This window comes from Sorex araneus, chromosome 6 (genome assembly GCF_027595985.1).
Source record: "Sorex araneus isolate mSorAra2 chromosome 6, mSorAra2.pri, whole genome shotgun sequence".
In the NCBI taxonomy this organism is placed as follows: domain Eukaryota; kingdom Metazoa; phylum Chordata; class Mammalia; order Eulipotyphla; family Soricidae; genus Sorex; species Sorex araneus.
The window spans coordinates 114,025,975-114,290,981 of NC_073307.1; the positions used below are offsets into that span (position 1 = coordinate 114,025,975).

The following is a 265,007-nucleotide window of genomic DNA, read 5'->3' on the forward strand; positions in this document are numbered from 1 at the left end:
GGAATATGTGGAAATATCTATCAAAAACTCTGTCCCTGGGGCTGAAGTAATAGTACAGTGGGTAGGATGTTTGCCTTGCATTCAGGCAACCCAGGTTCGATTCCCAGCATCCCATATGGTCCCCTGAGCACCACCAGGAGTAATTCCTGAGTGTAGAGCCAGAGTAACCCCTGAGTATTGATGGGTGTGACCCAAAAAGACAAAAAAAATAAACTCTGTCCCTTATGGCTATTTATCTATTTTTATTTATGTATTTGTTGGGAAATTACTAGTAAGGTTTTCTCATAATTCTAGTTTCTTTGTGCTATAATTTGGAGAATACCTATTAACGCTAAGCTATTGATGTATAAGCTATTTAATGTGCAAGTAACCCAAATGTTGTATAGTTTTAAAGATGTGTACAGAGTCAAAATAATATTTTCAGCCACCAGGCTTTAAGAGGTAATATTATATATATGTATGTGTGTGTATATATATACAGGAATGTGATTTCAATCTTTTCTGTCAGTTACATATGGCATGTTATTTGGTACTTGCATACATTTAACATATGATGCTCAAATGTGTAGTGTCTAGCTTGTTTGTACAAAAGAATTAATTGCCACTTATTTTAATTTGTCTTTTCCATCTGAAAAAAAAAGGATACTCCCAAGAGGACCCAGCAAAGAAGGTAGTTCTTGGCTCTTGTATTCTGTAAATAGATGAGAAACACAATTTGTTCACTTTCTCCCAAAGACTATATTCTTTGGTTTAAGGCTGAGTCTTATCTAACCAAGTGAAAACACAAATGCTACACTTAACAATCTTCTACTCATGCCAAGTTTCAGTTTTACCAGTACAGAAAAGCCATTCAAGGATTATGTCCAAAAGGACTCAAGTCATATTGCGGTTGTTGAACTATTTAAAATGATTCCATTCCTTTCTCACAACAAAGGATGTTCCACAACCCCCAAAATGTAAAATACTGTATTTTTTGATGACCAGTTCTTTGTTTGCAATCTGAGTGGGATTATGATGAAGACAGGAAGGGCCTTCACTGCCCCACAAAAGAACACTTGTGATTCAGGCTGAACAATTTAGGACTTTGGAACAAAAAGGCCTGGCCTTGGGTCCTATTTCACACTAAGTCGTAGAGCTTCTGAATTCAGCCTCAGGAACATTACAGTTCTAAGTTCAGCTCAGAATCTTATATAAGTTGGACTGAGGGGACAATTTTTTTTTTTTTTTTTTTTTTGCTTTTTGGGTCACACCCGGCGATGCACAGGGGTTGCTCCTGGCTCTGTGCTCAGGAATTACTCCTGGCGGTGCTCAGGGGACCATATGGGATGCTGGGAATCGAACCCGGGTCGGCCGCGTGCAGGGCAAACGCCCTACCCGCTGTGCTATCACTCCAGCCCCTGAGAGGACAATTCTTAAGTCTGCTCACCCAAATCGTTCATGCATTGATCTATTAGTTTCACACACATTCTTTTGTGGAGCTCTGCAGCTGTGTACTGAGTGCTGGGTGACAGAAATTTAGTGCTCCTCACTTCCCACAAACAAATGCAAAGATAAACAATTATCACTTCCAACTAACTACAAAAATACAAGACCTCTTTTTCCATTTTAAGCCTCTCTCATCTACCCTCCTGTGTGGCAAGCACAGAGACTTACATCCTCAACATGCTTCTTTGGCAATAAAAACAAGCTTGTGTTTCTAAAACTGTGATAAATAATACCAGACTGCATGGTTTCATTTAAGCCTTGACTTGGGCAGTGTTGGGCAGTTGGGAATCAATCAATGCTGAGATGTAGCATGTTAATTACAAGGGCGAAAGGAAGTGGCAGGTGTTGCTCACTCTGATGAGCTGCAATGAAATTGATGTTTTCTTCGTTCTGGAGGCAAATGACACTTCGGCCCTGTCTTCCCAGGAAGCAGATTTCCAGGCTTTTCCTCGCAAACTGCAAATGGCAGTGTTTCACTCCCAGGTGGTGGAGTAGAGCAACCCTCCCCCTCCCGTAAACAGAGCAGAGGTGGCAGGGAGCAGCTGGAGCTGCCACAGGAGAGAGAGTGGCAGTCACCGGCAGTGGGGAGCTCCGAGGTAGGAGTTTATTGTAATAAGGAGATTCACGCACGGGGGAGCGTGTACTATTTCCCCGGCTGTTTATCTTCTAACCTCACTGCTGAGAAGCTTGTAAAAGATTAATTTGCTCCAACAATTGGGAACGATCCATGCGGGATTGAAATGTGTTACGTGGGCACTGCCATAAATACGAAAATGAACGAAGAATAAATGGTTTTGTGTTTCTGAAAGAATCGAAACATTTTTAATGTGGGCTGGGTCTGGCTCCTGGGTGGCTGGGCAGCGGCTGCTTCCTTTCCATCAAAGCAGGAGGCAGAGCATTCCCGGAGGCTTTATTCCCTCTGGGGCACCTGGAGGGACTTACCTGAGCAGCAAATTGGATTCGAATGGGAGGAGAGAAGAAGGCTCACCTGGGTCTCTCAACAAAGCAAGCTCTTCTCCGGAACTGGGGAATTATCAGCCCTGGGACCTCGCCAAGCTCCTTGTCTGTGTCTCTTCCCTGGCACAGACTGGTTTTGGATTTCCTTCACTCAACAGGAATGAACCTTTCCACGCACTGATCTGGCCTCTTCCTCCGAAGCTCACTGTTTCTGGGCAAACTTCTTTCTCTCTTTGTTCTGTTCAAATTTCCAGTGCCTGCAGACTTATGAATTGTGGGCCAGAATTCCGACATCAAGTTAGGCGAGTGGTCAGTCCTCCCCCTCTCATACCCAGTTTTCCTGACCCTTTTGTCAGCTGATGAATTATTTGCTATGATTCATTTTCTCCACTGAGCCCCAGCCCAGAGTAAACATGAGGAGCTGCGAGGGCCATTTTGCAAGCACAAACACGCTGAGGGAGGGAGGGAAGGCCCCTTGCTAGGGCTTGCAGGTCTCTTCCCCTCCTGCTCCTCCTCCTCGTCTCTCTGCCACGATCTCGGAGTCCTTACCTGGTGTGGGGGCTCCAACTCCAGGCCCCTCAGGCTTTAGGACATGCTTGGTCATTTCCTCTCCCCCTCCCTCTCCACATTCTTCTAGAACTAAAAAAAAAACAACAAACCAAAAGCTGCTGAGAGTTGTTCTTATCTGCCAGGGGCTGGGCTATAAACTACATGCAATAATCCTGAGAGCAAAATTACCCAAACAATCTTGAAATCCTGGATTAAATCCTGAAAGCAAAATCCTTGAGATCATCAACCCATCATTCTGCTTTGGAGACCCAGAGTTTCCGGAGTTTACTGGAAGCTTAGATGCATAGCAGGGAGGGGAGGGTGCTCCTTCCCTTCTCCCCGATCCTCTCCCACTGCCATCCTCTCGCAGACAGCCAGGCCCATCTCTGCTGGGGAGAAAGCTGGGTATAGAAGCCAAGAGGGGCTACTTGAAAGAATTGTCTTTCCTTCCACGCTGCATTGTTTTTTTGTTTTCTGCAGGGGTTGGTTTGGGGGATCACACCTGCTGGTGCTCAGAGATCAATTCCAGCAGTGCTCAGGGGACCATGTGCAGTGCTGGGGATCAAACCGGGCTTGTCTGCCTACAAGGACCTTAACTCCTATACTATCTCTACAGCCCAACAACACCTTCTGTACACTTACAGAACATGAAAAGGATCATTTAGAGAGATCACTTGACTCCTTCCATCCCTCACAAACAGTTCTCAATAACTATAACATACAAGGACAATAACTGTAACATACAAGGTTTTAAACTGCTGATGGGTGGACTAGCGAAGATATGCAGAAATGTTCTGTAGGTTCATAAAACAATCATTGCCACTTAATACATAGCACATCATATAAAATATTTATTCTATAATACTAGATTTGAAATTGGTACTCAAGGCCTGGGAGATATGCTGGAGTGGTACTTTGCAGGAGGTTCAATCCCTAGCATCACATGTTCCTCCTGTGAGCTTACCACAAATGAACAACAACAACAAAAAACCCTTGGGGTAGAAGAGATACAGGGGATTAGATACTTGTATTGCCTGGGACTAACCCTGATTTGACTCCTGGCACCATATATGGGCCCCTAAGCACTGCCACAAGTGACCCCTGAGCACAGAGCCAGGAGTATGTCCTCATTACTGCCAGGTATGGTCTTGGCAACAAACAAAACAAAATCCTAACACACACACAAAAACCATAATTGTAAGTAACACAAAAGATGATTCTGAATTCTGTCTTAGCTGTTTGCAAGCTATTTCTCCTATTTTCTCTAATCCACAGTTGCAAAATGAGGTTGAAAACCACTGTTCTAGGATGATGCATCTTTTTCCTGGATGATTTGGAACCCCTGACCATAGACCCCCACGGTGTTTTGGGTTTTCTCTTTTTCCCCAAGTTGAGAAGCACAGAACCTCACAATCAAATCCCAGGAATCTGGCAAGTGGACTGAGGGGACAGAGGCGTAGGGAGTGAGCAGCTAAGGGAGAGTATGGGGTGCCACTGAGAGCTAGTTAGCTTTTTCACTACGAGGAGACTTCAATATATTTTGACTGTGGTCACTGGGAAGGGGGTGGTCCTGAGAGAAATGCTGGGTGAATGACTTCTTGTACACTTATGGCTCCTGAATTTGGGGTACTTCTCACACCCCTCGCAGAGAGACAGAATCATTCCCATCTGGAAGTGGGAAATGATCATCCTAAATAGTAATGGAAGTCAAGAGTCAATAAATCTTACTCTGCCAAAACTCACTAGATGACACTGGTGCCTTTGCATCCTCATCTGTGAAATGGGCACAGCCCCCACTCCCTCACCCCTCCACAGGGTTCTCACAGGAGTCAAGCTGCATGCATGTCCTCTCTGGTTTTAAGAGAGGAATGACTGATGATAACCACAAATGGAGGAGACATGGTGCATCTAAGTGTTCTGGTCCCTACTGCAACAAGGGGACATGATGCTGCAAGTCTCAGCAGGAGGGTTCAATGGGTAATTTCCAGAAAGAGATAGAATCTGTACATCTGTTTTCCCCAAGATATTTTAAGGGGACCACAGGTGGAAGTTGCATAAATGGGGGGAGCACAGCATAATATTAGGGGTCCACCAGAAGGACAAGGAGGACCAGAGGAAGGAAACTAGGCTAGAAAGGGCCACGGTGGCAAGGAGGTTGAGATTCAAGGGTCTGGAGGGTTGTGCATTTCTCTGCTGGTCTGTCCAAGCAGGAGTCTGATGTTTGAGCTTCCTTTGGCTGTGGTGATGATAATGACTGTGTGTGCTCAGGAGAGCAATCTCTCCACTGCAGTTTCCAGTCCCTCATCAGACTCCAGAAGGAGAGGTAAGCAGGCTAGGTCTCAAAGAGTTGGGTCACCCTGCGTCATGGCTGCATCAGAGGCCACTGGAGAAGCATCCCCTGACATATTTGTTGTGGTCAGACAACCTCCTCTCAGCAGATAGGGGGCAACCCCTGTAACTCCCCCTTTACATCTACAGGGGCCTTTGAGGTTGCCTCACAAGTGGTACAGTTCTTCCCCAGAGTATCTTAGAAGGTTCCTCAAACTGGGGGCTGCCTCAGTTAAGCTTTGACCCAAGCATGGCTGAACAGATGGGGTAAATTGTAGGGGGTGGGGGTGGGTTGGCCTGTGCCCACCCAAGCAGAGCCCTGCTTGCTTCCACAATCCAAAATCGCCTCCATACTCCCAGCCTGACTCCACCATCTCAGGATGGACCTTACCAAGATATGATCTGTTGAAAATTCTGGAATGTGGGTTTTGTGACTGAAACCTCCAGGCTTTCTCAGAGTTGGGATGGGCTACCTCCTCCTACTTCCCAAAACTCATGGAGCACTGGTAGTGATCCCCATGAACCAACTCCAGCTCTACCATATAAGCTCTACTACTGGTCTTGCTTCAGAGACCCATAAATAAATCTCAAAAAGATAGAAAGTCACAGTTAATTTCAGACCCATGCATGGCTGAATAGACTGGGGTAAAACAGAGGGGGGTGGGTTGGCCTGTGCCTACCCAAGCAGAGCACCCCGGCAGCCACTTGCTTCCACAATCCAAAAACATCATCATCACCCAGGCCTGACTCCACTATCTCAGGATGGACCGCACCAAGATATAACCTGCTGAAAATTTTGGTATGCGAGTTGACTGAAATCTCCAGGATTTCTCGGGGTCAGGATGGGCTACCTACCCCCACCTCCCTGTACTTCCAGAAGCCTTGGCAGTCATATCCACACCCCAAAAGCATCCATCTAATTGAAAAGCTACTCCAGCCTTACCGTCCTGATAAAAATGCTGAATGCCCTGAACAAACACCATGACCTCTTAGCATCTATATTGATTGCAAACCATAATGCATAAAAAGAAAAGAAGAGAGAGAAAGAGCAAGAAGGAAAGTGCCTCCTGTAGAGGGAGGTTGGGGGTAGAGGGTGGGGGGTTGGGGGTGGTGGTGGGGAAACAGGGAACATTGGTCATGGGAAATGCACATTCGTGGAGGGATGTGTGGTGGATCATTGTATTACTGAAACCCAATTAAGAACAGCTTTGTAATTGTCTGTTTCATGGATATCCAATTAAAAAGATTTTTTTAAGTGTAATGTGGAGTTCATGCCCAATTCAATCAGCTTAATCAATGGCTGAATACATAGCAGTACTCCTACATTAAAAAAAAACCTGGGGGCTGCAAACAGCAGCAATTTGGGGGGTCTCCCAACGTTCTGGAGGTTAGAATGAAGGTGTTTTGGGACTCCTCTCAGCCTCCTGGGGGAGTATTGTCTTTCCGACTCTGGTCACTCCAGCACCCCTTCCTGTGTGGCCATGGAGAGGCTTCCTGCTGGGTCTTCACACTTTCCAGTGCATGTGGATGCCCTCAGCTCCCAAGGGTGCCAGGTTTATGGAGTGAGGTGCCATTCCCACCTTACATACTATTTTGTTTTGTTTGGGGCCACACTCAGTGGTGCTTGGGAGGGGGGTCACTTCTGTGTTCAGGGGACCAGATGGTGCTTAGGATCAAAGCAGGGTGGGCCACATACAATGCAAGAGACTTTGCCCTGTACTCTGGCTATCTATTTCTCTGGCCCTACCCACTTCATTTAAACATCACTACTTATATCTAACAACCCCATTTCCAAATAAGGTCCCAAGTAAGGTTCTTGGGTCAGAACTTCAGGATGTTTTGTTTGCTTGCTTATTTGTTGGGGCTTGGTGCCACATTTGGCAGTGCCCAGGGCTTACTTCTGGCTCTGTGCTCAAAGGTCATTTGTGGAAGTGCTTGGGGTCCATATGAGGGGTTGGGAATCGAATTGGAGTCAGTAATGTGCAAGGCAAGTACCCTTGAACTATTTCCTTCATCCCATGAAGCTAAACTTCAATATATTTTTACCCTAAATATGGGGATACAATTCACCCCAAACAGATGGCATTCACACTTACAAAATATAAAACTTTGTCCCCAGGAAAAGTCTTTTTCAGTTTGAATTTTACCTTAATTTGATATTAGATGCTAGTTAAAAAGTCTGGGTCTTAAAACCAATTCCAATAGCAACAGTAAAGGACACACAGCAAAATAAAAAGAAAATAATGCCCAAAATATTTTTTTGTGACCTTAACTATGACAGATACGGATTTTAAATCTCTTTAAATAAAGCACACAGACTCCAATTTCTCTCCATTATCTTCATTAAAGTTATTCTTTTACTATTCTTTTAATGGATACCCTACAGATTACAACATGATGCCTGGATTTATCAAAGTCCAGTGTAAGTTGTTACTTCTTCCCAGACAATGCTGGGCTATTAGAACACTTAGCTCCACTTATTTGCTTCCTAATTTAAATGCTTTTGCTTTTGTGGGTTTTAATTTGATTTATATATTTGAAAACTCTATGAGACATTATTATTGCTATTTTACGTACTTAATATGGTTCTCAATTCACCCGTGTAACTTCCCCTTTCTTTGTAGTTTATTCCTCCCTGTGCCACAAATCTTCCATCTGGGATGCTGAACTTTCTGCAGGTCACTCTAGTCTTTCTTGGGGTCTGCTAGTTACAATTTTTCTTAGCGATGCTTTTTACGGAAAATGACCTTATTTTCTCTTTGTCTATTCCAATAGAGTCTTCTGGAGTCCCAAACAAAAGCAAAAGTTTTGCGGTGTCTGAAATTCTTTCTTTATACTTTGGCAAGGGTTGCCTTCCTCAATCTCTAAATTGCTCAACATTTGCCTGTGAAGTGTGTGTGTGTGTGTGTGTGTGTGTGTGTGTGTGTGTGTGAAACACACATAATTCCAAGCCCCTTCCCCCATTCCACATCACCTTTCCAGGGCTTTCTTCTCCCAAATCTTAAGCCTATAACTTTGGCTCTCAAGTAGATTCCATCTTACTTTTTGCCTAGTTTTTCCAGTTCTCTAGGAAGTGAGTGCTTGTATTATATAGTCTGATGGCAATAGAAGCAGAATAGTCATGTCCCATTGGTTTGTCAGGAAGATTCCTGGCAATTGCCACATAACACTGTTGCTTACATCTTGGTATAACCATGTGACTCACATTGCTAGGAAATACAGTTTTTATTCTGAGGGACTATAATAATCCTAGGTGGGGGTGGGATATATAATACATGGGTTAAGGTACCTGCTTTGCACATGGTTGACCCTGATTTTATCAGTGGCAGATATATGGTTCCCTGAGCACTGCCAGGAGTGACCTTAATGAACAGAATCAGGAGTAAGCTCTGAACACAGTCAGGCTCACAGACTCTCCTAAAAGTAACCTTGGCTGAAAATCATGGATACTATGACTATTGGGAAGAACAAACCCTAAAGGCTGCAGTATTGGTCTCTTAGCTTCAGGCTACATCATCACATTTGTCAAACTTTCCAAGTTTCAAGTTATTCATCTGTCAGATGGAGGTAAAGACAAAATAATTAGTGCATCTCAAAAGAGATACAAGCAATGTGGTTTTGGGAGGGAGGCTGGGGAGTTTTAGCCCCACCCAGCAATGTCTAGGGCTTACTCTTGGTTCTGTGCTCAGGGATCATTCCTGGCATCTGCTTGGGGACCATATGCAGTGCTGGGGTTCAAACCTGGGCCAGCTTCATGCAAGCATCTTACCCCATTGTGCTATATCTCTGGCTAAATGGACTTTTGTTTTATTTTTTGGATCACACCCCATGGTGCTCAAGGCTTACTCCCAGCTCTGTGCTCAGGGATCATTCCTGGAGGTGCATATGGGGTACTGGGGATCAAATTCAGGACAGCTACATGCAAGACAAGAGCCTTACCCATTATACAATCTCCCCTGCGCCACCAACGTTTTTCTTTCTTTTTGGGTCACACCTGGTGGTGCTCAGGGGTTACTCCTGGCTCTACACTCAGGAATTACTTTTGGTGGTGCTCAGGGGACCATATGGGATACTGGGAATCGAACTCAGGTTGGCCATGTGCAAGGCAAATGCCCTACCCGCTGTACTATAGCTCCAGCCCCTCCACCAACGTTTTTATTTTTATTTTTGGTGGGAAATGAATTGTTAATTTTTATTCATGCCCTTGGTCTTCCCAACAGCTTTATGAAGCCAGTATTTATTCTCATTATAACGAGAACACTGTGGCCCAAGTAGGTCAAAGAAATCACACCAGATGATCTAGCTATCTGGCTGCAGGACAGTGATTTGAACACAGATTCTTTACCACTAGATCTCACAAGCATGCCGATACTGAGCTCTGACAAGAGTACCCAGAGCTAAAGAGTGGAATTTAAAAATGTCCTTATATATCCAATATTCTGAGAAAGAATGGTGGTATCTGGGGGCACCCCAAGGAGGGGGTCAGTCCCACCACACAGCCATAGTTCTATTGGCTGATCTCCATAGGCTTGGAAGAGCCTCATCCATGGATGAATCTGTTGAAAAACTCAGGCATGCAGATTTTTTTTATTAGTGAATCACCATGAGTTACAGTTACAAACTTATGAACTTTCATGTTTGCATGTTGTTTATATCCCTCCTCCAGTGCCCAGTCCCCTCCCCCAATGTTCCCAGTATCCCTCCCACGCTCCCACCCCATCCCCCCACCCAACCCCACCTCTGTGGCAGGGCATTCTTTTGTTCTCTCTCCTTTTGGGTGTTGTGGTTTGCAATAAAGGCACTTCATGGCTATCGTGTTTGGTCTATATTCTATTTTCAGTGCGCATCTCTCATCCAGTGCGGGTCCTCGAACCACACTTTACCTGGTGTTACCTTCTTGATGCGAGCTGCCCCTTCCTCCAGCGTGTGGGGCCAGCTTCCAAGCCTTGGAGCCAACCTCTTGGTACTTATCTCTACTATTCTTGGGTGTTAGTCTCCTATTCTGTTATTTTATTTTATATTCCACAGATGAGTGCAATCTTTCTATGTCTGTCTCTCTTTCTGACTCATTTCACTTAGCATGATACTCTCCATGACTATCCACTTATATGCAAAGGTCATGACTTCATCTCTTCTAACAGCAGCACAATAGTATTCCATTGTGTAGATATACCAAAGTTTCTTTAACCAGTCCTCTGTTCTAGGGCACTCGGGTTTTTTCCAGATTCTGGCTATTGTAAACAGTGCTGCTATAAACATTCGAGTGCAGATGTCATTTTGACTGTACTTTTTTGCCTCTCTGGGATACATTCCCAGAAGTGGTATTGCTGGGTCAAATGGGAGCTCAATTTTTAATTTTTTGAGAAGCGACCATACTGTTTTCCAAAATGGCTGAACCAGTCGGCACTCCTACCAGCAGTGTAGGAGGGTCTCTTTCTCCCCACATCCACGCCAACAGCGGTTGCTTTTGTTCCTTTGGATGTGTGCCAGTCTGTGTGGTATGAGGTGGTATCTCATGGTTGTTTTGATCTGCATCTCTCTGATGATTAGTGAAGAGCATTTTTTCATGTGCCTTTTTGCCATTTGTATTTCTTTCTTGAGAATATTTCTGTTCATTTCCATTCCCCATTTTCTGATGGGGTTGGGAGTTTTCTTCTTGTAGATTTCAACCAGTGCCTTGTATATCCTTAATATCAGTCCCTTATCTGATGGGTATTGGGTGAATATTCTTTCCCATTCTGTAGATTGTCTTTGTATTTTGGTCACTGTATCTTTTGCAGTGCAGAAGCTTTTTAGTTTAATATAGTCCCATTTGTTTATACTGTTTCCACTTGGTTGGTCAATGGCATATCATCTTTGAATATACCAATAGCTTCAATGTTGTGGAGAGTTTTGCCAACCTTGTCTTCAATGTACCTTATGGATTCTGGTCTGATGTTGAGGTCTTTAATCAGGCATGCAGATTTTGTGACTGAAGTCCCTAGTCTCTCACAGAGTCAGGTATGGGTGACCTCCTCTCATCCCCTTGTTCCTCTGGGAGCCTGGCAGTTATGCCCATGAACTGCCTCTGGTGTCATATAATCTTGTTAACTGACCATGACTCAGAGACTCACAAATAAATCAAAAAAGAGGTCAACAAGCTGCAGAGATGCCTCAGACCCCAAAGTCACCAGCTGGTTAAAAATTTAACTCCAGCGTATCATCTCATTCAAAATTTTAGAATTCCTGGAGTTTGAACATCTCTTATTCCATGCCACTCACATACCAGGAGTAGCACACATTGGATAGAATGTAAGGTAGAAGACAACCAATCTCAATTAAAAAAACATTGGCACACAAGGCTCAACCTGTAGTATATGTTAATAAACTCTTATACAAGGGCTCAGTGGCTCCAGGTGAGATACAACAATCTTCAAACATTCATTTAAGGAAACCTTTTTTGATCCTCTTAAGAGAATTATTCACAACAAGCAATACAAAATAAATTATTTAGGACCTGCTCTTGGGGCAGACTTGGGTGGTGGTTGGGAAAACTCAAAATAATGGTGGTGGGAAGGTGTAATAGTGGTGGGATTGGTATTGGAATATTGAATGTAATAAATTATTGTGAACAATCTCATAAAGTAAAATTAACCTTTTTTTAAAAAAGGAGAATGATGAGAGATGGAATCAAAGCACAGTTCTATTTGGGATTTAACTTTATCTTTTAGAATAATCAGGGTTAGGACAGTCATGATCTTCCCTGGGTGAAATTTTATTTGATTTGGGGCCACATATGTTGGTGCTTAGGGCTTATCCTTGGCTCTGCTTTCAGGGATCACTATGGGTAGTGCTCAGGGGCCCGTATGTGGGGCTGGGAATTGAACCCAGGTCGGCTGCATGCAAGGCAAGTATCCTGCAATCTGTGTTTTATATAGCTCAGACTTCACCTGGGTGAAAATTCTGACAGTTACCAAGACTTCTCTTGCTATTGGAAGCACTAGCAAAAATGAAATTTTCAAAAGAGGCAAAACTATTACCCTTAAGCAAAGATGAGGGGCTGGAGCCATAGCACAGTGGGTAGGGCGTTTGCCTTGCATGCGGACGACCCGGGTTCAATTCTCAGCATCCCATATGGTCCCCTGAGCACTGCCAGGAGTAATTTCTGAGTGCATGAGCCAGGAGTAACCCCTGTGCATCGCCAGGTGTGACCCAAAATAAGCAAAAAAAAAAAAAAGCAAAGATGAAATGAACTCATACTCTGCTGAGAATCTCTGGGCCATTTCTTTTTAAAAATGCCTTGTTATCAGTAATTGTTGCTGGTCATTTTATTGGACTCAATTGGAGTCAGATGTGTACTAAAAGCGTTTAGGAGGAGGTCAGGGAGAGTCCAGTGGGAGAGTCCAGTGGGTAAGGTGTTTCCTTGCACGTGGCTGACCTTGTTGATCTCATATGCTCCTCCAGGAGTGATTACTGAGTCAGAGCCAGGAGTAAACCGCTGAGCACGGCTGGGCGTGGCCCAAAAATCCAAACCCCAAAGTCTTTAGGAGCTTGTTTTAGGAAGGAAGCCAGGCTGGCCTTGCTGGGAGGCCCAAGGGGGCCCAGGCAAGAGACTCACGTCCAGGCAGCAACTCCCCAGGACCTTTTGTGACTTTCCAGCTCAAGTCTTTGCTCCATTCTTTGGTGTCTCTGTTTGCCAGCATACGCACGTGGCTAGTCTTGAGTCTGTATGTTTTTCACCGAGAACTCTTACATTTCTGACAAGTCTCCTAGGTTAGCTCGGAGTTTTGGCTGGGACTATCTGATTGGCTACTCTCCAGTCAAGCTTGAGTGCCCTTTGAAAGTCAGATGATCACCCAGGGTCAGTCAGCTGCGGTTACTGGGAGGGAAAAGGGACAGGAAGAATTTCAAGTGGGGGAACACAAGAAAGCATGCATTTTAAAATAGTTTCCAGTGTCATTCCTGTTAACCCCCCAGAGCCTGGCTGTTACTTTTAGGCAGGACACATTTGTTTGTCTTGGGGGTGGTGTTTCAGGAGAGGCTACAGTTCTAACGTTCTCCTAATGTTTCCACCCACATTTGGGGAGATCTTCTTTCGTAAGAGCCGTAGAACAACTAGAAACAGGGCCTTGCGCTCAGAAAAGTGAATCTTTTCAGTCTTGCAGGACTAGTCAAGAGGACTTGGAAGCTTTTAGAAGTGGAGAGTGGCAGAAAGGCCATGTTCAGCGGGTGGGGTCCCACCCACACCTTTTGGTTCACCGGTTCCTTACTTTGTTTTCTGGTCCACACCCGGTGGGGTTCCTGGGCTTACTTGAGTGTGCCCGGTGTAAGGCAAGCGCCTCAAACCCCTCTGTCATTCCTCCAGCCCTTTATTTTCTCGCTTTTCTTGCTGGTTCCCCTCTTTCGCGGGCCCAAGTCAAGGGCCTCCCGAGTCAGCTCGTGGCCCAGCTGCCATGGACACTCTGAGACCCAGTGGCAGATGGGTGGGCGGCAGCGAGGGTCCACTTCTCACCGTGTGCCAAAGTGCCTGGGGGGGGGGCAGCGCCCGAGGGGCCCGCGGCTTCCGGGCCCGCGGCTGAGCTCGGGCCGCAGGTGCGGCAAGGGGCGTCCCGGGGGCGCGGGGCGCGGGGCCGGCCGGGCCGGGGCGAGGGCCCCGAGCGCAGCGCCTTCCCCGGCGGAGGGCGGCGCGAGGGAGGGAGCGAGGGAAGGGAAAGGCGAGCGGGAGCTGCCTCGAATGCCTGGAATAATTCCGCTTCCGTTTGGAAAGCCGCAGCCTCAGTCCCGCCGCGCCCGCCCAGCTGCACTCGGCGTCTGACCGGCCCGCGGCCGCCCGGCTCCCCGCAGCGCCATGGCCACCTCCCCGCAGAAGTCGCCGTCGGTGCCCAAGTCCCCCACTCCCAAGTCGCCCCCGTCCCGCAAGAAAGATGACTCCTTCTTGGGGAAACTCGGAGGGACGCTGGCGCGGAGGAAGAAAGCCAAGGAGGGTGAGTGCCGCCGGGCCGGGGCCGGGGCCGGGCGGCGGGGGCGCGCGCGGCGGGTGTCCGGCGCGGCGGGGGCGCGCGGCGGCGCCGGCGCGCGCTTCCCGGGCACGTTGCGCGGGGGCCCTGCGCGCGCGTGGGCTGGGGGGCACCGGGCCCGAGTGGGGTGCGGGGGGATGAGATCCGGGCGGGGCCGAGCGGCGCCGCGTGGCCCGAGGGCCGAGGAGGCGGCGCCCTCCCCTAGGCCCCGCGTCCTGGCCCTCTGCTCCCCCGGAGGCTGGCGTTGCTCTCGTGGCCACAGCTCCTTTGCAGGGCATCGGGCTCACTCACTGTCTCCCTTACTGGTCTTAGAAAGGGGGTGGCTGCCTGGGGCGGGTGGCGTCGCGATGCAGCACGGTCTAGGGTGGATCTGGTGCCCACCCCCCAGGGCCCAGGCGGGCCCTGTTATTAATGATAGCTCAACCTCCAAGGGTGGTTGAATGAATGAGGGAAGAGCGGGCGTACCAGGCTTTCCCATCCTGTGATAAATAAATGCCCTCGGAAAATCTGGCTCAGACCCGCACTTAGCATCCTGCCCCCCGCCGTGCACCCTAGGGGGAGGGTTCTTACAAAAATACTATTTTCCTTTTTGCCACGGGGTGAATCGAGGCCATCTGATTTTCTTCCAGGGCGGTTTGCGTGGGAGATAGTTTGTCTCGTGGGCTGTTTGCTTCCTGGTTTTGGATTTGGTAAAATGAGATGACACTTCGCAAGAACCAGGAGTGAGAAGTGGGTGAAGAAGTTGATTGGCTAAATTCCCTTTTCGTCCCCTGCTGGGGGCATGGGAGTATACTTTGAAGCCTGTGATAACCAGATGCAAGCCAGTTTTCATGTCCTGAGTAGAATGCATCCAAGAACTTCCATTTTGAGAAGAGAACTTTAGTTTTGAGGCGAGAACCTCAGTTTTCTGTCAGACGTGACAGAAAAAGCTAGAGTTGGTTTCTGTATTGAAGCGAGAGGCAACAAAATGCTTCTCTCAGATGTTTCCGCCTTAATGTGATGATGATGATTCATATTAGAAACCATTATTAATATTTTGGGTTCAGAGGCCATAAGCAGCAGCATTGGGAGGTACTCCTAGTCCTGTGCTTGGGGAACCATTTCCTGCTGTACTTGGGGAACCATTCCATGCTGGGAATCACCCCTTGGCCTCCCATGTGCAAAGCACATCCTCAGCCCTGGTTAGCACTGTGAGCACTGTCATCCTGTTCATCAGTTTGCTGGAGCGGGCACCAATAACGTCTCCATTGTGAGACTTGCTGTTACTGTTTTTGGCATATCGAATACGCCATGGGTAGCTTGCCAGGCTCTGCTGTGCGGGTGGGATACTCTTGGTAGCTTGCTGGACTCTCTGAGAGGGACAGAGGATTGAATCCAGGTCGGCCGCGTGCAAGGCAAATGCCCTACCCTGTGCTATTGCTCCGGTCCAGCTCTGGTTAATGTTTCTAAACTGTGCTCTGGTAGTGCACAGTTGACAGCAGCATGAGACGGAGATCTTGGGGTGGGAACATGCATTTCTAGACCAGCTTTCTGATTGCTGCTGAATTCCCAACAGGGGCTCTCTAAGCCTGCACAACTCAGAACTGCTTAAGCTCATCGCCTGCAAGGATACTGGAGCAGTCATTTATTGAGAGAGGAAAATGTTGGTCTCTTGTATATAGTGCTGTTCTGAGAGAGTGTGGACTGGAGCGATAGCACAGTGGGTTGGGCGTTTGCCTTGTACGCAGCTGACCCAGGTTCGATTCCTCTGCCCCTCTCGGAGAGCCCGGCAAGCTACCGAGAGTATCCCGCCCGCATGGCAGAGCCTGGCAAGCTACCTGTGGCGTATTCGATATGCCAAAAACAGTAACAGCAAGTCTCACAATGGAGACGTTACTGGTGCCTGCTTGAGCAAATTGAGGAACAACAGGATGACAGTGACAAACAGTGCTGAGAGAGTGCATGGTGGCTCACCTGCTCCCTGATGCCATGCCTCAGTCTCAGCATCCACAGTCCCATAGCTGACCTTGTAGACATGGTTTGATGTCTTTCTGCATCTCATATTCTTAATTTGGGGCAGGGTCCCTGCAGGATATTGAGTCAGTGAAGGAAACGGAGAGATAGTATAGCAGGAAAGGCATTACCTTGCCCACAGCTGACTCGGGTTCGATGCCTAGCTCTGCATATGTCTCCCAAGCCCCACCAGGAGTGGCCCTGGAGTGCAGAGCCAGGAGAGAGCCCTGACCATCACAAGGTATGACCCCAAAACAGACAGAAAAAAAAACCCAAAGATTTTGAATATGATTTAATGAGGGACCAACAGGGTGAGATTGTGGGGGAGCAGGTTTGAGGGAACTCAGAAAGGCCAGAACAAACTGGGAGAAGTGGCGGCCCAGGCTCTCTTTGGCCTTGAAGCCCTTGTTGGTGCTTTCCTTTGGCTGGATTAAGTGGGAAGTCTCCAGAGCCAGAGAATCTGGATGATGCAGTTTGTTGGGTCAGCAAATTTAGAGCACAGAGCAGGGTGGAGCCGAGGCCATTGGGCAACGGAAACTAGCACCCCCTTTCCAAGTGAGCTTCCCTGGGGCTGGAGTGATAGCACAGCGAGTAGGGTGTTTGCCTTGCACGCGGCCGGCCCGGGTTCGAATCCCAGCATCCCATATGGTCCCCTGTAGAACCAGGAATAACCCCTGTGTATTGCCGGGTGTGACCCAAAAAAGAAAAAAAAATGGCCAAGTGAGCTTCCCAGAAGTCAACACAGGGTCAGGCTTTCTATTTGAAAAGATTGAACAGGGCTGCCACCTCCTTTGTCTTGCATAGAATCTGTAGCACTGTAGCACTGTAGTCCTGATGTTCATTGATTAGCTCGATCAGGCACCAGTAGTGTCTCCATTGTGAGACTTGTTACTGTTTTTGTTTTTGGCATATCGAATACGCCACGATAGCTTGCCAGGCTATGCTGTGCGGGTGGGATACTCTCGGTAGCTTGCCGGGCTCTCTGAGAAGGACCAAGGAATCCAACCCAGGTCGGCTGCGTGCAAGGCAAACACCCTACCCGCTGTACTATCGCCCTCTGTTAATCCACCTAGGGCTGCTTCTTTTTATTCTACTGGAGACACGTTTTTTTCTCTTTATTTTATTTTGCAGTTGGATGAGGTGGGAGGGTTGATGTTGTTTGTGGTCAAGGCTCATTCCTGACTGTGTGTTCAGGGATCACTACTGGCAATGCTTGGGAGATCATATGGTGCACTGGGGATCAAATCTGGGTCAGCTGTGTACAAGGCAAACATCCTATTCTCTGTACTACCTCTTGACTGCTACTCAAAGACACTTTCATGTTTGCTGCCCCCAAACCATTCCCTTCCCTATATCAGGTTTACTCAGTTGGATTTCATACCAGATGTAAGATCTTATTTTTACCCTCTTTAACCCTGGTTCTGGGTCTCCAAGCCAAACCAGAGGATGTGTAAAGAGGTGAAGCAAGAACACCCTGTTCCCAGGTCGTGTTGCTTTCTGCTGCAATTGGTAATTCTGATGCCTGTTACAGGAGACAGTGGTGTTGGTTGGCTCTGAAAAGGCCTTGCTCTTGTTGAATACGTGCAAGGGCTCTCTGACCCATGCTTTACCTGTCAAAAGCCCACTAATCTTCACTTTAGTGACAAGGCTTTATAACTTACAGCTTTGTGCATAGAGTAACTTGACCACTTTCCCCCTAATGTTATAGAATCTTCTATCCTTCTTGATTACTCAAGATCACTGACATCAGTAAATGCATATATTATCTTAGTGATTTGGCATAAAGTTTTCCTGGGCCCGGGTTATCTATTCATTCATTTGATTTCAATTGTGTCCTGTAGAATGGACACAGAAACTGAACGACATTAATGCATTAATGTTAGACTATTTTGGTAATGATTTTATATAAAATGTGTCTTCCTAAGAATACCATGTACATCATGAAATGATGATCTCATTAGCCCCCTAAACATAAGAGTTGATTAGTCTTCACTCCTCTGTTTTCACAAGAGGTTAGAGAGAATCAGAAGTTATGTGAGCACAATCTTTAGGACCAGAGACATATGTTTATGATCTTGTCCCTTATTTATTACTATCATGTAAGACAAGTTTCTTAGTTCCTCAGTTTCTGTATTTTTATCTGTGCAATGGGAATAGAAATTCAGTTCTTTGAAGGTTTATAAGCCTTAAGAAGTATATGATATGTATAGGATGATATAACAGTAGCTATTAATATTGACAATTCAGTTCTTAGCAGTCTTTCACATTTGGGATCATCTCTTCATTATGGACAGCAGAAGATTCTACAGGTTCGGTAAAGCACATCCTGGCCCACGTCTGTAGGAAACCTCGAGAGGAAAACTACTGTGTTTCCTTTGGATTATAAGGCTCTTGCTTTGAAAGTTGATTTTCCTGTTTCAAATGTCACATTTCACCATTTGAATATATCTGGGCCCACTTTCATGGGTTGTAAGTTAGTGGCTTTTGTTTTTCTCTGTGGCTCTCTCCTGAGTTCTTATTTAGACCCTGCCCACCCTTATGTGTAGATTCTCACGCTGACCTTTCAGAGCTAACTTGCCAAGGGGCCTGTTTCCTCAGCATTCTCCAGAGATTTGCTTTCATCAGGTGTACCCTTTTGAATTGTATCTGTTACTGGAAGGTGCCCCAAATTAGGTCAGTAGCGAGGGTCCTTCTGATCAATTATCCATTTAACTTATTGCCCATGAGAGTTTCATATTTCATCCAATACTTGGGATATCCATGGTGGGTTTTCATGATTAGGAATTTAATATTTCCTATAGTCATAAATAGCACTCACCACTTTGGTTCTTATTGGCTGCCCAGTGTTGCTGGGGAAAATCCCAAACTCAACCCGCTGAGCAGCCCTTACCTGCTCTCCTCATTCGCTTGCATTCTTAAAACCATCAACTCTCAGGCTCCAGACACTGAGAGGGAAAATTGGGTACAGGGTGTCTAGGACTAGCTCCATGAGGTCAAGAGTTTGATCCCCAGCACTGCCCCGCATGTGACTCGTGGTCCTGGCAGTATAGTGCTCTGTGATGTCTGACTTGCCCAACAAAGTGTGTGTGAGCTCCCCTACCAAGTGCTTAATTCCTGAACATTGCCACAACAACAAAGGGAAGGGGAGAAGAAAATTTAAAAAAAAATTAATTAAAATGAAAAGTTTAGCCTGAGAGATGTAACACAAAGGTCAAGGCACTGATCTAGCATCCAACCTTGGCCACGAGCCTGGTTCAAATCCTGGCACCACCTGTGATTCCCTGAGCACCACCAGGCGTGGCTTCTGAGCACAGAATCAGGAATGGCCCCAAGACAAAATAAAGAAAAAGCAAGAGACAAAACAACAACAACAAAGAATATCTTAGGAGCCATATAGATAGTACAGTGGGTAGTGCTTGCCTTGCACATAGCTGACCCCAGTTCATTCTTTTAGCACATCTTTCATGCATGGCCAGGAGTACTTCCAGAGGACTGTCTCACCCCTATTCTAGTCTCACACTGCGCCTCATTCCCGTCTCCTCCTGTCTCTCCCGCTCGTCTGTCTGTGCTCCATCTTGCTCCCTGCTCTCTCTCTGAACTCCAAGCCTAGCACTCTGGGCCAACACTAGTCTGGTAGCAAAATCAACATAAGAACGCCCTAAGAGCAGGAATACCACCTAGGGGTGTTTCTCTTCTCCTTAGTCCAATAACTTAATTAACATCTTAGTTAACATCTTAATATTAGTTATTTTTGTATGGACACAGTAAGAGATATACCGAGGCTTGTTGGGCAGCTCTCCCAGGAACATCTTGCCACAGACTCAGACTACAGTGCTCAGGCCAGATTACTCTTTCCTAACACCTAGCAGGATCCAGGTCTAGTTATTGCTTTTTGGATCATGACAGAATTTGTCCATGACCATGCTCTTAACTTATAGTTAAGCATTATGGCACTTTGGCCAGGCCCATCTTGATGCTAGGATAGCACATAGCTCACCGCTTGCCCTGGCTTCATCCAGTACCACATCAGGACCCTGCTTTGGGGGTGCTAGGAAGTAAGGGCAACTGAGGCTTAAGTTGAGAGAACCGGTGTCCAGGAGGAAAATATTATTTAGAGTCAATTAACTCCCAAGTTACAAAAGCATAATATTAACTGTCTTCTTGTGTCCATATAAAAAGGACATTGCTCTGAATTAACTATGCAAAGGACTTAAGGAGAGGAGAAAAACAATATTTACAAGTTAACAGAGCACAAAGAAAGAAGTTACAAATAAACACAGGAATGGGAGCACTGTGATGGGAGTAACCCAAAAAACCTAAGCTCCCTGAGGCAAGGCAGAAAGGACAAACCAGTGTTATCCTACAGAGAAGGACAGCCATGTGCACATTTGGGAGATCACTGGAGGCTGTAGGAAATGAAAAATTCTCCCACCTCAGGCAGTCTTTTTTTTCTTTCTTTTTTGAGTCATGCCTAGTGACTCTCAGGAGCTACACCTGGCTCTACTTCAGGCAAATGCCCGACCAGCTGTGCTATCATTCCGCCCCTGCTTCAGCCAGGCTTGAGCCAGGTGGAGGTCCTTGAGTGGAGGGTCTGGTGGTTAAGAGCAGCTGTGGAGTGTGAGAGGTCTCCGGGCTGGGCAGGCGTTGTAGCATGATGGCTTTGACCCAGAGTGAGATGGGAAGGTTTGCAGGGTTTTACCCGGAAGAATATCACAATCACACCACTGTTTTAATTCTATCTCTCGGATAAAGTTAATTGAAGGAGGCTTAGGGATGGAAGCCCGGCCCTAAGTTAGGAGGCTCCTGTAATTGTCCAGGAGACAGAGTGGGTGGAGGGTGTGATGTTAGCTTGCAGGCAGGGTTTGAAGACACAGGGATAATTTGCTGAAGGAGTCCTGGAAGGAAGAATCAAGGTGCCTCCAGGGTTTGGGGTTAGAACCACTACAGAGATGGAGCAGATTTTAACTGGGAGGGGCTGGTTTGGGGGAAAGTTCAGGTGCGCATTCCAAGTCTGTTTCATTGGCAGTACCCACCTGGGCTTCCCTGGGGGATGCTGACTTCCCAGCTGGTTCTAAGAGTCCAGGTCAGGGCAAAGTTGAGGGACAGTCAGTGTGTAGGTTTATTTAAAAAATTAATTTAGGGAGGGTTTCCCAAGTCATGGTCAGGGGCTTGGGGCTTCCTTGTTGGGATTCTTGACCAATCAGAGTGCAGGATGTGGAGCTACTCATGTTTAGGGGAGCCAGGGATCAAACCCTTCCAGTGCTTCGGGGAACCATTGTGATGCCCAGAGTCGAACTGGGGTTAGTCACAGGCGAGGTAAGCTCTGTAACTCCCTAACCCTGTGTCCTCTCTGGCTCATGTAGCACTGATCCACTGTTGTCCCGTTGTTCATCGATTTGCTCAAGCGGGCACCAGTAACGTCTCCATTGTGAGACTTGTTGTTACTGTTTTTGGCATATCGAATATGCCACGGGTAGCTTGCCAGGCTCTGCCGTGCGGGTGGCATACTCTCGGTAGCTTGCCGGGCTCTCTGAGAGGGATGGAGGAATCAAACCCGGATTGGCCACGTGCAAGGCAAATGCCCGACCCCCTGTGCTATCGCTCTAGTCCTTAGTAGAACACTTTGTGTTAATCTCCTAAATTTTCCCCATTTCCCCCCTCAAAAAGCCTCTACTTGGGCCAGAGTGATGTGATGGCACCATGGGTAGGGTTGTGTGTGTGTGTGTGTGTGTGTGTGTGTGTGTGTGTGTGTGTGTATTGCCTTGCACATGGCTGATCTGGACTTAATCCCTGACACTCTACATGGTCCCTGTAACCTTACCAGGAGTGATTCTTGAGCACAGAGCAAGGAGTAAGCCCTGAGCACCACTGCCTAAAAAAAAAAAGCAGGGGGAAAAAAAATCTCTGCTTAACCAAACCACTAAACAACTCTTCATTTCCAAGACTTTCACATGCGGTAGATTCTTTTACATCTTTGCATATGCTGTTTTATATTTCTGGAATAATTAATTTCTTTCTGTATGCAACAAACTTCTATTCACTCCTCAAAGTCCAACTCATATATTCCCTTCTAGATAATACCTAGTGTCCCTGTGGGAGAGGGAATTGCTTCCTTCTCTGCAGTCCCACCACCTCCTGACCCTTCCCATTTTTCCTGTGGCCACATTGCTGTGCCATCAAACATGGTTGTGTGGTCGCAGACTATAGTGAGAGCTCTCCCATCTTGCAGAATATTCAGTGCAGTATGTGCGGGAATTTCCTTCATGAAAATAGTCCTCTATTCACAGACTGCATAATCTTAATCTATTCCCTTTGCCTACTTCTAATGTCAGGGGATTAGGCTCAGTCACCTCCGACTGCCCTTTTGGCTCTGGTGTTCTATGAGGTCTGAATTCTCATTTCACCAGGCTTCTCTCAAATTCAGTTTTATTGTCTGTGTAGGGTGGTCTGGGAATGACATCATCACAAAGACCTCTTTCTTCCCTCCACTAATGAAGGCACCTCTATGTCGAGAAGAGGAGATGGAAAGCAGGATAAGTGGGCTTTGGCCCAAGGACACCTCCATATTAGGAATCCGTCTCCTTGTCTCATGGAATATCTCTATTTGGTTAGCCAGCATGGCTCATAATTATGTTTCAGCCATTAGTATAGGAGAAGAGATGACATCCTCATGTAAACATTTGTAAGTGTCAAAAATCTCCGCTTGTTCTCATGGAAAAAGAGAAAGAATGTGTTTGGGGAAAGCTCAGCGATTCAGCCATAAGCTAGTTTAAAAACTGCCATAGAAAAATACCTTTCAAAAAAAGACATTTAAGCATTCTGTTCCGAGCGTTCTCTGTTCTGCAGCCGTCTGCCCCTGGGAAATCCCTCTGAGGGCTTTGCCTGCAGACCAAACACTCAGGACAGAGGTGGTCCCTTCCTTTCCCCCGCTGACCCCAGTGGGCAGGAGTTGTTTGTCTCCCAGGTGTGTGGGTCACTATGGGGCTCACCTAGACTCGGGTTCTGCTGGCCTTTACTCAGTGATCTTTCTGTTTGCTCTAAGTATCACCAGGTTGCCACAGCCTCAGCAGCTGACTCTGTGACCAGTGTCCTTGCCTTCCCTACGAACTAGTCTTATGTTGCTGTTGAGCCATGGATGGAAGCAGCAGGGAACTTCATTAGTTTTCAACAAAATTCCTTAACTATTGTAGACTCTTTTTGGGGAAAGAATATACCAAATCACTGAGCATCATCTGACTTTTCTTAATAAATGTTCCCCCTCTCTTCCCATTATAAAATTAACCCATGCTTGTGAGATTTATGGGAGAATGAAGAAAGCAATCATGCAAACTTCCAACTCCCAAAGGCAATGACTGATAGAAATTTTTGTCTTTAAGTTCTTTTTTCTTCATGTTAACTTTTTTCTTATAATTTTAGAATGTCATGTCTTTTATAGTGATAGAAGTTTTGTATTTTAATTTTAGTATAATTATTTTTATGCTGTTACATATTTGATCAAACATGTTTTTTTATGCTCAGGGACTGTTTTCAGATTGATGCTTGGGGCTTGCTCCTGGCAGTGGTACTCAGGCTCCAGGATTGAACTCAGAGCTGCCTCATGAAAAGCATGCACACCCGCCCCGTGAGCTATCTCCCCAGCCCTGTTTTCCTTCCTTCCTTCCTCCCTCCCTCCCTCCCTCCCTCCCTCCCTCCCTCCCTCCCTCCCTTCTTCTTGCTTTCTTTTATATATTTTGTGGGAGTGGGTCACACCCACTGCAAGGCAAGCACCCTACCCACTGTACTATGCTCTAGCCCTGTTTTATTTTCTTTTTAATTTTTTATTAGTGAATCACTGTGAGGTACAGTTACAAACTTATAAACTTTCGTGTTTGCGTTTCAGTCATACAGTGATCATTTACTCATCCCTCCACCAGTGCCCATTCACCTCCACCAAGGATCCCAGTATCCCTCTCACCACCCACACCCCATCCCCCACCACCCCACCCTGCCTCTGCAGCAGGGCATTCCCTTTTGCTCTCTCTCCTTTTGGGTGTTTTGTTTCATTTTAATTTTGAAAGGAGTGTGGACGAGAATTGGGAACCACTCCCTGTGATGCTTAGCTTGGCTGTGCAGGCCCAGTGGATCAGTGCTGGGGCCGGGGATGTGCTGCTTGGGCTAGCAGTATTGGTGACCATGGTGTGAAGAGGCGTGCATGTCCTACTGAGCGCATCTCCTACTGATTTTTCTCTTCTCTTCCCTTCCCCTCCCTGCTCCCATCCTCCTTCCCTTCCCTTCCCCTCCCTGCTCCCATCCTCTTTCCCTTCCCTTCCCCTCCCCTCTCCTCCTCTCCCCTCTCTTTCCCTGGTTGATGCTCTAAAACCATTCCTGGCTCAGTACTAGGGGTGGGGTTCCTTCTAGTGGTGCTCAGCAGATTAAGTGGGGTTGAACCTGGGGCTCCCACATACAGACCAAGTGCTCCAGCCCTTGGGCCATTTACTTTACCCCATGTTGCTTCTTTACCATTTTGGTGGGCCCTCTTTTTCTTTTTTCCAGAAATAATGCTGCCTAAAGCGCTGTTTTATTAGAATATTTTCATTTGGCTGGGCTCTCCTAAGTATAATTATAGGGTCAAAGGGTAGCAATTAGCTTGATTAACCTGCAGAGCCTGTAATTAAGGACCAAGAAGAAACTCTTGCTGTGGGATCTGTGGTCTTCCTGGGGATTGTTGGAAAGTGAGAGCACGGTGTTAGATTAAGTATTTCTGGTCGTTTGGGGCCGGTAGAGACTAGCTCCCCTTAGGGGTCAGGCAGGAAGGGAGGTGGGAAGGGGAGGAAGGAAGGGCCCTGGGTCTGGGGAGAGGAACATGTTACATAGTGGATATAACATGTTTAAAGTGAGCTCCATCATAGACAGGTCTTTATTCCAGAACATTCTTCATACAGTTGTCCTTGTACCAACTCCTCCCTCACCCCCCATTCTGCCCTTCCCTCCAAGGGTGGCCACATTAGAATTCTCCTGGGAGTCACAGCCATCACCCTGTGACCCACTTTGGGTTCTTATTGCTCCCGTGTGGAATCCTGGTGAAGATCAACATGTTCCATGTTTCCTTGATCATTTCCTCCCACTTTCTGAATTTGGGGATTTGCGCCACACTTGGTGATCACAGACAAGTGGCATGTAATCACAGAAGAATGGGCTGAGCGACACTGGAGATGTGAAGGTTTGCAGGGGGAGGAATTCATGGGGGATGTGGTGCCTTCACGTTGGGTCTTTTTTTTTTTTTCTTTTTGGGTCACACCCAGAGATGCACAGGGTTTACTCCTGGCTCTGCACTCAGGAATTACTCTTGGTGGTGCTCGACAGACCATATGGGATGCTGGGAATCGAACCTGAGTTGGTTGCGCGCAAGGCAGATGCTGTACCCGCTGTGCTATCTCTCCAGTCCCCACATTGGGTCTTGAGGCCAGAGAATGAAAAGTTACCCTCCCCCTGACGGACAAGAGAGACAGATTTGGGAACCTTCTGAGTTTCAGCCTGATAAAGACAGTGGCTGGGTTCAGTTCCCTCAACCTGTGCTAGGAGTCAGGTATTTCATTTCATCTCCTGAGCATGGCTCTGAGCCAGTGGGAGCATGTAATAATGCTCACACCCGGCCCCCCCAGGGAGCATTTTGGGGAGTCACTGATGGAGGCAGATGCCCTCCCTGGGAGTGATGGATTGAGGGCGTTCATTTCATCGTGACTCATAACTCCATTCCTTTCACGAATCCCTTATCTCTTCTCAAATCCGGAGGCAACTCCCTCTTCTCTGGTGCTGTGAAAAATACAGCCTGACACTGATGAGTTGTGAATGATGCTCTCCGTGAAGTGCCCCTCTCGGCAGGGGAGAAGGATGCTGACATAGAAAGGGGCAAGGCTGCTGCCTGTTTCTGCTCCCTGGGGCTGGAGATTCAGGCCTGAGGACTCCTAGTGATACCAAAGGGCCTCCGTGGTGGAGGCTGTGTGCTGGTTCTTTCCATGATGCATTCATCACTGGAATAATTAACCTCCCAACTGCAGGCTTGCATTGACTTTTCAACTCCAAACAATTATTCTGGAAGCAGATTTTGTCTCAGCCAGCTTGCTCTGGGCTATGGGGGTAGGCTGGGAGTCCTTGATGGTGAGGAGGAAATGATGGGAGAGTTCAAAAAGAGTCTGTGGGGCCGGAGTGATAGCACAGCGGGTAGGGCGTTTGCCTTGCACGCGGCCGACCCGGGTTTGATCCCCGGCATCCCATATGGTCCCCCAAGCACTGCCAGGAGTAATTTCTGAGTGCAAAGCCAGGAGTAACCCCTGAGCATCGCTGGGTGTGACCCAAAAAGCAAAAAAAAAAAAAAAAAACAAACAGAAAGAGTCTGCTACCCCAGTCACAAAGTTGGTGGGATGTGGTGGGGGGCTGGACCACTCCCCCTATTGAGGTGGGTTCTAAGTTACCAAGGTGCAGAGATTCTTGCACCTTGTGGGGTGCAAGAATCTGTGGGGTGCCTGGGTCCTGAGTCAGTGGTTCATCCAAGTTTGGCGGGGAGGGTCTCAGGTTTAAGGGATCTGGGGACAGATGCTGCAGAACTTTGTAGCGGAGTGAGTAGCCTGAGTAGGTGAGGGCTCAGGGCCGGCCTCTCTGGCCTCCCTGAGTGGAGGTAGACGGGGAGGTTGCCTGTACTCCCACAAGAGCCCTGGGTCTTGCCTCACTCGTCCCCTCCGTCCCCTCCCCACCCATCCAGTGTCCCAGGCTTGGAAATAGACTTTCCTCTTAAATCGGAGGCCTTTTCTTATTTGCCATCAGGCTGAGCTGTCACTGGCTCCCAGCCCTGGTCGGGGGGCAGATCTTCAGGTGACAGGTAGTCACAGTGACAGCTGGCAGAAGCGCGGGCAGCAGGCTGACAGTTTTGATGCTGTTTGCCAAACATAGAAGGAAAGTAACATAATTCTATTTTTTAAAAAGCAACACACTGGATAGAGGCAAGCCCCCAAATAGCTTCTTGCAAGGAGGAGCAACTGCCTGTTGGCTGAGGGTGGCAGAGCGTCTCCTGGTGGGCTCAGTAGCCCCTCCAGCACATGCCCGGAAGCCTGGAGGACGGAACAATCCTTTTGCTGGCAGCTCCTCCAGGCCCGTCATTATGGTAAATTACAAGACTCCCTCCTATGATGACTATGGTGAGGCAGATCGATTTGTTCCTTCTGATTATTGCTGTGCTGGACTTGGCTGGGGTGATGGGCACCCAGATTTCACACCTTGTAATGGCCCTGCCAGGGGTGGATGTTAGCACAATTGGGACCTGACACTTCAATAAATCTGAGACATTCTGCTGCGGAGATCAAAGTTCAGAATTGCTTAAATTGGTGTTGGAGCAGGTGGGAAACAGGAGTCCAGGCCCATGAATTGGATAGATAGCAATTGTCGTTCAGTGTGTAAGGCCTGAATGTCAGCTTTTCAAAGGCTAAGACATCAATTTAAGTAATTTCGGCTTCCAGCTACCTGGCTCTTTCAGTATTACTGGCTCTGGGAAGTGTGATTCCTGATCTAGCTTGTGTGGGTTGGGGCGGTGGGGGTTGGGGGGTGGTGAGGGAGAGCGGAGGTGGTGTTGGGGTGGGTTGTTGGAAACGCACCATCATCATTTCTGTATCTTAGAGGTCAGGTGTTAGTATCACTGGTTTATCAGTTTTCATGGGAGTGTGTATGACGATTTCCTCGCCCGCTTGCATGTGCTGGTACTTTCCAAACTACACTTCCAGCCATGCCCTCTTGCCTGAGCTGCAGACTCATTAGCATGCATGTGTCATGGCATTGTCGCAGACAGAGATCAACCCGGATTTTAACACAGGGCATGAAGTTCACAAAGGCTCCTGGTGAGGTGGGAGTGTGCTCTGGTTTCTAATGATAGCTCAAGTCCGGAGAAGTTGTTTAATTCATATGAAGGAGCAATATCCCTCCCCTCCCCTCCCCTCCCCTCCCCTCCCTTCTCCTTCCCTTCCCTTCCCTTCCCTTCCCTCTCATTGCTGTTTTCATGAGATATAATACAACAATGTATTTTATTGATTTTCTGTTTTTTTTTTCTTATTTTATTGAAGAGGCATTTTAAGTTGGATTCCTTGGCACTCAGGGGCTACTGCTAACAGTGCTTGGAGTCTCTTTACTCCTGGCAATCCTCAGGGGACCATATTCAGTGTCAGGGATGGGACACGAACTGGCCTATGTAAGACAAGCGTGCACCCCCCTCCACCTCTTTCCCACTATGTGCTATTTTTCTGACCCCCATTCATTGGTTTTTAGTATATGGACAGATGTTTTCTTCTCTCTAAGAATATTTTCTTCTCTCCTAAGAGAAATAATCAGTACTTCTCTCCCGGGTTCTTACCTCCAAACAACCACTAATTTTTCTTCTATCTCTATATATTTGCCTATTCTAGCCACTTCATATAACTTGAGTCACAAAATAGGTGGTATTTTGTAATGGACTTCTTTCACCTAGTGTAATATTTTTTTTATTTGAATTTTGGGTCATACCTGGCAGCGCTTAGAGTACAACATATTGTGCGGAGGCTTAAACTTGGTCAGCTGCATGCAAAGGCAAGCACCCTACCCACTATAGTATCTCTTTTTCTCCATGGAATATATTCAGGGTGACTTGATGTAGCATGTATCTGTATTTCTTTTTTTTTTTAATGATTGAAAAACAGTCTCTCAGATGGATATACACGTTTTGTTTATCTGTTCAGCAGTTGATGGACATTTGGATTTCTTTGGGGTTTGGTTGCAATGAATAGCCTAGCTATGAATTTTCATGTTCAAGTTTTTCTCTGGACATCTGGCTTGATTTCTCTTTGATTTATAATGATGAGCAGTATTGCAGGGTCTGAGGATAGCTCTGTGCTTAACTTTGTAACAACTTCCAGGCTGGTTTCAAAAGGGCTTTATGATTTTCCATCCACCAGCCGTGTCAGAGCGCTCAGCTTTCTGCACATCCTCATGCATACTTACAATTAACTGCCATTTTTATTCTAGCCATCCCAGGGCATAACTTTCACTGTGTTTCTCATTTACATGTCCCTGGTGGCTAATAATATGGAGTATCTGTCCATGTGTTTTTTACTCGTTCGTAGATCTTCTTGGAGACGTGTTCTAAATTCCATAGAGTCCAGCCTGGGCCTCCTCGGTTCTGAGCATTGAGACAGCGCAGACAGCTAACTCAGAAAGATGCATGCCCAAGCTCAGATAGAGAAGGGAACACCAAGTAGAGGATGCTGGGAGGACCCATTTGGGTTGAAAGATGTGAGCGGAAAGTTGACTATAAACCAAACTTGAAGGCCACTCAATACTTCTTTTGCAAACTACAACACCCAAAAGAGAGAGCAAAAGGGAATGCCCTGCCCAGAGGCAGGGTGGGGTGGTGGGGGATGGGGTGAGGGTGGCGAGAGGGATACTGAGATCCTTGGTGGAGCTGAATGGGCACTGGTGGAGGGATAGGTAAATGATCACTGTATGAGTGAAATGCAAACACAAAAGTTCATAAGTTTGTAACTGTACATCACAGTGATTCTCTAATAAAAAATTAAAAAAAAAAAAAAAAAAAGGAAGATGCATGCCCAGGATGGCTGGTTTCCCTTCTTTTGGTCATTGACTAGGAATACCATAGACCTGCTGCATCTTGTATCCAGGGCATTTCCTCTTGCAGGATGACTATATTCCTGAAATATTTCTTGCTAAGCCAATTGTCATAATTTTGTTATACCACTGGCTTTTATTATTCAGTTGGAAATTACTTACCTCGGATATAATTTTGATCCCCAATTAAAAAAAATCATGCTAGGAAATTAGTAAAGACTTAAATTTTGTACATTTAAGTGATGTGTGGGTATTTTTTTTTTTTGGGCGGGGGTGTTTGGGTCACACCCGGCGATGCACAGGGGTTACTCCTGGCTCATGCACTCAGGAATTACTCCTGGCGGTGCTCGGGGGACCATATGGGATGCTGGGAATCGAACCCGGGTCGGCCGCGTGCAAGGCAAACGCCCTACCTGCTGTGCTATTGCTCCAGCCCTGTGTGGGTATTTTTGACGACATTGGTTTTCAAGTTATACTAATGCTAGTGATCGAATGAGTCATGTTTTACATAGATTAGCATATTGTATCTTTCAAACTATCCTCTCAGAAAGCTATTATGAACATCACCATCCTTTGCAGATGAGGAAAATGAAGCATAGAGAGCAAGTAAACTGCCTGAAGTCAAGGCTAGGATACTAGCTACAGTAATGTTTGCTGCTAGAATAGATAAATCCCAGATTCTCAGATGTGTTCCATAACGAAAGTGTAATTCTTGCGAATCCTAGCCTCCTGGATTGAATTGCCTTCCTCCACATAGGCATATAGGGCTGTAGCCCTGTCTTCTGTAGGCTCTGTTCTAATCTAGGTTCTTCAGTCCCTCCGCAGGGATGTGTCTGGGGGGAGGGGAGGGGACCGGGGGTGGGGGGGAAGTGCTGATATGGGGGAGGGTGCAAACTGCAAGGGAAGGTTTTAATAGGTCAGATGTGACATGAGATCTGGGGTGTAACCCTTCTCTGGTTCAACTTCCTTAGAACACCATATGTTTTGTGACCACACCTATGTGCCAGGGAGACCAAACACATAGTTTATTTGTCTGCCTGGAGGGAAAGAAAATGAATTTTGGCAACTGTGTGAGTCATTTTGCCATTGCTACCGAATAGAAGGCATCGAATTTAAACCCAGCAGTTTAGCTCCAGAATTCTGTTCCCGACTAGTCTGTCTCTACCGCTTCTCTGTCATCAAGCACCCCAAAGTCTGAGAAAAATGTAGAGAGTTGTGCAGGTTTTTAGTTTTCTTCCTTCCTATAACTGGATCTGGTTGTTTAAGAACTGGGTCAAAATCACTATCTTTCAGAAAAGAGTAACAATGAAAGCGAATATTGTTTGCTCTGGGCCAGGCCCTGATCTCTTATTTCGCGTGTTCTGTTGTCCTTGTTCCCAGTTTTCAGGTGAAGAAGCTCAGCACGGAGCTTGGTCCGTTGTCCGAAGATCATAGAATTGAGAGGTCTCAGGGCTGGGCTAATAGTACAGTGGTTAGAGTGCATGCTAGACAGGGTTTGACTCCTGGCACCACTTGTGCCCTGAACATGACTGGACACAATCCTGGAGGCCCCTGAGCTCTGCTGGACTGGCCCTGGTGACCCCAGTACCGAGGGCTCGTGCAACTCTGCATACTCAGGCCCCTGCGTTCATCTAATGAGAATTAGAATTATGGGAATTGTTGGTGCCGTGCCCCAAAGTGGGAAATTTCTCTACTGGGGTGGGGGGTGGTGGTAATATTTGAAGTTTAAAAAGAAGACCTTACTGGGCCTGAGAGATAACATAGCAAGTAAGATTCCTGACTTGCAGGCGTTTGAGCTGGGTTCCTTTCCTGATACCGTGGATGGGGCACAGAGCACTGCCAGGAGTGATCCCTGAGCATAGAGCCAGAAACGGCCTGAGCGCCACTGGGTGTATCCCCCACAGCACCCAAGAAGACCTTCCTGAAGCAGACCTTCATGAATGGGTTTTCTCTAGCTCCCTACATGGTAAATAAAGTAACGGGGGTGAGCTCAGAGCACAGAACTGTATGAGCCGAGGAACAGCTGAGCTGCCTGGAATGTTTTTGCAAAGCAGGTCCTTGGGGACTCTGATGGGGCGTCATTGGCCAGTGTTTGGATTCTGGTTCTGAGATACATGAGGCAGCTCTGGAAAAAAGAAGCTCCTGAAGATGAGCCCTGGGGTCAGTTGAAGGGGCGAGAAGCCCAGGTTTCCTGGGCTAGAGGGAGTGGGCAACGTGCGGGCTCTGCCAGGCCAAATGGCCTTGGCGCAGGCTCATCGTCCAATCCGAGCCCAGTGTCAGGCTGAAAGGTCCGGTGTGCCGCAGGCCCCAGCTGCACTTTAATTAAACAGTGAAAATCCATCAAAGGCTCTGTCTCCTGGGCCAGCCGCTTCTTTTGAGTCCTAGGAGATGCTGGCTGTTGGCTGGCAAGGGGCCAGGAGGAAGGTGGGCTGCTGCCCTCCCAAGTCCCTGCTTAAAACTAACAGCTAATGCTTAGCAGTCCCGTCTCAGACACGATGCAAATGAAGCCTGGCATTTAGAGGTTTTAAATGTCCTAAATCAATATTACAGAGGCAGTATCGGAACAATTAAAAACACCGATTTCCTTATATGCACGTAAGTTTTCAATTAAAAAATATTTTTTTGGTAGGGGGTGGGGCAGAGCACCCATTTTTGCTCAGGGCTTATTTCTAGGCTCTGCATCCAGGGAACATTCCTGGTGGTGCTCAGGGGACCATAGAGGGTGCCGGGGTTCGAACCTGGTCAATGCCTTACCTACGGTACTCTCTTTCTACCCTTGATTCACATTTGGGACTCAGCAGAGTAAGGCAGGTTTAGCTTGGCAGTGCTCTGAGCATTGTGCAGCCTCAGCGTTGCCTCCTATTTTTACATTTCACACATCAGGAGGATTTCTTATACAATGTCACATTTAATCCTTAGAGCCAACCCAGGAGAGCCTGCTAGCCCCATTTCACAGATGAGAAAACTGAGGCTTGGAGCAATTACACAGACTCTACCAGGCAGTAGAGCTGATGTTTGATTTGGCGTCTTCTTATCCAAGTAGAGTGCTTTCTCACTTTAACACAGTGGCCTTTGTGAACAGCATCATTTCCCACCGTTACCAATGGTTGCATTTAGCAATGGTGACTAAACAGCAGCCATGATCACACTATCTAGTGATTCTTATCCTTGTTGCATAGTTTACCGATTCTCTAGACTAAAAAGGTTTTTGAGCAGTTTTTCAGGGTTGTCCATTTCCTCAACAATCTTTTATTGAGAAGCAGCCAGGTTGATGCAGAGTCCCAGGTCTCACGGCCCCGTTTCCGCTAGAGTCACCTGGACCAAGTTCATTCTCAGCTTCTCATTTGCCAGTCTGGCTGTCACTGGAACCTGCCTCACCGGCGTGTCACAAAGATGGAAGAAGCTGGTTTCCAGGAGAAGATGGGGGCAGCTACCTGTGCCAGGCCTGAGCACGTAGAGTCTACAAGCCCCGTTTTGTTTTCACGTAGGACCCCTCTGAGTCTAACCATACAGCATTAGCATTTCTGTTTTTATTAAGCACTGAACTATAGCACTGTTGTCCTATTATTCATCAATTTGCTCAAGTGGGCACCAGTAATGTCTCCATTGTAAGACTTGTTGTTACTGTTTTTGGCATATTGAATACACCACGGGTAACTTGCTAGGCTTTGCCATGCGGGCGGAATACTCTCAGTAGCTTGCCAGGCTCTCCCAGAGTGACGGAGGAATTGAACCTGGGTCGGCTGCATGTAAGGCAAATGCCCTATTTTTATTAAATAAAAATATAAAAATCAGACTGAAAATCTGTATATTTGTGATCAGAGAGAAAATATTTTCTTTTTTTAAAAAATTTTAAAAATTTTATTGAATCACCGTAAGATAGTTACAAGCTTTCATGTTTGAGTTACAATCTTACAATGATCCCATCCCTTCACCAGTGCACATTCCCCACCACCAATATCCCGGGTATACCCCCCATTTCCCACCCTTCCCCTGCCTCCATGGCAGACAATATTCCCCATACTCTCTCTCTACTTTTGGGCATTATAGCTTGCAACACAGACACTGAGAGGTCATCATGTTTGGTCCATTATCTTCTTTCGGCATGCATCTCCCATCCCAACTGGTTCCTCCAGCCATCATTTTCTTAGTGATCCCTTCTCTATTCCATCTGCCTTATCCCCTCCGCTCATGAAGCAGGCTTCCAGCTATGGGGCAATCCCTGGCCCTTGTATCTACTGTCCTTGGGTGTCAGCCTCATGTGATGCTACACTCCACAAATGAGTGCAGTCCCTCTATGTCTGTCCCTCTCTTTCTGACTCATTTCACTTAGCATGATACTCTTCATATTTATCCATTTATAAGCAAATTTCATGACTTCATCTCTCCCAAACAGCTGTATAGTATTCCATTGTGTAGATGTACCAAAGTTTCTTTAACCAGTCAGTAATCTGTTTTAGGGCACTCGGGTTGTTTCCATATTTTGGCTATTGTGAACAGTGCTGCAATGAATATATAGGTACAGATGTCATTTCTACTGTGCTCTTTTGCATCCTCGGGATATATTCCCAGAAGTGGTATTGCGGGGTCATACGGAAGCTCAATTTCTATTTTTTTTTTTTTTTTTGCTTTTTAGGTCACACCCGGCAATGCACAGGGGTTACTCCTGCCTCTGCACTCAGGAATCACCCCTGGCGCTGCTCAGGGGACCATATGGGATGCTGGGAATCGAACCCGGGTCGGCCGCATGCAAGGCAAACGCCCTACCTGCTGTGCTATCGCTCCAGCCCCTCAATTTCTAGTTTTTGAAGGACTCTCCATATTGTTTTCCAGAAAGGCTGGACTAGTCGGCATTCCCACCAACAGTGAAGGAGCGTCCCTTTTCCCCCACATTCACGCCAGCACTGGTTGCTTTTGTTCTTTTGAATGTGTGCCAGTCTTTGTGGTGTGAGATGATATCTCATTGTTGTTTTGATTTGCATCTCCCTGATGACTAGGGATGTGGAGCATTTTTTCATGTGCCTTTTGGCCATTTATATTTCTTTTTTGAGAAAACTTATGTTCATTTCTTCTCCCCATTTTTTGATGGGGTTGGAGGTTTTTTTTTATATACAATTCTGCAAGTATCTTGTATATCCTGGATATTAATCCCTTATCAGATGGGTATTGGGTAAATATTCTTTCCCATTCTGTGGGCTCTTTCTGTATTTTGGTCACTGTTTCTTTTGAAGTGCAGAAGCTTCTTAGTTTGATGTAGTACTATTTGTTTATGTTTGCTTCCACTTGCATGCTCAGTGCTCTTTCGTCCTTAAAGATGCTTTTAGCTTCAATGTCATGGAAAGTTCTGCCTACATTTTCTTCTATGAACCTTATAGATTCATGTCTGATATTGAGGTCTTTAATCCATTTTGATCTGACTTTTGTGCCTGGCATTAGAAGAGGTCAGAGTTCATTTTTTTGCAGGTAGCTATCCAGTTCAGAAAGAAAATATTTTCAAGGAAGTCAGAAATACTGACTGAAATTTAAGAGTGAACCCTTTCTGCTTTATCTTTCCAGACTTTAGAGAGAGCAGTATAAACGATAATGAAAGTACTGAGCGTGTCTGATAGTGTAGCTAATAGAACAGTGTCAGCAAGGCACTGTTTTACAGCATAGACTTTGCTTTGGCCTTTATTCCACTGTAAGCACTGTCAAGAGTTTCTGGTCATTTATATTTTCCCACTTGTTTCATTTGTCATGAATATCTCTCACATGTGGATTTACTTTATTCTTAAAAACAACTTTATGCTTTGCAATGATGTGCCATAGTTAATTTTTTTTTTTTTGCTTTTTGTTTTGGGTCACACTCGGCAGTGCTCAGTGGTTACTTCTGGCTCTGCACTCAAGAATTACTCCTGGCAGTGCTCGGGCGACCATATGGGATGCTGGCGATTGAACCTGGGTCAGCTGTGTGCAAGGCAAACGCCCTACCCTTTGTGCTATCGCTCCAACCCTATGATGTGCCATAGTTAATTTTAACCAGGCTCCCTACCCATAAAGATGTAAATATTTTTTTACTGTGTTTTGCTACTCCAGAGAGTGTTGCCTAAAACAGGTGTGCGAACAATTTTTTTAAAAAAGAATCTAACAGAGCTAACATTTTGTACCTGGACATCCATCTGTACCATAAATTCCTTGAGGTGGAATTGCGGAACTAAAAATTCGTTATTGAAATTTTGTAGAATCCTAACCAAAGTACTCTGAAAAGGAAATAATTTTAATAATTATTTTAATGATTTTGATGTTGACTAAAGATCTGATTAACTCTGGGATCTGATTATTATTTATTAATTAATAATGTATAATAACTTTCGTATCTAATTTTAATAATTCTAAAAAGGAAGTGGTAGGAAAGAAAATTGCATACCCAAACTCTGAAACTCTTTATGCTCCTTAAAGTTTCAATCTGGACAATAGAGCATGGAAATAAAAAGCCATCTTCCTGTCTAATTTCACTGGACCTACTTTTCTGGGGTCACACATTTCAGACGTCAAAGTTCTCATGCTCTCGGGCTTCGGGGTCTCAGCACAGATTTTGCTCAGAGAGACTCCGGTTCCTGGGTCCAGTCTCACTCTCCTGCACTCAGAATTGGTGCAGATGGAGCATCCTGGATTTGCAGGCAAAGTCTAAGGTGTTCTTTCTGTGTGTTTTTGGGTCACAGCTGGTAGTGCTCAGGGATCATTCTGGGTGGTGCCAGGACTGACCTGGAGTCCGCTGTCTACTGGGCATATTGAACCTCTTTACTGTCACCAGCCTGCTGTGTCTCTCCAGTCCCAGGCTCTGTGTCCCTTTTTCTGCAGGCAGGACTTTTGCTTTCTGCATTTTAACTTGCAGGAATACAGAGTTAGAGATGTGACGCCCTCCTGGAAGGGACACTTCCTGCTGCAGATGGCCTCCGTTTGGACCAGGGGAGGGAAGCAGACGAGCCTCTCTCCAGGAGTGTCTGAACCCAGTGTCCTGCTAAGTGTCCGGGGGTGGGAGGATCTCTGTCTCCTGCCAGAAACAGCTGAGTCCTGACCCGTCTTCTTCCTTCTTCCCTTTAGCAGGGAGAGATGGGACTTGTTAAGCTGATTTCCTTTTAGGGTTGACTTCTCCACCACCTCCCAGCCAACCAGCAGCAAAAAAAAAAAAACCAATGACGAAGAAAATAAATTCATCCAGGGCCCCAGCTAAGAGGGAAAGGCATGAGTCATGAACCCTCGCATCCTCCCTTTAAGTTCCAAGAGCGGCCTGCCTCGGGGCTTAGATCACTCCTCAGAGCAACATCCCCACCAGGCTGTGGAGGAAGGGCAGCTGCTGTTGGCTGGCCTCACTGAGACACCCGCGGGGGCCCCTGCCTGAAACCTGTCCTGGCCTTTCTACCGGGCCTGGCCAGTGGGCTGGTGACTCTGTTTGCCCATTCTCTCCTGGGAATAGAGCAGTGTGTTTCTGCTCTCAGAGGCCTCAGAACTTAGCCTCGAGGGACCTTTGTCTTCATTTCTTTTTTTTCTTTTTTCTTTCTTTTTTTTCTTTTTTTTTTTTTTTTTTGCTTTTTGGGTCACACCTGGCGATGCACAGGGGTTACTCCTGGCTCTGCACTCAGGAATTACTCCTGGCAGTGCTCAGGGGACCATATGGGATACTGGGAATCAAACCCGGGTCAGCCCTACAGCAAGGCAAATGCCCTCCCCGCTGTGCTATTGCTCCAGCCCTGGGACCTGTGTCTTCAGGTGCCAATACGAGAGCCCTGGAGGGTGACAAACCTGGTGAGAGTCTGGTGACGTTCGACAAGTCACTTGGTCTCTGAAGCCTTGGTTTTCTCATCTGTTAGGTGGGGATGAAGGGAACTTGTTCTTGATCTCTTGGGTTGTTATTTGTGAATAAAATCCTTCGTGCCAGTGCATGGTCTGAGTCCTTGGCACACTTCATATAACTAGTTACTATGACTACTACTTTTACCATGCCTCCTGACTGTTTTGCAAGTTAATAAAAATAGAATTGGGAAATAGGGTCTGGTTGTTGATTTTGCGCTTGCTCATGATTTATAATACTAGTAGTTAACATTGATGCAGAATTTCCTGTGCTTCAGGGCTTGATGTATATTGGCTCATTTAATCTTTTCAAACCGTTTGACTAGCTATGCAGTGGGTTCTGTTTTCATCCCCATGGTACATTGAGTAAACTGAAGCACAGACAGACCGGGCCACCAGTTCATAGTTAGAAAATGGTGGAACCTTGATTCAAATGAACGACAACCGTGTTGTTCATTCTGGAGTTTACTTAACTGATGGCTGTGTCATTCTGGCCGGCATCATGCTGTCTTTGTCTATAGCAAAGCTCTCCAAAGATAGTATATGGCAGTCGATTGGTATAGTGTATATATATATGTATATGTATATATATATATATATAGAGAGAGAGACTTAAAATATATGTTGGGACTGAAGAGACAGTGCAAAGGTTATGTCACTCTCCATGCACGTGGCCAACCTTAGTTTAATCCCCAGCACCACGTATGATTCCTCAAGTACCCCTAGGAAGTAGGAGTAAGCCCTGAGCACTAGCAGGTACAATGTCCCCCCTCCCCTCAGCATGTTGGTCTTCTACAGTTATATGTAATATTTTATAAAATGGTACATATAGCACTGTAGCACTGTCATCCCATTGTTCACTGATTTGCTCGAGCAGGCACCAGTAACATCTCCATTTTGAGACTCGTTGTTATTGTTTCTGGCATATCGAATACACCATGGGGAGCTTGCCAGGGTCTGCCATGCGGGCGGGATACTCCCGGTAACTTGCTGGGCTCTCTGAGAGGGGCTGAGGAATCAAACCAAGGTTGGCCGTGTGCAAGGCAAACGTCCTACCCACTGTGCTATTGCTCCAATCTGGCACATATAGACGAAAGTATATTTACCTATAGTAAATGTCCAAAGAAGAGTGGTCTAAAAGAAATTTTTCTTTTAGTCCTTTTCAAACTATGACAGCTGCTATGTATGACTGCTGTGTTCATGTCAGCTGTCCACTGGAGTTTGGCTGCAGTCAATCTGGTGTCTGTGCTATTTAATTAGACCAGAAGTCCCCAAACTCATTTGGCCTGGCACCATCTAGCACCCCTTCAGAAAGTAAAAAGTTCAGAACTCTCCTGGAAATATACCCTCTTTCAGTGAGCAAACAGAAAGTGTCCCCCTCCCTGCACTGGGTGATGCTTAACTTCCCTGGATCGTTCCCACTCCCTCAGGAAGGTGGGGTCACCACGTTGGAAAGCACAGAACCGAACAGTTCCACAGACTATGGGCTTGCGCACATCACTGAGAGCTTCCCAGCTTCATAATTTCAGAGCTATGAAATTATTTTCTTGTCGTGGTGAGCAGGTGACAGTTCACAGCCTTGGGCTGGCCCATGAATCACACCTACATTTTTTACATTTTTTAGGGTATTTATTATTGTACTTTTAATTTTCATTGTGTGTTTTTAGTCTTGATGCACCTTTCTCTCGTTGCATTTCCTCTTGCAATGTTATCGCAGATCTTGAGTATAGTCTTTAATGAGTTATACTTAGTAATATTTCATCTAGAAGGTATACCATAGATTTCCAACCCATTCCCTTAATCACAGAGCTAAGATATATTCCTAGTTATTTGTCATGATAAAGAAATGACAAACACAGTTTGAGTGTAAATATTTCCCCATGTTTTAATAATATTTCTATAGGGTAGATTTCCTGGAATGGGATTACTAAGCCGTCTGAAACTTTTATTTCTTTTTTTTAGGGGTTTATTAAAAAAAATGTGTTTTTTAACTTATAGAGATGACACTGTTTTACAAGTGTGTAAATGTTAATGTCTTAATGTTATGATTATCTCACATGCCCACCTCTGGAAGTCCCAGTGTCCCTTTACCGTCCACACAACCCTTCTCTTCCAACCCTCTACCCCTTGGTTAATCTCAGGTCTCTCTTCAGAGTATAAGGATTTATTAAGGAACTTTTCATGTCTTAATATCTATTACCAAATTACCTTCTTTTTTTAAAAAGCAGGAACTAAAATTTCATTTTATATTTCTTATTGCAACTAAATGGCTAATGTCATTATAAAAAAAATACCCCAGTAAAAGAAAATTTGTGAAAATTGTATCTCACCATGGGTTCATTATCCTTTTCTAAGGGTTTACAAAGTTGTTCGTTGTGAGTTAAGCCTTTTGGTGTTATTGTTTTTGCTTATTGAGCTTAGGTTTCTTTCTTTTTTTTTTTTTTTTTTTGCTTTTTGGGTTACACCCGGCGATGCACAGGGGTTACTTCTAGTTCTACACTCAGGAATTACTCCTGGCGGTGCTCAGGGGACCATATGGGATGCTGGGATTCGAACCCGGGTCGGCCGCGTGCAAGGCAAACGCCCTACCCGCTGTGCTATTGCTCCAGCCCCAGAGCTTAGTTGGTTTCTGTGTTAATTTCTCATCTAATTTGGTGTGCTGTTACTGGTATGTCAGTATTGTGGAACTTGGAGGTATCACGTAGCCACAGGATCTGAGTGAATGGATGAGTTTACATGATGGTGACTGTGGGATGTGGATGTAGCTGCTGGTGCTTCGGGGAGCCTGGGGTTGGGCGGAGGCTGCTGCCCTCAACTCTGAGAAGACCCCAGAGTTTTCAGCCTGAAAGCCATTGTATCTGGAATTGTCATCTGTTTGTCTTTGCAGAGATTAGTCATGAAGCAGTGAACTTGCGCAGTTGACGTGGTGGACGCTGTGGCGTGTGGGTGTGGCTGCAGGACTTTGGTAGGGTGAGGACTCAGCCTGCCTGTCTCCCCAGAGCACCCCTGAGTTTTTCATCCAGCCAGGAGCCCTGTGAACGAAATTACCTTCTGAGAAGGATATGCGCACATTCACTCCCAACAATAGTCTAGAAGAGCACCTGTTTAGCTACATGCTTTCTTGCAATATTATTATTATATTTAATAAAGAGAACCACTTCAATTGTTTTTATTTGGATTTCTTTGCCAGTAAGGTTGAAAATTTATCAGCATGTTACTAGTTTTGTTTCTCTATTTCCTTTACCGTCAGTGGGCACACCTGAATAACAATTTAAAAATTTTGAGCAGATTTCAAAGAACTTCAGCTCATAAGCAAGTAAACCTTTGGTATTTTTGTCAAGGTCCTTGACAAAAATTGAAGAAATTAACACAGAAGCCAACTAAGCTCAATAAGCAAAAACAATAACAACGGAAAGGCTCAACTAGCAATGAACAACTTTGTAAACCCTTAGAAAGGGATAATGAACCCATGGTGAGATACAATTTTCATAAATTTTCTATTTTCTATTGCCAAGGTCCTTCTCCTTTTCTTTGCTGTCAAAATTGTGTGTCATGTTCATAGGACATACAAGGTCCCCATCCTTACAGAAACTCAACTGAATTCTGTCAGTAACTGTGCATCAGTACAGTGACATGGATGGAAGAGTGCTGTGGTCTCGATAGAGCTCCCATTCCCCCAACTCATCTGTGGAAATATTAACTCCCAGATGACACTGTGAGGAAGTGGGACCTTTGGGAGGAGGTCTGGGGAAGAGCAGGATCTTTGCAAAAGCTTGAGAGGAAAACCCTCAGCCATTCTACCACATAGGAACTCAGTGGGAGGCTGCTAGATGTGAACCCGGAAGAGGGTTCTTGCCAGATTCAACCATACTGGTGCCTCAGCTTGGACTTTCAGACTCCAGAGCAAACCCAGAATGCCTTTCTGTTGTTGATAAGTCAACCAGCCATGGCATTTTATTACAGTAGCCTGAACAGACTGAACAGGGCATTTCTCCTGTCTCCTCTTCATTCTCTCTCAACTCACCTCTCTTCTCTCTTTTCTCTTTCTCACCTCACTTTACTATTTCTCCTCTTTCTCTCTCCCCTCTCTCCTCTTCTCTCACCTCCCCAATTTTCTCTTTTTTTTCCTGTCTCCTGCCTCTTTTCTCTACCTTCTGTCACTTTTTTCCTCTTTCACTTTTCTATGATTTTAATCTATTTTTTAAGTACTGTGTGGCTACTTAAATTAATTTTTGAAAGCTGCCAACCAATTGAAATTTCTGATGCATTTCTGTTCATGATAGGGAAGATCAGAAGAATTTTTGAAACACGGATAATTTTTTTTGATATTGTGGGTGCCTGAACACGACTATTTAACCGTAGTTCTGTGTGCTGCATGATGTATTAGCTGTGGGAACAAAGTAAGGCCTGAGGGATAACCAAGGCAGTTTGAGCATAAATCTGATATGAATTGTTGACCTGTGTTTCTTTTAAAGCAATTTTTTGAGTGCTTATATGCTCTTTAATAACTTTGGGAGACATTTATCCATGAAACATTTCTCAGTGTACCCCAATGGTGGTTGCAGGAACAGAGATATCTATTGATTTCTACTTAAACAAGTTAAAGGTAGGGCTGGAGAGATAGTACAGAGGGTAGGGCACTTACCTTGCTTGCAATTGACCCAGGTTTGATCTCTGGCACTCCATATGGTCCCAAATCTTAACAGGAATGATTCCTGAGCACAGAGCAAGGAGTAATCCCTGAGCTATGTCAGGTGTGGCCCTCAAACAAAGCAAAACAAATGTAAACCAGCCACAGGTCCCTTCCCTGGGTTGATGTGTGTGTGTGTGTGTGTGTGTGTGTGTGTGTATGTGTATACGGTGTGTGTACATGTAATTTTATTTATGCTATGACTTGAATTTAGGACCCCACACATGAAAGGCATCTACCCAACCACTGAGCCCCACCCTAGGCCTGGGAGATATTTTTAAGCAATACAGACTATCCAACTTATAACCATATAGCACCTTATAGAAAATGGTGGCTAGCTAAAATATGCAGTTATTTAGGGAATTTAGAATGGAAGTTTTCTAATTTTATATTTAGGAAATCTATTAATAAGTACCCACCTAAAAAACCCAGAACACTATGTTCAAATCAGTTTGGGAAAAGCTGCAGCAAGGGAGCTGTTTTTCTTTCTGTCAAGGCCTCATACAGTCTGAATTTCCAAAGCAGAGACAAGGTGAGACATTATATAGTTTTTTCCAAAGCTTGTTTTGCCTATAGGATCCTATCTTTCAAGATACACCTACTCACTTCTTGTAAAACAATGTTGTGTGGATAAAACACAGTGGAAAACGTTGGAGACAGTGCAGATTCTGTGGTGTTGACATCTACATTGGTCACTAATCTTTATAACTGGGCACTGATGTACTAAAGTATTGGATAATTTGGGAAATGGGAATGATAGCCCCCACTTTATAAAAGTTGTTTTTAAAAAAATCTGCCACAACTCTTTTATGTGCAGGAGTAGACTTGTTTTAACCTTTAACCTTTGGGGAGCAATAGGAGGATGAAGTGTGATTTCAGGTCAGTCCCTGCTGGTCCTAAAATGTTTCTTCCTCTCCTTAAATTAGAACAATAAAGACATCCTAGCAAGGGAGGGCCTTTCATAGAGGAGCAGTGTCACACAGTAATCGGGGAAAGTTTAGGCACAGAATATGACTGACTTTGTCAAATGAGACTTGGCCACTTAATTAGCCAGATGACTTTGGTCAGGTTGAGAGTGAATTTGTAGCAGTAAAATAATGATACCAATGGTAAAAGCTCAGTAAGTGCCAGGGCTTATTTTGGTGGCTGACATATATTAATCCCCCACCTTGCCCCGCCCACTTCCCACCCATTGGTCACCCCAAATCTCACAGGGTTGCTCTGGTTTACTATCTGTTTAACATTTGGAAAGTTGACCTTATTGTGCTTCAGTCTTCTCACTGCAAAGGGGAGACTATCTGTGTACATTTCTCATGATACAAGTAAGATAATGAGTTAATACATGGAAGGCACTTGGGCTAGTGCCTGGCACATAATAAGCCTTAGTGAATGCAGAGCCATGGGCTTGTCCCTCCTTCATGGTGTCAAAGAGATGTCAATGTGTACAGCCGGCCTTGTGGCAGATAATGCTCATATATGCCAAGGGAGATTGGTTTCCTCCTGGGTGTGAAAGTTTAATACCTCGCTGATTTTGTGAGTCAGTTGTTGAGTCTCCTGCACTCTGAGTCTAGGAATCCCAGTACATTTTTCTGATGTTTATAGTAACTTTTCGTAGTGTTCTTGGCACAGCTGAGAATGTGTTTCTCAATCTTCCCTGTAACTAATTCATGCTTAGCTCCACCCACCCAATCTTTGTGTTAAACTACATGTCATCAACTTGAGCACATGTTTCAGCTGCCTTCCTCCCCACGGAGACCAGTGTGGGCATCTCTAAGAGCCTGCCTTCTTTCCCTCTCTTTTTTCCCCCTCTCCCTCGTGGCCCCCTCCTGTTCTTCCTTTGAAAGCATCATTGTGAAACTCCTTCTCCACTCCGCCTCCAGCTTTATGTGTTTCATCCTTCCATCTCAGCCTTTTTTCCTAGATCACAGCAGCAGCAGCAGGAGGAGGAGGAGAAGGAATCAGTCCTCTTCCTTTCCCAGTATGCTGTGAGCAGCTCTGATCGTTGTTCTTGTGGTCCTGGGGGTTGGGCAGAGGCCCTCTCGCAGGCCCGGGTGGACTAATGCTCAGAGGCTTTCTCAGGGGATGACACTAGCCCTGTTTATATTCGCAGAACCTATCCAGGAGGCTAGGTCTTTCCTCTGGGCTTGAGAGGATCTTATGTGTGGTGGGACAGACTCAAACCAGATATTGAAGTCTGTGTTGTAACATTTATGTTGTAAGGATGAGTTGGGAGGACTATTTCTATTAGTAAGACTAGTGAATCTGTTTCTTTACATTGAAAACAAAGAAGTATGTGTGTTTATTTTGTATGAGTTTCTGAATGAGAAAGCATCTTGGAAAATGAGAAAAGGAAGTGGAAATTTACTCAGATAGGGGCTGGAGCGAAAGCACAGCGGGTAGGGCATTTGCCTTGCATGTGGCCGACCCAAGTTCGATTCCCAGCATCCCCGAGCACTGTCAGGAGTAATTCCTGAGTGCATGAGCCAAGAGCAACCCCTGTGCATTGCTGGGTATGACCCAAAAAGCAAAAAAAGAAAAAAAATTACTCAGATATATTGTGTATTCCTACTACATAGCACTAAAGTCTGAGGTTCATTAGGTCTCAAAATTTTAGTCGACTTGGACCTGCCAACTTCAAGATTCTGTCTGCTGTCTGGCTAGGGGGCTGTTGGTGTAGCCCCCAGTTATACTCTCTGCTTGCACATTTGGCAATGCAAGCATGCTTTTTAATGGCTTTTTGTTGGTTGGATTGGTTTTGGGCCACACATGGGTGATGCTCAGAAGTTACTCCTGTTTCTGCACTCAGGAATTGCCCCTGATGATACCTGGGGGACCAGAGGATATGCTGAGAATCAAATGCTGGGTCAGTTGCATGCAAGGCAAGCACTCTACCTGCTGTACTATCTCTCCAGCTCCCCCTGCAAGCTTTTTTTTTTTTTTTTTTGGGTCCAGACAGCTTTCAAAGCAGATTCCACCATTCTTATTTCCCCCTACCAAGGATACTATTTTCTTTGATAGAAGTGGAACCAATTTATACTTGATTTGTTACAGTGGAAGCTGGTATGGAAACCTGAATTAACTGGCATCATATTTCCAGTTCATCCTAGAGATGTAGCATTTCTTATAAATTTTCCTCCCCCACCCCAGGCAGCTGCCTAGTTGGCTCACCGTTTAACAGGGCTCTTTAATCACTCGGAAAAGCTTAGCTAGGAGGTTTCCCAGATGTCATGTCTGTCCGCTGAGTAGTGGGTTTGTGTTCATCGAACGCAGAGAGTCGTCCTAGGGTGGATCACCATTGGGTCCTGGCAGTAGTTGGTGACAACGGGATATTTGGGGCTCCGTTATTTTGGGGTGCAGTGCTTGTCATATGGGGAGATGGGCCCATGTATGGCAGGGAAGCTGGTATCGCAGGGAAGTTTCTTGGGGAGGTTGAGAAGGGTGTCAGACTCCCCAGAATAGCATCTTCAGAAATTCTGAGAACCAGGGAGGGAAGAGACAAAAACCGGGGTTGGAGCCCAACCAGAGACCTTAATACGGGTGCTGGTGCCATTGGGGTTGCTTTTGTGTTTTAAGCCTTCCACAGTGGGGTCTTTCTTGCATAGGCCTGGGAGTGGCAGCCAGCCAGGCTCTTGAGCTGCTGATGAGGTGGGGCCAGAGACACTGCTGAAAGTGAATTTGGCCGGTTTGGTGCAGCGCGGGTGGTCCTGCTTGCTTCCATCTGTGGTGCTAAAGTCATCAGGGGCCTTGGCCTGAGTGCTTGGGACACATGGCAGAGCTCAGAGCTGTCTTCTCTCTGGCATCTGACCCTAACAGTCCTCTTTTCTGGTGGGTGAGGTGCCACTGGTTGAAATCACTGGGTAAGTCCCTGGAATCACTTACTGTGGAAAATAGGAGAAGACCCTGGGAATGCAGTTGACATGGTTCTCCTCCATGGCCAGTGTGGCAGCAGGAAGGGAGAGCGCTCCCATGGACTTTGTTTCTGTTCTCAAAGAAAGGAGGTCAGGCTGTGGCACAACCAGCTGGGTGTCTATGCACAAGTCATTTAAACTCTTTCAGCCTCAGTTTCCTCCATTCTAAAAGGGGTAATAAGAGCCTCGCCTCTAGGATGAACTTTTTTACTTTTTGAAATCCAAGAGACATCTTGCTTTTGGGTAAGAAGAAGAGTTGGGAGGCAGAATGGTAGACGCACACAAGCCTGAACATGTGTACACTCGCATGCATGCACACACACTTGCACACATGCATGGGCATGTGCACACACACATGCATGCACACACATGCACATACACACACGCACAAAACAGATGGGAACAGATCTGGAGGAAAGACAAAGAAGAATTTTTTTTTTTTGGAGTAACCCTGTCTCATGCACTCAGGAATTACTCCTGGCGGTGCTTGGGGGACCATATGGGATGCTGGAAATCGAACCCGGGTCAGCTGCGTGCAAGGCAAACATCCTACATGCTGTGCTATCACTCCAGCCCCCGAGAAGAATTTTTTAATAATTAATTTTTATTACAGTCTTGGTAACATGATTACAATAGTGTTATTGTGCCTGATGTGGATGTACAGAATAACTGCACCCGCTGTTATAAACGTGCCCAAGACTGTTGACCATTGTCTCTTTGTCACCTCTGTTCCACCTTCTTCATAAGAATAAAGTTCCTGATGTCAGTAGTTGGCAGGATGTAAGAAGAAAGGTGTTCTCTTACCTTAAACTACACAATATCCTTCTAGTGGAAGCTGACATTACTTTATTGAATTCAGATTACAGTGTTTTCCCTGAGTGCAAAAATAATACATGTCATAGGGAAGAAATTAGAAAAATAAATTAAGCATGAGACAAGCATTAAAATAAATCAGCCTTTCACTGTTAATATTTAAATGTTTTCTTTATTTTCTTCGTCTATCTAATATAATAGTTCAATAATAAAATTAGAATGACTGTAAATCCGTTACATGAGCTTTATCAATGTAATTTATACATGTAAGTGTTATTAGCTTTCTTTTAACAAAATTTGATCATATATTTATATAGACTTAGTGCCTACATGTACACACGCACGGATCTCCATATACATATTCCCATATGCATATTGAGAATACAGACAGAGCTGGGGAAGACGCTCAAAGGGCTGGAGCACAAGCCTGGTGTCTATGAGATCTTGAGTTTCATCCCTGTCATCACATGATCCCTGCACAACACCAATTATAGGGTTGAGCATTACTAAGTGTAGCGCCGGTGGCTTCCAGCACCGTTGGACCGAGCAGTGAACCATCTGACCCACATAGCTGGGCTGCGTGTCACTGGGAGCCTTGGCCCCTCGATCTCCTGAGCACTGCTGGGAAGGCCTTTCCTCCTTCCCTGAATAAAGCAAATTGCATTTTCAGAAGCAAGCATGCATAATTGAAGATTTCTTTTAAAGAATTGATTGATGTGATCCTGGGAGCGGACAAGTCTGCAACCTTTCTGTGGCAGGCCAGCAGGCCGGAGACTTGCTGTGCAGTCTTGAGCAATGACTTCTTTGGAAAAAATCTCAGTATTTGCTCTGATATTCTTCACCTGGCTGGACGAGGTCCCTAGACCCAGAATCTCTGTATTAAAAGTCAGCTGACTATGCTGACCACCTGTAACAGACCTCCACCGCAGCATCTAGTTCTGGGCTAAGTAACGGACACTACCACCCGGCCCAGTTGGCCAGTTAAGTTAACCAGCTTATACGATGTACCCAAACTTTGTGTTTTAATCATTTTCACTCAGTGTCACAAAACTTTTTCCATTATTATCATTTTATATTTATATTCATATCATTTATATTCTTGGAGGGGGGCGGGTTGAGTTTCCCTCCCCACCCCAAGCAGAGTCCCGGCAGCTGAAAACCTCCAGAACCCAGCCCCAGCCATGCTCAAGGCCACGCTCCACACGCTCGGATGAGCCTCGCCCATGAAGGAACTGACAGAGGAACCCAGGTATGCAGGACCTGTGGCTGAGATCTCTAAGCCTGCTCCGATTGGGACTGGGCCTCCTCCACTTAGATCCCTACTCTTCCAGTAGCTTGGCAGTCACACCCACAAACTACCACCCCCAACTCCCGTGCTACGTAATCTCATCAACGACCAAGATCCAGAGACTATAAAACAAAGCTCCCAGAGAGAGTGACACGATTTTTCCTGAAGCATGCAGCCCAATTTGTGGCCACACGACCTCTTTATTTTTATTTATCTATTTATTTATTTATTCATTCATTTATTTATTTCCTGCATGGCAGAGCCTGGCAAGCTACCTGTGACGTATTTGTTATGCCAAAAACAGTAACAACAACGTGCTCTTTGTGTTCCTGGAGTGAGCAAACTCCATTGGCCTATACTAGCATGTGACAGGGACAAATGAAGATGTTACTGATGCCCGCTCGAGGAAATTGATGAACAACGGGATGACAGTGATACAGTGATCATTTTATAAGTACTTGGTATAAAGACTACATTGTGTTTTCACTGAAGAACTTTGCTGTGATTTGTTTGGAGACCTCCCTGTGGTCAGATATTTAGGTTTTCTTAGGTTCTAACTGCAGCTGTAGCATGATTAACATTGTTGGATCCATGTCTCTTTTGTTTTCCTTCTTGGTCCCTAGATAGTCATTATTAGGGAATCACTGGGGCAAAAGATGGGAAGGTTTCAGATTTTTGATATGCACTGATAGATGTTCTCTGAACTTTCAAAAAAAATCAGTGTGAATCAAAAATCTTAAAAATCTCTCAAGTTGTCTATGGTCTGTGCACTGATAGCATCATATAACCGGGCACCTTATGAGAAATGCAGATTCTCGGGCCTCAACCTAAACCTATTGAACTAGAATCAGCATATTTTTAGACCTGCATTTTAATTTAACTCCATATGACTTTTATGCGCATTATAATTTGAGAGTCACTACACCAGAAAATGTATGTGGATTTATAGTCTTACTCTGCTGTGCTGGGAATGTTTGTGTCTTTTGCCTGCTTCTGTCCCTCCGTATTACTTGTGCTGAGCTGCTTTTAAGCCTAGTGCAACAGTATTAATAGGTGAGACCTTTGGGGAATGCCTAAGTGTGTGTCATTAGTGTGTGTCACTCTCATGAGGGGGATCAGTGTCCTATGAAAGAGACCCCCCAGAGTACCTCGTCATTCCCCTCACTGTGAGAATATCTCAAGGTGAGGCTAGTGATGGATGAGAGAGAGAGACAGAGAGACAGAGACAGACAGAGACAGAGAGAGGAGAGAGGAAAGAGTTCTCACTAACTAACTTGACTAATGCCTTGATTTTCAACTTCCCAGACTCCAGATCCGTGAGGAACCAATTTCTGTTGTTTATAAGCCCTCCAATTAGATGTTTTTGTGAAAGTGGCTGTAAATGGGCAGGAAATACCAGAAGCATATAGAAATACTTGTTTTCATTTTACTCACATAAAGACTAGTCATTATTTTGTTTTTCATCTTTTTTCCTTTGCTAACTAGAAGATGCTGTTGTATTGTTCTGATGATTTTATTTCATAATAATTTTCTGCATAAGCTAGTATTCATAGGAAATCAACCAGGAAACTGCTTCCCCTCCTTCTCCTAACCTGGTTCCCTCAAGCATCACCTTAAAAGTGTGATCTGTGGGGCTGGAGTGATAGCACAGCGGGTTAGGGTATTTGCTTTGCACGTGGCCGACCCGGGTTCGATTCCCAGCATCCCATATGGTCCTCTGAGCACCACCAGGGGTAATTCCTGGGTGCAGAGCCAGGAGTAAACCCTGTGCATCGCCAGGTATGCAAAAAAAAAAAAAAAAAAAAACCAAAAAAAACAAAGTGTGATCCGTGACAGCTCAGGTGGATTGTACAACTTTTCAGCCTCTTTTTTGTTGAATGAACAGTCTTAGTCAGGTAGTTAAAACTAGCTAAATGGTCTGAAGGAAAGTTTAGTCTACTCTGAATTCCAAACCAGTATCCACCAGGTCTATGTTCTTTCCTCCTCCTGGCTCAGCCAGACCCACTGACTCAGGCACCGGAAATGAGGGCAGGGGGCCAGGGTGTGACTTCGCACTTTTCTGCTTCCTCTTCCTGTTTCCTTTATCAATGGTAGGGCTCTGGGATCGGAAGGAATATAATGAGAAGAGACAGAATTCTTCCAGTATTGGTGCCATTGTGACAATCCCATCCTGACTGTTGCTGGCTTGCAGGCTCCTTGCCTAAGCACCATATTTGGCTCTTGAAAGGCCCTGGGGGGAATTTTTAAGAGTTCTTCAGTGTGGTTAGCTCAGTTGGGATTTCAGTCTCTGGAATCCATTATGCAACGGTCTCCTCTGCTACACATTAAAATAATGGCACTCCAGAGCTGCTGCCTGCGCCCCTAGCAAAACATGATAACATCTGTTAAAGTTTCTCACCGATGACAGCCAAGTGGATGGAAAATTTTGATGCTTAAAGGTGTCTATCTGGTTATGAGATAGGGAAAGATCAGTTCTTTTGGAGGTTGGAACTCTCTCTCTCTCTCTCTCTCTCTCTCTCTCTTTTTAAAATGATTTAAGATATACTTGGAAAGCTCCAGTTTTTCTGTTGATGATCTTTAGGAAAGATGTCTGTAAGGATTGTCTTCAACTGTGTTCATTTTAAATCGATCCACTGCTTGGGACAGGCTGTACACAGACACTATAGATTGTTATCCTTGGGAGCTGAAGCAGGGAAGAGATAAACCATGAAAGAGATATATTTTTAATGTTTCATTTAAAACACGCTGGGTAAATCAAAAGTCCTTTCCAGTCTGCTTTTCAAGTTGTGCTCTGAAATCAGGAAACTGTAAATATTTACTTTGGGGGTGGAAAGAGAAGAGGATTGCTCCAGCTCCGGAAAACCAACCATTCTCGGAGCTTTCTCCCACTGGGTAATTCCTCTACCGCCCCGGGTGTTCCCAGCCTAGGGGAAGGTGGTTTGTCATACTAGGGTGTGGTGAAGTTAACTCCACCTGGCCTCATCCTACTCTTGAAAGCATAAGAAGGGTGAGGGACACCCTGCTAGGCAACCTGGTGGAATCGAGGCATTTTGTGCTTGGTGACCTTTCTGGAGCAGTTCTCTCAATAAAAATCAGATCTTCCTGGGTCTGGAGTGATAGCACAGCATGTAGGGCATTTGCCTTGCACGCAGCTAACCGAGGTTCAATTCCCAGCATCCCATATGGTCCCCCGGGCACCGCCAGGAGTAATTCCTGAGTGCATGAGCCAGGAGTAACCCCTGAGCATCACTAGTTGTGACTCCCCCCCCCCCAAAAAAAAAAGATCAGATCTTCTTGCCACCTAGTCCAGGGTTGCTCAAATTCTGTTGCTCAAATAAATCTTACAAAAAACTTGGGCTTCGTCTGCTCAAGAACCAGCCAGGGCTCCCCCTATCTTTGGAAGGTTATCGGTTCCTCAGTACAGCTTTTTTGCAACCTCCAGAGTCTGGTAGTCCCTGGACTCTACTTTCCTCTTCTTCTGGATGCGTACCTCCTTCCTGCTGGTTGCCTTCCACCCACAGCGCCTGCCTTCCTCGTGTCTGCACCTTTGCCCGTGCTTGCCCCTCTGCACCCCTCCGCCCCCTTGCCGGTTAAACCCAGATCCTCACCCCCAGGAGCCTCCCACGTCGGGCCCTGCAGCCCTTCCTGTCACGGCAGTGAACCCTGGATCTCGTGCCCCCTGGTGTTTCCAACATGGCTCTTTCATGTTGGAGATTGGTTGCCCTGACTTGATTATGAATTCTTGGTTTGCAGTGACCGTGGTCTCTCCCTTTCTGATAGTCCTGCTGGCCAGGCCCGCAGACCATACTCGGCTGGACTCGCTGGCTGGGACTCAGAGGTTCTGGCTGGCGGGGCTGAGTCATTCTTTTATTGCAATGCACTGAGCAAGGGCTGATGGAGAGCAGCGCCTGGTATGTCCATCCCTGTGTGGTCCAGCTGATTGGTGCGTCTCTGTTGGGGAGGTTGGTGCCGGAAAGGGGTTACTTGACAGGCTGGAGTATGGAATAGAAGCTGCATTGGAATCCAGCCGCCTGACCCTGGAGTTGGACTGTCACTTGGCTTCTTCATTTACATGACTCAGATTCACTCATTCAGTAAAAATGTATTGAATGCCTCTCTGGTGCTGAGCCCTATTTGGGGAGATGGGGAAGTAATGATGAATAGGCCAGATAGAATAAAACTGTTCAGGGTCGAAGCTGTGGTTTGGTGATATAGCACATGCTTTGCATATTTAGCACCTGGCTTTGATCCCCGACCCTGTACAAATAAATGTTATATTTATTTTTATTTGTTTTTGGAGGATGGCTTGCACCACACCCAGTGGTGCTCAGAGCTTATTCCTGGCTCTCTGCCCAGGGATCACTTGTAGCGGCACTTGGGGGACCATATGTGGTACTGGAACGAGTGGCATGCAACGCAAGTAACTTATCTCCTGTGCTATCTCTCTGGCCCTAAATTTTGTTTTTGGTTAAAAGTAAAAACATGACTTGCAGATAGTACCAGGGGCCAGACCTCTTGCGTTGACTTGTGGTTGATGCCAGTTCTATACCCAGCATCACCTTTGGTTCCCTGAGCCCCACCAGGAGTGAGCCCTGAGCACACAGCTAGGGGCCCGCTCTTACCACCACCAGGGGAGTGACCCAGAAGCAAAACAAAACTACAAAGTAAAATGAAACGATGAAAATTTTAGATTGTGGTGGCTGGGTGAGAAGTGGAGAGGAGGTTTACTTCAGAGACGGGATAAGGAAGGGCTCGTTCAGGATGGGAGTATTCAGTTTGAGATTTAAAGAGTAAAATGGAGATGGCTATGCGCACTTCTTGTACATAGAAACACAAATGCCAGAACTGGAAGGAGCTCGCAGAGTTGGGGTGTAGATGTTGAGGGCGGTTGTTGGAAGAGCAAGGAGTGGGGGCCAGGCTAGACATCAGAAACCTCACTAGGCCCTTAAGAGGGCTGGAAGGTTTGCCAAGGGACATCTGGGAAGCCATTAGCACATTTTAGCAGGTAATAAACCAGATCATGTCACTCAGCAGTGCTGCCTCATTGAACATTAACTGCAATTAAATAAGATAATGTATGTAAGATGTCTGGTGTGTGCCTGTTACACTGCAGGAGGTGGATACTTCAGGGCTCTTTTAGTGTTTGAGAAAGTAAATGATTTGGTCCTACAGTTTGACCTTAAAATATGAGGGTTTTGTTAGGATGAATAATGGTGCCCCAGAAATGTCCGTGCCCTCACATCTGGGACCTATAAACATGTTACCAGCTCTGCAAAGGAAGCTTCTCATCAGCCAGCCTTCAAGTGGGGCAGTACCTGACTTCTGGAACTGTGGGAGAGGGAGGCAGGACTGTGGATGAGGAGAGAGCATCACCTGAACTGGCTTGAAGATGAAGCGAGGGGCCATAAACCAAGAAACTCAGGGGACTCCTGCATGCAGGGACAGCAAGGAAAGGCAGGCTTGTCGTCTGACTTCTGGCCACTAGAAATGTATGAGAATTCCCTTAGCCTGTGTTATTTTCTATTTTAATATTTTTAATGGTTTTAATTAATTAATTTATTTATTTTTGCTTTTTGGGTCACACCCGGCGATGCACAGGAGTCACTTCTGGCTCTGTACTTAGGAATTATTCCTGGCAGTGCTCAGAGGACCATATGAGATGCTGAAAATTGAACCCGGGTCGGCCACGTGCAAGGCAAATGCCCTATCCACTATGCTATTGCTCCAGCCCCTTTTAATCTTAGGACTAGAGTGATAGCACAGCAGGTAGGGTATTTGCCTTGCACACGGCTGACCTGGGTTTGATTCCTCCATCCCTCTTGGAGAGCCCAGCATACTACCGAGGGTATCCCGCCTGCACAGCAGAGCCTGGCAAGCTCCCCGTGGCGTATTCGATATGCCAAAAACAGTAACAATAAGACTCACAATAGAGACTTTACTGGTGCCTACTCGAGCAAATCGATGAATAATGGGAAAACAGTGCTACAGTGCTATATTTTAATGTTTATTGAATAACCATGAGATAGAGCATTACAAAGCTGTTCATGATTGGGTTTCAGTCATACAATGTTCCAAAACCCGTCCCTCCGCCAGTGTAGTTTCCCAGCACCCAGTGTCCCCACCCAGGTTCCCTCCTGCTCCCCCAGACCACTCCCCACCCCTGCCTGCCTCTATGTCAGGCATTTTTCTTCTCTCTCTCTCTTCCCCCCCCCCTCTCTCTCTCTCTCTCTCTCTCTCTCTCTCTCTCTCTCTCTCTTCCTTTCTCTTTCTCATTTTAGGCATTATGGTTTGCAATACAGATGTTGAAAGGTTACCACGTATATTCCTTTACCTACTTCCAATACTCAGTTCTTTCCCACTAATGTTATCATACACATGGCGACTCCAGCACATACCACTAGTAACTCACATTTTGTGTCTTCATTAGCACAGACTGCAGCTCCAGTACCAACTTAAGCCAGTCGGTATTCTGTAATCAGAGCTTACTTTTTTTTTTGGTTTTATTTTTAGTAGTGTCAGAGATCAAACCTGGGGCTGCATACATATAAGGCACTCAGACACTGAGCAACACCCTTACCTTAGCATGTGGCCGGTTGTTAAGACAACAACAGGAAATGAATACAGGAACTCGAACCAGAGATTCTAAACCCCAGTCTTCGTGTACTGCACTGGGACCTCTGACCCCTGAATATTCAAATCCCGCTTTAGCACCTAAGAGACTTTCTGGTGTTTTTTTGCAGCCTTCAGGGAGACCCCATCTTGTGTGTGCCTCTCAATCATCTGGGAGAGAAAGTCTTGCTTCTCTCCGGTGTGGGAGGGCAGGAGCCATCAGCTCTCCTGGTATAAGATTGTGCTCTCAGCCTCAGGACCTCAGGCTGAGGAAGTCAGACATCGGGACTCCTGAAGTTCTCCTGCCTGCCTTTCTCCAGTCTTGGGGTCCCAGCCCACAACAAGTTCTCCGTCTATGACCAGCTGTCCCCTACCTCCACCAACCCCGCAGGCCAGTGGCCTCCATTGCTAGGTCCTGATTATTATTATTATTATTTAATTAATTAATTTATTTATTTCTACAGTGTCAGATACTGTCTGTGGAGGAGGTGGATGGGAGCTGGGGCCAGGAGGGCATGTTTCTAGGCTCAGCACTGCCTGAGGTCTGATTGGTTGGAGTTAAAGGGTTAACTTAAAGGGTTTCTCCTAAAGGGCTTTGTTTTCTCCTTTTAGGGAAGTTGCTTCTCTGGTTGCTTCTCTTCCTCCCTTTGGGGATGGTGCTAGAAAGCCTCAGGAGTATGTTGAGTTGAGAGGGGAAAAGGGGAGGGACATGATGACACCCTGTACCAGCCCATTCTTCACCTGCTGCTGCCAGCATGTTCGCTCAGGACCCCACTGTGACCTCATCCCTGCAGTGGAAAGCTGCCCAGGACCCCCTCCTGACCTCCATCCAGCGGTAGATGTGATTTCAAACGCTTAGAAGGAAACACAGCCCATGCGGAGGTTTCTTTCTCTATGAGGTAGCGCTGTCTTAGTGAAAGTCAGGAAGCACTCAAGTATAAAGTCAGGCCTCGTCCAGCCTCATCTAGCTGGGGCCAGGAGGGCATGTTTCTAGGCTCAGCCTAGATATCAGACAACCTGACCTTCAGTTTAGACTCTGCTGCTTATCACAGCTCATGCTGACCCTCAAATTCCCTGTGGTGTTTTCCTCCTCTCTTAAGTTGGGGCACTGACAACACGTGGTTCATGGGCCGCTAAGGAGAAAATCACATGTGACGAGGTACATAAGGTACTAAGCCAGGCCTCGACATTTGGCAAATGTTGAATCTTATTGTCACTGTCACTGTCGTCCCATTGTTCACCGATTTGCTCGAGTGGGCACCAGTAACGTCTCCATTGTGAGACTTGTTGTTACTGTTTTTGGCATATCAAATATGCCTCGGGGAGCTTGCCAGGCTCTGCCGTGCGGGCGAGATACTTTCAGTAGCTTGCCAGGCTCTCCGAGAAGGATGGAGGAATCGAGCCCTACCCCCTGTGCTATCGCTGCAGTCCTAGAATATTATTACTATGCCATCAATGAATTGTCTAAATTCTCATTTGTAATATTTAACTCACAAAAGGCCCATCAAGGACCGCATTTGGGTTGTTTGATGAGCACAAGATTGTAAAATGATTGATTTATTTCAAACAGTTTTAGAAGTACAGAAAGTGCTGTTGCAGAAAATGACTGTTTACCACCACCACCACCAACAAAAAATGTGCAGGGCCAGAAAGATAGTACAGGGTTAAGGCACTTGCCTTGCCTACTGCAGCTCTGGTTGATTCCCCAAAGCACATATGGCTCTGTAAGCATTGCCAAGAATGACCCCTGAGCACAGAGCCAGGAGTAATCCCTGAGCAGTGTTGGTTGTAACCCAAAGAATAATTTGGGGCCCCCTAAATAGTCCAGGTAGTTTTGTATACCTTATTTTGTTTTTTGCTAGCAGCTGAGATAAGTATGGCATATTTATTACAATTCATGAACCCAAAGTGATGTGTAGTCATTCAGTTTGGTCCTTTACTTAGATTTTCTTTGTCTCAACCTATTCATGCCCCTTTTAGTATAGGATTTATTCAAGAGAGTGTATTAAATGCAGTTGTCACCCCACTCCCCGACTGTGACTAAGACTCAGTCTTTCCTTGGCTCTGATGAGTTTTCCAGAGTTCTGGAGGTGTGTGGGAATGCATGTGATGCTTTTCTCATAGTTAGACTGGAGCTTCCCACAGTAGTGTGACATCAGTGATTATAGGTGGCTGTTACACTTTTTCTCTCAGCTCCCTGAAAGTAAGATCAAATGTCTGTGGGAAGCTCCAGCAGAGTTTGGAAGCATCCAAACTGTGGGGATACCCAGCATTCCCAACCCCATTCTCTGGGTCTAACCTTTGGATGTACTGATTCTTCTATGTCAAAGGCCTCTCCTCGGTTCTCTAACTAGGTAATGACTGGGATTGAAGAAAAGGCTCTAAAGCCCAGTTTAGCCACACCTTTTCCTTGTGTGTGGCCTTGCCCACTTTCCTGGTGGAGACTGACACCCAGGGTTCCCTGAAACTGAACACATATTGCCTCTTGGTATTGCCCTTGTCACCTATCTGCCTCTTCTTTAAAAAAAAAAAAAAAATTAGCCCACACCTGGCAGTGCTCAGGGCTTACTCCTGGCTCTGCGCTCAGTATCACTCTAGGAGCACTTGAAAGTGCCTTTTGGGGTGGTGGGGATCGAAGTTAGACTAGAGCTTTACCCTCTGAACCGTCCCTCCAGGCCCATCTGAACTGTCATCCTCTCTGGGTTGCTCATGCGCCGGGTGGGGTGCCCACCGTGGGTGCTCAAGAGAGGCTCAGTGATCCACTCTGACCCCCGAGAAAGGCATTGCTTTCCTACCGGTCAGAGCACATTGTCTTCTCCAAGAATTCGAGGTGCTCCAGCAGATGGTGAATGCCCAGTAGAGACTCAGAGTAGATCTCAGAAAGCCCCAGAAATTGAGAGCCAGTTGTGAACATGGAAGGGGCCACTAGGGGGCTCCAGGGAGCAGCTCACCCGCCCAGCCCCAGAGGCGGCTCAGCCATGGCTTTTGCAGCAAGCTGGGGGCCACGCCGAATCCACAAAGTGTGTCACAAGAGAGGTCTGTTTTGCTACCTGTATGCCAGGCTCTGAAGCCAGCACAGGATGTACCAAAGCCCTTTTCCCCTAGAGGTCTCTGCCCCCAGGGGAAAGGGAGCTTTCGAGATATCTGTAGCCTTAGAATCCTCTTTGTGGGAGCCAGTGATCCGTGAACAGAACTTTGCTTCATCCAGAGCGCCCCATTTTGCATTCCACTCTGCATTCACAGTGTTCCTTGGGTCCAAAGAACTTATTTTTTAAAAAAAAATTTAGTTGTTTATTTTGATAGTGCTGAGGATCGAACCCAGAGCTTCATCCATATAAAGGCCAAGTGCTATGCCCTTAGGATACAGTCCCCGTCCAGATCAGACATTCATAATGGATGTTCTTGAAGCCAAGATTGTCACTGAGTTAAAAAACTCAGAAGTTACGTTGAATTCTGTGAAATGGTGTGTGTATGTGTGTGTGTGTGTGTGTGTGTGTGTGTGTGTGTGTGTGTGTTTGGATGGGGGTGGGGTGAGTGAGGGTAGGGGGGGAAAAGCTGAGTTAATTTGAGGGGATGAAGTTTGAAGGAGAAATTTCACTCTAGCAGACCCAACAGTGGTTTGTTTGAGAGTGGTTCATATCCCAGATCTGCATGTGGTCCTCTGAATACCGCCAGGTGCATGCCCTGAGCACAGAGCCAGGTATGCCCCCCTCGCCAATAAATAGCAGTAACATAGTTAATTCTTTTTTAAGAAAAGAATTGCACCCTCAGGCCCATGGCATCTATTACTTTGTGTTGTGGCTGTTATTTGCAGTAATAGTAATCACAGTCAGAATGTCAGGTGTTGGATACCTACTCCAACATTGGGGTGGAGGTACCTGCTGTGCCTGGCGTTTGCTTTGGGGCACAAGAGGAAATTTGACCAGTGAAATCCTTGTCCATCTGCTACCAAAATATTTGCTCCCTTTCAGAGATGATGAAGCTAGCCATTGGTGGGTGAAGTTATTTGTTGACTGTGAATATCAACATCCTGTCTGTCTTCAATACCAGAACTCTTTTTTTTTTTTGCTTTTTGGGTCACACCCGGTGATGCACAGGGGTTACTCCTGGCTCATGCACTCAGAAGTTACTCCTGGCAGTGCTCATCGGACCATATGGGATGCTGGGAATCGAACCCAGGTCGGCCGCATGTAAGGCAAACACGCCCTACCCACTGTACTATCGCTCCATCCCCCAGAATTAGAACTCTTGAGTGTCACTCAAATATACGCCAAAAGGAACTGAAACTAGTTGCCAGTCTTCAAACATGACTTTGCCCCCAAGAAAAGAGAAGGGCTTATCACATAAGACAGAAAGGCAGAGACATGACCAAAAAAATAGATCCACCATTGGCAGAAATGATGGAGAGAAGGATAATATCTTACCAAGCTGGGGCATGATCTCCCCGGACCTTCGGATGGACCTATGAGAATACAGAGGGATTCTGATAGAATTTTGCATTCCAAAGACTTAATGCAAATTTGAGACAGTTTTTATATGTGCGTATTGAGAACTATATTCCTTCTGGGGGAGTTGGCTCAAGTGGAAGAACATGTACCTGGCAAGAGCGATGCCTTAAGCTCCAGTGCCCATGCCCAGGCAACGCGGGTCCTTAGGGGAGTGTCACCACCATGTCCCAGCACCCCGAGGATGATCCCGTTTTTCTTTTAAGACCCAGCCAGGGAAGGCGCTGCTCCTTGGTTCCCCCTCTCTGTGGACCCTTCAGGGGAGCAGGGGACAGTCACCACTGGCCCCAGAAAATTGCCAAGGGTGGGTGGCTCCTGGTCCCCCAGATTCTCTTACCACAAGATTTCTGGGAATCTGAATGCTGACTGGTAGATCCCAGAATCGAAGTTGGAGAACTCTTGAGATCCTCGGCTGAAAGGTATTGATGGTCCCTGAACAGCTTGCTTTATTTTTATGGTTTTATTTGAATTTTGGGACAACCCAGTGGTGCATGGATCATATGGGGTGCCAGGAACTGAACCTAGGCTAGCCACATGCAAGGCATGCACGCTGCCCACTGTATGATTTTTCTGCCCCCACCCCTCGAACTACTTTCTTAGGCAGAGAGCAGAGCACTTTGTGCACAAAAATACAACTCTAGGAGGGTGTTCAGACTCTCCTCTGGCCTAAGCAAGGCCCCCGTGGAAGCCGCCCAGCGAGGCTGTGAGGGCCGGGTGTGTATGGTGACTGCGGACTACACGGCAGCTGCCCCCGTGTGCCCAGCCAAGTTCTCTTCAGTACTGTGGGACTCCCCCCTGCCGGCAGAAAGCTATTAATTATTTTTCTTTGTCAAACCTTTGTCAGCAACTTCATCCTCTAAAGAAGTGGTTTATTTTCCCCTTGGCAGTATTTGTGAATCTAGTAAATAAAAGATAATTACACTCTGGTTTCAAAATTAAGACCCGAAAAACTAGAGATGCCGAGGAGTCTTTCACGGTCCACATTTTGCATGGGGCACTTCCCCAGTCAGATTCAACAGGCTTAGTTTGCTGTGTCTCCTGCAGATGGAGTGGCTTCAATGTTAATTTTTTTTATTTTCAAGAGACCTGAAACTACTCTTATGCTTCAAGTTAGCATTAAACTAACCTTACAATTGCTTTTGTGTTTTAACACCTCTGGAGGGATTTAAGGCTCGCTAGTTGTAATTAAAATGTGAACATTAGGAAGTTGCCAGATTCAGTGAGAGAAACCATCAGAGATCTTTGGAAAAGGTTTTTATTTTATCATATCATGTTCTTCCTGTGTGCATAACGCTCTGATCTGGCAGCCGGGGAGAGAGATGGTTTTTTTTTTTTTTTTTTTCGTCTTGTTGCTGCTGAGAGTTTTGTTTGATGTGTTTTATCCCTGGCTTCGTAGCTTGGAAAGTGATAATATATTCAAGTGCGTCCTTTCAAAGATTTGATCTTGTTTTCATGAGATGTGAAGGGAATTGGGAAAAATTATTTAAACACAGAGTTAGATTCTTAGCATGGTTTGGCATGTCAACCCACTTGTGAACCCACCTGAGGGGCGTGGGGTCAGCCTGGGGGGAAGAGGAGTTGTATGATTTGTGGCTGGCCCTGGAACCTCTCCCGAATCTGCTCTCAAAAGGTTTGGGAGGAGCTGCCACCTTCCAGCTGGGTCAGAGGAACTGATTCCACAGACCGAAGGCGACCATGTTCTTTTCAGAATACAAAGTTAGACTCAGAACCCCATTTAGGGACTGGCGGGCTGACTTAATGCCTTACTTTTCACCTATTCTGCCACCCCAGGACCTTGATGCAATGAGGTGCTGGGGCTATTCGCACAATCTTCAAAACTTCAGGACTTGGGGAGACTGCTGTTGGCTATCAGTGAGCATTTGGGCCTTGGAGCTGCAGCATTCCCCAAAGACAACATGAGCCTCATAGGACCAAAGATGACAAGAGAGGCTTGAAACTAGGAATTCCACAGGCAGGGAGAAGGAGACTTTTGTGTGCTGTAGGCTATACTTTTTATACGCCTTTTATTTCTATAAGTCACAGGAGAAAGGTTTTATTTTGACAACCCTGCACTTTCGGACATATCAACCTCTCTGCCTATAAAGTGCTATTATGGTACTCCCCACCCACAAATGGGCTTGGATAACTATGCAGCCCTCGTTGACGTCACCAAGACTTAGGTTCATTTGAAGAGCTGAAAACAGTTTCTTTGTTTTGTTTTGTTTGGGGGGTGGGGGCACACCCAGTAGTGCTCAGGGCTTACTTTTGTCTCTAGACTCAGGGATCAGTCCTTGCAGGGCTGTAGGGACCAGATAAGGTGCCAGGGATTGAACCTCCTTGGCTATGTGCAAGGCAAGCTCCCTACTCGCTGTATTATCGCTCCGATCCCTAAGGACAGTTTTAACTGATGAGAAACAACAGCCAGTGTTTACTCTCAAGAGGAATCGGCTTTTTATGTCTTCTGAACTTAGACATTTTCTGGACTCTGGTATGTATTATCACAGACCTTAATTTGAAGCATAGATGTTAGAATAATTTCATTTTGAAATATGGTGGCAGTGAAATTTAGCATTATCATGGGCAGTCTATAATTCAAACTTTTATATGCTCTGATATCAAAGGCATATCTTTCTACTCCCACCCACGGGGGGCGGAGGGGGGAATGAAAGGGAGAGGTTTAGCATTTTGCTGATAATAGTACTTTTTCAGCCCAATTTCCTTTTTTTTTTTTTTTGTCTTAAAGAAGCAGCTTTGTAATAGATTTGTTTGGCCTCAGAAATCCACCAGCGGCTTGGCTCTCTGGATCCTCATGGTAACGCTCAGGGCCTTCCCTCTTAACTCTTGGCGCTTATCTGTGTCTGCCTTATTAGGGGCCAAAAGTTTGAAAACGGAGAACTGTTTATAATCTCCATTTGTTTCCCCTTTCAACATATTAATACCATGGCTTACTGGCTGTCTTGGCAAAGGGGTCTAAAGTGAAATGATGGGGAGGGAATTCCCTGCTCTGTGAAATAAGTTGACTCACCTATGTGACTCCTTTTAGAAAAATGTTCCTGTGTCAGACGATTTTGCCTATTATGAACACAAATGCCTCCGTCACCCTTTGCCAGGCAGATGGAGCATGTGTTTCACATTACTGACTTGAGGAAGCATTACGGCTGCTTGAAACAACTCTCAAGAAAGCACCGGTTTACATGTCCCCTTCTTGCCTCCAGTATCGCTGCGAAAGGCCGGGCTCACCGTGTCCAGGGTTGTATGTAGAACAGCCTCTTCTCATGGGAATGCTGTGTGACATGAACCTTGCCAAAAACTAATGGATCATTTACAGGAAATAAGAAGTTAAAGAGGAGGATGAGTCAGTAGACTTCAAAGTGAACCCATTTCCACAGAACTTAAATAATGAATACCAAAACGCGAAGATTTCACAGACAGCTTATACGGCTCTCCGTGCAGCTGGAATGTTTTGCCCAGCTCTGACACCGTATGCTGTGAAGAAGGGGCCACGCTGCTCCCGAAAGCAAGAGAAGAAGGAAGTGGGGAGGGGAGAAGGAAGAAAAAGCCGAAAGGAAGTGGTTGTGGAGGGAAGGGGAGAGGGAAAGGGATGAGTGAGTGGAAGGATGGGTGGATGGGAGGGACGGAGAGAGCAGAGAGGTGGAGGGGAAGAGGATAAGGTCTGTTGGGAGGTGACTAGTTAAATCTGATTCTGTGTCAGTATGTCTAGCATGGCGAGTATCTTGGTACAGCTGTCCTGTGGGTCTCTGTTTAGTAGATTACTAAAGTCAAAATAAAATGGTGTGTTTTTCAAATGCCACTGAGTCATTTATAGGATCACAGACGAGTTGCTGAAGGAGTTTTATTTTGCCGCTTGTAACAGAGAACTCTGTTTGAGAAAAACCATGCTGGTGTGGATTCTAAGCACAGTACAAGTCTGTTATTCTAAGGAAGCTTGTGTATCAGTGAAATTGACTGATAAGGGAGATATGTGAATATTCTGAAAACGTTTTGATACAGCAGTTCCACAGTTAGGAGTATGTTCTTCAAAAAGAATTAGATAATGGTGTCAACCTGCATAGGTGACGTCATTGATCATACTTGTGAAAATAATATAATAAACTATTTCTAATAAGAGACTGGTTAAAGAAATTATATCATATAATGTAAGGTATGTCATATAGTGACATTAAAAACCATGCAGTTCTGTGTTACTGACATGGAATCATTTTCACAATATGTTAATTGAATGTTTTTCCAAAGGTGTATATATATGTGTGTGTATGCATATATGTATGCACCTTATGTCAGTATAACTATGTATAAGTATATACATTTATTTTTACATTGAATAGTCTTGAAATGCCTACCTAAAGTTAACAGTGATTCAGTATGGGAAGTAGGGCTTAAAGTGATTTTAAATGTTTTTGTCTGCATTTTCTGTTTTCCATAACATTTTTTATAACTTTTGCTATAACATATTTGTGTTACTTGCTGAATATTAAAAACTAGTGGTAGGCGAGGAGGCTTTTTTTCTGAGAGGATTTATTTAAGCATTTTTTTCTACAGAGAAGGGCTCATGTTAAATTTTTGTTTACAACATTGGGAGGGGAAGAAAACGTTCCCCAAAGTCTCAATCCTGTTTCTGGATCTCTTTAACTTCAAGGGCCTCTTTGTGGATGGCATCGTCTCTGTCATGTTGGACAGTGGGGTGCCACACACCTCCTAGCGGGGCAAATGGCCGAGAGAAGGGCCACGAGTCCTCTAGGGATGCTGTTCTTCCTGGCCTCTGGGGTTAGCCTTGGACCCCCCAAGTTCTCCAGGAGTACGTACTAAAAGCAGCTTGGATCTTTTAGAAGATGGCATGGGGCATAGCAAAGAGAGAGTCTTTGAAATAAAAAGCCCCAACAACTCATTGGAAGATTCCTGTTGGCGCCCGCCCCCATGTTAATTCCCCAGGAAATTGGGAACTGAAATCCCAGTCTGAGAAATTGTTCTCGGAAGGCTGGAATGGGCCCCACAAGAGTCTAAGAGCCAGAGTCCATCTCCCTGGGGCTTTAGTTTCCGTTCCCAGATGCCCCTGTTCACTGACAGGGGGACTAAGTTGCCCTTCGCCCCTGTCCACAGACCTCCAGCTTCTCCCTTCTGGTGCTTGCTCTTCTGTCTTCTTGGGGACCCTGCTGACTTCTGGGACCCGCTTCTCATTCTTTGTCTTCTGTTCTCTTTGTTGGATCCAGCTGGTCTCATCCCTGGGGCAGGATGGCTGTGGGAGGAGGATGAAGACAGTTGGGATTCTTTAGCTGGTGGGCTGTTGGCTGGGAGCCCGATTGAGCTTTGCAGCCATCCCTACCACAGCCTCCTCCGCTCCCGGTTCATGGCTGGGACTTAAGATCTGACTTGATCTGGAGCCAGCATGCTGATTGTTCGCTCCTCGCTAAGGCAAACTGGACCTCACTGGAGCCGAATTTAATCTTCATCCTGCCACCCACTGGCTTTGTGACCCAGGCAGCTCACACCACCTCTCTGACCCTTAATTTCTTCATCTGTAAAATTTCTGCCTTATTGGGGGTGGAACACTAAATGCCAAAACATAGAAAATGCTTCTTGCGTACTCTGTAATTATTATTATTACTGCCGTGATAACTGGCATTTATTGAACAATGGTCTGTGCCAGGCATTCTTAAAAACACTTCGCATGTAGCAATTTACTTAATGCCTATGAGGTAGGTACTAACTAATCTTATTTACAGATGAAGAAATTGAGCCATGGAGAGATAGAACAATGTCCTATGTTAGTAAGTGAATTGGTGAAATAACCAGGCTGTGACCAAGAGGATTTTTTCAAATTGTGACAAGTACACATAACTTAATATTAACCATTTAAAATATATTCAACATTTCAGTAATGTTAAATATCTTTATATGGTTGTGCAACCAATTTCCAGAAATTTACCTTGCAAAGCAAACTCTATACCCATTAAACAACTCCTCTTACTCCACCCTGGAAATATCATGTAACTTTTTTTTCAATCTTAAAAATAACTGACTTCTTACCAATTTAAATTTAGGAACTTATAGCACATTCCAAATATTTAAAAATGCTTTATTATAAACCTTATGTAAAATTACTCTTACACATACTTTGACATTTCTCTATATGGCCCTTGGGGTTTTTCATTATTTTTCCTCAGAATTCATATCACTTAGAGCAAGTGAGAACACATTCTACTTCCTGTCTCTATGAATTTGAGTACTCTAGTTACCGTGCATAAGTAGAATCATAGATATTTGTCTTTTATGACTGGCTTATTTTACTTAGCATAAGATCCTCAAGGTTCATCATTTTGTAGCATGTTAAATGTAATCCCTTTTTAAAATTGAATAATAGTGATACACACATATACCCAGCAAGCTACAGAGAGTATTCTGCCCGCACAGCAGAGCCTGGCAAGCTACCCGTGGCACATTTGATATGCCAAAAACAATAACAGCAAGTATTACAATGGAGATGTTACTGGTGCCCGCTTGAGCAGATTGATGAACAACGGGACAACAGTGCTACACACATATACATGGATGTTTATACTACCATATTTTGTTTACTTGCCAATGAGCACTTGGGTTACTCCTACCTTTGGAATCTTAAATAATGTTGCTATGATCACTAATGTATTTGTCCAAGATTCCCTTAAAATTAGAGATATGTAGCCAGATGTGGATTTGCTGCATCAGATGATCACTTTCTTTTTAATTTTTTGAGGAACTTCCATACTGTTTTCCGTAGCAGCTATCCCATTTTGCATTCCCATCAGTAATGCACAAGAATTTCAATTTCTTTACTTGTTTCACTTCACTTTGCAAAAACTTGTATTTGATAGTATCCAGCCCCGTGGATATACATGGGTTTCGGTTTCATTGGTTTCTCAGTGTGGTTTTGATGTGAATTTCCTGAGCAGGAAGAATCTTTTCAGGTGTTTGTTGGCTGCTCATTCATTCGTACATATTCTTTGGGGGTGGAGGAGGAGGAATGTCTATTCAATCCTTTGCCCACATTTTAATTAAACTGTTGGGTCTTGGTGCTGTTGTTGCTGAATTATAGGAGTTCTTTGTTTATCCTGGCTATTAATCCCGGGTCAAGTAGTCAATTTGTAAGTGGCTTCCCACATTCTGTGAATTGTCTTTTCACTCTGTGGCCTGGTGTAGTTTGAAGCACAGGAGTTCTCCACTTTGATGTAGCCCAATTGATCTACCTTTTTTTGTTTTAGTTGTCTGTTTGTTTGGTGTCCTACCCAACCTAGAAGTTCTTTCCAGTGGGGAGATGGCTGGGGAGAAAGGAGGGAAGAGGCACACTCTCCTTTACTCATGGGAAAAGTAAGGCATGATGAGAAAAGCCACCAGAGCTGGAAACTGAAGAAAGAGATAAGGAAGTGTAACTACAGAAAGGCAATTTGGGGCTGGATCCCAGCCCAAATCTAGAGAAAAGGATCCCCAGAATATGTATTACCAGACACTGAGACAGAAAAAAGAAAAAAAGAGTTTCTAAGGACCGAGAGCCTGAAAGTCTAAGTAAGAATAAAAATTAGGAGATGAGAAAATGATGAGTTTGGGAAGAGTAGGGGCAAAGGTGGTGGGCCTGGGGGAGAGAACGACTGCATTCGGATTTGATCAGAGAGCTTGGTAAGATGCTCTGGGCGGGTGGGAGGTTCTGCTCAGTGGGGTAGTCTGGAGGGTGGGAGGAAAATGGGGACATTGGCAGAGGGAAGTGGACTCTGGTGATGGGATTGGAAAATTGTATGCCTGAGACTTAACTGTGAATAACTTTGTAAATCACAGTGCCTAAAAATATTTTTAATACAAAAAAATGTATTTTTTTTTTTACAAAAAGGTCCTTGCTGTGGTACTGGAATAAAAGGAGGCGAGGGAAGAAGCTGAGGCTAATTAGACAGAGGAAGAGCTTTTCAGAGATGAAGGAAATGACTGCAGAGCTAAATTCCTAGTCCCTTTCAGCCTTCCCTGCAAGGGGGTGCAATAACAAAGGAGGGACGCAGCCGAGCAGGAGGGATGAGATTGCTCACAAATATCTGAAGGCTGGGCACATCCTTTGGTTTCTCTTATTTATGTGAGGCAAAAAAAGGAGAACAGCACCTTGGCACAAAGAGTCCTGCCCACAATGGATGCTGCAAACCCCTGAAAGAAAGGAAAGAGAGGCATGGGAAGCAAAGGTCACACAGCAGCAGCAGCAGCAGCAGCCCCCGGGAAGACAACTCCACAAGCCAGTGGGACATTCAGCCCGATGAGCACTGTGTCGGGAGTCCAGAGGCCTGCTGGAGCCAGGCATGGCTGTGAGCAACAAAGACCCTAGGGCTGAGAGATAGTACAGCAGGTCAGGTGCTTACCTTCCGTGCAGATGACCCCGGTTTAATCCCCAGCACCCAATATGGCTCCTCCTGTCCTGAGCACTGCCAGGAGTGATCCCTAAGCACCACTAGATGCCATTTCCCCACTCCACCTCAAAACAAATTATAAAGGAAATTTCAAAAAAGGCAAAGAAAGGCTTTGCCTCATTGGATTTAGTCTGGAAGAGTCAGACTCAAGTAATCTTAAGTATTCCTCAAGTATTAGGGGCTGTTTCCTGCTTGTACACTGACGAGAACTCTGAAGGGGCAAAAAGTCAGGCTGAAGTCCAGGTGCCATCCCGTGAGAACCATCATCTCCCTTACAACGAGGGTGAGACTGGAGGGTCGATGAGAAAACGAAGGGCAGGAGAGACTGTAGAAGGAAATATTTCTGGATTTCCCATCTGGTGCATCTGTCCTAAGTAGTCTTCTCATCTCCTCCTTTGTCTGGGAAAGACCCTCCTGGCCCACTACTCTAGGTCACCTCTCTGCATCTTTGCTTCCTCATGGCTGTCATTTTTGCTTGAAGTAAGGATCATCCTCTGAGCCTTGGTGCAGAGCCCAAGACTGGTTCTTAGTGGAGGTTCAGGATGACAATCATTGTCAATGTGTGTGAGGTCCCTGCTAGGTGCCAGATAGTGTTCTAGGTCTTGAATCACTTAATCATCCTGCACTGTAGCACTGTCATCCTGTTGCTCATCGATTTGCTCGAGCGGGCACCAGTAACGGCAGTAACGGCTCCATTGTGAGACTTGTTGCTACTGTTTTTGGCACATCGAATACACCACGGGTAGCTTGCCAGGCTCTGCTGTGTGGACGGGATACTCTCGGTAGCTTGCTGGGCTCTCCAAGAGGAAAGGAGGAATCAAACTCAGGTTGGCCGCATGCAAGGCAAATGCCCTACCCACTGTACTATAGCTCCAGTCCCTTAATCATCCTACCCTAAGTTTAATATGGCTCATTTGTATTCCCAGTTTATAGATGAAAAGACTGAGGCCCAGCAAAGCAGTTTGCGCATAGTCACATAGGTAATATGTGGTATAACCAGGATTTAGATCCAGGCAACAGATTCCAGAGCCTTTTGCCCTTCTTTTGACTCCAAGGGCTCCCAGAAGAGGAGGAGTTAGCCGTCAGAGGACTCAAATCTCTGTTTCAGTGATTACCCAAGCAGTTGTCAATTATATATTCACTTCAACTGGTGTAGGTCTTTTTATTCTGCAACCCATATCAGCTCTGAGAGATGGCATTGCCATGAATTTTCTACTTGTGTCTTGATGCATTCAGGTGCTGGCTATTATGAATTGCTTGACATTTGAGTGGGGAAGAGGTAAGCTTGTGAGAGGGGCAGCAAAGGATCTGCCCCAGCTCTGAAGGGTGGAACAGAAGCACCATCCAAGCACAGTCACAGAGGGATGACAGGCAACTCAGCTCTAATAGTATAGTCTTGTATAAATAAATATAAGTGTTTGCATTTTATCTTATTTGGAAATCTGGGCAAGGACTTGGGACTAGGTTTTAAGTGTTTGTATGGGGGCAGGGGGTGGGGTGGGGGGTGGCTGTCCTTTAGTCCATAACAAGGAATGAACTTTATAGAGAGAGTGAATGTGATGACCCCAACGACTTTAATCAGATTTCTTTCTCTAAAATACCTAATGAAGTTTAACAACAGATCAGTGATTGCCAGCTGCTGGTCCACAGGCTGTGCTGGTCCACAGCCACAGGAGTGAAAAAGATGGTGGAACCATTGCTAACAACTATGCTTTTAGTTACATATATATTTTGCCAGGAGGCGCAATATGGCTGAAATCCTTCAGCTGGAATTACACAAATATACTTTGTGTGCTCTATTCATTAATCCATAAAGTAAAAGGAAAACCATACAGGATGCATTTAGAAAATATTTGGGCTAACCAAATCCTTTCTTGATTACAGTATCCCCCTGTGCCCCTGTGGTTTGGTTACAGTATCTCTCCTATCTGTGCTTTGACTTTTCAGTTTTAGTCACTTGTGGTTTGAAAATTACTCCAGAAAGAGAGAGAGAGAGAGAGACAGAGAGAGAGAGAGAGAGAGAGAGAGAGAGAGAGAGCACATTCACAGAACTTTGTTGCAGTATATTGTTTTTATTTATTTATTTATTTATTTTAAAAAAATTTTATTGAATCACTGTGAGATAGTTACAAGCTTTCATGGTTGAGTTACAGTCTCACAATGATCAAACACCCATCCGTCCACCAGTGCACATTCCCCACCACCAATATCCCGGGTATACCCCCCACTTTCCCACCCTCCTCCTGCCTCTAAGGCAGACAATATTCCCCATACTCTCTCTCTACTTTTGGGCATTATAACTGTTACAGTATATTGTTAAAATTATTCCATTTCACTATTATTATTCTCTCACTTCGCCTAATACTTTAAACCTCATCATAGGTGTGTGCACATGTGACACAGCATAGTATATTTAGAGCATTCAGAACTATATTCAGTTCCAGGCATCCATGAGGGTCTTAGAACATACTGCCCGCCTGACAGAAGGTGACTGCCAGCCAATGCTGCTGGTTCCACTTGACCTCTGCCCACAGTTGAAGGTGTTCAGCCAGGTGAAGGAGGACTTGGCTCACACCATCATCCTCTGTGAGTCACTGGACATATTTTGCAGTGCTCTGCAAATTAGCATGCTCACACATTTGGTTTTTATTTAAACAAATAAAAATTTTTATTTAAATTCATATTTACACTTCCATTCCCATGATGACTCAGAGTTATTAATACCTTCCAAGAGTCCCATTAAAATGCCCTACTGAATTTACTTAACCTGGCCCTCCACGATCAGACATCTGAATCTCTTCGACTTTGGCTTGAACTCACATGCTCTTAGAAACTTGGTGCCCATTGCTTACTTTTCTGTCTCTTATTTCCTTTTTGAATATTTCCTTGGGAATATTGATCCAAATGGGAGCTAAGGATCAATAGATTTTTTTTTTAGCTCGTGTGCAATAGTGTTAGATGGCAAAGAAACACTGGAGGAATTGACAGTAGCAGCCATGCACCCCAGCCCGGCCCCCACTCTGCCGATACTGTTACCATGCTTTCTAATCAGCGTACTGTTATTTTGATTCCTCTTTAATTACTTGTGAAAATGAATAGCTTCCCACTTGGTTTATCAGGTATATTTTCCAGTTGCATGATACAGGTTTATGAAGTGCCTAACGTGAAGCTGCTATTTTATTCATGTTTCTTCTTCCCTTACTCTTCTTCCCTTTTTCTGGTCTTTTTTTTTTTTTTATGAGGGGAGGGAGTTGGGAGAGGGTCTCCAGAGTGATGCTTAGGAGGCCCAGGGGTCCCTCCTAGTGATTCTTGGCCAACCAAGACATTGGTGTGATACAAGGTCCCAAGGATAGGGTGCTGCCTGCGTCCTGCAGTGCTGGGGACCACTGGAGCCAACCTGGCAATGTTCGGAGGGATGAGGACAGGCCACATGCAAGGCAAGTGCCTTCACTTCTGTACTGTTTCTCTGGTCCATTTTTCCTTTGCTCTTTGGCTTTGCCAAGTGGGTTCTTATGACTGATGACAGGTTGTGTTTATTTCACAGCAAAAGGTTTTATTACTATTTTGGATCATAAATATTCACTATAGATATAATAATTTTAAATATTTTATTTCTTTTTTTACTTTTTATAAAGGATAATTAAAATAGATTTAAAATATTTGAATCCACCTACATTAGCCTTATAATATTGTTCAGTGTTTTACAGACATGCATTTATTTCTTTACTGAACATGGCATAAATACACTCAATTATTCTTTATTTTTTTAAAGTTTTTCACCATGAGATATACAGTTATACAGTTATAAAGTTGTTCTTGACTGGGTTTCAGTCATACTATGCTCCAACACATATCCCATCACTGTTTCCTTCCCGCTACCCTCAGGCACCCTACACTGTCTCTATGGCAGGCACTTTTCTTCTCTTCCTCTCTCTCTCTCTCTCTCTCTCTCTCTCTCTCTCTCTCTCTCTCTCTCTTTCCCTTTCCCTTCTCTCTCTCTCTTTCTCTCTACCCTTTTATTCTTAATGCTCTGTGCATAATTAGTTCATTGACCAATTTATAAAGTGCTATTGTATTTGGTTCTGGATATATTCTTCTTTTCTTCATATTGATCCCACATTGTTTCACTAGCATTTATTAAATGGTCAATCCTTCATCCATTACTGTGATTCTCGATTTTGTTTTGTTTGCCGTATCCTAAGGACTGATAAGTGCTTAAATTCATCATTGGAATTACTGTTTTATTAGAGTCTTTGTCCTGGCTTTGATCCAGCAAAATTCAGTTTCGATGAACATCACTTTATAATATACCCTTAAATTTGATTATTACATCTTCCTCCAATCTACTTTGGTATTATTGTGTGTTTATTTTTCCTTATTAATTTTGTGAGTGATTTAGTACATTCTAGGGATTTCTAGCAGGAATTTCATTGTTTTCATGCTAATCTATTTTATTTTTGTTTCATGATATAATGTTACTAACAGTACTCTAAATTTCCTAAATGATGAGAAATGGATATAACTTTATTGAGAGATTTTTTTAAGCTTTCCCATTATGATTTTACAATTTTTACTTTGCTAAACATATTACTGTTTTTAGATATATAAATTCTTACCTTTTTTTTCAGCCTAGGGAATGAGACTGTTTTTATTGTCTTTTCTTGTCTTACATCATTATTATACACTTTGTTTAGTGTGTATTTTCTTTTTTATATAGGTATTATCTGCACAAAAAAAGTGATGTATTTGTTTCTTTGCTGCATTTATTCTGTTTCTTTTTCATCTTTTTAATTTTTTAGACTATTGCCTACCACTGGAGTGCTAAGGGGAGCATCTTAGACTTCTGCCTTCTGCTGCAAAAGGAAACCTTCAGGAAGGTGCCCCCTGCTACAGTAGCTACTTGTGCTCATTTAAACTTAAATGAAATATTAAGTAAGATTAAAAGAAAATTCAGTTCCTCTATCACAAATAGCTAAGTGCTCAGTAGCTGCGTCACCTTTGACTAGTTCCTACTGCACAGGAGAGTGCCGGAATAAATATTTGCTTTATTGGCAACACTAGGATTTCCACATTAAAAATAATATTGAAATTCAGATTTAAAACATTTTTATCTTAAGGGAAAAATCTATTCTTATATCAAAGAGTTCTTTTAGAGCATTGATGTTGAAGTCTCAAGTGGCAGAACAGATTTCTTGTATGTACAAGACTATTGGTTTAACCCTCAGTGTTGTATGGTTTCCAAGTTCTTTTTTTTTTTTTTTTTTTTTCTTTTTGGGTCACACCCGGCAATGCATAGGGGTTACTCCTGGTTCTACACTCAGGAATTACTCCTGGCGGTGCTGAGGGGACCATATGGGATGCTGGGATTCGAACCCGGGTCGGCCGTGTGCAAGGCAAACGCCCTACCCGCTGTGCTATCTCTCCAGCCCCCTGGTTTCCAAGTTCTTAGATTTAAAAATAGATTTTTTTTTATTACGATTTTGACTATACTAATAGTTTTCCCGTGTGGTACTAGTCCTGTCTTTGTAGGATTGCTTGCGATTGTTTTTGAAACATTTCTGTTTACATTTTTTTATGATTAATTAAATTGTAGTCTTGAATCAGATAGAGGCATAATTCATTTTCTCTTTTGGTGTTGTCCTCGTGAGGTGTTTTAGAACAAGAGTTTATCATTCCTCATGGGAGTTATATAACAGGCAATCTTGTTCATATTTTGAAACCTGTTATATAACTGGTATTTGAAAACACAGAGATGTTCTCCCGAGAAACCATTGAAGGCTTCATGTGGAAGAATCAAAGGGGACAGAACTAACAATTCTCTGATGTGGGTCGTGCATGTATTGAATGTTGTTTTGCATGTAACTTATTCTGCAATCCCCATTGAAGGTAAAACACATTAAAATACTAGGCACAGTGCTTGGATAGCAAGGTAATACACTGGCCACTTTTAAAAAAGAGCATTTCCACATTCCCTCTTCATCCTTCAAGTTCCCTGCCCACATCCCCATACTCCTCAATTTTTCTTGCCCATTGGTTAGTCAGTCTTATCCCAATTTCCCCACTTCCTCACATTGGCCCCATCTCCTCTTCCTTCTTATGAATTTCTCCTGAAGTGAACACTCTTCCCTCTTCACCTTTCTTTCACCCTGCAGACTCACCCAAAGTTTCTATCTGTGTGATTTTTCCAGCGTGATTTCTCTCTGCTCTCATCTTCATATATTCCTTCAGTGTGTCATCCTTTTTGTCAAGTGAGTCTTCATGGCCTTGTCATACTTTCTAATTATTTCCTGTGCACTTCTAATATCCCTAGGGTTGGGAGTGGAGGGACAGTTCAGATCTCCTTTCTTTGTTTAGCAAATAGAGTCCAGTTATAGAGCTAAGTATGTGGCAGACATTAAGAGATACTTGAGCAAGTGTGTTGGTTAAATTAGTTATTCTTACTTCATTACCAAGCAAAGTCAGTAAAATCTGTGACCAAGGGTAGATTTTATTAGCTTTAGTAAACTGGTGTAACCTATTTGCAAAAAAAGAAAAAAGGAAAGGAAAAAAGGAAAAAGATTCATAAGCAATCATACTTTTGCAGTTTTTTATTTTACTCCCTTGTTTCCATACATTAAACAGATAACAAGTGAGTTCCTCCCCTGTGCCAGGTAAGGGAAATACAAAGTTAAAAATAATAAATGGGGGCCGGAGCGATAGCACAGCGGGTAGGGCGTTTGCCTTGCACGCGGCCGACCCGGGTTCGATCCCCGGCGTCCCATATGGTCCCCCAAGCACCGCCAGGAGTAATTCCTGAGTGCAAAGCTAGGAGTAACCCCTGAGCATCGCTGGGTGTGACCCAAAAAGCAAATAATAATAATAATAATAATAATAATAATAATAATAAATGTGGTTCCTCGTTTTCAAATGTTCACAGTCTAACAGGGGGTTGGGTATTAAACAAGTCAACCAATGAATATTAAAAATTGTGATAAGTAATAGAAAGGAGAGGGAAGGTTATGGACAATTAAATTTATCCTGGGTGGTCGTGCAGGGTGGACTAGGAAGTGACGCTTAAACTGAGAGCTAAGCACGGGTCATTAGCCAAATGAGACCAAGTGAAGCCAGGCAGTGGGAACAGCATGGCTCTGAGGTGTGAAAGAGCATAGGAAATTTGAGAAACAATACGGTGGAATACGGTGAATATTGGGGAATCTATAGGAGCAGAAATAGGTCCAAAGGGCCTGATGATTCAGACCTGGTGAGCAATCTTGATGGTCCATGAACAATGTGAGCTGTAAGGGTGCCTACCTCTCACTCATTAAAAAAAATCTACAGGCAATTTTCACTACCACAGTTGGAGAGAGATTCCAAGGGTTAAAGTGCTTGCCTTGTATGCTACCCACCCTGCTTCAATTCTCCGCATCACTTGGTCCACTGAGAACAACTAGAAGTAACCACCGAGCACTGCCCACCCCCCCATCATTTTTTATTACCCCCAATTTAATTACTAATGGCCTGCTGTTGACCAGAAACCTTACAGAAAATCAGTTAACGAGCACATATTTGATAGGTTTTGTGTATTACACATTGCCTTCTTACAATAAAGGAAGTTAGTGTAGGTTGGGAGGGGGTGGGGTTACTGGGGACATTGCTGGTGGACAATGTGCACCGGTGGAGGGATGGGTGTTTGATCGTTGTATGACTGAAACGCAAACATGAAAGCTTTGTAACTGTATCTCACGGTGATTCAATAAAAAACAAAAATGTTGTTGGAGCCAGGGAGATAGTCCTGGGGGTACGGCGCTTGCTTTGCACATGGCCAAGCCCCGTAATGGTTCAATGCCCAGTCCCCATATGGTCTCCCGAGCTCTACCAGGAGTGATCTCTGAGTGTAAGCCCTGACCACTGCCAGGTATGGCCTGAAAACAAAGAAAACAGAGGAGAGAAGAGGGGAGAGGAGGGGGCAGGCAGGAGAGGGCAAGAAAGGAGAGGAGAGGAAAGGTTGTTAAGATAGTCCAAAGGAAGAGAAGATACATTTGTAAGATTTTACTGAATCAGGATCATTAAGGGTCCATGTCTGTTTATAAGAAAAATCTGTGTACAAATCCACACAGTTCAAACTCATCTTGTTCAAGGGTCAACTACATTAAAAATTTTTTTCCCAAGCCACTGTTCGTGCCCAGTATTGCTCCATGCAAGATACACATATCACTTTTTTGAATTTTCAGAATAGGCATCAGATTTAGGTACTTTTGAACATTCCATTTTACCTCTAATGAAACCATGGCCCAGAGATATCAAGTATCAGTGCTTAACTATAGCTGCACAGTATGGTTGGGTGGGGGAGAATATAAGCAGGCTGTTCTGAGCCTCCAGAACCCAGGCCTTGACCCCAGTGGCCTGGCTTCAAGATCTCTTGGCCAGCGTGTGGCTGGAGGGGCTGGCGAGGTGTAAAAGCAGACAGATAATTTATGGAGCCCTTTCGGCATTCTAGGGAATGGGTGAGAGCTTAGGCAGAAGGTGCTGTCTCGTTGGAGAGAAGTCAGTGTTCTGGGGAAGGGGTTACGGGAGAGAAGGGGAAACAGAGAATGGAATCATCGTGTGTGGTTTTATTACGGCTATTCGAAAGTGCTTTGAAATCTCATTTTCAAGAATTGGAATGTAGAGAACAAAGTAATAAGCCAAAGCACAGCATGAAAAAGGAAATAAAAATAAGACCCGAAATGAAGATTAGATTAATGGAACACTTCTCTCTGGGTTTTAATTGATGCGGTAGAAAGACAATACAAAGTGAGAAGGGAAGTACAGTTCTTAGAGGAGAAATGTGTCATCTGTGAGGAATATGAGCCCTGATGCCTTGCTCAGTGTGCTAACCAGGCTGAAACAGACAACTAGAGTGAGATGATGACATTGATCAACAATTTATTTTCATGAAATCTGATGGGTGAACCATTGCCCCCCACTACGCCACTTTCTCCCTTTCACTCTCTATCCCTATATGTCAAAGTCTGACGAATCTACATGACCCTGTTCAAATCTCTTTCTGAGACAGAAAAACAAAGCATCAATGTGAATACATGGTTCTCTTAGCCCAAATCAGCAACTCACAGCAGTGCAGAGATGCTAGCGGGTGGTGGAGGTGAAGGTCACGTGGTGCTGAGGCTTCTAGGTTGAAGAAAGCAGCAATGGATTTAGAAAGTTTTTCCCACTGCCTGTTTTTAAAGCATGAGTTTGGTTTCGTTTTTGCTTTTTGGGTCACACCTGGTGATGCCCAAGAGTTACTCTTGGCTCTGCACTTAGGAATTACACCTGGTAATGCATGGGGGACCATATGGGATGCCAGGGATCAAACCCGGGCCGAACATGTGCAAGGCAAACACCCCACCTGCTGTACTCTCTCCAGCCTCTCTAAAAGCATGTTTGGAAGCTTACACACATACTTATCTATAAACTTACTATGTGCATCACCAAGGAGATAGAAAAAGATTAGAAGGAAGCATCTGTGGTCAGAATTCGGTGGTAAACTTCTAGGTAAAAGCTTCAAATGTTCATGTCACTAACATACCCTACTGAGTAAAGATGAAGAGTAGTTGAAAATAAATCACCATCGGGGTCTCAAACTGAGATGTAAAGGAAACTCTTGGTTTCCGGAGAACAAAACTGTACCCAGTCCAGGTCCATGCCCAGAGTTGTGTAGGGCTGAGGCCAAGAGCCAGTAGGAATTCAAAGGTGAATTTTAGTGCCCACCTCATGCCCATCTTTTCTAAGCCTTCCTTATCCAGCTACAGAAATCTTTTCCTCTGGAAAAGAGTTCACTACCAGCTTAGAGGTAAGTAATCCTTTAAAATTGTACCAATATCGGGCAGGGAGATAGCTCAAATGGTAGAGCACACATTTAACATGTGCAAGGCCCGGAGTTCAATCTCTGATAATATCAGAGCACTGCTGGGTGGCACTAGTTCCTCTCTCCCCAACACTACTGAATATGACCTCTAGAAAAATTAGTAGTGCCAAGTGTTTTCTATGCAGAGACTAGGAAATATGCAGAATGATGGGAGAAGGTGAGCAGAGAGTTTGAGTGAAGGTGGAATCTCAATCTGCACATTAGGCTTATTGCCATGTTAGAGCAAGAAAGCAATCTTCTGAGATTAGGTTATTTCCCCCTGCCCCCCCATATCCTTTTTCATCTAGAATCCCTCATATGGATGTAAGGAAGAAAGGAAGAAAGAATAGACAGAGAGGATGGAAAGCTAGGTGGGAGCACCATCATTCTCTCATGCACTCAGCATCACTGAGCCACAGATCTGGGTCCTGACCACTGAGATGACTGAAGTACAGTGTCAGGTCTTGAGAGAGTCAACCCCAGGCTGACAGATGCTGGTGTGGTAAGTGTTAGATGGAGAATGCCTGGGATTGCATCTGACCCAGTTTGCTACTTGGCAAACTGACTGTCTTCACATCACTATCAGCATTACCAACACCATCACCATGATCTGAGATCCTTGTGGACCATGAGTTGTTCATGCCCCTTTGAATCCCTTGTTGGTAAAGTCTTTGGTACAGAGAATAGACTCCACGTATGTATGTTGGCCCACTGATGCAGTGAAAAGATTCGTGCTTTGAACACTTACTTCATGTAGACACCATTAAAAGACTTGGAGAAGATCTTAAAATGGGGTAAAAAAAAAAGGTCATACACCAATAACATTTGTTGGGGGCAGGCGAATAAAAACAGAAGGGGTTTCTGAGACTTGAAGCTTCTATGGATTGGCAGGTAGAGTGTGACATGTATAAATCCCAAATCTAATCAAGTTCGGAGTTTCATTCTTATTTTAGGGTTTGGCGTGAGGGAGTGGGGAGACACTGGTGGTGCTTGGGGGCTATTCCCTGGCTCAATGCTTAGAGGTCACCTCCCGTAATACTTGTGAGATCATACCAGGGATAGAACTAGGCTTGGCCACATGGGAGGCAAATAAATGTCTTACCCTGTGCTAGATATCTGACTCCAGGTTTAGGTTCTAAAAGAAGTGCTAACCCTCTAATGCTTTGCCACTGGATTGGATGGTCTTCTTCCCAAGCCCAAATTTACAGACACTTATTCATTTGTGTTCTAAATACCTAACAGCTGCCTCTCCAGAAAAATATAAAAGTTATAAATGTACACATTATTTAAGTTTTACTGATATAAAGAATTGTAGCACACAGCTCACAAGTAGCAACAAAATAACCAAACTCCTTCCTTGAATTCCATGAGCTTTAATAAAGTATTCACACAGAATGCTTTTCTTGGCTGGTTGAACTCTTGTATCCAGAGCTAACATTGCGGTTACAACTCAACCATAACTTGATTTAGTGCAAATAAATTTGTTGTTATTAAAATCTGTTATTTCTCATCCTTGCTCATATTGTCTTCATCAAATTGAAACCTCTTTCCATTTCAGCATTAGGTGAATCAGTACTCCAGTAATAGTTTTCAAATGCTATAAGAGTATTTTATTTATGGGTTTGGGGAGAGATATACAATAGCTTATGACTGTACAAAATTTCTACCATATAAATATTTCTATCATATAAATACTGGTAGAGGAGGAGGAAGAGATAGTAAGGAGGTTAAGGTGACTGCCCGTGTGCAGCTGACTCTGAACTCATCTCCAGCAGCATATATGTTCCCTTGAACACAGAGGCATGTGTGGTTCAATGACACCCCCTTGCCCCCTGACACACACACACCCAATCATTCAGTCACTGTCACTGTCATCCTGTTGCTCATCGATTTGTTCGAGCGGGCACCAGTAACGTCTCTCATTATGAGACTTATTGTTACTATTTTTGGCATATCCAATACGCCACGGGTAGCTTGCCAGGCTCTGCTGTGCAGGCATGATACTCTCGGTAGCTTGCCGGGCTCTCTGAGAGTGGTGGAGGAATTGAACACGGGTTGGCCACATGAAAGGCTAATGCCCTACCGCTGTGCTATCGCTCCAGCCCATCCAATTAATACTAATAGATAATAAAATAGGTGGTGAGTTTTACATAATAATCATATCTTAAAGCATAATTTAATAATGAATTTGCATTTTAAATTGTAATGTGGCTATTTTTAAACAACCATCTGAATGAATTCCTAAGGGACTTAGAATTGGGATCTCCTCTTGGGGTGAAGGAGGTCTCTGTGCCTCTCCTCTGCCTGACCTCTCAGACACACTGACCGCCTGCAGCAGAGAGCTGCCCCCAGAGCTGGCTCTTTCCCGAGCCTGACAGTGAATGCGCCCTGGGAGCTGGACATAGAGCCTCCTGCCTCATGGCCCTCCCAGCTCCAGGTAAAGACACAAAGGGAGAAGGAGCAGGTGTGGCTGTGGCCCAGGCTGGCTGTACATGGAGACTCAGTCCAGCAGCTATCAAATCAGTTGTCCCCTGTTGACCGGCCTCCCGGAAGAAACCCAAACCTGCCCAACAGGTTGGAGAAGTTTGAAGTCTTCTCTCAAGAACAAAGAGACAGACTTTATCAGCAAAGCAAGCCCTTAACTGAGAAACTTGACCAACCAGCTTAAGCCCACCTTCCCCACCCCCCTGCCCCCTGCAAGGAGCATCCCTTTTACACAGGAAGGTCCTGGCTGCTCCTCCCAGGGCCCATTCCAGCAGGTTAATTCTGCAGGCCTGGCAGCTACCTGATCCACGTCCTCACGTGTCCCTGCCCTCCCGTTGTTCCAGACCCAGCAGCACTCCCAGACCAGCGCCCATCTGGAAGTGGACAGTGCTGGGATGCTGTCTGGTGTGGAGCATGTCGAGGGATGTGGAAAGGCCTCTCTTCCCAGTGGTGCTTGGGTGGGGACCAGGGGCCACTTCTGGCAGTGCTCAGTCTGCTAGTGAGGGAGGAGTCAGGGGGTATGGCAGTTTGATGCAGGGGTCCAGTGATGTGCTTCACGCCCCAGTGGTACTGGGGGCCATGCTGGAGCAGAGAGGCGGGATGCACGCCATGCAGGCAGGTGAACACGCTTTGAGATGCCTCCCTACCCCCTATTGAGTATATTGCCCACTACCCTTGCCAGCCTCCTGCCCATCAATATCCTGGGCATGCAGCAGAAGGATGGCACCCGACTAGCGCTAGGGAGCCCATATTATGTCCAGTCGTGAAAGAAATCAGCAGTTTAGAATCCTGGTTCTAAGGACTCTAAGGGCTGCAGAATCCATGCCTCTTTTGCCGGGTGCCTACTGTCCTGGGTACTCAATCTGTGTCTGCTTTGTAGCAATCTTCCCTACGCCTGTTGGTGTTTTTAAAAAATCTTCCTATTGCAGGTTCTGAATCTAAGCTCATGACCGAACGTCTCCTGATTATTGGCTATCCTTGACTTTTCTATGTTCGGGCCACTTTTCTATGTTCGGGTCTTCAGAGAGTTTGGGAGGACTTGTTTGCCCTGGGATCCCACATCCACCTGAGCAAGATCATAAGAGACTTTGGAACTTATCTTCCCCAAGGGAAAGAGCTCTTAATGTGATCTGTATCTAATTATAGCATTGTCATAGAATCACTTTTTCAATTTACACGAAATCTTGCCTGCTTTGTTTGAGGTGGGATTTTTTTTTTCTGTTTTCTTTCTTGTCTGTCTTCTTAAAATATTGCTCACAGATGTTTAAGACTATATATTAGTAGTGAATTCCAATAAAAGACTTATTAAGTTATTCAGCCTGGTTTGTAACTTTTTTTTTAATAAAGTGCATGTTTGGGACAAGCATGTTTTCCAGTTTTTAGGAGATGAAATTGTTGGGAAATGAAGAGGGTATAAATAGATGTGTATGTCATTTTATCTAATTGAAGATGAATGCTGAATTTTGGGGAGTTCCAGTAGAATTGAGTCCTGCTTCAAACTTCCTTTGAAAAAGATTTATGATCCTGGGACATGAAGCTTTGTCTCCCAAGGGTGCTCCTGGTGCCTATTAACTCCTTCAGCGCACTTCTCTATCTTTGGGCAGCCAGAAGGGGCAGCTGCAAGGTAGACAGGGGAAGGAGGGAGGACACCATCCTTTGTTTGACAAGTCAACAAAACAAACTAACTACTTCATCCCCACCTGGGGAATTTAAAGGAGTTCGGCAAACTAAAAGCCACATTCCCTTATGTGTGTATTATGCCACCTGGATTTCCTTATGTCTTCTTTCTTTCCTTGTATATCCTTGAAATTTGCTAGAACATTTTATTTTTTTATTTGTATTTATTTTGGGGTTTGGGGCCACAGTCGGTTGGTCAATTTTGTCAGTGCTCAGGAGACCATATGTGATGTGGGGCATAGAACTGGGTCATTCGCACGCAAGGCAGGTACCTCCTTAACCCACTGTGCTAATCTCTCCAGCTCCCAGAACATTTTTCCAAAAGGGGGACTCAGCTATAGTCTAGCACAGTTGGTTTTAGTGCTATTGTTGAAGCCAGTCAAGGGGACATGGGCTTGGAGGGTTTTTTCGGCCTTGACCTCTGGAAACCTTTCTCTCAGAAACTTTGGTCTGCGCTGGGCTTACAAAGGAAAAGTGATGGGACTGAGGGGGGTGCTTGTGGGCTGGCTCCTGGAATATGGCTACCTGATGGACTAGTGAAGGCTTGACTTCAAAAAAAAAAAAAAAGAAAAAAGAAAAGAAAACACCCTAAATTCTGTGGAATTGGTTTGATGATTTTAATGCCCACAGAAATTGCTGGGAGAAGTTCAAGTTCTTCCTGGCTAGCGGCAGGAAGAAAACACACCAACACACCGGGGTCAGATGCTGAATTCCTTCTGCAGGTGAAGGCTGCTCAGTCCAGGGAGGCCCAGTTTCGTTTTTGTGATGACCTTACCCATCCAAGACTTTCCCGGAATCTCTTATCGTTCACTCCACACCCAAGGATGAAAAACACCATCTGATTTCCCATTCTCCCATCTTATTTGAGTTTGCAACTTTCTAGAATAACAGATGGCCAGAAAATGTGTAAGCCCAAATAAAAGCAAAGCCTGGCCTTCACCGTTTCTTCGCTGGTGTCAGTTGCTTTTTAAAATTAAAATTATGTAAATGATCCCTTGGCTGCAGGAGGAGAATTAGAAATGAACCCCAGCCCTTGAGAGTATTTGAGTTTGGGTTGTATGTTGGGCTGGGTTTTCTTTTTGTTTTTTTTTCTTTTTTAAAATACACTTTAAGTGTTTCCTTTTAAAGAGAAAGACGAGAGGGGGCATTTGGTGGAAGCCTTTTGCAAGTTGTTCATTCAGAAAGCTCATAATTTCACAGCAGCAGGCTAGAATTTTAGGACTGGCAGAGACCTTAGTGATCCTGTTTTAATTGATTTGAAGAGAAAGAGAAACATTCTGGAGTAAAGAACCAGAAGAGGCCTCTTTGGGTTTGACATCTTACTTGCCTCAAGGAGTTAAAAGTCTGGGCCTAAGCATGATCAACCAGCTGGTCTTTAACAGAAACATGGTTCATATTGTTTAGATTATCCTGTTGCAAGTACCGTGCCTCGTTTACCTTTTATGGAATAAAGTGTGGAAAATTGACCACAGATGTAAGTAACTAAGAATGACGGGGAAGCTGTTGTGACCAGGCCTCCTCCTTTCTCTCCAACACGCCTGATCCCGCAGATAAAAATAAAGAGAAATGGGAGGCAGGCCGAGAAATTGCCCGCTTCCCTCTATGGCTCAGGTCTGAGCGCCCTTAGCGCTCAGTTCTGCCTTTCCATAAATCCCCAGTTGGCCTCTCGATGCAGGTTACCCACAACTTCTGATTTTCCTCGTGCCCTCTAGTTAAAATTATAGACCATGTAAGCATTTTTTCCAGTGCGTGCTGAGAGGCAGGAGGGCACGACCCACACACTGACATGGAGCAATCTTGCCGCCTGCCTGGCCTGCAGGAGAGAAGTGAGTGGTGTTTTGTCGCCTGAGGATGGAGGAATCAATTCTGCCTCCCTGCTGCTGCTTTGCCACGCAAACTAGAACGAGGCCCTGTTCATTCCTGAGGATATATTTCTCAGTTTTCCGAGAGAGTTGGCTACCCCGCACAGGTCCAAGGTAGAAAAGAGCTTGTTGAGACAGGCCTTGGCTTTCCTTTGTGGCATGCTTTTTAGGATTACCAAGGCATTTGTGCCTTTTTCAACCCGGGGAGGAATATTCTCCGACCACAGTCATAAAGGAGGTTTTATGAAGTCCTTTGTTTCACGCCCACTGGTCTTCCTTCCTCCGTGCTGAGCACTGTTGCCAAGGCCACACTGGCTTTTGCAGGGCCCCGACTGCTTTTGCCTGGGGCCATAACCACAGTCAGGTGACTGGCCTGCTGCTGGCAGGTCCACTGGAGGCAGCCCGGCCCCACACTGCCCGCTCCGCCTAACAGGGCGCTGCTTGGAAAAGCGACACCACATTTTCAGAGGGACTCTTGGGCTGCCATCCCTGTGTGTGGCCCTGCTCAGGATGGCAGCCGCCCCTCTCATCACGTCCCATCATTCCCATCCAATGCGGTCCCACTTTCTCCTGCCAGGCCCATCCTGGCTTTGCTGGAGAGACACTCCCCATCCTTAACCCATTCCTCACTCTTCTTCCCAGAAACCTAGGCCTGTCTCTCCGACATTCCTTTCTCCCCAAACTTCTCGTTCATCCTACATGGCCCCTTTGAAAAGCCCGAGTCTCCTTTTAAGCTGAGGTGCCGGGTAAGCCCACTCCCCTCTGCTAAGAACCAGAGAGGCTCACTGAAACACATGGAAAACTTCAGTTCTCGGAGTTATTTCACCCTTCCCCTTTCCTCCCTGCTGAAGATGGCAGCCTCCCTTCTCACCTGGCCACTGCCGTGGGGTTTCTCATCCCCTTCTGCCTCCACGGCTGTTCTGTCCACTCTACCATGTGACTCAGTTCACTGATTGCCTCTGCAACCACAAGCACTTGCCTCTGAACTTCCCCTCCCCCAGCCCAATCTTGCGTTGTACCTTCTTTCTACTAAATACCCTTAAAGATCTGTACCTCCAGCTCCTGACCCTCTTTTCCCCTGGCCCCTCAGTCCTGCTGGAGAGAATTATTTTATCTGAAATGACTTTAGCAAATCCCTGGCTTCTAATATTATGCCCATCCACCTTCCCAGGAACCTCCAACCTTCCATTCCTTTTCTCCTCCTGTTCACCAAATGTCTGGGAAAATGTTCTTCTGATGTTCCTAAATGTCCCGGGTTTCTAAATTCTCTCTCTTCTTTGTTCTCCGTCATCTCTCTGTTGCCTGGAGTGCTCCTCTTCCTTAGCTGAGACAGGCATCTCTGAAGGTTACTCTGAGAAAATTCCACTTCCTAAAAGCTGCTTTGATTTCCCCCAAGACTCTCCCTTTTCTTTCTGCTTCTTGAAAGATTTTTTTCCCTTGTGTTTTCTTCCTCTGCCCCCCATTTTCTCTCATCCCAGCCAAGACTCTGATTCTGTGACATGAGGAAAAACAAAAAAGGGTTGATCATATCAAGGGATGTTTGAAAAACATCCCTCTCATTCAACACAGATGGAAAGCGAAATGCCCCAGATGACTGGTGGTGCTTCACAGTCTGCTTCTGAGATGACGGGCGTGTGCCCCAGGACGGAAGAGTGTTCTTTCTGGTAGCAATACCAAGTATCTGTGCCCATAGTTCTAGAAGGACAAAGCCATAGCATTTGTAGAAGTTTCCAACCTTCTACTGATTTATTGCCATACTGGGCTTTAAAATTCTCTTGGTCATCAAGGACAATGAATGGGTGGTTCCTGGAACCTACAGAAGACCTATTGACTCATATTCCATTCTCTTTTTGGTTTGGTTTTGTTGTTGTTGTATTGTGTTTTTTTTTTTTTTGTCTATTGGTTTTCAGATAGACTGGAGCGATAGCACAGCGGGTAAGGTTCAATTGGCTGACCCAGGTTCAATTCCTCTGTCCCTCACAGAGAGCCCGGCAAGCTACTGAGAGTATCCCGCCCACACAGCAGAGCCTGGCAAGCTACTCATGGCGTATTTTATATGCCCAAAACAGTAACAACAAGTCTCACAATGGAGATGTTACTGGTGCCCGCTAGAGCAAATTGATGAACAATGGGACAATAGTGTTATACAGTGTGTTATAACAGTGTTTTTGGATTACATTTGGTAGTGTTCAGGGATTACTCCTGGTTCTGTGCTCAGGGTCAGGCTTCTGGTGGGCTCAGGGGACCATATGGAATGCCAAGGATCAGACCTAGGTTGACTGCATTCAAGACAAGCACCCTAACTTCTGTACTATATTACTTTGACCCAAAATTCCAGTTTCTGTTGCTGGGTTGTGCAGTCCAGACAGTAAGGGGTTTATAGTTAGATTTTATATTTCAGTTCCCACTCTCCTTTACCACTTTTGAGACCTTGGGTAATTACCTCTCTCCTGGCTCTATCTCGGTGTTTTCATTTGTGATAACAATCTCTTCCTCTTGTGAGGATTAGGGATAATACACATATTAGGAAGATGGTGTTTGATAGACTTAATTCAGTAGGATGTTTTAACTGCTAAGGTGATACTCTCTTAGGCTAGCTACAAACCTGGAAAACTTGACAATTCATTCAAACTTACTTAACCTTTTTTTCTTGGTAGTAGCATTAGTCCAAGAAAAGAATGAGCAGAACTGGACCCTGCTCTCAGACTGCCGTGCACAACATAATTAGCACCCACTGAGTAACAGTCTTTCACCCAGGTTTCAGTGATGTTGGGTAATGAACGATTTGGAGATGGATTGACCAGTATTGAGTAGAGGACATGGTATATGTGGCCTGCGAGAGCTTGGAGCTGCCTGGAATAGAAATGTCCTGTTGGTATAAAGTGAGTAATGAGTGATATAGTCACAGGCTTCTGTTAAAGTTAGGTGGAGGATAAAATTGATGCCAGAGGCTCTAGGGAGCATATTTCATATTTTAGAGTGAGAATATGATGAAAACAGTGTTTTAGGAAGTTTAGTTTAGCTTCACATTGTGTGTGTGTGTGTGTGTGTGTGTGTGTGTGTGTATGTGTAACCATTGAACTGAATCCTGACAGTATCTCCCTGGAAATAGTGCTGGACAGATAAAGAGAAAAGTCTCAGTCCCACAAAGCTGTTCTCCTACTTTACCTCCATTTTAGATATTTATGTCAAGTCCATGCTGTGTCCTGTGCTTCTGATCAAGTGACTCTCAGTGGCAGACTCACAACCCAACACTTGGGCTTGATGAGCTTGCTACTGTGCTGCAACCCAGGAACTGCCAGATGCAAGAGAAGCACAAGGCAGTTTCTGTAGGAGGGGACACGGGCTGCCCATGTCTTTTCAGGGCACCCTGCTCCACATGTTTACCAACTGCAAGTTTCCTTTTGGGTATATTTGAGGAGGCTTCATCACACGGGCATGATTGATTAACCCATTTGCCATTGGTTCGTTCATCTCCCCATCTCATTCCTGAAGGCCTGGTTTGAGGCTGAGTTCCAGCCTCCGCTTATCCCCCTGGCAACCAGTCCCCACCCATCCTTGGTGACTTTCCAAACTCACCTCATCTGGTATGGTTGAAAGGGGCTTGTAAATATGGAAAGATGCTTTATCGCTTTTATTACTTTGGAAATTCCAAGGCTTTTAGGAACCTGGTGCCAGAAATGAGGACAAAGATCAATTCTATATTTATTATAAAAGACAGTATCGTGGAGATGAATTAAAGCAGGACTTAAAATAGCTCCAGTGTTTCTATGGGAATTTTTATGGATATCAAAAAGAAAAGCCTTGTGGTAGAATATATGTATAACACACACTTGAGCATTTTAGCCACTTTTAGTGCAGTTTAAGGGACATTGACTTCATTCACATTGCTGGGCTACCTCAGCAACACAGGAAAAACTTGTAGGGCACTTGGATATTGCTGAGCACCTGACTGCACAATTCGTGTGTTTGGAATTTCCAGGCTTTGTGATACCAGTATTTCCCAATAATCTATTTTACCATATATTGCATACCATTGGTTTGCAGTGATTTGAAAATATTTTTTAAAGAATATGCTCCTTTAGGTACCTTGAGAAATGTTTTCCTAGAAAAATGAGAACTATATAGGGTTAGTAGGACATAAGAAGTAAGATATAGGAAGAATATTAACTCCCCTCCTTCTCGCACCTATCCGTTCTGCAAAGCTTAAAACTAGGAACCTTCTTTGGAGAAGTCATTTTTTTCTTTGTCTCCCCACCCAGATGTCCAAACTTAACCAGAGGGTTAATCACTTTCCATGTTTCCATATATACCACAGGCCTACTTCTGTTGCTGCCCTTAGTATTGCACGAACTGGTCATCGTTGTGACCGCCACCATTAGAGTCTAAACAATGAAGACCTTGACTTTCTCGTCTATTATCCACATTGGCTTGCATATAATAGGTGCTCTGCACAGGTTTGTTTACATAAATTTAAACTTTAAAGAGTATATTTGATGTTATTGTTTGGCCTTTTGGGTCACAACTGGCAATGCTCAGGGGTGACTCCTGACTGCACTCAGGAATTACTCTTGGCAGTTTTCAGTACTTGGATGACCATATGGGATGTCGTGGAACGAACCTAGGTCAGCTGCATGCAAGGCAAATATCCTTCTGGCTGTAATCTTGCTCTGGCCCCTACAGAGCATATTTGAAAGGCGAGAAAATGATAATTGGATGAAGATAAAATAGCCCAAGGCCATGCTTGGCATCCAAATCCCTGTTCAAGGCCATTCATCTGCTTTGAGTGAAGCAGGTGGGGAAGATATAGAAGCTGGTGGAAGTGCAGAAACAAGTTAGGCAGCCTGTGTGTGCCAGGTGCTAGGGCACAGACAGAATTTAAAAGGGAAAGCTAGCAGCATGTGCTCTGCTTTTCCATTGCTCTTTGGCCTGCTACCTGTGCTAAAGCATTTCTAGTTACTTCATCAGTATCTGATCATCAAATACATGGCAAACCTTGTTATTTATTCCTTTGTTCATTCAACAGATGCCCACGAAGAGTTTCCTTTAGGACCAGCGTTGTACCACAGACTTTACTTGGATTATTGTTAACCTTTGAACATCCTTTCTTTTTTTTTCTTTTTGTGTTACACCCAGCAATGCACAGGGGTTACTCCTGGCTCATGCACTCAGAAATTACTCCTGGCGGTGCTTGGGGGACCCTATGGGATGCTGCTGGGAATACAACCGGGTCGGTCATGTGCAAGGCAAATGCCTACCCGCTCTGCTATCGCTCCAGCCCCTGAACATCCTTTCAAGTATGGAGGTTTGTTTATTTTTTAAAAAGAAACTAGTCCTAGTGGTATTGAGAGCAAAAGAGGGCCATCTGCCTCTGCAACAAGTGGTCGTTAGTAGCTGTATTTTCTCACTGCATTTTCCAGTGACCTCTCTCACTGTATTTACCAGTGAACTTCTCTTCCTGCCAGTGACTTTGGATTCAGTCCACTGGCTCCCACTTTTCCTACGTGGTTGAAACAGGATTGACTTGACCCATGTAGGTATAAACGATTATGGTGCCAGAAGCAAATATGTACCAACTCTTCTATTGCCCCTTCTTAGAGAATGCTGGCACCCAGAGGCCCAGCTGAGTTCCCAGCCCTGGGAGGCTTCGATAGACTTTGCAACTTTGATGCATATCAGCCCATTTGAGTCACTATCTAGTGTCATCTCTACTGCTTGTCAAAGTCCATACCACAGCCTTTAGGCCCTACTAAGATGACCAGATGCTATCTCCCCATCATATCTCCTGTTATTCTCCCTTCATTTCCTTTGCTACCCCTCCACAGCCTTCTTGTTCTCTTTATCTGCCCAGTAATTTTTTTAGTTTGGCTTTTTGGGTCACATCCAGCAATGCTCAGGGGTTACTCCCAGCTCTGCACTCAGGAATTACTCCTGGAGGTGCTCAGGGGACCATATGGGATGCTGGGAATCAAACATGGGTCAACTGTGTGCAATGCAAATGCCTTACCTGCTGTACTATCACTCTGGCCCCTGCCTAGTAATTTTTATGCAAAGCCTTTCACTTTTTATTTCTACTTCCTGAAAGTTCCTTGCCATATATTTGTGTATTTGTTTCCTTCACGCAAATCTCTGTTCATGTTTCCAAACTTTAGCCCCAGGCCCATGACCACTTATGTAAAAATGGCATTTCCTGTTTCCCAATCTTCTTTTGCCCTATTCTCGTTTCCTTTATAATCCATCATTGCTTGCATCACACACACACACACACACACACACACACACACACACACACACACACACACACACTTGTTGCCTTACATTGACTCTCTCCTTCACAAAATTATAAAGCCCCTGTGGGCAAATTTTTTTTGTGTGTTCATTGTGGTACCCCCAGAACCTAGAATAATTCTTTTTTGGAGTGTGGGGGGAGCTCCCAAGCAGTGCTCATGAGGTCTGGGGGCCCCACCAGTGATTCACAGCATGCCAACAGTTCAGTGCAAGGCCTGAGGCTACCCTTGTGGTGCTGGGAGTCTCAGGTCCACATCTAGTGGTGCTTGGGGACTTCTGGCACTGCATCCAACAGGGCCCAGGTGGTAGGGAGTATATGGTGCTGGGAATCAGACCTCTGTCTCATGCTAGGCTGTGCCCTAACCACTCCATCTCCTGGTCCTGGTCCTGAATGAAAGGATGACCTGGTCTCACTCCGGAACCTGTACCAAAGAATCTGCTGACTTTCTTGGAAATTGATTCCCACTCTAGGGGTTCAGGCTAGAAGCTAGTATTCGTTGCTTGCAAGCACAGGAAGTGGATCTAGATCAGAGGAGAAGCTAAGGGGAGAGAGAGTTGGGGTGATCCCAAGAAGGGAAGAGAAGTTTTTGGTAATGGGAAAAATAACCGTTCGTGATCCTCTACCCGTGGACCTGTCAAGCTATGTTTTTGTTTTCGCTTACTGGAACATAAGCTGTCATGGATTTAGCGGCTTAAAGAACACCCATGTATTATCTCACCACTCGGCAAGTGAGAACTGCAGCCAGACTCACTGGGGTCTCTGCCCAGGTTTTTTGGAAATCAAGGGGCCTGCTGGGGTTTCGGGGCTCTTTCTGGAAGACCCTGGGGTACACGGCACTTTCAGGCTCGGTCCATGCATTGGCAGGCCGCAGCAGCTCCTTGCTGTTGGAGACCCCGGAGCCCTCTTTCTTGACCTGCTTGGCAGGAGCTGCTCCTGGGGCTGTGCTCAGCCCCTGGCCATGCGCACCTCAGCAGTGGGGCCACAGGAGGTGGCTGCCTGGGAAGAGCCCCTATGGTTAGGTCGACCTCACTGGCATCATTCCTATTGATTAACATAGAAGTCAACTCACTAAAAAAAAAACTAATTATGTCAGCAACATCCCTTTTGCCTTGAACTGGGAATGTAGGGCATGATGGCTCACCCTATTGTGAGTCCTGGAATTAGTAGAGAAAATGGGGAGGGACCAACTTAGTATACTGCCTGTCAGGGTACTTGTTGAATTTCTCTTTATTAATTGGCTTGGGGAGAGGAGGTGATGTCCCCAAAGAGCCATGGCCATAATCCACCGAGGCCTCGCTTTGGAGGGGGGGTGGAATGGGGTGGGGTGGGGGAGGGCTGCAACTGTCTTCCTGACCTCTACGAGACTGTGATTTCTCATTGTTTCCCTGAACTCGAGAACAAAAAATGGATAGGAAAGATTAGGCCATCTGCCATACTTCATATGCCAAAAATAACGGAAATCGCCCCCTGCCTTTCAACTCTCTGCTTGAAAAACTTTTCTTTTTTATGCTTTTCCTTGAGGATCACTTTCCAAGTGAGATCATTGGTGATCCTCAGCCCTTTCCCATGACTTAATTGATGAGGAACAACCGCCCAGCAGAATCGCACAGAATACATTTGAGGCTAGTTGGCTTGAAGCCTCCAGGCTCTTGTTGAAATGAGTGGTTTCAGTTAATCCACACCATGAAGCCGAAAAGCTATTATGTATGTATATTTTTGTCCTGAGGTATTATAAAGAAATTTTATTTAGGAAGGGAATAAACGATGGTTTGGAAATGAAAAAAATATTTTTATTTGTCAGAAAAATGCAAGACACAAACTGTTTCCTACAGATACAAGTCAGGGCTGGTTTTAAAGCTTTTTGTGACTCAGAGAGGGAGGTCAGCCCTCAAATCTGCTGAGGACGCAGGGTGAAACAAAACGGCTACATTTTTATGATGTTTCCCCCCTACTGCTGTTAGCTCTTCCATTTGCCTGATGTAACTCAATTTTCCAGAACGCTGTAGGAGATCAGAGATAGGGAATTGCTAGCCACTTGACTGCCTAGTTTCAGAAAATGCATAGTACTAGTTGAGTGGCAAAAAAATAGCATATGGTAAGTTGAGGTGAATTGAGAGGGTAAGTTTGCTTTGAGGGAAATTGCTGGCAGGTTGAAGGGTTATACTCATAGCATCAGAGAGCTCTCCATGGGAAGAGACCTTAGCCCCCAAGCCTGGCCTCTTTTTTTTTTCTGAGGCATGGACTCAACAGCACGGAAACCGGTCACAACTCTGCATGTTCCTACTCTGTAGAGTGAGTGAGAGGAATGAAGGAGGCAGAAACTTGGCAGGAAAAGGAGTGATGGGCACTGAATGGTACCTCGCCCTGCAGCTAGAGCACTGGACCAGCTTCCTCCTCCCTTGCACCTCCCCCCCACCACCCCACCACCATCACTCCTCATTTTCCCCTTGTTGCAATGACCAGGATTTACACAGATACACATGCAGTTGGTGATGCTCTCTGGGGTCAGTCCTTCAGCTGTGGTGCTTGTGTAAGTACTCGTCGGAGGACTGAATCTGCAGTTATGGTGTTCATGCATGTTTTTGTCATCCTTGCTGGGCTCACACGCTTTACTTGCAGTGCTGGCACACCACACGTCAGCCTGCAGTGTGGCCACATCCTTGTGGTGCCGGTGATCCAGCGTAGAGTTCCCAGGCACAGATGCCGAGTTCTTGGATGGCACGTGAAGCAGGCCAGGGATTGAATATGTGCCCTCCCGGTTGCACGGCAAGTCCTTCAGCCGCTGAGACTTGTACAAGCTTCTTAACTCTCTTGAGCCTCAGGTGAGCCTGATACCTAGTTAGCACGCTTATTATAAAATTAAAAACCACAGAGCATGTATGAGTTCTTTTATTAGTCCTGTTTCTAGGGAGAGATTGAGACGGCTCATCTCTGGTGGTGATGATCAGGGCCTGAAGGAAAGGTACATGGAACTCAAGATGGGTATTGGGAAGTCAGGGGAAGACATTGAGTTTTCTGGGTTAATAAAAGACCAAACAAAAACAAAATAGGAGCTTGGGGCTGCTGTTAAATGGAGAGGTAAAGGGGCTGGAGCGATAGCACAGCGGGTAGGGCATTTGCTTTGTACGCAGCTGACCCGGGTTCGATTCCCAGCATCCCATATGGTCTCCCGAGCACCACCAGGAGTGATTCCTGAGTGCATGAGCCAGGAGTAACCCCTGTGCATCGCCAGGTGTGACCCAAAAAGAAAAAAAAAGGGGGAGGTAGAGCCAAGGAGATGGCTCAAGGACTGGAGCCTGTTTTTCCTATACTGGAGACCTGGGGCCCATCATCCCTGGCACAGCATGGTTCCCTGAGCACCACCAGGAAGGTGGCCTGAGCACAGAGCTGGAAGTACCCCTTGGACAATGCTCCATGTGGCCCCCAAACCAAAATAAATTAAGAAAATAAATAAAAGGTGGGACAGCCACTGTGTAGGGCAGCAACCGGACACCGCTCGGGTGTCGGCTGCCTGAGCTCTCAGCAGCCATTCACCAGCCTTGCCTAGACAGCAGATGCCACACTCGAGTCTAAAGAGCAGAGGGACAGAAGCTGGCACTGAGGCTCGGTGAGCCTTGTTGAGGGGTGCCGCTGCCCTGCACATCATCAGGGCAGCTTTTGAAACCCATAAGCACTTGAGTAGTTGGATCCCAGTGGCCCATGCTGCTGTGGACCAGAGTCCTCCATCACAGCATCCTCTCGCTTGGGCAGCCTGGCCTCTCTTTCCTTGCAGGTGGAGGGTTCCCAGCTGGAGAGTGGCTCTCGGCTTCTGCTCGAGGGCAGGGTTGAGTGTGTTCAGCCCCAGTTTGGATCCAACATGCATTATTTTTGCCTGCACTGGCTGAACCCTGTTCTCAAGTTGGGGCCTCAGAGCTGCAGCAAGCTGAGTGCCATATAGCTGCTGGGGTAGAAGGAGGTGGGGCATGATGTTACTTGCCCTTCTATGTGCCCTGTCAGCAGTTATTTGCTTTTGTGTGTGTGGGGGGGCATACCCTGTGGTGCCCAGGGACTACTTCTGGCTTTGTGCTCATGGGTTATTCCTGACATTGTTCAGCAGATCATGTGGTACCAGGCATCTAACCGGGGTCAGCCACATGCAAAATAAATACTTTAAGCCCTGTGCTCACTCTCTGGCCCACAATAGTGTTATTTTTTTTCAGGGAATGGGGTGCGTGTGGAGGGGTTCCCAAGCAGTACTCAGAATGTTTGGGGCCCCACCAGCAATTCTTGGTACCCAGAGCTCCTGGGGTCAAATAATTTAGTACAAGGACCCCAGAATGTGATGTTTCTAAGGCCCTCCAGGGTTGGCAATACTCAGCAGCTCAAATGGTGTTGGGGACCTCCTGTGATCAGGGCCCTCAAGGACTTTACCCAGTGATGCTTGGGGGACCACGAGCTGCTGGGACTTGAACCCAGGCTGGGCACAGCTTGGTATGTTCCCCACCCACTGATTTAATGATGGGGCAGCACTCTTGGGTGCCATTCAGGTGCAGTGTTTGAATAATAAAATCACCGTTGCTACTTTCTGTCCCTTACACCTTGTTTCTAGACTCCTTCTTATCCACAGTTCTTTCTAGGTGGAGGCCTGCTTCCTTTCCGAAGCCTCCCCCAACCGGGCGGAGGGTAGTTTAAGATAGAGGAGGGTCTAGTATAACCACAAGAGTTGGAAATGATCACTCTGGACAAGATCTATGATAATGAAAGGTTATCATATGTGATAACCTTTTAGCATCTGTATTGCAAACTATATTATCGAGATGGAGAGAGAGAGAGAGAGAGAGAGAAGAGAGAGAGAGAGAGAGAGAGAGAGAGAGAGAGAGAGAGAGAGAGAGAGAGAAAGTGTTTGCCATAGAGGCAGGCTGGGGTGGGTGAGAAAGCAACTGGGGACATTGATGCTGGGAAATTACACTGGTGGAAGGATGGATGTTGAAACATTGTATGACTGAAATCCAATCACGAACAGCTTTGGAAGGGTCTATCTCACAGTGATTCAATTAAAAAAAAAAAAACCCGAAGTCTTCCCCACCCTCATGTGCTTGGCCCACCACTTGATGGTTCTCTGAGCCCTGTGTTACAGTGCCGTCAGCTTCTTCCTGCTCATCCCTGAATTTGAAGGGGCTGGGCCTGGCTCTGTGGACAGCATTTATGGAACTGAACCTAAAGGGCGCTTCCCTCTCAGTGCAGGTAACCTGTGCAGGAGAGCAGGTTTACCCTCTTACTTTCTGGGGCACGTTAATGTGGCCCAGGTGGCCTGCAGAAAGCAGAAGTGGAATCTAGGTGGTTGGGAACACAAGGCATCAGGCAGAGCTGTGGATACAAGGCAGGTCAGTAGAAGGAGGAAGGGGTCCTCCAAGGCAACGCCAGAGAGCTCCACCAGCCCCAGTTCAAGGCTGGGAAGAAATGGGTTGTCCCTGATGGTGGTGCAGAGAACCAGGCGCTACAGCTGAGACCTTTGCTTGCAGTGACTGAACGGATCCAGATTTATGGTGAGGTTTATCTCAGTGTATCTTCAACATGCTGTAATTTCTGGCTTTCTGGTTGCCCCTTAAGAGAGTCTCTGACTCTTCCCACAGATGTGAACCCCATGAAATCCTGAGGCTTTGTCTGATGGGCGGGGGCTGAAGAGTGCGGCAGGAATAGGCTAGAACCAGATTAGGAAGTTGAGGATTTCATCCGTCTGAGCAGTGGGGTTGCAGTCCCCTGACTTCCCTCCTGTGGCCCTCAAGTCCAGACTTGAGAGGGTCTGGACTCCAAGGAAGGAAGTGATGACACTGTCCAGTTGCCTGTGGGGAAGAGGTGGGCTCCACTTCTAGAAGGAATCTAGATGTTGAGCCGTTATGTGCACAGAACCAACTGAATGATCATTCTGATCCTCAGGTCAGGTCACTTGAACTTGGTTTAATTATAGGTTTACTGAAAAGAAGTAGACCTCCCATGAAATTTGCGTATAAGTGGATCAACATGGAAAGTATAATGTTAAGTGAAATGAGTCAGAAAGAGAGGGATAGACATAGGAAGATTGCACTCATCTGCAGAATATAAAGTAACAGAATGGGAGACTAACACCCAAGAATAGTAGAGATAAGGTCCAGGAGATCTGCTCCACGGCCTGGACCAGCCTCACATGCTGGAGGAAAAGCAGCTAAGATAGAGAAGAGAATATCAAATAAAGGATGTTGGGAGGACCTGTTTGGGTTGAAAGATGCATGCCGAAAGTAGACTACAGATTGAACATGATGGCCACTCAATACCTCTGTTGCAAACCACAACATCCAAAAGGAGAGAGAACAGAAGGGAATGCCCTGCCACAGAGGCGGGTTGGGGTGGTGGGAGGGATACTGGGAACATTGGAGGAGGAGAATGGGCACTGGTAGAGGGATGGGTCAACGATCATTGTATGACTGAAATGCAAACATGAAAGTTTGCAAGTTTGTAGCTGTACCTCACGGTGATTCACTAATAAAAATAGAAAAGTAGACTTCATTCTAGAATTGCTGACTGTGGGAAGCTTCGACCCCACACCCCTAAAGGGGTTACCAAGCTTAGAGAGACTTTGGGGTGAGGCAGAACCGTGATGCTCCAGCAGACGGAGCTAGGGTCACGATCTCTCCATAGCAGACCTATCTACCAGGAGAGAAAGTCCCCAAGCCCTTCCCTCAGTCTTTATGGACTTCTGGGCTCCCTCCCATTGGTGTTTCTTAGGCGGAAGGCAGAAGGCAAGCTTGCCAGAGTAGGGGCATGAGGGGGCTTTTGCATGGGCTTTATTTTTAGACCTTCTGCTGGGACAAACCCTCCCTGGCCTCAGGTCTCGTGTGGTAAGGCTGGGCTTGGGACTTAGATGAGACTGAACCCTACGATCTCTGTTGCTGCAAACTGACAGGACTGAGAAAAACAAGACCTGGCACTGTACCTTTAAAATAACAGCTTGCTCCATACACGCAGGGCCATATGTCTTCAATTTTCCGGGACGGTCTCAGTTTCGAATATTCTGTCCCATTTTGCCCATAAGAATACTGGCACTTGTCAGATCACATGTTCCAATTTTTGATTCAGAAAATATGGTCACTGTAGTCCTATACCACAACAAATGCCAGATGGTTTAAAGAGCTAATTTTTTTTAATGGTATACTTATCCCAATTGTTGAGAAAAGACAATTTTCTGACTGCTGAAGCAATTGAAGAAATTATCAGTGACAAGTTTGATGGGTTCAATTACATACAAAAAATAAAACACCTTTTTTGGTACGAAGAAAACCAACAGAGAGTAGAAAGAGAAAGCAACAGATTGGGGAAATCGTTGCAATAAACACATCAGCTGAAAATTTAATATCTTGACACTCGGAGAGGTTGTATATACATTTTAAAGGATACAACCAAAACTTCATGGGACAGATGGTCAAAGAATTTGAGTAGACAATTCACACAAGAAAAACATACCAACAAATCCCAGGGAGAGAATTCAGTATATTGAAGTTAAAATCCAGGACTTACCACATCAGACTTATTATTACATTATCAAAAATTAAAACTATTAAACTTAACATGGACATAATTTTTGTGGAAATACATACACTCCTATACTCCATTATAAATTATCATTTTTTTTCCTCCAAAAAGAGCAGTGTATTGGTAAATAAAAAGGATCAATTTTGTGTTTTAACCCAGCCATTCCACTTTTGGAAATGTAGTCTATGGAAATACATTTTAAATTGCAAAAATATTAACATACATAATACATAGAATTGTTTACACTAAAGCAATTTAAATGGCCCCCAATTGTACAGTATAAATTAATTTTAATACATTTATATTAGGGCACATAAGTATTACATTATCCTTAAGATATCCCGAACGTTCACTTGTTAATATAAGGAAAGATACATCTTTACAGTCTTAAGTGATTGAAAGTGCTATGAAATTTTGTGGTAGCTATGATTGTGGTCATGTGAGAGCTAGTTTTGCCCAGCTTTAAGTGTCAGGTAAAAGTCTAAATTGTGCAGTTTATTATTTTTCTATAATAAAAATGCATTCGGTGGTTTCTGGCTCATTGTTTTATTGTTGTTTGCTTAGACATTCTGAATGTAGCCAGGTTTTCTGTGGATGTAATGGGAACAGTCAGAACATGGCTCCGAGTCCTCTAACCTGTAGATTAAGTCTGAGAATTAGAATCCGGTTGCATCATTAGATAGCACTCCTTATGGAATGGAATGGGTAGCTGCTGAGGGCTTTTTTCTTTTTTTAATCTGTGTAGAACTCTCTCTTAGCCCTCTCTTTCTTGCTGTCTCCGGTGTAGCTACTGAAAATCTAATAGCTCTTTCAATGGTTCTGGAGAAACAGTACAACAGGTGGGGTGCTTGCCTTGCATGTGGCTGGTCTCTGTTTGGTCCACGGTATACTCTATGATTCCTTGAGCCCTGCCAGGAATGATTCCTGAGTACAGAGCCAGGAGTAAACCCTGAGCACTGCCAGATTTGGGAAAAACAGAAAAAATGGACTTGCTCTTCAAGCCCATGTTCTCCCTGGTTTTGTTACATACCAATCTGGTTACCTCCATTGCAGGGAAAAATCAAAACAGTCATTGGGGTTTGTATCTTCTGATGTTTTAAAAAATGTAACTGCTTATCTGTTAAAAATAAAAGCAGAAAACGGGGTAGGGGGGCAGTTTGCTGCACAAATGTGAAACTTCCAGGGGTCATGGGGACCCATGTCCTTAGTATAAACTCATGGCCAGTGTCCTGCTGGCGTGGGGATTGCTGTCACCCTTATGTCCCCATCAGGAGAAAGGGGCACGGTACAGTGCTGATCCCTTGCTCACTGGACGGCGGGTCCCATAAAAGTTTCCTAAGTACCATATGCACCTCCCTCGGGGCATTGATGAAATGCTCATGGTTTATTTTCTTCGAGAGCTAAAGTAAAATAGTTGACACTTGAATTTTCACAGCTGAAAAAAAAAAGAAAATAACTGGAAAAGGGGGCAGAGGACAATTTGAGTGAGCTCTGCGATCATACACTAAAGTAGATCTTACATATGTATATATGTACATCGAAATTTATAAAAAGACAAAACGAAGAGAAAATTAAAGAAAGGAAAGGAGAGTAAGAGACGAATGGAGGGAAAAAGGAAGGAAGACAGAGGGATGGAAGGAAGGAAGAAAGGACCCCCAAGACCACATCTGGGAGTTAAATAATTATGCAAGACACATAAATGGATGTCTGGTACTCAAGAAACCTTCCTGAAGCATTGTTCTCCTCCGCTTCCTACCTGGCAAGTGTCTGTATGTGAGTGCTCAGGCTTCACAGTGGGGCTGCAGTCTCACTCCTACCCCAAGGCAGAGAACGCCCATCAAGGAATGGGTCTTGCTGCCAGTCATGCTGAGGCCTGGCCAGTCCTTAACATAGAAGGGGAAAGACAGACCACTGGTTCAGTATAAGAATCTTAGGATGCAATGTTGCTTGGGTCCTGCAGTGCTGAGAATACTCAGGTCACCCCCGTGGTTCTGGGGGCCTCCAGGGCTGCACTGGTGATTCTCTGAAGGCCATGTGGTACCAGGAATCGAACCCAGGCCAGGTGCATATAGTAGGCATGCCTACTAACTGCTGGACTAGCCACTGTTCCAGAGGGGTGTAACTGCCCCGGGTCCAGTTCTCCCTTGGAGATGGATCTGCACTTAGATTGCCTGGCCACACGCTAATAGTGAGGATGCAGACTGCCAGCATTGGGGGTGGGAGGGAGGGTGCTGGGAGGGCCACGGGCCATAGTCTCTGATCCCCCTCCCCCCTCCCCATGGGAGGGCAGAGCACTGCAGTAAGGACTAGGGGAGTGGTTCATACCCAGGCCTGCAGAAAGCCCCAGACACTGAGTGAGCACTTGAGCAAGGCCCTGGTAGATCCTGTGCAAGGGTTCATCGACAGGGACAGGCAGAAGATGCATAAAAACCCAGGCTATACAGCAGGTAGGGCATTTGCCTTGTACACGATGGACCCAGTTTCTATTCCTGGTACCCCATATGGTCCCCCAAGCCCGTGGGACATCCTGAGTGCAGAGCCGGAGTAACCCCTGAGCACACACTTTTTTTTTTAGTGTGGCTTTCAGAAAGGAACAAAGCAGAGGAAAAGAAAAGGAACCCAAGTGACAGACCAAGACTCTGTCCTGCTCTGGTATAAGGCACCATGTGTGGGTGCGGTGAGAACACTGTTGACTCCAGGACAGCCTCAGATGGTGCTGGATTCTGAGAGGAGCAGACGGGGTGCAGCAGTGGGGAACCAAGTGGGTCATACACTCCAACACTTGCTGTCACTTGGCTACCTTGGATGCAGCCGTGCAGATGTGGGGGGGCAGTGGAGAGGAGGGGGCACTGTCCAGCTTTAGCTTTCTCCAGGAGTGCCCAGGGGCTCCCTCCTCTCCCCTCCTCTTCTCTCCCCTCCTCTCCTTTCCCCTCCCCTCCTCTCCCCTCCCCTCCCCTCCCCTCCCCTCCTTTTCCCCTCCTCTCTCCTCCCTTCCCCTCCCCTCCCCTCCTCTCCTCTCCTCTCCCGCCTCTCCTCTCCTCTCCCTGCCTCTCCTCTCCTCTCCTCCCCTCCCCTCCCTACCTCTCCCCTCCCCTCCCCTTCCCTCCTCTCCCCTCCCTTCCCCTCCCCTCCCCTTCTCTCCTCTCCTCTCCCCTCCCCTTCCCTCCTCTCCCCTCCCTTCCCCTCCCCTTCTCTCCTCTCCTCTCCTCTCCTCTCCTCCTCTCTCCTCCCCTCCCCTCCTCTCCACTGTCCAACTTTAGCTTTCTCCAGGAGTGCCCAGGGGCTCCCTCCTCTCCCCTCCTCTCCTCTCCCCTCCTCTCCTTTCCCCTCCCCTCCCCTCCCCTTCCCTCCCCTCCCCTCTCCTCCCCCCCTCCCCTCCTCTCCGCAGCTTCTGTAACTCAGTGTGGGGTGGTAACACTTAGCTGAGATGTTCTATCAGAATCCTAATGGGAAGAGGAAACTATGTCAGGGATATTATATAAGCAATGTATATATATAAGCAATGTTTTTATTTCAGTCTAATCCTATTTGTTTTGAAATACCAACCTTTTTTTTTTTTAACCTTCCAAGCATTGCTCATAGCTACTTCCATTGATACTCAGCCAAATGGACTGGATGTTCTGTGCTCATGTCTGGCAGGTCGTGATGCTCAGACCCAGAGGTGTGAGGGGCCACCAGGGTCCCCCTGGTCCTCAAGACTATACACCAGCAGTGTTGGGGAACCAGACAGTACCAGGGATTGAATGTGGGTCCTTGTGTATGCAAGGCCTGTGCTCCCAACCCCTGAGTTGTTTCTCCATTCTCAAATATTAAATCTTCACAAAGCGATTTTTATGTTTGTGAAGAAGAGCCTAGATTTTAGATGGTTGTGAAGCACCATTGAAGGACTCCTCTTCCAAGCAGCCTTCCTAGCTTTCTCTTAACAGCTCTCTCATTGACTTATAATTGTTCTTTATTTTCTCATGACTGCTTATTCTAGCTCTGCATTGTTTTCACATCTGTAAATAATACTTTCTAGCTATACCAGTAATTGTCTATGGGAACAGTCATAGTCCCCATCCACACCCCCATATACACACCTAGGGGACACCAGGCAGTGTCTAGAGACAATTTTGATTATAATATTGGGAAGGGAGCTACGTATTCTTGACATCGAGTGAGTGGAGGCCAGGAATGCTATTAAATCCCTACAATGCACAGGATGTGCCCATCCCTAACAAAGAATTATCAATCAAAATATCTAGAGCCTGTGTCGAGAAACACTGAATCATAAGCATATTTATTATGAGTGATATGATAAATTAAGAGTCTGGCAAAGTAATATTCACTATTAGTAACTATTTTTTTTATCAGACTCTCACTGTACCAGGCATTGTTTCAAACTTTTTACATATTAACTCATTTAATCATCTGTGTTAGGAATTCTTGTTATCCCATTTGACAGCTAAGACACCAAGGTCTGCAGCTAGTAACTGGTGAAGCCACTCATTTGTTGCAATAGTTATGATAGTGGAATTGTTGTTAATGTGGTAAGCCCAGACCTTTGTACATATTGATTCATTTCCTCCCTACCACAATCCCAGGGAGTGGTTCTGTCAGACTCTTTTCAGAGACCCAGAAATGGGCTCAATGGAGTTTGCCATGTATTTCTCAAGTTGCATATTTTAAAAATAAGTGTTTCTCACCCTCCCCCACCCCAGCCCCAGTCTACCAGTGTTCTAAGAATGCAAGAAGGCTTGAATATGTTTTTGTTCCTGCCAGAGACCACCTATTTATCCACTTAGAGGGTCTGGCACACTTTACCCTCTGGCAGGAGTCAAGGGACAGAGCAGTGAAGTGGCAGACAGGTAGGCCATACCTGTGGGGGCTTCAGGGGGCCTTCCTGTGGTTTGTCACTGGACCAGATTCCTCCATCCTGGTGCTTTCCTGTGGTTTCTTTGTTCCTGAACATCAAAGCTGCCTCCTGAAAGGATGTGATCCTTCTCTGTCTATCAAGAACTAAATGTGGCAGGTATTTGTGAGGGCATCCACACTCTGGCTTCATATGAGCCCTGTTAAAACAAGCAGGAGCAGCTCAAATTTAAAAAGGAAGAAAAGATGGGGCTGGAGCGATAGCACAGTGGGTAGGGTGTTTGCCTTGCACGTGGCCGACCCGGGTTCAAATCCCAGCATCCCATATGGTCCCTGAGCACTGCCAGGAGTAATTCCTGAGTGCAGAGCCAGGAGTAACCTCTGTGCATTGCCAGGTGTGAATCAAAAAGAAAAAAAGAAGAAGAAAAGAAAAACAAAACAACAACAAAAGACAATCAAAAACAAACAAACAAAAGCACCCCTTTGTGAAGCTTTTGATTTCTCAGACACCTTTGAAAGCCTCTGTGACTGCTCAGAGGAGGGCTGAGCTCTCTGGTGGCTGATGCTCGTGTCCCTACCTCATGAAATCTGATGACATGGGGCGAGGTAGAGATGCTTTGCACCCCCCCTTTCTGTCATCTGGACATTTTCAGGACTTAGATAATTTTATCCTATTTACATCAAACATGCAGGTAACTCTAGACTTTTATATCTGTATTATTTCTGGGGAGGTATAATATGATTATGAATGACAGTAATTGACATTACATGCTTTAATTAAATTTCCTTTGCTGTGAATCAAAACCTTTTAGGCCAGTCCTGCAGTGCTATTTCTAGACTTCTCTTTTACATACCCAATGTGCGAGACAGCAGGTATGACAGAAATTCATTTTTTAAAAATTTTGCATCCCGAGATTAAATGAGCTAATGTATGCAAGGTCACCTGAATGCCAGTCCCATGAGAATTATTCATCAGAAGCTGTTAGATGAATCCACAGAGGTTGAGTCTTTTAGGTGTTGGCTCTTTTGGAGGATATGGTGCTTCATGGCTGATAATCATAAACCCGAGCATTATGAAGGAGGCCTCTCTTCCAAATCATCTTGGGTAGAATAGTCACTACACGCCAGGATTTCTCCTTCTAGGTCTTCTAGGCGGTCTCCAGGGGCTTAGAGTAATTCTCCTTTTTCAATAGAGGGAAGTATCCTCGATCATCTTCTACCACCCCCACCCAAAGACACAGCAACCCCTCCCCACCCCCCAGTACTCATTCATCATCTGGACCTTCTCCAGGACCGAAAAGGAAGGTCTGGGGGCTCAGATGCTCAGTCACTTCCCTCCCTTCTCTCAGGTGCACAGAGCCTTGAAATTGCACCTGGCGCCGTGTCCAGAGTCTGGCTGCTTCCGGGCTCTTGAGAATCCTCGGGCTCAGCCTGCACACTCTTCCACACCGTCCACTCTTGGCCTTTGCAGTCAGATGGGCAGCAGGTCCAAGTCCCTGCTTGGTTTGGGCAGTGGAGCCGCCTCTAGTCACATTTCCCCTAGGTTCGACTCTGAGCAAAGCCATTTTTGTCTTTTTCATCTGTGCCCACCTGGGGGGCCGTGAGGTTGACGGTGGTTTCAGAGCCCGGAGCAGCAGTGGCCTGCCAAGGGTCATAGGACTCAGCCTGTTGGGTACAAGACCTGAGTCTGTGCAAGGGTGATCGCCCCTGCCCTCCAGCGTGCAGATGACTTGGTCCTGGCCACAAGGATTCCATTTCACCCCAGGCCCGGGTGGGATCCCCACTTCATCATAAGCTCAACCCGATGCAGCCCCCACTGCCCCTTTCTGTGACTTTGCATCAAACCAGCCAGCCTGCAGAGGGGTCCAGTGATAGATATCCCTATCCAGGAACATTTCCTTTTTAAAAACATTTTCACACAAGCCTGCTAGTTTTACGTAGAGCGGTGTTCGAAGCCATACTCCCCATCTTTATTGAATTGTGGGCTGATAGGACAGGCACCTCCATCACTCCAACAGAGGCAGAACAGTGCCACTCTGCGGGTTGTGGGGGAGGCTCCCCCTCACTTGCTACCATTTCCCCAGTCCAAGAATAATCTTGGGCTGGAGCGAAAACCCAGCGGGTAGTGCATTTGCCTTGCATGCAGCCGACCCGGGTTCGATTCCTTCGTCCCTCTCAGAGAGCCCGGCAAGCTACTGAGAGTATCTCACCCGCACAGCAGAGCCTGGCAAGCTACCTGTGATGTATTCGATATGCCAATAACAGTAACAACAAGTCTCAAATTAGAGACATTACTGGTGCCCGCTTGAGCAAATCGATGAGAAATGGGACAACAGTGACAGTGACAGAATAATCTTAGACATTGAGTCAATGAGTATACTAAGATATTTCAGGCTCTTCCTCCTTCCAGAGACTCACTTCTGAGTAATCCCCAGCTGTGGCCCCCTTGAAAGTACCCAGCCCAGCCTTCCCCGCCCCCAGTACCAATAGGTAACTTGAGGCAGCTGCCCAAAGGGAGAAACAAACAGGCATCCAGATTTCTAGGCAAGAGGCAGAATCCTGCCCGCTTTGCAGGAGGTCCCTCAGTCTCCCGTGGCATCATATTAAATTATATAGGCAGCCACTTGTTCTCAACTGATGCTCAGAGCCGAGGGTTGTCTCGAGCAGGCAGTATTCTCCTTAGGAAACAGTCGCAAACATCCTCAAGCTCCCCAGACCTGCAGACCTCCACCAATGCTTGAAGGAAGAGGGAAGTGAGTCCCTGGGGGAAAAGGTCAGCGCTGGTAGAGGATACCATGATTGTGGCTGAAATCCTAGACCATGGGCTGTGGGGCACTGTGTCCTAAAGGTAGGTCAGGGTCTGGACAAAGGGGGCTGTGCTTCAGTGGGGGGCGTGATTTTCCTGTGGGAGGTGAAGCTGGCTCTGAGATGTAGGTGCTCTTTCCCCTTTCTCCTGTCTCTGAAAGGTTTTTATTCCTATAGCCTGTCACAACCTATATTTGTTTATAGAGATGGTGTGTGTGTGTGTGTGTGTGTGTGTGTGTGTGTGTGTGTGTGTGTAAAATGTGAGGGGTCAGGGAAGAGATAGGGCTACGCATAGAAATAAAGGAAGGATTTGCTAGGTAAAGCGCTCACAGATTTTATGGCCGGTCCTCCGAGCCACTTAATGGTAAATGTAAGTACGCATTCTGTGTGGGTAGCAAGAAGCTTCTGGCCTCTTTGAGCTATTTGCTTGCTAAATGCTTCTCCTTGGACTTAACAACTAGCTCTGCTCCACAGCAGAGAGGGAGCTGAAATTCTCCTTAGTTGTAGCAATATGAAAGGTACAAATACCTTGCTTAGACCCTTTAGGACATACTGTGTAATGAATGGTTCTTTCCAAAGAGTTTGGAAATAGAGTAAGAAAAAAGCAGACATGGGTTTGAGTGACATGCATGCCAGTCCTCTCTGCAAGTTTCCAACCAGGTTTTAACAGTTTTAACCTATATCTATAAACAAATATAGATTGTGACAGGCTGTAGGAATAAAAACCTTTCAGAGACAGGAGGAAGGATTGGGCTGAAATGTCAGGATTTTGATGGGTTCAAGGTTACATTTGTTTGGGCTTCTTGATCCAGGTTCTAAAGAGAATATGTTTAATGATGGGATAAAAGGGTGCCCAGGAGCCATCAGGTGCAGGTGGTGGTGCTGGTTCCTTCCTAGGATTCACAGTGCTTTCACCACAACTGGCAATGTAGCCCAAGTTCAGTGTTGAACCCCCAGAGTCTCTCGTTGGCGTCTCTGAAAAGATCTCTTTGTTAAAAATCCCAGCAAGAGCCAAGCACACCTTGAGGTGAAAGAGGGGGTGGTTAGAGGTCTAGACCTGAGCCCTGGGGTGCTCCTGGGAGAAGGTGGGCTGCCCTTTGACTGGGTGAAGGATGGGGCAGCATGGAGGAAGAGTGTGCTGAGGGGGTTCTGGTGCCATGGCAGGAGACATGATAGCTGTTGCTTCTCTCCTGTCACCAAGGGAGGTGACTGTTTTCTGCATTATTTTCTAGTTATTTGTTTTCTTTGTATACATTGCTATCTGATGTCATTTGTTAATTGTCTTTAGAGGTTTACATGGATTTTATGAAGTTTTATGATGAATCGTTAAGAATATTAGTCATCACTTGCCACTTTAGTTTCATTCTCTGCCCCCCTCCCCACCCCCCCAATCCCACCCCACCCATTGACCCTATTTTTAGTTATTTGCTTTGATCTGATTTTATAAAGTAAGCCCATGGCTCCCTCCTGATCTCCTTATCCAGATTCTAATTCTCAGTCACTGTAAGAACCAGGAGCTTCTTGCTATGGGAAACTTTAGATGATCACAAAAGTGGACGCAATTGTGCAGTTCACCTCCAACAACCCCCTCTCACTTCAGCATGACACAGCTAATAGTGTTCCATGTCTACCTCCCATCTGATTCTGAGTCCCCTACCAGAAGCTTTTTCATTCATGTAAATGCCAGATATATCAGATATATCATTCTAATATGTGTGTATATAAAATTTAGGGTTCTTAAAGGAGGATTCTCAAATATATACATAAAAGGCAAGTTTTATATATATATATATGTATATATATATATATGTACTGGCTGGAGAGCTAGTACAGAGGTTAAGACACTCTTAGAGGTCTTACTTGCAAATCTTTCTTATCTTGGTTGAATTTTAGCACTGAATATAGTCCCCAGATCACTGCTAGAAGTGGTTCCCTAAGTACAGAGCCAAGAATATGTCCTAAGCACCATTGGGTATAGACATCCCCACCCCCAAACAAAAATACACATTTTTTTAAAAGGGATGTTGGTGTGTAGCTCAGTGGCAGAGCACCTGCCTTTATTTGTGAGGCCCTGGGTATGATTTGTGGTACCATCACCACAAAGAAACTACATGGAGACAATAATGGTTAGACAATAATGGTTAGTTCATGACATGTCAACTATATGATTTTTATCATTTCATTTGTTACTTTTTCTTTTTTGCTTTTTGGGTCACACCCAGCAAGGCTCAGGGGTTACTCCAGTCTCTGCACTCAGGAATTACCTCTCACGGTGCTTGGGGGACCATATGGGAGGCCAACCCAGGTCGGCCACGTGCAAGGCAAATGCCCTACCCACTGTACTATCACTCCAGCCCGTTATTTATTTTTTCATAGTTTGTTAGAAATCAAGATTAAAATGAGACTTGCAATTGGTTGAAATTCTCTTGAGTTTGTTTATTTCAGGGATACCTGTTGTTGTTTGGGAGCCACACCTGGCAGTTTTCAGGACTTACTCCTGGCTCTGTGCTAGAGGTCACTGCCAGGGGGGCTCAGGGGATCGTCTGGGATGCTGGAGCTAGAACCTGGGTCAACAGTGTGCAAGGCCAACACTGCTATACTGTATCACTCCAGCCCAAGCTAGTTGTATTTTGATGTGCCATTTAGTATGTTTCTCTGACCACAGCCCATCCCCCAGATTGGCAGGTAGATGTGGGACAGATGGTGAGGTATCTCTGAGGGGGGCAGGGAGAGATGTCAAATCTGCCTATCTCTATCTTTGTGAGAAACCATGGTGAAATGCCTAGACACACAGATTCCTTAGGGTTTGCCAAATGCTTATGTTCTAATTGATTCATCCCATCAGCATGGATTAGCTGAAATGTTTTATAGAGATAAATGTTCCCTTGTAATGCATCTGGTCAACCGCAGGTACAGTTTGGTTTGGAAAGATAGGATAAGTATTGGATTCTATCCTTAACCAGTTTTCAAAATGAATTTCCAAGTCTCCTCCAGGGATGGCTAGAGAGACATTGTATTTTGTTTTTCTGGTGTCATTGCTAACTCATCAATTTAAGTATATTTTTGTTTATCAATCTATCACAATTATTATCCTTACTGAAGCTCGCAATCTTTCTCTCTTGGCCTGTGTAGCTTCTTTGATCCAGCCCAGTACAAATTCTAGCTTACTGCTTTCTGGCATAAGATGAACAAATATCCAAAGGCAACAAAAGCTCAGAACTTAAAATTTAAAATTCATTAAATGCAAGTCAACACTCTGAACAGCACCATTGCTCCACTGAAAGCACCAGGGCCAGCACCCACTGCCGTCTCCCACCTATTCCAGAAAACCTTCACTGAATTTCAAGACCCACTTCAGGCTTCCGATAACATCCACTAAATATTCCCTCTCAACCCACCTTGGTCTCACTGTGCCACTTGCTCGAAAATGCCCTGTGTATTTTATGGGCTTTTTCAACTCCTCCTTCCACCATCCTGTCTTCCTTCATCTGTTTGAAACCCAAAGCAAGGGAACAGATCATAACTTTTTCAACTCCTGCAGCTATTTGAGCTCTGACTTGCCAGTATCATTATTATTTAATTCAATCCTCACTGAACATTTTTTCTGTCTCTCTGCTGGTCCACATGTCTAAGCACAAATCGAAGTTACTGCCTGGTGACCTGGCCTATGCTGGGTATATTCTGTCTCGGAATCTTCATTCTCAACCTGTGAGCTAAGTCCCATTTTAGTAGGGGAAGGAAAATGAAATAAGAGTTAATGGCGGGGCCTAGCCAGGTCTGCTTTGCTCGAGAGTTCACGCCAGCTCAGGCAGCCTTTTCCAGGTCTTCTATGAACCAAGGAAGACAGGAAGAACCTGAGCCCTCGGGGACCTTTTCTCAGCCATGCTGCAAACTTTTAAATGTTTACTTTTCATAGGTTTTAGTGGCTCCCGCTGCTTGCAGAATTAAATCTACACATTGTATATTCCAGACCTTGGTTTAACTCTAGCCACTGCACGCCCCCCCAGCATCAGTCTCCAAGAGCTTCTAAAACATGTGCCTGTTCTCTTCATGTGTGTGTGTGTGTGTGTGTGTGTGTTTGTGTGTATCTTTTTAAAATTTCTTTAACTGAATCACTGTGAGATAGACCCTTACCAAGCTGTTCATGATTAGGTTTCAGTCATACAGTGTTCCAACACTTATCGCTCCACCAGTATACATTTCCCACCACCAGTGTCCCCAGTTTCCCTCCTATCACCCCCCCTCGCCCACCACCCCCACCAACTTCACTTGGCCTGCCTGTATGGCAGGCACCTTTGCCTTTTCTCTTTTCTATGTCTTTCTCCTTCCCCGTTTGTGAATTTTGCTACTCCTTTAAGAACAAATGAAGCCCTCTCTGGTTTCCACTTCCTGGTGAGTTAAGTGATACTCCTTTAGCTCCCATAGGGTATTATACTCTACTCTGGCATGGCTCTCACTCAACCTTTCACCGCAGTCCCAGCACAGTGCCTGACCTGACATAGCACAGCTCAGAAGGTGTGTTAAAGACATATTTGAAAGAGTGGTACTGACTACGGCATACCTGCTCATATGAGTGAGAGGTGGGTATCTTTCAGAGGGTCTGTGTAAGTTCACGTGGCCCCTTTCATTTTTGGCTTCTCTTCTACATGTTGATGTTGTCATAGGTTAAATTATGCTGTGGGCCTGCAACTGGAATGAGATTCCCAATGCGTTGCTTTGCACATAGTCAAAACTCAACAATTATCTAAAATTGAATGAAATGGAAGGTTGTACCAGAGGAAGCCACTGTGGAAGTGTCAGGCGTGCAATCAGCAGAATGCAGACAGACAGTTACAGCATTTCCAATTCACTACAATTTCTTTTAATAGGTTCTTGGTACAGATTTGCTGTCAACATGAATTGTTGGTTTAGAGAAAGAACAGGAAGCTGCACTGGCTCTTGAGATACACAAAGACTGGCAGCATTTTGCCATCTCTAGAGTGAAGGTTCATAATTTCCACTCTGGGCCAGGACTCCATTATTAATGGTAAGGAGGTCAAAATGATATGCAAATGTGGCACCTAAATGCCTCAGACCACCACACTCTGAATCAGTTAACGTTTGCTCTCTCTGCTCCCTCCTTTGCTGCCTCAGATGTGTGATCTGCTTCCTTTTATGTATTTGTTGTTGTTTGTGGGCCACACCCAGAAGTGCTAAAGACTTACTTTTGGTTCTGTGCTCAGGGGTTACCTTTAGTGATGCTCAGGGGACCGTATAGTGTGTTGGGGATTGAACCTGGGTCAGCCCCTTGTAGGACAACAAATGCCTTACATGCTGTACTCTCTCACTGACCCTGATTTCTTTTCCTTTAAAACTTAGATTTGCCCCAAATACGTGGAACTCAATCTGTTGTGGTGGGTAGATTCAGCACTGTTCATTCAGTCAGTAAATGGTAGGAAGCAGTTCCTGTACATCAGGGCAGGTGACTCGGTGATGGGTAATGCCTCCATCTTCTTGAGCACTTAAAACAATGGAAGACCGAGAAATATCCCAGGGTTTTAGGTGCATATATTGCATATATGTGACCCCAGTTTTATCCTGGAACCCATGGTCCCCTGAGCAGTAGTGGCTATAACCGAGAGGCCCTTGACAACGGTGGGGTGGCCTGGTTAATCCCTAGCAAATAAGAGGCCAAGCAATACCACATCCTTGGACCCAAGGATTGAGCCACCAGCCCAGTTGGCTGAAAATCACTGCAAGGGGGTTCGCATAACTCCTGAGCATCATTTAGAATCCATTCCCCCACCCCCGAAACAGAAGAGACAGGTGTTCTTCAGTGAACCACACAGATGTATGCACACACACACACACACACACACACACACACACACATACACAATGGTAATAATAATTAAGAAAAAAACCCAGACCCACCACAGTGAGGTAAAGCAAACAAAAGCCTAACTTCACAGTCTCTAGCACCACCTCCCTGATAACCTCCTGGCAGCACAAGCTTCTCCTCGGGGCCCCTTCATCATCTCAGACTGTTCCTGTATGAGCCACAGGGTTCTCCCCTGGAGTTGTGATTGGCATCTGGCAAGTGCTCACTCAGTGTTTAAGGCTGAAAGAGAAGGAATGAGCCTGTTTTTGAGTTCTCCATTGCATCAGATGGAAGAACAGAGCCATCCCTCCCATCCCTTGCTAGTGAGGATACAGGGAAGAACCTCACTGCAAGTCTCCGGCATGTTCCCCGAGGAAGGCATCTCAGGGAAGTCAGAGGCAGAGAGATAGAGAGAGATAGAGAAGAAAAGCACATGTCCTAGAGGCAGGCTGGGGGGTGAGGGGTGAGAGGTGATGAGAGGAAACCTGGGGACACTGGTGCTGAGAAATGTACACTGGTGGAGTGATGGGTGTTGGAACACTATATGACTGAAGTCCAGCCATGAACAGCTTTGTAAGGGTCTATCAGTGAGTCAATTTAAAAAAAAAAAGAATGTGAGGTACATTGGGAACAGCAAGCACTTTGAAATTGGTCATATTTGAGTTTGTATTATTTGTTTTTTTCTGTTTCCTACCTTTATGACTTTGGCTGTTTGTAATTCATTCATTAATTTAATAAACTTATCTTTTTTTCTCTTTTTTATTGAATCACTGAGCTGGAGCGATAGCACAGAGGGTAGGGTGTTCGCCTCGCACACAGCCAACCCGGGTTTGATTCCTCCGCCGCTCTCGGGGAGCCTGTCAAGCTACCGAGAGTATCTCACCCACACAGCAAAGCCTGGGAAGCTACCCATGGTGTATTTGATATGCCAAAAACAGTAACAACAAGTCTCACAATGGAGACGTTACTGTTGCCCGCTCGAGCAAATCGATGAGCAACAGGATGACAGTGATACAGTAAATGCTGAATTGAATCACCATGAGAACAGTTACGAACCTTTCAGGTTTAATAAACCTATCTTATGCTGAAAAGTTAAAAAAAAAAGGGATGGGGCATGAGAGAGAGAGAGAGAGAGAGAGAGAGAGAGAGAGAGAGAGAGAGAGAGAGAGAGATTCTCTTACTGCCCCTCCCCCTTTCAGGGAAAAAGAAAATCACTCAGTTTTCTCCCTATAAATCTATCTTCTAGAAGCAGAAAACAGCTAGAGAATGCCTGCCATTTGTGCTCATGGCTACTGTCAGCACTCTGGATTGTTCTAGAAATACTGGCCCAGTGCCATTGTATAAAGAGTGGTTCATCCATTCTTGTTTACTTCTTCACTTGGTGGAAAATACATAATTCTGCTTCCAGATTTGTTCCTTAAAATTAAGTTATCCTGGGAGGGAGGGGGTGGAGAGAGAGAGAGAGAGAGAGAGAGAGAGAGAGAGAGAGAGAGAGAGAGAGAGAGAGAGAGAGAGAAGGAGGGAGAAGGAGAGAAAGTGTGTGTGTATATGTGTGTGTGTGTGTGTGTGTGTAAAGTGTAAAAGGGGTAAGGGAATTGCCTTACATGGGTTTGATCCCCAGGACCCTATATGGTCCCCTGAGCACCGCCAGGAGTGATCCCTGAGCACCATTGACTGTGGCCCAAACCCCTTCTCCCTACAAAAGAAACGAACCCAAACTATGCTCCTTTGCCTCCTGCCTTGTATCCTGAGGAGAAGCAAAGGATACTGCCTGCCTCTCCCCAGTACTCCCCTCACCCCTACATCTGCTTGAGAGCTTTAGATGCTTTTGAATTATATTTGTACATTACATTCACCGGCCACCTCTCGTGGAACCCAGTTGAGTTGATGGTGTGGTGCACACAGCAGCCTACCCAGTGCAGCCTGGAAGTTCAGAACCAGCACCCCTGAACCTCTTCCTCCCCCAATTAGGAGATACTGCTGTTCATGGCTCCTCAGGGAGCCCACCCCCCAGAGGTTGAGCACCATTTGCATATGGGTGACCAGCTCAGGAACATACGCCTCTTCTTTGGCTCCTTCTAGATCTCTGTTCCTCTCTTTGCCCCTATTCTCTAGGCTTCTCCCTCACTGATCTCTGTCCCTGCCCCGATAATTAAGTTACTCCAGCCTACGGCACAGGGAAAGGAGATGCTTACCTAGTCAATTCACCCCCTAGGGAACTTTTTATGAAGTTGCTTAAACTTTGTGAAGTTTGCCTCCCTTCTCCATGAAAAGCTCCATGAAAAGGAAGACTAGCCCATCGCTCTACATTCACAGTGAACTGTGCATCTGTTTCCCAGAGGTGCCACATTCTACGTTGTTCGCCCAGCTAGCCAGGAGTGTCCAAGAGCCCACTCACCCCTCATTGCTGGGGAATGACTCAGTCACATCCACGTCACACCCGACCTCCCTCCCCCACCCCGGCCGCACTGGAAACCACCTAAATGTCCAGCAGTGTTGGAACAGTTAAGTAACGACTGGTGTGTGCCTTCAACCGAGACTGAGGAAGCCATTCCTAGGGGTAGTTTTGAAGGCATAAGGAAATATAATGAGATTATGTAATATGATAAAAAGCGAAAGAACTCTGTGTACCCTGAGTGATCGTGCTTGTAAAACAGACAAGCCGAAAGGAAAATAGAGCCTGTAACAGAGTTTATCTCTAAGCAGTAGGATTATTTTCTCCCAATTTTTAAAGCTGTCTTAAATGAGTGTTTTTCTTTTCTAGCCAGAAATAAATCAGCCCATTAACTGAAAATGTACAAAAACACTCCTCAGAGAGCACCCCCTTTTTCATCTGGCCTCACAGAGGCCAAGCTCCTCATAGCACGGCCAGACAAACCCAGTCTCCGCCCCCACTCCTGCCCCATTCCACTTGCTCCTGGCTTTGTGTAGGAATGTGCAAGAGACGGCATTAGGAATGCACAGAGACTGCCTTCTAAAGATGGTCACCTTAAACTAAAGCTGTTCCCTAAAACTGCGGTAACAGATAGTATTAAGGACGAGATTTCTGGATCAGCCCTGGCCTTTGCTATCTACCTATTTGGCTTTGACCAGGCTACATAACTTTTTTAATGCTGATTTTCTTCATTTGAGAAATGGGGATCATGCTATCCCCATTTGGTGGTTCAGAAGATGGAATGAGTTATGAAAGAAATGTTTCTTAAGTGCCATATTTCCATGCTGGGTTCAAAGAAAGGAAGTATAGTGTGTGTTCTCTTTCTACCCTCACCGTTTGGAGAGAGAGAGGAGAGAGAGAGAATACTTCCTTGTACTGATCCCACAAGAACAGATGTGGTGTGGCCACTTACCACCCCAGAGCTCTGGTATCCCAGAGGCCACCACTTGGGAACTCAAGTGGACTAAGCTGATGTAAGACTTAGCAGCACTGAGCCCCTGCAAGAAGTAATGCCTGATCAGAGTGACTGTGAAGGATCTGGATCTGCAAGTCAGAGAGACACAGAGAAAACCGGAAAAGGCCTTGTGGCACAGGCAGCATTTGAAGAAGGAAGCCAGGTGGTGTCAGATGCCAGGAGTCCCATAGGTAGGGGACCAGCGCTCTCCTCTGTTGCACCATGTGCCCTGGAAGGGCACTCTGTCCCCGCCAGGGTTTGACTCATAACTCCAGTGGCCAGGCATTCTGTGTCCAAGTGTGCTGTTTCTTAGCATCTTCCCAGTGTGTTCTGAATGCTTGTCCCCTGCCTGTCTCTGTTCTGCTTTTCCAGGGCCACCCTAGGCTGCTGCCCTTCTGGAACCCACTGGCCCCAGAAGGGAAGCTCAGGATCCATTTTCCATTCCTAGTTGCTGGCTCTGTCCCTGGCATGAGAGAAGCCCAGGCTTGTTTGTGAACAGAAGAGACAAGCAGAGCAGGGCCAGACAGACCAAGTTCTGTATCTCCCCAAACAAGTACTTGGGATGGATGGACACATACAGATGCACGTACGTGCATCAAATGATTGATTTTTATCCCCATGATAAATCTCCAGGATGGCCCATCCACACTGCCTGCTACATAGGAAGGGGCAGAATCTTGAAAACCCAAGGAATGGTGCTGGTTCTTGCTCTAAAGAATTAGTAAGACATGGCAGGCAAAAGACAAAGAACAGTGATGCATTGTTCCAGGACCCTGTGTAGTGTTTAGAATAAATTCCCATGGCTTCCCAAAGCCTTCCGCCAATGTGCCCATTGAGTCTGTTTTGACTGCTCGTAACTGGCCAATGGTGCATGCGTCTCTCGCCCTGCTTGCGAGCAATTGGAGGGCAGCCGAATCACGTGCTTGACCGAACAATGAATAAATGCTCAGGCACCATTTGCTTGGCAGCCTTCCAACTCAGCAGAAGCTATAAAACTGACCAAAACAAAGACTTTGGGGGAGAACTCCAAAGACTCAGGACTATAGATCTCCCTGTCAGCTCCCATCACAACACCAGCCTCCAAGTTCCCTTTGTGGGTTGGGCTCCGAGGGCCGGATGTCAGTCCCTGGGGACGAAACAGCTGTGTCAAATAGAGAGGAGTGCGGTGAGAACCTGACAGTGTGCGGGGGCCCCGCCCCTCACTCCAATGTTTACCTGATGGATTATATTACAGCTACAGACACAAGTTTCCGTTCGGTTAAAAGCAGTGAAACTCCTTTGGTTTAAAGGCTGGGATGGAGGATTTGGGAATCTGCCCTTCCCAAGCCCCCTCCCCCGCCTCTTTTTTCCTTGGCAATCCCACACAGAGGAAAAATGAACCCACATGTTGCAGGCAAGGTTGAGTATTAATAACAGAACCTGTTCCATTAACCAAGAAAGCTGCTATAGGCAGAAGAATGCTCCACACCCAAAGTGTCCATGCCCAAATCCCTGGAATCGATGAATATGTTATCTTAATGGCAAAAGGAAATTAAAATTACAGATGGAATTTTGATTGCTAATCAGTAGGCCCTAAAATAGGGAAGTTGTCCTGAGTTACATCTAGTTTGGCCCAGGGTAATACAGAGTATTTAACAACAAAAGAGGGAGAGACCAGAAGAGATCTGAGTGATGCAGTGTGTGAAGGATTCAACTCTCGGTTTCTGGCTTTGAAGATCGAATAAGGAGTCTAACAAGCCAAGGACTGTGGACCCCCAGGTGGCCCCTGGAAGCCTAGAAAATACCAGAATACAGGACCCTTTTCTAGATAACCCTAAAAAAGGTTACCTACGAAACCCTTGATTTTAGCCTGGGGATACTTATATTTTACTTCTAAACTACACAACTGTCAGGGTGAAATATGTCTGTTTTTTTTTTCTTTTTTTGGGTCACAGCTAGTGATGCACAGGGGTTACTCCTGGCTCTGCACTCAGGAACTACTCCTGGCGGTGCTCAGGGGACCATATGGGATGCTGGGAATTGAACTCAGGTTGGACACATGCAAGGCAAATACTCTACCTGCCTACTTACTATTGCTCCAGCCCCTGTCTGTGTTGTTTTGAGCTATCCTGTGTGTGCTTGTGAGTTACTACAGCAACATGAAGCTAAGGAGGTCTGGGGAGTTAGTGGTGTAAAGATCTCATCACAGGGCTGGAGTTATAATACAGCAGGTAGGGCGCTTGCCTCACAAGCAGCTTACCACGGTTGGGTCTCTGACATCCCATATGGTCCCCTGAGCACAGAGCCATGAGTAAGCCCTGAGCACCACCAGGCGCAGCCCCAAACCAAACCAAAACAGAAAAAACAACCAAACAAAAAAATCTTATAATGGATCTTAGATAAAAATTTCAGGGAAGTTCAGAGAATATCATACAGGAGACCACTGTGATGGTTGAGCTAATGGGACAGTGTCCTTTTGGGAAAGCAGAAATGACCCTCCCAGGGACTCTTAGATAATAAGGATTCTGTCTTCTCGTCTCAGCCCTGGAAACAAACAAAAAAAATGATTTACTTTCTTTCTAGAAACTGGTTCACTGAGAATGAGGATAGCTTGCATCGTAGGGCTTTGAAATTTTCTTTGGGCTTTCCTTATATAAATGCTTCTGTTGGGCTCAACTGATGTTGCCTAAACCACAGTCTCCCTGGTGATAGGAAGAAACATATGTATCCCATAAAATCATATGTCCAGTGGACACTATATTTGGCTGTAAAAATTTTTTTAATGTGGGTTGATATCTTTCAAGTAGATTGTTTTTACTCTGGCTTTAGATTAATAGAATTGCAAAGATGGCACAAAAGTTTGTATATACCCTGTACCTAGTTTCATTGCTTTTTTAGCAGCTTACACTAATGTAGGATATTTATTGCAATTAATGACATAGTTTGGCTATATTATTATTAACTAAAGGCCATGATTATGCAGGTTTCCCTGGCTTTTACCTATTGCCTCTATATCCATTCCAAGATCCTATCCAGGACCCCATATTATATTTAGTTGCCATGACTCCTTAGGATTCTCTTGGCTATGACGGTTTATCATACTTGACTTGTTTTTGATGATATTGATGATTTTGATGAATACCATTCAGATGTTTTTTAGACTAACCCTCAGTTGAATATCAATAGCAATTTTTTTCTCATGGTAAGACCCAGGTTACTGGTTTTGGGGAGAAAAAGCATAGATATAAGCCTATTTTCATTTCATCACATTAGTTCAGTTATGTTGATCGGATCACCTACTTAGTTAGGGTTTCTCTACTATAAACTACTATAATCAGGTTTCTGTAATATAAGATACTCTCCCTCTGCCCCTCCCTTTATATACTCTACTGTCTGAAGGGCAGTCACTATGCACAGAGCGTATTAAAGGGTAGGGTTCTATTATCTTCCTAGATTCTATACAATCTACACAAATTATTTGGAATTCTGCTCCCCCATTTGTCAACATGTTTAATAACAAGAGTATCATAGATATTTATGGATATTTATTCTGTGCTTTGGATTATAATTGATTACTATGTTACTAATTTGTTGCTCAATTTTTTTTTCAGCTTCCTTTCTTTCTGGTTCTGTACTAATCTTTTAGTTTCCACTCTAGTTCTAGAGAGAAGAGGTTAAGCTGTTTTCACTAAGCCATTAAATGGATTATGTTACTTTTTTCCAAGGATTATTGGTGACCCTTCAACAATTTGCGGATTTGTATACTCATTCCTGCCTATCCCACCTGATTCCTTTTGTTAAGATTGGTATTAGAAACCAATATCAGTACTAAGGTATATTTATTTAACTGTTGAAAATGATTTCTTCTAGCCCCTTTCAGTGAACAGCAAGGAAATATATGCATATATACTAACCAGATATATGTCATATCTTCCAATATTTCTCTGTGTAACTGCCTGTATATTTAATAAGTTGAACATTAGTTGTTACTAGTGGATCCAACTTGAGTCAAATTATTTGGGTATATACACCTAGGAACATGATTGCTATATAATATAGTAGGACTATAGCTTGGTCAGAAACCATTAAACTGTCTTTCAAATTGACTGTACTCTCTCAGGTTCCCTGGAGCAATGAAAATTCTTGTTACTTCACTTTTGGGGTGGAGTGTTTGGGAGCCATATCTAGAGGTGCTCAGGGCTTAGACCTGGTAGGTTCAGGGGACCATACTTGGTGCTGGGGATCAAATACCTTAGACACTATAATTTGTCTCCAACTGTGCTTCGCATTCTTGTCAGCTTTTGATACTTTCTGGTGGTTGTTTTGTTGTTGTTGTTGTTGTTGTTGTTAAGATATTCTAATGGACAGCGGGTAGGGCGTTTGCCTTGCACGCGGCCGACCCAGGTTCTAATCCCAGCATCCCATATGGTCCCCTGATCACCGCCAGGGGTAATTCCTGAGTGAAGAGCCAGGAGTAACCCCTGTGCATCGCCGGGTGTGACCCAAAAACCAAAAAAAAAAAAAGATATTCTAATAAACATGCTTTAGTATCTCATTATTGTTTTAATTTGTCATTTCCTATTACAAATGGTGTTGAACATCTTTTCATATTTGCCACCCTTACATCTTCTTTGGGGATGTATCATTTAGATCTCTTGTATAGTTTGTAATTGTTACTGTTCAGTTTTTAGAATTCTTTGCATATTTTCTAATGGAGACTTTTTATCAGATATGTTTTGCAAACAATTTGAGGATTTATATACTCATTCCTGCCTATCCCACCATATTCACTATTGAAAACCTGATTATAACTTAGAGTCAGTCCTCAGCCTGGCTGAGATTAACACCCCCAGATACAGCATTCCTGAATCCAACCAGCCAATATTCCACAGTTGGTTAATCTGTGAATACGGAACCCATAGGTAGAAAAATTTAATTCTATTTTTAAGTGGACCCACATAGTTCAAACCCATACTCTTCAAGGATTGACTATATTTTCTCCCACTCAGTGATTTGTCTCTTCATTCTCTTGACAATGTCTCTAACAGAAGAGAAGTTTTAATCAAGTCCATCTTTTCAGTTTTTCTCTCAAAGATTGCCTTTCTAGCGTTGTAGGTAAAAACACATTGACAGGAGCTGGAAAGGTAGTACAGAGCTTAAGGAACTTGCTTTGCATGCAGCTGCAATAGTCCTAATGGTTGGTTAGTGAAACTCTCTTACCATATTGGCTTCCGTTGGCTTGCCTTTGCTCCTTTACCCAAAATCACTGAACTATATTTGTGGAGATATGCTTTGGGGTGGGTTCTCCCTTTTGTTGCATTGACCTGTGTTTGTATTCTTTTGGCATCACCATGCTATCTTGATCACTATAGTCTTATAGTAGTGTTGAAGTCTGGTATTGCTAGTCCTTCAACTTTGTTGTTCTTTTTTAATATTGTGTTTATTTTTTAGGGTGTTTTCCTTCCTCTGTAAACTTTAGACTCTGTCAATATTCGCAAAATAATTTTCTATTATGAGTGGGATGAATTTAAAAGTAAAAATATAGTTGCAAAGATTTGACACCTTAATATTGTTTTCCAGTACATAAACCCTAAATATTTATTTACTTAAATCTTATTTGATTTATTTTATCAAAGTCTTACAGTTTTCTGAATATTAAGCTAGTACATATTTTTATCAAGCTATACCCTAGTACAGCATTTATGGTACAGTCCTAAATGATACTGAGTTTTTTTGTTTAAAATTCCAGTTATACATTGCTGGTACTTAGGAGAATTGTTGGTTTTTATATATTAATGATGTATTTAACCTTGTTAATAATTGATTATTAGTCTTAGGAGTTTGGGGAAGATTTGTCGTGGTTACTTATGGAGATTTTTTACATAGAAAATTGTGTCATTGACAAAGATGGTTTTATTTCTTCCTTCCCCATCTATATACCTCTTACTTCTTTTTCTTATAACTAGCTAAAATCTTTGGTGAGAGGCGAAGCCATTGCCATACTGTCAGACTTAGGGGGAAACACATCTGGTTCACCCCACTAACTACGATGTTTGACATAGTTTTAGGGGGTAGATTTTATTTTAGGTTGATTTTTTTTCACGGAGAAAAACAGTTGGGACTTGCTGACCAGACAGTGTACTTGTCTCATCTAACTGCCAAGAACTTCTGTGGGAGCCCGTGAGTGATTTAGAAATTAAGGGAGCTTTAGTAGCTTTCAAGAGGACGAAAATTAATCAGTGGGATCCTGATAAAGACTTAAAGTAGCCGGAAAGTCTCACTGGGGACCACTTGCTCTGAAGCAGAAAAAACATTCTAAAGATTCTTTTGCCCTCCCTCAGACTGTTTTTCCATTTGGGTTTTGTTTTTTATACTTTTGGTTTTGACTGTGGACGCAGACAGCACAGTTCCTGGGAAGATTGAGGAATAAATTAATTCAAGACACTAGACCCTTTGCACCCCGCCTACTTATTCATTCTTCTAACTTACACCCCACCCTACACTTTTCCTTACATTCTCAGTACCTTGACAGAATTGCCTGCCTTCTTGGTACACAGACATGCCTTTTGTGGGGCACCTGTGTGAGATAAGCACTTACATTTCTTTTAAAGTTAGCTTAAATGTCCCCATCTCTGGGAATCTTTCTGAGTCTTTCCCATCTAGAGTTAACCATGTTAACAGATATTCCCACACTCACTGGAAGGGGCATACAGGACCTCTTCACCGCCTGTGAGCAGACAAAGGGACACTCATGTCAAGTCACCACACCTTTGTCCCTAGTACTGGCATGAGGTCTGCCCCAGAGGAAGTGCCCAGTGTTTATTGGATGGATGGATGGGTGGATGGATGGAATTACAAGCTTACAAGCTTTTAGGTGCCAATGTCTCAGCAAACACCAACTCATTTGGCTTAAACAGGAAAACTTCTTTCCCTTACAATAAGACACATAGACCAGCATGGTATTGCAACATACCAACAAGAATACTTTTCTTTTTCGTTCTTCTCAGTTAACCTTAACATATTAACTTCTTTGGCCTAACTACCCTCCTAGCTACAAAACAAATGCCACAAATCCAGGCATAAAATCTGGATGTAATAATGATAAGGAGAAAGAAATACTTTATCTTCAGTGAGCCTTTTTTTTAGAATGAAGGAAAGGGGCTGAGCAATAGTCCAGGTTGGGACAGGGTGTTTGTCTAGCACATGGCTGACCAGGATTCAATCCCCAGCACCCCCATATGATTCTTAGAGCACTGCAGGAGTGATCCACGAGCTCAGAACCAGGTATAAGACCTGAACACTGCTGGGTGTGGCCCAAATACCTAACTAAATTAATTAATTAAAATGGAGGAAAAACTTTTCTAGACACTTACAGAAATTTCTTCTCACAGCTTATTGACTAGAATTGTATTCCATGATAATGTTGAGCCAATTACCACTAACGAGAGAGAGAGAGAGAGAGAGAGAGAGAGAGAGAGAGATTATCATGAGTAGTTTAAATCAATCAAAATGTAACTAGAGGCATGAGAGGAAGGGGCATGTTCTGAAATAAAGTGGGGGTTCTTCCAGCAATGGAAAATTAAAATATTAACCAGATAAACCAGAAGTGTGGGCGATGCCCTTGTTTTAGAGAGTTGCTTTGTATGGGTTGAAACCATAGCTTAAGGGGCCGAGCTGGTGTTTTGCCGGCCACAGGCCTTGGTTCAGTTCCTGACAATAATGGCATTACATGTCCGTAAAGCACCACTAAATGTCACACCCCCATTCCCACCCCAAATAGAATTGTTTTAATTTGGGGTTGAAGAGATTGTACAGGAGGTAGTGTGCTTACCTTACAGCTGACTCAGATTTGATCCCCCAGGCATCCCCTGTGGTCCCTGAGCACCACCAGGAGTGAATCCTGAGTGCAGTGCCAGGAATAACCCCTGAGCATTACCAGGTGTGCTCCCACCCCCCACCCCCCAAACAACAATTGTTTTAATTCAAATTTCAGCAAGACCAAGTGTCTGCCATGAGACCCATAGTTAATAAAAAATCAACATAGGATTCAAATCCAGCTCTTTCAAACTCCATGTATACTTTCTTTCCCTGCTCCATAGCTGGACCACGAACCAGCTTGCATTTCTGGGAAAACCAAAGCCCTTTCTCCTGGCTAGCACTTTCGGCGGGGTCCAGGCAAGCACCCAGCTTTCCCAAGTCCACCTTCAGCTGAGCATTTAATCTGTTGATTAAGTTATGACTAATGGCACTGAGGGCTGCACATGCAGACCTAGTTTTAGATTGTTAAGGGGATTCAAGGAATAAACATCATATTCATATTCTATGCCTAGAAAATTCAATTGCAGCTCTTTGTTTTTGAAAGCATAGGGATTGGTGAGGGGCTTGTGTTGGCCCTGCTTCGGTTTAATAGAAATGAAACTTCCAAAGCAGGCGGGCTGTTTTGGGAAAGTGGCCACTAATGCAGCCCCAGGGGGCGGGGGCCAGGCCTGAGCAGGGCAGTTTGCATATTCACTTTTACAAACAGTTGGCTCCAAGTCAGCAGTTAATGGGATGGGAATGATGTTTCTGTACCAAATCACTTCCTGCAAAAAAACATTTGCAATTGCAAACATATCTCAGCCTTTCTTCTTGGGTTTGTTATGTCTCTCGGAGTGAATTAAAGCGGCAGGGAGGGCAGAGTGGAAGTTTTCATCTGAAAATATTTTTAACAATGAACTTCATAGAAAAAGAAATTCTACTCAGGCCCATCTTTAGGACCCCTGACTGCAAATATTGCATGCGTGGTCATACTCTCAAGATGTAAATATTTCTATATGCACAAACTGGCCCTGGTTGTAAACAGTGATCGATAGGCATGGCTTTTCTTTGCTTATCAGATACGGCCTGGAAATGCTGCCTCTGAAGTGTGCATACATGTACACACATGCACACTCACAGGGTCAGGGCCAAAATACAGATATTTTTCTTCCTGGAGGAAAAACTGGAATTCTTTGCATCCCATTCAACTGTGTGGGCAAATTCAACTTCAACTCATGCACAGTGGATTTGTGCTCTGAGAGTTTTGTTTATTCATTTAGTCATCAAATTGTTTCTGGTGCTTCTTATGCACTAAGATTTTTTTTTAAGTGACAGTGACATGTATTTACATAGTTACTATCAGGTGCCAAATATAAACATATATATCTAAGTGTTTTCCATATGTTAGCTCATTTAATCTTCTCAACAGTATCTTTGGAGATAGGCAGTATTGTCATTTCTAGTTTTCAGATGGGACGGGAAGAGAAGATTAATTATTTCAAATTATGATGAGTGCTACAAGGAGGGGAAATCTACAGGACAGGGAGGTGGGGCTAATCAGAGTGCTGTGTAGGTCTTAGCAAAGATGTGGGGTTTAATTCTGAGTTACTAGGAAGCCTGGAGTGTGCTGGAGCCAGGGGAGTGTCTTCTCCTGAGAATGTTTCCATCTTTATTGAACTTTCTGGCTCCGAATAGGAAGTTAGCTGCGACAGGGAAGATGTCTGAGAAGACATTAGGAAGAGAAGGTGATCTGATTGTCGAGTCAAGGGCAGGAGCAGCCTCAGCCAGAGTGGTGGTGAAGGGTGGTGAGTGGCAGTTGGAAGGGGCCCTCTTTTGGAAATGTAATGTATAAAACTCAACAGTGTATTAGATGCAAAAGGTGAGGAAACAGTAGAATTTAAGAATGTTTGGGGGCCAAGAGATAGCACAAACAGTAGCAGCATTTGCCTTCCACATGGGTGATCTGGTTCAATCAATCCCTGGCACCCCCAAGCCTGAATCACAATGATTTCTGAGTGCAGAGCCAGGAGTAAGCCCTGAGCATCACTGGGTGTGGCTCAATACCTCCCCCAACCCCCAAAAAAACATGAGTGATTGGGACACAGTGGACAATTACCTGCCTTGCACACTTGAAGCTGATGAGAGTCAGATCCCTGGGACTGCCCCCCTGGCAACACTGTGGTCCTGGAAGCTCTGACCCTTCACCCCTATAGCCACAGCAAACTGTGTGATCTCAGGTGCACCACAACCCCATATGCATGTACCCCTGGTCATCATGACAACCACAACCAAAAGGGAAAGGAGGAGGACTGTTTTAAAAGTGCTCTGATTAGGGCTCTAGCCACTGTACAAAGTGATGGTGCTTCAGTGGGGAGGAACAGATGTTGGTCTAAAGTTATGGTGAGGTTGTAGATAGTGAGAGTCATGACTTCTGTTTTGGAGAAGTAATTTTGAGATTTTTTCTTCTTTTTGGGCCACACCCAGCGGTGCTCAGGGATTATTCCTGGCTCTGCACTCAGGAATTACTCCTGGCAGTGCTTGGGGGACCATATGGGATGCCTGGGATTGAACCCAAGTCGGCTGTATGCAAGGCAATCCACTGTACTATCTCTGCGGCCCCAAGAGATTTTTTTTTTTTTTTTTGCTTTTTGGGTCACACCCAGCAATGCTAAGGGGTCACTCCTGGCTCTGCACTCAGGAATTACCCCTGGGCATGCTCAGGGGACCATATGGGATGCTGGGAATCAAACCCAGGTCGGCCACGTGCAAGGCAAATGCCCTACCCGCTGTGCTATCACTCCAGCCCCCCAAGAGATCTTTTTTAACTGAAGGAATAAACCTGAAGGTCAGGCCTTGGCTGAAGATGTCAATGTGTTTTGTTTTTGTTTTGTTTTATCTTGGGACTACTTAGTGCTCAGGCTTCACTCCTGGGGAATCTTACTTGTTGGTAGGGGTTGAATGGGCTCAGCTCCATGCAAGGCAAGTACCTTAAGCTCTGTACTATCTCTTCAGGCCCTGAGGATGTAAATATGGGCAGCAGGCTCAGCATTTAGATATATGGGATCATCCAGGACAACATTATCTGATTGACTTTCCTGTGTGGATATATCCCTTCTACCTATGTACTGTCCAATATATAAGCCAATAGCCACATGTGTGGGCCACTGAGTACTTGGAATGTAATGGGTATAATTGAATTTTTAATGAATCTCCATTTAAATCACTGCATGTGGCTAATGGCTATCATGCTGGACCACAGAGATCTAGGGGAGAATATAGATTGAGGAAAGAAGACCCTGGGCAAGAGCTAGTTTCCTTACTGGCCCATGAAACCCAATTCTGCACCCACATGTAAGCATGTCTTTATTTCCTCTGCCTATTGTTTGCACAGTGGTGCTTGTGAGTAATGAAAATCTTGCTTCTTTGTAAAAAAATCACCTGGGAGAGAAAGCCAAGTGCAATTCCAGGGAGCAATAGCACTGTAGCACTGTTATCCCGTTGTTCATCGATTTGCTCAAGTGGGCACCAGTAATGTCTCCATGGTGAGACTTGTTGTTACTGTTTTTGGCATATCGAATACGCCACGGGTAGCTTGCCAGGCTCTGCCATGTGGATGGGATACTCTCGGTAGCTTGCCAGCCTCTCTGAGAGGGACGGAGGAATTGAACCCAGTTCAGCCGCGTGCAAGGCAAATGCCCTACCCTCTGTGCTATCACTCCAGTCCACGGAGCAATATTAGAAGACATTAGTAGAGCCTAGGGGTAAGCTCAAAAGCAATTGCTATGCTTTGGTATACTTTTAGAATCATCAAAGCCTCTCAAAGGTGCTGTTTATGTTTTCCAGATATGTTTTATGGGAGAAAATTCTGTGGGTTGGTGTATGTCTGTGAATTTAGAGATTCAAGAGCATGATTGGCTGGTATCCCATATAAATGTCAAGAGCCCGCAGCCCTGGGTCTGACTCATCCCAGCTTCATAATGCCAGTTGTGTCTCTTTAGGGTAGAGTATGTTTCACTTTCTTTGTTAGGCAATCCTGTTCCCTTGTCCAACTGCAACCAGCAGTGTGTTTGCTAATATGAAAGAACTCTTTGTAAGCGACTGCCTTGTGCTTGAAAGTTCTTGCAAGTAGATGCTGGCAATCAGAGGCCAGAGTCCATAAAAAATATAAAATGGAAAGACAGGACATGGCTTTTTTTTTAAGGTTGAGTGCCACTGCCATATTAGTTCTTCAGAAACTTTTGGTGACCCCGTATACCTTCAGAGAAAATAGCCTTTCTGAGCTTAATTAGTGAAAAGTAATTATGCAAACTGGAACTGAATAGAGGTAAGGGGATTTCAGTTCCTGCTTGTTTGCAAGGTGAGCCAAGGTCAGCTCTCAGCAAGTGTCCGATGCACAACTGGCTTTGTGGTAGGAACATTTTGTTAAAACTAAGTTTTTGTGTGGAGGATGGGTGCCTGGAAGTTTATCATGGTCACTGAGCACATTTAATTTTTTCATGCAAGAGTTTGGAAACTAAAAGAATTTGCCAGGGGGGAGCAGGAGCGACAGTACAATGGGCACAGCACCTGCCTTGTATGCTGCCGACTCAAGTTCAATCCCCAGCACCCCATATGGTCCCTTGGCCCCCTCCGGGAGTGATCCCTGGAATGCATAACCGAGAGTAAGGCCTGAGCACTGCTGGTTATAGTCCCCAAACCAAATAAGTAAAAGTTAAAAGAACTTGCTGGTTGTCTCACTGAACTTAAACTGTATTCAGCTGAGATCTAGAGCGGGGAGTGGGCTTGGTCGAGGGCCCGTAGTTCATAGGAGCCGAAGGGACAAGGGACCCTGGACAGGGAGGAAACCCACAAGGCCCTCCAAGCAGCCACTGGGAATGGGGAGAACAAGGGCAGGAGCACTGCTGGGAGACTCTTCCCAAGCCCACCCTAAAAAGAGATGATTACAGGTCTTGGCAAAGAATGATGACAACATGGACTTATAGTTCCAATACTCATGAGGTTTTCCTAGAACTCAAAGGTTTTCCAGGTTATGTCATTTACAGAGCTAAAAACCAGCAGTGTTGAGCAAATCAGGTTGATTGTCCAGCCTACTAAAGACTATAAGTGAGATATAGATAGAGTCAAAAAGCAGGATGTTTGACTAAGCAGTTGAGTGGAAGAAAATGTCCAATAGGCATGGCAAAATTAAAATTGTCTTAAAACTCAAGAAGATCATTTGGACCATTCCAAGATTAGCCTGGCATTAGTATACAACCAACACTGGACTTTTGAGACATTGAGACTAAACAAATTTTTCATTAGCTATTTCTTAAAGAACAGGAGAGAATTGTGTAGAGCTTATTGTCACTAGAATGGAGGTGATCGTTATCACCTCCATTGGATAACGGAGGATGAATGGAGGGTTAAGATGGAGGTGGAGATGATAGTAGTGGGGATCCTGAGGAACATTCTCAGAGAGCCTGAGCCAGGAAGGGCTGAGTGGAGGAAGCACAGAGCTTACACCATGATTGGAGCTTTCACTTGAAGGATCAGTGGGTCCCTCCACCTCCACACAGGCACTGGGTACCTTGTATGCACCTTCCATGGTAGGTAAGAAGCAGGGACTGGGCAGGCAGTGCCCACCTCGGTTGCATTGTCTCTGCAAGCAGGCAGGTTTTTAGGCTAATGGAACCCCCTAGATCTCCAAAGAATGCCAGTGAGGGTCTGTGGGAAGAGGTGAGACAAAACGGGAGGTTGGTCCTCTTAGTAGGGAGATGAGGGACTCTCCTCATCTCTGCAGGCCAGGTGACCATGTAAACCTAACCCAGCACTAAGCAAACGGAGCAACTCAGCGCTGAGTACCAGGTCTACCACTGCCCTTCCCTAACCACCCTGCCTTCTTTGTCTTTGCAGTCTCAGAGCTTCAGGAGGAGGGTATGAACGCCATCAACCTGCCCCTCAGCCCCATCCCCTTTGAGCTGGACCCCGAGGACACCATGCTGGGTAAGTGGGTGTCTTGTCTTTCAGGGGTGGCCAAACGCCCTCGAGGGTCAGCTCCACTGACTTTCTTTTCTTCTTAAAGAGGAGAATGAAGTTCGCACCATGGTGGATCCAAACTCACGCAGCGACCCCAAACTTCAAGAACTGATGAAGGTAAGACATTTGCCGGCCCTGGGTGCCTCCCAGACTCCCCCCAGGGGCATAGAGTGTCCCTCTTCTGTGATGCCCCGGTGGAGCCACATCCTGCAGGCAGCTTGTGGCCCACTAGGGGGACAACTTGGCATGTAACAGAAGTGCAGTGGGGCCAGTGCTCCCAATGCTAGCGACGTTGGTACAAATGAGCTCAGGTTTACCAGGGTCTTAGAGTTTATAAGGCTTTGCACTGCTCTCCTCAGACTCTCTGGAAAGTTCTTGTAAATTGAATCCATGGCACCCCACCATTGTACAGCTGAGTAAATCAAGTCTCAGAAAAGCCCAGAACTTTGTCACAGCTGCATACAGAGACTGAATTCAGACGGAAGAGGGATGCGGTGACGTGTGGTATCTGAAGGCCTGGCATGGGGACTGGGCAGTGGTCACCTCAGGAAAAGGTCCATTTCATCCTCACTCCATTTCCCCGGCCTGTGTTTTTCTTCTTTGACTTCTCCAAGTATGTGACGTAGTGGCCCATTCTAAACGCTGAGTCTGAATTTCATTTTCCTAGCCCAGACCTACCTGTCATTTCCTGTGGGTGGCCTGTTGCAGATAGGCCTGTGCTGGGCATATTTAGGGTCTTTGCGCGTTTAAGTGCCTTTTCAACTTCAATTTGCCCACTTGCCCGCTTGCCTGTTGCCCCTGACAGCCAGATTCTGCTTCCTGCTCTCCCAAAGCTGGCCGCCTTCCTCTGGGCAGCCTCTCTAAACCCAGTGCATCACCCAGCCCCTCTGAGTGCTGCTGTGGTCCCCCTGTGTCACTTTGTGTTTATAATCACATGATGTTACAGCTATTCACATCTCCGTGTCTCTTTCACAATGTGGTGGGCCTCTGGGAGTTAGAGATAATGTGTTGTTGTTGTTTTTTTTTCTTTTTGATTTGTTACTGTGTGGGGACCAAACCTGGAGGTGCTCAGAGCTTACTCCTGGTTCTTTGCTCAGGGATCACTCCTGGTGAGGCTTGGGGGACCGTGTTCAGTGCCAGGAATCGAACCAGGAGTTGGTTGCAAAGCAAGTACTCGAACCCCAGTGCTCTCTCTCCAGTTCCAGGCCTCCTTTTCATCTGGATCCCCCAGGTTCAGCACAGGTGGTGACAGACAGCAGGTGTGGTGGGTGGTGGATGGAATGGGGAGAGGGGCAGGACAAGGAAGGAAAAGAAAGGCGCATGGTCATCTCTCTTAGGCCCATGGAATAGCATGCTGTGAGGGCCAGCAGGAGCAACAGACACTACCTGTGAGTTTTGATTTGTTTGTTTGCTTGTTTTTGTTTGGGGGGCAACCCCAAGTGATACTCAGGGGTTACTCCTGGTTCTGCACTCAGGAATCACTCCTGGTGGTGGTGCTGGGGGCACCCTATGAGATGCTGGGATCAAACCCAGGTCAGCCTCCTGCAAGGCCAGCACCCTACCCGCTGTGCTGTTGTTCCAGCCCCAGACACTGCTTTTGTTAAAAGGTCTTACACTGACAAAGAAGTCAAACACAGAAGGTGCCCTTCCTGAGATAGACATCATCAGCATTCTGGGCTCTCCTAGTGAGACTCTTGCCTGTGGGCATGGGAGGGGATTGAGAGCAAAAGGGCTTTGAGGACTTTCCTGTGAGAGGGAACCATTCTCTGTATTAACTGTGCTACTACAAGACCTCCCTGTGGCCAAAAACTCATCAAAATCTCTTTAAAATGGATTATGGTACATGTGTCTTTAGAAGCTTTAAGGAAGAGTGTGTGTGTGTGTGTGTGTGTGTGTGTGTGTGTGTGTGTGTGTGTGTGTGTGTGTGTTTGGGTAGGGGGCGCGAAATGCAGAACTCCACAAGCTTCTGTTCCTGTGCCTACCCCAGAGCAGCTGTTATGTGGGTCTGTCCATTTCCAGCCCACAGAGCCGACCTGTGCTGGGGCCTGAGGCCAGTAGAGCCCCAGGGAAAGAGGCATCCAGAGCTGGAGGCGAGAGAGGAGGTTGCACTGAGAAGCTTCACAGTGTAGGGAAGAGGGCACCTGCTTTAGGGCAGGGGACCCATTCTGTACCCAGGCAGCTCTGGCACCTGCGGGAGTCGGGGTTCCTCTAAATATGGGGGAGCCACATGTCCACCCACCAAATGTCATATTAGGGTCTCTTAGACTTTATTTACTCCTCTCTACTTGAATACTAGATGCTCAGCCCTGCCAGATGTGATTCCTTCCAACCACTGACCCTCACCTATTTTCATCCTTGGTTTCCATACGGGGAGACTCATGTCAGAGGCTCAGAGAAGATGACTCGCTTGTCTAGGTTCAGAGATCTCAGTGATAGATAAGTTCAGATCCACTGATCACAGAGTTACACACAGATCAATGAATGGAGGAACTCTGCGGTTTCACTCTGCTTTGCATGAACCCCAAAGCCTATTCATGTCTGCCTTTGGTTGGTACAAAGCTCCATAGCCAGACACACCACATTACTTTTCATTAACATAAGGAAGGGTGGAGAAGAACATAAAGGCAGAGACATTTACGCCATGAGCTCTAGGGTCAGTCACGCCTGTGAATTAGCAGGTCCACTGGACTCATACTCACAGCTATGACCTGTTTGAGGGGGCGGAGGGATTGGGCCACATTCACAGTGCTCAGGGTTTTCTCCTGTTCTGCATTCAGGAATGATTCTTAGTGGTGCTTGGGGAATCATATAGGATGCCCGGAATTGAACTTGGGTTAGCTACATGCAAGGCAAGTGACCGACCCCGCTTGCTCTCTCTGGCTGCAGAGATTTTAATGGCTCAGGATAAGAAACCCTGTGCTTCTACTCATCTCATTTTTTTCTCTCTAGGTACTAATTGACTGGATTAATGACGTCTTGGTGGGAGAGAGAATCATTGTGAAAGACCTGGCTGAAGATTTATATGATGGACAAGTGCTACAGAAACTTTTTGGTAAGAGGAGGTTGGATGTACAGGGTTGTCCTCCACCCCCAAATGGATGGGTATCTTACTTCCAGTGAGAAAGCCTTGATCTCCGTTCACAGCGTGAACATGTGTGGAGTGGCAGTGTGTAGAGTGTGAGATCTTACGCTAACACAACACTCATACCCACACAACTCCCCACACAGACATACCACACACACCATACTTCATCTGGGATGGAATGTGAATATGTAGGCTGTGGGTGTTTCTCTCTCTCTCTCTCACACACACACACACACACACACACACAGAGTTAGATTTCCTTTTCAAACCTCTTTAACATGAATTGTAGCCAGATGTGACTTTTCCCTGTTGCCAGTCATCCTCTGGCTAGAGGCCATGCTCCCACCATGACAGAAAGATGTCTCACTCTAATCAGGAAAATTGTATACCGTGGCCTCTGCAGGTAGACGGGGTGGGAGGGGGGGGACAGGGGAGGAGGGAGGATGTGAGTGTTGGTGAACCTTTATTATTCAAGGTCGTATGTATCTGCACCTCAGCAGAGCCCTCTCCAGGTCAGGTGATGATAAGGGAGCAGGTTCCTCTGTGCTGGCTGTTGCCCAGGTAGCGAGGTGTGACCCATCTGGTCCGATAAACCAGTTCACAGCTGTCACACAACAGGTCAAAGTGGATGGAAAGGACAAATTTAGCTTTAGTGACTTTGGAATTCCCTCACTGTTCCCCATCTTACTTACTTATTTAATTAATTAATCAATCAATTTTAGGTTTGGGGCCATACCCAGAAATACTCCTGGCTCTGCACTCAGGGGTCATTTTTGGCTGGGCTCAGAGGCTCAGAGAGTCCCAGAGAGCAAACCCTGGCCGGTTATGTTCAAGACCAGCACCTTACCCACTGTACTCTCTCCATCCCTGTGTTCCTCATGTTAATCTCTGGTCCAAAGCTCTTCTCCAAGTATTCACTTTATCTTCCTTGCGAGCACCTTTGCTAGCCCCGCCTGAGTTCATCTACTCCCTCAATGTGTGTCTTCCCTCTGAAGAGCTTCTGCCCCATCCTTGCCACACTTGTCTGTGAGAGAGGCTCTATCATCTGGGTTTTTGGTTTTTTTTTTTTTTTTTATTGGAAATTCTTTCCTGAATCACCGTCCCTGCCATTTCCACCAGTCTGAACTGAAGAAACAACTTCCTGGCTCACCTCTTGGCCCCCATTTCGGCTCCTCCTCCCAATCGCTAGACCGCCAGCAGAGAAACTTTTTAAAATCTCAATCTAATCTTGCCAGTACTTGCTTAAAACTCTCAGCAACTCCCCCCAACTGTGGGACAAAGTTCAGCCTGTTAGCACAACATTCCAAACATTTCATCATCTGACCCCCAGCTGTCTTTTCCATCTCACCTCCGGCCACTCCCACACAAGTGACTCAGACCAGAGAGCCGCTTTGAGAGCGTCCCACGCAGCGTACAGCCCTCGAGTGTCTCTCATCATTGCTGCCTTTATTATTTTAAGGTATACCCTTGCCACATGATTACGTACACAGCATGTTAACACCTCTGGACTTTGGCTATTCTTCCTTATGGCCTCTTCCTCCCTGGTTTTGTGTGTGTGTGTGGGGGGGGTTGTTTTGGGGGCCTGGGGTGGGAGTGGGGAACCAGACTAGACTGTGATCAGGGTTTTCTCCTGACTCTGCACTTAGGGTTTATTCCTGGCAGTGCGCAGGGGCCATCTGGGGTGCCGGCAATAGAACCGAGGTAGGCCACGTGCAAGGCAAGACACCTATCACGGTATTCTCTCCAGCTCCCTCTTCCTCTTCCTTTCCTTACCAGGGAAGATCATTATTATTCATCCTTTCCGTCTAAAATCAAACAAATGTAACTCCTTCCCATTCTCCTCTCAGCACAATCACCTCTAGACATAATAGTTTGATAGTCATGGGATCTTCTGTGTCTCTTAGATATATACACATGCACACAAACAAGATGCATGATGAATATACCCTTTCTAAAAAAATAATAAACATTTCCATTTGTCGTTTGAAGCAATATTCCAGTATAATGTCAGTTTCAGGTATGTGTATCATTAAAAGTCCATGCTTATACCACACTAAGTTTACTACTAAAGTACAGTTTTACTTTGTTTATTTTTGGTTTGGGGGCAACACTTGGTTCTTAAGGCTTACTCCTGGCTATGTGCTTAAGGATCAGGTCACTCCTGATAGTTCCTGGGGGACAGAATATGGTGCCAGGGATCAAACCTGGTTTGCAAGTGACCTGCAAAGCAAGTGACTTAAACTCTGAACTGGGACTGGAGCAATAGCACAGCAGTACAGTGTTTGACTTGCATGTGGCAGTCCTGGGTTTGGTTCCCAGCATCCCATATGGTCCCTTGAGCACCACCAGGAGTGATTCCTGAGTGCATGAGCCAGGAGTAACCCCTGTGCATCGCCAGGTGTGACCCAAAAAGCAAATAAATAAATAAATAAATAAACTCTGAACTATCTCTCTGGTCCTAACATCCAGTTTTATCCATATAATTGCACCTTTATTCTGTTTACCTGCCCCCTTTATATGTTCCTTCCTATAGCACTGTAGCACTGTCGTCTCGTTGTTCATAGATTTACTCGAGCGGGCATCAGTAACATCTCCATTGTGAGACTTGTTACTGTTTTTGGCATATCGAATATGCCACAGGTAGCTTGTCAGGCTCTGCCGTGTGGATGGGATACTCTCTGTAGCTTGCTGGGCTGTCCGAGAGGGACGGAGGAATTGAACCCAGGTTGGCCACGTGTAAGGCAAATGCCCTACCGGCTGTGCTGTCGCTCCAGTCTATATAATAATATATTATTGATGCCTTTATTATAAGACTTTGTTATTGTGTTAGTCAGACTTCACAAAGTCAACAGCCAGGCCTCCCTTATCCAGGCTTCTCCCCCACCGCCAGGTTGCCGAGCACTTAATCCGTGTATACTGAGTGAAAGGATGAATCACAGAACATCTAGTAATGTTTCAGGTGCTGAACTGACTTGGTATGCAAACATCGGTGTTCGTGAGTGTTAATATTTAAATACCTGTAAATGTAACTGAGCGCAGGGAGGACCTGGATCGGCTCTGGCACGCATCACCCTGGGAAAGCCACGTGGGTCACTGAGCAGCCCTCCCAGTGTCTGCAGCTCCCCCTCCCCCCTCCCTACAGATTTCTTGTCAGGATCTGAAACTGTCTTGAAATGTTCCACACTGAGCTTTCAAAACAAGGATGGAATGTGGTCATGGAGTAACGGGCTGCGGCCGTGAAGTAATCCTGCCTCCCGGAATGGTTACAAAACTCTCCCCCCCCCCACATCTGTGGAGCCCCCAGTCAGGACTGTAGTCCAGTCACATGAGAGGGTTTCAGATCTCAACTCCATGTGGAAAAGGAGTCCAAGACAAATGTGCAGCAGCTTTTGTTAGGACAAGTTCTGACCTTCTGTGGAGCTCAAGGGACATTTGCATCCCAAAGCTCCCAGGCTAATCTCCCCAGGCAGGAGGGACTAGTTTGCAGTTGAAAATATTCACCAAGTGCTCCTGAGAGGAATCTGTGTGGAGATTTGAGTTTGGGGTTACCCTCCCAACCTGAGTCCCCTCCAGTTGCTTGTCCATCTCCCTTCTCTCCCAGCCGAGTTTCTCAAAAGAATCCGCAGCCCTTGTTCTATCTGCTTCCCCATCGCTGCTGTTTCCAGAAAACTGAGGACGTTGGTCCCGAGATCGTCTTTCTGTTCTGACCTCCCCTGTGTATGCAGAGGACTTGATGCAACCAAACATTGTTGTCACTTTCCCTAGGTCATAATTTCTACAATCTCACGCTCTCCTGGTTTCCTTCTATCTCTGACACCCTCTTCTTTCTCTGGTATTTGTTCTCCTTATTTCTGCATGGCTGAGGTTTTTCCATTTTCCATGCTCAGTCGTCCTCTTTAATTTTTCACAGTCATCAGTGATCACGTTTACTCAAGTTTCAGCCACTGTCTAGGAGATAGTTACTCCCAGTTCTGTACCTCCAGAGCAGCTGTTTCTCTGGGAAGCTGCCAGGCTGGTTTTTTTAACTGCCTTCCAAACATCCTTATCTGGGACCAGAGCGATAGTACAGTGGGTAGGGCATTTGCCTTGCATGTCGCAGACCCCGGCATTTGATTCCCGGCATCCCATATGGTCCCCCAGCACTACCAGGAGTAAACCCTGAATATCGATGGGGGCTCTTGATGACTACTCTGTCCCAAACGGAACCTCTTACCTTCCTCCTCTCCACCAGAGCTATTCTATTTGATTTTTATTTCATTTGGGGGTCACACCTAGTGGTGTTTGAGGATTGCTTCGGGCAGTGCTCTGGGACTGAACCCAAGGCTCAGAGCTTTTCTGTTTTCCACCTTGATGAAGAGTCTCCAACCACACAGCTGGGCACTTCCAGGAGAAAGTAGGAGTCATTCTGGATGGCTTCATCTTCTTATTCTGCTGGTCAAAAAATTGGACTCCAGTTAATAAATATAACAAGCCTGCTCATTTCTCATCTAGTTCAGATTCTAAGATAAGTACCTGGCCCAGGGTTAGCCAAGTAATACTTTCAGCATACTTGCTGCCACTTTTCTTCTCATAAATTTATCATTTTTCTTAATTCCCTGGTTCTAAGATTTTTTTCTCTGTGTTATGCTGTTTCTTGCCTTGGAGGCACTCTGAAGTTCTTCCAGATTTTTCAAATTGCACTCTCTCTCTCTCTCTTTTTTTTTTTTTCATTTTGGTCTTAATACTGAAATGAACCTATAGGCTGCAATTCCATAATTTGATTTTCAACTTTTAGAACTGTATGGACTTCTTGTCTATCCTTTGCCCAATTTTTACTAATATTAGCATCTCCCCTAACTGTAGTGCAAGTATTAGGACCAATAAGTTAAACTGAGTATAATGCACATCTAAAATACAGAATTTACCTGTATTTTACGTCTTCTCATTTGTGTCCTTTTTTGGGCTCTAAGATATTACCCAGGACTCTCCATGGCACCATTCTGTCTCCTTTGTCTCCCTGCTTTGTGAGTCTTTCTGTCTTTCTTGACCTTCTTACTTTTGAAAAGGCCTCATTAGTTTTCTTGACATGCACTAGTTATTAGTATAACACAGATACACATACCCCTTTTTGGATTTGTCTAGTGTTTTCTCATGATCAGATTAAGGTTATACATTTTAGGAATCTATGAGGTTAACGTGGATCCATTGGCTAAGGTAGTGTCTATCAGATTCCTTACTGTAAAGATACTGTTTTTCCCTTTGTTATTATTTTAGGAATGATCTTTATGACTATGCCCATGATTTGTTTCTCCTTATTTCCCACGGATTAGCATTGGTGGAGAATATTTTCTGTAATTTTTACTTTGGAGTTTTTTTGTTCCTCTTTAACATTTACTCATTGGAATTCTTCTGTAAAGAAAAGTCATCCCTTGTTCCCCATTTTTTTGATATTAATATCTCTCAGGACATAATGATACTTACTTTAGGCTGTAATCCAATACTGTCATTATTTACTTCTTACTCATTTACTTCTAACTTTGACCATGAAGAGCTCTTTCAGGTTTGTTCGTAGATACTTAGAAAAAAAATCAATATCTTGGCATATTATTGAATGTTTTAAAGTGACTCTCTATAGCACAAATACCAAATCTACATCCCTAGTGCACTTATATTACCTGGTACTACTAAGATGAATGAAGCATTATCATTTCTAAAAATTCAGCTGTGTGTGGCACCAGGAACAGGAGAGACCTTAGTTGAAAATTAGTTAACTGAAACATTAACCCTTAGAAGAAGACAGAAATCAAGAAGCAGAAGCACTCACAACGCCTTGGGATATGTGTCTGAAAGCCACATTGATGATCTCATGGAACAGGGACTCAGAACCTAGAGAGGAACAAGATGCTGCATCAGGGATTGTGGGGGGTGTGTGTGTGTGTGTGTGTGTGTGTGTGTGTGTGTGTGTGTGTGTGTGTGTGTGTGTGTGTGTGTGTGTGAGTGATTCATGGTTACAGTGCGCCCCCCCTGAACTAGTGAGTGCCCTGTGAGGGCAGGGGGGCCTGGCTGGACATGTTCTGATCAGGAACTCTGTGATCACAGCCCTGGACCCGGTTCTCCTCTGTGTTGCTGTCACTAGCCCTCCTTGCTTAGCAGCAGGGTCCAGACCAGCTGCCTTCTCAGAGTCCCAGGCATGTTCCGGAGGTTGTCCTAGCATGGCCTCCATTTCTTCTGTGCCACCTAACCCTGCTGTCACTGCTACTTCTGTTTGCTCCATCTTCCCGACTTGCCCTGGCAGCCGATCTGAAGTCTCTCCTACACTACCCTAATCATTGCCTTGGAGGTTGAGGATTGCCTGTATAGAAGTTAAGAACCTCTGGGTAATACTCCTACAGAGAAGCAAAGCTTCTCAGGGCAACAGTAGGATCATCAGACAGGAGGACCTGCAGGCAGAGCAATTTCTGCCTTAGAGTAGCTCGCTAGGGGCTGTCCCTTTCTTAGTTGTGCTCTGGGGTACGGTACTACAGCAGAATGAGACACAGTACTGATCACTCGGGCTGCCTCCTTAGGGTGGTAACCCCCTTCTCTCATGGAAACACCTCCAGCCCCTTCCACTCCTGACAACCAAAGCTTCTCACCCTCTACCCTCAAACAGTGAGGCAGTTTCTTTCCACTCCTTGCCAAAAATGCACCTCATTTCTTATTCCAGGATGAGCTGCTTCTCTGGGTGACTGATAGAGGCAACACATTCTGCTCCCCTTTCCCCCCAGAACCATACCCCACCCCCAAACACACACACATACACACACTCACATTTCTTCCTCTGTGGTACCAACAAAGAAGTGTTTCATATTGGGTCTGTTTATCACCCTGTCAGTTATGCGGGTCATCTGTGGTCACTTTGCTTTCTTGGCATCTCCTGCACCTCAGGATCGGATATGATTCTGAGAAGCAGGAAATGGAGGAATCTGGGGAGATTATCCACCAGCTCCTTATTTTGCTTGAACAGGAGCCACGTCCCGTTTCTTACAGAGTGTCCCTAACTCGAGTGGCTGTTTCCTTATGCTATGCTTGACTGGAGGGCTAGAGTGATAGCACAGAGGGTAGGGGGTTTGCCTTGCCCACGGCCGACCCAGGTTTGATTCCTCCGCCCCTCTCTAAGAGCCCAGTAAGCTACTGAGAGTATCTCACCTGCACGGCAGAGCCTGGTAAACTACCCATGGCGTATGTGATATGCCAAAAACAGTAACAATAAGTCTCACAATGGAGATGTTACTGGTGCCCGCTTGAGCAAATTGATGAGCAATGGGATGACAGTGACAGTGACAGACACTCGATTGGACTCTTAGCTGTAAGCCTGTGCATGCTCTGGAAGCAGAATAAGCTTGTGGAGGAGTTAAGGAAGCCCTCAGATCCAAGTGCTTCCTCTGGTTTTCACAGTCACATAAGGCTGCTGTGGGCATGAGACCAGCAAGGTTGCCATCCATACAGAAGTTCTATAGATAGGGCTTCTCTTAGTTTAAGGGGATATATATGTACATGCTTTTCTTGGTGGGCCCTAAGATGTACATATTGCACTGACCTTAGTCTGGGTGAACAAGATCCTGTAGCAGCAGTCATCTGTTGCTGTTGTGTAAAGTGCTGCATTTAGGGCAGTAAAGGCCCTTCTGTCGCCAGCAACTTGAGAATCAGAAGGTCTGTGAGATATCCAGTAGGACTATAGGAAAGGCATCGTGAAAAGGGACATGTTGAATGACCCTTATGGAAGAATAATCCAGAAAACATAACAGAATTGTGTCCATTAAGTCCTGCTGGTTTGGATGTGAATGAGCGGATTGCAGGGGTGCCCACAGGTCGAGTGGGATGTGTGGCTAAGAAAGGACCTCAGATGAACTTCAGCACTCAGGGCTTGGTTTCTCTCAGTTCTCCCCTGGCAGAATCCAGTGCTTCTTGGAGAATAGACTGACTCTGTCTAGTACTGGGGCTAGGACAGAAAGGAAGAATATCTTGCAGTGCCTGGAGGTGGAGAAAAAATGCCTAATGGACAAAGCTCAAATACTTGGAAGAAAAGAAGGAAGGGGGAGAAGGAAAAGGAGGAGGAGAAGAAAGAAAAAGATGATGATGAGGAGGAGGGGATGGAGGAGGAAGAGAAAGATTTTTGATTTATAACCCAAAGTCTAAAAGACATATCCTTAAGTTCTATTGGGATAGATAAATGAGGGGAAAGGGTGACAGTTCTTAATTAAGGAATAATTTTGAAAGGCTGGAGAGATAGTACATTAGACATGGGGTTTGCCTTGCGTGCAGCCAACCTGGGTTTGATCCCAGGCCCATACATGGTCCTTGACCCCTACCAGGAAGATCCCTGAGAACAAAGCCAGAAATAAGTCCTTAACACTGTCGGGAGTGGAGCAATCCAAGAAAACTTTTCAAACCTTAACAAGAAGAGAAAAAGAAAAAAGAGAATAATTTTGAATGATGTATATATAATCCCAACCCCTTTAAGGAGGTGAATGTTAATTCCCCATATCACCATGGACTATATTTGGTTTAGTAACTGGCCTCCAATCATTAGAGGAAGGCACATAGTTTTACAGACTTGTGCATGTGTATGAAACCCATACACAAATCAAGGTCAGCATCACCGTTGCTATGACATGATGAAAAAGGTACTCCTCCTTTGTGTCTTCCCTCGAACTCCAGTCTCGCTATTAGAGAAAACATAGATAAAAACCCAGAGCTCCTGGAAATTATCAGTACCAACAAAATCCCTCATAGAACAAAGACTTAAGTGACATAGTAAAGATGTGGTTTCTTGGACAGTTACCTGAGACAGAAAAGGGACAGATTAGTAAAGCCCGAATAAGAAATGAAATTAGTATAGAGTATTGAACTAATGTCAGCTTGCTGGTGAAGAAAAATGCCCATAGTAATATATCAACAGTGGATGAGATTGGATTCAGGTATGTCTGAACTCTCATTTCAGCTTTTCTATAAATCTATAAAAACATTGCCACAGGGGCATGGGTAGGGAGTCTTAAACATTTTGTTGGTAGTGAGCTGTGTACACCAAGACCATAAATGTCAGCATGATTGTAAACACATGACCTTAACTATAGTAATTTTTTTATAGTTGGCCTAGGATACAGCTTAGGGATAAAGCACAGGCTTTGCATGTTTGAGGCTGTGAGTTTGGTCCCTGACACATACATAAATTGTTATTTTAAAAAAGATTAATCAGCATTGTGGTGGATCTTGAACAAAGCACTTTTTTTTTTAACCAGGGTCCAGTGGAAATAACTGCTGATGTCTTTCTAGCAAAATCTCATCTAGCAGCATGATGAGATAAGGAATGTTAAGGAACAAATTGAATAGCTGTAGGACAGTTGCTCTCAGTGGCAGTGGAGGACACTCTAGTAGACTCCAGCATTAACTCCTTGTGAGATAATCCTGGTGTTCAGTTAGAAGAGTGGCAGTGCATATAGGACAGCTTGAAGAGAATCCTATGATGTATGGAATGAGCAGTGAAAGCAAAAAAGCAAACCAGGCTGACTCTAAGTAGTGGGTATTAAGGAAGTAGCTCCACAAATCCCAGAACAGCATCTCGAACAGGTTAATGATATTGGTTTTGCACTATGCTTCTTCAACCCAAAGTATTCCCCAAAGTAGGAGCTAGATGCAATAGCTCAGGAAGTAAGGCACTTGCCTTGCATGCAACCAACTTTGTTTTGGTCCCTGGTACCATATACAATTTTCTTTGCACCTCTGAGAGTGATCCATGAACATAGTTAGGAGTAACCTCTAAACATACTGGGTGTGGATCAAGTCCCCCTTAATAAAATAAGAGCAAAAAAAAAAAAAAGAAATTCCAAAAGAGAAGATAGAGAAGATTAAAAGAACTTCCACAATTAAAATAAATTATAAGGAAAATGAACTTGAAAACAGAAATCACCAAATACATGAAAAGCAAGCCCCCATAAGTCAGCCTCAGCAGAAAGAATGAACTGTAAATACACTGGCAAATGTAATATTAGCAAGTGATTGGTTATGGGATATAAAGTATGTAATGATGTCAAGCTGAATATTTTATGTGTGTGGTACTAGGGATTGGACCACTGTTTCACACACATATGGCAACTGCTTTACCTTTAAGCTATATCCCCAGACCTCAAAATAACATTATTTTTTATTTTTTTGTTTAGTTATTTGTTTGTTTTGGGGCCACTCCTGGCAGTTCTCAGGGGAATCATATATGGACTGGGGATCAAACCCAGGTTGGCTAAATTCAAGGGAAGTGTCCTACCTGCTTATATTATTTATCTGTGACCCATCAAAATGACATTTTTAAAAGGACTGTTAATAGTATGATAAATACACAATGTTAATTAGATTTATTGTGCTGATTAATTTTCAAAATACACTGATTTTGAGTGATTATCTTATAATGCTAATTTATAAAGCTAATTTTATTTTCATATAGTGAAATTAGAAAACTCCAGCAAATTAGACATAGCTGAGGGAATTGGGTAACTTGGAATTTGCCATTGAAGAAATTATCCAGCATTCAGCACAGAGAGACAAAGGGGTGAAAAATGAAAGAATTAAAATACATAGGAAATATTTGGAAGAAACTCTAACATTTGGCTAATTGGAATTCTAAATAGAGAAGAGAATGGAATATAGGTGATATTGAATGACATAATGAATTAAGAATGACTTCTAGGATTGAAAGATAAAATTTCAGTTTTAGGAAGGGAGGTCAGGGAATCACAAATAGGATAAAGAAAAATCATTATCTCCACATTTCATAGAGAAAACTAAGAGCACTCAAGATCAAGAGATGATTAAGAGCAGAGGAGGGAAAGATGTATTTCTGAAAATGAACCATGAGCTGAGGGCTTTTGGAGTGTGATAGAGGACCTGCCTGATATGAGTTCAATCCCCAGTGCTACAGTGGGGGGTGGAAATGGAAATGGAGAGCTGGGTAAGGGTCTATTGGAACTCTCTGGGGATGCTGGCACTGGTTGGTGTCATTTCTATAGTTTTACTAGAGCCAGAGCTGGAGAGTATCATTTTTTTTTACTATTGAATCATTGTGAGATACAGTTACAAAGCTTTCATGATTGAGCTTCAGTCATAAAATGGTTGAACACCCATCCCTCCATCAGTGTACATTTTCTACCACAAATGTCCCAAGTATCCCTCCTGCCACCCTCATCCCACGCCATCCCCTGCCTCTATGGCAGACAATTTCCTTCTTACTCTCTCTCTACCTAGGGATATTATGGTTTGCAATATAGATACTGAGAGGCAATCCTGTTTGGTTCTTTGTCTACTTTCAGCACACATCTCCCATCCTGAGTGATCCCTCCAACCATCATTGACTTCATGGTCCCTTCTTTATCCCAACTGCCTTTCTCCCCCAGCTCATGAGGCTTCCAACCATGGAGTAATCCTTTTGGCCCTTGTCTCTACTGTCCTTGGGTATTAGTCTCATACTATATTATTTTATATTCCACAAGTCAGTGCAGTCATTCTATGTCTGTCCCTCTCTTTTGGACTCATTTCACAGCATGGTATGGAGAGTATCATTCTATTGTTTTTCCTCCCGCATCAATCTCTGTCCCACTGAAGCCAGAGGTGCTGCTCTCAAAGAGTATAGATAGACTGGGAATAGAGGTGGGGTTGCTGTCTTTGCACAAGTCCTTGGGCTGGTTTTAGCTTCTCACTGACCTTCCAGAAAGTAGATTCTGTGCTCATCTGAATCCTAAGGACACCTCCATATCATGGAGTCTCATGGCTGAGGCACCACAGGACTCGACATACTGGAATATTTATAAAAGCTATACCTCGGGGCTGGAGAGATAGCACAGCGGGTAGGGCGTTTTCCTTGCACGCGGCTGACCCGGGTTCAAATCCCAGCATCCCATATGGTCCCCTGAGCATGGCCAGGGGTAATTCCTGAGTGCAAAGCCAGGAGTAACCCCTGTGCATCGCCAGGTGTGACCCAAAAAGCAAAAAAAAAAAAAAAATTAAAGCTATACCTGAGAGTTTGGCCTCAAACTAGCCTGAATCTGGTGTTGAAAGAGATTCCTCTCCTGGAACACTGACCTGTGTCTTGGCACATTCATTATGCAGGGCTATCAAGACTAAACCAGGTTACCTAGACAACCAACTAATAGGGCAAAGTTGAACAGAAAGTTTCAACACCACTCAAGGCCACCCTTTAAAGACCAGGAGAGGCAGCTATTCCACTTTACACACAGAAACAAATACAGAAAATCAAATGAAATGAAGAAAAAGGTGAATATGTTACAAAAGAAAAAAAATTAAACCTCAGAAAAGACTTCAATGAAACAGATAGCATACCAAGATCATCATAAAGCTGCCTTCCAAACTTGGGAGAAGAATGGATCAACAAAATGAAAAAAGTTAGTATTAACAGAAGTCACAAATTAAGAAAAAAATACAGAAGACCTAGGGCTCAGTGAGTGAAGGATGAAGCTGAAGAATGGACCGGTGAGATGAAAGAAAAAAAAGTCTCCCACATAGAATTGCAAAAAAAAAAAAAGAAAAACTTTAAAAGAATGAATATAGCTTAATGGACATATGAAAGTCAAGCACAATCATATTCATATTATAGTGACTTTAGAAGAGGAGAAAGGATTATAAAACTATTTGATTAAATTACAGCTGAAGACTTTCCTAATCTAGAGAAGATAACATTCAGATCCAAGAAGCACAGAATATCAAACAAGATGAACCCAAAGAGACAAACCCCAAGACCAATCATAATTAAAACAAAGTCAAAGAGAGAATTTTAAAAGGAGCAAGAGAATAACAATGTGGTTCATAAAGGGAACAAACCTTGAAGTCCCTAAGGCTTGATTGATATATACAAAACACTGAAAAGGAAAACCTAACCAAGAGTCCTCTATTCCTACAAGATTATTGCCCCAAACTGAAGATTACATAGAGCTTTCCTGATAAATCAAAGTTAAATGAGTTCATCGCACACTGGCAGTGTAACGCATGAGTCCCATGTATGAGAGGCCCTGACGTTGTGTCCGTGGGAGCTGGGGTGAGGGGTGGTTTATTACCACTAAACTGGCTTTCCACGGTAGAGCCTGGCAAACTACCCACAGTGTACTCCATATGCCAAAAACAGTAACGATGACGGTCCTCATTCCCCTGATCCTGAAAGGGCCCCCAATACGCCATCAGGCTACACTAGCACTTGACAGGGACAAATGGAGACATTACTGGTGCCCGCTCAAGCAAATCAGTGAACAACAGAATAACAGTCATGACAGTGATGAAACTGGCTTTCCAAGAAAAAAATTTACGGAACTATTTTAAGTTGAAGAGGCATAGCAGTAAACAGTAATAAGTAAATGAATCACTAGTAGGGGCAACTGATAGTAGGCTCGAGTGATAGACCACATGTCTCACAGATGTAAGGAGACAAAAAGACTGAGAAAGATGGGATGGATAAAGGTACTGTACACTAATGGAAACTAAAACAAAAAGAGCTGATACGATCATTTTTACGTGAGGATAAAATGGACACTTAAAAAAAGACTGATAGAAATCAATTTTGCCATAATAGCAAGGTCGGTAGAACAAGAAAATGTTAACAGTTGTAATTATTTGTTTACCCAATATAGGAGCATGTAAATATATAAAGTAAATCTAAAAAAACATTCAACAAAAACTACTGGAGAAATTGAGAGCACTACAATAATAGCAGGAGATTTTTCATTCCATTTACACCAATGGACAGATTGCCCAGGCAGAAAACTCAGTAAGGAAATTTTTTTTTTTTTGCTTTTTGGGTCACACCCAGCGATGCTCAGGGGTCACTTCTGGCTCTGCACTCAGGAATTACCCCTGGCCGTGCTCAGGGGACCATATGGGATGCTGGGAATCGAACCCGCATCAGCCGCGTGCAAGGCAAACGCCCTACCTGCTGTGCTAGCACTCCAGCCCCAGTAAGGAAATTTTAATCTTAGACTACATATCAGAGCAGATGGTCTTGATATATAAAGAACATTCCACTCAAACACATCAGGATACACATTTTTTTTTCTCAGTTATACCTGGAACATTATCCAGGTCACAAAACAAGTCTCACTAAATGTAAACAGACTAAAATCCTGCCAGTCACCTTCTGCAACTACAATGATATGAGACAGAACACAATTACAGAATTAGAAAATCACAAAAAGGTAGAGATTACATGTTACCGAAAAACCAATGAGTCAATGAAGAAACGTTTTTTAAATGAAGATGCAAAATAATAAAATCTATGGGATTTTGGTCCCCAAAGTTAAGTTCATATTAATACAGAATCACTTCAAGTAGACATTCTAACACTATGACTCAAAGAACTAGATAAAGAACAAATGAAGCCCAAGGTTCATAGAAGGACTAAAGTTCGAAGAAAACTAAAGACTATAACAGAAATAAATGAAATGTAAACTTAAGACAATAGAAATTATTAGCAAAACTATGAGCTGGCTCTTCTAAAAGATTAATATGGTCTGTGGGATAACTTAGGTAAAAATCACCTATCCTGCAAGCAGCAGGCCACAAGTTAGATCCGTGGTGCCACACATGTGTGCTGGGTAGAGTTCTGACAGTTCTGCGGCCTGAGACTTTTGCAGCACAATAGGATGTACGATCGAAGACAACATCCAGGTGTACTCAAGCACCACAGCAGGTGGACACTGCAACTAAATGATGTGAGAACACTGCAGTCAGGCGTACAACACCCTGCCCTCCCCTAGCCAACATAAGTGAGCACCACAGTCACTCCTGGCAAACACTAAAGCCAGGATATGTATAAGCACCACAGCAAACAGAGTACCCCCAGTAACCATTGTGGCTAAACGTGCAAGTTTCCAAATGTGCAGCCCCTGTGAATATCACAACCAAGCTTGTGTTCCTCCCTACCCCCTTTCATCACAACAAAAGAGCAGCCAAGAGAAAGGAAAGGGGAAGAGAAGAAACTCAGAGCCAGAAAGAGAAGTTACAGATGGCAATTACAAAGGCTCTCCCTCACGATTATATGCCAGAATTGAACAACTCAGGGGCCAGAAAGATACCCTAGACCTGTGGTCCCCAGTACCACATGGAATTCTGACTGTTGCTAGGGGTAGCCCTAAAAGTCTGTGCCATCACAGGGCCCAAGTAATACCTTAGTCTTGGGCTCTGACACTGAACCACTGTCTGCCTTGCCAAGTATTGCTGGGAGGGCCCTCCCAACCCCTGAGCACTGCTTGGGAGTCTTCTGCTCCAGGGGATAAAAAGGCAAAATTGAGCAGCTGGAAAATTCTAGGACTGAGTGAAAAATGAACAGAAACTCTGAATAGATCAATTACTAGTAAGGCAAGTTCATCAGCAATCAAAATACACCTCCAGAATAGAAATCCTATACAGACAGCTTCACTGAAAATTTCTACTAAACATTAAAGGATTTAATAGCTATTCTTCTCAAACTCTTCCAAATAACTGAAGAGGAGGTATGCTATTAAAGCTATTAAACGTCTTTTATGAGGACATCGCTCCACTCTGGTACCAAAACTAGACAAGGAGACACACACACGCGCACACACACACACACACACACACACACGCATGCACACACTAAAGAAAATTATAAGCCAGTTTCTTATTGAATATAGATGCAAAATCCTCAGCAAACTATTAGCAAACATAATTCAACAATGCATTAAAAAGATTATTGTAATCTAGGGGTATTTACCTCAGGGATGTAAGGGTGGATCAACATTCACAAAAACATTATGTGATAAAAACACATCAGCCAAAAGGAAAAGAAAACTCATTTGATCATATTAATAGGTGCAGAAGAAACTTTTCCATTAAACTCTTAACAAAGTAAGTTTAGAGGAACTGCACTTCATATTGGAAGGGAACAAGTAAAACTGTCACTATTTGCAGATGACATGATTTTATATATATTTATATATATATGGAAAGCACATATTCCATAGCCACTTAGCATTTTTATTGGTGTGAGCACAAGTGTTGTCAGTTTGTGCTTTAAACACCACGTGACACCAATCATCTCCACATAAGCAGTTCTATTCTCCAGCAAAGTATGTATCACAGAAAATAAAAAGTGGACTCTCGCTGTTCTGATTTATTTCTCCTTTCGTTGAGTACTATATCTCAGTCCACAAGCATCACAGAACCTACACAAGTTACCACTAGTAGTGTACCTTGCTGTGATGAAAGGGGGTAGGGAGGAACACTTCTGGAGAAGTGCTCCAAATAAACAAATAAGATCATGACATTACAAGAGAATGTTGAATTCCTTGATCTCCACCAAGACAATGTTGATATAGGAATTGAGAAATGATTTATTTCTAAGCAGATCATGTAAGCTTACAATTTTAATATATACAACTCAATGTATGTATTTTCACTGCCTTTCAATGTTCTTTTCTCTTATTAATTTTATTGTAAGAATACAGCATATGGGCCAGAGTTATACAACATCAGGTATGGTGCTTGTCTTGTGCATGGCTGACGCAGGTTCTGTCCCTGGCAACACATATACTTCTGGAGCCCATCCAAGAGTGATCCCTGAGTGAAGAACCAAGAGTAGTTTCTGAGCACTGCCCAGTATGGCCCAAAAACAAAATAAAAGGGAACAAAGCAAAACATATATATATATATATGTACATATATATTATATAATGCATGTAGCATGTTAAATGAACTGTTTATGTTATCAGTAAAGTTTTAGTCAACAGCAGACTAGAAATAGATTTTTTTGGGGAGTCAAAAATTTTATTCAGATTTCAATTGCAAAAGGGATTAGGGGAGTACCTAATTACTGTTCTATTTGAGGGTTAACTGACCCTAGAAATAAATTAAACTAAGGAGGTGAAAGAACTGTTGACTGAAAACCACAAGACATTGATGAAAGAAATTGAAGAAAACATAAATAAGGGAAAAGTATTTTGTTCTAATATACTGGAATAATTAATATTGATAAAATGTTCACATTTCCCAAAGCACTTCATTGATAATCTGAAATTTACTGTTGAAACTCCTTTGATCACACTGCCAAATTATTTCAGGTAGGGCTGAAGCGATAGCACAGCGGGTAGGGCATTTGCCTTGCACACAGCCAACCCGGGTTTAATTCCTCCGTCTCTCTCAGAGAGTCCGGCAAGCTACCAAGAGTATCTCGCCCACACGGCAGAACCTGGCAAGCTACCCGTGGCGTAATCGATATGCCAAAACAGTAACAAGTCTTACAATGGAGACGTTACTGGTGCCTGCTCAAGCAAATCGATGAGCAATGGATGACAGTGACAGTGACAGATTGATCTTCAGGCTGAAGACTCTTTGGTCTTGTTGGAAGGGGGGCAGGCATATTCCCTCCCTTCTGGAGAGGCTCAGCAGCCCCCCCACATCCAACCTTTTCTGACATAAATTGCCCAATTCCACAGTTCCTGGAGCACGAGCTACAGATTTGGCCACACACTACCTCTAAATATTCCAGTACTGACAGCCCTATAGGAACAGAGCAAACTTAATGGGAAAGCTGCATAGAAGTCCACCAAGCTCAGTGAGCAAAAATAGTAACACGGAAAGCTCCACAAGCACCACACACCTCAGCAAATCCTCAGACAGTGACTTTAGTAGCACCATATGAAATATAAATTATCACAAATTGACTTTTATTGATCTATTTTCTGATAATTTGCCATTTTGTTGTAACAAGCAATATAAAGTAAATTTGTGCCAGGGCTGGAACAGTACCACAGTGGGTAGGGCATTTGCCTTGCACGTGGCAAACCTGGGTTCGATTCCCAGCATCCCATATGGTCTCCTGAGCACCGCCAGGAGTAATTCCTGATTACAGAGCCAGGAATAACCCCTGTTCATCTCCAGGTGTGACCCAAAAAGAAGAAAAAAGAAAAAAAGTAAATTTGTGCCTTCTAAAGGGGCAGGTTTGGGGGTTAGATGGGAATCTAAGGACATTGATTGAGGGAAGTTCACACTGGTGGTGGGGTTGGTGTTGGGTCAGAACACTAGTGTTGAACACTTTTATAAATCACATTGTTTAAATTTTTTTTAATTATTACAAATTAGTAAAAGTTTTGTAAGGAAAAAGTCTTCATTGATATTTTCCATAGGAAAAAATTAACAGTCCTAAAATTTATAACCCCAAAATATCCCAGGTAGCCAAAGCATTCCTGAGAAAGAGAAACAAATCTGGTGGCATAGCGTTTCCTGATTTCAAGTCAAATCAAAATCTATGTTAATTAAAACAGTATGGTGTTGGCATAAAAATTAAGAAAAAGATCAGTGGAACTGAATAAAGATCCCAAAGATAAACCCAACATATTTGATCAATTAATTTACAACAAAGGACTGAGATATGGGGATAGGACAGTTTTAGTAGGATTTTGTTTTTCTTTTTGATCTGACTCCAAAAGCAAGGGAAACAAAAATAAACAAATGGGAATATACCAAACTAGAAAGCTCCTGCCCAGTGAAGAAAACACCAAGAAAATAAAAAGACAGTTTGGAGGTAATATTTCTAAATCATGTTATCAGATAAACATTAATTTCCAAGGTATCTAAACAACACATACAACTTAACAACCAAAAAGAACCTCATTTTAAAATGGACAGAGATTCTAAATATACATTTTCCAAAAGAAGAAATACAGATCACTATTGGACATTTGGAAAGGTACTCACTGTCACCAGCTGTCACAGAAATGCAAATCAAAACCACTATGAGCTATCACCTTACTCCTTTCAGAATGGTTGTCATTAAATATTAAGTATTGGTTAAGAAGAGTATTGGGCACTATTGGTGGGAGTACAAATTGGTACCACTATGATGGGAAACAGTATGTGAAGTTTTCAAAAATTAAGAATACAACAGTGTATGATACAGCAACTCTACTTTTAGTATTAGGAAGAAAGTGAAAACACTAATTAAAAAAAATATGTTTACATCCTATTGTCAATGGAGCACTAGTTACAGTAGCCAAGATAGGGAAACAAGTGTCCATTGGTAGATGAATGAATAAAAGAGTGGAATATGCATGCATTGTTTAATAACATTTTGGTGAACAACAAATTACATATATTATAGTACTCCTAAAAGACTATACCATATAGCTTTGGTATGTAATAGGCAGTATTACCAACCTTGACATTTACACAAGTACTAAATCACCTGCCAACACATTTCTCCAAACACATTAGTTTCCTTAGGCAATTCATGACTATAGTGCAGTGGAATATTATGCAGTTACAAATAAGATTAAAATCCTGTCATTTGCAGCATGGATGGACCTTGGGTGTATTATGTTAGGTGAAATAACCAGATATATAAGACAACTCTCACATAATTTTGTTTATATGTCTAATCTAAGAAAAACAAAACCCATCAGATTGCTGATTTCCAGAGGAAAAGAGCAATTGGGGACCAGTGAGATAAATGGGGTTTATCAAGAGATAAAAATGTAGTGGTAATGAGATGGTAATAGGGTGCAAAAGAGTAGTGACAACTACTGGTTAGCTAATCCATTCCAGTTTTTAGGTTGATCTGGCTGAAAATTATCAGCCTTCAACCTTAGGTTGAAAGGTTCACTGCTGGTGGGAATGCCGACTGGTTCAGCCCTTTTGGAAAACAGTATGGACGATTCTCAAAAAATTAGAAATTGAGCTTCCATTTGACCCAGCAATACCACTCCTGGGAATATATCCCGGAGAGGCAAAAAGGTATAGTAGAGATGGCATCTGCATTTCTATGTTCATTGCAGCACTGTTTACAATAGCCAGAATCTGGAAAAAACCAGAGTGCCCCAAAACAGATGACTGGTTAAAGAAACTCTGGTACATATACACAATGGAATACTATGTAGCTGTCAGAAAACATGAAGTCATGAAATTTGCATATAAATGGATCAACATGGAAAGTATCATGCTGAGTGAAATGAGTCAGAAAGAGACAGACATAGAAAGATTGCACTCATATGTGGAATATAATATAACTGACAAGTACTAGTTTGCAGTGATGCAATTTCTGGCAGATATTTCTCTGGACTTAGTTACTAAAATACTAAAATACAGAAACCCAAAACCATGAGGCCGCTAGTGCGGTCACTCGACCTCATATCTCTTCATTCTCAGCAATGGAAAACAAATTATCAAATGCTTCCTTTTCAGCAGGTCTGACTTTAGGGGGGAGAAACTCCAAACAATAATAGTGAGTTTCGTTGAAATATGGAATGTATTCAAAGTCAAAGTAAAGTGAAATTTATCAGTTACACAGGCGGGGTGGGGGGCTAGGAGTGTGGGGGGGCTAGGGGTGTGGGGGGCGGGGTGGAGCTATACTGTGATTCTTGGTGGTGGAATATGTGCACTGGTGAAGGGATGGGTGTTCGAGCATTGTATAACTGAGACTTAAACCTGAAAACTTTGTAACTTTCCACATGGTGACTCAATAAAAAAAAGAAGAAGAAGAAGAAAGGTTCAAAACCACCAGTGTAAAACATGGGTGTCCATAGGTGGTAATATCACTGTATCACTGTCATCCCGTTGCTCAAGTGGGCACCAATAACATCTCCATTCATCCCTGTCATGTGCTAGTGTAGCCCGATGGTGTATTGGGGGCTCTTTCAGGATCAGGGGGATGAGGACCATCCTCATTACTGTTTTTGGCATATCGAGTATGCCACAGGTATCTTGCCAGGCTCTGCCGTGCAGGCAGGATACTCTCGGTAGCTTGCTAGGCTCTCTGAGAGGGACAGAGGCTTTTGGGGTGGCCTCTTTAATTGCCTTTACAAGTGTTCCCAGTCTACCAAATGTAAACTTTTGGTCGACTGGCATGTTGTAATGATCTGCACACTGACAAATATGCACCTGCCTGTGTCTCTGGGCAGCACCTGGGACATCTTCCTAAGAGTTAGGAAATGGACTTATTTTACTTACCGTTTTATACAAGCATGTTGTATAAAAATATTTTCAAATATTGTCAATGTTGTCAAGATAGTATGCTATATACCTAAAACGAATGTATATAAATTATACTTCAGTTTTGTGCTTACATTTGAGTCATACCATGATCAAGTACCCATCCCTTCATCAGTGCCCATTCTCCACCACCAATGATCCTGGTATCCCTCCCACCACTCTCACCCCATTCCCTCCTACCCCACCCTGCCTCTGTGGCAGGGCATTCCCTGCCATGCTGTCTCTCCTTATGGGTGTTGTGGTTTGCAATAAAGGTATTAAATTGCCATCATTCGGTCCATAATCTACTTTCAGCACACATCTCCCATCCCGAGTGGCCCTCCAAGCACCCCATACTTGGTGTTCCCTTCTCTATCTGAGCTGCCTTTCCCCCTCTGCATGTGAGGCTGATTTCTAAGCCGTGGAGCAATCCTCCTGGTACTCATCTCTGCTATTCTTGGGTGTAAGTCTCCCATTCAGTTTCTTTATATTCTACAAATGAGTGCAATCTTTCTATGTCTGTCCCTCTCTTTGGAGTAACTTTTTAAACACTATGTTAAACAGATTCTAATGCAAGAAAGATTTTATATAGAAATAATGAAACTAAAGTAACAAGGAAAATACAGAACTTTCAAAACTAAATACACTTTTGCGCAACAGATATTTAAAAATAAAAAATGACAGCCAGCATTATAAAAACTTGACACATTCTGTCATCACTGTAGTATAATTAACATATTTCTCCTATTAGTACTTTTTAAAAATTGATTATAAGAACAGGGAAGATTTGAACACCACAATTAACCAATTACAGCCCCAAACTGGAGTCTTCTCATTTTCTTAACTACACATGGAACACTTATAAAAAATGGCCAAATCCAGGAAGCAAGTCTCAACAAATAATTACAGAGGCCAAATTCTCTGACAATGATGCAATAAGAAATAAGGTTTTAACTAACCCTCCCCATATGTTTGGAAACAAAACTATATATTTTTAATAATTCAGAAATCATATTGGAAAGAATATTTTATGTACTCTAATTCTTTGAAGGTTGATTACATCACATAGTATCATATTTGTAGCACATTTATTAGTTAAAACATCTCAATTCTTTTACCACTTACCACTTAGAGTACTTGAGTCTATTCTGCCCCATCTTGATACTTCAGAACTTTTTTAATATGGTCTCATTAATTTCTAATAATAATTGTTCCAAAAGCATCTTTGGATGCTGATTTCAGAAACTGGAAAATTCACAAAACAATCCTGAGAAAAATTTATAAGTAGCATTCTGGTTCAAAATCATGTTACTATATATAGCAAGTTAAATAATGATGAATAATTTACTGAACTATGAAAACTGAAACAGTTTGCTAGAAGAATAAGGTTTTGGTAGTAAGTTTTCATTATAGTAAGTGAAATTAGATTGATGAAGAACAAAGGAGGAAAGCTTAGAACCTTGAAGAAGACATTCTCTTTAAATTCTTCATAATTAGTGAGTAAAACCATTAATTATTAAGAACAGTCGAACAGATAGCTTAAGTTTTACCCATTGAATGCTTTAAAACAAGATGTAGATAAAAGCAGAAGAGGGTTTCATACAAATATTTTTCACCTTTTAAGTGATTATTGGTTTATAGTATTATGGAATTATATGGGTCTAGCTTCACACCTGTGTATGTATATGATTCCTAATGCTCCTACCACTATCCAATCATCAGAAAGATTGCTCTCCTCATTTCCCACACCTCTCCCCTTTCCCTCTGCTAACCACCATAGCTTTAATTGAGTCTAAGAGTTTGATTGTTTTTACCTACCTGTTTGTTGGCTTTCGTTGTTTATGTACACATGTGATGGAAACCCCTGGTGACTGTCTTCTACTTTCTTTTTTCACTTAACATAATACCAAAGAAATAGTACAGAGGTGAAGGTTTTTACCTGCATCCTGCACATCGCACTTCAAATCCTGGCATCATAAATGGTTCCCTGAGCACAACCAGGGTCACTCCTCAGCACAGAGCAAGATATAGCCCCAAGCCCCATAAGATTTAAAGACACACACACACACACACACACACACACACACACACATGCACACGCACACGCACATGCATGTATGCACGAGCACATAAATCTTTTGTATTTTATAACATCGTAAAATTGAGGGCCAGAATGGTAGAACAGTAGGTAAGGCACTTGCCTTACACACGGGGGCCAACCCAGTTTGATCCCTGGTACCACAGATGGTCCCCTGAGCCCTACAAGGAATGACCCCTGAGCATTGCCGGGTGTGGCCGCTTCCCAAAAAAAGGTGATGAAGTTTAAACTCTGTACATTTATAAAATTGAGATAACTCTTCTTGTTTACATATCCAAAGAATGCAAAAGATTCAAACAATACTATAACTAATTGGTAAAATGAGTGTAGTCAAGAAGAAAATCTGTAGGGGGCAGCTTTTCTTCCCTGGGTGCCCCCACTGCAGGGCTCAGAAGCCCAGGCCAGTCCCCAGGTATACTCTGCAGTACCAGCCTTCCAGTTGTAATTGAAATATACACAGACAGCCCTAAACCTAAATCATAATTGCAGTATCAGGAAAAAAGTAAAATTACTTTTCTAAGAAGTAATGAATGTAAAACAAAATTACAAAAAGCAAAGTCATAAAAACTTTCCTCCTGAATAAACTATACCAGATGCTAAAAACCAGAATATTTTTAATTTAGGAAAACTAAATTATAAAGTAGTTACTATAATTTAATACAGTTTGTCTCACAAACTACTTAAACAGGAAAATCATGTTTCAGAAAGTCATGCATAGAAGTCAGTTTTTGAAAACCAAGAACATCATGGATAACAGTGCAAGAAAAAGTTATTGACCTGGAAAACAGACTCTGAGATCCAGGCAGTTCACTCTAAGAATTCCAGTGCCAGTAAAAGGTTATAAATATGAAAATTCTTAGACAATGATGTAATGTAACAGGACTAGAAAAAAAAGAAAGTGGTTCTTACTCCTCACTCTTCTCTTCCCAGTCACTCCCATATAGTCATCACCAATCTATGTTAGCTGTCTTCTGCAGAACCACAATAATGTGAAGTTTCCCTAACTAGGCACTTTGGGCAGCTTCTACCAAAGGCTACTAGTTGCCATGGAAGATGAAAACAGCTTGTCATCTCTTTCTTCAGTAGGCAAGGATCCAAGGTAAAGACTCACAATCTAAAAATAGAAAAGGTGTTTCCTATCTAAAATAGGAAAGATAATACAGAGGATAGGGTGTTTGCCTCGCATGTGGCTGTTCTGAATCTGATCTGGGGCACTGCATGTGGTCCCTCAAGCCCTGCCAGAGTGACCCTGAGCACAGAGCCAGGAGTATGTCCCGAGCATAGCCAAGCATAGCCAAGCATGATGCCCTTCCCCTAACACACCCTGCCAAATGAAAAGAAAAAAGAAAAAGAAGGAAGAGGTACAGTAAGTCTCTTTAAAGCTTAGCATTCAGGAAGATTTTTAAAGAAATCTTTGTTAAATCTCTGAACTTTAGGAGTAAAGAATAATGACTTCCAACAACTAACAAGAGGAGAGAGGTAACAGATTAGACTTTCACAGATAAGAATAAATTGAAACTGTATAAAAGTGCTGAAAAGAATTCTAAAATACACAGAACCTATGTAAACTTCTCAGTGGGCGATCTTCTCTTCAAATACCTACGGGCATTTAAGAGTCAGATAGTCTAAAACTACTTAAAACTAAGAGTGAGGTAGCACTGGGGGACAGAGTGGGACTCCTGGGGGAGCCCAGGCTTCAACTGTGAAGCTCTGGGTCCTAGCCTCAACCCTGCAAAAAGAAAGTAAAACAAAACAAAATAATAGGAGAAAGAGGAGAAAAAAATCTTAAGCATGTTTCAGGCTGTCAGTTCTATAAACCCCAAATGTCTGGAAATAGATTAGGTAAATGCAATAGCAGATAGCTATTTCCCATTAGCAAATCCAGAGTTATTCTCTGTCATAAATAAAATATGGTATAGGGCCAGGTAGAGTCAACCCAAGTTCAATCCCCTGCCCCACATATGGTCCCCCAAGCACACCAGGAGTGATCCCTGAGCATCACCAAGTATGATCTAAGAACCAAAAAAAGCAAAAACCTATATATAAATATATTTACATATATAAGCCATATATATAAATGTGTATATATATACACATACACACAATATGTATACGATATATGCATGTATGTGTGTATATGTAGATAGATCACTTTATTTTTTTATACTAGACCATAACTTTCATTCACAAGTTTATTTTTAAGCAATAGATCCAGAAAATAATAACTATTATAGATTTAATTATTACCAATATTATTGGTTTGGGAGCCAATAATGTTGTTGATTTGGGAGCCAATTAGTGCTCAGGGCTTCCTCCATCCTTGCACTCAGATCTCATCCCTGGTGTGGTTCAGGAACACTCAGGATGCTGGAGATTAAAGAAGGGCTGGCTGTGGCCAGGGTAAACACCTACCTGCTATACTACTGCTCCAGCAGCTTAAATACTTATTTCATTGATTCAGTTTTTATTCATTATTCTTTGATGTTTTTTACTTATTCATATATTTCATTTTATCAGAGGACTTTTACTTTCAGAAATCATATTAAGCAAGTGGCAAATAAAAATGAATTCCAGTCCCCTGTATCATAATTATTAACTGACTCCTGAGAAGATGGGCACATATATATTTTACTTTAGACTAATATAATGATTAACTGTGGTTTGCGTTTAAGTATCAAGAGGTTATGTCATTGTATACAAGAACCAGTGCTTTTAAAATACCATTATACAAGTACCACTCAAAAAGAAAAGAGCCCTTCAATTAAACTATTACTCAATGCTTTCTTATTGCATAGAATTATCTTCTACTTTTCAAAGTGCCCTTGTAGGCTTTTTCAGATCTGGCAGTGACCAAACTGTAAAGAGCTATGGCCCTGCACTAATGCTGACATCGTCCACCCAGCCCACAGTAGCTGTAGGGTAGCATTGCTTTTATTCTCTCACGCATGCGTAGGCGTGTGTGTGTGTATGTGTGTGTGTGTGTGTGTGTGTGTGTGTCAGAGAGAGGGGGTCGACGGCAGTGCTCAGGGCTTACTCCTGACTCTATTCAGGAATCACACTTGACAAGGCCCAGGGAACCATATGTAGTGCTAATGGTTGAACCCAGGTCAAATGCAAGGCAAGGAAGCACCCTACCTGCTGCCATAATGTTGCTCCAGCCCTGTGTCAATTTTAAGTCACCACCTGATTTCAGGGATGTGGGAAAAAAAAAAAACACCTGCCTTCAAATTGATGAAACAGAATATATCAAATAAGTTACCTTTCAGGTAAGCTCAAAGGAAAAGAAGAGTGCTTAAAATGGAAAAGAGAAAAAGATGCTTTGGTATGACACATATTTCAAGATTGTTTAAAACGCTTTTTTTTTTTTTTTTTTTTTTTGTAAATCAATTTATTTTTTTTTTTTAATTTTTATTAAATCACCATGTGGAAAGTTACAAAGTTCTCAGGTTTATATGTCAGTTATACAATATTCAAACACCCATCCCTTCACCAGTGCCCAAATTCCACCACCAGAAACCCCAGTTTACCCCCCGCCCCCACCCCCTACCCCCTACTGTATAACTAATGAATTTCACTTCATTTTTTCTTTACCTTGATTACATTCCATAATTCAACACAAAACTCACTATAGTTGACATAACTCTCTCTCTCTCTTTTTTTTCTCTTTTTCCTTTTCCATTTTTTTTTTTTAATTTTTCCCCCTCATCCCCCTTCCTGCGCCTCATAGTATGGTGTACTCCACGCCACCTTGGCCAGCGTGGGGCTTTTGCTTAGCTCATAGTCCAGAGGTGGCTGTTACAATAAGAACCTTCAATATTTCAACAAAAACTTACTGTTATTATTTGGAGTTTCCCCCCCAAGTCTGACCTGTTCAAATGGAACCCTTTCACATTGATGACAATTATAAATGTTAAGTCGCGCGGACGCGGTAGCGTCCGCGCGGTTTTGGATTTCTGTATAAAGTCCTGGGAAAATTCTGCCAGAAACCAATTCCTAAAGCTGTCTCTGGTTCCCGCTTGTTCCACATCCACCGGCTCTGCAGGGACATGGGCGCCCGGGCCGAAAACCCGGCCGGCCGGAGCCGAGCACGGGCCCGACTAGGGCTGGCTCTGTATCCTGCGGCTGTTTCAAGTTCAAAGCACACATTTTTTTTTTTTTTTTTTTTCCGCGCCACCAAGTTCGTACCTTCTCAATGGACCCGCAAAATGTCGGACACCACGCCTTCTCCCGGAGGGGAGAGAGACCCAGAAGGGAGGTTCTTTCCTCCGTTAGCCGGCGTGGGGCTAGACTTGACAAGCTGCCCCTGGGGAAGCAAAGCAGAGTTTCCAGTCAGGGCACAAACAAGTCCCTGGAGTAGGCAGAATTACAGAGAAGAGGGAAACTCTCTGTGATGGAAGAATTTGAACAGGACTGGCAGTTCTGGAGTCTAATTCAAGACTCATACCGGAAGTGAGGGGGCAGGCCGAGCCATAGTACAGCAAGTAGGGCCTTGCCTTGCACGTGGCCAACCCAGGTTTGATCCCTGACATTCTGTATGCCCCTCCCACCCCCCCAGCACCACCACCAGGAATAATTCTTGAGTGCAGAGCCAGGAGTAACCCCTGAGCATAACCCAAAAACACGCACACACGCGCGCGCGCACACACACACACACACACACACACACCAGGAGTAACCCCTGAGCATCACTCAAACACACATTCACACACACACACAGGCACACCAGGAGTAACCCCTGAGCATCACCCAAACACACACACACACACACACACACACACACACACACCCCAGGAGTGACCCCTGAGCATCACTCAAACACACACACACACACACACACACACACACCCCGCACGCACACACGCATGCATGCACACCTTCATGCTCTCACTTTATAGGCCACCACCACCAATGAGAGGGAAGAACTCTGGTGCTCAGTATGTATCTGTTGGATGCGTGAGTACATGTATGTTTGTGCCAGGGGGGAAAATGAGTCAATAGTGGCCTGGGTTGGGGATCTCTTGAAAGAAGGTAACAGTTCTTCTCTTTTCCCTGTTACCGCAGAGAAACTGGAAAGTGAAAAGCTGAATGTTGCTGAGGTCACCCAGTCTGAGATTGCTCAGAAGCAGAAGCTGCAGACTGTCCTGGAAAAGATCAATGAAACTCTGAAACTCCCTCCCAGGAGCATCAAGTGGAATGTGGACTGTGAGTTGGACAGAGTGGCGGGAGCGTTGCTAAGTGACACTACTGGCCCCTCCCTGGCGTTCCCCCCTCTAGAGGCCATCCGGGGAAACTGGGCGGGCTCCCATCCCCTGGACTGCTAGAGAGATGTGCCTAGCATCTCACACCAAACATATATACCACTGGGAATAGGGAAGAGTTGAAGCCCAGTGTGTTCATTCTGGAAAAGGTTTTCTATAAAAACTTCAGGAGACTAGAGGGAAAGGAAACTGTATTCTGTGGACTAGCTCTGGGTCCTTAGAGCACCTTGGACAAAGAGTCTGTCTCCACTTGGAGCAGTGGAGGTCTCAAGGAACACAGTCTTTCGACTAAACCTCATTCACTTCCTCTCACTGTCCCTGTTTTCCAGAAGAAGCAAAGGTGTGGCTAAGATTAAAGGCATGAGACAAAAAAAAATTATTTTATTTTTAAAATTTTGGTTTTGGGGTCATACCCGCTCAGCAATGCTCAAGACTTACTCCTGGCTCTGGGATCAGGGGTTGCTCCTGGTGGTGCTCAGGGGATCATAGGGCGTGCTGGATATCTATCAGGTCAGTTGCATGCAAGAAGAACGACCTGCCCACTGTGTTGTCTGGCTGACCCGGGGCGACAGAATTTTAAAATTCAGTTATTCCAGCTAGGATCGTCCAAGGGCCACAGTTTGTATAAATTGGTTATTTTGGTGCCACAAGGGCTGGGTGTCTAATGTGGACTTACTGAGTCCTTATCAGAACCAACATGAATGAAATCAGCTGATCAGATGAAAACAGCATTTCTCAGGAGGAATCCAGGAGGCTCTGAAGCCAGAGGAGGGGAATCCTACACTCTGAATGGTGCTGTTCCATGCCCCAGGAATGCAGATAGCCTGCAGGGAGGGTGAAGAGTCCTTGATCACTAGCTCAGGAAGTATTCTGCATCTTTTCAGACCACACTAGTTACAAATATCAGAATTATCTAATGAAGACCTCTCTTCATTTCACTTCATCCTATTACACATTCCTTTGAATATGGAACTCTCTTCACATAGCCTTCCAAAATAACACACCATTCACCATCATTTATCATCCAAAGGAACCGAATTTAGGAAAAATTGAGATTGAAGAACAGACTGAAAGTGTAGGAGGTGTAGTGCTGGAGATCAAACCACGAGTCTCATATAATTCTAGAAGAATGGAATTTTGTTTTTGTTTTGTTTGTTTGTTTGCTTTGGGGGCCACACCTGGCAATGCTCAGGGCTTACTATTGGTTCTGCATTCAGCAATCACTCTGGTGGTGCTCAGATAACCATACTGGACGACAGGGATCTAATCCAGGTTCGCTGCATGCAAGGCAAGCACTTACTTGCTGGCTCCGGAAGGAGTTTTTTTTTTTTTTTAAACCATATCAGGACAAGTGGCTTTGAATTATTTCTTTGGTTCCTAATTAATTCTCTTCATTTATCTTATGAAACATGAGTAAAATAATCACTCGTATTACACAGCTCAACTATTTTTGCCCACCACTATCCATATCAATGTGTATTTCACTTGATGAAGATAACTACACTTTCAGATTTTGTTATCTTCTCATACTAACCTATCACACATGTTTTTTATTCTCATCTGGACTTCATAGTTACCGTTTTTGCTAACTATTTCCATTTTCTTGGGTTAGATATGTCAAACTAGTTGACAAGAGGCTGTGGTTTCTTCCCTAAGAAATGTGGCAATACCCTCCCTGCCAGAGGGACGCTCATCTTTTCTCCTTGTTATCATCCGTAGTGTTACTTAGGAGATGGGGTCACTCTGAGAGAGGTGTCAGGGATGGCTATTGAATTAATAGAACTTTGTGGGGGATGGGCACCTTCATTTACCTTCTTAAGATTATTCATAGCCATACTTTTCAGTACCAAAAAATTTAAAAATACAGATGAAAGAGATTAAAAAATTAACCTTCACAAGTTTATGCTGCTTGTGATAGTCCTTGTGCTTCTTTTAGGCACATTACGTGGTCAGATCCTTGCCATCTTCATTTAGCCAAGAAATGTCAGAATTGTTTTCTCCATTTTAAAGATGAGAAAATTGGGACAGAGAAAGACTGAGCCATAGTCCAGTGGGTAAGCTCTTTCCTTGCACGGGGCTGACCTGGGTTTAATCCCCAGCACCCCATCTGTCCTCCAAACCCCACCAAGAATGACTCCTGAGTGTCTCTGGGTGTGTCCTCCCCCCAAAAAATGAAAAGAAAATTAAATTGAAACATGTAGAGGTTAAGAAATGAAGAATGTGTCTTATGAGGCTGGAGATTTTTGTCTCTTCTCTGCTGTATGTCTAGAATCTGGATCGGTAATTGGCACATACAAAGCACAATAATATTTACATAGGAAGTGTCTTTGTTTGAGGCCTCACAGGTGACAGTGGTGGTGATGAGATACAGAGGCTAAGTTCACCCAGAGATCAGCCTTTCCACATGTCCCTAAATCGTGTAGCTGTGTTGGCGTGTCCATAACAAATAAATAAACAGGAAACTTTCTATACAAAGATTTCATCTTTACAAAAATGAAATCAGCTAGTATATACTGTTGGAGGATGTGTATCTTTATAGATCATTAAATATTCTTCTAGGGTCTGAGCGATAGTAAGTGAGCACAGCAGTTGCCTTGCATGCAGCTCACCTGGGTTTGATCCCTTGTACCCATTATGGTCCCCCAAGCCCTGCCAGGAGTGATCCCTGAGCTTTGAGCCAGGAGTAAGCCCTGAACACTGCCTGTGTGGTCAAAATAAAATAAGATAAATTCTTCCCTATATCAGTTTTATTAAGTGCATATGACAATATATGGATGCATCATACTTAAGGATCTGTTTAAGACAGTTTTTCCATTTTGTGGGGAAGGAATGAGAGCCACACCGAGTTTTGCCCAGGAGTGACCCCTGACACTTTTCAGGGGACCATATATGATTGTCAGGAGTTCACAATAGGGTTCGTAAAAAGATGTAAAGCAAGTGCCTTAACCTTGTACAGTTTTCCATTTGTTCACTAATATCCATATGGCCTGGTGAGTTCTCTCTACTCATACCTAGGAATAGTGTTTAGGATCAAACAATATATACCTTTATTTTCTTTTTTTGGTCACACGCAGCGATGCTTAGGGTTTACTCCTGGTTCTGCACTCAGGAATTACTCCTTGAGTGGTACTTGGGGGACCATATGGGATGCCGGGGAATTGAACTCGGGTTGGCCATGTGCAAGGCAAATGCCCTACGTGCTGTACTATTGCTCTGGCCCCAGCATATTCATTTTTTTAGTTTAGTTTAGTTTTTGAGCCACATCTGGCAGTGCTTACTCCTGGCTCTGTATTCCTGGGTATCACTCCTGGCGGTGCTCAGGGGGCCTCTTTAAAATTTTTTTGAGGTTATCACCGTGGACAAAATGTAGCTCACCATGCTCCAAAGTACAGGACTGAAACATCTGAGAGGCAAGAAGTCGGGATTAATTTACCTGCTATTTGATGGCTGTATTGAGTCCCTGTTCCTACTCAGTAGAAAACTTTCTCTGAAGTAGCTGTAGTAACAAGAAAATTGACTGAGGTCCTAAGGAATGCACGGGCTAGTTTCCTTTTTTGATTGGAGCAGAGTCATCAACCCCAGGGTAGATAGGGGATACCCTAAGAATGGAAACAGTTCCTGCCAAGTACCGTAGGCTTTTATTGTTTAATTTAAATGTTCCCTATAAGAAGAACCATGAAGAGGTTATAAAGACAGATTATTATCTGACAAGCCTTCCCTTTTATGAGGAAAAGGAGAAAACTGGCATGTTTAATTGTGTACATGCCAGGCATTTTCTTTCAATTACAATAACATTATAATAAATGTATCAACCTGGGATGGAGAGATATTTCAGTGGGTCAGTTGACTTGCATGTGGTCAACTGTAGTTCAATCTCCTGCATCCCGTATGGTCCCTTGAGCCAGGAGTGATTCCTGAGTGCAGCCTCAGTAGTAACCCCGGAGCATCGCCAGGTGTGACCCCCAAACAAAACAAAAGTTATCAACCATTCCTAAGTACCTAGTAAGAGCGAGGAATTGTGTCCAGTTATCTCTGAAAATTCTTATAGCCTATACTTCTGCATATGTCACATTATTCTCCATTGGGAAAATGACTAGCCTCAGAAGCCTTGAGTGAGCTTCTCATGGTTCATGTAGGCAGTTAAGGGTAGAATTTTCCAGTCAGAACCCAAGCTCTGGTCTGACCTATGTATATGTCATTGCATCAAGTATCTTACTGCCTCATGTCTACTGAGAAAGTTCCCAGTAACCACACACCTTTCTGTAGCATCATGGCCACTGCTGCAGCCAATTGCACAGTAGCTATAGAAGCTATTGAAGCCAAACAAGTCACAAACATTCCCTTCCATATATTTCCCAAAGGGCATTGCCTATACTGACCTTAGATGGCACTCAAGAGAACAACGAAGCCATTGGATATCTCATAGCTTCCTCTGGAGTTCCATTTTTCTTCTGTGTCCATTGATTTGGGGGCATATTTTGTGTTGTTCTGAATGGGATGGTGATGAGAACCCAGACAATTCAGTTGGAGGGGAGGGATAAAGGGCTACAGAGCAAACATGCTATGGGGTTTTGGAATAACATGCACAAAACCAGGAAGGTTACAGACAGCCCATCTGAGCTCAAAATTATGCAGTTTTCAGACTACTTATAAGAATTTTGGTTCAAATAGAGAGGCATTGATTTGGAAATCTAGCCAGAAGATGATCCAGAAAACTCTACAGAGTTTGACCAAAAACAGAGAGACCCAGGGAGACAGGTGATGGCCAAGGATACTTATCTTACTGCTAACAAAAGGGCCAATGGGTGTGCTGCCTTTGGAATATCTGTTGATCTCTGCCCAGAACTTAAAGGAAGATTATCTAAGTTTCACATAATTTTGTGTTTCAGCTGTTCATGCCAAGAGCCTGGTAGCCATCTTGCACCTGCTGGTTGCTCTGTCCCAGTATTTCCGGGCACCAATTCGACTTCCAGACCATGTTTCCATCCAGGTGGTTGTGGTCCAGGTAAGCAGATACCATTGGAAACATCTGTGTCCTTCAGGAGGCGTGGCAGCTGCATTGTTGAGAGAGCTAGGTGCACTGGGCAGCTTGTTAGACAGCTGAGTATCACTCACATGGAAGGCATGTGAGTGAGCTTTCTGATGCACCTGGGCTTATCTTCAATGTGTGTGCAAAGGAGAAGAATATATATACACATACATATACCTATCATATACATATGTGTGTGTGTGTGTATATATATATATATATATATATATATATATATATATATGAAAGCCTAGTGTAAGATATGTGCCTGGGCCCTGCATGTTTTCATCAAGGTGGTGTCTGTGTTATGTGTGTGTTGTGGGGCGGGGTGTCGGGGGGCGCGGTGAGGGGAGTTGGGATTCATCTTTGAATTCTGTCTGTTCACTTATGTATGTGTGGAACAGAAGTTACCCTGCTAGCCATGGACAGAATTTGTTTTTCATTAAACAAATTAAACTGGGAAAAAACATGTATGAGAGAGAGAGAGAGAGAGAGAGAGAGAGAGAGAGAGAGAGAGAGAGAGAGAGAGAGGCCCAGAGAGACCCTGAGAAAGACCACAGCAAGCCTGTATTGAGGGCACCAGCACCTTCCACTGTCGAGAGCAGCACAACTCAAGTTGTCCTTTCCAGATCATTGGATGGAATTTCCATCCACATATGGCTGTGTAATTTCCACAATGAGGGTGTGCTCTTTCTCCCCGTGAGCATCTCCCTCCGCTTCTAACCTCATTAGGTATTCAGATTTAATTTTATTTTCCAACTTTATGCCCATTTAGCAAAAGGTCATCATTTTGTTTACTTGTTTCTGTGCTTTTCCAAATAAGCACTTTGCAAGGGAGAACTCCTCTTATAAACAGTGCCCTGGGTATCCAGGCTGCCCCATGTTCTTGAGTAGGACTTGGCTAACCCTTACAGAAGATGCTTGGGGGTTCATAAGCTTTGTCCAGTTCTCAATCAGACACCCTGTTATGCCCTCAGGGAAGGGTATTTCTTTTATATCATCTAACTACCTGACTTGCTAACCATTGAGGACTATAGTAGATACATGTCACTTTGGTCCTGCCTGTTGAGAGACAAGACCACACATACACAGCAGAGATGCTCTCAGAAGACCGTGGTCCATGTGAATGTGTGTGGTTCAGACTCCAAATGCAGCTGACTAAAAGGGACTAATTGGCCTCATTTATTGAGCACTCAACTGTGTCAAGCATGGCACTAAGCAATGAATATGTGGACAGCCCAGAGCATCCTGGGACAAGCTTCTTCCTCGGGAATCCAGGCCATCTCTATTGTGTTATTTTTACTAATCAATCATGTGCAAATCTATTCCTTTATATTTTTAAAACTAGAATTCAAAATTTGAGCAGGAGTGGAGGGGCTGCTATTCTGAAATGGTGGTCACTGCACACCCACACCTGATGCCTTATTTTGAGCTCAATTATGGGCCATCAGAGGGGCTGTTGTTGGCTTAATTTCTCCTGTGGGCAGTTTTGTTAGTACAGGGGAGAAAAGGAGACGTGTTACATAAAATGGCATCAATGCATGTCAGTTTTTATGGGGTACTTTGCTTTATCAAGTTAAACAGGCACAGAAGCAGGATGCAGAACTGGCCATGAGTCACTCACTGAACTAGAGAGAGCTCTTTAGGGAACAAATAATGGATGGAGGCAAATTGGGATGCTGTGTGAGAGGTTATTTAACCCAGATTTCTTTTCCATTCTGCATAAAAGCATGTAATTTTGCATGAAGTTGAGGAGGAGGTTTTATGTCTGAATGGCTGCACAGACACGGGCATAGCTTCCATTAGCCCCAAGTGAAAATTTTACATGTGTTGAAGCTGAATTTGAAAAGAAGACCCAAATTTATCCTCATTTGATCCCATTTGAAGGGTATCTATCTTTTCTTCCTATTTTTTTTTTTTGCTTTGATACTCCATTCTTCTTAATCTAATCCAGATATACTCTGGCCTTTATCCAGCCCGACTTTGCCTTCTATAAAAATATTTTTTGCGAAGTCACTCATTTCTATGGCTATTTGGAATATGAAAATAAGGTTCTAGAAATTTTTACAGGAGGGTCAAGAAGGCAAATTTTAGCTAAGACAACAATGTTTGGAGGCTCCTTTGGGACACTCACGTCAACCTTTGTAGCAGCTGAATTTGTTCTGACAGCTGCTTGCCATAGCCAGGCCATCTTCTAGCTATCCAACCACAGACTGTGAAGGGACCTGATAACAATCTCTTGCCCTCCAGAAGTCCTTCCTGATTTTTAACACACCTTCATGGCTTCTGTGCCCATAGAATAAGGCTTAAGCTCTAAACTAATGCTGAGTGATTCTCCAGTGATGAATGAGTGGCAGCCACTTGTCAATGGCTGCCACTTCCTGAGCACTGTCATGCTCTTCTGGCTCGGACTTTTGGCTTATCCCATTCTTCCTACTAGAATGGTCACTCGCTTTTGTTCAGCCAGATCTTATATATTCTCTGAGACCTAGCTTAAGGGCCTTCTCCCCATGGAAGATTCCACTGATCATCAGAGCCTAAACTGCCTACACTTGGATGCATTCAGCATCTCCTCTTTTCCTGGGGTAACCACAAAATTACCCTTATCACACGTGAGAGTGATAGATGCTTCTATTAATAAAGGATTTGGGACATCAGCAATAAATCAGAACAGGTTAAGGAAAACAGTCCTCCCATATATTCTTCATTTGTTTTACTTCAAGTCCTTCAAGTCAAGAAACTCCAGTATTTGCTGATAAGTCCAGTTCAGAGGCTGGTACCTAGAAGACTGATTCATAAATAAAGAAGGAGGAAGAATTTATGGAGAGGGTGGTCAGATGCCCATGGGTGGTTGAATGGTGTGTGAGTGGGCAAGTGGATAACAGGACATCCAAAATGCTCAACTTTTTCTCCGAAGGTCAGCTGGTGACCGGAGGACTGTACTACCTATTTTAAAACTTCCCTATTTCTCCATTAGAATAAAAAGCAACTCTGCCTCCATTTGAATTCTCCAAGTTGGCCTCAGTATCCCATTAAATGTGTTTCTCAGCTTCCCTCTGTGGCCCCAGCTGGAGGGCAGACACACCCTGGCCTTCATTTCCATTTGGTTTACTGTGGATTAGTCCGGGAGGCAAACAGTTTGCTTCCAGCAGAGTGTCTTCCAATAAAGAAAGAAAAGCGTCACCGTCCAAGAAACAGCCTACTTGTTTGGACTAAACACTAATTGCACTTAAGGACAAATGGTACAGTCCGGGCAGGAGATCCCGGGTCCTTGCTCTTTGCCTCTCATCCTGGGAGTCAGGTCTGAAATAACGGCCACATTCTCCCTATCAGGAATGCAAATCAGTTGGTTGGTGGGTTGTGGGGGTTTTTTTGGTATTTTTCTAAAAAAATATTTTTCTCTCCTCCTCCCAACCCATTTCCCCACCCCCGTTTCAGAAACGAGAAGGAATCCTCCAGTCTCGGCAAATCCAAGAGGAAATAACTGGTAACACAGAGTATGTCAACACCATTGTTGCCAGCGATTCTGTAATGGAACACAGATGTTTCTCCGAAATTCATCCATTTGCTGATATTTAGTTTTCATTTATTGGGATTGCAAGAGGGATTAGACTTCAGCCAATGATTATAGTTTAGCCTTTTCCATGCATTCAAAACATGCCTCTCAATGCTTAAGGTACAAACTTGGGTGGGGACGAGGGGCGAGGGAATTAGCAGTGATTGAAAATTCTAATTTTCTGGCACTCTGGGAAGAAGTGTGCAGTCACCCCCCACCTCCTAGACCCCCACCCCACCACCACCACCCCCTCAAGCCAACCAGCATGAAATCACTGGTGTTATAAACACAAGATTGAACCTAAGCTAGTAACCTTCAAAGGAACATCTTTCTTCCTTTTCTGAATCAGATTTGTGTGGTCAAGGGCTGTGACCCCCGCCCCTCTAGAGCCCCTCTCTACCTTAGAGCGGTGGGGTTTTGTTGATTGGTGTGGGGTTTGTTTGTTTGTTTTTTTTTTCCATTTACATTAAGAAATCAGAACCTCAGAACATGTGAGCAGTTTGCCTTGGGGAAGAGACATTTTAAAGTCTTGTTCTTAAACTCAAAGAATGAGATGATGGGGAAAGGGACGGGACATTGAGTCACCGGGCAGAATGGAGCACTGGCCACAGAGAGAGCTGAGCAAGGTTGGTGTTCAGTCCTGCTGCCTGGTCCCCAGGCTGTCCCCCGCTCCTGAACAAGAGTGGGAATTGCAGGCACTTCTCCCTGTCCAACAGGCTTCAGCTTACTCATGACTTGGTGGCTAACTTGTCTCTTCAGCCTGGAACCCATCTGACCTGGGGGGATCTTGTCTGTAGAGGCAGAAAGCCTTTCCTCATTGGTGAGGTGGGCACCAACTCGCTGGGGTAACAACCCTGCCCCCTCCTGGCCCTTCCTTACTCCTTCCTGGCTTTGGCCCTTCCGGTGGCACCACACCTTTCAAGTACTGCCCTCTGTCCAGCGCTGGTGGAGGGCTCAGGGGCCCCCGCCTCTCAGTCTGATTCACACCATCCCAGTTATAAGGGCCCAGGGAGTGGGTGGGAGTGAGGGCTCGCATCAGTCTGAGTTAAGGACAGACATGCAGCAGCGCCTCCTGAGATTGTCCAGTTCATGGTCTTGGAGAACACCAGAGGCCTCTCCACCTCCCACCAGGGATACTCAGGCTACAAGGACATGGCGTCGTGGCCTCGGTCGTGAGGGGCAGGGCGAGGAACTGGCAAAGGAGCATTCCTGACTGCCCCTCCACCTCCCAGTCTTTGGTGGACTAGTAGGTGTCCATTCCTTCAACTTTTTTTTTCTTTTTGGGTTACACTTGGCGATGCACAGGGGTTACTCCTGGCTCATGCACTCAGGAATTACTCCTGGCAGTGCTGGAGAGACCATCTGGGATGTCGGGAATCGAACCCAGGTCGGCCTGTGCAAGGCAAATGCCCTACCCACTGTGCTATCGCTCCATCCCCCAATTCCTTCAGCTTCTAGAAGAGCAGAAGACATACCTGAGAGGAGTGAGATAGTGGGCAGCTTCCAAACCAGGGGACATGTGTGTCAGTGCACAGCTACTGTCAGCTGCTGCAGATGCTCCCCATGGCTGTCTGTCTGTCTATCTGTCTGACTCTCTCTCTTTCTTTCTCTCTCTCTCTTTTTCTCTCTCCACCCTACACCCCCCATCCACTTAAATATGGACATAAACTCCTAGGAATGTGATCCGCTATAAGTTCAAGAAGTGGGCTTCATTCAACTCTTTTTATACAAGCCTGTGGGCTCGATCTGGTCCACACTCTTGTCTGCAGTTGAAGCCCACTGGTTTAGAAAGTCCTATCTCTGCTGATGTTCACAATTAAACATGAAGCAACTCCTACCACTCTGCAGCCCAAAGGTGAAGGAGACGGTCCTTGGTCTGACCCGCAGTTAGCTCTGAGCTCATTATTCTTTCCACTACAAGACCTGTAAGTGGTTATTTAGTGGGTAAGAGAGATATGATATACATAAGAACCAAAAATGCAGTAAGAAAAAATATACTAGACTGGAAAGATAGCACCGTGGGTAGGGCATTTGCCTTACACAAAGCAAATTGATCCCTGCTCTGATCCCTGCTCAAATTTGATCCCTGCTCAGAGTGATCCCTGAGTGCAGAGCCAGGAGTAAGTCCTCAGAACTGCCTGTTAGGGCCCCTCCTCCAGCCCCACACCCCCCCCCCCAAAAAAAAAGAAAAGAAAAAGAAACAATATATTGAGTATTGGATACTGAGATTCTGTAAACATCACTTCATGCTCCTGTTGAGGTGTTTACCATTTCTGGTCCCATTTTAAAGATGAGGCCTGGAATTCAGAGAGGTTCAATAGCTTGTCTCAAATCACACAGCAATCAGGTATGCCCATGGGATTTAAATCTGAGTGGTTTCTCTCTACTGTGTGTGCTTTTTCTATATGGCTGTTTTGTTGCTCTGAATGTGGATCTGATTAGTATAATTTCATATTGACTGTGGCTTTAGCTTTGCCTCTACAACTTCATTGGGAACCTTGTCCAACTGCAGGCAATAGTGTGATTATATTTTAAGCAAAAAATATAGTCCACTAAGCATTACTTACATTGGGCTTTGCACAGACACTACATATCTGCATAACAGGATAGGGTGGGGGGTGGAAGGGAATGGATAGAAATAAGTAGAAGACTCTCACTGAGATTTAGTGCAAAGTACAGTGCTAAATAAGGAAGCTTTTTAGACTCTTCAACCAAGAGTGGGGTGAGAAAACTGACAACATTTCTTTCTTTCTTTACCTACAGAGCTCTTTCTGGAAGGCATGGTAAGTCACATAATACGGTCCTATGGTAATGGAAGCTACCCTGGTATCTAATTAATTCTGCAGCATCTGGGGAGAACAGGCATCTAGCTTGCTTCCTGCATGCTTGTCTGCCCCAGCTTGGTGACAGCCATTTGGTAGGAAGGGTCAGCTTGCTGGAGGGAAGGAAAAACTTATGATAGCAGCACCCTTCTCTTGCATGGAACCATCCCACTGGCCTTGCCTGGGCCTCTGAGGGGTCCTGGGCCTTCAATCTTGTATGAGGGTATTGTGGAAGGGAAAGAAGAGGTGGACATGCATGCTTGGGGACTTCCTGCTGCCCCAGTGGGGCTCCCTTCAGCCCCTTTGGAAGCTGCCTTCTCTCTCTGTTCCATCACACTTCTGCTTCCCATTTCATAGAACTAGGGGCTTCCTGATAGACCTAGCGTGTGGCCACATAGAGCATAATCACTCTCTGGTTATTGTGGATCGACCCTTGGGCTGGCCCCAAGAACACACACCCTCCTGGAAGCTTCTTCCCTTCTAGACGTAGCAAAGAAAGCCCCTGCAAGGGACCCCTGATTTGCCCTTGCCCAAGATCTTAAATGTACTCTGGGTGATGCCTGAGAAGACTCAGATCACAGGAGTCACAACTCTCTCGGTTCCAGGGCACATGTGCTCATGTCAGGGCATACTCAGGTGGTGGGAGGCAGGTGCTATTCTGATTCACTTCTCAGATGACGTTTTACAGAAGAGGAAACTGAGGCTCATGGGGTTGACATGACTAGCTCCTAAAAGGGGTGAGCTTCCAGTCTTTCCTGGACGCCCTGGCTCCCAGTCTATCTACTTATCCCTGCCATCCACGGGGATGTGTGTCTCGGACACCCCAGCTTTGAAAATGAAAGGAAGGTGTGATTTGGTACTTGGACAACATTCTCCCTTCAAGAAATGTCAGAGCCGTGTTAGAACAAGAACTAGTTCCTGATGCAGGTCAGGGAGAGAAACCCACCGCTTACATCAGACAACTTGGCCGAGTCCCCGTCCCCACATACAGGCTCAACCCATATACATGTGCACACACAGCCAAGAACCAGAAATATCCCAAAGGTCAACCCCAGATCTTAGGCCAAAGCTATCTTCCTGAGATAGATTTCTGCCCCTGCGAAAGCCAAAGAATGCCCCCTGGATAGACCATGTGGCCTTGAAAGGGACTGACCAGGCAGTCCCTGGAGGGGGCTTCCCCACAGGACCCAGCTCCTCTGCCCCACCTGGACACTCTCCTCTTTTACAGAACGAGATGCCTTTGACACCTTGTTTGACCACGCACCAGACAAGCTCAACGTCGTGAAAAAGGTGTGGGGAGATGCCTGGGCAGGAGGGAGGGAGGGAGGCACAGCCACACCCTGCTGTGGTGTCTCTATGGAGACCAGTGTCCTTGCTGGGCACTGCCGTTTCCTGTGAGAGATCCAGTTGTCCATGTCGTGACATCAGGACCTCCTCATGCAGCCTTTTTATTTTCCCGTCAGGAGGACAGCCCTTGAAGGCCCCTGTCTTCCCTCCTGTACCAAGCACCCCACCATCCTGGCACCCTTCACCCCCATCCCACCACCTGACCTCCTGAGCATGCACACCTGGGCCTAGAAAAAACTGGACAGTGGTGCATGGCCACTGAGATCACCAGTTACGGCGCCACACGTGCACGGGACTGCTTTTCCCGTGCACTGCAGAGGCTTTGCAGGAAGACCCGCCCAGAGGATACTCTTTCTCCCTGGCTCAGCACACAGTCCCGGGTCCAGTGCTCAGGGTGACTGTAGTCCCGGGAATCCCTCTGGTCCTGGTACTTAGGGTGGCATCCCCAAGGCAGCTTCGGGCACAGCAGGAGGGGGTCCACCTCAATGCCTCGTGGGGCTTCTCTTTCAGACCCTCATCACGTTTGTGAACAAGCACCTGAACAAACTGAACCTGGAGGTCACAGAACTGGAAACGCAGGTAGGGGACAGCCCTGGGGCCAGGCTCTGTGCATGCATGACTAGCCATATAGTCTTCACACATGCCACTTGTCAGCCTTTGGCCCCATTGAGGGTGTGAGCTGTCTTTCTCTCTCCACCTGTGCATGCATCTCTGAAGAGCCAGTACATTCTAGGCTGGGGCTGGGGCTCAGTGGTAGAGCCTTGCCTGTATGAGACACTGGGTTCAATCCCCAGCATAAGAAGAAAATTAAGGATACAAGAACGAATACTATCTCTTAACTTTCCACACTACCATGATCAAATTGGAGCAGTGTCAACATTGATACAACCAGTCAATATAGCTTGAATCGTTTGAAATTGCTGGCATAGGACTAGAGAAATGACAGTGTCAAGCCCAGGGGTGCCTCCACAGCAGAGACCTTGCCTCATATGTGTGAGGTCCTGGGTTCAATACCCAGCACTGTGCAGGGGAGGGTGAGGAGAAAGAGACAGGTGGGGGAGGGCTGGAGCAATAGCACAGCAGGTAGGGCATTTGCCTTGCACACGGCCAACCCGGGTTCGATTCCCAGCATCCCATATGGTCCCCTGAGCACCGCCAGGGGTAATTCCTGAGTGCAGAGCCAAAAGTAACCCCTGTGCATCATCAGGTGTGACCCAAAAAGCAAATAAAAAAAAAGAGAGAGAGAGAGACAGGTGGCTCAGAGAAACACTGTGAATTCCACTGTCCTAATATTTTCACATGCTGCACTTAGTTGCCACATCTCATCAGCCTCACTGTAATGTAGTACAAATCTTCAGCCTTTCTTCTCATGACATTTACCTTTCTGGCCTCCTTCCCTGCCCCCTTCCCTTCCTTTTCTTGTTGTGATGACATTGGGGCCTGCATACTTGTTTGAGGTGCATCAGGGACCTGCTCGCTTAGTCACACTTCTAGGATTCATTAGGCTTGCATACGAGATGCTCCTGGGGATCGAACTCATGACCTCAGACTTGCAAGGCAGGAGCTTGACCCCTGAGCTCTACCCCAGGGCCCCAACAGACGTTTTTTGAAGTGTGAAGCCCACTTGGTTTCCAGAACATCCTCCATGATTTGACTCGGGTTACATATTTCCAGTAACCATGCTTGCTCAGCAGTGCTACCTCGGGCGTGAATGAGCTGGCACTGCCAATTTTATCACTTCATCCTTTTCCCGGTGATCCTGTCTTTAATCACTTGAGTTGGTGCTTATCAGATTTCCCTACTATAATGGTCTGCCCCTTTCCTTTGTAATTAATCCTTATTAGGGATCTACCTTATAACTCATGCATTCTATTTCCCACTCTCATTTGTGAGAAAGCTCTAAACTGGAACTTTTTCTTTTGGACACTCCCAATGTTGCTTTTATTTTTGTTTGATTGCATTTCTGCATCACCGCTGGCAGTGCTCAGGGTCTGTGCTCAGGAATCACTCCTGGTGGAGCTTAGGGACCCTATACATTGCAGGGAATTCAAATCAGGGTCTAGATGCCACAGCCACATGCAAGGCAGGTGCCTTACCTCCCTCTCCCTCTCGCTGGCCGCTCCTGTTGGTACTTTCAAAGGTAGTTCCCAGATCTAGCCTGAGTGTGTCTGGACTCTGGAGTGAACTTCTTCCTCTATGTTTTAGGAAGACAGGGAATGGAATGAGAAACATCTGCTCAGTCTTCACAGCAAGGACTGCTGCAAACCGAGCTGTTTGCTCAGCACCTGTGGGATCAGTCGGCAGCATTACCACCAAGTCTTAGGTCCCAGCTGGGGGTGGGAGCAGCCTGGGTCAGGGCCCTGAGGATGGTGAGGAACCCAGACCTCAGTACAAGGTCCTCCCTAGCCTGACCCACTGGACTCTTGGCTTCTCACCCCGTTCTAGCTGGGGCCAGTCTCAGGGCTTTGATTTGTCACAGATGCCAGAACCACCTGTGTGCAGCCCTGCCCACCTGAGTTAAAGGTCTGGTAGTTGGAAGCTGGAACGGAGTGACTCCAAGGTCAAGTGCATGCTCGGGGGTACATGCCCAGAACAAAGGCAGGACCGCAGCCCATCAGCCGGTCAGCCAGCAAACCTCCCACTCTGGGCCCGGCCCGCATTCCCAGCCATTCCAACCTGTTTTTCTGTAAGCTGCCTAGGATGAGTTCAAGAAATGTGGCCTTTTCAAAACTTCAGCAGCTCTTAATGCTCACGACATTTGATGATTCCACCGCCTTTGCAAAGTTCTAGAATGTCGTATATGCTCCCAGCCTCTCTCCCCAGGCCTTCTCCACCCCTGGATCACCTACACCTGCCCAGTGTGCCTCCCTCACAGGGCCCCTGGCACCACAGAGCCTGCCCTGACTCCCAGCACACAGCACACACTCCCCAGGTCAGCAGCAGGAGACCCGCGGCCACTCTTAGCCAAGCTGTCCCTCTCCCAGCTCCCCAGCAGGTGTGGCCACTGCATTCCTGCATGGGAGGGACAAGCTCCAAGCCTCTTGCAACGACCCTCAGCACACACTTCTGCTTTCTCAACAGGAGCCAGTAAGTTGTGTCCCGATGGCTTTGCTCTTTTCCCGAGGGGGCCAGCCTGAATTCATTATAAGTGTTGGCTGTCGGCCCGGCAATGCTCTAAGTGCTTTGCACCTATTAACACCTGAGTCCTCAGGAGAACCCTATGGAGTGGAGTGTACTCTCATCATCCCCATTCCACAGATGAGACATGAGAGACAGGAAAGTTCCAAGGTTTGCTCAAGTAGGAGAACCAGAGGCTGACTCTAGCACCTGCCTTTCCAGCTGCTCTGTTATGTGGCCACACGGGCGACACTAGAGTGAGGTGTACAGAGGGGCCCATGTCACACTAGAATCCTTCTCTGTCCAGGAAATACAAGTTGAGTCTAAGGATTTAGATCCAAGTAGTAGAGTACATTCAAGCCTTGTACCTGAGTTTGGTCCTTGCCACTGCATGGGTCCATCGAGGGAGGAAGGACTCAGTGGGCTGAGTGCATGCTTTACAATGTAGGAGGCCTAGTTTTGATCCACACCACCAGCTGGTCCCCTGAGCTCTGTCAAGAGTGACTCCCAAGCACTGAGCCAGGAGTAGCCCCTAGGCACTGCTGGGTATGGCTCAAAAAACAAATCAAATCAAAAAGTAGACATTACTTCAGGGACTCAAGAGATAGTATGGGGTAAGGCACCTGCCTTGCATGCAGCTAATCCCAACTCAAATCCCTGCCACTGTCTGGTTTCCTGAGCACTCTCAGAGGTCAGCCCTAAGCACCGCCGGGTGTAGCCCAAGCGTTGGCCTTGGACCTCTCCTTCCCCCCTCCTCTGCCCCTGTCTGACTCTGGGAGCTGTCTGTTTGGGCAACGCCTCCCCAGACACCTTCTCTGGGCCGCAGCAGGAGTGGGAGACCAGGTGAGTCTCACGTCAGAGCTGCTGTGCAGGCCTTGCTCCCACCCTGGTCTCCACGCTGGCCTGCGAGCTCCTTCCGGGCAGGGCCCCAGCTGCCCTCTCCCTGGCTCTGTGTGCAGTCAGAGCTTGGTAAGTGCTGGACCAGAAGTGGTCAGGGATCCGGGCTTATAGGGGCAGTCCTGGAGCAGCCATAGTCCCCTGCCTCGGACCCCGGGCCCCAACCAGGAGCCCTTCTGGCAACAGCCTCCAGGCAACATTGACATGTCAGGTCCCGGGAGGGGGGATTCACCTAGTGGTGTTGGGGGGCCCAGTGCCTTCACCTGACTCTCTTTCCAGTTTGCAGATGGGGTGTACTTGGTTCTGCTGATGGGGCTCCTGGAGGGCTACTTTGTGCCCCTGCACAGCTTCTTCCTGACCCCGGATAGCTTTGAGCAGAAGGTAAAGGGAGATGCACGAAGGGAAGCCCCGTCCACAGAGCCTACACCTCTGCCCGCGTCCATATGGGGCCGTGGGCAAGGCAGCGGTTTCCTGGCGGCCTGAGGGCCTTGGTGGTGGGAGGTGGGGCGCGTTCTGGAGCTCAGCTGAGCTGGAAGAAGTTCCCTCAAAGCCTAGAGCTCTCCCTCCCACTGCTGCCAGGGTCACGGCCTGGCCCTCCACTTCCACCAAGGGCCACGCTTGAACTTTGTCCTCACCCAGAGGTGACAGGGACGGTGGCCCCCAGCATGGCCACCCTAAGGTCCATACTCAGCCAGGTCCTATCCTCACCTCCACTCGCCCCCTGGCTGGGCATGGAGAGCAGTGCTTCTCTGCCTCTTGAAGGAGCCCTCTTGCCGTCATGCCCCTGAGGTTCGAGTCCCTGCCGTTGACATGGGAACCAGAACAAGATGGTGATTTTGAAGTCTCCAGTAGAACGTTCACCACAGCAGACTGGGTCTTCCAGACCCCCCATGGCCTGGCCTATTGTCTTGCCTGGGCTCTCCTTCACCCCGGGGTGTCCTATGAGCTGGGCCCCTGCCTCTCAGGCTACAGAGCTAATGCTTCAGCTTCCCCAAGTCAGGCCTTTGGGCGGCCAGGGGTTAGACCTTGGGCCACCAGGGGTCTGCCCATGAATCCGGCGTGACGTCCATCTCACATTTCTCTTTCTAGGTCCTGAACGTCTCCTTTGCCTTCGAACTCATGCAAGATGGAGGGTTGGAGAAGCCGAAGCCACGGCCAGAAGGTACCTTGCTCTCCCCCATGAGTTGGTGGCCCAATGTTGAGACCGAAACTCGGCTCCTGAGTGTCTGGGACTCTGGCTGGAGCTCATGTTTTACTGCAGAGGAAAGAATTTACTGTGGAGGCTTCTCTGGTGTGTCAGCAGGGGACACCTGCACCGTCACCAGGCCTGGGGAGAAAAGGCATCTGAACCTGTGGGGTCAGGGGGACGGGCTCCGGGACACAGCAGGGAGCTGGAGGGTGCCGCGGCAGGACCCTCCCCTGGGCCCCATCTCTTGGTGCTTTATCCCTAGATGCAGTTCAAACCTGCTCTCGAGCTGTATCCCAGCCAGGCGGGCTAGGACATTCTGCAGGTGACTCTGTTCTGAGTGCGAACACTCTCCTGACCTCAGCGCTCCAACTGTGTCTGAGGACCAGGTTGGATGATGTGCGGGGTTGGAAGTGGGGGTGCAGGAGAACAGAATGCTCCCGCAGCCGTCCCAGCTCCCGCCGTGGCATATGTGTGCCTGTGGGAGGCACAGCTCCCCCCCACAGTGTTCTGAGGGCCGACGTTTATTTTTCTGCCACTTAGCGAAACATTCCATCTTACCAGCCCTTGTGAGTCAACACCGTGTCGCAGATACTTTTCTGTTGACATCGGATGAGGACATGGAGAGTGCTTGTGTGGGGGCACTTCTGTCTGGGCTCTCTTGGCGGCTCCAGGTGAGTGGACAGGTAGGGACAGGGCGCTTCTCCCTGTGGCTGCTTTGTGCCCCTGGCTCACCCACACAGACCTCCACTTGGAGGACCACCTGCCGACTGTGGGCTGAGACCCAAGTGAGCAGGACGCAGGAGGTGCCCCTGCCGCTGCCTAGGGAAGAGAAGGGGTTCGCCTGCCCCTCCAACTAAGATATTGGTGACCACATCAGGGAAGGAGGCTGGAGGCTCCGGGAGGTCATGAGAATTGACGCTGTCACATCACTGCTGCTTAAGGCAAGGGGTGGCTTGTGGAGTCAGTGACAGCATTTCCCAAAGTGGGGTGATATTATCCTCGGGGTGGGTGGACACTGGAACCCCATAGAAGGGCAATAGTCACTCTTGGTGGCATTTCGAGCACTTTCTCTTGGTTGAAGAAGGTTGACTTTTCGAGGGTGCTGTGTAGTTTGTTTTCAAAACAGGGGTAGTAGGTTAAATAAGATTTGGCACCTGTGGGTGAGAACGTAAGGATCACATAGAGCTTTTGTGTGTGGAGGTTGAAAGACAGGAGGAGGGAACATCATACCTGATGACTAGGTAAACAAAATCCCACCTGCAGGGGAGGGCATTTGCCTTGCAGGTGGCAGACTCAAGCTCAATCCCTGGCATCCCGTAAGGTCCACCAAGCACCACCAGGAGTAACTACTGAACATCACAGGGTATGCCCCAGCCCCAAAAAAAATCCCACCTGCAGTTGGTGAGGGGCTCAGTCTGTGGTCCAGCAGCAAGTGTGACACATAAGCCCATGACAGCTCTGGGTTCCAGTCTCCAACCCACCAGCCATGAGGCTCAAGGGGACTCACTCTCCCAAAGCCTGTGCTTCACCTATAAAAATCAAACTCCTTGAGTTAGTGCATGTTAGAGGGTTGAGTGGATGGTTCTGATGGCCAGCCCCTGGCACTCATGACTATAAGCAGTGACCCATCTAACTGGAATTTTGAGTATGAAGCAAATAATGGTTTGATGAGTAAGATGGTGCTAGGTCTGAGAGGCAGAAAGCTTGGACTGGATTCAGAGTCAATGAGAGTCCTGACAGGCTCTTGAGAACTTTAGTGATCAGATCTGAGATTCTGTTTCCAAAAGAACACTTGGAAGACAGTGAGAAGAGCAGAGGTTTAGGTGTGTGTGGGGGGAGGGGGGGCTGCGGAAGGATTGGGATTGTGGGTGTATCACCAGGAGTCTTTCATGAGTGAAAGCTGACTTACCTAGAGGGAAGGGAGGAATGGATGACAGACCCTGAGATAAAAGTAAAGATTGGGGGATGGTATAAGAGGTGAATGCCTTCCTCCTGAAACTGGACGAAGAAATAGGGAGCCGAGGAGAGAGGTGGATCATACAGAAACTGGTCATCTCAGAACTATCCACTCTTGCCAACCTAAGCTGATCTCCCAGCCTTCTTGGTTGCTAACCTGTCCTCAGTGCCTGTCCCTTTGTAAAGAAGGACCTCTCTGGGCAGTCTCCCTGGCAGCATGGCTTTCACTCTCCTGTTGCCGCCGAGAATGAGTTCTTACAGTCCTGGAGCCAGATAGCAGGTTCCCTGCTGTGTGAGAGCGACATTGCAGGAACTTGTGGCCTGCCTTTCTGCTTCCATTTTCTCGAATAGCTTAATAAGAAACTTTCTGTTTCCAGATTGGAACTACCCCCTTCTGATACTTCCATTTTGAGATATCTGTCTCTCTCAGGACAGACAGTTTTCCCAGTATAAATGAATCTCTAGGGACTTGTCGGCATATAGATGACATTTCTACGATAGTTCATTTCCATTATTGAACGGCTCAATATGAAACTTCCTGACCCATGTGAATGGAAAAACACATCTGTTTTATTTGTTGTTACACTGGGCACCATGCCCATACTGGAAATTTCCAGTGCATAAAGGAGAATTACAATGATATTTTGTGAAATTGTACTTGGGGATTCTTGTACTCCAGAACTCTCTTTAGTTTCTTTGCTTTTACCTGAAAAAGCGAGAGTCATTTGTAAACAGCGCAGACTTAGCAATGGTGGGTAATTCTTTAATGGTGTTTCAAAATCGGACTGACTGTAACAGATGCATTCTTCATGGCAAATGTTTTTTGGCGGGAAGGGGGGAGGGGTTGGTGGAAGGCCAGAAAAATTTGTTCTCTCTTGTTGTTTAATGTTTTAAGCTTTATTATACCTTGAAATTCCTTGGAAACTTTGGGTTTGCACCTCAGATGACCTTTGTTTGCTCAAGCTTCATATGTTTTAGTACTCCCATCTAGTATAAGCTAAGTGTAGTGTCAAGGTCATAGCCAAGAGAGCTATTGAAATATTGGCAAGAAGCTGATGACTTTTTTTTAGTAGGAGGTTGAAGAGTCCCAGGGATTGAACCCAGAGCTCTTGCATGGAAGTGATGCACTCCGGCCCCGCGGGCATCTCCCCAGCAGCCTGGTGGCTTTCCTCTGTGTGGGACAACATACCATGTGTCTTCAAATGCTCACACCTGCCCTGTTGTTATCACTCATTGATTCATTGTTGAATATGGTTAAGACCCCAGCATAACAAAGGCAGGTAGTGGTCAAGAAGTTCAGCACCAGGAATGTGGCCTATATGTTTCACTGCCAGAAGGAGTATCTATAATTTAAGGAATCAAATAACTGTGACCAAACAACTGCAAGCAGTGCTGGAAACCCAGGCAGGTGATGGCAGCTTAGTTCCAGGTAATCAGTCCACTTAGGAAAGGACTTGCTCAGAAACTGAAAATGTGGGAAACTCTTCAACTTCCCTTTGGAGAGAGAATACAGACCAGAGAGTGGCAAAGTGTGGAAAAACAGAATTGCTGGAGTGGGTATACTTATACAGCCATTTTTGAGATACAGTTTGTCATTTGATATAGTTGAAGATTTCTGTTTTTAAAAACATTTTTATTGCTTGAGATTCTGTCATTTGTACAACTGCTAATGATGGTTTCCTGTGCAGATAATTCTAACACCACGTCCACCAGCAGTGTACCCACCTTCCTCACTCAAGGTCCCCGATATTCCTCCTTTTCAAACCAGCTCCCCCCACACCCAACACAAATTCAATTAGTCGTGTGCATCAGTTCTCTCATTGCATTACCTTGGGTCCTTTGTTGTGACCTTGCAACAAAGTCATTAGGTCATCTCATGCCAAAAGAACAGTACACATCAAAAGTCTGAAGATTTCTAATAAGTATCATGATGGACAGAGTGATGCCCCTGAAATGTCCATTTCCTAATACCCAGGACCTAGTAATATGTTATCTGACAAAATAGGCACTTTGTGAATGTGATCAAGTCAGGATCCTGATGTATGGGGGGGGGGGGGGCGGCAGTGTAATTGCAGGAAACAGTGTCATGAGAAAGGCAAGCAGGAGAGTAGGAGAATTAGAGCAATACCTCAGGTGAAGGATGCTGCCACCATTGAGGATAGTAGAGGTGGAAGGGAGCCTTAAGCCAAGGAATGCAGGCAGCCTCCAGAAGCTAGAAAAAGCAAGAAAACAAATTCTCCTCTAGAGTTCCAGAGGAAAGTGCAGCCATGCCAATACCTTAATTTTATTCCAATGAGACCCATTTTGGACTCTGACCTTTAAAACTATAAGGTAATGAATTTAGATTGTTTCCTGTCACCAAATTTATAATAATCTGTTATAGCAGCAATCAGCAGCTAATTTTCCCTCTGACCCAGTGGTCCCCTCTTAAGCAGGCATGTCCATCCATCAGGAGACTAAGCCAGCAACAGCCAAGAGAATCTAAACTGGAGTTTCCAGCTCTACAGATCAGCCCAATAAATCAGAGTGTGTCCTGTCATGACTGGTACACAATGTGGACAATGAAAAAAAAACAACAAATTCAGAAATTGGTGAAGGATCTCTAGTTCCTGTAGCATGAAGAGATTAATGGCTATTTTCTGTAAAATAGTGTGTATAAAATTAGATAGAGTGATCAAAAAAATAATCATTGTAGGACCCTGAGAACTTGCCCGTGGTGTAGAAAAAAGAATTATAAAAATTACCAATGGATAATTGGTCTTATCTCAGTAAAAGAAATTTACATTAATTGCCTTGTTTTATAACACAGACAGCTCAGGCAATAAAAAGGTTAAATCCTATGAACATAACATTTCATTAAAAAAAAAGAAGAAAAATGGCAAAAGAGTACAGACACAATTCCATTTATAGAAAGTATGAGAAGCCAGACTGAACCTTGTGCCTACGGGTGCCAGCATAGCACATGGTACAGTGAGGAGCAAGGGTGTAATCACCATAAAAGTCAGGATAGTGGTTATCTTTGTGGGGTGAGACAGGATTGTGAGCAGAGAGTGTGGGGGATGCTTCTAGGCCACTGATAACATTCTATTTTTGTCAAGGGTGGGAGTAACATGGGCTTCTCTTCTGAGGATCAAAAAATCATCCACCCGGGTTACCTTCACTTGTAGGCTGCCTGGCACATTTTAAAATGCTTTCCATAAGTAAAAAGATGGCAGGATCACGCCACAGGGTAGCAAGGTGCTTCCCAATGCATGGGGGAGAATGGGGGAGTAAGGGAGAGGGGAGGGGAACAAGCCAGAGACTGAAGGGATGGGGGTCTGGAACTTGTGGACACTGGTGCTGCCCAGCTTCCTCCAGCCCCGACCACTGGTGACCTCCCACATGGCCCCGGGAGTCAGTGCCCCCCTCAGGCAAGCTTCAGAAAAGGGGCTGGGACCCACAGACTGGCGACCGCAGCAGCAAGGCCCCTCTGCAGAGAGACTCACTCTACTCCCGAAGTGCCCTTCCCTCCTGGGCCTTCAACATCACGTAGACTTACCTTCTTGCACAGTGGGGTGCAGTGGGGTCCCGTTCTGTAAACTTCATGATTCATTGTGGACCCATGCTTGGTGTGTATGCCTATTTTACTTAAGCCTATACCCAGAGTTGCCTAGAAATTTCTTTGAAGAGATTATTGAACTGGAGCGATAGCACAGCCGGTAGGGCGTTTGCCTTGTACACGGCCTGGATTTGATTCCTCCGTCCCTCTCGGAGAGCCCGGCAAGATACCAAGAGTATCCCACCTGCACAGCAGAGCCTGGTGAGCTCCCCGTGGCATATTCGATATGCCAAAAACAGTAACAACAAGTCTCACAAAGGAGACGTTACTGGTGCCCGCTCGAGCAAATCGATGAACAACAGGATGACAGTGCAACAGTGCAGTGCTAAGAAGAGATTCTGGGTGGGGAAACTTTAAGAAGGGCTGACTTAGAGACCCATGAACTCACGTGGAATGGCTCTGTAATGGAAGGGGGAAAAAAAAGAGGATCCTGCTTTCCTCTCCCGGACCCTTCTGTACCCCATGCCGACAGACATGGAGCCCTTTCCCCCTGTTCAGAGGCTGTTTCCTTCAGGGGCCCCAGGGAGCCTGTCTCTAAGTCGGAGTCCCACTGACTTAGTCTGCTAAGTCTAAGAGCAGAGTGCCGACTGTCTGCTCTCAGAGGGGGCCCGGCCAGCACCCCAGGCTCTCAGACCAGCTCACAGTTGCTAATCACAGTTTATTAGGCCAGGGATTTAAAGGGGGCTCTGTTTATCCAGCATGGAGTCACAGTGCATTCCCAGGAATGCAAAGCCCCAATCCAGGCTGAGTCACCCACCACTGCCATGCCTGCCCCGAGCGCTGGGACTCCATTATCTCTGCATTAGCCAGCATTATCTCTGGCTGTGTCCCCGCACTGAGGGCCTGAGGGAGCAGCAGCCGGTTCCTTTCCCAAGGAGCAGGACTTGCTTCATTGTTCTCCAAAGCAGGGGATGGGGGAAAGGGCTGCTGCCACAATCCAGATCATTTTTTCTTCTGAAAAGGGGGCCAGAGGCCAAAGAAATTTGCCCCCACCCCAACCCGCCCCTTGCTCTGCATGCAGCACTACTGTTATATTGTGCATGGGCCACACTGGCTACATTCGTGGGTCCAGGTGGGAGAGTGTGAAGGAGAGCACCACAGCTGAACCAACTTAATGTCACTTCGGTATTGTTCATGAAACCTACTTAACTGACAAAAATGCAGAGTCAAAGAAATGAAATGACCTCGACCAGGTCAACCAACTTAGGGAAAACGGACTTCAAATTAGTAGGCATTAGGATGACATTAATCGTTTGGAAACATTCTCCCACGTGGGATATTACTTTCTTACTGCGACCTAGGAGCTCACCTCTCTTTCAAAGGGGAACCAGATCCTTCGGCCTGCTGTATCTATCCTTCCCACAGGCCCACTGTCTCCACTTCTCATTGACTTGGTCACACGTGGCTTTCACCAGCTGGGGCCAAGTTCCCAGAAACCTCTTTCTAGCCTTTTTATTACTCACCTTCTTGGGAGCACGTGGCCCTGTTGGCCATCTCCCCTTGCTAGAATTTCTTCCTTGGCTCCCAGAATACTGGACAGTCAAGCATCCGTTTGCGTTTAATTATCTTTTAGCCAGCCTATGCTTGCCAGGCCCTGGGCCCTGCACTTGTACAAAATAAAACAGACTCAGTGGGATCGGATTGCTCCAGAGCAGCAGTAGATTTTATCAAAGATGCACACACACACGCACACACACACATCCACACACACACGCACACGCGCGCACAAACACACGCACACGCACACACACACACACACAGCATACACACAACCACACTACTGGCATAAAACCATAGTGAGTGCTGTGAGGGAAGGTTCTGGAAGCTTTGGAAACCAAGCAGGCACCATCGTACAGCAGGAGGGTCAAGGAAAGTCGAGCTGCATACTATTTGCTGGGGCTGAGGTGACCCAGTGCTGCCCACTGGGAGCAATAGACAGCGATCAGTGGGACTGGTGAGTACCTAGAAAATGAGGGGACCAAAGCCAGAGTGGAGCTAGGAAGGTGGGCCAGGTCAGATACACTAGGCAGAACTGTCATCTAGGATGTGGGACTGTAGAGATAAGTATCCAGTCTTGGAAGCTGGAGCAGCACAACTCCAAAGGAACCACTTATTCTGTGATCTGTGGTACGTGGTTGTGTTGTACACGCCCTTCCCAGCCACACCTGAGACCAGTGGGTCAGATGAAGTGGAGAGGGTGAGAGACTTGAAGGAGTCCGGTTAGGAGCCCAGTCCACCCTCCTTCCCCTTCACACTCCTTTGAACAACTCACCTTTGCCCCTCTTTGTCTTTCCATCAGATAGATCCCCATAGGAAACTTTCTAAATTTTGACTTTCGTGGATTTTGTGGGGGGCAGGGCAAAGAGTGAGGGAGGAGAGGCATGCCAGCAGTACTCAAGGATCACTCTTGGCAGTATCAGAGATTGAACCAAGGTGGCCTGCATGCAAGCAAGTGTACTGTGTCTCCTGTCTGACTAAATTTAAGAAACACTTCATATATATATATATATATACACTAAAAACTATAAAAATTGGGGGTATGGTGCCATCAGCAGGTAAAACTGTACCTTTAGGGGGATTGCATCAGCAGCTTGATGATACCTTCAGACTTCCAGATAACCCAAAATTGCTGCTGTGCCTTTAGCCAGACACCATCAACTTGGAGCCAAGTTTACCAAGAATTAAACAGCCCAAAGTTAGGTATGTGGGAGACACACCCACAAACCACCTCCGGCTCAGCTATATAAGCTCATTTATTGGCTTTATTTCAGAGACCCATAAATCTCTAAAGAGATCAAAAGATGCAGTTAGGGACTGTAGCACAGAGGTAGGTGGGAACCCATGACTGAGAGCCCCAGGCTCGCTTGGATCAGGACTCGGCCTCCTCCCCCCAGGTCCTCAGTTTTCCAGTACTTTGTCAGTCACACCCACAAACTGCCCCTGGCGCTATGTAATCACATCAATGGCCAAGGCCCAGAGACTATAAATTAAAGCTCCCAGAAGAGAGCACTGCAAAATGCCCTGGCCCCGCGCTAGGCTGTCTTCACTGGGGCACCTCAGAGGGGTCGGGTTAAGTTCCCCTCCCTGCCCCAAGCAGAACCCTGGCAGCCAAAACCTCCAAAACCCAACCACTGCCATGCCCAAGGCCACTCTCCACATGCTCGGATGAGGCTCACCAGAGAGCGGAGCGGCAAAAAAAACCAGATATGCAGGAACCCATGACTGAGATCTCCAAGCCCACTTGGATCAGGACTGGGCCTCCTCCCCTCAGGTCCACAGTTTTCCAGAAACTTGGCAGTCACACCCAAAAACCAGAGACTATAAACTAAAGCTCCCAGGAGAGAAGGACACAGAATTTCCTGGACATTATATTCTATCCATAACAAACAATACAAAACAAATTGTCAAAAAAAATTGATGAAAGATATTGAAGAAGACACGAAAGAAATGGTAAGATAGTCTGTCTTACATGGATTGGAGACTTTTGTTAAAGTGTTCATACTATCCAAAGCAATATAAAGATGAAATGCTGTCCCTGTTACAAATCCAGTGGAATTTTTCACATAAATAAAACAATCCTTGAATTTGCATAGAACCCCAAGAACCCTGAATAGCCAAGCAATCTTAAAAATTAATAAAGCGGGGGCTGGAGCGATAGCACAGCGGGTAGGGTTTTTGCCTTGCACTCGGCTGACCTGGGTTTGATTCCCAGCATCCCATATGGTCCCCTGAGCACCGCCAAGAGTAATTCCTGAGTGCAGAGCCAGGAATGACCCCTGTGCATCGCCAGGTGTGACCCAAAAATTAAAAAAAAAAAAGCAAGAGACATCATGATCTCTGGTTTCAAACTGTATTATAAAGCTTTAGTAATCAAACCTGCATGGCACTGACATAAAAACAGACACATTACCAGCTTAACAGAGCCCAGAAATGAGCCTCCACATATAATCAATTTAAATATAACAAGACTGTACAACAGAGAAAGAACCATCTCTTTAGTAAGTGGTAATGGGAAATTTTACTATCCAGATGTCAAAGAATAAAACAGGACCACTATCTGACACTGAAAATCAACTCAAAATTGATTCAAGGCATAAATGTAAGACATTTACTGACACCATTATTCATCCTATTCAAGATGGCATCAAAATCGGGGTAATAAGCACAAGATACATGGGGTTACATGAAGTTTCAAAAGTTTTATACATTAAAGTAAATCATAAAATGAAGAGATAACCCACATAATGAGATAAAATATTTGCAATGATATCTGAAAAGGTAATAATTACCCAGTATGCATAAGGAATTCCTATAACTCAACAAGCAACTGACTTTTAAAAATCAGTTATCGAAATAGATATTTTTTTTGAAGAAGTTATATAGATGCCCAGAGGTACCAAAAATGATGCTCAGTATCACTTATGATCAGGGAAATGTAAACCAAAACCACAATGAGATAGAAACTCACACTTGCTAGAATTACTCTCAGAAAGACAAGAAATAAAAAAATGTTGGGCAGAGGGACTAGAGCAATAGCACAGCGGGTAGGGCGTTGCCTTGCACGTGGCCAATCCGGGTTCGATTCCCAGGATTTCATATGGTCCCCTGAGCACCACCAGGAGTAATTCCTGAGTACAGAGGCAGGAGTAACCCCTATGCATTGCCGGATGTAATCCAATAAATAAATAAATAAATATTGAGCAGGCTGTGGAGAAAAGGGAACTCTTGTGAACTATTGATCGGCATTTAAATTCATGCTGTCATAAAAAAAATTCTTAACTCCCCAAAGAATTAAGAATAGAAATACTAGGTGGCCCAGCTACCCCCTGCTGGCTATTTATCCATAGTATATAAAAACACTAGTTCACAGAGATCTGTCCTCTCGCCATGTTCATAGCAGCCAAGAGTTAGAAACAACCTAGGTGCCCAATGACAGATAAACAGATAAAGACACTGTGGCAGATATAATCAGCTCTAAAAACAAAAATTAAATTCTGCCATCTGCAACCACATAGATGGAACTAGAGTGTATTATGCTAAGTGAAGTAAGTCAGATGGGGAAAGACAAACATAGTACTTCACTCCTGTGGTTGATAAAGATAGTACAGCAGATGAAGTCCTTGCCTTGCGTATGACCAACTTGAGTTAAATCCCCAGCAACTCCATGTGGGCCCACAAGTTCTGCTAGGAGTGATTCCTATGCACAGAGCCTTTGAAACTAGTCCCTGAGCATCACAGGATGTGGCCCAAAAGCACAACAACAACAACAACAAGTACAAAATAAGTTCAAAACTCAGACTATGAAGACAAAATAGTGGTTTCCAGAAGGAGTAGTTGGAAAAATTGGGTAAGAGGGGTCAAATATATGGCAATGGATGGAAACTAGGCTTTTGGTAGTGAGGATAATGCAATATATACAGGTGTTAGTATATTACCCAACCTTTCCATTCTTTTAGATATTTATCCAACTGAAAGTTACAAAATCAATCATGAGAATGTAATGTACAGAATGGCAACGATTTTTTAAAAAATAAAAGAGAGGCCGGAACGATAGCACAGTGCATACGGCATCGGCCTTGCATGCAGCCTACCTGAGTTCAATCCCCAGCATCCCATATGATCCCCGGAGCACCGCCAGGAATAATTCCTGAATGCAGAGCCAGGTGTAACCCCTGAGCATTGCTGGGTGTGACTCTCCCCCCAAAAAAGCAAAAAAAAGTAAGTAAAATAAAAAATAAAATAAAATGAAAGAAGTTCTCAACCAAACATCAGCAGTCAGCCCAGAACCACAGGACTTCTCATGGCAGAGGCTGATGGAAGAGGGTGGGAGCCGGGGGATTCAGTAGAAGCAGGGTCCAGACACGGGGCAGGGTCCCAGCTGGAGGCTCAGCTATGTCCTTGAACCAGTAGGCAGGTATTAGGGGAGTGGTCCCTGAGAACCCCTGGGCCATCACAAAAGAGCCTCATGCAGGACCCAGGCCTAGGAGGGGGCCCAGCAGGATTGAGCAACCACTGATAGAGGTCGAGTGGGGGGAGTAGAATGTGGGGAATCCCAAAGAGGGTCCCCTAAACGGGTGGCCCAGTTGATGCTGCTTTCTGTGGGACCTGAGTGCTCCCGGTGCAACAGCCACAGTGATAGGAACCCTCAGGCTGGGTCCCAGGAGGCCCCAGGCTGGTCTTGAGGGCTCCTTGTTCCTCTTGACCAGGGCGTTGCTGGAGTCCTGACATTCCCCAGGCCCTTTTCCCCAGGAGCTTGGCCTGATCCCGCCTACCCCTGCATCCCAATGTGTTTTATTCTTTTCTCTTAACCATTTACCTCGTCTGACCTTCTCCACAATTTAAATCATTTTCAGCATGAAAAATATTGCACATCCAGCCAGGTACATAAAATGTGAATATCCGAGTGAAAAATACACTCCAGTGAACTGCCCTGGAAGCGCCACCCAGTAAAGGAAGAGTACCCCAGCTCCCAGTGCTCCCCGGTCTCCCCTCCCAATTAGGGGACCCTCTTGCCCTTTTTCCCCTGGAGATGCACATACTCTCCTGGCTTTCATCAATCTCTGATTTTGCTTTTCCTTAAGATTTTATTGTGTGCCTCTGTCTTCTAAAATTGTGAGCAGAGTTCCTTCTCTTCCCTACCCGTATTTTCTCTAGTTCTTCAAAGGTGCACTCTCCCGAGGGAGACACAGCACAGCGGGGCTGGGCCAAGGGGAGAGGAAGAGGAGAAGGCAGTTTGGAGGAGCTGCCATAACAGGGGGACGAGTAAATAGGAGGGAGAAAGTGGTCATAGAAAAGCCCTGGAGGACCAGATAATACAGAGGGTAGTGTTTGTCATGCCCATGGCTGACCCAAGTTCTGTCCCTGGCACCCCAGACACCCCACTGGGTCCTCAGAGCCTGCCAGCAGTGATCCCTGAGTATAGAACCAGGAATCAGCCCTGAGCATCACCGTGTCACCCATTTAAGTCAAAACAAGAAGGTGCGAAAAGCTCTGAAAAGCACCGTGGAGTGACCCTGAAAATACAGTCCAGGGCCCAGTTCCACAGCTTGCCCTGTCCTTAGTCTGAAGCTGCCTGTCCCCTGGCGCCATGTGTACTGAACACTCTCCTCCAGGGAAATGCCTGTCCTCTCTGGTGTTCCTTACCACCCCACTCCCCACCTTAGCCCCAGGCCTTCCCCTCCGGCCACTCCTGAATGGCTCTGGGTAGAGGTTAAAGGCAGAGGGCGAAGGGCCCATGGCACCGGGCAGACAGGAGACAGGCCAGGAGCAAGCAGCACTTCTCACCCGGAAGTGCTGTTTCCAGCATGAGGGCTGCCCGCCCAGGGCAGAAGTGAGACTCCCCTCCTAGGCCTCAGCACCTGTGCCCTCTCTGAATTCCCCACACCACGGCCCATCGGCCATCACCCACTGGCCCCAGGCATCTCAGGCAGAAACTTTCCTCCCAGCAGACATGGGACTCTTCAGAGGCCCCATGATTGGGGGTGAGGGATGACACTCCCAAGACCATGCCGTCACAGTCTAGCCAATGAGATCTAGCCAATCAGGTCTAGCCAATCAGGTCTAGCCAATCCGGTCTAGCCAATGAGATCACTTTCTTGAAGTGGGTGGTGGGTAGAAGGGCCAGAGGTGTCAACTCTGGGCCATGTGGGCTCTCTGACACCCTGTGTGCTTGTGTTTCCCACGCAGACATCGTCAACTGTGACCTGAAGTCCACGCTGCGGGTGTTGTACAACCTCTTCACCAAGTACCGGAACGTGGAGTGAGGGACGGACCGCCTATCCTCCAGTCTTCCTTTCCCTGCTTGATCCTGTCCCCCACGCTCGGTCCTCGCCCACAAGTCCAGCTTCAATCCAGGGATTGTGGGAACCAGAATCAGGAAGGAAATGATCAATAATTCAGTGTGACAACGGACACTTCCCAGGCCCTGGGGCTGACCCCACAACAGCCTGGGGAGGGTGGGCACCATCCCAAGGCCAGGTCCACGTTTCTCTTCAGTTTGATTTGGGAACCCACACACATACCTACGTAAGATGAAAATAAAGATAATCTTTAGTCCTGAATGAGTGTGTACCAGGTGCCACAGTAAAGGCACCTGTATCATCCAACACATTCTCATGACCCCCAATAAAGCTGGTATTTCAATCCTTTCAAACAAGAAAACTGAGGCTCAGAGAGGCCAAGTGACTTGCCAGAAGCTGGTATTTGTTTTTTTTTCCTAAGTAACATATTTGTTAATAACTAACCAATGAGATCACTTTCTTTGCCCATTGTCTAGTTGTGTGAGTCTGTGCACTCGTCTGTCTCTTCAAGGACAGCAGCCCCCTGAGTTCACCACCAGCCAGGCTAGTGATTCGCACTGAAATGGGCAAATCAGACATAACCCAATTAATAGTGTGTGTGTGGCTGGAGTCATGTCCCTCAACTCCTTTGTACAAATGAAAATTACTCTTAATTCCTTCAGATTTGTAATAACCCCATTCTCTGGTTTCAGGGTGACATTTGGGAAGAATTCTGTTTAAAATTAATGGAGTGGCACATTTTGTAGTCTTTTTGCTTGATTGCATGTAATGGAAATGCCCTATATTTTCCTGCAAAATAAGTACTCAATTCATTATCGTTAGGCAAATGTACAATCTACTCAGGCACAGCAGAGAGCCGGGCACAGGCCCACGTGAGCATGGTTTGGGAAGTAGGGCTCTTCAACAGGGACCCTTGAACTGTAAAGAAAGCAACTCCTTTTGCCTTCTAATTGATCATTTAGACCATTTCTGGCTCCGTCTGCCCACATGCAATTACCAGCTAATTCAGGCAAGAAAAAAAAATCTAAGTCATTTAGACCCAAGCCAAGCAGTTTCCTTGTGTGGGTTACTCATAGGCTTGCGGTTGCTTTTATCTCCTCTATATGAACCCAACTTTGAAAAACAAGGCAAGGTACTAGTTGTCCGACAGGGATCGAAAAGGGGCTGGTGTAGGAGTAACTGGGGGACATGAAATTTGGGAGAAATAGTTGCTTAGTTAACATATAGGAGAATTTTGAGATAGAAGGCCGGAGGTGTAGACTTAACACTTGTCTACACAAATTGACCCAAGCCTTGGGATGAATCGTTTATACTGATATTAGATTTTCATTCTAGAATGTTCCTAAATATGCCAGATGGACACCAGCCTGCACGCCCACTTCTAAAAGTCAGCCTGTTTTGTCACTACTTTTGGCCCATTGCACAAAGCTCCTGTCTACTTTGAGGAATTAATTCTGAGCTCTGATTTTACCACCCAAAGTTAGGACACCCATATTGTCCAAGTCAGTTCTGTCCAGCTTTCCAACATTCCGTACTTTACAGCCTATCTGCAGTAACTCAGAACCCATAACACTTAGGGAAACTATTTCTTTGGCTCTTGTTCTCTAGAATTGTTTACTCTGTTAGCCTAATGAACCTTGAGCTGTAAAGACAGTGTTTAATCTTGTACCATTTTATGTAAAAGAATACAATTCTGTTTTACATAATTACTGAAATATTACCTTTTTTCATTAGTGAATATTAGTGTAATGTTTCTGTTTGCTTACTTAAATTTGTGTTAGCAAATCAAGAGAAATCATCACTTTGTCTCCTTGGAAAATACTGACATGGGATAAAATAACAAAATGCACTCATAGAAACACGCTTTGCTGGATGAATTTTGTCTCTGATTTTGTCTTTTTTCTCCCATATTCAAATGGCAGATGAATAGGTACCCATATGAAGTGAGCACTATCTTGTATTTTACATTCACATGACAGGAAAGTATATCCAAATACTTGGGAAGAATTGTAATAACAAGCCTCATTTATTAGAAAATCCACTGTTGAGGTTGAGGTCTTTGACGTAGTCTAGAATGCCAGATCCTACGCCCAGTTTTGTAATTCTGTCTTCTCATTTAGAGATTTTTTTTCCTGTAGATTCAGAAATCTTCTTAACACATGGTATGTTCTTAAGGGGGCTGAAAGGTAGCAGAACAAAAAATAAACTACACATCCTTGGAAAAACCAAGAATCATGATTTACAGGCATACTGGATCACTTTGTTCCTCTCTCTTCTTTTTTTAAATTTAAATCCATTGATATTTTTCATTGCTAATACATAAATGGTACAGGATTTTAAAATAATAGCTATTTGTGAATAAGCTTAATCTCCCTCCCTTCCTCCAGCAACCAATACCTCACCAGCAACAACAATTTTGGTTTCTTTAATTCACTTCTAGAGATACTTCAGCTGTAGAAAGCATTATAATATGTATGAAACTATTGGGAACTTTTTTTGTTTGTTTTGGAGAGGATTTTTGTTTTGTTCTTTTGGGGAGGTGGGAGGATTGATTTGTTTTTAGGCCACTCCTGACGATGTTCAGGGCTTACCCCTGGCTCTGCACTCAGGAATCACTCCTGGAAATGCTTGGGGAACTATATAGGATACCAGAGATTGAACCTGGGTCTGGTTCATGTAAGGCAAGCTCCTTACCAACTTTACTATCTCTCTGGCCCTCTACTGGGTACAAATACTGGCATTCACGTTGATTTTTTTTAATTACTATTATACCTTGGATATTGTTTTACACTAATATCCTTCACATGTTAAAATGCTAATCTTACTACTTTCGAAATCCAGATTCTCATCTCTGGCTGAATTGACCTAGGAAATGGAAGTCTTACCTGCAGGAGGTAATCACCTGCCTGAGTGGTGATTTCAGAGTCTTATAGGGAAAGGGGGGAGGCAGGGGCATATTGCCTAAGTCTTTCCTCATGTGTCAAATGAATTTCAAAACGAGACCCTTGAGTGCTACAGACAGTATGGGAGGCAAGGCACTTGACTTGCATGTGATTACAACAGCCACAAGTCTGGTTCGAATCCATGGTACTATATATGTTTCCCTGAACAGAACCAGGAGTAGCCCCTGAGCACCCCCATGACCCCTAAACCCCCAGACACACACTCACACACACAAACACAAAACTAAATCATTCTTGGGATTGCTGTGGTAAATTGTATATAGTTTGGGCTTTTGCTGTGTTATGGCCTTCTAATTTGTAATTAACTAAGAAAGCATTGACAGTTACTAAGCACCAATGGTATTCTGCTGCTAACCCAGTCACCATGCAAAAAAGAATCTTATTCTCCCATTTCACATGTTGACATTTCCAAAATCTGGGAGAAGGGCTATTTATCAGCACAGCATCAGTGTTGCCTGAATTGGTTGCAATTTACAATTGCTATCCTGGGTACTTTTTAATTATAAATTACTGTCAGCTTAGCTTTATCATTATCAGTTTATTTTGTTGTGGGTTGCTTGGTTAACCCTACAGAATACACTGAAACTCATTTGCATCAATAGTATCCTGGGGCTATAATTTTCCAATAAGTAGACTCTGAGACATGTGTACATTGTGGTTCAACTCTGAGTCATCCATACTCCAGTGCTAGAGCAGATGTATACATAATCCACCGCCCTCCACAAATTATCACTAATTTATTTTTCCACTGGAAAATAAGATTAGATGGAGTCAGTAGGTCAAGCAGTTTTGCCCTAAGTTGAGACTGATCAAAAATAATTTGAGATCCCTGCCTATAATACAGCCTCACTTCAAGAATCCCACCTACACTGAACATCCTACATGGGCAAGAAGCTGTATCTTAACTGAAGCTAATATGCACGCACTCTTCCCCCCCATCAATCTCACTTAGCTCTATTGGAAAAGTCAAGCGTTGCTGTGGATACTGAAACAAGTGCACCGCATTGACATGTGACTGCTGGGTACTACATGGACTCGTTAGCTCAGATCCCTGCGTCCACGCACCATCATCCCAGTACTCAGAGATTCTGCTCCCAGCAGAAGACAGGCAAGTGGGTAGGAATTGCTCGCTTTCATAATTACAAAGACCAAATACCTGCAAACTGAAAAATTTAAGCTTAGACTAGCTCCAAAATTTGCCCTGCTTTCCTACAGTGTGTGTGTGTGTGCACATGTGTGTGTGCATGTGTTTGTGCCATGTGTATGTGTGTGCATGTGTTTGTGCCATGTGTACATGTGTTTGTGCCTGCCATGTGTGAATGTGTTTCTGATGACAGCAAGGCTATCGTAAGTGTGCTCTAGGCAGGCTGAGCAGCTCATGGTCCATGCCAGAAGATCTTAAGGATTTCAGACTTCTCAAATAGAAAATCACCAGTTGATGCAACTCTTAAAGTTTCTGCAGGATGTAAATATATGTTAGGTGAAAAACTGTCACCAGTAAACGAAGTTAGAAAACGTGAGACTAATGAGAATTAAACTTGCTGTCTTGGGTATTGATTTTCTTCTTTATTTTCTAATGGGGCTCCCTGTTAGGGTTTCCTGACCTGATTCCTATTAGAACTCTTAAAGGGAGACGAAAGATGACCAGTCCTAGTCGAGTTGAGCTGTAGAAACTGTTTGCTCCCTGAGAAAGTTGCTGATTGAGTCCTGTGGAAGCTGTTCAGCCTTTTGGCCATAAAGATTAGAGGTCCATCTTGAGTGAGAGTCTACGGCAGAGTGGAGGGGCTGCACCCACAGGCAAGTGAGGCTCAGCACAGAGCTCACAGCCCAATGGAAAAAAACCTTTGGAAAATAACTAAAATCAGTAGTGACTGCTGTAGAGATGCGTAAACAAGCTTAGATGTCATTTAGAAGTTTAGGTCAAGAGAGGTTTCTTGGCAAAGTGACATTTCATTTATTGTAGGGGTGGGAGTGGGGGGAGCACACTAAACAGTGCTCAGGGCAATTCTTGGCTCCGTGCTCAGGGAAACAGATGCCCTGCGTGAGATTAGAACCAGGGTCAGCAGGATGCAAGGCAAACACCTTAACCCTTGTAATATCTCTCCAACTCTGGAAAAGCAACATTCTCTGTGTTACCTGAATCATGAAGTGTCTCAGTGAAGACCTGGCTGCCTTTTTACCTGGAGTGGGATGGAAGAGAAAGAAGCAGACGAACCCCTGTGGGACTAGTCGGAATACAGAGAGTGGGGAGAAGAGTTCTCAGAGCAGGAGCGCCGCACCTTCTGTTTATGAGGAAGAGCCCTCTGGTCTGAGAGGGGAGATAGAGGAGAAGATGCCCGAGTATGGAGGTCAGAGACTACACTTCCAGCTGCGGAGAGGAGGGGAGAGAAAACTGAGCGAAGCAGCTGGCATGTGGTAAAGGGAAGGTGCGCTGTCAGCCGGAAAGATGTCTGACGGGAACCAGGGTCCCCAACCTTCTGGGCACACGGGAGACCACCCTCTTGCCGCCCCATGCAGTGTTGTCCTCCAGGGCGCCCTCTGAAGGCGGGCCAAGGGAAAAACCTGCAGAGTGAGGGGGATTATTTCCTTTCCCAATTCATGCAATTCAGCTTGAACTTTGGTGGTCACAGTTCCTACTCCATTCTGTGATGCCTACCTAAAGAGGGGGCGGGGGCGATGTCATGCTTCACAGTTGGTGTCTTGGAATTATTTTTTATAGGACGAAATATTATTTGCACTGAGGGAGGGGGCAGTTGAAATGCCAGAAACTCTCAGAAATGTTTAGGATTTGGGACATCTTGAAAAGCCCCTCTGGATTGGAAATCAGCTCTATAGGTGTCTGCCCCAGATGGGTCTTTTTTTTTTTTTTCTTTGCAGAGTCCCCTGGTCTGAGCAATCTGAAATCTTGTCTGAAGTTGTCACACTCCATCACCCTCCCACCCCTGCCCCACCCAGGCCTTCTGCACCAGGTGGGCACCCGCTTCGGTGCTGTCATTTAAAAGGGCACTTAGGAAATTCTGAGAAGCCCCAATGATTAAGATAAATGATATTTTATCAGTGAAACGGACTTTTCATTTCTTCCTATCGATTTTCATGTTTTCACATCTTCAGACGTGATTTGTTAGCCCGGGGCAACATTCCAAGACACACAAACGTCATTACAGCAGCCGCTTTAAAGAGTGCCATGTTTTATTGGGGTGGACAGGACAATAGATAAATATTTAATCTGTGACACGTTTGCTCCATATGGGAGCCAGGGTTGAGGCTGCCTGGTGCTCAGGCTATGATGTATCTTCCTGGAAAGGCAGGCAACAGCTTCCCCACCTGCCCAGAGAAACATAGGGCCTGCCTGTAGCAAACCTTTGCTAGTGGTTCTGAAAAGCACTTTCTGGAGGCCTTTTTTTTTCACTCGTGCTTCAGAAATCACCCCATCTCCCCATTGTTTGCTATACTATTGGAGAATACAAACATTGGTGGAACTGGGTACAGTTTATTTAAAATTATGAATAGTAAGAGAGCAACCACGGAGCCACTGCTAATGAGGTTCCTGAGACCATGGGCCCCTCAGCCCTGGTTAGGCACTTTGGGAAAGAGGGGGTGGCATTCTTGGCTCTCCATCTGAGCCTGCACATCCTGCATCCTGGGTTTTCCCAGCCAATTCCCAGGGTGTCCTCCTATCCCTGGCGTAGAAGGACATGATACCCAGATCATGACCCAGCTTGGCATTGCCCGTGGGAGCCCAAGCTCCTCACCACCCACAGCTGCAGTGAGGGAGTCCGAAAGGTTTACCGTCATTTATAAAACTGCCTGCCTGCATGTTTTTGTGTATATTTTGAACGTCTTTCTTCTTTCTTTTTTTTTTTCTTCTTGTTTTGGAGCCACTCCTGCCAATGCTCAGGGCTTATTCTCAATTCAGTGACTCCCAGAAATGCTTGGAGGACCGTTCAGTGTCAAGGATCAAACCAAAGTCTCCCACATATGCTCAATCTGCACTTAGCCCGTTGAGCTGTCTCTCCAGCCCTGGGTGGCTTTTCATGGTGGTTCCAGTTCCTCCAGGAAGAGACCCCATCCACACACCCACACACCTTTGACAGCAGATGATGCTTGGACACGTGGCATGGGAGAGCAAACATGGTGGGACTGGAAGAATCCCAGGCAGCTCCTGGGTGGGGCCCCAAACCACCCCTAATCGGAATGCAAACAAGTCAGGGAGTATTTGTGGATGCTTGCTCTGGATTCAACTTCACGCTACATGAAACGGGATCAGAAAGTGCCAAGTTTCCCCCCTACTTCCCACCAAATGCAATTTTGCATCCTGATGGGGGTGAGAGAGGCAGTGCCTCTGAGTCACAATGGGAGAGGACTGGACACCCTTGAAGACCCTTTGCTCAATTCTCCCAAAGATCCCAACCCCTGGGCTGGTGCGATAGCACAGCGGGTAGGGTGTTTGCCTTGCACGCGGCCGACCCGGGTTTGAATCCCAACATCCCATATGGTCCCCTGTGCATCGCCGGGTGTAACCCAAAAAGAAAAAAAAAATCCCAACCCCTGCAGTCTTGTAAATTTTGTGTCCCCTGGAGCAGTTCGTGTTCCAGACCTGGGCTGACACCAGAACCCCACAACACACCCTACAGCCCCATGAAACCTTGACATGACTTTTTTCTAAAGTCTTTCTTGTTGCTCATAACTTTACTCAAGTTCCAAGTGGATGACCAGGATCTTAAAGTTGGAGCTCCCTTGCCAGCCTTTTTGACCTTTTTCTCACATACTTGGAACTTCCCTGCCTTACTCAGTCACCCCTTGGGCATCTCTACCCTTGTTCCCCATGAAGGAAGTCACAGAAAGGACCCACAGATTGGATGCTCGATCATGGCCACCTAGTGGATGCTCGATCCTAGCTATCTGTTGATCATCCAGGAACTTGATTACTGAGATTTCAGACATGCCCCATCTTCTGCTTTTCTTCCTCTCTTTGCAGTGGTTGTCTATGCCTTCTTGGTGGGGTCCTTTCCAATTCGCCAGCCCGTGTGTGAATGCTGGGGGTGTCCCTCATTCCTCTCACCCTACCTTCCATGTTGATCTACTTATATGCAAATTTCATCACTACATCTTTTCTAACAGCTGCATAATATTTCATAGTGTAGATGTGCCAATCATCTATTCTCAGGCACTCGGGTTTTTTCCAGATTTTGGCTGTTGTGAACAGTGCAGCAATGAACATACAAGTGCAGACCTACCACTCTCCCTGATTTCCTTCTTGTGGCACTTGTGCTCCACAACATCCCCTTAAATGGATGACTGTGGATTCAACCTGGCATGCTCCCATGGGATGATTTTGGGCACAGGGCAGGGATTGAACCCAGGGCCTGGCATGTGCCAGGCATCTGCTGTATCACTTGAGTCTCCTCCATCATCAGACATCCTTTGTCTCTCATAGAAGCTCCATCTCTTTCACAGGCACTCAGGGATCTGAAACTTTCTGCTCTTCCTTGACTCCCCCTCCAACACAGCCAGTTAAGTCCACCAATTGCCTTTTTTGTGAACCAGCTGTTTTGCACGGCACCCCTCCTCTCTTTAGGCCCCTAATTATTTCCTCCATTGAGGCCTCATCCTCGCAGGCCAGTCCCTTCACTGCAATGGTCCCTTCACTCATTTTCCTTGAGGGATAATTCAACCTGCACTGATTTTCTGCTTGTATTTGTTGGAACCCAGTTCAGACCACCTCCCATCTCTCAAATCATACTAACAGGCATGCTTACTGAGCACTAACACAGATCATCTCACCTTCTCACCAACCAGACAAGCAAGGTACTATTTCTATCCTCGTTTCACACGTGGAGAGAAGCAGGCTGAGTCTCAGCAGCTTTTCACAGGCCCTATGGCCCGTGACCCAGCAGGACTCTAAGCCCAGGCAGCCTGGCCCTAGAAGTCAGTGGGGCCTGAACATGGTTCCATCTTCCATAGAACCTGCAGTGGCTCGGACTGACCACCTGCAGCCTCTCTTTGCTTTGGCCTCTAGAATCTGTTTCCTTCTTGCCGGACCAATCACTCCTCCTTTGCCTCCAAACAGATCCGTCTGTTTGCCAGAAAACCTCGTTTCCTGCCAGCAGCTGTTCTCTCTTGCCTTGTTTTTAAGTGGAATTCCTGACACAACCAGGCTCTGGCTGATAAGGCTGTCATTCATTCATCTATCCTTCGGAGGTTCTGTCAATATTTAAACGTGGCTCCTGGTGGCAGATACCATGCTGGGTGCACAAGAATACCACCAAGGACAAAGCCACTCTGCTCATGTGATTTCCCATGACTTTACTCCGTATCCCTCATCCAAACCCCTCATTGGAGCCAGGCTGTACCTCCTCCCCACGCACCTGCTCTCTTCTTCCACAGTAATCCCTGCTGGCTTCCACTTAACCCCTCATGTCTAGGATTCAACACCGCTTGGTGGTGCCACCTATAACCTACAAAGGGCATTGCAAGGGGACAGGGACTGCCCCCAGGAAAGCTCAGGTCCAAGTCCCATTTGTGCTGCGGGCTGTGGACCAGTCATGAGATCTGGAGCACAGACAGACCTCAGACAAACGCAACTGGAATCACCGTGCCCCAGGCTTGCCGTCTGAGCTCTGGCTTCGGTTATCTGCATTTCACAGGAGAAAAGAGCTTCAAAGCACTTCACCAGCTGGGCACTCACACCCAGCCCAGCTCTGACGCTGAAGTCTTCAGTCTCCCCCTCAATCCCTGCTCCCTTCCTGTTCTGGAACTCTGGGACAGGGTAGGGGCAGGGCGAGGGGGAGGGGGGCACAAGACAGAGACAGGGGGATACACTAGTGGTGGGGGTGGAGAGCAAGGCCAAAGAGGGTTTGTGTCAGACTGTGACTCAGCCCCTTGTCACATCTCAGGCCAAAGTATACAGCGGATAGGGCATTTGCTTTGCACACAACTGACCTGGGTTTTATTCTTGGCATATAGCCCCCGAACCCCAGCTAAGGGTGATCCTGCCTGAACCAAGAGCCAGGAATAAGCCCTGAGCGCTGCTGGGCGTGACCAAAAAACAAAACAAAGAAACAACTTTCACATCTCCACTTTTGTGCTTGCTCTTGACCTTATATGTTTATCTGTTTACCTAGACAGTTGGCAGATGGGGGGATGGCAAGGCTCTCCTTATTTGCAGGAAACGCTGACCCGGCATGATAAAAAAGGTTTGACCCAAATCCAAATGGGGTTCTTTTGAAGGGATGGTCTGTGTCATTTCCTGCTGCTCTCTATGATTTGGGGGTGTTCGGAGAAAGGACACAGGTATGAATTCCTGAGGGAACCTCACTTCCTCTCCTCCAGGGAAGCAGCCTGTCATGGCCCGCAGGCAGGGACTTGGGGAGGGGAGTGCTGTCCAACTTTGGACAAAAACAAGAATACTGCAGACTAGAGAAGGGGGAGGGGACAGGGGCTGGGCCTGGGCAGGCCCCCAGCTGGCACCCGCAGGGTCCAGGGAAAGCTGCCCACACTGTGGAGGCCACATGGGGGAGGGACACTCAGGCCGTGCACAGTCCAGGCAGGCCCTCAGGGAGCGAGTTAGGGGAGGACAGTGTAGCAGGAGGGACTGAGCTGGGGCAGCAGCTGGGGGGCGCAGGGCGGGTGCAGCACCATTCCCGGGACCAGGGAGGGGTGAGAGGTGGGTGGAGTAGCCACCTCAGAACAGGGACCAGCCAGACCAGCGTTCTGCTTTAGTTTGTTTGGGGCGGGCACATCCAGGAGTGCTCAGAAAACATGGGGTGCATGGGGCTCCCCTGGTAACATGCAATCCAACCCTCTGAGTGCTACCATGTGCCTCTGGAGCCTTGGTGAATGCAGGGGACGTTGAGGCAGGAACTTGGCATGTGAATGGGCAGGAGGGGCTGCCCCTCCCACCCATTTAGATGCTCCCGCTAGACTGGCACATCTAGCCACCAGGGTTCCGGAGCCTGAGTCACTGCCTGCCCATGAGTCCTCCCCCACCTCCCTCCTGAGCTCCCAGTCAAAGTTTTTGTTCCTGAGTCTGCCCTAGGGGTGTTGGTGGGCCCAGAAATGGAGACTAAAGAAGCAAGGTTGATTCGTCTGACTCCAGGCCAGCCCAACTCCCCTGAGCCAAGCTCACTGCCCCACTTTTACAACCCATGCCATGTGGAATTGGACCAATGCCATGTGTCTGCCTCCCGCACACAGAGCCCAGGGTGACTCACACTAGCATCTGCAGAAATGCTGCTTGGAAAGTTAGGGGTGCCACATTGGTGCATACTGACGGGAGGAGGAAGCACTGCAACCATTTTCTCCCAAATTCCCCCATGCATCCGGGTGTCCATTTATACCAGCGCAAACCCACTCAGGATAGATGCAGAAAAGCAGACATAAGCATATATATATTCCAAGTACAGCCATAATCTCTGCATATTTCTATCTGGAGCACAAGTCCTGATGGTTGCAGCTGTGTGTTATCAGACAAGTTACTTTATCTCTCTGAGCCTTTTTGACTGCACTGGGGTGTCAAGGGACCTTGTCATTATTGAACAGGGCTGTATTCCACTTGTCTGACTCAGGAAGTGTTTCCTATCCACTCTCCTCTTCAGTCAGGCTCCTTTTGGAGCTGGGCTCCAATTGACATCCCAGCAGTAACCATCCCAGACCATCAGGATCAGTCTAGAGCCCAGAATTGGTCAGCAGCGATAGCACAGTGGGTAGCGCATTTGCCTTGTACACGGCCGATTAGGGTTCGATTCCCATCATCCCATATGGTCCCCTGAGCACCGCCAGAGTAATTCCTGAGTGCATAAGCCAGGAGTAACCCCTGTGCATCGCTGGGTGGGACCCAGAAAGCAAAAGGAAAAAAAATGAGTTGGTCAAGAGCACTGGATGATAACATGACTGAAGAGATTATAGGTCTGGGGGCAGGGACTGAGACATAGTACAGTTTACAGCAGGTAGAGTTTTTGCCAGAGTTTTTGCCAGAGAGTCTTTTGCCTCCACACCTGGCTGTCTTCCCTGGGGCCCCTCAGAGGGGGTGGGCTTCAGTTTCCATCCCCACCCCGAGCAGAGCTCCTGTGGCCAAAGATCTCCATGCCTAGCCACAGCCATGCTCAAGGCTCCTCTCCACGCATTTGGATGAGCCTCACGTATGAAGGAACCGGCAGAGGAACCCAGGTGTGTGGGACCCGGGGCTGGGGTCCCACAGATCGGGACTGGGCCTCTTCCGTCCAGATTTCCCTTTTTCCAGTAGCTAGGTGGTCACATCCAGGGACTGCCCTGGCGCTGTGTAATCCCATCAACGACCAACATCCAGAGACTATAAAACCAAGCTCCCAGACATCTTATAGCCTACTTCTCCCTCTGGGAGAACCTGGCAAGCTTTTCCTGGAAACAAGAGTTTCCTGCCCACATGGGAGAGCCTCGCAAACTCCCAATGGAGTATTCATATTCCAAAACCAGTAACAATGATGGGTCTCATTCCCCTGACCCTGAAGGAGCCTCCAATGAGGCACCATTAGAAAGGATGAGTAAGGAGAGGCTTCTAGAATCTCAGGACTAGGACGAATGGAGACATTACTGGGACTGCTTAAAAAAATTGACGATCAACAGGATGATGATGATGATGATGAGGGTTTTTGCCTTGCATGCATCCCACCCAGGCTCCATATAGTCCAGGATTAATTTCTGAGTGCAAAGCCAGGAGTAATCCCTGAGCATTGCCAGTCATACCCAAAATGAGAGAAAGAGAGAAAGAGAAAGAGAGTGAGAGAGGAGGGGGAGGTAGAGGAAGGGACTATGAGAGAGGGGGAAGGAGAACAGAATATGGGGAAACCAGGAGACCAGGGAACCAGAGCATTGCTACAAGCCTCAGGCTGGGCCAAGAGTCACACTCTTACTCCATTCCTAATACACACCATAGCAGACATGACTAATCAATTCAGCACCCCACAGCATGTATATACGCAGACCAGTGATGTCCGCTGTGAGTGGGAGGAAGGCAAGGTTAGAGAAAGGAAAGCAGATTACAGCTGTGGCACTGCACAGACCCTGAAGCTTATTTCCCCTCACATAATTAGAGCAGGGCTTCTTTTTTGTTTGGGGACCACACCTGGCTGAGCTCAGCGATCATTCCTGGAGGTGCTTGGGGGACCATACGTGATGCCAGGGATCCAACCTGAGTGAGCCACATATAAGGCCATAACCCCTATATCTCTGACCCCAGGGCAGGGATTCTTCCACTCTCTCCTCCAGCTACATCTTTTCACCCAAGAAATGTAACCGAGGCAGGCGCTACCAGAAGCATCCCAGATTCATACTGCATTTGGGTTTATTTCTCAATTGTTGTGTTTTCAGACACCTCTTAGTTATTGGCCAATTTTTTTTTTTTTGCAACCCTCACATTGAGTGACATGATCCTGGGTGTGGTTATGACTCTAAGAAAGGGCTCAATTAACACAAACTGCAGAGCCAGCACCAATGTGTGGAGAAGCTAGAGCACAGGGTATCAATACAGGGTCAAAATCAATGCCCAAATGTGTGATCATTGTCCGTTCGGGTCAAATACCCACTCCAAGGCCAATTCTCCGTTGAGAGTGGAAATGGAGACAGCGGGAGCAATCCATCAAAAGATGGCCACTACCCTTCAAATGTGAGAAATTCTAATTCCTTGCTAGCAGAGAAAAAATGAGGTTCTACTCAGATCAAACTATCGTCTGTGCTAGAAAACCGACACCTGGGTTCTGGAAGTTTAACAAGCTGTTGGGGAGACGAGCAAGCCCAAAGATGTTGAAGGACACAGCCAAGATGACACTCTGGAGAGGACTAGAACCATCAGCGCCAGCCCTTTCCCTCTGGGCACTCAGCCAGATTCCAAGGACTGACACATTCCCCAGCCAATCTACAGTCCTACAAGATGACCCAGGAGCCCTTGGCCAGCTTCTAAGAGCAGAGAAGCAACCACAGTGAAGTCCAGAAGGCCCTTCAGTGAAGCCTGCGGCTTGGGAACAACCCTGCTAAGTCCTAAATGCTTGGAATTCCTTCCCTTTTGCCTTCAGAATTGCTGGCAGCCCATCCAGGGATGAGCACGCAGGACACAGATTCTCCTGTGCTGGGGAAACCAATAGACCAAGTCCCAACTCTAGAAAAGTCTGTAGAAGAGAACACCTTGGACCCTTCCACTTCCACCCCCGATCCCACAGCAATCCCCACTCCACCGTCAACACTGTCAAAGAAGTGAGGACCCCCCAACCTCACCCCTGGGGGCCCCAGAAACAGATATGCACACGAAGGCTGTACCTTGCTGCCATGCAGTCGTCATGTGGGCTTTCTCTCCCAGCACTCATGGGGGCCCTGGAGACCCCTCTTACAGCTTCCCCACAGTTAAGCTCCTCTCTGTTCCCATACCTACTCCTGCGAGATGCTTTTCCTCAGTTATGTTGCCCACTTCCTATGCTCCCCAAGGTGTGTGGACTCTCTCCCAGGTGCTCCTGCTTCCCTGGAAGCCTCCTGCACCTGTGTCTCAGAGCCTGCTTCCTAGGAACGGGAAGGAGAGGTGTGGGGTCTAAATCAGCATTTCTCCACTAGTAGTTTTGTGGCATCTCTAGCTAGACACTGTGGACCCACGGGATATTCCAAGGGAGCTACAGGTGAAAGAAGTGGAAATAATTAGGGGTCAGTCAGTAGGGCAGTGGTGGGGGTGAGGGGGGGGGGTGACTGTTGAAAAAAAAAGTGAAGAAACACCAGCTCAAGGATTTGAGGATTGATCCATCCAGTCCCCTCCACTCCCAGCTGGAAGCAGCTTGCCCAAAGCTGCAGAGCAGAAGGCTAGTCAAGCTGGCCCCCGAGCCTTTGACCCCAGGGCCCTCCCAGTTTGTGGGATGATGCTAAAATCGCTGACATGTCTGGATGCCTCCTTTGTGCATAAGCATTTCCCTGAGTCGTCAGCTCACAGCTGTTCTGAATGATCCGCCTGAGGTCCCACAGCTTGGACATGCTGGAGGCAGAGTCCCACCCCGCTCCAAGCCACTCACAAGCTGGAGCCCTTCTGCACTGTCCGTCATTGAGCCTCTGGCTGATGAGACCCCAGGGGATATGGGGCTTTGAAGGGTTGACGAGGCATGCCAGACCCTGTGAGTGCTGTCCCCTGCTTCCTCTGGGTAAGGTCCCACGGGAAGGCCCCATGTGGAGGACGGGTGAGCTCCCAGGGTCCAAACAGCCCATGTGGAGAGTTGCCCCCTCCCTTGCTCATTTTTGCAGCAGGAGTTCCCGCTCATTCCTCACGGCAGCCCCGGCCAGCTTTCCAGCCGAGGAATGCCTGAGACTGCAGAATCAGGACTTACACCACATGGCCTGCTGCTCTTCGGGGGTTTCCTCCACCAAGACAGAAGGTGGCATCCTGGTTTCTGTGGAGTGGGTCAGAGTCATCGTGACTTGAGGGGGCCGTAGGAGTCTCCCAGGATGCTTTGAGCAAAAGAGGCTCATTATGTGCCAGCCAGGGAGAAAGAGAAATAATCTCTGCCTAAGCAGAGGAGAAGCCCCAAAGCTTCTGGGAAACAACACGGGAATGACAGAAAGATCAGAGGCTCACCAGCGCAGGCAGAGGAACACCAGGAGGGTGTGTGTTTTCGTACAGTGATGAAGACCAAGCAGACGGTGCAAAGGGATTCTACTATTCAGTCCCCACTGACTGGCACCAGCTGGCCAGCAGCCTGCTGTTCTTATCAGTGGTTCTGCTGTTGCCCAATCAGAGCCGATAGAATGTAAAGAAGCAGCTTCTCCCCGAGAGAGGCAATCACACCCTTCAAACTACAAGCCTCAAGCCAGTCTGTCTTTGTTTTTCATACTCCCAGAAGGTTCTTCTCAGTTTTCAACAAGGGCTGGGGGTGAGGGAGGAGGGGGGCAAGAAGAGGCAAAGTTGTGTATAAAGCACTTGGTCTTTTTTTATTATTATTTAAATCTTATCTGAGAGCTATGTTCCTTCTATTCCCATTTTGCCGGTAGGAAAGCTGAGGTTACAAGAAGTAATGAGATGCAGCCAAAGCTGCAGCACAGCATTTGATCACTGGGATCACGTGCAGGATATCTGACACTGGTCTTTCTAGTGCACTTTGCTGTCTCTTGTTTCCTATAGGACTCTCCTTCGTGACTTTTCAGAGTTCCTCAGGGAAGAGCACAAAGGCAGAACATTCTAGTTTGCAGACTCCCACTGCATTTCCCACACAGCCAGGCCCCCCGCTCTCCATATTCCTGTTTCCCGGATTAGACAAACTCAGACAAGCTCACAAAGTAACACACTCCAGAAGTCATCTTCACCTGGAAAGAAAACAAGCATTCTATTTGAGAGGCCCAGACCAGAATGAAACTCATCATCTACTGAGTTTCCCTACCAGGCCTTGGGAGAATCCAGTAGCTCCATTATGACCCCCTGGGGCCCCAGTGCTTCCCAGTCCCCTACATGGATTTGGGATGGTGCCTCCATTCTAGACGTTCCAAGCAGCCTCAATGAGAGGAAACAGAGAGAGAGCTGTGACCTCCACCCCCTCACCCTTACCCCCTGTATCTTCTTCCTCCTGTTTGAAACAAAGGGCACCTTTCCTGAGACATTCCAGCATGTCTCCTTGGTCTGGCCTGAGCTTCCCAGCCACCCTTAAGCCAGTCACAGCCGGAGGGGATGTGATCACCAAAGGGACCACCCTGTAATCCTAACATTTATCTCTAAGTGACAGATACTGACCTGAAGACTTAAAATCAACCAGGGATCTTCCAGCAATGAACAGGGTGTGGAGGGTGTGTGTGTGGTTGGGGGAGGTCTGGGAAGAGTTGACCATTTCGGGTTCCTCTAGATGCTATTTTCTCCAGCCTAAATCTGAAAACAAAAATAAAACTGAAATGGACAAGAACTGAATGATTTGCATACTTGTCTGGTATTTCCCCAGCCTCTTGCTCACTTCCGTAACTCCAGGAGTAACTCCAAAACAATGTGTGCTGTGAGCATAGTGCTCAAGAAAGCATCTCAGAGTCAGGAAGATAGTACGGGGTTTACAGTGCTCACCATGCACACAGGAGGTTCTGGTCTGATCGCAGAAACCCCATATGGTACCTCCAAATCCTACCAGGAGTGATCTCTGAGGACAGAGTCAGAAGTAGGTCCTGAGCACTGCCAGGTATGGTTATAGGCCTCCTTTCCCCAAAAATAGCAGCTCAGTTGAACACAACAAATATTTAACTGCTACCCATTACGTCCAGCAATTTGGTGAGTTCTGGGACAGAATGAGACAGTCTTCATCTTGAGCTTACAATCTGATACTTTTTGGTTATTATTATTATTTTACTATATTATTCTATAGTATTCATTTGCTGAACACCCATAATGGACTAGACATTTTAAAAAGCTTTAGTGTTCATTAAATATAATTTTTTTTTGATTTTTGGGTTCCACCCAGCGATGCACAGGGGTTACTCCTGGCTTTGCACTGATGAATTACTCCTGGCGGTGCTCAGGGGACCATATGGGATGCTGGGAATCAAACCCGGGTCGGCCGTCACTGCACTATCGCTCCAGCCCCCCATTAAATAATAACTTTTTTGGTTTTAGATTTTTTTTTTTTGCAGGGAGGTGGGGACATCCAGCATGGTGTTTTGAGGCCAATCCCAAAGATAGTGGTGACACCATTCTGTGCTGGGAATCCAGCCCAGACCTTCCTCCAGCCCTTCAAAGTTGTCTCCTGAGCCCCAGGATAATTTTTTATATCCCATTTGGCAGATAGGAAAATAATGTTTAAGGACAAGAAGCATTTTGCCCAAAATTAAATGACTCATGGATTTTAGATCCAGGAGCAAACTGGGGTCTGTCTAATCAAGGCTCCTCCTTATTCAGAGTGCCACATTCTCCACAACTTCCCCTCCACTCTACTTCTGCCCACTCCCTCTTCTACCTTACAAATAAAAAGCATAAACTGCGGAGACAAGTGTGTGGATGTGTAGGTTTCAAAGCTTATTGCCACAAAAACAATTTTTGTTTGTCTCTCCTTGTCTTATTTGCTCTACTTGATGAAGATTATCCTTACAGTCCCAACAGATCCAAAGTTCAGTGGTTTCATCATTTTCTTGTGGCTCTTGGCTATCTGAATGCCTCACATTAAGTTTGCAACAAAATATGTCAAAGATGAAAATGTCTGTCTACTCCTCATCGGTGACTTCTGCCAGGGAGAGAGGAGGGTATGGGGCGCTCCTTCTCACTTCACTTATTTATTTATTTGTTTTGTTTTTATTTTGGCAGTGGTTATACCCAGCAGTGCTCAGAACTTATTCTTATCTCTATGCTCAGGGATCACTCCTGGCATTGCTTGGGGGACCATAAGCGGTGAAAGGGATAGAACCAGATCAATGTATGCAAGTCAAATACCTTACTTGCTATACAGCCTCTCTGGCTCTCTCATTACTTTTTATATAATGACTTTTCCCTCTGCTCAGAATCACTCTTGTTATCTGGTATACAGAAGAGTTACCCCTCTGACACCGGATGTCTGGTGGGGACTGACTGCCATGGTCTGATGAGAAGGACATTTGCCGAGGGACTACAAGTGCAGATGAGACATTTACTGGACAGCTTTGTCCATAAGTGCCTTTCAGGGTGTCACGGGCTCTTACAGTTCATGATGAACACAGACCCTTCTTCCCAACACAAATGGCTAGACTCTGCTGATGTCTGTCCTTCTCAGAATCCATCTCCCTCTCTGGGTTGAGGATGCCCTCACATTGGCTTACTTCCATTCTGTTGGCAAACCCCAACAAGTGGGGACATAGGTTGTGAACTAGCCCTTTGAACGCCTATTTGAAAGGAAATTCAGTAAACATCCCTCCTTAAATCCCAAGGATTCACACTTCTGGCCTCTCAGTGCTCCGGGCCATTGTGTCTGAATTCTGAAGCCCTTAAGAACACATTTCTCAACCAGAGGTCATGTGGCCCCCTGTGAACCCCTGCCCCTCCACAGGATGTTCCAAGAGGGGTCACAGGTGAAATTTGTGTAAATGGGAAACCATGGCACAAGAGTAAGGGGCCGAACAACAAGATAGGGAGGAAACAAGAAAGCAAACAAGGCCAGAAGGGGACTGTGGTTGGAAAAAGTTGAGAAACACAGCCTTAGAGCGGATATTCTCCTACCTGAGTGGACCCAACATGGACCTTTCCTCTCTCATGTGGAGAGAGGTCATTTCTGAACACCTTCGTCTCATGCACCTGAGGGAAACTGAGTCAATAACCCTCTTCTGGACTCCTGGGATTCCATAGGTCTAACACAGTCTGCTCAATGTGAGCATTGCTTTCTCCATTCCCTAGATCTTCTGCTGTCTGGGTTTGTCTCCTCCGCGCTGTCCTGTTAATGCTCCTCATCCCAGTCTCTTCTCCTGAAGATTGGTTCTTACTTCCAGTAAAGCCTCTCACATGCTGGGAAGAGAAATCCATGATTCAACCTTGATCCAATTCACTGCAGGTCCTTCTTGCTGAGAGCAGAGATTTATAGAGAGCCTTACAACTGAGGGGTATTAGGTCAGAGACTCAAGCTCCCCAAGATCCAGTTTTCTCCTCTGTAAAATAGACAGATGTGGGCAGATTAGATGAGATCTTTTGTGTAGCGGTCTGGCATAAAAAGCCTGGCATGTTGTTGGATGTAAATCTATGATAGTGTCAAACCATGTAGCCCACCAAAAATAAACAGGTTCAGAAGGCTTAGCCTATGGTTCTTATATTAACCTGAAATAAATCTTCTGTATTTCTGGCTGTAGTGAAAAGGTTTCCTTCACCACACCATATCAGTTGAAAAAACTGAAAAAAAAAAAAAAAAACCCAGAAGCTTGGAAGTTGAGGGGGGACTGGAGTGAGGGCAGTGAAGTCAGCCGGATGCTAGAAGTCCAGATTGCCTTTGGCTTGGTCTCGATTTGAGGGAAACCTGGAATTACTGCGATTTCATCACAGCAGCTGGTCCAAGATAAACCTGCCAGAACCACTCAGAGGCCAGATCTGGATTGCAGTGATAGCTGGGGCCTGCTGAGCAGCAAGGAGAAACTATTTATCTGACATTTTTTCAACCCCAACCAAGAATTTTCTTTGGCTCGAAATGTCGTGAGGACGAGTTTTCATCTGCATGGCACTCATTGGATGATCTGTGCCTCCGAGAGCAGAGCCTTCTTAGAAAGACTTCCATTCCTCAGCCTCCTTTCCATGTGTGCCTCCTCGTGACTCTGAAAGAGTTGTTCATCCAGGAAGACTAATTCTCAAACCTCCTTGGTGCTTGGACGGTGCCAGAAACTTACAGAGAAGATTCTCTGATTCCATTTCGCACTCAGGTCCTGCAGGCCCGGGCAGCAGCAAAGATGGCCACCAAGGAACACTTGCCCTCCTTCCAAATTGGCAAACTTCACCCATTGAACCCATGTTAACCAATGTGGCACATTTTAATACATTTCACTGTTTCATGCTGTGGCAGTAAATTAGAGTGTGAATCTTCTAAACAGCTGCTTCTAGAGTAGCTATCTGGAATCTCTACATCCTTAACTTTTGGGTGCAAGCTAAAGGGAAAGGTATGTATTTTTATATTCTTGGAGGGACCTCAAGACAGTCTTGACTGAACTAAAATATCACCATCTTTGAATATCACATAAACTCGACACTTTTCAAGCAGGTAGCATTTGGGGCTAGTATAAACATTCAAGGAATCAAAATGCCATATGGGGGCAATAATCCAGAAAGTTTCCTGTCATACCAGTTTTATCTGATTCTCAGCAGTCACCCAGAATAAGGTGCGGCCTTAAGAGCCCGTTTGTTGTATTTCTGTGGTTTATTGTTCTTAGTTAAAGTTAAGCACAAAGATGGATTTTGCTAGAAAACTGTCAAGACCAAAGACTAGAAATCATTTTTGCTTGTTTTGTTTTGTTATGTTTGTTTGGGCCTCTTAAATGCTGCTCAGGAAATCCAGGGGCCCTGTTGGTGACTCTCAGCCAACTGGACTGGTGTTAGGTGTGAAGGGCCCGAGGATGTGATGCTGCTTTGGAGTCTGCAGTGCAGATGCCAAGGCCATCCTGGTGGTGCTCAGGGAACTCCAGGTCTTCACCCTGTGAATGCTCTGGGGACCGTGTGGCACAGGGAATCCAACTGCTCCACTATCTCCTAGACCCTTGATTGTTGTTTTTTGTTGTTTGTTTTTGTTTTGTTTTTTTTCAGGGATTACTGCTGGCTCTGCACTCAGGAATTACTCCTGGAAGTGCTCTGGGAACTATAAAGGATGTCTGGGATCAAACCTGGGTTGGCCATAAACAAAGCAAGTGCCCTACCCACTGTACTATCACTCTGGCTCCTTTTGATTGTTTTTGAATCCCACCAGAGGTGCTCTGGGATACTTATAACTCTGTCCTCAGAATGTACTGTAGAGGCATAAAAATGAAAATCTAACCTCTTTCAGGTGAAACATACATTCATCCCACTGAGCTTTCTCTGACGGAGAAACAATTTAAATGTTCATCAATAGGGGACTGACTAACTCAATTATGACAGATCCAGTCAGTGGGATGTCATGTAATCATTTTTAAAAGAATGAGCATTAAGAATGAACAATAAGTGTTATTAAGAAACAATCTCAAGAAATAGAAAATGGAAACAGACAGTGTGTAGAGGAAGTAAGTCACTTTCTTTGCGATGTGGCAGCCATTGTGACCCTTCTTCAAATTCCTGGCATCACATATTGTCCACTGGGCATTGCCAGGGTCACTCCTAAGCACAAAGCCAAAAATAGCCTCTGAGAATTGGCAGGTGTGGCCCCAACTCTTCTACCTCCAAGTAAAATATAGAGGGCTCAGCAGCAGAGCACTTGTCTTGCAAGTATAGACCTGGCTCAGTTTTGTTATGCCCTTACCCCCAATAAACAAATAAGTGAATGAGTGAACAAATAGACAGCCTAGAAGCTTAGAAGATGCTGGTCATATAAGTTATTTGCATGTAGGAGATATAGTAGTAGAAAATTTGGAGAAAGAGGGGTCCAGAGCGATATTACAGCTGGTAGAGCCTTTGCCTTGCACGCAGTCGACTTGAGTTTGATCCCCAGCATCCCATATGGTCTTCTGAGCACTGCCAGGAGTAATTCCTGAGTGCAGAGCCAGGAGTAACCCTTGAGCATCACCAGGTGTGACCCAGAAAGCAACAAACAAACAAACAAAACCACCCCCAAAGCCAAATTTGGAGAAAGAATACATTTTTGTATTCATTATCTAATTTTTTGCTTGTTTTGAATTTGTAGAAACTGTATTACCATGTATGCAATAATAAAATAATTAATTTGTTCAACTGCAGATTTTAGCCCAAGAAAAAATGTATGACCCAGTCATTTGATTCATACCTAAGAGCTCTCGTTTGCTAAGTAACTTACTCTGTAGTAGCCTCCATGTGAGGCAACTCACAACACCTCTCCTTCGATTTTCCCCCCACAACAATCCTAGGAAGTATGTTTTACCATATTCATTTTAGAAACAAGGATACCGTGACGCCAAGAGTTTAGAAAATTTGCCTGAAGTTATATAAGGCTAACTGGGAATTCAACTTAAGTGGACAATAACTTTTTCACTGCTCCTTGGGGGCCTCTTTTGGTCCAACACTCCCTCATCACTGTTCCCAGGACCTTGGCAGAGAGTTTGGCACCCAGGAGGTGTCTAATACATGCTGGATGAATGATAAACAGAAAATCAAGCAAGAAGAACGAGACTACGCCAAAAATTCCCTACAAGGCATTTTATACATGTTCAAGCATCTTGGAATTGCAGGATACCATCCCACTTAGATTACTTGGAAGAGGCGACCTTAATTTTTGATTGCTATATTCTGTTGTATTTATTTTGAAGGAAAAAATAGTCATACTGTTTTGACTTACCCCTCACAAAGCCTCTTTGCTTCAGAATACATTTCTGGGGGAAGACAATTTCATAACAAGGAGAACCAGGACATGTGGTTTTCATTAGGCTACCTTTAAAAATAGCTTGCTTCCGGGTGAGAGCATATGATAACATAGGATCTCTTTTGTCTAATCTTCTGTTTTTCTTCATGATCATTGAGAAAGCCCAACAAACTTGGCATCCCTTTCTGGGTGCATTTGGGCCCCAAACAGTTAAACAAGCAGCCAGTTTGGCTTCCTCGCTGCCTCCCAGCCAAGGAGATGAATGGAATGTTCATGAGGTCGCCTGGCAGGCTTCCACATTCCTATGGGAACGTTGCAGCAGCGAGAGCTTTGGGACACGAAGGCGAATGTGTGGGAGTTCTGGGGGCAAACAGCAAATGATCCAAAGTCTCAGAAACATGCATGGAGGGCATTGGGCCTGAAGATGCCTTGCAGGACCAGCAAAGTCTCTACCCTTGCTCTAAAGGGTGACAGGGACAGGAATCAGCATTGTCCAGTTCTTCCTGACAGCAGCCCCAACCCTATACGGGGTCTAGTGCCATTGCAGATGGGATTCATTCAAAGAATCCCACCAAAGCATCCTGCTTTGTCAGCGGAGCTGTAGGCTTATTTCTCTTTTGTTCACTGAAAGAAAGGATGAGAGGAGCATGCGCGATTTCTCCTCACCTTCCCAACCTTCCTTGCAACTTTGTCGTCCATCTCCCCGAAGGAAGTCTCAAACCCAGGAGCATTTTCGTTTTCCTTAAGTGTTTCCTTGTTTGGTTTAAAATGTTCTCCACAGGAGCTGGAGAGATAGCACAGCGGGTAGGGCATTTGCCTTGCACGCGGCTGATCCGGGTTCAATTCCCAGCATCCCATATGGTCCCCCAAGCACCGCCAGGAGTAATTCCTGAGTGCATGAGCCAGGAGTAACTCCTGTGCATTGCCGGGTGTGACCCAAAAAGAAAAGAAAACAGAACAATAAAATGTTCTCCACAGACCAGGTGAGCTCATCTAAATTCCTCTTTGTAATTCCCTCTAAGTTTTACAAAAGGCCACATCTGGGCAATGACAATGGGGGACATAGGATTTTCCATTTAAAAGCAGAAACTGTAATCTTCACATCTCCCATCCACCCAAGAGCAGCTCATAAGAAAATGTGTTGCCATCACATTAAAAGAAACTTAGAGCTGTATAACCAGAGAATTCTGGGTGTCTCCCAAAGATCTCCTCTGCCTCTGACACCAAAGGAAAATTTCTGCTCTGAAGAGGAAGACCTTTGCATCCATCTCCCTTCCCGTGTGGTTGCCATGTTAAGCCTGTGAAAGAATTCTGTGTGGTGACTCGGGCTGTCAAGGCAAGTGTCTTACCCGCTATACTATCTCTCCAGCCCCAACTTGGCCTGTCAAGAAAAAACTTTGCTTCAGACTTAACAGCTACCCTTGATGAAAACTCTGGTGGCGTCCCAAGGGAAAAGAAAGAGTGTGAGGAATGAAGAGAGGGGTCTTTCTGGTGTGAGAAAGTACTAGAGCTTGAATGCTGGGTGTGGAGAGTATTAAACACTTCACATGCGTTTAATCTCCAAATGTGGAGATGTGTAACTAAGTCCCTGAAATTTCATAATAAGATAAATCAATAATAAAACAGATTTTTGAAGATGGCTATACTCATTAGGCTAGAGTCTGAAGGGAATGGAGGGAGGCATTAAGAGGTAAGGGGTTTTTTCTTCTCTATCTCTTATCACTGGGGGTTACACAAAGACATTTTCCATCCCTTTTCCAAAGGCTAAAAGATAAACGAAGGTCACTGGCTATTCTCTAGTTGGTAATTAATGCTCCAGAAGGAAAAAAGGCTGTCTCTCCCAGCAAACTAGGGGAAGCTTACAAGAAAAGAGCGGAGAAACAGTTTTTAGGAGAGGCAACATCTTGGCTTTGTTGGTACCATAAGACATCCAACCCTGAGGACCATTTTAGATGAGAATAAAAACAATAAAGTAATCAAGACAATAGGAAATGAGATTAATAAACTATAGAGATGGAGTCTTCTGCCCAACCCAGGTTCCATTCTTCAGAACAACCTTCAATTCTGAATCTATGCTGCAAATATGGCTCCCAGCTATTGCTACAACCTCATCTGCACATGTGTCCCACTCCCTGCTCCCCAACTCACTGAACACAAGTGGACATCTGGCCCAAACTGAATGAGATGATCCTTTCCAGGAATTAAAATTTAGGATGCAGGGATGATGTTGTCCTGTGGATCATTTAAACTAAAGAGATATTATTTGGAACTGGAGAAATACTCACCACAGGCCCAGGACCACATGGCTTCTCCACCATGTCCGCCACAGCACTACATCACCAGGTCCAAGAAAATTGCTGTGTACCTTGGAGACGCCCAAATAAAGAAGCCTGAAGCACCTTCTGTAAAGGGAGGAGAGGAAAGAAGTGATCAGGTAAACAGAACAGAGAGACCACGTGGGCCAGACAGATCCTAGAAGATCCCAACCCTGACTGCTAAGGGCATTTTTACACTCATGCCTGGTAATGCCTTGGATCCTGACGTGGGGTGTGTGTGTGTGTGTGTGTGTGTGTGTGTGTGTGTGTGTGTGTGTGTGTGTGTGTGTGGTGGTGGTGGTGGTAGGGGCTAAATCCAGGGTATGAACTTTATCATTGAGTCACATCCCTAGCCCCACACATTTGTTCTCATAATCTCCCACCTTCTCATTTCTTGAAACCAATATGTTTGCTGTTACTTATAATCTGAAGAAAAGTTATCTCTTGGGTCTCTGTGAGGACTCTGTGAGGACTGTGATGGTCCTCACCTCGTCTAGACCATCTTCCCCCACAAGCCCTGTAGGGTTCATTATAAGATGACCCCTACATTGGAGATGTTAAAAGATGAAATGAGGGAGTGGGACAATAGTTCAGTTGGTTGGGGTGTTTGCCTTGCATGAAACCAAACCAGGTTTGATCCCTGGCTCCCCTGATGGTCCCCCAAGACCATCAGGAGTGATGGCAGCAACACAGAGCCAGGAGTAGACCCTGAGCACTGCTATTGTGGCCCCCAAATAAATGAATAAAAAATAATGAATAAAAAGAAGGAAAAAAAGTAAAATGAGACACTGTGATTTTTTGGGTGTCTTTCAAATGCTTTTCTTGGATTTCCACATGTCCATAGTCTTTTTGTCTTTTGTTTTGTTTTGTTTCATTGAGTCACTGTGAGATACACAGTTGCAAAGCTGCTCATGATGGGGTGTCCGTCATACAATGTTCTAACAGCCATCCACCACCAGTGTACATTTCACACCACCAAAGTCCCCAGTTTCCTCCCCCCAATCCCCCAACCCCACCCTCTCTCTCTCTTTTTCTTGGCATTATGGGGTTTGCATTACAGGTATTGAGAGGTTATGATGTTTGTTCCATTCCCTAATTTCAGCACACACAGTTTTTATCCAGAGTGATCATTTCCAACTATATTTGTCATAGTAGTACCTTCACTATCCCAACTGCCTTCTCCCCCAGCACTTGAGGTGGGCTTCCAAACATGGACCAATCCTCCTGGCCCTTATTTCTACTGTTCTTGGGTATTAATCTCATACCACTTCTGGGATTATATCCCTAGGGCACAAAAGCACACAGCAGAAATGCCATCTGCAATTCTATGTTCATTGCAGCACTATTCACAATAGCCAGAATCTGGAAACAACCAGTGTCCAAGGACAGATGACTGGATAAAGAAACTATGGTATGCATCTACACAATGGAATACTACGCAGCTGTTAGGGTAAATGAAGTTACAAAATTCTCTTACAAATGGATGAATATGGAGAGTTTCATGCTGAGTGAAATGAGTCAGAAGGAAAGAGACAGACATAGAAAGATTGCACTCATTTGTGGGATATAAAAAAAGACACAATATGAGACTCCTACCCAGCGCTCATAGTTTTTGTATGGGTGTTGTGTTTACCTGTAGACTAGGGTAAACATGAAACAATTGTTGTGTGCCTTTGGAACCTTATTTCTCAGAGTATTTTTCATTTCAGCAACGATTTTTTCCCCCTCTATCAGTGTATCCTAGTGTTAGAACAGTGACTAGAACACAGTAGGAGCTCAGTAAAGAAAGTTTCATTGATTGACATTTCCTTTGTTCTTCCAAAGCCTCATGGTCTTCAAGTGCATTAGTTCAATGTTTTTACACTTACAGAACCATTTGGGGATAATTTCCATCTTTTTACCTTTACAAATAATACTGCAACAAACAACCTAGCACTGTTATATGATAGAAATAGCTAGTATCATAAAGTACTCACTGTGTTACAAATGCTAATATATGCACTGAATATTCTCAAGTCTTCTGAAGTTGGTGCTGTTATTATTATCTCCATTTTTCAGTTGACAAAATGAGAGGCAAAGCGGTTAAATGACTCACCCAGAAAGTCAGTAGGGAAGGAATAAGTTAACAGGCAAGGTTTTAGGTCCCAAACAACCCTGCTGCAAAAGCCATGCTCTTATCACTGGTGCTCCATCCTTTGGATGAGTATTGAGAAGTTGAAAAGTTATATCTGAGGAGAGAACATTTCACTCCAAATATGTTGCTTTCATTTAATTCACTCTAACATTGTTTAAAGACGGTTTCCACTTTCTAACAACTTTGCCAACAGTAAAGGTTATTCATTTTTAATAGTGTATAATATAGGAGAAGCATTACTTTATTGTTTATTTCATTTGTATATCCTGAAATAATGGAGCATGAAATTCTTTTCCACTATCAGCCATTTTTTCTATGAATTTTAGCTTTTTCTGCCCATTTTTTCCTATTGGTCTTTGCTTTTTAATTATCAGCTTTTATGAACACTGATTATTATTACAAATGTGTCCAAAAGTTTTATGTAGGTTTTTTCTTTTATATATTATAGGTTTTTCTTATGTATATCACCAATGTATTATATTTATATAATATATAGCTTCTTTTATATGTCTTGCCACTCTAAAGACCCAGCAACTCCACTCTGGGGCATCTACCCCCAGGACATAAAAACATTCTCTCAAAATGACATATATGAGGCTGGAGCGATAGCACAGCGGATAGGGCATTTGTCTTGCGTGCACCCGACCCGGGCTCGATTTCCAGCATCTCATATGGTCCTCCAAGCACTGCCAGGAGTAATTCCTGAGTACATGAGCTAGGAGTAACTCTTGTGCATCGCTGGATGTGACCCAAAAAGAAAGTAAAATGACATATGCACATGATTATTCATTGCTGCACTCAGTACAATAGCTAAGATATGGAATCAATGTAAGTGCCCAAAGACAGATCAATGGATTATGAAGATGTGGTATATAATACAGTGGAATACTATGCAGCTTCAAGGAATGATAAAATCATGCTATATACTGCAATGTGGCTGGAATGGGAAGTGAAGTAAGCCAGAAGAATATAGACAAACACAGGATGATCTCACTTTGTCTGTGGTATATAGAATACTGGATGAGGAATGTATTGCAGCAAAGGGGGATGCCTAGATCACCCTTTATCCCACTGTTTAGAGAGGAGAAAGGTAGAGAAGGAAAGAAATCAAGGGGGAGAGGGGAGGGAGAAAAGAACAGGAAGTAATGGGTAAATAAGCATCAAGGCTTCAGTTATACTGGTGACATGGGTGAGTGATATAGTCATAATACAGACTTCATAACTCTAAAAACATGAAATCATAAGCTGCAACAACTGCAACTTTATACTGTGACCAGCAAGTTGACAGGAGGGGAATTGGGCTGGGGTTGGGGTGGGGAGAGAATCTGGGAACACCGGTGGAGGAAAGCTGACACTGGTGGTAGGATTGGCATAGAAATATTATATGCCTAAAACTCAACAATCAGTAACTTTGTAAATCACAGTTATTTATATTAAAAAGCACTGTAACACTGTCGTCCTGTTGTTCATCAATTTACTCGAGCGGGCACAAGTAACGTCTCCATTGTGAGACTTGTTACTATTTTTGGCATATCGAATATGCCATGAGGAGCTTGCCAGCCTCTGCCATGTGGGTGGGATACTCTCGGTAGCTTGCCTGTCTCTCCAAGAGGGATGGAGAAATCATTTAAAAATTTTAAAGAACTTTTGGGGCAGAAGCAGGTTGCCTAGTACACAGCCAGCCTGGGTTTGTTCCCCAGCACCCTGAACGTTGCTGGTTGTGACTCAAAAAGCAAAAACCAAACCAAAACAAAACAATCAATCTTATGCTTTACACATTGCCCCCAAACTGAATAATCAACTATTCTCCACTGATTTGAGATCTTTATCAAACACAAGAGGCTCATTTTTTGTTCTGTTCTATTTCTCAGTTTGCTCAATAATTTACCACAATCACACAATACTTTATAAAAGTATTTTACAATCTGGTAAGTGCAGTTTCCTTCTTCATTTCTCTCCTTTTATTTTTAGCGTTTCCCAGAACATTTTGTGTTTAAAATCACCTTTTCTAGTTCTGGAAAACTTACTGGTCTTTTCAGTCAGTTAGTTTACAAGTTAAATCAGGATAATAAACATCTTTATGATATTGAGTCCTTGTAGCTACTCAGGAAAATTTTTATTTTTTTCAAGAAAGTTAATAAACTTTGTTCATAGAGGCCATGCAAATTTTATTATTACTTTTACTGCTATTATTTCTATGATGCTATTAACCTATAAAGGGAAAACATGTTCAAAGCCTGCTGATATTATTTATTAATGTTCAATAATTCTTTTAATATAATTAAATGTAATTTAAAGAGGAAGGAAAGTTAAACAAACCAGTTTTAAAACTTAAGTGGGGTAGAAGAAATATTATGTAGAAGGAAAATCTTGATAACTCATTTTATTCTATCAAATACTTGTAAGGGCTTGATTATGTGCCAACAGCCATCCAGTCTAAGTTCTTTACAATGACTAATTCATTTAGCTTTACGACAACCTTATAAAGATGGGTATACTATGACTCCCCACTTTAGAAATGAGGAAACTGGTTCTTGGTAGGACGCTTGCCACAAGAGGAGCGGGTAGAACAGTTAGGACAGAGAAGGGGCCACTGTGACACTGATAGGTTGGAAACGATTACTCTGGACAAGAACTGAGTGCTGAAAGGAGATAAAGGAAAATACATGATAACCTTTCAGTTCCTGTATTACAGACCATAATGCCCAAAAGAAGAGAGAGAGAGAGGAGGAGAGAGAGAGAGAGAGAGAGAGAGAGAGAGAGAGAGAGAGAGAGAGAGAGAGAGAGGAGAGAGAGAGAGAGAGGGAGTGTGTGTGGGGAATGTCTATACTGCTATAGGGGTAGGCTGGGGAGGTGGTGGGAGGGAAACTGAAGACATTGGTGGTGAGAAACCTACACTGGTAAAGGGACAGTATTAGAACATTGTATGAGTAAAACCCAATCACGAACACCTTTGTAACTGTGTATCTCATGGTGATTCAACTAAAAAAAAAAATTAAAAAAAGAAATGAGGAAACTAAGGGAGCCAAGAGTAAGGTCGAACAGCAAGAGTTCCTGGAAAAGGAGGACAGGTGAGTTCAGCCTTAACTGAGTGTTTTCACAGGCCCTGCTTTTACCCTGATGCTGCATTCCAGGGAGTAACTAACATTCAGCATATAGCAGTGAGATCATTATGACTCCAAATACTACAACATCAATTTGCAGAAAATGCATAACTTTCAGAACAAATGTGAGATTATTTATATCCTGGCATCACCCAGACCGAACCAAACAAAAACCCAATTTTTTGATTATTATTCATGACTCATGAGGAATCTCAATGGTGTCATTGAATCCATGGAGACGGGCCCTGGACGGGAATATGGTGACAGAAGACATGCTTTTATTCAAAGAGACAACACTATGCGAAAGGGGCAGGAATGGAATGTGGGTCACTTGATTGAGAATAAAAGAGCTTGAAGAAAGTGGACCACCTGTGGGACTCGGTGGTAGGCCATCTGGCCATGTGGAGACATTGAATAGTGACATCTGACCCAACAGACAGAAAGGGCACAAGTAGCCCACAGAATCCTTACAGGAGTCATCTGCCGGACCCTCTCCTCACATCTTAGCATCAGTGCAAGCAGAATGATTGGCAGGCAGTTTTAGAATAATTTCATCTTCACAAACCCTAAAAACAACCTGAGGAAATTCAACTATTTCTTACTTTGATCAATGAGGAGAAATGGACTAGTTGAATAGAATTAGGGGAAAGTTATTGTTATACATATACATATTAATGAAGCTATAAATATGACTTGATCAAGTGACACCATCACTCTTCACTAGATGTGAGAGTAGTCTGGTGTGTATCCTAAAATTCAGAGTGAAGTATTTTATATGTAAACAAATATTTACATAAGTATGAATTTATGAGTTGAAACTAAAAAAGAAAATAATATAGTAAGGTTAAGGAGAAAGAAGGGAGACAAATGACTTTGATTATGTATCAACATGGCCCTGTGCTTTACATACAAGTGTTGATTCAGGAATTCATTAAGATAATAAAGGAAAGTATAGAAATACATTCTCACTTTATAAAAATTTAGTATAATAACCAGCACATTGAAGAATAGTGATAGGAGCAGTAGGTTTCCACTTAAAAGCAACCAGTATACAAATCCAAACAGGTTTCATGGAACATAGAATTAAACATAAAAAACAAAATCATTGGGCTGAAGAGAGAGAGAGTACAGTGAGCAGGGCACTTGCCTTATATGGACTAGACCTGGTTTTCATTTCTGGCACCACATATGGTCCCCCCCAGCCCTACCTGGAGTGATCTCTGAGCCCTGAACACTTCTGAGTCTGCCATAAAAACAAACAAGAAACAAAACCAAAACAAAGCAAAAACCAAAACACTTAAAAGATACAAAAAAAAATAGGACAGTTTATCATTCAGGGTGAAGAAAACACAAAACTCATGCATGAAATGACTAAAGCTGATAAATCTGATCATAAAAAGTTTAAATTTTTTTAAATTTGGTGCCTGGGGACTAACCCCAGCAGGGCTCGGGTTCTGTTTCTGGCTCTGTGCTTACGAGTGACATTGGCAATGTTCAGGGGACTATATGCAATGCCAGCGATCAAAATGGGGTTGGCCGCTTCAAGGCAAGCACCTCACCTCCTGTGTTGTCTCTCTGACCCTAAAATTTTTTAAAGTTAAAAACATTATTATAGGGGCTGGAGCGATAGCACAGCGGGTAGGGCGTTTGCCTTGCACGCGGCTGACCCAGGTTCGAATCCCAGCATCCCATATGGTCCCCTGAGCATCGCCAGGAGTAATTCCTGAGTGCAAAGCCAGGAGTAACCCCTGTGCATCGCCGGGTGTGACCCAAAAAGCAAAAAAAAAAAATTATTATAATTTAAATGACATGACTAGAAGAGTTAATGTTTATGGTATTGATGTACGAAGTTACTGCACAACACTAAGAGAAAAGTGTCTATGAAGCTCCACCACTGTATAGTTCTTTTAGGGAAAACACCTTAGCCAGGGCTTATTCTTGGCTCTGCACTCGTGAATTATACCTGGTAGTGCTTGGGGGACCATGTGGGATGTTGGGAATCTACCCGGGTCAGCCATGTGCAAGGCAAACACCTTATCCACTGTGCTCTCACTCCAGCCCTTGTTTTTGTGTTTCAGACCACACCTGGAAGTGCTCTAGGGCTTACCCCTGGTTTTGCTCTCAGGGATCACTCCTAGTGGGGCTCGAGTGAAACCCAATGGGGTAATAGGGATTGAACATGGGTTGACCACATGCAAAGCAAGCACCCAACCTACTGTACGATCTTTTCAGCCCCTATTCTGTTGCTTATTATTTGCAGAAGCTCTATAAAGATGATATAAACACGTACTAGTGAATACTAAATCATTTTTGCTGGAAGAAATATAGGGTGAGTTTTACAATCCTTTGATCGTGATTTTTAATTACTGATCAATATATATCTTGCTGTATGTGTGTCTCTGTTTAAAAACACCTCATTTAGTAGATTGTTAACTTATTTATATTGAATTCATGGCCAAATAACTATCACTTAGGCCTGAGCAAAGCTTATCTAACACACATATTTCTTTGTAAGGCACATCATAACCTTCTTGAGCTTGAGAACACTACACAGCTCTTCAGCAATGTACTTGGGGGCCATTTCAAACAGTGAAATCATCAACAAATAGCACAGATATGTGAAAAATGGGACACTAAATAGGCCACGAAAAGGACACTTGTTTATAGTACTAGCGCTGAAAGAAGGCAGAGTGTCGCCTTGGTCAACCTTAGCTGAGAATATGCACTTGTCAGGCAACTTGAGATTGTCACCACTCCTGTGTGTCTACAAACAATAGCAAAGACATTGTGAGAATTTACTGGGAGTAACAAAACAAATTTTAACAAGTAGGTGAATGTGAAAATATAGAATCTGTGAATCATAAAGATAGCCTCTGGTTAGATCCACAACTCACATTGCAAACTAGGAAAAATTCCAAAGGGCCAAAGAATCATTTTAGGATGTAAAATAAAGCAATCATATAGTTGCAGAGAAATTAGTGGACAATTATCTACATGATGTTGGGCTAGGGGAAGACCTTTCAAAATAATACAATCTGGACTGGATAGCTCACTCAGAGAGCTAGAGCACATTCTTTGCATGCAGGAGACCCATATGAGAATCGTGGCACCAGGACTGAAGTGATAGTACAGCTGGTAGGGTGTTTGCCTTGCATATGGAAGACCCAGCTTTGATTCCCAGTAATCTGTCTGGTCCTTCGAGCACCACCAGGAGTAATTCCTGAGAGCAAAGCCAGAAGTAACCCCTGAAAAATGCTACATGTGACCCCAGAAAAAAACAAAAAAAGAATCCTGGCACCGCACACTGTCTTCTGAGCATTACCAGGAGTGATCCCTGAGCACCAAGTCAACAATATTCCCTGATCACAGCCAGATATGGCTTAAAGTCCAAAGCCCAAAACAAAATGTGTGGAGATATAGTACAGGGTTTAAGATACATGTGCACCCAACTCTTGTAACTCCCTGGCACTATATGATCCCCTCAGCATCTCTGGGTACAGCCCTGGGCACCCTGAGCATGGTGGGGTGGGGATGGGCAGGGTGGATTTAAGAATGTTGGGTTATCTGCAACACCACAACCTCTGACCCTCACATTGAATTGCTTGTCTGGTTGGCTGAGTATCCTAAGAATCACCAAGATTGGTTCCTTGGCCTCCTGGCAGATTGGGAGTTCCCGCCCCTGAAAGAAAATCTAAATGCCACCAGATCAAAGTTGCTAAACTTGATTAAAGTAGAACAAGCATACAATTTTTAAGGTAAAAAAAAAGAACTGCTATGGCCAAGGTAAAATTTAACTTACTAAATAATCAAAAGAACAAAATATGAATGGCAAGGAGGAAAATGTAATATATATGAGGGCAGAAGACTAATCTCCCTAGAATCTAAAGTGCATTAAATGTAAACAAGAAAAAAGACTGAAGTCCTCTGCATTCTCTGCAAGCCCACATCAAGACCTCACACCATTTACTTGTTCTTTCATCTCCAAGACCCATATTCACATCTGCGTCTATAATTCTGCTCACCTTTTCTTCTACCCTGAAACGCATGATAGCTCTATTCATTGCATCTCATACTGCACACAAACCCCCAGTCACTGTGTGAAAAGCAATAGGGAAATAAAAGAGCAACACTTAGACTAATCGGTCAAAGAGCTCCCACAGAGGAGAACTACAAAGATTCACCCTCAGAGCACAGCAGAAGCCCACTAAGTCAATGAGTGAAGATAATAGCACAGAGGTCTCTACCAGTACCAACCAGCTCTGTAACCTCTCAGATTATGACTATAGAGACACCATGTTGAGGATGTTAAATGAGTTCAAAGAAACAATGGTAAAGATAGTTACCTGATCAAAAAAAACCACAAGAGCAGATGAGAAAAATACAGTCATAAGAGACAAAACTAAAGAATATGGTAGGTGAAACAAAAATCTCAACACAAGGTCTCAGCAACAGAGTAGTAACAGCTGAGAAAAAAAAAATCACTGGGTTCCAAGATAAGATGGAAGAAACCTCTAGAAGAAGAAAGGGAAAAAAGATGGGGAAAAGACTGGGGGGAAAAAGACTAACACACAAGAGAGCAATAAAATGCATTTATGAGGATCAATACAAGACTGAAAAACTGATCAGAGTCCCCGAGGAACAAGAATGTGAATTTAACAGAAAAACACCACTCAAAAAAATCATATATAAGAATTTTCCAGAGTTGAGGAATGCTGGCACTCAAATTTAAGTGTCCAAGCAAAACTAAACCCTACTAGCAGAAGTCCAGGTCACACTGTACTTGGAACGAGAAAAAGCCAAAGATACAGAATGTTGAATGTAACAAAGAAGGAATTTACATGCAAAGGAACTACCATAAGATTCACAGTGAACCTATCAAAAAAACAAAAACAAAACATGCTACTGTCCAGAAAAGAATAGTGAGATATATATTTAAAACAACAGGAAAAAACAACTCAGTGAAGTGAACATCTCATCAAGAATATTCTGTCCAGCTAGACTATAATTCAGATTTGAAGGAAAGATGCAAATCTTTGTGAACAAGCAATGATGTAGGCAATTCATTGCCTTGAAACAAATTTCACAAGAAATACTAAAGGAGTTCTTTAAGAGATAAGACAAATGTCGCAATACTTTATCATTAAGTATGGCATTCGCTCATAGCACTCAGGGTTGCCCTCTACTAGATTAGGAAAGGTCTCTTTATTCCTAGCTTATTAAGGGCTTTAGACCTTTTAAACAATAAATCAATGTTTTATTTATTTTGAATGTTCATTCTGCTTCTATTCAAGTGATTTTTTACATCTATAGAGATTTTATTCTTTTACTTATTAAATTTTTTTACATAAATCCAACATTACCTTTTTTTAATTTATTTATTTATCACCGTGAGGTACAGTTACAGACTTACAAACTTTCGTGCTTACGTTTCAGTCATACAATGATTGAATACCTATCCCTCCACCAGTGCCCATTCTCCACCACCAATGATCCCAGTATCCCTCTCACCACCACCACCACCCCCCACTTCCACCCACCTCTGTGGCAGGGCATTCCCTTTTTCTCTTTCTCTCCTTTTGGGTGTTGTGGTTTGCAGTACAGTTATTAAGTGGCCATCATCTTCGGTCTATAGTCTACTTTCAGCACAAATCTTCCATCTTAAACGGGCTCTTCAAGCACCTTTTACTTGGTGGTCCCTTCTATATCTGAGCTATCTTTTCCCCCAGCATGTGAGACCGGCTTCCAAGCTGTGGAGCAATCCTCCTGTACCTTATCTCTACTATCCTTAGATGTTAGTCTCCCATTCTGTTACTTTATATTCCACAAATGAGTGCAATCTTTCTAGGCCTCTCCCTCTATTTCTGACTCATTTCACTTAGCATGATACTCTCGATGTTGATCCACTTATATGAAAATTTCATTATTTCATCTTTTCTAACAGCTGCATAGTATTTCATTGTATAGATGTACCAAAGTTTCTTTAACCAGTCATCTGTTCTCAGGCACTCGGTTGTTGTTGTTTTTTTTTCCCAGATTCTGGCTATTGTAAACAGTACTGCATTGAACATACAAGTGCAGTTGTCATTTCTACCATACTTTTTTGCATCTCCAGGGTATATTCCCAGAAGTGGTATTGCTGGGTCAAATGGGAGCTCAATTTCTAATTTTTTGAGAAGCATCCATACTGTTTTCCAAAAGGGCTGAAAAAGTCGGCATTCCCACCAGCAGTGAAGGAGAGTCCCTTTCTCCCCACATCCACTCCAATACAAGTTGCTTTTGTTCTTTTGGATGTGGGCCAGTCTCCAACATTACCTTTTTTTAAAAAATTAATTTATTTTATTGAATCACCATGTGGAAAGTTACAATGCTTTCAGGCTTATGTCTCAGTTGTATGATGCTCAAACACCTGTCCCTTCACCAGTGTGCATATTCCACCACCAAAAACCCCAGTATACCTCCCACCCCCTCACCCCCCGCCCCCGCCTGCGTAGCTGATAAATTTCACCTCACTTTCTCTTTACCTTGATTACATTCCATATTTCAACACAGAACTCACTATTGTTGGAGTTTCCCCCACAAAAAACAGCCCTGCTAACAAGGAAGCATTTGATAATTAGTTTTCCATTACTGAGAATGAAGAGATATGAGAATGAAAAGATATGAGGTTGCGTGCCCGCTATAGCTGCTGTGCGGTTTGGGAGTTCTGTATTTTAGTATTTTAGTAACTAAGTCCGGGGAGATTTATGTTAGAAATTGCATCATTTCCCTTCCTGGGGCAGCATGGAGCTATGGCTTAGTTCACAGTCTAGAGACATTTCTGCAAGCAGCTGCTGGTACCAAAAGTAGTCAAGCTGGCCTCCGGATCGTGGTCGATCAGCATGAAAGCGACTGCACAAATGTGTGGCCACATGGGTCGCATCTCGGAGGAGAGCGCACTGGTGTCGCCCCCCTCCCAAGATCGAGAACATTATCTTTTTTAAATGAAATTTCCCGCCCAATTTATTTAAACACATTTGCAAAGTTGTTCCTGACAATTTGTTACAGTATTCAATATTTCAATACCAATCCTTACCACCATGATTATCTTCCCTCCACCATTATCTCCATTTTCCCACCCACCCTAAAGCCTGCCCCCATCACAGGCCCATAATAATTCATTTTATATTGCTTGTTACCACTAAATGGCTAACAGAATGATCAGAAAATACTTCACTAAAAGAAAATTTGTGAAGATAGCTGTATCTCACCAGGGGTATATTAAGTCCTTGTCTGAGGGTTTACTAAGCTGTTGTTGCAAGTTAAAGCCTTCTGCATTAACGTTTTTGTTAGTTGAGATTGGTTGGCTTCTGTTACATTCCCATCCAATCTGGTGTGCTAATATTGGGATGTTAGTATTATAGAGTTTGGAGATGTCTGTATGCTCCAGAAAATCCAGAATATTTAAGCAGGCAGTCTGGCCAGAAGCATGGCTGCAGCTGTTGGGGTGTGTGTGAGGCTGCTCAGACTTTGGTAGGGCAGGAGCTGGCCTGCCCCATCCCAAAATCCCTTCAGAGGTCTCAGCTGGGACTAGGTATCTAAGAAATTTTTGCAGTTGGTCTATCTCTTTGGAGATTTATTTATGTGTCTCTGGAACACGGCTTGTAGATGAGCTTACATGGCAGCAGCAGTGGGACATGGGTACAACATTACCTTTTTAGGATAAAACACAGAGCATTATTCAAAGAGCCAAAACAAGGAGTCAGTCTAAATGCCCATCAACAGATGACTCGTTAAAGAAGCTATGGTACATGTATTCAAAGGAATGCTGCCATTATAAAAAGACAATTGTGTTGTTGAAGACAAAAGTGACATTAGAGGTGATTATACTAACAAAAAGAAGGAAGTGAAAGACATTTACTGGATGTTACACACAAGTGTGAATATTAATAAAAGGTGAGCAAACTGGCCAAAATACAATAAAACTAATTCCTAGGCTTGGTGAAAAAAATATGGTAGTCACTGGAAGGAAAAGGAGGAGTTGGAGTAGTTAACGTGCTGCCAACTAACAATAAATCAATAAAAGGAGAAAACTTAAAAAAAACCAAAAATGCCATATTTTTGGGGCTGGAGCAATAGCACGGAGGGTAGGACACTTGCACGCGGCCGACCCAGGTTTGATTCCCAGCATCCCATATGGTCCCCTGAGAACCATCAGGAGTAATTTCTGAGTGCAGAGCCAGGAGTAACCCCTGTACATCGCCAGGTGTGACCCATAAAGCAAAAAAAAAAAAAAAAGCAAAAATGCCATATTTATGCTAAAATCAGCTAAAGATAAGATGATATATTTTTTCATTTTTTTGAAAGGTGATTATAATATATGAGATGGAAAAATACATGGGTAGGATTAGAATAGAACTAAGATTAGAATATGCCAGGAAAAAAAATTAGATTAGTGAAACTGAAATTGGAAAGATAAAAGCCATCCCACAAAGATACAAAGCAAGAGTTAATTTTTCTTGTTCTAATTCTCTCTTTTTAAAAAAATTTTCATTTTCCTCATTGCTGTTGTTGTTTTGTTGTTGCTGTTATTGTTTTTCCATGACCTGCAGTGACACCCCCTTGGCTGGCTGCTCGCATGATGCCTCAATGCAATGCTGATGGGAGCTTGCACACTTTGGTTATGGTGCTAAGAAGATCACACACTTCATTGTAATTACAGCTGTCACAAATGACAATGCAGTTGCTTATGCAGGGTACTTCCAGGGATCAAACCTGCAAGGCAGGTGATATACCACTAAGATCCTCACTATGGATTTATTTAATGAGCAATGGGCAAATTACCATTAAATCCAACAATTCCACTTTGCCATATATACCCAAGAAAAAGTAAAATATATAGCCACTCAAAGACTTCATGTGAATATTCATGGCAGCACAATTCATAATAGTCCCACAATAGAAGCAACCTGTATGTCTATCCAGGGATAGATAAAATCTATCTGAATGGTTAGGCAAAATGCAGCATAACATATAGCAGAACACGACTCATCAGTAAAAAGGAACAAACTACTAACATATACTATGTCATAGAAAAACCTTAAAAACATGCTAAATGCAGAAAGAAAGAGACAGATATAGAAAGATCGCACTCATATGTGGAATATAAAGTAGCTGAGAGGTACAAGCTTACAATGTTGCGATTCCTGGCAGACATTTCTCTGGACTTAGTTACTAAAATACTAAAATACAGAAATCCAAAACTATGCTGCTGCTAGTGCGGCCTCCTGACCTCACATCTCTTCATTCTCAGCAATGGAAAACAAATTACCAAATGCTTTTTTTTCAGCAGATCGACTTTAGGGGGGAGAAACTCCAAATCAATAATAGTGAATTTTTTTGTTGAAATATTGAATGTAATCAAAGTAAAGTGAAAGTAAAATGAAATTTACCAGTTACACATGCGGAATGGGGGCCTGGGGAAGTGGGGGAAAGGGGGGAGGTATATCGTGATTCTTGGTGGTGGAATACGTGCACTGGTGAAGGGATGGGTGTTTGAGCATTGTATAACTGAGACTTAAACCTGAAAGCTTTGTAACTTTCCACATGGTGAATCAATAAAAGAATTAAAAAAAATAATAAAAACATGCTAAATGAAAGACATATGAAGCTATATGTTAATATAATTCCATCTATATGAATTGTCTGGAAAATTTAAAGATAGCAAACAAATTAGTCTTTCTGGGACTGCATAGGGGGTTAATTGTCATTAGGCAAAAGAGATACTATTGGAGGAAGGAAAAGATTCTAAATATAATTAAAAGTGGTAATTGCACTACTCAATGTTACTAAAAATCATTGAAATGCACAATTGTAATGGGTAAGTTTTACAGAATTATAATACTTATCTCAATGAAGCTTATACATTTTTTAAGAATAATGGATTTCTGATATGCAAACAGTAATCAGGAAATACATGATAGAGGAAAAGATTACATTCAAGACCATAGAAAATCATAAATTATCCAGAAATAATATAACAAGAAATATTTGGCACTTACACAAAACTAAAAAATTCTACAAAAAAAGAAAAAAACAAGAACAAACCACATCTGAGTAAATGAAGATAAATACCTTGTTTTTCTTAAAAGTAAATTTTTCCTAACTCAAACCATAAATCCAATGTATTCATAATTAAAATTCTATCAGGATTTTTTTGGAAGAGAGAACTTAAACAAAATAATTCTTAACTTCATCCAAAATTATAAACCTATGAAAATAGCCAAGAAAAAACCCTTTAAAAATGAGAAAGAGGGCTGGAGTGATAGCACAGCGGGTAGGGCGTTTGCCTTGCACACGGCCGACCCAGGTTCAAATCCCAGCATCCCATATGGTCCCCTGAGCACCGCCAGGGGTAATTCCTGAGTGCAAAGCCAGGAGTAACCCCTGTGCATTGCCAGGCATGACCCAAAAAGCAAAAAAAAAAAAAAAAAAACCCAAAAAAATGAGAAAGAAAAAAACTAGAATGAGCATATCCTTAAAACATTAGTTTCATAAAAATACAATCCTAGAATAGTACTTTTAAATTTATAGACATATCACTATCTATAAAGTTATAATAAAAGTTAGTAAATTATCTAATAAATATTGAAATTCAATATATTACAAATAAAATTACAAAACAAAGAAAAATATGGAACAGTAAAAAATATATGGTGTTTGGACCCAAGTCAAGTCATTTGGAAAGACATGAAGCGTTATTCTGACCTCACTTTATGTGCCAAAATAAAATCCAGATGGATACTATTTTTATAATAACCGAGTGGAGAGAACATTGCTAAGCAGTTCACAAAGATCAGTGACTGGAGAAAAAGATAAATTGTCTGCAATTTAGCTAGTAGTATCTGAGACTCGGTACCGGCAGTTTTCTTAGCATTTTACAACTAATCATGTAAATAAACCATACAACAACCAAATGATGAGGGTATTAGTAGTAGGTACCTCCCTAAACTGGTTATTGCATTTCCATCTTTTCATCAAATGTCTCTCACCTATCTCTGGATTCTTAGTCACTTGCTCTGTGCTTCCCCAACCACTTCTGCCGAAGCACTCAATACGGACTTCTATTTCTGTTGCCCGAGACTGGCAGACCAGCAGTAAGTACCTGGAGTGTCTGGCCCCTCCCACATCCTCTAGACTTAGAGGAAATGCTGATTAACAGGTATGGGATCTGGTTGCCAACTGCAACTAAAAAGTTTAATAGTGCAACTCGTAAGTGAGGAAAACTTAGCTCCCAGTAAGACAAATGTTGACTAGTAAATACCAGGAAGTGGGAAGTTAAAATTCCTGCTTCATTCTTTTATTCATTGACAGTTCTGAGACTGGTCAGAGAATCTATCTGGAGGCGTTTTGCATCTTTCATATAAAGCAATAGCATTTAACCCTAGTCCCATATTCTTTTATTAAGGCATCTAGTATAGGAGATCTTTTTCTCCCTGATGAAAACAAACTCACAGAGAAATAGGGTAACTTGCCAAAGGCCATCCAGCTGGTTACCCTCATAGCATTTGTCACCAGGCCAAAAAAACTGGAAACAAGACAAATGTTCATCAGTAGTCCAGTGGAAAAACAAATTCATTTCTATCCATGCAATGGAATATTACCTATCAGGGAAAGTCAATGAACTGCAACTACGTGCAGAAAATGAATGAATTACATCACAATATTGAATTAGCCACAGAAAAATGCACTCAGATTTCAGTTCAAGATAATTGAGACTAAACAAATCATTTAGTCATACGCAGATATATGATACAAGTATGAAAGAAAGCAGGACAGTGTTTGTCACAAAAATCAAGGTTATGGTTTCTTACGAAAACTGAGAAGTGCTTGTGATCACTTGGGAACACCGAGAGATTTTAGGACCAGGCAGTTTATTATGTCTTGAGGTTTTACATATACACTTAATTATAATCTATCAAAGTACATGCATAATTTACATAATCTTCCCTGTGCGATAACCTATTTGGGGGAGGCGGGTACACCCAGCAGTGCTCAGAGGCTACTCTCGACTGCGCTCAGAAGTGACCCCTAGCTCAGGGGACTCTACGATACTGGATATCAAACCTGTGTTGACTACATTTAGGGCAAGCACCTTACCACCTTACTCTCTTTTTTGGTCATATTTTTGCTCATAACTTATTTTTTTATGATTGATTGATTGATTTCTTTTTGGGTCACACCCGGCTGTGCACAGAGGTTATTCCTGGCACATGTACTCAGGAATTACTCCTGGCAGTGCTCGAGGGATCAAATGCTGGGAATCGAACCCGTGTTCAAGGCAAACACCCTACCCACTGTGCTATCACTCCAGCCCCTTATTTTTTTTTTATAAAAAAATAGATTCATAACACTATAGTCTCATTTCCTTTTCACATGGAAGCCTATTTTCAATGTTGAATAGACAAAAGTAGAAAAACTCTAGAACATTACATCAACTTCCTAATTTACAGGGGCTGGAGCAATAGTACAGCGGGTAGGGCGTTTGCCTTGCACGTGGCTGACCCGGGTTCGATTCCCAGCATCCCATATGGTCCCCGGAGCACCGCCAGAAGTAATTCCTGAGTGCATGAGCCAGGAGTAACCCCTGTGTATCTCCGGGTGTGACCCAAAAAGCACACACAGAAAAACCCAAAAACAAAACAAAACAAAACAAAAAACTTCCTAACTTACAGTGGTAAAATTACAGGGGATTTGGATTGTGAATTTATAAGAATTTCATAGTCAATGTTAGTTTCATTTTATAGTAAGGATATATTTTTAAACAACACCCAGGAAAAAAATATTCATCAGGTTGTGAAGCTAGTCTATTTTCACCCAAATAAGTCAAATTGAACATTTTCAAATTTTTTCATATTGCTTACTATTTTGTTGGGATTACTGAGAATTGGATTTCAATGTTCTTAAATTAAGGCCCCTAAGGAACACCTATTATGAGTACAGCCAAAATCCAGGTGCTGACAGTAACTCTATCCGCAGTCCCCCTAATCATATTCTATCAGTTAGCTGACCTGTTATAAATAATTCCTGGCTTCTCTAGACACATCCCAGAGCTTTTTCCAAATATAACAAGAACCAAAAACATTACAAAATTTACACAGAGTCTTGTAACTTTCCAGTCATCAAGAGCCAGGCAGTAGCAGACAGTGGCAAGATGTAGAAAGTGTAAAATTTGTAAACATAGATTAAAATCTACGTACCACCGCCAAGTTTAATCAGCTCTTACGGAAGAATCCTGTCACCCTATCTATAACTCCAATGAGATTTTTCTAGTTCCTAATTTTTCTTTTTCGAAAATTGAGTTGTTATTTATAATATCTAATTTCAATTTCATAGATGAATTCATGGACTGGAGCAATAGCACAGCGGGCAGGGTCTTTGCCTTGCACACGGCCAACCCGGGTTTGATTCCTCCATCCCTCTTTGAGAGTCCAACAAACTACCAAAAGTATCCTGCCTGCATGGCAGAGCCTGGCAAGCTACCCATGGCGTATTTGATGTGCCAAAAATAGTAACAAGTTTCACAATGGAGACGTTACTAGTGCCCACTCAAGCAAATCCATGAGCAACGGGATGACAGTGCTACAGTGCTACAGATGAATTTATATTTTTTCTTTTTAACTAAAAAATACTCCAATCATTTCCATTTGTAAAATATGAGACCCCAGGCCTCAGCTCCTTAATTGTTTGCTAACCCAAATAATAGAGGCAAGTAACCACAGGTGACCATAGTTTCAATCGCTGCTGGGGTTTTTTTTGTTGCTGGTGGTGGTGGTTTTGGGTTTTTTTGCTTTTGACAGTTGCCTCTGACCCTTGACCCTTTCCCAGAAAGTAAGAGAGTTTGCAGGCTGATCTGAGGAGTTTCCTGATTTCCATGGTATAAACACTCCACAAAGGACCTTTTCAAGCTACCTGCCAAACATAACTGACCACTGACTTGGGAAGAAATACACAGTTGCTCTTCACTACAGAGACTTTCTCTCATTGAGTTTCAATAAAGAGAAACCTCTCAAGAGCTCAGATGATAGCAAAATGTAGCAAAATAAATAGAAAGTGCTAAGGAAACTTACCTTATTTTTAACATAATTATAATAACCAGTTTATCACATTTGATTTTTAATCATGACTTTCAGTTTTTCTGACTTGTGTCTAGTGTGTTCATCAGTTCTTTGTCAAGGTGTAAAAGACCATGTCCTTAAACGAACAACAAAAAAAAAACATTCTTTCTCCAATCTCTTCCTACTACACTTTACCATTACAATGCTAACAATACTTTTTCTTGGCTAGATACTTTTTTCAGGATGCAAAACAAATACAGGTTATGAGAATCAATGGCTTCTGGATATATATGGAATGGAATTTATGGAAATGGGTAAGACCACTTCTATCAAGTCTAGCAGATCTCCAAATGTACATGATTTGTTGATATTTGGAGTCAGTTTAGACTACTTACAAAAAAAAGCACTTCTGTGTTTTCAAAAGTGTAATTTGGGATGTGTATTTTTATCAGCAGTGCAGCTGGAAGAAATTCCTCCTCAGACTTCAGCATATGGTCTCTTTAGCTTTTAGCATTAGACTTTTTGCACATCTTCATGGATATATCACGGGAAGATAACAGACAACATATGGGGTCCTGCTAATAAGCTACCAGAATAACAAGCGGAATGTTTACTATATTCCAGGCACTGTAACCTAATCTCTTACACATACTACCTCATATTTAATCCTTGTAATACTACTGTGCTATAAGCATTGGTAGCAACCTCCAACTCCATCTTTTTATGAGGCTGGATCTCCATGGGAGCAAAACTCTTGAACTCTCTTGTTCATCCCTTCATGCTTCCTGGGGGATTCACTCATGCCATTGGAGAGTTGGGAAAATCCCTGGACATGCTTGGCTCAATCACACACAAAACCATTCTTTGATCTGCCTTCCTAGAGAGAGGACATATTTTGTTCTGCTTGCTGAGCCTCATAGAAGCTTAGTGGAGCAGAGCTACCCTTAGAGAAAAAAAAACTAGAGTTCCCATTTCTGCCTGTGCCTGGTATATTAAATATTGAGGTGCAGGATTAGGAAGGCCATTATTCCTAAACACTCATTTTTTTAAAAAAATACAGTTTTGTTTGTAGTAAAGCAACATTTTGTTATCTATCTAATGTCTAACTTTTCAATTCATTTCAAAATTCTATGGGAAATTATTTGCTGATCTCTTACAACCATCAAAGTAGATATTGCTAATACCTCCCGTTTAAGTTAAGCAAATACAAGCAATGAGCCAACTTATTCAAGATTTCCTCCTGCTCATCCAAGACAGAGCCTGGAATTCTCATTCAGCTATGTCTAACCCAAGAGCAAACAGTTCACCATCCTGCCTCACTAATTTTTATCGTTTCACTACTCCTGTGGCTGGTCTTCAAAAATTTCTCCATACCTTTAAGATTCAGTGATAAAACCACCTGACAAAAACCCATCCTCTCCTTGTGGTACTTTGCCAATCCTCCTGGACAGTTAGTGAGTTCGGCCTTTGTGCTCTGTATAGTTTCCTATCAGAGAGTGTGCATTCATGTAGTTTATGATTAGTTCATTCATTTTTCTAACCTTCATGCCAAGAACAAAGTGGGTTTCAGTTTGGTTTTCATTAAATTAGCCACATAGAAACAAACAAAATTAATGCAAATTTTTCCAGATCAATCCCTGTGATAACAAAGTTGACACAGGTTCAAATATGGACTTTATTGCACATCAAGAATTATGGGGCCTTGGGGCTGGACTGTTAGCACAGCAGGTAGGGCGTTCGCCTTGTACGTGGCAGACTCAGGTTGTTCGATTCCCAACATCCCATATGGTCCCCTGAGCACCGCCAAGAGTAATTCCTGAGTGCAGAGCCAGGAGTAACCCCTGTACATTTCTGGGTGTGACCCAAAAAGCAAAAAAAAGAAAGAAAGAAAGAAAGAAAGAAAGAAAGAAAGAAAGAAAGAAAGAAAGAAAGAAAGAAAGAAAGAAAGAAAGAAAGAAAGAAAGAAAGAAAGAAAGAAAGAAAGAAAGAAGGAAAGAATTATGGGGCCTCCTTTTGCAACATTTGGTTTGGTAGAGGGGGGTGTAGTTTAATTTTATTTGTAGGTTTTGGGGGGCCACACCTACAGTAGCAGGGGCTACTCTCAACTCTGTGCTTCGGACTAGCCCCTGGTGATGCTAGGGGTATGTGATGCTGGGAATTTGGTTCAAGATCACACAGCATGCAGAACAAGTGACTTCATCCCCATATTCTCTCCTTGGCTTGAGGGGGTTATTTTTTAATTTGTTCGAGTACCTTTTAGCTCTTGCTTTGGAAAGATGTTGTGAGGGCTAGATGAAGAGCACAGTGGTCAGGGGCCCTTTCTCTGCATGAGGGAAACTCCAGTCTGATGGTGTTGGCTTTGCATGGCCCCTGCCCTAATGCTCCTGGGTGACGTTGGTGGTCTACCAGTACCAGTGGGACAAGCAGTGCAGGTGCAATACCTGGGCTGCGCTCAATCTTTAGCTTTCAAAGTGAACCAATTTGATCAAGTATTACCGGGAGCAGCCTCTAGACTCCCTCAGCACTGCTTGCCCCCCTCCTCTCCCAAAGGGGAGAGAGCTAGAGAGATACTGAGGTGGTTCGGGCAGTTACCTTGCACATGTAGGCTCTGGTTTGATCCCTGGCACCACATGAATCCCCTGAGTGCCACCAGGAGTGATCCCTGAGCATAGAGCCAGGCGTATGCCCTGAGCAACACCAGTGTGGCTCCCTAAAATAGACAAGGCAGAGGGAGAAAAGAAAATAATGTGCTCGAGACATGAGGAAATGGAAACATATACCCTGCTCGTGGATAGGGAGAATCAATGTTGTCAAAATGGCAATACTCCCTAAAGCATTATACAGATTCAATGCGATCCCTATAAATATACCCATGACACTCTTCAAAGAAATGGATCAAGCAATCCTAAAATTCATATGGAATAACAAACGTCCAAGGATAGCTAAAACAATTCTTGGGAAAAAGATGATGGGAGGCATCACCATCCCCAACCTCAAACTTTACTACAAAGCAGTAACAATTAAAACAGCATGGTACTGGAACAAAGGCAGAGCCGTAGACCAATGGAACAGGGTGGAATATCCCTACACACAACCCCAAATGTATGACCATCTAATCTTTGATAAGGGAGCAAGAGATGTGAAGTGGAGCAAGGAAAGCCTCTTTAACAAATGGTGCTGGCACAACTGGACAACCACATGCAAAAAAATGGGTTTAGACCTTGACCTGACACCATGCACAAAAGTCAGATCAAAATGGATTAAAGACCTCAACATTAGACCACAAACCATAAGGTACATTGAAGACAAGGTCGGCGAAACCCTCCACGATATTGAAGATAAAGGTATCTTCAAAGGTGGCACGGAACTAAGCAATCTAGTAAAAACAGAGATCAACAAATGGGACTACATTAAACTAAAAAGCTTCTGCACCGCAAGAGATACATTGACCAGAATCCAAAGACTATCCACAGAATGGGAAAGGATATTTACACAATACCCATCAGATAAGGGGTTGATATCAATGGTATATAAAGCACTGGTTGAACTCTACAAGAAGAAAACATCCAACCCCATCAAAAAATGGGGCGAAGAAATGAACAGAAACTTTACCAAGGAAGAAATACGAATGGCCAAAAGGCACATGAAAAAGTGCTCTACATCACTAATCATCAGAGAGATGCAGATCAAAACAACCATGAGATACCACCTCACACCACAGAGACTAGCACACATCCAAAAGAACAAAAGCAACCGCTGTTGGAGAGGATGTGGGGAGAAAGGGACCCTTCTTCACTGCTGGTGGGAATGCCGACTGGTTCAGCCCTTCTGGAAAACAATTTGGACGATTCTCAAAAAATTAGATATTGAATTCCCATTTGACCCAGCAATACCACTGCTGGGAATATATCCCAGAGAGGCAAAAAAGTACAATCGAAACAACATCTGCACATGTATGTTTATCACAGCACTGTTTACAATAGCCAGAATCTGGAAAAAACCCGAATGCCCCAGTACGGATGACTGGTTGAGGAAACTTTGGTACATCTATACAATGGAATACTATGCAGCTGTTAGAAAAAAGGAGGTCAAGTATTTTGTAGTTAAGTGGATGGGCATGAAAAGTTTCATGCTGAGTGAAATGAGTCAGGAAGAGAGAGACAGACATAGAAAGATTGCACTCATCTATGGTATATAGAATAACAGAGTGGGAGACTAACACCCAAGAACTGTAGAAATAAGTACCAGGAGGTTGTCTCCATGGCTTCGAGGCTGGCCTCACGTTCCGGGGAAAGGTCAACTCAGAGAAGCGATCACCAACTACATTGTAGTCGAAGGCCATGTGGGGGAAGGGAGTTGCGGGCTGAATGAGGGCTAGAGACTGAGCACAGCGGCCACTCAACACCTTTATTGCAAACCACAACAGCTAATTAGAGAGAGAGAACAGAAGGGAATGCCTTGCCACAGTGGCAGGGTGGGGTGGGGGGGAGATGGGATTGGGGAGGGTGGGAGGGACGCTGGGTTTACGGGTGGTGGAGAATGGGCACTGGTGAAGGGATGGGTTCCCGAACTTTGTATGAGGGAAGTATAAGCACAAAAGTGTATAAAGCTGTAACTGTACCCTCACGGTGATTCTCTAATTAAAAATAAATAAAATTTAAAAAAAAAAAAAAAAGAAAATAATGTGCTCGATGGCAATAAATCAGCACACAATGTCCATTAGCACTGTTTTATTAAGTTTGGTTTAATGTTACCCTGAGTTACTACATACAGGGACTCAAAATTAATTGCAACCTTGATAACATGAAAATAGTCTGAATAAGTATGACTATCGACCAAGCACCTTTCAAGTGCAAAACCCCATGATAAGTAGTTTATACTGTTCATGCTAGAATGCTGTGAGGTTAAAGATTTCTGTGTGTGTGTGTGTGTATGTGTGTATGTGTGTGTGATTAAGTATTACTAGCTCCATTTTACAGATGGGAAAGCTGAGGTTCAGCAAGATAAAGATGCTAATTCACTGCCACATACCAGTAAGTGACAGCAGAAATGGAATCAGTGTTGTCTGTCTCTGGGCCTGGTCTCTTTCTTAATTCCGCGCCCTCTGGAACATATAGCCCTATTGTAATGATTGAAAAAAAGATAATGGATGTGAAAGGGTTTGGAAAACTCTACCAAGAACTAAGCATGTAAGAGATTACCAAGATTTGTTGAGAGCAAAGGCACCGTGATAATAGCTCTGGGGAGGGGGAACAAATTGATCTGGCTGGAGTTCAGGGATACGTCCTATTATGTAATTGCTCCGAATTCAGTGTCTTGGTTTTTTTTAACAGTGGAGAGGCAGACCCTCCTTTCTTTGTGAAATAGTCTTCCTATCTGGAAACAAAGGCAAGAGAGGTTAGTTTGGTTTAAACCAGTTATTTCCTCTCATGACAAACGGAAGGGTGGGGTGGAGTGGCACTGTTGTCCACTTGCTGTTGGGTCCAAGACATTGATTGATTCCGGACCCTACTCAGAGTGAGAGCAGAAACTTACAACACATGCTCAATGTTTTTCCATTTAAAATGCATTTCTAAAACACAATAGGCATGCATGTTTATTCTCTGAAATATCGCACAGCAGAACGCACAGATTGTTACATATGTTCTGAATGTTTCACCAGACTCAGAGGCAGAGAAAAGCCTTTTGTTCTTTCACCCAATAAACATTTATTGAATGATTTCTATATGGCAGGAATTGTGCTAGGCACTAAAGAACAAGACTGGACCTCAATTTTCAGAAAACAAAAATTAGATCAAAGACATAGACCTACATACTAGTTTAATGTTATGATACAACAAAAGGGCAACACATTAACTTGTACAAGTTAAAAAAAAAACTGAATGAAAATGACACTTTCCACCTATAGTGGCTCCTTCCAAGAGATGACTCTTGAGCTGACTTTTGATGACCAAACAGGAACATTACACCCAACCCCTGTTTTGTGTTCTATCACTCGTCCTCTGCATTCATCTCATGCTTAGACATACTCTAAATATCATTTATTTTAATAATTATTAAGTACCTAGTACACAGAACACTGTGTAAATATTTTTAGGTATGTTTCTATCAAAACACATTATATTGGAGAAATCAAGATGCATTCAACGTAGTTTTAAAATAAACAATCACGTATCACAGTATCACTGTCATCCTGTTGATCATCGATTTGCTTGGGAGGACACCAGTAACATCTCTATTAGTCCTAGCCCTGAGATTTTTTTTTCTTTCTTTTTTTTAAATTTTTATTAGTGAATCACCATGAGGTACAGTTACGAACTTATGAACTTTCATGTTTGGATTTTGTTTACATCCCTCCACCAGTGCCATTCTCCTCCACCAATGTTCCCAGTATCCCACCCACCAACCCTACCCACCCCCCCCCATCATACTCGGTCTATAGTCTACTTTTGGTACACAGTTTTCAACCCGAGTGGGTCCTCCCAACATTCTCTACTAGGTGTTCCCTTCTCCATCTCAGCTACCTTTTCCCCCAGCATGTGAGGCCAGTTTCCAAGCTGTGGGGCAGACCTCCTGGTCCTTATCTCTACTACTCTTGGGTGTTAGTGTCCCATTCTGCTACTTTATATTGCACATGTAAGTGCAATCTTTCTATGTCTGTGTCTTTCTTTCTGACTCATTTTACTCAACATGATACTTTCCATGTTGATCCACTTATATGCAAATTTCATGACTTCATCTTTTCTAACAGCTGCATAGTATTCCATTGTGTAGATGTACCAAAGTTTCTTTAACCAGTCATCTGTTTTTGGGCACTCCAGTTTTTTCCACATTTTTAGCCCTGAGATTTTAGCAGCCTCTCTTTACTTGCTCTTCTCAGAGGTGCCCCATTGGAGGCTCTTTCAGGCTCAGGGGAATGAGACCCATCATTGTTAGAAATAAACAATAGCAGGGGAAATATGCGTACAATACTATATATGAAAGGCCAAGGATAAGTATAAACTCTGAATGTAATAGAAAATGAGGTCAAAGATTTACCTTAGGTGATGGGGGGAAAGAACAAATTAAACCCAACATATGTGGAAAGAAAGAAATAATAAAATCAAGATCAGAAAACAACAAAATTAAAATGGACTCAAAAATGGGTTATAAAAGTGGTCATAAGTGAAATCACAAAAATTCATCCTCTGAAGTGATTGATAAAATCAATCATTTGACAGAATCAATCAAGGCTGGAACGAAGTACAGTGGGTAAGGCACGGCCAACCAAGGTTCGACCCCCCAGCAACACATATGGTCCCCCAAGCCCACCAGGAGTAAGTCATGAGCACCACCAGGTGTGGCCCCAGAACAAAAACAAAATCTTAGCTGACTTTGTCAGGAATAAGAGAGAGCAGACACACAGTTCCCACCCAGAAATGAATGAAGGACTGGCTTGTTCCTCAGGCCCACGCTCTCCCTCAAATATGTATCTCACTTGCTTATTGCTGTCTCTTAACTTGCCAGCTTCCACATTCTCTCTCTCCCTCCTTCTCTTTCTTCCTCCTCCTTCTCAAGCTTCATTTAGCAAACTCTTTTTTTTTAAACCTGTGGTGGAGGGTATGAGTCTGTTCTCAGCTGGGACCCTGCAGGCTCCACCCCAGAGCCTCATTGATTTGACCCTGTCCTCGGGCTGTTTGAGCACAGTTATAATCAGAGACATTCTGACAATATTGATTCTCCCTATCCATGAGCAAGGTATATGTTTCCATTTTCTCATGTCTTCTTTTATTTCATGGAGTAGCGTTTTATAGTTTTCTTTGTAGAGGTTTTTTACTTCCTTGGTTAAGCTGATTCCGAGGTACTTGATTTTCTGGGGCACGATTGTGAATGGGATTGCTTTTTTCGTGTCCCTTTCCTCTGCCTCATTGTTTGTATATAGGAAAGCCATGGTTTTTTGCGTATTGATTTTGTAGCCTGCAACTTTTCTGTATAAGTCTATTGTTTCTAAGAGTTTCTTAGTAGAGGCTTTGGGCTCCTCTAGATATAGTATCATATCATCTGCAAATAGTGAGAGTTTGATTTCTTCCTTTCCTATCTGGATGCCCTTGATCTCTTTTTCTTGTCTAACAGCTATCGCAAGTACTTCCAGTACTATATTGAAGAGAAGTGGTGAGAGTGGGCATCCTTGTCTTGTGCCTGATCTTAGAGGAAAGGCCCTTAGTTTTTCTCCATTGTGAATAATGCTTGCCGTAGGCTTGTGGTAGATGGCTTCGACTATCTTGAGGAAAGTTCCTCCAAAACCCATTTTGGTGAGAGTTTTCATCATGAACGGATGTTGAATCTTGTCGAATGCTTTCTCTGCATCTATTGATATGATCATATGGTTTTTATCTTTACTTCCCCAAAGCATTATACAGATTCAACGCGATCCCTATAAGTATACCCATGACATTCTTCAAAGAAATGGATCAAGCAATCCTAAAATTCATATGGAACAACAAACGCCCACGGATAGCTAAAACAATTCTTGGGAAAAAGATGATGGGAGGCATCACCCTCCCCAACCTCAAACTCTACTACAAAGCAGTAACAATTAAAACAGCATGGTACTGGAACAAAGGCAGAGCCGTAGACCAATGGAACAGGGTGGAATATCCCTACACACAACCCCAAATGTATGATCATCTAATCTTTGATAAGGGAGCAAGAGATGTGAAGTGGAACAAGGAAAGTCTCTTCAACAAATGGTGCTGGAACAACTGGACAACCACATGCAAAAAAATGGGCTTAGACCTTGACCTGACACCATGCACAAAAGTCAGATCAAAATGGATTAAAGACCTCAACATTCGACCACAAACCATAAGGTACATTGAAGACAAGGTCGGCAAAACCCTCCACGATATTGAAGATAAAGGTATCTTCAAAGGTGACACAGAACTAAGCAATCTAGTAAAAACAGAGATCAACAAATGGGACTACATTAAACTAAAAAGCTTCTGCACCGCAAAAGATACAGTGACCAGAATCCAAAGACTATCCACAGAATGGGAAAGGATATTTACACAATACCCATCAGATAAGGGGTTGATATCAATGGTATATAAAGCACTGGTTGAACTCTACAAGAAGAAAACATCCAACCCCATCAAAAAATGGGGCAAAGAAATGAACAGAAACTTTACCAAGGAAGAAATACAAATGGCCAAAAGGCACATGAAAAAGTGCTCTACATCACTAATCATCAGAGAGATGCAGATCAAAACAACCACGAGATACCACCTCACACCACAGAGGCTAGCACACATCCAAAAGAACAAAAGCAACCGCTGTTGGAGAGGATGTGGGGAGAAAGGGACCCTTCTACACTGCTGGTGGGAATGCCGACTGGTTCAGCCCTTCTGGAAAACAATATGGACGACTCTCAAAAAATTAGAGGTTGAGCTCCCATTTGACCCAGCAATACCACTGCTGGGAATATATCCCAGAGAGGCAAAAAAGTATAATCGAAACAACATCTGCACATGTATGTTCATCGCAGCACTATTTACAATAGCCAGAATCTGGAAAAAACCCGAATGCCCTAGAACGGATGACTAGTTGAGGAAACTTTGGTACATCTATACAATGGAATACTATGCAGCTGTCAGAAAAAAGGAGGTCATGAATTTTGTATTTAAGTGCATGGGCATGAAAAGTTTCATGCTGAGTGAAATGAGTCAGAAAGAGAGAGACAGATATAGAAAGATTGCACTCATCTAGGATATATAGAATAACAGAGTGGGAGACTAACACCCAAGAATTGTAGAAGTAAGTACTAGGAGGTTGACTCCATGGCTTGGAGGCTGGCCTCACATTCTGGGGAAAGGGCAACTGAGAGAAGGGATCACCAACTATAATGTAGTCGAAGGCCATGTGGGGGAAGGGAGTTGCAGGCTGAATGAGGGCTAGAGACTGAGCACAGTGGCCACTCAACACCTTTATTGCAAACCACAACAGCTAATTAGAGGGAGAGAACAGAAGGGAATGCCCTGCCACAGTGGCAGGGCGGGGTGGGGGGAGATGGGATCGGGGAGGGTGGGAGGGATGCTGGGTTTACTGGTGGTGGAGAATGGGCACTGGTGAAGGGATGGGTTCCCGAACTTTGTATGAGGGAAGCATAAGCACAAAAGTGTATAAATCAGTAAATGTGCCCTCACGGTGATTCACTAATTAAAAATAAATTTAAAAAAATCAGAGACATTCTGTTTAACTATTAATAAGTATCTTCTATCTGCTAGATCTCCTTGGCAAGGGTATAAAAAATGAATTGATAGACTATTAATAGTATTTTTAACTTATCAGTACCCAGATTCTTTGGAGTAAAAAAATTATTTTCTTTTGTTTTCTGTTTTTGGGCTGCACCTGGCAATACTCAGGAGTTACTCCTGGCTCTGCACTACACTCAAGAATTCCTTTTTTTAGTGCTCAGGGGATTGTATGGGAAGCTGTGAATTGATTCCTGGTTGGACACATGTGAGGTGAATGCTCTACCTGTTGTGCTATCTCTCCAGCCTCACCTGTTCTCTCTTGAATGCACACATTCTCTCTTTCTCTCACTTTACAGCTTTTTAAATATGTTTCAATAGAAGCTTTAAAAATGAATGAGGGGCTGTCTATATAGACGCTGCACACATTAAAATGACAATAAGAAAATATTATGAAGAACATGATGTTGACAAATTTGAAATTGATGAAATGGAAAAATTCCCGAAGAACTGCAATTTACCAAAGTCAACTGAAGAAGAAATAGCTAATCTAAATAGACCCATATATTCTCTTACAAAATAGAACTTGTTTTTTGTTTCTTCTTTGTCTATTGGGATTGTCTTTGTTTTGTTTTGGGACCATACCCAGAGGTGCTCAGGCTCATTTCAGGCTCTGTGTTTAGGGATCACTCCTGGCATGAGGGTGCCAAGGATTAAAACAAGTTCTGCTGCATTCTAAACAAGTGCCTTAACCCCTATACTATCACTCTGGACTATAGAATTTATTTGTAACTAAATACTCCCATGGATGTGTGTATCCTCCCAGAGCTCATGTATTAATGACTAGCCCCAACAGATTGGTATTAAAGGTGAGAGTATTGAGAGGTGATTAGGCCACGAGGGTGAAGCCCTTGTGAATGAGATTAGTACCTTTATAGGGTCTTGTAAGAGGAGAGAGATCCCCCTCAGCCCTGTGAAGACAAAGTGAAAAGACAGTCATCTATGAACCAGGAAGGACCTTCACTAGACATCTAATCTGACAACACAATGATCTTGGACTTCCCACTCTTGAGAAGCATGAGAAGGAAATAACTGTTGCTTAAGTCACCCAGTCTTAGTCTGAGACTAACATTTTATACAAAAAAATTCTGTTACTCTGACTCTCTGAGTTAACATTCAAACATTTAAAGAAGAAAAAGTACAAATTCTAAGCAAACTCAGTAAATAGAAACGAGGCCTGCATGTCCTGATGCCCAAATCTGACAAAGACATTACCAAACTAGGAAGCTGTAGATCATTGCTCTTTATGAACATGGATATAATGTCCTTCAGAAAGAAAATTAGTAAGGGCCTGGGAGGTAGCTCTATAGACTGGAGTGTTCGTCTTTCATGAGGAGCCCCAGTTTTCATAACCAACACCAACACTGCATGGTCCCCCAAATGCCACCAGGAGCAGCCCCTAAGCACCGAACTGGGAGTTGGCAGGTGTGGCCTGAAAATCATAAAAAAATACATAAATTTCTATTTTATTTACAAGGTATATGTTAAAGGGGTAGAAAAATCATAATAAATTCTAGGGATTCCTAGATTTTAAGATTGATTAAGTATTTGTAAATCATCACTTTTATCACATTGATAGGCTATCATGCATTTCAATAACTCTAGAAAAAGTATTTGGAAAAATTCAATAGACACCCATGCAAAACCTTGAACAAATTTAAAATAGAGAAAAAATTCTCCAGCCAGAAGCAGTATTACTTGCAAAACAATAAGTGTAATATATTGCTGAAAGTAAAAAAAAATATAGAGAGATATATTTTCCATGACTGAAAAGTCAATATTGTTAACATATCAGTTCTTTCCAAATCAATAGCTTTAATTCTATGCCTATAAAAATCTGAGCAAAATACTTTTAGATATTAATAAGGTTTTTCCCAAATTTTCAAAGGATAGGGAAGATTCAAACAATTTTGAAAAAGAACTAACTTAAAGAACTTCCATTAAGATATACTATAAAGCTAAAATAATCAAGACACTATGAATTATGCCTCTAGATACATACAGTTGCACAAACATATTATCTAATTTTTAAAAAAAGATAGTATGGGGGAACCAGAGTGATAGTACAGTGGGTAGGGCATTTTGCACGCTTTGCATGCTTTGCTCGTGGCTAATCTGGGTTTGATTTGGCATCCTATATGGTCCCCCATACACCGCCAGGAAGGATTCCAGAGTTCAGAGCCAGAAGTAACCCCTGAGCATCGCCAGGTGTGACCCCAAAAGCCAAACAAACCAAAAGATAATATAGGGACTATATATGTGACCAGTACAATAAGTGTTTGTCTAGTATGCAGCCAATGCAGCCAACCCAGGTCTATCCCTGGTTCCCCATATGGTCCCCAAACCCCACCAGGAGTGCTCCCTAAGCAGAGAGAAGGGAGGAATCCCTGAACACTGCTGGGTGTGGGGCCAAGAACAAAGGAAAAGATAATACGGTATGGTTTGGGTGGGGGTTGCTCCCTATCAGTGACCAGGGGGTCTGGGGGCCACTCCAAGGAATAAGCAATGTGGCTATCATTGGTGTAGCAGGCCAGACAATTCAGTGCTTCAGGCCAGTGACACTTGGAGCCACCACAGACTGCCTAGCAGTGCTTGGAGTGACATGCAGTCCTGGGCATCAAACTGGGCCTCCCACACACTCCAGGCCTTTGAGCTCCCGTCCTATTGTCCTGGTCAATTTGCTTTTAACAATGTTGTCAAAGTAATTCAGTGAGGGAAGAATAGCCATTTCAACTAATATTGTTAGGATGACTATTTGTAAAACCACGATCTTGACTCTTACCTCAGACACAAAAATCAGTTAAAAAATTGTCCTAGACAGTAGATAGAAGGGTCAGGAAGATTGCTCCATAGTTGGAAGCCTGCCTCACGAGCAGGCAGGGAGAGGACAGCTGGAATAGAGAAGGGATCACTAAGAAAATGATGGTTGGAGAAGGAATCGATCGGGATGGGAGATGTGTGCTGAAAGTAGATAAAGGACCAAACATGATGACCTCTCAGTACCTATATTGCAAACAATTATGCCTAAAAGGAGAGAGAGAATATGGGGAATATTGTCTGCCATGGAGGCAGGGGGAGAGAGAGAAAGGGGGGGCTATACTGGGGATATTGGTGGTGGGGATTGTGCACTGGTGGAGGGATGGGTGATTGATCATTGTGGGATTGTAACTCAGACATGAAAACTTGTAACTATATCTCATGGTGAAGCAATAACTTTTTAAAAAAAATTATCCTAGTGGGAGCTACAATTATAGTACAGGAGGTAGGGCGCTTGCCTCCCCAGCATCCGATATAGTCCCTGAACACTTCCAGGAGTAATTCCTGAGTACAGAGTCAGGAGTAAGTGGTGAGCACCGCTAGGTGTGGTCCCAAAACAAACCGAACATTTTTTTCATAGATTATTATTAAATTATAATATCAAAATAAATACTATCAAGGATTTTTAATATTGTTATATTTTATATTATATAACAAAATGTGTATTATGTAGTAAATTTTATATTTTATACTATAAAATCATTTTCATTTTATTTTTATTCATTTCATTTTACTTATTATTGTTTTAATTATTTACAAAATTTTTATATTTTATATCATAATATTATACATTATGAATTATATGTAATCGATTTTATTATATAACAATATTGATATATGACATCTCATAATTTTGAACTTTGAAATTTGCATAGCTCTTAAAAATGAAACATCTTGCACATATTAAAATATTTAATATTAAAATAAAATAATATCAAAGTTTAATAGCATTATTAGTCTTCTAAACATTTAAGAAAATGTTTTCAGATCAGGGGTCAATGACAAAGACCAAAATAAATGCTAAGCACAAAGAGTAAAATTAAGTTATACTTTACTTTGGGGACTAGAGCGATAGCACAGATGGTAGGGTGTTCTTCTTGCAGGAAGCAGCCCAGGTTCGATTCCTCCAACCCTCTCGAAGAGCCCGGCAAGCTACCGAGAGTATCCCACCCGCACGGTAGAGCCTGGCAAGCTACCCGTGGTGTATTCAATATGCCAAAAACAGTAACAAGTCTCACAATGGAGACATTACTGGTGCCTGCTCGAGTAAATCGATGAACAACAGACGACAGTGCCACAGTGCTACTTCACTCTGGAGATCTAGTACAGGGGGTTAGGTGCCTGACTTGCAGAGAACTGTCCTGCGTTTGATCCCAGGCACCACATATGGTCCCTTAAGCACTTCCTGGAGTGATCCCTGAGCATACAGCCAGGAATAAGCCAAAGAACAGTTGAGTATGTCCCAAAAACATTTTATACATATAACATATACTTAATCAAAATAAATAGCCACTGCTCTGCTTTTTTACAGGAATCATTAGATGTATATTGATATAATATATAGGATTATATTCATTCTTACATAAGTATGTCTGTAACTATACATACATAGACACACACAAATACATCTGATAAGAAATTTGCATTCAGAATGTATAAGGAATTCCTCTACTACTCATTCATTAAGTGATCAATGATCCAATTTTTAATTTTTTAAAAAATTTGTTTATAATATAGGAGTACTGCTATTTATTCAGCCATTGATTAAGCTTATTGAATTGGGCATGAACTCCACATTACCTTTTTATTCTGAATGATAATTTTATTTTATTATTTTATTATTATTCCCCCCCCTTTTTTTTGATTCACCATGACATACAGTTACAAAGCTTTCATATATGAGCTTCGGTCATATAATCACCAAACACCCATCCCTTCACTAGTGGACATTTTCCACTACCAACATCCCCAGTATTTACTCCCTACCCCCATTTCTGTTTCAACCCTGTTCCTGCCTGTGTGGCGGACAATTTCCCCTATTGTCTGGGAAAATTACCTTCTCTCTCTACTTTGTATACATTCTATATTTTGACACCAGTCTCACCACCACTCAAACCTGCCGAAAAGGCAATGCTAGACAATTTGCTTTGTATTGCTTGTTATGGATAGAATATGATGTCCAGGAAATTCTGTGTTGTTCTCTTCCGGGAGCTTTAGTTTGTAGTCTCTGGGTCTTGGCCTTGATGAGATTACATGGCGCCAGGGCAGTTTGTGGGTGTGACTGCCAAGCTTCTGGAAAATTTGGGACCTTGGGGGAGAAGGCTCAGTCACGAGCGGGCTTAGAGATCTCAGTCTCGGGTTCCTGCATCTGGGCTTTCCTGCCTGTCCGCTCTCTGATGAGGTTCATCCCCTCTTGGGTGAGGCTCACCCTTCTTGGGTGAGGCTCCTCAGAGCATGTGGAGAGTGGCCTTGGGCATGGCGGCGGTTGGGTTCTGGAGGTTTTCGGCTGTTGGAGTTCTTCTTGGGGCAGGGAGTGAATCTCAACCCACACCCATCCTGGGTGCCCTGGTGATGACAGCCTGGTGCCAGGTCAAGATCTGTTGGCGGCTTGATACCTCCAGTCCAATTTTTTTCAGTTGGTAAAATATTTGAGCAATAAACTTACAAAAAAGAATATATGGGAACCTATTGAAATGAGGGACTGGAGCCATAGCACAGCGGGTAGGGGTTTTGCCTTGCACGCGGCCGACCTGGGTTTGATTCCTTCGTCCCTCTCAGAGAGCCCGGCAAGCTGCCGAGAGTATCCTGTCCGCACCGCAGAGGCTGGCAAGCTACCCATGTGACAAAAACAGTATTCGATGTGACAAAAACAGTAACAAGTCTCACAACGGAAACGTTACTGGTGCCCACTCGAGCAAATCAATGAACAACGGGACAACAGTGCTACAGTGCAGTGCTATTAAAATAAGATGATTAAGTTTCAGACAGAGTGGTTCAAATTAAAATCATGAGATAGCCTTTCCCATGAATAAAAATAAAATTTAAAATACTGGCAATAATAAATCTTGTCAGAGACGCAGAACATCAAAACTCTAACAATGCTGATGAGAATGTAAAATGCTACAATTTGAGAAACTATATAACTCTTAAAAATTAAACACTTTGCGTACAACCTATCAATTCCCTTCATAGTTATTTGCACAAAACAAATAAAATATTAAATCTAAGAAGTGCATACAAATTCTTTTTGAAGCACTTTCTCATAATAGGTCAAAACAAAATGCCATACCAATGTCTATCAAAAGGAATCATGAATGAACAAGTTGTTGTGTATTTACATAATAGATCACTACTCAGTGGCAAAAAATACCCAAACTATTGATATATGCAACAACATGGACAAATCTTGACAGCATTATGCTGAGCAAAAAAAACTAAGACCCCAAAGTGTGTATGTTACATGCTTCTATTCATATAAAGTTCTAGATGAGGCAAAAATAATGTACCATGACAAAAGTAGGTGGTAGTTATGTGAGATTGGAGTGAAGTGGGCCCCAAAGTGGTCAGGAAACTATTAAAGAAAATGGAAATAGGGACTGGAGAGATTGCACAGTGTGTAGGGCATTTGCCTTGTACATCGCTGACCTGGGTTCGATTCCCAGCATCCCATATGGTCCCCGCACCGCCAGAAGTAATTTGATTGTGATGGCAGTGGTATATACATATGTGTCAAAACTCAACAAACTGGGGCTGGAGCGATAGCACAGTGGGTAGGGTGTTTGCCTTGCACGAGGCCGACCCGAGTTCGATTCCCAGCATCCCATATGGTCCCCTGAGCATCGCCAGGAGTAATTCCTGAGTGCAGAGCCAGGAGTAACTCCTGTGAATCGCCAGGTGTGACCCAAAAAAGCAAAAAAAAAAAAAAAAAAAAAACACCTCAACAAACTATCCATCAAAAATAAGGGAATTTTATATCTAACTAGAGTTGGCTTAAAAACAACTTGGCAGGGGGGCAGGGAACTAGTATAGTGGGTAAAGTGTTTGCCTTGTGCACAGCTTTTATCCCCCATAGGGTCCCAAATAAATCACTTTTAGTCTGCCAGGAGTGATCCCTGAGCAGAGAAGTAGAAATAAGTCCTGAATAAAATCAGGTGTGGACCAAACATTCTTCTCACTGCCTCCAACCTCCTCAAAAAAGAAAAAAAATATATATATAGGACCAGAGATATGGCTCAAATGGAAGTCACATGCCCTGCAGTGTAGAAAGCTCTGAGTTCAATCTCAAGCATCACATGGTCAAATATGGCCTCCAAGCAACATCAAGTGGGCTCCATAGCAATCATCGTTCAAAAAAGAAAAAGGTTTCAAGCAAAGATGATACGGAAGACATATCATAGACTGGTTTTCAGAAAAATAGCAGTTAGGAGCCAGAATGATAATACAGCAGGTAAGGCACTTGCCTAGCATGCAGCTGGCTCAGGTTTGATCCCTGGCATCCAATATGGTCCCTTGAGCCCTGTCAGGAGTGATTTCTGAGTGCAGGGCCATAAGTAACATTGAGCACCTCTGGGTGCCCCCCCCCAACAACAACAACAACAACAAAACCAAAAATGACAGTCAGATTTCAGCTCTTGATTCCCAAGATGTGACAGTAGATAAATCACTTTATCTCTCAAGTTCTCAGTATCTATATAGTGGAATCATTGATACTTATATCAATAGTCACATGAGGAGTAAATGTACTTATATCAATTTATTCATATTTGCATATGCTAAGAAAATGATATGCCAAAGTGCTCGATAATGCCAAGTCTCTTCATGTTAGCCTCCATCGAGGAGATGAAAGAGGCTGTGGTATTTCTTAGTGACATTTAGCTCCCCCTTCGGAACCAAACAGTTCCTAAGTAATTATGGCCAGGAGTCACAGAGCAGGCCAGCAGACTCTACTTTCTTCCCTGGATCATAAGACAAAACACAGGAAATTGTGGCTTGGCAGTTGTTCATAGATAAAAGGAAAGTCTGTGGAACGGAACTGTAGATGGAGCAAAAGATGGGTAAGAAGCAGGGAATGGAGAAACAAACCCAACTGTGGATAACAAGGCTTTTCCTGCCTGCTGTGATTCCCAGTCTTTTCTTCAATTCCATAACCAAAAATGTCTCTAGGTAGCCAAGAGTGTTTTTAGGGCAGGGTCACCTGACAGAAGCCAAACATCCATGGAAGTTTCAGTCCTGGGCCTGAAGGCCAAGTTTTCCCTTCCATGCATGTATGATCTTTAGTAGGAGAGAGGGTCTGTGGTCCGTAGTCTTCCTAAAACGAGGATAATAAAAGAACAAAGCTGGTCAGAGTGCAGTGCAGAAAGCATAGGCTTCCCTGGAGACCTGTTAGAAATGGGATGTCAGAGACAAGAGATGGTGTGAATGTGTGGCCAGGTATTAGGCATGGTGTGTACAGGCTTATCCAGGGGCAGGTCCAGATTGGACCAGCATGTTACCTCTGCTGCTTGGTGAAACAACCCAACCTCCCCAACCTGGTCTTTTTTTTTTTGCATTCTAGGTCATACCCAGCCGTGCTCGGGGGTTATTCCTGGCTCTGTACTAAGGAATTAGTCCTGGCAGGGCTCAGAGTATCACATGGGATGCCAGGGATGGAACCCAGGTCGGCCTCATGCAAGGCAAACGCCCTACCTGCTGTACTATCGCTCCGGCCCCCTCATCCCCGTCTTGAGGGACTTCTGTATACTCCTTACGGTGTCAATGGGTCATGAAGGCCTTCATCCTCCTCGACTCTGGCCCACTGTCACTTTTCTCCTCCAGATCCTTGCTCAGTTCTGTCTGACTATTTCTCCTCTTGGCTGCAAACCCCCCAGCAGAATGTGGGTGTGTCCCCCCTGGGAAGCGTTGCCTCACATGCTGGGTGTTCTGAGAAATGTTTGTCCTGTGTGGACTTACTAAATGACCCTGGGGGGCGCCAAGACTGGCTGTCCCACTTGGCGCAGGAAGATCCCATGGTGGCCAGCCACTAGGGAGAGCCTGCCTCGAATGCCCCTGGGAGTTGGAAGAAAAACTGCTGGTTGGGAGACAAATCTTGCAGCAGCCTAGGTCAATGCCTGGAACACTGCATCCTAGAACACCTGGATTTGGAAAGTGTTTTGAGAAAGGACATTTGTGCACACCAAAGGAAAAATAATTTGCCAATATCCTGTTTTCTCCTTTCTCATCAGCACATTGATGTTATTCTTTGCCTTTCCCATATGTGCTTTGAGATTTGCTCTAGGATCTGTAGTTGAGGGAAGATGGTTGTGAACTGAAGACTACTCTCTCCATAATCGTGAGAACTTGGATAAGTCTCTGCTTTTCTGAGTCTTGTTTATTAATAATGTCTTTTACTATTCATTGGCTGTGTTTCCCATGCCATAGTGCCAATTTTTTTCGTTGAATCCTTGCAAACAATTATATGAAGGAAGTCCTTAAGAGGCCTAGGAAGAAACTTGCCAGAGATCCCCTCCCTTCCGGCTAATCGCAGCAGCCTCTACATCTGACCTCTGCCATATTAACGGGCTCATGCCACGGCTCCCGAAGCTTATGACTGCATGTGCAGCCAAGGGACAGATTTACTCAGCAAATTTCACACGTTCATAATTATACACAGTGTCATTGGGTGAAGATGGACAGAGAAGGAAAAAACAACAACTCCCAGGCTAATCCATCAGAGCCTTCCAAGGGACCTAACTACAAAGACTGACCCTTGGCACAGTAAGAAAACTGAAAAGCCAAGGGGAAGACACATATAAACCCACCAGGTTCAGTGAGCAAAAACAATAACATCAAAGGCACAACCGACACCAACCAGTCAACCCTCGGAAAATTACTTTAGTGACACCATGGTCAGCAAAACACAAGAAAATATGAGGTCCAGAATGAGAAAAAGACAAGTTGAAATGACAGAACTGAAGAGCATGACAGTTGCTATAAAGCGTATGTTAGGAGATCTGAGCAGCAGAATAACGACAGTTAAGTAAAAGATTGAGAAAGTATTTAAATCTTGGCTTTGAGCTCAAGGATTATTGCTGGTGGGATTTGGGGTAGCATATCATGTGCCAGGTATCAAACTAGGGATCAAACCCATGTTGGTCATGTGCAAGGCATGCATCTCACCCACTGTTCTATAGATTCAGCCCTGATTTAGTTTTTATTTTTATTTTAATTATTTTTGGGGGGGTCTTTGGGCCAGGGAATCTCAGGAGTTAGTCCTGGCTTTGCACATAGGAATTACTCCTGGCAGTGCCCAGGGGATCATATGGGATGCTGAGGATCTAACCCAAGCATCCTACCCACTGTACTACCACTTCCACACAAGTCCTCACATAGTTTGCCTATTAAAATTCAAAGTTATTCAAACAATCATAGAGAAAATTTATATTCAAGATTGAAAAGGTCACAGAATGACCAACGTAAGAGGCTTTGCTGTAAGACTCCCTTCAGGGAGGACTCTGAGCAGGAGGAGAAGCAACGGTGAGGCTAAAGGCACAGTCCCATGAGGGCCCAGCTTGGGGAGCACACACATCAGGGCTTCCCTCATCCTGCTCGGAGTGAAGTCTGTAGAACAGCCTCTTTTCTTCCTGGCCACGCCTGTACCCCTGGGCAAGGCCTCCAGGCTCAAAGAGCCTGATGAAATAGTCTCCACTTCTTGGCTCAGCTGTGTAGACTCCAATCCCTTACCCTAGCCCTTTCACATATCCTAATTTTCCTCCCTTCTCGTCCTCTCCACAGCCCCCGAGGCTGCACAATTTATAACAGGTAAAACCTGAGCCATAGAGTGATACAGTCAGTTGTGCTGTATCCTTATTATGTTCATTGCCACCTAAGTTTCAATAGTCTTGAAAACTAAATACAACTCAGGAATGGAGCAATGGTACATTGGATAGAGTGCTTGCCTTCTAAATTGCTGACCTGAATTTGACCTGTGGCATCCCATATGATCCCCTGAGCTCCCTGGGAGTGATCTCTGAGTGCAGAGCCAGGAGTAAGTCCTGAACATCATCAGGTGTGGCCCCAAAAGGAAATTAATTAATTAAATTAAAATAAATAAAACTCAAACTGCCTGCCACTGTTCACCTGACTGAAAGGCTCAAGGACTTAAGACTTCAGGTCTAATGAGATCCAAGTATTCTGAAGTGTGGTCAGGCATCTGCTTACTTCCAGTACTTTCTTCTGCATAGGCTTTATTCTCAGGCAACGAAGATGGTCAGTAGTTGATTTGGGCTTTCAGATGGAATCATCGCCCCCCAAAGCAAGCAGTTTCTTATGGATGAGTTTGGTCTATGGTGCCCTATTTCTGTGATTCAAATGGGCCAAGTCAAAGGATAGCTAGAGCCTAGGACCAAAGAGATTGTTCAATGGATAAGGCAATGTCCTTGCAGGCTGCTGATCCAGCTTCGATCCTGCATCTTGCATATGGTTTCTTCTTATGCTTCTCAGCATTGCTAGGAGATACCTGAGCATAGAGCCAGGAGTAAGTCCTGAATACCTCTAGGTGTGGTCCAAAAATACAAACAAAATCCTGTGGTTTAAAAATTTTTATAGGGGCTGGAGAGATAGCACAGTGGGTAGGGCATTTGCCTTGCACGTGGCCGACCCGGGTTCGAATCCCAGCGTCCCATATGGTCCCCTGAGCACGGCCGGGGTGATTCCTGAGTGCAGAGCCAGGAGTATCCCCTGTGCATTGCCAGGTGTGACCCAAAAAGCAAAAAAAAAATAAATAAAAATTTTTATAAAGAAAGGACAAAACTCAGAGAAGACAGTAGATGTTGCTTAAATTGTAGAATATCTACCACTGTTTGAAAAAAAAAAAAAAGAATGTATAGGGCCAGAGCAATAGTACAGCAGACAGAACATGTGCATTGCGTACAGACAACCTGGGTTCTATCCCTCAGACCCTATACAGTACCTTGATCCTGCCAGGAGTGAGAGCAGACCAGGAGTAAGCACTGAACAACTCTGGATGCATCCTCCAATCAAATAAACAATCACCAGGTAGTGCAGGAGTTCAGGCATTTGCCTTATATGCTGCTGACCTTAGTTTGCTCCCCCAGCACTTCATATGGGACCTCAAGTGTCACCAGGAGTGATTCCTGAGCACAGAGTCAGAAATAAGCCCTGAGCACAGTTTGGTGTGCCCCCACACCCCCACCCCCAATAACACTGTAGCACTATCGCCCCATTGTTCGTCCATTTGCTTGAGCAGGCACCAGTAATGTCTCCATTGTAAGACTTGTTACTGTTTTTGGCATATTGAATAAGTATCGAACAGGTAGCTTGCCAGACTCTACCGTGCGGGCAGGATACTCTTGGTAGCTTGCCGGGCTCTCTGACAGGGACGGAGGAATCGAAACCGGGTTGGCCACATGCAAACGCCCTACCCGCTGTGCTATTGCTCTAGCCATATGTGCACATACAAATGAAAAATAATAATGCTGTCTCAAAGCATGACTAAAACTAGCCAGTGAATATCATTCACATACAATACAGTCTAATTTTCTCAGACTGCAACTGTTAACTGGTCTACAAAGAAATCACAGGTTTGGTTTGGTTTGGTTTTGCTTTTGGGTCATACCCAGCAATGCACAGGGGTTACTCCTGGCTCTGCACTCAGGAATTACTCCTGGCGGTGCGCAGGGGACCGTATGGGATGCTGGGAATCAAACCCAGGTTGGCCAAGTGCAAGGCAAACTCCCTACCTGCTGTGCTATCACTCCAGTCCCAAGAAATCAGTGTTTTGTTTTGTTTTGTTTTAAAAAAGAGGATGCATAAAAAACTTGGTAAGGAATGTCCCAGAAAAAGACAGCCCTAACTTCTACCTTAGGAAATCTGTACTGACAGAAAATGTAGCAAAGTGTATTTTACATCCCCCAATAAAAAGACATATATCAATATAAAATGATTTGGGGAAAAGGAATTTATGCCTTTTTTAAATGCTCTATTTCCACCATCTAGAATAATCAATCTTTGTTGAATGATGAATCTCCAAAGTACATTTTTAAATTTTTTAAAAATGCTATGTACAGATTACTTCCACTCATGTAAAACAGAGCTCTCTGTACAGAGTGCAAATATAGAAAAACAAGATTAGAAGGAACAAAGAGATGCTTTTACTTTTCACATTTTATACTTATATAGATGTTGGATATTTCCCCCCTAAAATATGAAGAAATAAAGTTCCTAAGGCCAGTATTATTTCAGGGTCTGGTCTTTAGCCTCCAGGCCATGAGCTTCCCAGAGCAGAGTAGTCACACCTCATGTGGAAATCACTCTGCCCCTCAAGCCCATTTTAGTTTTACTGGTGATTAAGTTTTGCACATTTTACTCCATTTTAATAACCAGGCTTCTCAATTTTGACCCAACACCTTTGACATGAGAATTTTTTTTTTTTTTGCTTTTAGGGTCACACCCGGAGATGCACAGGGGTGTGATCTGGCTCATGCACTCAGGAATCACCCCTGGAGGTGCTCAGGGGACCATATGGGATGCTGGGATTAGAACCCGGGTCGGTTGCGTGCAAGGCAAATGCCCTGCCCTCTGTGCTATCACTCCAGCCCCTTGACATGAGAAATTTGATGTTGAGCTTTTAATTAGCCATTCCACAAAATGCTGTCTCTTTAGTCCTTCCATTTCCATCCCTGTACCAGGATGTTGCACCAACTTCTTGCTAACCTGGTTTCCTTGGTTGCTCTGTCCCCATCTGGATAATTCTACAGAAGAACAGCAGGCTGGCTTCTGGATTGAAAACTGCAGGAAACCTTCAAGCCAGTGGAGTTATATAAGACACAAGAACATGAGGAAAAATGCTCACATGTTCAGCACGTTTGCTGTTTGAGCAGAATATGAACAGAGCAAAGCTTTTTTATTATTTTCTCTCTTTTTTTTTTGTAGCTAGAGCGAAATGAATAAAGACATACCTTCAACCCAATAATCTCTCCCGGACCTTGGCTTCATGTCCCAAAGTTTAATTATCAGAACAGTATTATTTTCATTTTAATGAAAGGAAATAGCTGTGAATAAGGTGTCCGAGGTCACACAGCTAGGGAGTGGCTTTGGCTCACACTGAAGTCTCCTTGGCTAAAGTTTATTCACACTCGTTCAACTATACCAAGCAGCTTCCAGGAGATATAAATTGCTTACCTCAAACTCACCATGTCAACTTTGAACTAAAAAAATTCACCCGAAGAAGGAAGTTTCTCCTCTAATCTTATTGCCTCCACAGATCCCATAGATGATCATGCTTGCAAAGAACTAGGTCCAAAACATCCCCAAGCAAAAATAAACATTTGAAAAATAATAAAAATTATAGTTCAAGATAACTCCCTTAAAGGTTTAAAACTACATATTAAAAAGACACATATTGCCCTTAAAGCAATGAACTTCTTGCCATCTGCAATCTGTCCCAAGTTTATCTTATTCAAAACTGTAAATCAGAGGGCCAGAGCAATAATACAGTGAATAGGGTGTTTTCCTTGTATGTGACCATCCCCAGAAACCCATATGGACCCTCAAATACCACCAGAAGTAATTCCTGAGTGCAGAGCGAGGAGTAACCCCTGAGCATCATGGGGTGTGACCCAAAAATCCAAATAAAATAAAATAAAAACCGTAAAGCAGCTGGAATAGAGTGGTACTATAGCTGGTAGGGAGGGCACTTGGCCTTGCATGCCACCAACCTGTGTTCAATCCCAGAATCCCAAATGACCCATCAAGAGTCATCAGAAGTAACCCCTAGCAAGGAGGCAGGATTAGACCCTTAACACTGCCACATGTGTTCTGGGGGGCAAAGTTGGAAGGGGGGGGCAAGTAAATAAATGAGTTAATAGTCAGAGTATTTAATCCAAGACAGGAGGGTGGTTTGTCTGGAAATATTAAGATTTTAGAACTTTCAAAAGTGCTCCAAGGGAAATAAGCCATAGCATAAAATTGCCTAGTGAAAGATGTTCTCCTAATGTCTCCTGGTCACAGTCCACTGGGCCTAATATCGAAATGTGAAATCAAGAAGGTGGGGATTCATAGGTGTAAAATACAAAAGAACAAGATAAAAGTCACCCAGCAATAATGAGATTTTCCAGCCACTGAAAACCAGGATCATTGCCCCTCTGATGAAAGGACCTACATAGGTTTCTTGGTTTCTTTGTATTTGACAGGTGAGATAAAAAAAAAACAACTATGTCCTTCTCCCTCTGAACTCACTTCATTTTATATGATCCCTCCAGTTCTGTCCAAATTCATCCTTTCTTACAGCTGTGTAGTATTCCCCTGTGTATACATACCACATTCATTTCTATTGGTTCAAGCACTACAATGAACATATGTCTTTTCAAATTATTGTTTTTGTATTTGAGGAATAGATGCCAAGAAGTGGAATCACTGGGTCATTTGGGAATTCTATTTTAATTTTTTTGAGAAAGTTCCATACTTCTTTCCTTGGAGACTAAACCATAAACAAAATGACATTGGCTAAACCACCAACCATCACTAATAAAGTTTCCTTTTTCACCAGATCCACACCAACAGTGCTTTTTCTCCCAGTCTTTTTGATAAATGGGCTGTTGGCATGCCTATCACTCCCATCTTCAAGTTCTGTATCTTCAGGTCTCTCTTCATTTCATCTTCACATGGCCTTGTCTCTGAGTGGCTGTGTCAAATATCCCTCCACCTCTTTTACTACTTGTGATGACATTTAAGGCCCACTCAGATTATCCAATACATTCTTCTCACCTCCAGATACTTAACCAAATATAAGTGCATAGATTGCTACCGAAAAAAAAAAAAGTAGGGGCTAGAGCGATAGCACAGCGGGTAGGGTGTTTGCCTTGCACGTGGCCTACCCGGGTTCTAATCCCAGCATCCCATATGGTCCCCTGAGCACCGCCAGGGGTAATTCCTGAGTGAAGAGCCAGGAGTAACCCCTGTGCATCGCTGGGTGTGACCCAAAAACCAAAAAAAAAAAAAAAAGTAACATTTACAGGTTTCTTGGATTGAGGCGCATCCTAATTATTAGATTGTCATTTTTTATCACACCCTAGGTAGCATCAAAAACACCAACTAGGGGAATTAGTACAGAGCTCAAAGGACTAATGCTTATGGTTTGCATACATGAAGCCTGAGTTCAAATCCCTGACACTACATGGTACCCCAAGCACTACTGGAAACAATCCTGAAGCACCAAGCTTGGAATAAACCGTGAGTGGCCCCGGGAATGCCAAAAACTGAATCAAAACAAACCCCCAAGCAGGAGAATACCAAAAGTACCAACAGTGATTTTTACTGGAGGGTAGGGAAGAATTGACAAGCCATTTTAAAATTCATATGAAAATGCAAAGCTGGACAAAGCCAACATAAGGTTGGAAATGAAACCAAGTTGAAAGAACTAAACAATTAGTAACCAAAAAAGTTATGTAAGTAAATGGGGACTGAGGAGACAGCTCAGGTGGCAGAAGAAAAATGCCCAGCATCTATGAAATCCTGAATCCTAACCCCAGCATAACCTCCCCCACCCCCCCACACACTTGTACATGTATAATAAAGTACATGGCAATTGAGTTCTGAAGCACACTTAAAATCAAACTGTGGGAGCTGGAGCAATCGTACAGCAGTTAGAGTGATTGCCTTGCACAAGGCAGATCTGGGTTCGATCCCGGTATCCATATGGTCTCTTGAGAACTGCCAGGAGTGATTCCTTAGTGCAAAACCAGGACTAACCTCTGAATATCATTGGGCGTGACCCCAAAACCAAAATCAATGAATGAATGAATAAACAAATAAATAAATAAAATTAGTGTACAAGGAGCCAGATAGGCAAATCACTACCAAAGGATGTATGTCTGGATTTTTTTAGATTAAATGAGGGTAAAGGAGCTCTTCAAGGAAAAATTGTTGAACTGACTTTAGTAACCCAGTTCCTTTTGTAATTTAAAAAATAACATGGGCTGGAGTGATAGCACAGCGGGGAGGGCGTTTGCCTTGCACGCCACCGACCTGGGTTCGAATCCCAGCATCCCATATGGTCCCCTGAGCACCGCCAGGGGTAATTCCTGAGTGCATGAGCCAGGAATGACCCCTGTGCATTGCCGGGTGTGACCCAAAAAGAAAAAAAAAAAAAAAAATAACAAACACTACATAATCAAAAGAACAAATGCCTTCCTGTAAATGTCCATTAATGATTTGTAAAAATCATAAGGGATCATATATTAAACTTGGATATTGGATGAGTCCATTTTCAATGAAAGCTTTTCCCCAATCTAATGGTCTATAGTCCAAGACAATGGAACTAATTCTGTACTTCAGCTGATACCTAGGAAGCACCTGAGTTTCAATAATGTCCTCAGGTTAGGTATATATTTCACACGGTCCCTTTATCTATACAAATGGCCCCGGGACCTTACTCCATTGTGATTCTGCAAACAGTACAGCCAGTGATCTGAAATCAGCTGACTATACTAATAGCAGCTCCATTAGACCTTATCTTTCTATTGTGCTCTTAAAATTAGTATTTCTTTCCATTATAATGAAAAAACCTCCATTGATTGCAAAAGCAATGCCTGATATTACAGCATGATTACCTTCAGAATAAATTGAATACTGTATTGTCCAGAATAATTATCATTTTAAAGATATTTCAGTCTGCAAGATAGGAAAAAATCCTGTCAATTAGATAATATCCAATAAACCAATAACTAAACTGTACCAGTGCATTAAACATAATTAGCCTTAGATTTTAAAAACTATTCCAAGGCAAAGTAAAGTCATACCCAGGGAAGATGTTATGATTGCCAAGTGCAGCTCTAAGTCATTCTTGTGTCTGAGACAGTCTAAGATCCAAAGGAGAACTTGATGTTTAAGACTATGGCACAGATAATGCTTTTTTACTTTTTGTTGGTTTGAGAGCCTCACCCAGTACTCAGGGTTTATTCCTAACTCTATGTTAAGTGGTAACTCCTGGCGAAGCTCATGAGAATCATCGAACTTAATGCAATACCAGGGATGAAACCAGGGCCATCTGAGTGCAAGGCAGACACCTTAATCCCTGGATTATCTCTAGGGTCCAATGTTTTTACTTTTTATTGCCCTCTGTGCCCACTATTAAACTTAGTTTAGATTGCTGTCACTTAATAAATGTGCCTTTGTTCATTTGGGTAGTTATAATAAAATTCCACACGTTATGTGGCTGATAAACAACAAAAATCTCCTTCAGGAAGCTGAACATTTGAGATCAGGGGTGCCTGCACGGTGAGATTCTGTGTCTGCTGAGAATTCACTCCCCAGTTCCTAAATGGTCATTTTTTTTTTCACTGTGTAATCATATGGTCAAAGGGTCTAGGGAACACTATGGGGGCTCTTTTATAAGAACTAATCCCATTCACGAGGGCTGTGCCTTTATTATCAAAGAACTTCCCGAAGTCCTCACCATCAATTCTCATTACATGAGGCATTAGGTTTCGATTGGAATTGGGGACTGGAGGGGACATAAGTAGTCGTTGATAACGCATTTCTACCTTTAGGTTGTGTCTCTACTCATCCATGCTACCATCAAATCCCACCACGATCAAATCATTTTTAAAAAACATAACGAGCCATCCTTTTCCAACTTGATAAAGGCTTTGTTAAAGGTTGATTAGTGAGGGATTCAACATCTCCAGATTTTTGTGGAGATATTTAACATCCCAAGTTGATTTTGCTTTGGTTTAGTTTAGGTTTTATTTTGGTTTTGTTTTTTGGTCCAACCACTCATGGTGGTGCTCTGGGCTTAGTACTGACTCTGTGCCCAGGGATTAACCCTGTCAGTGCTCAGGGGACCGTATGGGGAGCGAGGGATCAATCCCAGTCAGCCACATGCAAGGCAGATGTCCTACCTGCCATCTTATCTCTCTGGTCCTGAATGGAATTTTTAACAGCACATCAGTCCAGTGGCTTTGAGTGATTTGTTTGGTTCATATTTTTACATCTCAACAAAAAAGTAATGGCTTCAGCACACTCATGGCTTTAGGTTTTTTTGATACATATTAAATTAGCAATAATATATAAATAATAAATTTTTAATTTTTTTGATTTTTCTCCCTAAAAATTTAAGTTTTGTTAGTAGTTCCAGCACTAGCTGTACATTTACTCTGCAAAATATATAATGTACATGGACCATACACGTATCATGATAA

At 44.4% G+C, this 265,007-nt stretch overlaps 1 protein-coding gene across 1 annotated transcript; it reads left to right on the forward strand.

Moving 5' to 3' along the window:
* Positions 1–13,910: 13,910 nt before the first annotated feature.
* Positions 13,911–193,042, forward strand: PARVA (parvin alpha). The gene is made up of 13 exons (XM_055142934.1): positions 13,911–14,282; positions 128,301–128,390; positions 128,470–128,540; positions 131,373–131,475; positions 159,659–159,799; positions 164,745–164,860; positions 168,323–168,381; positions 171,204–171,223; positions 172,491–172,552; positions 173,120–173,188; positions 176,903–177,004; positions 177,713–177,785; positions 191,053–193,042. The coding sequence occupies exons 1-13, from the start codon at positions 14,147–14,149 to the stop codon at positions 191,127–191,129; spliced, it is 1,119 nt and encodes a 372-aa protein (XP_054998909.1). The 5' UTR covers positions 13,911–14,146; the 3' UTR covers positions 191,130–193,042.
* The last annotated feature ends 71,965 nt before the right edge of the window (positions 193,043–265,007 follow it).

Bases quoted from the DNA above. Each gene is read 5' to 3' on its own strand.
- PARVA (XM_055142934.1), top strand. From the start codon at position 14,147: ATGGCCACCTCCCCGCAGAAGTCGCCGTCGGTGCCCAAGTCCCCCACT. The intron at 14,283-128,300 runs GTGAGTGCCGCC...TTGTCTTTGCAG, and splicing joins GAGGAAGAAAGCCAAGGAGG to TCTCAGAGCTTCAGGAGGAG. The intron at 128,391-128,469 runs GTAAGTGGGTGT...TTCTTCTTAAAG, and splicing joins CCCCGAGGACACCATGCTGG to AGGAGAATGAAGTTCGCACC.